The sequence below is a fragment of the Coturnix japonica genome, chromosome 3 (genome assembly GCF_001577835.2).
Source record: "Coturnix japonica isolate 7356 chromosome 3, Coturnix japonica 2.1, whole genome shotgun sequence".
NCBI classification, from domain to species: domain Eukaryota; kingdom Metazoa; phylum Chordata; class Aves; order Galliformes; family Phasianidae; genus Coturnix; species Coturnix japonica.
Window position 1 is genome coordinate 91,264,463 of NC_029518.1, and position 280,209 is coordinate 91,544,671.

General features: G+C 39.5%; 7 protein-coding genes across 14 annotated transcripts; 4 read left to right on the forward strand and 3 right to left on the reverse strand.

Annotated features, from left to right (window-relative positions):
• Nucleotides 1-2,714: 2,714 nt before the first annotated feature.
• RAD51AP2 (RAD51 associated protein 2) lies at nucleotides 2,715-13,912 on the reverse strand. Of its 3 annotated transcripts, none has more exons than XM_032443801.1 (3): nucleotides 13,162-13,912; nucleotides 9,068-12,767; nucleotides 2,715-4,148 (listed from the first exon to the last, which is right to left on the reverse strand). In XM_032443801.1, the coding sequence occupies exons 2-3, from the start codon at nucleotides 12,627-12,629 to the stop codon at nucleotides 4,021-4,023; spliced, it is 3,690 nt and encodes a 1,229-aa protein (XP_032299692.1). In that variant the 5' UTR covers nucleotides 12,630-12,767; nucleotides 13,162-13,912; the 3' UTR covers nucleotides 2,715-4,020. The 3 variants fall into 3 exon arrangements, with proteins under 3 accessions (XP_032299692.1, XP_032299693.1, XP_032299691.1); XM_032443802.1 differs by adding an exon at nucleotides 7,584-7,684 and having other exon boundaries at nucleotides 9,068-13,891; XM_032443800.1 differs by having other exon boundaries at nucleotides 9,068-13,912.
• Nucleotides 13,913-30,722: 16,810 nt separating this feature from the next.
• Nucleotides 30,723-94,536, forward strand: VSNL1 (visinin like 1). Of its 3 annotated transcripts, none has more exons than XM_015859547.2 (4): nucleotides 30,723-30,863; nucleotides 62,614-62,780; nucleotides 91,742-91,957; nucleotides 92,473-94,536. In XM_015859547.2, the coding sequence occupies exons 2-4, from the start codon at nucleotides 62,619-62,621 to the stop codon at nucleotides 92,668-92,670; spliced, it is 576 nt and encodes a 191-aa protein (XP_015715033.1). In that variant the 5' UTR covers nucleotides 30,723-30,863; nucleotides 62,614-62,618; the 3' UTR covers nucleotides 92,671-94,536. The 3 variants fall into 3 exon arrangements, with proteins under 3 accessions (XP_015715033.1, XP_015715032.1, XP_015715034.1); XM_015859546.2 differs by lacking the exon at nucleotides 30,723-30,863 and adding an exon at nucleotides 31,278-31,403; XM_015859548.2 differs by lacking the exon at nucleotides 30,723-30,863 and adding an exon at nucleotides 31,280-31,383.
• A 1,438-nt stretch (nucleotides 94,537-95,974) lies between these two features.
• On the reverse strand, nucleotides 95,975-124,662 carry SMC6 (structural maintenance of chromosomes 6). 3 transcript variants are annotated; one of them, XM_015859574.1, is made up of 28 exons: nucleotides 124,551-124,662; nucleotides 122,816-122,953; nucleotides 121,445-121,593; nucleotides 119,581-119,698; nucleotides 118,219-118,324; nucleotides 117,341-117,477; nucleotides 117,088-117,149; nucleotides 116,276-116,356; nucleotides 115,612-115,713; nucleotides 115,349-115,468; nucleotides 115,158-115,256; nucleotides 114,594-114,740; nucleotides 114,117-114,205; nucleotides 113,462-113,626; nucleotides 112,907-113,085; nucleotides 111,112-111,313; nucleotides 110,861-110,975; nucleotides 109,190-109,350; nucleotides 108,060-108,195; nucleotides 107,497-107,577; nucleotides 105,387-105,557; nucleotides 102,897-103,034; nucleotides 102,127-102,272; nucleotides 101,418-101,543; nucleotides 100,586-100,691; nucleotides 99,271-99,423; nucleotides 97,788-97,885; nucleotides 95,975-96,423 (listed from the first exon to the last, which is right to left on the reverse strand). In XM_015859574.1, exons 3-28 carry the CDS (start codon nucleotides 121,586-121,588, stop codon nucleotides 96,315-96,317), a joined length of 3,291 nt encoding a protein of 1,096 aa, XP_015715060.1. In that variant the 5' UTR covers nucleotides 121,589-121,593; nucleotides 122,816-122,953; nucleotides 124,551-124,662; the 3' UTR covers nucleotides 95,975-96,314. The 3 variants fall into 3 exon arrangements, with proteins under 3 accessions (XP_015715060.1, XP_015715061.1, XP_015715062.1); XM_015859575.2 differs by having other exon boundaries at nucleotides 122,816-122,908; nucleotides 124,551-124,569; XM_015859576.2 differs by lacking the exon at nucleotides 122,816-122,953 and having other exon boundaries at nucleotides 124,551-124,655.
• A 1,092-nt stretch (nucleotides 124,663-125,754) lies between these two features.
• Nucleotides 125,755-140,634, forward strand: GEN1 (GEN1 Holliday junction 5' flap endonuclease). The gene is made up of 13 exons (XM_015859585.2): nucleotides 125,755-126,390; nucleotides 127,978-128,164; nucleotides 129,214-129,390; nucleotides 129,982-130,092; nucleotides 131,479-131,552; nucleotides 132,010-132,101; nucleotides 132,866-133,016; nucleotides 133,130-133,166; nucleotides 133,265-133,345; nucleotides 134,946-135,076; nucleotides 137,374-137,435; nucleotides 137,952-138,095; nucleotides 138,236-140,634. Exons 1-13 carry the CDS (start codon nucleotides 126,230-126,232, stop codon nucleotides 139,510-139,512), a joined length of 2,685 nt encoding a protein of 894 aa, XP_015715071.1. The 5' UTR covers nucleotides 125,755-126,229; the 3' UTR covers nucleotides 139,513-140,634.
• Nucleotides 140,635-153,843: 13,209 nt separating this feature from the next.
• On the forward strand, nucleotides 153,844-154,502 carry MSGN1 (mesogenin 1). Its single transcript, XM_015859490.2, has one exon. It carries the CDS (start codon nucleotides 153,844-153,846, stop codon nucleotides 154,351-154,353), a length of 510 nt encoding a protein of 169 aa, XP_015714976.1. The 3' UTR covers nucleotides 154,354-154,502.
• A 7,087-nt stretch (nucleotides 154,503-161,589) lies between these two features.
• On the reverse strand, nucleotides 161,590-173,154 carry LOC107312240. The gene is made up of 22 exons (XM_015859482.2): nucleotides 173,005-173,154; nucleotides 172,757-172,809; nucleotides 172,200-172,292; nucleotides 171,509-171,636; nucleotides 170,723-170,866; nucleotides 170,144-170,224; nucleotides 169,348-169,515; nucleotides 169,183-169,279; nucleotides 168,863-169,086; nucleotides 167,787-167,940; nucleotides 167,505-167,713; nucleotides 167,299-167,416; nucleotides 166,930-167,135; nucleotides 166,391-166,508; nucleotides 165,551-165,720; nucleotides 164,726-164,799; nucleotides 164,513-164,640; nucleotides 163,360-163,549; nucleotides 162,826-162,967; nucleotides 162,479-162,575; nucleotides 162,260-162,340; nucleotides 161,590-162,175 (listed from the first exon to the last, which is right to left on the reverse strand). Exons 1-22 carry the CDS (start codon nucleotides 173,025-173,027, stop codon nucleotides 162,159-162,161), a joined length of 2,715 nt encoding a protein of 904 aa, XP_015714968.1. The 5' UTR covers nucleotides 173,028-173,154; the 3' UTR covers nucleotides 161,590-162,158.
• Nucleotides 173,155-186,832: 13,678 nt separating this feature from the next.
• Nucleotides 186,833-209,818, forward strand: KCNS3 (potassium voltage-gated channel modifier subfamily S member 3). Of its 2 annotated transcripts, none has more exons than XM_015859602.2 (2): nucleotides 186,833-187,350; nucleotides 206,085-209,818. In XM_015859602.2, the coding sequence occupies exon 2, from the start codon at nucleotides 206,129-206,131 to the stop codon at nucleotides 207,611-207,613; it is 1,485 nt and encodes a 494-aa protein (XP_015715088.1). In that variant the 5' UTR covers nucleotides 186,833-187,350; nucleotides 206,085-206,128; the 3' UTR covers nucleotides 207,614-209,818. The 2 variants fall into 2 exon arrangements, with proteins under 2 accessions (XP_015715088.1, XP_015715089.1); XM_015859603.2 differs by lacking the exon at nucleotides 186,833-187,350 and adding an exon at nucleotides 187,580-187,815.
• The last annotated feature ends 70,391 nt before the right edge of the window (nucleotides 209,819-280,209 follow it).

Sequence of the window (280,209 nt, forward strand, 5' to 3'; positions counted from 1 at the left end):
TGTCCCTTTGCCAGCCTGGCCCTTGATTCTCACCCACAAGCTCTCGGGTTCTACATTACTCTCGCCCAGGTGGAGTTCAATACATTCTAGCTGCTCTCTCACATAAAGAGCAACTCCACCACCCCGCCTTGCCAGCCGATCTTAAGTTGCCAGCTCACTGCTCGTATGTGCTAGCAGGGGCAAGGTGGGCAGCTCTGCTGGTGCCTTTTGGGGCAGAGGGATTAGGATGGTTCTCCAGGTGCCTGACATGGGATCCGCCTTCCACATGAGGCTTTAAGAGGCAGTGTGGACTCTAAATAAAGTAAAGAAAATAAGAAGGTAAAGCACTGGCCACCTCTCCCGTTCAGCAACATCCAAGGCCAGCTGCACAGCCTTTAGTTCTGCAAACTGACTTGATTCTCCTTTACCTTCAGGGGCCTCTGCAACTATTCATGCAGGGCTCCACACAGCAGCCTTCAATCTGTAATGCTTCCCCAGAATACAACATAATTTGCCCCAGTGGCACAGTGGTAGAAGTGTCGCTTGCAACACCGGTGGCCTGGGTTCGAATCTCCCCTGTGGTGCAAGTGGTAGAAGTGTCGCTCTGCTACACACGAGGCTCGAATCCCGGGGGTTTGACTCGATGATCTCTAAGGTCCCTTCCTACCCACAAGAGACTGTAACACTGTGATACTGTGATGATTCATCAGTGAAAAGGGCAAATTTTATTTTCTGGTAGTTCTGGTAGTTCACAATATGGGACCTCTTTAGCACGTGATACTTCTTCTGCTGGTGATGTTCTAAACCTTTTGCCTTCAGGCCAGTCCATGATCACCTCTAGGATCCCTGGATGGCTGAGGTTCCCCATCCAAGCTCACTGTGTAATCAGCACAATCCACTTAATCCAAGAGGCATCATTAGCACGATGCGTGGAGGGAACCTTTCCTTTGAACAAAGGGGGAAAATGTTCCCTTTGGTTAAAAAAAAATTAAAAAAAAAAGTATAAATCAATCAAAGACAGACCTACTGAGAATGGGGAGGGAACCCACTGGAAGAGCAAACATTGGGGAAGGGCATGCAGCAGCAGGACGGCCATCATTGCCTTGTTTCATGGGCTCTCCAAAGTGGGAGCACAGCAAAGGGCCTGAGATTCAGTCCGTCCTGGTGAGAGGCACAGGCTTTGAGTGGTCCTGCACAGGGCTGGGTCTTAGTGCTGAGTGTAAAGGGCTGGACTGTTTTTCTTTTATTGTCTCAAAGCTTGCTTCCTGAGGCCTTTCTGATTATAAGACTCTGATTGGCGACTGCTAACTGTCTAGGAGGGTGAATGGTGGGTGTTGTTGTGGCACAGTACCTCTGCTTATGATTGCAAAGATAAGCAGAAGCAGGATGAGCAGTCTTCTTCAGGGGTGCTGCTCGAAGGAGCTGACCACTGCAGAAGGCGATAATGCTTGTGTCTGGCAACAGAGACCCCCCTCCTTGCTGGCTTATCTGTGGGCCAGGAATGTCAAAAANAGATCAGGTTGCCCAGGGCCCCGTCCAACCTGGTCTTGAACACCTCCAAGGACGGGGCATCCACAACCTCCCTGGGCAGCCTGTTCCAGGGTCTAACCACTCTCCTAGTAAAGAACTTCCCCCTAACATCCAACCTAAATCTTCCCTCTTTTAACTTAAAACCATTTGATTGCATGTTTGCTTGTTTTTGGTCTTAGTTCTATTTATAATGTTATTCCCGGAGAAGCACATTCTGAACAGCCATGAAGATTTTTACAAGCAAGGAATGCAGTCTCTTGTTCATCACTGTTGGAAATGCATTGCAAATGGTGATGCCTATGCTGAAAACTGGTGTTCTGTAGCTGAAAATGTGCTTTATCAAATAATGTTATCATGCTCTTTGTAGCCGTTATATTTCCCATGGAAATAAATAGGAGGTATTACTTTTGGAGCAACACAGGATGGTTCTTCTTTGTGAACAAGTTCACTTGTACATGAAACAGAATTCAATTTTTCATTAGGCTATAATTGAATCCTTTTGTATTAAATAAGCCACAGCTATATATATATATCATTTTAGAAGCTGATAAAAATGGTCCAGAAATGTTTTTTTCTGCATTAGGATTAAGATATAAAGACACTTCAACATTTGCACTTCTGTTAGAGTCAGCATTCTTAACTGAACTTAGTTAATTTTTATATATATATTATATATATATATATATGTATGTATGTATGTATGTATGTATATATATCATCAGATAACATTTCTGCAATGAAGAAAATCAAAATCTACACATATTCCTTTTAAAAAATATCTGCAAAGGCATATGGCGGGCTCTTCACTTGGCAATTACCCACACAGCTCCAGTGAAGCCAATGGAACAAGGCCAATTCACAGAGCTGATTTCTACAGCTGAACACTTGCATCCCTCTCTCTGCTCTAACACAGCATACCTGAGCTTTTCCAGTTGACAGTGGATGGGGAAGATGAAGCTGGAAGAAGTCCAGACTGGTGTGCCCAGTGCCAATCCTTTCTGTGTGATGTAAGATGAAGGCTTGCTGCTAGCAAGCAATGCTAGCAATGATCAGCAAAGCATGATGTTTACATAATGTCTCAGCTGTATTTTCCTCTTCACGATCTGATTGTGTGCCCTTTTATTTGGTAGATTTGTGGTTATGTTTATTTTGCTTATATGGTGTTTCCTTGCTTAGTTTTTAAGTCTGAGAAGGTGATTTTTTTGTGTGTGTTCTCCGATGTGCTTTGGGACATCTGAACTAAAATTTTAGGCTATTAAACGCAGTTGCCACTGAGTAAAAATTCAGAATTAGCTATGTGAATGTTCATCACAACTCACACTGCTGGGGCCACATCAATTCTAGACGTGATTTAGCATCTTTTATTGATTTAACAAATTTCAGAATAATGAAGGCTATTTTCATGACCCCACGCTCCAAGCTGATAACACAGAGTTATGAGATCACTGCTATAGACTTTAAAGCTTTGGACTCTGGACATAACATGCTCTGATTAGTCTGTGGTTGTGGAAGCCAGCATAGACTTATCTACCATCTACATTTACCTTTGTAGACAAATCCTATGAATTATAAAGCCCTATGGTTAACAGCTTTTTTTTTTTTTTTAAACAGTTGTCATCTAGTATCACCATACCCTGAGCAATGGGAGTTCCCATTCGTGGTAGGACAAAAGTGAGATATGTCTAAACCCTGCCATCAGAAGTTCTCTGCAGTTACTGTAAATGCAATGTCTTTGTTGTATTCCAAAGGTTCTTTAATTATCACAAGCTTGCCCAGGAAAAGGACATGGAAAAATAACTCTCCTGTAGACAGCTGTCATTCAATCTCTGCAAATTCATCACAGAACTTTCAATAGCACTTTCTTGTGTGTTTATAAAGGACCTGTTCTTTAAGGTGCCTTCTGACCCAAACCATTCTATTATTCTATCCTGAATTTCTATTACATTTATGCTTCTCCTCCTCTTGAACTCCGCACTGTGACTGAAAAATTTCCTTTGTTTAAGCTAACAAGTACTGAGAAGTTCAACAGATGAAACTTACTCTGAAGCCTAATCCATAACCTTCCAATTTAGTAATCTAAATTTATCCTTTTGGAATTGTCCCTTACACCTCCGTAAACATTTATAACAAATAACTTTAGAAAATAGTGAGTATTTAAAACTATTTGGACAGGCAGAGAATCTTAATGATGTGTCAGACAAAATTTCAACAGTATATTCTAATAGATGAGAAATGCATGTCAAATTTTATTAATATTGCATTAACTTTAAAAGGGTCTCATCTTTCCATTAATATTTCTACTAGAAAACATTCATAATAAATTTGCTATCAAATATTCACAGGAGTATTCATAAATAAATAAATTACTATCAAGTGTTACAGTATTTATGCCTAAAATAGATATATATAAACCATAAAGATCAAACTAACAACATACAAAGTTAGCATAAAAACATTTCAACCATTTCAAACAGACTTTCTATTTCAAGACTGGTAACAGATTCCAGCAAGTCATTTCAAATAAGGATGAAGTTTTTGGGGCCTGGCTTTTTTTGACAGACCAATTCTGATGGGTCTCTTGCATGTTTTAAGAGGCTGTACTCTTGTAACTTCATGTGACAGAAAGTATCCTAAGTATCCTACAAACAAACAAACAAAAATGTGAAAGAGAAAGTAAAGCCAGAGTTCCACACTGTATTTCAGCAGATATATATACAGTCAAGATTTGTAAATTCAATGAACACTGTTTAAAGCTTCTTAGTCCTGTCCCATCTCAATTTTGTTTTGCTGTAGAGTCCCCGACATATTCTTTTAGGCTGAAATTGGAATATGAACATCCGTGTCACACTTAGATTCTTTCTAATTAGAAGGCTCCTCAACACAGTATTACAAAACTTTCTTAACATACTGGTAAGTCAAGTACGGTTCATAGCAATCAGCATTCTGAGAGTGGAGGAACACACACTGAGAGAATTCTGCTTCAATACTTATGTAAGAGAGTATTCTTTTATACCATTGACTCAAAGCTTGCTGGAGGACACAGATGATTGAGTCCAAGCAAGTCCTGGGCAAGCGTTGAGAAATCCTTTGTCTGAGGGATGGACTAGGCCAGGGGCAAAGAGAGAGAGAGAGAAGCTGCAGCTTAATGGCTGGGAAGCAGTATTTTGTGTGGGCTTATCTAGAGGAAGATAGCCATCTCTGGGGGTGCACCCAGGGATGTCACATAGGCAGGAAAAAAGGAGGATAAAGGGATCAGCAACCATGAAGTTAGGTTTCTGACATCAGATTCCTCATGATCTGAGACCTGCACGCTGAAGAAGAAGTAGGTGTCTGCCATCAGATCCCTCACTATGGAAGTTCTGCTTGCTGCCAGACTCTTCTGGACAAGAGGAGGCTCATGGGAGACCTTATAGCTCTCTATAACTTCCTGAAGGGAGGTTGTAGTGAGCTGGGGGTTGGCCTCTTCTCTCGTGTAATCGATGACAGAACTAGAGGGAATGGTTTTAAGCTGCGCCAGGGGAGATTCCGGCTGAACATTAGGAAGTATTACTTCTAGGAAAGGGTAGTCAGGCATTGGAATGCACTGCCCAGGGAGGTGGTGGAGTCACCGACCATGGGAGTGTTCAAGAAACGTTTGGATGTGGTGTTGAGGAATATGATTTAGCTGGGAAGTATTGGTGATGGTTGGACTAGATGATCTTCTAGGTCTTTTCCAACCTTGATAATTCTGTGATTCTGTGAAAGTCTTGCAGTGGAACTGCTGGTGGTGACTATCCCCGCTTTACGCAATTCTTGCCTTTTTCTATCTTTTCTATCACCCGCCTTCCCTTCCCATCACCCTAAATTGTCCTTCCCCATCTCCCTGGTTAAGGTTTGTAATAAAATGGTTGGTCCAACATTTGGACTGTTGTTTCTTAATCTCACGCCGGGTATACATATATCAAAGAACCTCTTCTCCCTCCTATAAATTGGAGTGAGACAACTTACCACTAGTCTGAGGGATTCAGACATACAACAACAAATCTGAGTGAGGCATCTCTCCACTGGTGATAATAATCGTAACACTTCATCTCGTGTCACTCATTTTTCACAAAGTAGAAGAGAATTTTTTCTGCTCAGTAGTCTGTTAGGTAAGCTATATGGCATCTGGTAATCTAGAGTATGATTCAGTCATCCTTGAGAAGCTATTTAGTTTTACATACAATTGTGTACTCAGCGGGATAGAATGAAAGACAATGACTTTTTCAACTAGAGACTAGGATAATGAAGCATCTGAAAGAAATAGCAATCACGCAAATAAGAAAATGTCAGATTTCAAGATCCTTTCCAGGTCTAGTTTTGATGATTCTATAAAAAGAAGCAATGAGTAATTAGCTGGGATATCAAATAGTGAGCCCATCAGAGTCTTAGGCACCCAAATGGCCTCCTACTGACAGGAGAAAAAAAAAGCTCCATTTTTAAGTCAGTGATGAGGTAGTACTGCTGCTTTGTCTTTTATAAGACTCGTAAGAATCTGTTGGAAGAATAGTGTGCAATAAAAGTCAAACAAGTATTATGGGCTTATTTGCAGCCTATAAAACATAGCAGTTCTGAAATTATGATGAATTGTAATACTGCTAATGATAAATCTATTTGTCCCACCTTGGTATCCCCTTTCCAGACTGTCACAGCTTGAATCAACAGTCACTTCATATGATGAAACAGTGGGATATAAAACAAATAAATTTTTTATATCATAAATTATTAAACCTGTCCTTACCAATCTTCTTTTTAACTGTGGTATCAATATGCTGAATTACAGCACAGAATTTTGGTAGCTTAACTATCTAAATTAATCGTCTTGGATGCTACAGCTGAAACTATTCACATCCTAAATCTGAAACCAAATCAAATCATGTAGAAGCACATATGATGACTTAAAATCCTATTGAAAAGTAGGTGGAGAAAGGGACACATTAGTAGAGCTTCTGATATCAACTCCTATCAGTACAGTTAATAATCCCTCTGATAAAAACAGATATGGTCTTCCCTTCAAAATAATCAATGGCAGTGTTCAACATAGATGGAGTAAAATTCTCTCTGCAAACTATGGACGAGAGCAAAGAAATAAAATGCCTCCTCCTCAAGGAAAGAAGATACAGAATCACACAGAATCACAGAATGACCCGGGTTGGAAGGGACCTCAAGGATCATGTAGTTCCAACCCCCCTGCCTGGCAGGGCCACCAAACATACACATTGACTAGATCAGGTTGCCCAGGGCCCCGTCCAACCTGGTCTTTGAACACCTACAGGACTGGGCCCATCCACAACCTCCTGTACTGGGCAGCCTGTTCCAAGGGCCCTATAACCACTCTCAGCTAGTGAAGAACTCCCCCTAACATACCAACCTAAATTCTCCTCTTTTAACTAAAACCATTTCCCAATGGTTTGCTTCTGTCAGCTGAAAAAAAAGTGATGAACTGACATGAAATTTTTTCACATTCTTCCACTAGAAAGTGTATTAGGTGCCTCTTGATTCTGAAAAGTTCTGGAAATAAAGGACTAAGGGGGGCATTTCCTGAGAAATCCGCATGACTAGAAAAGATGATCCTCACTAATCATGAACATAAAGGGAAATCAATCATTGTTAAGGTATGAATACAAACCTAGAGAAGTTCAAGAACAATGGGCATGCTAAAACAAAGACTAGGAAGTGGTATGTAGGAAATAGTTGCTGCTAATAACAGTAAAGAGATTGTTTGCTTTTCTCTGTCCTTGGTTTTGTGGCCCAAAGCAATAGAGGGTGACAAAAGGGAAGTTGATCTGCTGCTCTTCTGTAGGAGCTACACAGTGTTTGAACCTACCAAAGCTCTAACACCATGATTCCTTGCCATAAACCAAAGTAAAGATAGGACAGATTTCCAGTAACGTATCATTTTAAGCAAACAAACAAACAAAAAGATTGCTATACACATATACATAAGCTATGTATATTTCTTGCTACAAACAATAAATAAATACGTGTTTCAGAAAGAAGCCTATTAGCACTGGCATTTGTGGGATAAATTAACATAAAAATGATAAACTTCTTACCTCCTCTTTCTGTAAGTTATTATTGTCTTCCCTCAGAAGTGTGCCGGATAAAAAAGCAGGGTCCCATGTGTATGGCTTTTTGTAACTGGAATGAAAGTAGCCTTAAAAGAGAAATATTTAAAAAAAAAAGTTAAGATTTTAACTAATTTTTCAAAACAACAACTACATTTGTTTAATTGATTTATTAATTTGCGAATGTAAGTAAAACCTACACGTGCATGTTACAAGAAATATTTGTGAAGCTTCAAAGCTTTGCTCTTAGAAGCCTGATAAAAGCTCACAACACGTATTCTGTGAAAGGTACAATTGATCGCAATCTTAAGTCCCTTGCTGAGGCACCAAATACTTTTTCCTGCACTCAGAGCTCACCAGCCCCATCCACGCCTGCCCTGAAATGCTTCCAGGCGAGGGGGCATTCACAGACCTCTACTGGGCAACCGGTTTCCAGTGTCTGTCCACACCTCCACAGTAAATGAATTCTTCTTACTGTGTAATCTAAATCTGCCCTCTTCCTGTTTAAAGCAATTTCCCTCAAACCTGTCACCTCATGCCTTTATATAAGTCTCTCCACAGCTTTCCTGTAGGCCCCTTCAGGTACTTGGAAGGTCTTCTCCAGGCTGTAAGTCCCCAGCACTCTCAGCCTGTCCTCATGGGGTAGATGCTCCATCCCTTTGATGGGTAGATGCTCCACCCTCCTGGGTGTAAGTTCCCTTCAGGTATTGAAAGGTATTGTAAGTTCCTATTCAGCATACCTGAAGGGAACTACACCAGGAGGGAGTAAACTCTTCGAAAGGTCCCTGACAATAGCAGGACCTTAGGGGAAATGGTTTTAAGTTAAAAGAGGGAAGATTTTAGGTTGGATGTTAGGGTGAAGTTCTTCACTATGGAAAGTGGTTTAGGCCCTGGAACAGGCTGCCCCAGGGAGGTTGTGGATGCCCTCGTCGCCCTTGGAGGTGTTCAAGACCAGGTTGGACGGGTCCCTGGGCAACCTGATCTAGTAAATGTGGATGTTTGGTGGCCCTGCCAGGCAGGGGGGTTGGAACTACATGATCCTTGAGGTCCCTTCCAACCCGGGTCATTCTGTGATTCTGTGTGTGTGATCTGTGTGATTCTATGTGATCATCTTTGTAGCCCTCCACTGGGCCTGCTCCAACAGCTCCATGTCCTTGTGTTCAGGTCCATGCATCAAATCATGGACCAAATGAGTCTGTTCTCTCCACAGATGTACATCTTTTTGAGTTTGTGACATGGAATAAACCTGAATTCTGAGCTATGGCTGCTACTAGAGTGTACAGCAGCAGTAGCAGCATGGCTGTTTCACATTTGACTACCCACAGGGAAATTCCTTTGGCCCCACAAATACTGCACAGTTCAGTGAGAACTCAGCTATAGTTATGGTACTTTTTGAGTTGAGAAATGCAACTTTAAAGAATATATATACATATATATCTGTTTACTGTCAGACAGTAACTTCTAGTACTTACCTTCTGCAATAGGTGAATGTAGCCAGTCTTCACTTAATGGTCTTGAAGTAAAGTACTCCTTAGACGCTTCTGTATTTTCATTTTCAAGTGCTATTCTTTCATTTAATAACCTTTCATTACTGTCAGTTATATTTTCCCCTTTTATAGTACCACAGACTGGAGAAGAAATATATGTTTTCTTTTCAGAAACACTTTCTGTATTTTCTTCTGTGCCCTCAGAACTAATTAATTCACTGTAATTGTTGTGAGAGTTTGTTTCCACACTAGATAAATTGTTTTCATCTTCCTTGCTAATTTCATGAAACATATGTAGCTCTTCTAGCACTAAATCAAATTTTCTTTTCAGTTCAAATTCATATGTGATTTTATTTTCTGAAGGTAAATATTCATTTTTTACATCTCCAAGCCATCCATTGTTCATTAAAGATAAATGCATTTTTAATTTCTTCTTTCCAGCAATGAATGTTTTAGCTTCGTCTTCTGAATATGACATAATCAAGTCATTCATTACAGTCTCACATTGACTTTCATTAGTTACATGCATTTGTTCATCACTTATCTCTTCCTGTTCTTTTACATATTCAAGATGTTGTTTCCAAGTTGCTGGGTCTAAGCTGACAGCCTTATTTGTCTCAGTCTGTCCTTGCAAAGAAAAATAGACTGTTTCACTAGCCTGTAATTGCAAGTATGTATGTATTACAGTAGGACTTCTTGTGCATAAGTAAGACATAGTGGCATAATATTTTTCAGATAGTTTTTGTCTGTCTGCATTTAAGGGAATCCTACTACGTCTGTCTTCTCCTACAACTCCATCTTTATTGGCAAAAGCGTTTCTAGGTGGTAGTGAAGTGATATACAGAGAACCACTTAAAGAACTAGGGAATATGGTTCCAGAATTTAAATAACTGTTTGGAAATTCTACAAATTCCTTTTCACAAACTAAATTTAGGGTATATGTATCTATTGCTTTGCAGTATCCAGGTTTATGTGTTTGGCTGCCTTGTAATAAGAGAGAACTGCATACTTCCATAGTAGTTTTTGACTGCTCAGGTAATATTACAACATCTTTACTTTTAGGAGACAACTTACAAATGTTTTCTGAATTAGTGACTGTGTTTTGTACAGCTGACAGTTTTTTGATAGAATTATCTTGGTTTACAAGTGAGATCTGGTCAGAGTCTTCAGAATCACAATTAAGGGGAATTTTTTTGTATGTGTCAAAAAGAGGAAGAGATTTTTTAGTAAGAAAACAATGAGAATTTACTTGCAGCTCCTTGGATTTGAAATCCTCCTTCCTGTCAGCCTTTATGCAATTAAAACTACCTGAGATTTTTTTCATCTTATATATCATTTCCTTTGTAGTCTTTACGCAAGTTCTGCATTTACTTGTTTTGTGTTCTTTATTGTCTCTTAAATTAAGAGGTAAAGCTCTAAGTCTTCCTCCATGAAAATAACTGTTGAACATTTCCCTCGGTTTGCTCTTCCCCCATTTCATGGTGGTTGCGGGTGTTTGCTGATTTGAACATTTATTAATTAACTTTTCAAACCTCAGCTGGGAACAGGCAGGAAGGTAACTCAAACATCTAAGATTTACTCTTATCAGGTACTGTATTTTTTTTATGCTGTAGTAATGCATCTTCTCTATTGAAGAGCGATCACAACTGTCCTCGAACAAAAGTAGGCATTTAGCAACTAACATTTGTTTTTTCGTATCCTTTCTATGACTGACAGGCTCCAAGTATGTGCCATGGAATCTTTCACTCCTTCTGGACAAGAGGTGGTGCTTTCTGACAAATCTTCCCTCAGATAATCCACTGCTTTGGTTCCTACTGAAAATGGAAGTAAGAACTTTCTTTTGTAGTTTCACCTTCAGATGCTTTGAAATAATGGCCAGCAAACAACTGCGGGTTTTATTCTTGCGGCTTGCACCAGAACTGCTCTTTACTAACTCTCGAGTATCACATCGCTCAAACCAATGTGTAATATTGTCAGCCTGACACATAAGCATAACTTCAGCTAACAATTTGGTCTGTATCCTGAGCACTCCGGATAAAAAGTTTGGAAATGAGAACCTTATTTTGAATGTTTTCTTTTCCCTTGTGACACCGAAACTCACTTTTATATTTGGAAAACTGTGCACAACAATGGGAGTACAACTGCTTTCATATACAATGCTTTCAATTAAGTATCTTTTGATATCAAGTATTTCATTTGCAGCTAGTTTTGATTCTGCTTCTTGCAAACTAATACCACTGTTGGAATCATGCAGACCATAGTATAGGTCTAACTTATTTTTCTCTAATGCTTCTGTTGTCGCTGGAATGCTTGTCTGTGTATGAAATGTTCTCATGTTCTCATGACTGCTCTTCCTCCCCATTCTCCTCAAAATATCCATCACACTGATCAATTTCTTGTTCTGAACTTTTTTAGTACTGATGTAAATGTGAATCCTTGACTTCTGGTCATCATCATCATCTGATTTCTCCAGCACCTTAAAATCACTTTCAGCAAATATTTGATTACGTTCTGGATCCGTGCTGTTGTCCCTGCTACAAGTTATAGGCAGTTTTCCTCCTTCTGCCACAGCACAGTGCTTTTGTTGGTTGTTTGACTGATAATTCTCTTCTTCAAATTCAGAACCAACAGATGAAGCTTTCGTGGTGTTTTTATCATTCTGCAGTTTCTGGTTCCCTACCTCAGACATATTTTGCACGCCACGTATCTGTTTAGATTGCATCAAATTTGGTTGGCCTTCTAGCGTCTTCCCAACCATCTCCTCCAAGTTAGCTGATGGCATTTCACTATTTATTCTATCTGAGATACTAGGAAATTGAAATGTGTTCTCTTTCATCAAGATCTTAGGAATTTCCAATGGCTGTAAGCTTTTAAAACATTTTGGTGTTGGGACAATAGAAGATGAATTATTATTCTCTCTTTCTGTAGTAGTTGCGTGATCATTGTGGTAATAATCTTTACTTTCTTTACTGCATACTTTTTCCAGGGAAACATTTTTCTCATTTTCTTCACAAGAAAGCACAGAACAAGTACCACATGAAAATGGAACTTGTGAAAGCTGATATTGCCTCCACCTCTGAAACAAGTTCCTGTTTAAAGGCACATATGAAGACTTTTGTTTAAGTTCATTGTCAGCTTCTATTTTATTCTGTTCTGTATTGTTCTGATGCAGTCGGACAGGATTTGGTACATGTAGTTTTTTACCTGTGTTAGAACTCCACAGATTGCATAATTCTGTTTCACCACGCTGTCTGTATCTATTTAATGAAATGTCATCTTCTATGGTATTTTGGCTTTTGTTTTCAGGACTCCATTTTTTAGTGGGCAGTTTATTTTCTAGTACTCTACATAGAATTCTTTCACTATTAGAAGCCTGAGAATAGAAGGATTCTCTTATGCAAGCTTTGCTGGGTCTATCACAATGTTCATTTTCTAATACCCAGCTGCTTTGTATTTCTGATAAACATATAGGTTCATTTAGTGGTGTCTGATCAGTGTTCCCACAGTGTATACTCTGTTCCAACTTGTGCTGCTCCTCTTTCTTCATGGTTTTCTGATGACTTCCTATTTTAATACGCTTTGGATAAAGGTAGAATTCATTGTCATCTGACGGTACAGATACAAATGTTGGAGAATATGTGTTTTACATGTTCAGAAAAGTAAGTTCTATTCTTGTAGAGACAGTCTGAAAGTTAAAGAAATGTTAAAATGTTAATAATAAATGATCTTTTAATGATTTCCAAATTCTACAAAAATCTAAATAACTCCCTCGAAGATCACAATGATATTTGTTCCGTATGCATGGCAGAGATAAAGACAGGATCGCTGAACGTTATTTAATACCACGATCTGGAATTCAGGAGCTTATTTACAGATGATGCAGATGTTCATCCTCACTGTGGAGAACACCATGAGACACATCGCTGACGTTTCTGCTTCTTGAAGAGCGTGCCCCCCTGCAGCATCTATAGGGCCCGTATATCAGTCCCTAAGGTGCTTCCCTCCCTGGAGGACCGCCCCTCGCCTCCCAGCTTTAAGTTTCTCCGTGAGGGAAGCCGCCTCGTTCCTGGTTTACTTACCCGCTCTACCCGGAGGTGTTCCCACCCCTCAGGGCTGAGGGGAGCCTTCCCGCCCGCACTCTCACAGCGTCACTACCCTTCGGCCGCCCTTCTCCGTGCTCAGCTTTCTCCCGGGACTTTGGTACACAGCTCACCCGGAGCAGCAAACCTCAACCCTCACGACCTCGGGAAGCTCAGCCTGTGGCGACGGCACCTCGTCATCACCGCCTCCCAGCTCCTAACGCCAGAGGCGGGAAGAATCCCCACAGCCGCCTCTCCCTCTCAGCCCCTTCCCTCAGTGGAGCCGGGTCCCTCTTCCCCGTGTTGTTTTGTTCCTGGCAGTAAATGCATTCAGGAATTGTATGGAATTGAGAGTTAAAACAGTTTTCAGTATTTCTGCTTCTGTAAACAAATCTGGCTAATATCTGTTTCCTAATGTTCGAGAAATAATACTAATTGAATCAATCTTTAGTTAACGAGATATGATTCCTGCCTGCATTCAAGCAACAAATAGTCTCATTGAAATCAATTAGATTACATTCACGTTTCAAAATACTCACAACACCGTATGGAACTGAAGTGTCTAAAGGGAGGCTATAAGAAAGAAGGGGACGGATACTTTAGCAGGGCTTGTTGTGATAGGACAAGGGAAAATGGCTTCAAACCAACAAAAAGGGAGATTTAGATTGGATATAATGAAGAAGTTTTCAGCAATAAGGGTATTGAAACATTGGCACAGGATGCCCAGAGAGGTGGTGGATGCTCCATACCTGGAGACACCTGAGGTCAGGCTGGACGGGGCTCTGAGCATCTGATCAAGCTATAAGCATCCCTGTTCAACCAAGGGGGTTGGACTAGATGACCTTTAAGGGTCCCTTCCAACTCAAACAATTCTATGATGATTCTGTGATGAACAAAGTCATGATATAAACTAGAAGTAGGATTTTAAGGCATGAAAAAGAACAATAAGTTCACCATGACACTTCTCTGTGCTACTCCCTGCATTGGAGAATCATGGTGGTGGTGCTCCTAGAAAATAAATGTTTGAGAAGCTGTTGTGTTCACAGTGGTTTCTCACATCTTCTGAATGGTACAGCTCCTTGCTTGCTTGTTGGCATGACACCCCTCAGCATGCATAGCAGATTGCAGGAGAATAGGGGGTGGTTTAAATATGTTTATGTGTCTGAAGAGTGAAAGTAATGGAAATTATATGAAAAATAATTTCATAAAGTTTTTTTCTTACAGCTATATGACTATAAATTAAGATTGTTTACTGAAGTCCATCCAGCTGTTTCGCACCCATGGGTTATTTTGTTATACATAATGCAGACTGTAAGAATAAATTGATAGACTTTCACTGCACTTTCTGAATGCTCTGTGTTCTTAAGTTTTCAACTACTGAAAAAAATAAAATAATAACCATTTTACTTAATTACTGATATTACAAACTGAATACGATGTATTTCTACTAAAGAAGCAGAAAAGGACATGCTTTGGCTGTGCTAGTTTAATGACTGCAGCCTGGTCCATGCAATTTATTGTAAGCAAACTGTGTTTGAAAATTGAAAAATTCAACACTGAAGGTCTGTTGCAACCCATCATGTTTCCGTCATGAATTGCAGTGCAAAACTTTCCACTCCAAATGTAGCTCATCTTGTAATTATTAAGATTCAAAAGGTAATGTTGCTGTTTTAGTAGGAAATTATTATCACCCTCCACTTCTTACATCATTAAGAAGATATATTTTCATACTTATGAACAGGGTAACTAGTATTCTTAGAACTATATTTTAGAAATTAATCTTTTCCAACATTTCACTGTCATGCATTTAAAACAAGCACTCCATCATTAAAAATACCTATAGAGTTGCTGAGTGAAAATACTTCATACTTTCTGTCATAACTGTTCTGTCTGCACCTCAAACTCAAATACATCCTGTCTAACTATGCAATTTTGAAGTAGTTTAAATACAAACTTCCACCATTCCCTCTGTTGCAGAATAATCCGTATTCTCTACAGTAATAAATACTTAGCTGTTAAACTTCTTTGGTGTATGTTCTTTGATAGATTACAGATAGAACTTCAACTTTACCCACTGTACTCGCAATCATAATGAAGCTCATGTGTTTCTGTGGGCATTACACACCTTAAATCCATTTTCTCAGCAGAACCCATACACATTAACAAACAAAAAGCATCACATAGGAAATTTGCTATATTACCATCCTTCCATGTTTATTGAACAGTTGTTTTAGAAGAGAATGATTCAGCAAGAGTTACACACATTGCCTTCCCCCAGCACTGACTTTAATTTAGAGTTACTTTAGATTTACTCTGCATCTTGAGGGACATGAAAACAACACACTTAAGACGCATTCAAGAGCTTAAACCAGCCCCATTTAATTGTAGTGTGAATCATCCCTGCGTGACCCCTTTCTTTTGTCCACTGCAATGATGTTACTGCTTGACTGCTTCATATCCTACACATTTGACAGCTGTCACTTTGAATAAAAATTGTTGCATGTTGGACTTGATATGTTGGACACATTCTCTTCCTATCACCTGATACACTGCTTGATCATACTGCTTGGCTGCTGTGATCATATCATTCTCTATTATATTAACTCCCTCTACATCCTCAAAGACATTCTCATTTTCCAGCTGAAGTACCTTGTTTGCAACTTGATTCCAAAACAGAAGAAGAAAAAATGATGTCTTGTATACGGAGCACTAGACACAGAAATACAAAGGACTTTCATCCAATTTTAGCTGCCTCTATCTATCTTCTTCATAAAGGGAAAGGGACATAATAGTTCTTTCTGCCAGGCAGTTCAAAACTTCCCTGTTCTAAGTCTGTACTGCTGCTGAGTTCAGGTCATACACACCTAAGTGCATTCAGAATGCAGTACTCTTCATGCTAGCAAGACAATTAACTCAGTCCATATGATCCCCAAGCCTGACTTATTTTTGTTCAAGAGACTGTACATGACATATGGTCACCTTCAAAGAGAGGTAGGAAAAAAAATATGAAAATAGGCTGGAGGTTATCTGGACAAATCTGCTCAGAGAAGAGTTAGCAGAGCTTCAGGTTGTGCATAGCTTCAATCTTTGATCAAGCTGCTCAGGGCTTTTCCAGTTAAGCTCTGAATATTTCTAAGAGTGGAGATTCCCCAGTGCCTCTACAGTGCCTGATACAAAAACTAGTCACAGCACTACATTTTAAGCAATCCACTTTCCCTTTTTCAGTGTTGTTGTCTTCTTTTAGTCTCTCCGCTTATCATGTGCAGACTAACTAAACCATGATGCATGAGTAACATGCAGTGATTCACTTAGTCTTAGAACAGTATCTATTTCTGATAAAAAGCCAGCTAAGAATAACAGCTTCTGTTTAAACAAACAATTCTTCAACACAACACGTAGTGAAGACACCAAATATCTACATTTCTGCTTTCTTCTTGAACTCTGATCGTAGTTAAGAGGTTATCTGTCAGAGTCGTGATAAAATGGAGAGTTAGTCATAGCTACTTAGCAGTAGATTTTTATGTCCTTGGAAATGAGCCTGGTGAACTACAAGCAGAGCATCCCCCTCTGCTTTGGGTACACTCAGACAGCTTCTTAGAACCACTTGATGATAAAGTATCACAGAAAGCCTAGCTTACCTTGGAAGTCCACAGTATCCAAGCTAAGGGTAAACTGCACACACGTAACGTACTGCAAAGGCATATTACCAATGTGCCAAATATCCTTGGGGCAACTGAGAAGTTTCCTAAGGTAGTTTTCCCTATATTAACTGCATCTCCTGCATAAGCAAAAGGCAACTCAAATGAGTGTTATCCTGTTTTAAGGCAATAAAGGCAGTGCATATTACTCATTTTGGTTCCTGAACTCTCACATAAAGCTATTTGTCCAAGCGCATGATGTATCATGTCTTGATATTTTGGGGACATTTAGGAAGCAGAAGAATAATGCTCTCTCATCAGTGGAATAAGGAAGATTCTGAATTATTCTTTATGATTTTAAGAACAAGCCTTTCTGTTTATTTGGAAACTGTGCCATGCTTTGATGCCTCCCTTTCTTGAGTTGAAAGACAGCTAACACTCAATCCCTACATACCTCTGCCATGCTATTTATTCAAGATTTTCAAACCTATCATATCCTGCTCACAGATTTACTTCCCAGATCGAAGAACAGTCTGGCTGATCCCATTACATAGGCAGTTTAGTACCTTCGATTATCCTCAGTGCTTCCTCTGATCCATTTTCATTTCTACTATATCTACTATATTTATACAATATCCATGTAGTACATAAGATGAGGGTTAGAAGTGCGCAGCAATCAAGTTGCAGGTGCTTCACACATTTAGGCAGTGGCATATTAACATTCTTTGCTCTCCAGTCTGTTTTTTATTCCCTTCCTATCAATTTTAAAATTCAGTTCTATGTACTCCTTTTTTCTTTTTTTCTTTTTTTTTCCTTTTTTTCTTTTTTCCTTTTTCTTCTGTTTTGTTTTAGTTGGTTGATTTGGGCTTTTTTTTTTTTGCTACTGAACGCTGACATTTTCATTGCACCATCCATCATAACTTGAAGAGCTGGCTTCTTTGCAATAATCATCATTTCAAAGCCCATAAATTTAAATGTGGAGCTGCTGCAGTTTACATTACTCCAAACTGAATTTTAAGTGCCAGGTTATTATTTCATCTCACGAGGTCCTTCTGTAGTTCTTCACATGTGGTTCTCATTTCTACTACACTAAACAAGTCAATGTCATCGGTGAACCTTCTAACCTTGCCATGCACTCCTTTTTCCAGCTCATTTTTGGATGTCAAGTAGGCAATAAGAAATTCTTTGCAGGACAAGAACTGGGGCATATCACTAGTGATCTATCACTTAGTGATAGAACTAGATGGAATGGTTTTAAGCTGCAGCAGGGGAGATTCAGGCTGCACATTAGGAAGTATTACTTCTCAGAAAGGGTAGTCAGGCATTGGAATGCACTGCCCAGGGAGGTGGTGGAGTCACCGACCATGGAAGTGTTCAAGAAACATTTGGATGTTGTGTTGAGGAGTATGATTTAACTGGGAAGTATTGGTGATGGTTGGACTAGATGATCTTCTAGGTCTTTTCCAACCTTGATAATTCTGTGATTCTGTATTCTGGAAGCACAGCACAAACAAAATATAGCACTTTCCATATGTAACCTAAATGTGGAACTCCTTACAACATATAGACATGAGACTCAAAGACATAAGTATTTTCAAAACAAATCATAACAAAATTCAGGAAAAATATATCCACAACCTATTAGACACAATCTCTTGATTTTATTAATTTTATTAATGTTTGAACTTGCTCTGAAAGGGTACAATGATCCTTCATCAGGCAGAACAGAATAGCGCTGTGTTCTAATGACTAGGTTCAGACTTTCAAGAACAACTGACTGGAATTACTCATTAGTAAATGTTGCAGAGGGTGCCTTCATAACACATTTATATTCCATAAGGTCTTGAACACTGCAAACATTTCTTTCAGTGGCACCATAATTGACAATTTGTCATTTTTCTTAGACAAAAATCTGTTCCCAGTTATCTGCAATACATGACTCTAAAACTCTTCCACAGTCACAGGCTCCTCTGGTCCTCCATACCAGATGTGACAGGTACACAACTTCTAAATTCTTTAATTTAGTGTCATACTTGCCAAACATGAAGATTGATTTAAATATCAATAAATCAGTTGCGTTGTTTGCATTGTAAGGAAATCAGTATGTTGCAATTTATATATACATTATTTTTATTATTGTTTATTATCATCACCCACTCTCTATCCCAATCTAATATTATTTTTGGACATTAAAAAGGGACACAGAACGCGCTTGTTTGATCAGGCATCCAAATTTGATTCTCAGATGTTCTTTTTGGCAGTCACACAGAATGAATGTGAAGTAGCTGAAGTGTGTCGCTGAGCACACGGGCAACTTATGTGTTACCAGTTAATTCTGTAAAGCCTTCAGATGTTGTGGCTGTTAATATCAATATTGAGGCTAGAAGCTGATCCCTGTTTACAAAATACCAGAGAAGGGTGAGCTTTTAAACTGCAGAAAAACCTGTTGTCCTGAGCTTCAATTCTCATCCTAAAACATGATTCCTACAATCATACAGAAGTGAGGACACTTCTATCATATGTGGGTCACAGCTGTATGAGCCTTCTATTTTGGAAGCTTAATGTTTTCTGTTTGGTTCTAGGCTGGAAAACATCTAATATAAGGCATGAATACAACATCTAGATGAGGTGCATCTGATACATCAACATATCTGGAAATGTGATGGTTTAATGTACTGCAGCCTCATTTTTTACAACACATCTTGCCTAACTGGGCATTCTAAAACTGTCTTTTCATGTATTTAATATGGAATCACTAGTAGTTGATTATGGCTTTTCATCTGCTATATATAGAATGATGACTAAAAGATGAACAATGTTAACAGTGTTGACAAGGCTGAAACACATTGCAATTACAAAAGCAAGGATATTTGCTATTATTTGAGGAAAATGCATTTTGTAATCATGAAATGCTCTACATTGCTTCTCATCAAAGTGTAAATGTTTTCCCCTGCAGAAGCACCACTAACAATAACCTAATGAATTTGAAATGATCGATAACAACATTTACACGTCTCAAGCATTATCTATAAACTTAAAACCTTTTATCTAAGTTAATTGTAAGAGGAATAGATGGCAATTTTCATAGCTATTAAAGTTGTCCCAGTCTCAATAGTATAAAAAAAAATAGGCTAAGTATAAAATGCTGCAGATCCAGATGTGTACTTTCACTTCTTAATGTGCCAGACAGCAAAGAACAGAAAATAAAATGAAAAAGATGACAGGTCCTGCCCACCCTGCTGACTGAGCTGGATGAGAGCACATTGCCCTGTGATCGTGGGCTTTCCTGACACTGCTGTAAATTGCCAGGGCAGTGCATGTGCCTTCAGCAAGCCCCAGAACTCAGGACTAGCATACAGGTAGGAGGGCTGTTCTTCTCTACGTATCACTATGTATTTCAAATTACGTAGTGATTTGTTATAGCTAAAGGTCAACAAACAAGACATTCTAGCAAATGGTAAATGCTTTCAATACTGGTTGCTAAAACAACTGTAAGACAATGTTGATTTAATTTGCATTTTGCTTTTAAATCCAGCTATTATTCTTTAAAACCTATTCTCATATATTCAGATGTTGCTACATTGAAAGAGAAATGGAATTTCAGTAATACTCGTGACATGAATAGAGATCATTTAATCATTTTGATCAAAATCTGCCTTTTAAATTATTTTCACAGCCTTAGGGAAAAAAAATAAAGGAAATTATGGGGGTTGAAAAAGGAAATGAGTGAGGACTTTCGGGTTCATAAATCCAGGAAGATTTCAATGTTCTCTTTTCAATAATACGCATCAGACTTTTGTGTTTAATAAAAGCCATAGGGACAAAAACCTTTACAAACAGGAAGCTTTTTCTTTAGTTTCATGCTTAACAGCTACAAAGTGAGATGGCTTGCCTCTTCTGCCAGGTCAGACTTAAACGTGGTCAGCTATCAAACTCTGACCTGTTAGATATTGTGGGCCTTTCTTTTACATAAAGTATCTTGCAAAGTGACAAACATAGAATAGAATCATAGAATCATAGAATAGAATCATAGAATCACCAAGGTTGAAAAAGACCCACAAGATCATCCAGTCCAGCTGTTCACCTATTACCAACAGCTCCCACTAAGCCATGTCCCTCAACACAACATCCAATCGTTCCTACAATAATAATCCCACGTAGAAGAAATACCACACATACATATACAGGTTTTTTAAAAATTTGTTTATTATAAATATTAAATACATTATTGTATATCATAATTATGTCCTTTAACACATTTTTATATAAAACAAATTATAGTGTGCAGAAGAACAGATAGAAATAAAAAATGACAGCTCTGTGAAAACCAACTAAGAGACAAGTAAGTAAAGCCAAAAAAGGAAAGGATAGACCAAATTTAACAAAGAAGATATTGAATTGTTTATAAATGTCAATAAGGAGGATAATGAATACATGAGATTAGAAAATAAACAATGTGTGTTTAACACTGTGTGTATTTGTGTGTGGTTGCATACACACGCTAATTATGTATATGCCTACCTACATTAAGCAACTCTGACAGACCACAAGATATATTTCTCAAGAGTTATGCTGTTATGCATAATTAAATTAAATTAAGTGAGACAAAATATTCAGTAGTACTCCAATATGGGCATCTGAGCAAAAGATCATATATTACTAGTTGTTCTGCAAAGATCACAGAATCACAGAATAACAGAATTATCAAGGTTGGAAAAGACCTAGAAGATCATCTAGTCCAACCATCACCAATACTTCCCAGCTAAATCATATTCCTCAATGCAACATCCAAACGTGTCTTGAACACTCCCATGGTCGGTGACTCCACCACCTCCTTGGGCAGTGCATTCCAATGCCCGACTACCCTTTCCGAGAAGTAATACTTCCTAATGTGCAGCCTGAATCTCCCCTGCTGCAGCTTAAAACCATTCCCTCTAGTTCTATCTCTGATTACATGAGAGAAGAGGCGGTATCTAGAGCACAACTGGACTTCAAAACCTGAACCACAGCTTCCTTATGATATTAAGCTTAAAAGTAGTCTTCTTAGTAAAAAATAAATGAGTTCTAAACAGTAGCCAGAAGCACCATTGACTGTGTAGCTAATGATCACCCAGCCACTGCAGTTTAAAAGTTAAATGTCCAGTATGGGATACTCTCAACTAGTTGTTTATTCTCCTAAGTCTCTAAGACAAAGAAGAAGTGTTGCCATATGGTGTTAACACAGCCAGTTACAGAGAATGTAAATTGACTTACACTAATGATGATTTCTTTATAATAAAGTTCAATTAGGTACAATTACTTCCACTGAACTGCTGAAAAATCAACATGCTTTTCCTCTAAGAGGTAAATCTATAACTGGCCTATTAACTATTTCTTACTGAACTTATCTAAAAGGTACTATGAAAAACAGAGTACTGATTAATAGATAAATAGACTCAAATGAGCATGGACTGGCTCTTCTGCTTTAGAAAATATATCTGCAAAAGAGGAAACAATCTAAATTCATGCAAAGTCAGCGGTGAAGCAACTGGGACAGTGATGTAGATCCCACAGATTTGAGCACCACTATTACCATTTACACAATTAGAGATATGTCTTAGCAGTCTGAAAACTACAGGGTGCTTGTCATGTAATCTAATTTAGGACATCTGCACTGAGGGAGCCACTCAAGGTTCCCTTTACAGACAGTGGAAACATAGGCATTTCTAGGTTGATACTGAATCTCAAATCTTAGATGTTTCAGGAGGAGATAAACTATAAAATGCCTTTTTCTTCCAGCTGACAATACTGGGTGCACAGTGTGGCTAATTCAAATGTAGAGGGCTACTCCAGTGTCAAAATTCAGTCAAGGGAATTTTAGCCCATTCTTGCAAATAGAAGCTAATGTTGGGAGATATCAGTACAGTTAATACAGAAAAGGATAGAGAGAAAATGAGAGAAAAGATTGTGCAATATATGGTGTTGCAGAATGAAGCATTGTGAACTCTAAACAGTTTGTAGTTGCATCAAGGAGTAAATAAACAGGATCCTAAATAACATTGGCATGACTATTCTAGTGATGGAATGTCAGCGAGCTTGTTCAGAATTAAGCGTCTCTAGCATAGCATGGTGAAGCACAGACACATCTTTTGTCCAATACTATTATTTCACTGGCTGCTACCCTGATAAAATCTGTCACTTTTCCACTAGGCACACACAGTGAGATCAGAAGAGGGGAATTTATCTCCAATGAGGCTGATGTTTGCAAGCATTTGAACTGAAGCATCTTGTATACCTCTTGACTTTCTAGATTGGGTATGCCGATGGAGTTGCCTCATTCAGAAAAGAGCATGGAACACATTGCTCTTATCAGTGGGCAGCTCTTCTGGGCACAAGAAATGAGCAACTGCCTCCCTCCTTAGGTTTGTCACTTCATATGTCAGTTAGTTAAGAGGGCAGGAATCATGGAGACCGGTCACAAGTGGTGTTCCCCCAGGAGTTGCTACAGGGGTCTGTTCTGTTCAGTATATTTATTGATGACCCAGGTGAGGGCATTGAGGGCACCCTCAATAAATTTGCAGGTGATACCAAGTTGGAAGTAATGTGCCTGGGGGTAGAAAGGCCCTACTGAGGGATCCAGAGAGGCTGGATAGCCACGCTGTAGTAAATGGGATAAAGTTCAACAAGACCAAATACTGGGTTGTGCACTTTGGCCACAAACCCAGGCGATGCTACAGGCCTGAGGCAGAGTGGCTGAAGACTACATGGAAGAAATGGACCTGAGGGACTTTTTTGATGCTGTGCTGAACATGAGCCAGCAGTGTGCCCAGGTGGCCAAGAAGGCCAATGGCATCTTGGTTTGTATCAGAAATAGTGTGGCCAGCAGGAGCAGGGAAGTGATCATTTCCCTGTACTCAGCTCCGGTGAGGCCGCGCTCTGAGTACTGTGTTCAGTTTTGGGCCCCTCACTATATGAAAGACATCGAGGCCCTGAAATGTGTTCAAGGAATTGCAGCAAAACTGGTGAGGGGTCTGGAGCACAAGTTTTATGAGGAGCAGCTGAAAGAGCTGGGATTGATTAGTTTGGAGGAGGCTCAGGGAAGATATTATTGCTCTCTATTACTACCTGAGACAATGTTGTAGAGAGGTGGGGGTCAGCTTCTTCTCCTATATAACTACTGATAGGACTAGAATGAATGGACACAACTTGCACCAGAGGAGATTCAGGATGGATGATAGGAAAAATTTCTTCTCCAAAATTGTGGCCAGGTGCTGGAATGGGCTGCCAAGGGAGGTGGGAGAGCCACCATCCCTAGAGGTGTTCAGAAAACATTTAGATGTTGTGTTGAGGGACGTGGCTTAGTGGGGAAATATTGGGGGTAGATGGATGGTTGGACTGGATGATGCTGGAGGTCTTTTCCAATCTTGGTGATTCTATGGTTCTATGATTCTATATGCCGTAATCAGCTTCTGGAACTCTCATAGTTAAGGTACAGAAGAAATACGAAGATGGGATCTTACCTGTTCATCTCAGTATATGAGTACAGGTTGTGATGAATAACGTATGAAAAAGAACAGTATGGTAAAAGAAAGTGTTCAAAATAGGTTTGCTGCATTCACAGACCTGCACAGTTCCAGTTGAGTTACTTGAAAACTATTTATATTCTTTTTTATTAACTGGGGAAATATCATGTCCTTTGACTTAGAACAATCTTCAAAGTAAACCATTTTCCTTGTAAAATTCTTTCAAAAATCATTATCCCAGGCAATGTGTGAGGGGCGTATTAGGAGACATTTTTTAACTACTCATCTAACACTTCTGATCTGGAGAGACAAATTACTGCTCAAAAACTCAGAACTGTTGGCTCTAATAATATTACATGGGGTAAAATATAGTCAGCATTTTCCCTAGACCTCGTTAAACCTGATGAAGAGGTGTTATAAATACTGATCAGTTAAAATATGTAGTCCAAGGCCTCCATTAGTTTCTGAGTTTATTGAAACTCATCCAACACAGCACTACTTTCATTTCTTCTGAGGGAACAAGCAACTCAAAAAGACAGAGAATATGGGAAACTGGGAAACTCCAGAAATGAAATAGAGACACAGGATGGCCACACGGGGGTTTAAGGTGGAAGACCAAATAGAAATAAGGGCTAACCATAGGGCTTCAAAAGGGAGTGGAAGTTATTTGGACTCAGAGGAGCAGAAACATTTGATAATAATATTTGGTGTACAGTCATACTATCTAAGATGGTTCTCAGTGATCACAGAATCATAGGATCTTGAAAGTTGGAAGGGACCTTTACAGGCCATCTAGTCCAATTCCCCCGCAATGAACAGGGACATGCACAGCTAGATCAGGTTGCTAATATTACAGGTGGAAAGATTTAAATACAAATCAAACTGTGAAATATTTCTTTCAATATTTTGTTTAGCTTCTTTTTACTCTGATGAGCACCTCCGTCTGGTGCTACCGAACGTATCTGATATCCTGCAACCCGCTTTCTGAGACACATCACCACTCTTAGCAGCACGTCCTGATTTTGTGATTGTGATCCAGATGTACTGATTCTCAAACCAAATTAAATATAAGAGTATTAGTTCCAAAATAAACACTACTATGGGAAGTCATTGTGCCTCACAGTGAAACTGGATTATAAGAGGACAACTTATAAAAGATTTTTTTCCCTTTATAAATAGTATAGTAAGAAAGATCCAAGAGCATTTTTTCCATTAGCCACTAAACTGCCCTGACCTGTATTCACTCCATCTGTGCTCCCCTCCTATTTTTTACTAGAAAATATATACACAATGCAGTTTAGAAATGTATTACTACTATTATTTAACTGCATAACAAACAGTGATAATAAAATCAATGACAAAAACACAAACATACTGGTTCTTCCCCACTCCTCCCCCCAAAAATTCTAAAAGAAGTAGTTTGGTTTTTTATGACTTCGTATAAAAAGATATTTTATTATTAATATGATAACTTATCTTAAATGTGTGCCTTTACCTTTGTTATTTTGCAGTAATTCCACAGCCTGTACTCCAACTTTCTATATGTCACCACTGCAATATTTTAGCTAAGGACGATCACTCGTGGATCAAAGAAACAAACAATGCCCTCTTGCAACATCTCAAGCCTACATGACTATTTGGACTTCACAGGAATTGTTTTGTATATGCAGGAGTTCTGCCTTGAGCTAAATGGCAAAGGAAGCATGATGCTGTGTTTAGGACATTTGTAGAAAATGAAATGCTTTTAAGTTTTGTCATTCCTATCCTTCTAAACAATCATTATTTACTTGAAGCTTACACTACTCAGGTCCAAAATGTCAACCTTTTATTTCCGCTTGAGCAAATGCTCACTTAAGAAGAACAACCAGAAGAGCTTCTGCAGGAAACAGTTTACGGGTGCAAAACCTGGGCTCGTGCCATTTAGCTTTAGGCACTTTATTTGCATGCCTCAGTTTAAGTAAGTATGTTTTTTCTTCACTCCCAGTAGCCAGATTTCTGTTCTGATTTAGTCTTTCAGGGCTTATTTTTATTTCCATTGATACCAGAGGCAATGCAAAGAAATAGGAAATTAACTTAGCTATCAAATTCAGGTATCTAAAGTTAGGCATTGCATGTACTCCTCGGTTGTGAGTACGTTACATAACACCAGAGATGATGTTACATAAATGATATCTCTTTACATTTCATTCCATGGGACTGAGAAAATGAGGACTAACAATTAATCTGATTAATTAAAAGAATGAATTATAAATTATTTGCTTTGGCAAGTAAAAAAGTTATCTGCCTACATGAAATCATTTTATTTCATACAGAAGAGAGAAATGTACTTAGTGAAGCACATTTTATTCTGTTTTCTTAGGGATGTTATTAGAAAAATGGCTAAGATATAAATGTGAAAGATAACATATGTACACATAAAATATATGTAGCACATTACAGAGACAAGAAAATCAATCTTCAGTCATTTTGAAACTGATAAACCTCAGTCACTCGCACTGTTTTCAACTGAGTATTAAGGATCTCGCCCTTTTCCAACTGCAGTGTGTTGCAGCAGCTTCATTTAATCATAAAGCCTTGAAGCAGCTCTCTTCTGCCAATCCCTGCAGCCGCATTGCTGCTTCCAGCTCCCTATGTAACAGACAAGTAGATTCCAGAAACGGCACGAAAGGGGCACAGAAAGGAGAAAGGAAATGTCTCCTTCAAAAGGCCAGGCAGAATATGAAGTCTACAGTTCTAGATGTAGATACACGCTCAAATTATTTCTCATTGCAGTTATTCTGCAGTTGATATTGACATTACGTAGATGTCACTAATCAATCACAGAACCATACAACAATTAGCAGCTATGTAAGCAAGCATTAGGAAGTATTCAGCATAAAAGGGGAAGAGAAAACGCAAACTCTGAAATGGTATTCTGCGATTAGATTGGTTTCTCTAAAATAGGAGGGCATGCAGAAAGAAAAAAACCCCATAATCTTATTACTAGTAAGCCACCTGGTGAGACACTGACTTCTCTCACTGTGCCTTTTAATAGTGAATTCTCTAAAGCAAGGAAGGGAGAGAAAATAGGAGAAGATCCTCAATTTCATTAGATTTTGAATTTCCCCCCGGAGATGCCTATCTCCCTTGATAAGAGCCGAAGTACAGAGCATCACTTGGCTTTTTGCAAAGGCATAGACAGGCTGTTCAGGATTCAACTCTGAAAGCTTAAAGGAGACCCCTGTAAGCCATCAGAGGCTGTAAAAGGAGAATACACTTAGACATGCACGCTACTCATTTGTATACTGAGAATTATTACATTTATACTATTCAGTATTATGCTAAAACAAGCTCTGATACACATTAAGTAGAAAATTTTGGGTCCAATCCTGACTTTGTTGATGCTGCTATAGCTCCATTATGAGCAATCTGCTCTTTAGCTTCAAAACAAATTTAAAGTTGCTAAATGGCAACAATTAGTTTCATTTGCTAAATCCAAAGAACTGAATAGCAAGAAAATGAAAAATCCTACAATTATCTATATGATAAACAAGCAAGATGATCTAATTCTCTGCAGACTAACATACAATATTATCATTTACACAGATTCAGCCAGAAGTGGCTGAAAATGCCAATGGTCTGGGCTAGTAAAATTTCACACCCAGCTAACAAAAGCCTTCAGTAACTGCACAAGGTATAAGACAGCTCAGAGTGAGATGTATCATAGTAGCATGAATGGTGATGTTGCCATTGTTTCCTTTATAATGACAATCCTATGCATGGTTTATTAGGCAACATTTATTATGTTGTTGACTTATATCAAAACAAAGCATTTCCATGGATACTTTAGACTGAGCAGTAATACGAGGAGTTTTTATCTATATTTAATTTCCAGACAACTTTGTGTGCTGCATCGTTACTGTGATGAGGTACATAAATACACAAAGATTTCAAATGCACCTGAAAATATAAATAACTTGAATTTACGAAGAAATATCAAAATGTAGATAATGAAAATCATACATGAAGACTCACTACCTACTATAATCTGCTTAAACTATGCTTTTCCATAGCAGGTGGAAATTTTTGCCACTGAATGCCATGAAAAAAGAAAAAGCCACACAAGGGAAGTTTTATATAGAGGTGCTTTACCTCTAATGTTCAAAAATAAAACCTACGCTTCTCTCTTTGGGGGGAAGCAAATGCTCAGCACCTTCTTGAAATACATACACCTCCATGATACTGACAGGCACATCATGTTTAGGTGACAGTCATGCAGCAGACAACCCCAAGCTAGTTTTCAGCTAGCTGAGATATTGCCACCTCGGTATCTGTGAAAGAATGAAACAGCAGCAAAATCACCTGAGATATGAAGGAAATACCCAGTCCCGCAGCCAGCAGAGAGCTCTGCACCCACATGGTTGTACAGCTGCCACCAGATCTGTTAGAAGATGGGCTGAAATCATGTGGTCGCTGCAGCATGAACACGATCAGAACAGGTCACGCAAGTGAGACGGTACTGTGATGGCAAGAGGCAGATGTACAAGGAATGGAGTAAGAGGCTGAAAACAGGTGGGAACAAAGTGGTTAAAACATAGCAAGCAGATGCCACAGCACTCTATCTTTCATTATGCTAAAGATGATTATTAATGATCTGGCAGGCAGAGCAAGCAATGAGGTAGTAAATACGGAGATGACACAAAACAATTTAAATTAATCAAGATCAAATAAAGCAGGAATTTCCAATACTCGGAGAGGTGCATCACTTCCTATCTCAGTTTATAGCATTTGCAGGCTGCATTTTTGCACATGCAGAAAATTGACAGAGGAACCGAGGAAGAGAAATGCTCTGGGAAATTAAATATATGTATATAAAAACTTGAAGTTGGAGTCATAGAAAATCCTGAGTTGGAAGGGACCCATAAGGTCCATCTCTCATTGAGTCCAACTCCTGGATCCACACAGGAGCACTCAGAAATTGGACCCTATTCTGTGATTTCTTTTTCCCCTGAAATAATGAGTACCAAAATAAAGTTGAGCATACGTTGCTTTAGCTCCTTTCCTTAATACATGGCATTATTTTACCCTCCTTGCTGTATACATCTGCTTCCTCCAGCATTACTCTTAGGACACGCTAAATATACTTAATTTACGTACTGTAAACAGTCAGTAGCAGAACTCACCACGCGTGAAAGTAAATATTTATGTATAGCTTTGCCACAGCGAGGGCCTGGCAATTAATTATATGTCGTACAACGTTACAAAGTGCCTACTGCTACTATTACAGCAGCAGCGATAGCAAGGGAAGGGCTGGATGAGCTGTTTTATATTGAAGGGCAAAATCAATGGGGACAGAATCACAGAATCACAGAATCACAGAATCACAGAATGACCCGGGTTGGAAGGGACCTCAAGGATCATGTAATTCCAACCCCCCTGCCTGGCAGGGCCACCAAACATACACCTTTACTAGATCAGGTTGCCCAGGGCCCCGTCCAACCTGGTCTTCAACACCTCCAAGGACGGGGCATCCACAACCTCCCTGGGCAGCCTGTTCCAGGGCCTAACCACTCTCCTAGTGAAGAACTTCCCCCTAACATCCAACTTAAATCTTCCCTCTTTTAACTTAAAACCATTTCCCCGTGTCCTGCTATTATCAGCCCTTTCGAAGAGTTTACTCCCCTCCTGGGAGTAAGTTCCCTTCAGGTACTGAAAGGCTGCAATGAGGTCACCCCGCAACCTTCTCTTCTCCAGGCTGAACAAACCCAACTCCCTCAGCCTGTCCTCATAGGGGAGGTGCTCCAGCCCCCTGATCATCTTCCTGTCCCTCCTCTGGACCCTTTCCAAAATCTCCATATCTTTTTTGTACTGAGAGCTCCACACCTGGACACAGTACTCCAGATGGGGCCTCACAAGAGCAGAGTAGAGAGGGACGATCACCTCCCTATCCCTGCTGACCACCCCTCTCCTGATGGAGCCCAGGATCCCATTTGCTTTCCGGGCTGCCAGAGCGCACTGCTGGCTCATGTTAAGTTTCTCATCTATCAGGACCCCTAGGTCTTTCTCTGCCGAGCAGGTAGAGGGTGACTGCATCTGGTGACTCCAGATGACATCGAACCTCCCAAAGCATCCTGCATTTGAACACAGCACACCGGGGACTATAGGAACAACCTGAAAGCTGGGGACGACAGGGCTGGATGCTTTAAAGGGTCCATTTTACTCCATCAGCGGGACATCCCCCGTGCACCCTAGTCGGTGTGTGAGACAGCAGGTACTTGTAACACCGACACCCTCACTACCATAGGAGTCCCCGCATGATGCCGTCTCCCTTCCCCTCTCCCCGCACCGCGGGGCCGCGCCGCGCGCATGCTCGCGGGTGGCGCTTGCGCGTGGCCGTGGCGGGGCGGCGGCGGTCTGCAGTGCGGGGCGGGCGGGCGACGCGGGGGCGCGCACTGAGCTGCGGAGCGAGCGGTGCGGGCGGGCGCGCATTGAGGCGCCGTCCCTCCGGCCCCAGCACCCCCCGGCGGGACCCCCGCGGCCCCAGCGCCCTCCTCCGCACCGCCGACCGCTCCCAGCGCCGTCCGTAAGTGCGTCCGGGGGCCGGCGGTGCGGGCGGGATGCGGGACGCGGAGCGCGGAGAGGGAGCGGGGCTGCGGGACGGCGGCGCCCCGAGGGTGCGAGGTGCGGCGGGTGCGGAGGTAGCCGAGCGGTCGGCGCTTTGAAGTGCGTTCCGAGGGAGCGAAGCGCTCGTTCGGTTCCCAGTGAAAAAGAAACAGATAATAATAATAATAATAAAGCCCGCACTCCCTCGGCGGAGCAGCCCGCAAGGTCACGGCGCCGGAGGGGAGGAAGGAGCGCTCCCGACCCTCGCGGATTTTATCGCGGCAGAGGATTTTATCCTTATCGTTTCCATTGCTCGCTCCTGAGCACGCTCGGGTGCCGGGGCCGGAGGTGGGTGGGGACAGCGGTGCTCCGCGATCCCGGGCATTTCCCACCCGAAGGCGTGAGGAGGAGGTGGAGGAGGGCGAGGAAGGAGGAGGCGCGGGGCGACAGGCTTTGCATTTCCAGCGCCCACGACAAAGCAGCCCGGGCTGAGACACGGCGTGAGCGGCTTCGGAGGGCGGTGAGGGGGGTGCGAGGCGATGGGGAGCGGGGCCGGGGAAGGCGCTCGGGAGCGGCCGCGGGGTGCGGGCTGGGCACGGCGCTGCGCTGCAGCGGGGACGGGGCCGTGTGTCCGGACCGGTGCGCGGTGCGGTGCGATGTGATGCGGTGTGATGCGGGATCTCCGGTGGCGACGGCTGGAAGCCCCCTTCCCCCCTTCTTCCCCTTCTTCCCCTTCTTCCCTCTGCAAGGCTGCCGTGTTCCCCCTTTGCGGGGATCCCTCCAGCAGCAGGGGGTGTCCCCAGCCCACCGCAGCCCCCTCCGTGCGGGATGTACCCACCACCCCCTCCCCACCTCGGCCGGAGTGTCTCCTTCTCCCCCTCCCGCTGCTCTCCCCTCCTTTTCCCCAGCCTGAGCTCGGCGCTCTGTTTTCCCCCCCTCCGCTTTCCCCCCCCATCCTTCCGTGGGGATGGGTATTGCACGATCTTATGCAACTGCAGCCCCCCCCAGAGGAGTCCCGTGGAGGCTCTGCGGAGCCGGGACGGGGCTCGGTGCCTTTCCAGGGCGGGGAGATCGAGACCGAGTCCGGGTACTGGTAGGTACACCAGGTACCGGTGGATATACAGGTACCGGCGGGTAGCAGAGCACTGCTGCCTACAACGCTGGGCTTCTCACCTAGCAAAGAAAGGGCATTTCGCAAACCTGCCCTTTTCATCACGATCGAAACGTGATTACTCGCAAGCCAATTAGCCGAGTGCAAATATAGGAATAAATTCCGCACCGAAAATGTTAACGTAGCAGATGTGCTTCAAAGATGCAGCTGCTTTTCCCAACAATTCCGCCGGCAAAATATTTTTAGTGATATTTTAGAGTGAATGTTTCTGTAGATAGGCATTCTCGTCCTTCATATATCAGAAAGTTGAGCTTGCGGAGATCTTACCTCCTCTTAGGAAGACGCACGTATTTATTAAGCTGGGTCTGATGAGGAACAGAATCCTCGCATGCAGAGGAAAATGAGAACGTGAGGAAGCTCAGTCAGTGTGAGCTGTATATGCGCTGCCTCTTTCAGAATGCACTGTTTGTTTCTATGGCACATCTTCAGATCCATTAGTTCTCACTACTAACCTTATTCCTGACAGAATGCTCTTTTTTGGTTAAAGAACACAGTTCATTTAACAGCATCCATTTAGTTGGAAAGTTTTCCAGTATGAGGTTAGCACGGCACTATTCATTTCAGTTTTGTGGACCGCGATCAATTTTAATTAAAACTTTAATTACATTTTGCTTCTCCATTCAAACAAAGCACGAAGCAGTCTGGGCTAATGTTGCTGTGAGGGGAAAAAAATAAGGAAACATTCTTAATCTTCATTATGTGTTATTCCTGCCTTTTAATTAAGGACTGAATCCTTATCCTGTTGGACTCGAAAAGGAACCAAATCACAAACTTCTGTGGGCGTAGAACTGCAGTGTTTAATCAGGCTGATTTCTTCCTGCCCCGCACAAACACGCTGTACATCAGATCACAGTACTGAATTTTCACTGGGTTTTAGAAGTGCCCGGTGTTCTGGAACGCCGAGCTGACATCGCGTCGGCGATATTGAGCAACACCTGTCTGAGGCGGGCACAGCTTTATGTAACCTCACAACTGCAGAGCAGATGCCAAAGCTGTCGTATTTCCCTGGTACATGAGAAGAATCGCAGTTGGTATCATCACACTGTGGCACCAACCAGAAGGAAAACTGTAGTCGGGACAGAAGGGCAATGCAAAGCCTCAGTGTGCTGGGATAGGGTAGGGCAGGATCTGCTGGCTGGAATTTTGCTGGCTGCATGGGATGGCAGCGGTGTGACAAAGCCGGCTTTGGTGCTGCTGGGAAAAGGAACCACATGGTGTAGGAGGTGTGACATCCCGCTGCCAGCAGCAGGGCCAGGGCTGTGCCAGGCTACCCAGCTTCCAGCACTTCTCCATGCCGTGTTCCTGCATCACCATTCCATCACTTTTCAGTCCATTGGAGTGGTGTAGCCCTCCTGACATTTCTTGCTGTCTCTTCATGGAGCTGCGAGAACGATCTAGATCTAAGAATGCAGATTCTTTTTAACAGGCACACGATCGCAGTGAGCTTTGCTACAGAGCTTCCAAAACTGTTTCCCCATCAAGCTGTTTGTTCTTGGTTTTGTTTTTCAGTTTTGGAATTCTAATTTTATGCCTGGCTCCTCCATTCATTCCTGCGTATTTTTGTGTGTTGTATCTGAGCCTCGCACTCCTTGAGGGGTTTTGTTTCTTCTCCACCCTTCCTGTGCCTCCCTTGCATCTTTGAATCCCTTTTCTTCACCAACAACGTTCTTCTTCGACCTCGGGAAGGACTGTGACTTTATCACTTCTGTATGTGGCGTTGCTCAGAGCAGTGCTTGCTACGAGAGCTCAGCAGGAGCAGGGAAGGCAGTGAGCATGTGCAGTGCTGTGGGATGCTGGGATCCAGCTGCGCTCCATCACGCTGAGCCACTTTCTCGCTTTAGATCCAGCTCCCGTCTTTATTCATCAAAAATATCTCATCCTTTCAGTTTTATACTAATGCTGTAAGGGTGATAGCCATAATCCTTCTCAAAGATAATGAAACATGATAGAAGGGATGCTTGTTGTGAAATACGTGATCTCCAAGTAGTGCTTCAAATCCGTGTGGCTTTTTAAGTTATTATTTAAGTTGCAAACAAGATGTATTTTTTAATGTTTTACATTTACGTGGATGTTACCTACAGAATCTCTGCTTTCAGAAGCTTTTCCACATATGAATATGATCCAATGGACAATAATACACATGTAGGAAATGAAGTCAGATTGTTAGAGATGGTATCGTAGCCGAAAGGTGTGAAAACTAAGTGGTTTCAAGGAGAGAGTTGGAAGAGAAGGAAAAGATACCAATGTCTCGATACTCAGTTTCACTGTTGTATTTATAAAAATATCAAACTAGTCTTCATGATCAATTCCTTCAGGAGTGTAAAGAACAATTCCTTGTAAAGAACAGATTACATTTTCTAGAGTATCTTCCAAAGGCAACATTAATTTAAGTTAACAGTGTTCATTTGGAGTGGGATTAGAAATGCAATGTTGACCTAAAAATGCATTCTGAAACCCTGGTATCAAGAACAGAGGAAGAAGTATAATAGATCATAGTGAAGATTTTCTGTCTTGAGTAGACCCTCTCTACGTCACCTTTTCAAGTGCAGAAATGTACAGATTTAACAGGTTGTGTTATCATTTCCATAACTGCTGTGTTTTGAGTTTGCCATGTTCTTGAGTTTGTCAACAGTGTTTGATTTTAGAAGTCATGGGAGTTGATAAGTTGATGTAATCAAGTGGCTCTTTAATGACAAAAAAGTATTTTCCTATGAGGAGAATGAAGACTTTTAAAAGAACTTTATAATCACAGAGCAATTTGATGAGTGATACCTATACGGTCAATATTATATGACTTCATAATGGGGGAGAAAATACAGAAAGCCAGGCTGCAATAACGATATTTATAGCTTTTAGACTAATATACATGAGACGCTAAACTTGTTAATGAAAACTACTTTTAATCACTTCTGAATTGTGGCTGATTTACTTTAAAATAGACGATGGTTTCAGAGCAATGTCATCAGTTCTGAGCAGCTCTGCTGCGTTGTGTACCAAATGCGAGAAGGAATGTGTGTACCTATTTCTTGTCTGCAAACAGACCTTCTCAACATGAGAACACCTACAAACTGAGATCTGTGGCGGTAACACAAATGGCACGCTACTGCTTTTTTTACTCTGGTAGTGGAATTTTGTTCAACTCGTGACGCATTGAATCAAACAGTGTAATACCCATCAGTGGGACTACCTTGATTGCTCGGGCTTTGATGAAGACTGTGCTCAGCACTGCACAAGTCAAAGTGTATATTCAGGAAGAAAACAGGCTGTGATGGTAATTTACAGAGCTTTTAGACTAATAAATATAAGGCTCTAAAGCATTTGATGAAAATTGCTTTAATTATTTTAACATGGAGCTAAATATGAAGCTCAGAGAGATGAAAGGTTTCAGGTGCATTAGTGTTTAGCTGTGCAAGGAGCAATGAAGACTATAACCAAGAGTCCAGCACAGCCCATAGCAGTGACTAGGTGATACCCCTGTGCATTCTCCTGGTCGTGACATGACTGATGTTCTTCTTTTTTTGGTGTGTGTGTGTGTGTAAATAAATCAGTCCTTGATTTAAATTAATTTAAAATTATGAAAGATGATCATAAAAGATTATCATGGTTCCCCTTAAGTTCTAATAGTTAATTATCCTTGGTGTTCACCTTACATCTTACTTCTGGATTTCGTCACCAGTTCTTGAGCCAATGCCTCCCTGAAGCAGTTGAAAGGCTGTCACTTAAATAGGTCATCTCTTGAGCCAGGTGTCTGTACAGGACCTGAGACTTGTTTTTTAGCGTCTAAAAATAATGCCACAAAGGCAGTATGTTACAGGAAATGTTTGTGGGTTGGGTTTTTTGTTGTTGTTGTATTTTTCGTTTCCATTTCTTTTAAATAAAAGATCAGTGTTCCACTTAGTAGGGAACGTTTTTACTCCAAAGTAGATATTAAATCATTCGCTATGAAATGGAATTAAATGGCATTGAGGAGAGCTGAATAATACCCTTCCTGCGGACTGCGTTTCAGAATATCTGTGTATTTAATTAAACTTTATTCAGAATGGAGTCATCTAAAATTAGAACATCTTGTTTATAAAAGCTGGTAGAATACAGCATATTTCTGCGTACTCTTATCAGCTATATTTAGAAATATAAAGTAACTGAAGACTCTTAGAGGATGAAATTGTGGATATTAGCAGTTTGAATTAAAACGTTCTTGCTTTTTTTTGGCATACATAAAAATCGTTACTTTAAAAACTTAATAAAAATAAACATTTTTTTTACAAGGCTTTGGCACTGTAAATAAGATCTGCTTATGTAATGGGTAATGCTGCAAAAACTTGTTTGTGTCAATACTGCTAACCTCCAGCACATACCCAACTGACAGCACCGTAGCCGACAGTCTTTCCTCACAGCAGAGCATACACTGTACTTTTGGAGGCCATTTGTTTTTGTTTTAAATATACTTCCTTTTTTCTCATATGATACAATTGCTGCCGTTCAGGACAGACATCTTGGAATACCTATCTCCAAGTGGATAAAGATTTCAGTTTGAAAATGCAGTAGCCTGTCAAGGGGTTTCAGTTTGCTTAGTAAGACATCAGATCATACTGATGATTTTTTTGCAAACCCAACTGGTTTATGCAACAGAACCGTATCTTCAAATAAACTCTTAACTAATTTTGACTTGTATTTTTCACTTCTATTTTTTGCATCTTTCTCAACAGATAAGTAGCCTTGTATCTGATCACATTGCTCACCTTATAAGGGCAAAGGGTGCTCAGCAGTCTGCTCCAACAGGCCTGAGAGCATACAAAAGGTTAGCATGCTTTTGGATTTGAAACCAGACGATGATATGTTTTCACTTGTTAAAGCTCCAATTTATGCACCCTGAACGGAGGAGGGTCAGGGAGTCACAAACTGTTTTTTCCTGTACAAGTCGATAAGGTATGCCTGCCAGTGACCTCCTGATGACACAACTGTGTGACTGAAATGCCACAGTGTTTAAGAGAGGTAGCTGCCAAGGCTCCATATCCCTCCTCAGGTATGGTAAGTAGGTCACAAGGTAGCTTTTATCATTTTCATTTCAAACAAATTAACATTTACAAGAGCCGTCTGTTTGCTGCAGTACACATCGGGCAAATGTGTAAAAGCTATTTAGCTCCATGGCATTTTTTAATTTAATTCTTATCTGGGGAAATAGGAGGATTGGAAGGGGTTATTATTATTTTTATTTGTCTCCCGTGCCTACCGCAGATAGGTGCTACTGGACCACAGATCTGTAAGTGACACTAGTTTCTGCGTGGTTGAAAGGTGAATATAACTCATCCAGGCTTCCCTCTCTGTTATGTGAGACTGTAACCCTGAGGTGTCAGCAGGTACTAACTCTGCCTTATCTCATCCTTCGGCTTTCCCTGATCCCTTTTTTCCCTCTCTCTCTGGCTCTGCTTCCTCTTTGTGGTAATTCTGCTCCATCAGTCCCTGCTTGCTGAGAGGCTCCCGGTCCTTCTTGTGGCCTGGCAGCGCACACTTCATCACAATGCATGTCTCCTCCATTTTGGGCATTTTAACTGTGGGTTTGTTTGTGTTTTTTTATTTAATTCTTATTTTGTGAGCTTTGTAGAAAAAGATCTGGCCCTTGTAGATGTTCTAGGAAGTGCAATTGTATGTATTTAGTGCGCTATAATGTTAAATATTTATATTACAATTTTAACAATGTATAGGAGGTGCAGTAACTACACTGTGCAGAAAGATGCGTATTCAGGGGCTTCATGGGGCAACTGAACCAGCCCATGTCTGATAGCAGTGACTGAGTCCGTCTCCTGCAGGGCTTATTAAGGTACATTTAATCTGCAGTCTCGGCTGTGAATGAACTATGCTGACATACTCCAGTATTAGATGTACCTGCAGCAAGCCGGACACAGCAGTACAGTGCTTAGCACGGCTTATGTGCTCGGGTCTTCAGCCTGCCCTTCAAGGGGTTTTGCAGCCTACACTGCCCTCTGCTTTGCCCCAGCACAGCTGTTCCCAGTGCCAAAGCCAGCAGGACTGCGACTGCAATGCAGACAGACCCTAGAAGATGTTATGCACAGCTGGGTTTGCATCCAGATGTCTCTAGACTGGTATTTTCAAAGAGAAGTCTATAAGAAGGCACAGTGCAGTGTGAGCAGATGTTGAGTGCAGCTGTGTTCCTGCTGTGTGCCTGTCTGCTTTGTCAAGTGAATTGCAATATTCAGTGCTGTAACTCTCTATGTCTTCGTGCAAGGTCCAATATGTCGCTCCTGATAAATCTGTAGTGGGATGTCACATCCTGCAGATATCATCAGAGCCTGTATATACATCCTTCTGTTTTATTTTCTCTGTTGTGTAATTACAGGGTAGGAAGATGTGATGTAGGAGACTGCTAAATTATTATAGAATTTTCATAATGTATTCTTTGGATATAATTTCTATTGTTCTCAATAATCAGATGTACACATCACTTAAAGCTGTAACATCTATGCTCTTTGTTCATCTGCTGTTTTTAGACAAGAATGCTCTGGGCAACATTTTGCTAGTTAATTGCTATGGGTTGTATTGCTACAGAACCTCCTTCAGTCAGAGCTTTTTCACGGAATGTCAGGGTCGTAATATGCAATTACAAATGAGGTTCTGAACTGTTGCATAAGAAATCTGCAGTAAACATAAAATAATAAAGTATTTTCTTTTTCAGTATCAGGCATTTTTACTTCTTCCCTACAATTTACATGGGGTTGAGGACCACAATATGTATGTTACCGACTTCTTCTCAGTGCAGTGTCCTATTGCCAACAGGAATGTGTTAGTGGAGATCAACTGCAATATATCGGTGCTGTCAGCTAATCTCCAGATTGGAGAAGTTATGTCCTGAGCCACTAAAACATTTCTGCAGGTGACTAGATTGAAATGCATGGGGAAATCTTAAAGAGTTGACTACAGATGTAGGTGTAAGTGTTCAGCAAGCTGGTAGCCTGAAGGAGATGAAGTTTGGGGAAAAAGAGCAAGTGTGATCGTGAATCATGCCAGAGATGTAGGCAGGATGGGATCTGTGAGGATTTCAGCTCTAAGGAGATGGGAGTTTAAAATGAATCAGTAAGGAGGGGGGAAGTGTGCGCAGATCCTCAGGAAAGGGAATGGGATATCATTAGTTGATAGCAGAGTGTAGAGGTGTCAGCACGCAGGAGAAGCTGCAAGACAGGCGTGGAGAGCCTCTCACAAAAGAGGTGATTAATTTGAAACGTGAAGCGACAACAGTCTGAACACTTCATGACTTTGTAGATGTTGTGAGAAAAAAAAAATGTGCTGAGAAAATTTTAATTACCAGGAAAAAAAAAAAAAAATGAATTTGGTGAAAATCCAGTTTATTCTTGCTGCTTTTCTCTGAACTGCTTCTTCATAGGCAGTGATGGCCAGGCTCTATCAGAACTGCACTAGATCAAAAACATCCACTGGCCTGGGTGCATCTCACTGAGATGAACTGTGATAACGTTATATATATGAGATGGGTGTTAGGTGTTGCTGTTGAGGAAGAAGAGGAATCGAGATGGTTTTCAGCCACCTACAAGTAAGTCCTAAGCGTGACCAGAGAAGCTCCCCCAGAGCAGGCTTCCCTTGGCAATGAGTTCTGTGCGGGCGTAGTGGGATTTAGAGGCACTTGGGACATGAAAACTAAGCAGGGAGAAGGATTGAAAAGTAAAATGTGAAGTGTTCGCATAAGACTTTCTAAGTTCTCTCATATGATTCATTGGTCTTATGATTAAACTGCTGCTTTTAAGAATCTTGATTTTCCACAGTAAAAAGCTGTTGGTTTGGGGCTCTGATTTTGAAGAATCTAAATGACAAGTTGCTCATTGTTTTGCATTCTGTTTTTATGTGCTATGTAGTTTTTTATTTCTGATGTCAGTTTTGGATGAGATAAGACACCTACAGTATTGGCAAGTGTATAGAATTTGAAATGGTTTCATTCACATCATGTTGTATGATGAAGCAGGAGGCAGTAACGAGACTTGGCCCAGAGCTTCTGGCAAAGTGATGGCAGAGGATGGGATCCAAGACCCTGGAATCTCACAGTGAACTGCAGGCTGTGTTTTACCTGTCTGCTTTATCGCAGTGCCTTAGTGCAATTTCTCAGTTTGCTCTGCTAATTTGAAAGAAGTAAGAGGAAAAAAAATCACCTCAGAAGCCTGATTTCTAATTGTTACAAGTCATATTGAAAAATGTTGGCATGTGTGTATGTTTTTTTTCTGAAGCTACAAAAGTTTGTCCTATACACCAGTAACGGACCAGCTCTTCCTCAGAAGAGTTGCCCATACATATTCTTGTGTGTCATCTGGATCTGTCCGCAGGATGAGTCATACAAGAGCTCTTGATGGGGTTATCAGCTTTGGGGTTTAAAAAGAATGAGGATGCAGACTTAAAAATGTGGATGGCAGCATAGGCCCATTGGGCTTCTGTTTTCACACTGGTCTGTCCCAGCCATACAAATCCTTGTGTGTACATAAGACTTTGGATGAAGAGTTATTTCCAGAAGTGCTAGAGGAGTGTACAGTCCTTTCTTCAGAACTGGGTTATATCAGATTAAAATCCCTATGAAGTCATCTGCCCATGAGGGAATGGGACCAGTACAGAGCTGTTGTCTGCCTGTGACCCATTCTTGAGGCTTACCTTTCCTCGTGGCTCTCTGATGTACTCAGCCTGAAACTAAATTGGGGCAGTTCAGAAATACTGGCTACCTTTGTACATTGTTACAGAAGCCGGTAGTTTCTATACTGCCTGTATGTATGTCATGAAATAAAAAGCAACAATGAACTGAAACTGTTATTTTTTACCTGAAATTCCAATCACTAGGCTACTAACTGTCCAGGCTGCTACCAGTTTAATTTTGTATGAAGTGGAAATCATCAGGAAATGGAAATGAGTAGAAATCCATTTTTTCCCCAGGTTCCTCTGCTTTTGTGGCTGAGATCTGTTGGGCAGTGGTGCAATAATTAAGGATCCACTTGGGTTAGAGTTGATGAAAACACAAATGCCAGAGCAGAGATGGGGCTCTTAGATAGCGAGGAGATGCATGTCTCTGTTATCTCTGAGTTTTAATTACATTGGATTAATTACATCACTTTATACACAATTATTGTATCAAGTTTAATTATGGCTTTAGCCATAGTCTTTGACATATATATATATATATATTTTTTTTTTTTTGCTTTATTTTTTTAATAATAAAATGCAGGTGTCAGCCCTCCACTACATATATAAAAATTGCTCATGCACAGATGCTTGTCAAAGTACTCATAAAAAAATGAGGTCCCAGATCAGTTTCTTATATGGGTTTGAACAGTTAGCTTCATTAACAAACAGCAGCTGACCTCAGTTGTGTGCTTTATGGCTGAGTATAAAATGGGAGAGCTCTCCTATAATTCATAGCAGCATTCCGCTTTAGACAGACAGGCTTTGTGGCTTTTACCCTTTGAAATGTGAAGCATTACCCAGAGATCGGTTTGATGTGGATAAACTGGGACGCGAAAATTTATCAGCAGAGTGCAATAAACCTGCATAACCAGTTACGTTCTGCTAATCCGTGGGTTGTGCCTGAGATTTGTCTCTACAATATGAGTAGGCAGAAACAGCCATTATGTGCGCTTGCTTGTTTCTAAGGGGAATGGGTGTGACACTGTCAAGACTGAAACCAGGTAAAAATGCATTCTTTTAAATGTTAGAGCTGAAGAACAGTGCATCTTTTATGAGGAATGGCCCAGAAGTTGTGTGTTCCCTGCTTCTTATTCCTCTATTTCTTTGGCCAGCTCTGTTGGTGATGGTTACTGCTCATCAATTATTATGGCAAAATGTTTGAAAGTGAAGTCGTTTCAGCACCAGTGGTGCTGGCTGTAAGCCAGTTTGACACCATCGGACTCCATTAAGTTGTTATTAAGTGCTGTCAGCCAGCTACGCATTGCAAAAGACAAAAAGATGAAAATCTGCCATGTGCAAGCATTGGTTATCAGCTTTTCTTTTTTTGGCATAGCAAGAATCTGGAGCTTGTACAACAAACTCCAGTTTAGCTGCATGTTGTGAAAGTGGGACTCGACAGCCTGGTTGCTCTTCAGCAAAAGAGTTTTACAGTTCTGTTCCTGTAACTTCAAGCCATTCATCAGAATTTCGAAGCTCTAAATAAGACTTCTGATGGCATGTTATAACAGCAGAGGGACTTTTCTTGGGCTGGAACAGCCTTACATCCCATGGCGAGCTAAAGGGGTTTGGTCACTTGATTTTTTGCTTATTTTTCTTCCTGAGGCATTTCAGCAGCATGTACCCTAATGAGTCCCTGCAGTTGTGCTTCTTCCCAAGGCAAAATGAATAAGCAGGAGGAGACGATGCTCCTCTGGGCAGCAGGCATTGCTAACCAGCAGGGCAGCTCCCTCAACTCTGCCATTCCTGCAAGGTTTTCCCCAAATCTCCTTTCCACTCGATCAGAAGAAAATCAAGCCTCAAGTAGCGGAAAAGCAGAATTCATGCTTGGTGGAAGATGGAAAACAGCCCTTTTCGTCTGCAGCGAGCAGATGAAACAGTGGTTCAAAAGGAAGGTTATTTTTGAAATGCAGTCCCTGGAGTGGTGCTTCCTCAACCTGACTAAATTCTTCTCAAAACTGATCAGATGGTTTCTTCTGGTTTTGTGTCAGGTGATAACCTCGTGTGCTTTCTGTAGTGAAGTGAACAGCACAGAGGAGCTCTCCTGCTTCTCATATTCCCTGTGAAAAGCTTCTCAGAAAAGATGTGCACATTCTCTTAGTCCAGAAAATTGTTCTCTGGCAAAAAAATAAAAAATAAAAAATTGGCTGTGTTATCAAGGTGCTTTTCTAAAGAACAAGAAAGGGACATGAGTGTTATTACTAAGAATTCCTCCATAATAGCTTTTGTATTTCTTATCCACTGCCTCTTTTAGTCTGAACTAATATTCAATTATAGGTATGTCTGTAGTGATTGAATCATTAGAAGAATTTGGAAGAACTACAAAAACTTGAAAGTCTGCAGTTATCAAAGCGGTGAGAGCCTGGGAGAGCTCTATATATGGAAGAATAGAAAGCAAAGCGTGAGACTGAAACCATGGCTTCTTAAATGGGCTGACTGCGCAGAGCATTCCTGCCCACAAAATCCAGGAGGTAATTACCTGGCTTAATCAGGCACAAATGAAAGGCTGCCCCAGGAAGAAATTACCTCATCCTGGGCTTGGAACAAAGACAAACCTTCCTAGGCCTGAGAAAGGTGTATTTACCTTTCTCAGGGTTCCCATGCTGTAACAACCTGTTGGTGAGGTGCTTGGTGGTTAATATCTTCTTTTTGTCTCAGTGATGCAATGAGCCTGTGTTCATTTTCCAAAAGCTGAGCATTGTCTGAAATGCCACCATGTCTGTGAAGCTTAAAGGGCAGCCCATGCAGTTTCCAGGGTGTAGGAAACATTAGGAAATGCTGACAAAATTGGTGTGATGAAATAAATAGTCTTCTCAGGCTACTCTTTACCTTACTTTGAAAACATTACTTTTTTTGGGCAGATTTTCCAGTGGGAAACACTGAATGCAGCTGAGGACTAGATTCTTCTAGGCTTCCACTGGCCCTAACTCCTAAAAAACCTCTTTGGCTCCTAGTTCACGAAGAAATGAATCCCAACATCTCGGCTCAATAGGCTGCTGGAATTGGACAGCTCTGGCTGTACCCACTTGAGGCTCAGTGCCAATCTCATATTTTACTCTGAAATTCCACGAGGAGACACTCAAAATAAGCACAATGATAACAACAGTTTGAATTATCTTTAATGCAGTAGCTAGCATCAGTTTCTCTAGAGCCTCTGTGTGGCTTTCTGCATTGAAAATACATGAAGTTTGACCTTTTGGATACATTTGCTTTTATTTATTCGCTCTCTTGAATACGGTGGGAATTGAATGGATGTAGCTGAGAAAAGAATGGCTATAACGTAGATGCTAACCTGTTATGACTAAATTGTCCCTGTTAGTCCCACGTTTCCCAGTGCCAGCCGCTTTCCATATAGCTTATCTACTCAGTAGCTCGCTTTCAGGACAAAAAAACCACAACTATTAGATCTGTGTTTGATGTTTCTTAGTAGGAATAAAAAGAAACAACCTGGAAATTACAGGATCATTGCAGGCACCATTGCTGAGATATTCGACTTTTTGTTATGCAAATCCTGCTTCTCCCTTCCTGCTTTTGAAAATAAGCTGATCTGCTCACTCAGTATTAAAGCCTAAAGGTGAATGTGATCAAAGTAACCATTTGTCGGGGTCAGTAGAGACCTTGAATCTGTTTGCTATATTTAAAACTTCAGTGTTTTTCAGAAAGTAGTGTATTTCGCAAGAACAGGAGAGGTAGAACGTGGGGTTGGTACAATGCGGATGCACACACGTTGCTGCCAATGAAAGCAAAGCTTGCAGGACTAATTTTAGGCGTTTCAGCCTTGGTATTGTTCCTTACAGCACAGTTATTTTCCATACAATACAAGGCAGTCCTTTTTTTCATGTTTTGTAAACCGCTTTAGAGAGCAAAGCAAGGACAAAGTGAGCGTATGTCATAGTTGAAAGCAAATCAAAAAACCTTCACTGGGGCTGAGGTTAGCGGCAATCCTGTGTCATTTCTATTTTCAGAAGCCAATTCTTTAAGGAAGGTGAGAATCCAGAGAAACCAATCATGAGATGTGAAGAGACTTAAATGGTGTCTGAATAGGGACCATACAGGTTATGAATGGTTTGCTTCAGTCCATTAAACTCAGCCAATTAATTTACACTCTATGTAGATGCCTAGTAACTTACTCCCCTTAGAACATAAAAACTACCTGTAGTGTTTGGAGAGGAAGGACTTCATAGGATGAATATCTATCTTCAGGTGCTAAATTCCTAACATAATACTACAGGTGTGTTGTTTTAGGGATATGATTTAGCAGAGGGTTGTTAGAGTTAGGGTACTATGGTTAGGCTGCGGATGGACTTGATGATCTTCGAGGTCTTTTCCAACCTGGGTAATTCTATGATTCTATGATTCTGACCTAGCCTTTTACTGATACATTCATTTAAAAAATTACTTTTGTCATTGTAGAGTTCCAGGAACTCTACAAAGTTATTGTAGATAACAGTTGTGTTTTTTCCTACGTATGACCTGAACCAGCGGATACTAAACCACTCCCCATGGAACTGCCAGCAAGTCACTGGTGCTAATGTGTTTAAATTATTCAAAATAGCTTTAAAACTAACTGAATTAACATAGCCTGAAAGACATCTATCAACTATATGATAATGATGATGAATGCATGATAATGGCTTCTAGATAAGGAGGAGAGGACCTGAATTTTGTCTTAGTGGGATTTTTGTTAGCAAATCTGGGCCCTCAAATGAGCCAGCTAGATAGTAGGTCATATTGTCAGGAAATTTCTTGGGCTGAATCTACACAGGGACTGCTTTAACACTGAGCTGCTGTTTTGTCCCCACAGTTTTAGCAGAGATTCACCACCTCTTCACTGGACTTACCTAGCCAGATTTGGGTCCAAGGATTGAAGCAAAATTTGATTATGGGCTCTGCAGTTGTCCCAAATACAGGAGCATCACCCAAGCCTGAGCACCAGCAGTAGACTTTGTTTCATGCCATATTTGCTGTCTGACAGTTAGATTTATCATCTATACTAATCATGTTGGCTTTCTTGCTGGTCAAATGGGAATAGGAACCCCTTAGAAAGCAACTAATCCCACTTATCTTGTATACACACTTTAGCAGGGGATGAATTACCTACTGGTGAATTGGGTGCCTGTTTCTCTCCATTGTATATTGGAGCCCTGATGACTAGTTTAGATTAGATATCCAGCATCTAATGGCTACCACCCAGGTAGAAACAACTGTAATTAATCACGTTTCCTGCCACAGTACTATTCTGTGCATGATTTGTGGATGCTGTGCTGGAGAAAATGTCCTGGTTTCCTTTGCAGTCTTTAAAAATTGTTTGTCGTTAACAGTAGAATTGACCGGTTTTCTGTTGTCCCTTATCATGTGAAAGTCTTAAAAACTGGAACTGATTTTTTCTATTAACTGTCATCATTAATAATAGAAACCATTTTCTGTTCGTTTTCTTGAGGGAGCAAACCAGTACAGACAGGCAGTTTGATGCCTTTCTGGAGCCTGGCCAGATTCTAGGAGTTGTAAATCAACGTAGCTCATTGCAAGTTAGGGGAAAATAGTGTGTCTAAGCAGGTTTGGAGCAGTGATACTGGAGCAGGGTGGAAGTGTGACATCAGGAAAGGAGTGTAGAGTGGCTTTCCTAGGTGGCAGGAAGTAATTTGATGGAATTCTTTGGCTCTTTGGGGTATTGCATCTCCTCAAGGCTTTCCCATGTCTGTTACACTTGATCTTTGTTTGTTTGTTTTTCAACCAATCTTTATAGCAAAGAGAACAGACAAAGAAAATAATTGATCCTTCTAACACTGATGATTCTGGCTGACTTGTTTTAAAAGAGAATGTACAAGTGGAAGGTGACATCTTGGACCCTACATCCTTTTGCAGACAGCAACAGTGAGGGTCAGATTTGCTTCTGTGTCTGCTCTGGGAAGAAAAACAACCCCATCAGGTCAGGCCTCTACCAAGAAACCTAGGTGAGGAGATGAGTAGCAGACACTGCTACCTCACTTTTAATTGGCAAACAAATAGGTTTTCTCAACCCTCTTTGCTAGGTTGACAAGAATATAGAATAGGAGACAGAAAGGATATAGAATAAGGTATAGAAAATAAAACTAAAAGCCTTTTGCCCTTCTAGTCTGAATCTCCATTTTCTACTGTAGGACATGTATGTATGTTTTTTCCTCCTGGATGACTATGGACTTTTCCCACAGTTTTTCCTCCTGTCTCTCTTAGATTTACCCAGCCCTCTGGGACCAATGCACTGGGCTGCATTTCACTTGCCAGCTCAATCACTGCACACAACTGCTTGCGCTTCACAGCCACCAACAACCCTCCAGGGAGCATTTCCTCCTCTGAGCAGCCCTGAGTGATTTCAGGTGGTCAGAGGAAGACACATCTGCTTGTATGTGAGGAGATGCCTTCCTCCTTGCATTAGCATCTCGCACCTGCAAACCACAGCATTTCTCAGCCTTGGGTTGTCGAGGCGTTACACATCATAATTATAAGCTGCATAATTCACTTAACTTTACCGTCTGCTTTTTTAACAGAAACACTCTAAAACACTGAATAGTGCAGCACTGTGCCCAGGCCTGCCCCATCCCTCCTGATTCATGTCTGTGCAAGATCCTGGCAGAACCCCACTCCTGCTCTGCTCCACTTGGTGTCTGCCTTATCTCTGTGCCTGAAGGCGCCCAGACTGTTTAAATGTCAGTAAGATGTTGCCCAGATGATTCTCCCTACAGCTTAAGCGAATTTAAATCTTCTTTTTTACCTTAGGCATACACCTGGTGTGCTATGAACATAGCCGCTCACTGTTTTTTGCTGATGAAAAGCCAACAAAGGAAAAGAGAAAGACAAGAAGGGTGATGAGAATTGGCACTGAGAAGGGAATAGGAGCCAGGTAGGAAGGAGAGAGGGAAGGAAGCTAGGAGACAGTCATGATAAGCTGGTGCAGACTTACTGGGAGCAGCTTGGCAGGTGCTAATGGGGCAGGAGGGAGCCAGAAGTGTAGGAAAAAGATGAGAGGGGCAGACTGGGACTGAGGCTCACAGGCAATTTGCTGTTATCTAACCTGCCTGATGAGAGCCAGGGTCACACTGCATCGTCACCTTTAGCACTAAGCATGTCTGCAAAATAAAACCAGCTTAGCCTATATTTATTGCATGTATATAGAGATGCAGCTATAGAAGTCTATGTGTTATTCAGCAGCTTTATAGCCAGGACTTGCACTGGGCACGTTCCTTATCCCAGTCTGTCAGTGTGCTCACAGCTTGGCCTGCTTAGCTCCCCAGGACACTGTTAGTGAGACATATGATAATACACGTGCCAGGCTATTTTTATGAAGCAGTAAATGCCAACCTGCATGTTCCACGGTGTGTTGAAGAAACTGAGACCCCTAGACTGCAGAGCAGTGGTACCTCACAAAGCAAGACATGGATGCACTGTCTGTCACAATGAAGCTCAGTGCTTGGGCTGCTTTGTATGCTGGTGTCATTTGCTTAGAAAGCGGAGGTGACACAGTTTAAGTTGCATTCTGTGCAGGGGATGCAGCAGGTAAATACTTCAGATGAGATTTGCATAGCTATTTAGGTACTTGGTGAGATTTCATAAGAGCACTCAAGCTGCTGGAGAGCCAGTAGATGCATTTCTCCTGAACCTCACCTTGACTTGCTTGAATATAAAGGAACCAAGGAAGTTAGATAACAGTGCCTACCTTAAGCAAGTACCCCAGTCTCATGGCAGTGCTTACATGTCTTTGTAAACCTGGTTCCTTACATTGCCTGCCTCAGACTCTTCGTTTTCCATTCCAAGGTGCACGTGTTTTCCCATAGAATATAACACAGAGTTTGGTATAAGTGAGAAAAAACACTGGATCTTTTTTTCCCCGAAACTGTTTCTTGACATATTTCTTGACTTGCTCACCTCCCTTTTTGCTTGGCCTAAGTTACCAGGCTGCTGTGGTCAGAAACGATGAAGGAATTTTTTCCACCATGCAAAAATCAGGCAGATTTCCTGAATATCATTTCTTCTGTATTCCCCTTTTTTTTTTTTCCTTGGGTTGAAAATACTTCTACCCAAAGTCCATCTCATTTAGAGTCTTTTATTGTTCATTTCCAGAGGGGATTCTGTAACAAGTTCTTTTGTACTGAGTCTTTTTGGAGTAATTAAAAAAAAAAAAAAAAAAAAAAAAAAGGAAAAAGGAAAAAAACAAATGCTACCTCTATAACCAGCTCAGACAATTCTTTGCCTTCTGGCAGCCAACAGTATTTTATATTGCATTCTCTGATTTGATTTTCTGGCTGTTCCAAGCTCCTGGCAACTGCCACAATAGCTTTTAAGATCGCACTGTTTCTTTCTGCTGCTTTTTTATTATTATTATTCTGGTATTTACCTTGTTTACTGAGCTGTATACTTTATTTCCTTTATCTTTTCTCCTATACTGTTATGCTGGAGAGAAGTAAAAGCTCTACCAGTATAGCATTTAGCACAAACAGGGCCTGATCCAAAGAGTGTGCCACTGCTAGGGCAAGTGGAAAGTGCTGTCTGTGATTATAGCCACTTGTATGATAAACAGCTGGTGCAATCACAGAAAGTATAGAAGAAGGACACAAAGTTTCTTAGGAGTATGCAATATAGGCTAGACGGAGTCTGTGTCATGACCAAAGAGGAGCTGATTAAGAAATAGTCACTGTTTCTCGCGGTGCAAGAAATAATGTCACCAATGAAGTTATTGTATCACACTTAATGAAATTATGAAACTGATTTCCACAGGATGTTGTGGGGACCAGGATGTAAATGTGGTCAAAAAGGGATCAGACAAATTCAGAAAAGCTAATTTAATCAGTGATTATTAGACATGATAGTCTGGGGAGTCAACAGAGAGAGAATAGCACCTCCATATCATGACTCATCCCATCATAGGAAAAATGTCTTAGCTCAGCTTGTTGAACCGCTGTCTGGAGATGACTGTCTCCATTGGCCTAAGTATCTATTGCAGTATAGGCACTCAAATCAGAGAACATTAAAGCCAGGTGATTGGGTTCCACTATAGGTGGGATCTCTATTGTTAAATTGCCAGGCACTTTTGAAGTTAAAAAAGCTGTGGGTAAAATTAAACAGTAAAGATGGCATTAACTATAAAGAAAAGATATTCATCTGTTTGTCATCCAAGATGGTTTTGTTCTTTCTTAGCAACAGTTTATATACTTTATTGCAGAAGCATAAGAAATATTAGATAATGGCACCATTAAAATAACCCTCAGCCTCTGGAATCATTAGAGAGAGTAACAGTCATATGTTATCATAACCCTTTTCACTTCAGCATTCCCCAGTGATGAGTGGAGAAATCATGATGTAATGCCAAGGAGGACAGGGTTTGATATTTCTAGCCTTCAAACCCTACATACCTAAGCAGAACAGGGTGGCTGTCAATGCAGTTGCAGCTGCTAAGTGTCACAGAAGGGAATCAAAGTATTTCACCTGTTTCTGTCACCTGGGAGAGCAGTTGCTATGTAAGGCACAGCTGTGTGAATGCTGTCCAGGCAGTTCCTTGTTGCTTGTTGTCGCCTACAATCCCCCTTTGACTTGGAGACAGACTCCTTTATTGGCTTCTATTTTGTCATTTTATGTATATATTTATTTTTTTGTCCATCAGCGTTATAGTCCAGTTTTGGGGACCTCGTCTATTCCCGTGGACAAACCAGTGACAGCCATCCCTGTTAGGAACAAACATCCTGCCCTATGAGAATTTGAATTATAGATCATACCTTCCAGGGTCCATAGCCTGTATTTTCTTTTTCTTTGCCGGGTCTCCTGAAGTAGTTTTCCCAGATGGTCTTCATCTATAGCAGTCAGTGAATCCGAACACAGTTTTATTTTCCCTGGCCATTTAATGGAACTGCAGCTGGTGCTCTTGATTTGCTATTTAGAGACCGTCACTGGGATTCCAAACCAGCTCGTCAGACTGTAGCAGCCTCCATCAATTGCACTATCTCGGTAGATAATAAACACCAGGAATTCAGACAGTATTTTTTTGGTGAATTTCATAGTGCTAGAACTTAAATATTTATATAGCTTTCACTTATTTTCTTTCATACTTTTCATCTGCATTGCCACTGCTTTCTGCTCTTCTGATGGATCTTAGTCTACATCCTGTTCCTGTGTATTTTGCTGAAGGAATTCTGAATGCATGGATGTCCAAATAAAAAACGTTGCAAGCATTTTTTTTATTCACCTTTTTCTCTCCTCTCCAGAGAGATAACTCCTGAACTGCGTGCCCTAGAAAAACAGCACTTAGAATGTTATCTGAAAAGCAAACGTGTCTTTCAAGTAGGAAAAAATACCCTCTGTACCTTACTTATTGTATTTTACAGGATGCAGCACAGAAGTTCTGGACGTGGTGGTTCTATGAATATGTCCTTTATTGTACAGGTCTCCTCCTTTTCCTCCTCCTTCCTCAGCAAAATAGATTTTATTGTGCTTGGCCACGATAAGTGATGGTGAAATTGAGATTCTGCCTCTCACCGATTTCTGTCTGCCTTTGATTTCTCACCACAAAAAATGCATGTGTGCACACAGAGATTCAGCTGGGCAAGGATATGAGGGCTTTATTAGCACAACTGCAATAACCAGCTATAAAAATTTATTCCAGTAGAGCTCTCATTGAAAACAGTTGGAAGAAATTGTTCCAATTATTTTTAATGTACGAAATTATAAAATTATGCATGTTCTTTAGCATGAGAGGTTTCCTCTCTCTCCCTACCTCCTCTGGTTTATCTTTTAACGGAAAGACCATATGCTGTGATTCACGCTTGGGATGTATGAAAAGTGGCTTTTTATTTTTTTTTACCTTGCTGTCTTTCGCAACAATCATACAACATAAAAGAAGGGAAAACTGGAAGAGCTTTCAATTATTGTACATCCTCCATCTTGCGTTTTATATCTGTAATAAATTTTAAGTTATGAAGGGCATATACAAGGCTCAAAGGCTTGCCATTAAGGTCATGAAATAGTAATGAGGTTCCTGTATTGGGGACACAGAGTCTCTTCGGAGAGAGACAGCTTTCCTTTTCTCTGTCCTTCTTGCTCATTTTGCAGGTTCTATCAATATTAATGTGGAAGTGCATTCTTTCCTCTTCTTTTTTCTCCATAAATATATAACCTTGCAAGGTGTTCAGTCATCTGTAAAAATACTTCCATTTTTCCAGAAAGAATGATTTGTGAGATCCATCTTAATTATCTATCAGTCTGATTTCAAATAGCATGCACTAATTAACAAGAAAATAGGGAATGGCGATGACTGTGTGCATTTTTGATGCTGCATTTCCCCACGTAGCGTGGATTCTTTGTGCTGAAAAATAAAAAATTCCTTAATCTGCATTATAGCCACTTCTGTACTTTGAATCAGTTGTGTGTTTTATGATACGGATTAGATTGACAGCACTGGAAAGTGAAAATCTTAAAGGAAGGAGCGCACATAATGAGTACTTCCTACTTCAGGCCTAGAGGGACTGGTTCAGCCTCATGCTTCCCCAGGCCTTGACCGTTTGTCCACTGATGATACTAGTCACAGATAAGAAATGACTTTAAGATCTCAATTGTGATTAAACCTGTTGTGTGTTATGCTGTAAAATAGCAAAGGGGCAGTCTGTAAGGACAGGCTCCCTGCACAGGTCTCCATGAGCTGACATGACAGCTGACTCTGCACTGAACTGGCTGCATGCATGCTAGAATGGGTAAATGGGGAAGTTGACAGCTTGTTGGTAAGCATGGTGTAGCAGACCTTCAACTGGTTCATCTAGGCCAGAAAAATCTTATTTCTTTGCTAACCACCAGGTGCACAGTACCGTGCATAACCATGGGTTAAGGGAAGGCATTGCTGAAGAGGTCCAGAGGGAGAGCCTATAGATAGAAGCCTGATGCATAAATTTAGATGAGCAGGATTTCTCTGATGACTTCTTGCTCTTGACCAAGCAGGTTTAGGTCACAGCAATCGATACTCTCTAAAGCATCAGTTCATCCTCTCTTTGCTATGAGATAGTTCCCAGCCTGCCTACATAGAATTACAGTGAAAAAGGATGCAAACAAGCTGTCAAATAGCAAATCTTCCAAACTGTAACAATCCAAAGCGACAAAAAAAACTCTATAATTCATTCTAGAGCAATGAAGCACTTTTTGTTTGAAAACTCTTTCTGAAGGACACATTTTGAGGTTTCCTTCTGTGTTTCTTTAATAGTCAGCCTTACTGCCAGTCAAGTTTTAACTGTAGTTTTCCTGTTTGAGCAGTTAATATGATTCATTTGCTCACTTGTTTCTGTGAGTAACGTGTTTGACCGCCCTTCAGTGTCCAACTCAAAAGTGTAAAGCCATTGATTTCGTTCCGCAGAATCATGATTCATCTTCTCAGTAATGTATTTCCTCTGCATTTAATCATGCTCCATCTGAAGCAGTCACAAGGGATAGTTCTGACGATTGGTTTATAATGAATTTGGAGAGAGCATTGTGCCAATGGATCACTACCCACAATGTAAGCACTTTGTTTTGACTCTGAAAGGGTTTTAGTAAAATAAAAAGCTGTAATCTGCTTTCCCGCTAACCTCTTCTGTTAATATCTATCATAATACAGTCATGTGGTTTTTAGTAATGTAGTTGTTTAGTGCTCAGGTCAAAGTCATCAGCTGTAACACGCTCATTCACAGTGGGCAGAGGTATGTGTGCAGAAGCCAACTAACTCCGGAGTCTGAAGCATGCCCTTCTCCTGCAGGAATGGAATGGAAGCAAAAGTCTTAACATTTATCTATTAGTATTGGCTTGTATTTATTTTAGACCGGCCTTTTACATAGTGTTAAGATAGATTCTCACGGTGAAATTACTTCTCAGATAATATTGTATTTAATAAATATTTTTCACATTCTTTGAGGCTGGGACTTTAGCTGACATAAGGGGCATAATAAGACAGTATCTAGGAGCATGATCTCTGCACTTTGGCTGCTTAAAACTATTTCATTTTGGGGGACTTGAAATGAGGGAAGAGTTGATTTTTACAGTCTTGTTAGAAGTAAGTACATTAAAGAAGAGGGCCTGTATTCGGTACACCAGAACACTGTGTTTGTATTGGCATCCATCACACCTGAATAAAAGTTTTAACACAGAGGAGCAGTCGACTCCAATCTGTGTGCTTCCTAGTGAGATTGGGGACAGCATTTCAATTCTTCATTCTCCACTGCTGATGAGCATGGTGGGAACCTTCTCACTTCAGTTTAAGCATCTAGAAATCCAGCCTCACATCTAAGCAAGTGTGCCATGTGGCTTGTACAACCATCAGTAAGAAAGAAACACTTGTAGAGAGTGAATCATCCTGTCTTAAAATAGATGTACACATATTCATCCCGCCTCTTTCAGACAACTTTCTCTGCATGGAGTGAATCACTCTGGAGATTGCTGGCCGTCTCCATTGACTGCAGAAGGACCAAAGACAACTAACATTTTGAATAGCTAGTGTTGAGTGTGATTCATCCACCAGGGCAGAAAAGTAAGGTGGTGATGAGGAATGTAGATAGAAAGCTGGTATCATAAACAGAACTCCGTGGTCCTGGAAAGGCACGTGGTGACTTCAAACCCAAATTAAAATAAGACTGGAAGATGAGCAAGAACTCTTAGTAAACATACAAACATAATGAATTTTGCTAATTTTTTCACATTAAGCATAAGGGTACATTGACTAATGCAAACTGCTAGCAAATCAGAGTGAAATATGTGTGGAATGAAAACATGTATTCTTTTCCCAGAAAACGGCCTGGAATAAATGAGTATTTACTTAGAAATGAACAAAACTTAAAGTGATTGTAGGTAAATGTGGTGAAGATGCCTGAAGTCTAAGAAATCTTATCCCCAAGCATGAATCACCAACACTGTTGATCCAAAAGAAAAACAGCATTTGAATAAACTCTGATCTACGAACTGACAGAAAAAATCAATCTCTCAGGCAGAGGCAATGCTGGTCTAGATTGACATCACAAAACTAGATGTGTTCCTTTATGTGTATTTATACATAAATGTGGTCTCATAGTTTCAAAAGGAGACTGGAACTCATGAAGGAAAACTATACTTTTCAGTTGTCAGTTTTGCCCTCCAGACAATCAACATTTGCAGCAGCTGTCCTAGAAGAGGTGGAATAGTCAGTAAGTCTCTAAAATATCTGAAAATCAGCTCTTGAGATGGATGTCTTGTAAAGATCTATGCTGAAATGCAACTTGTTCCTTATGGCCTTATGAGGAGCGGATGAGTGAGCTAGGATTGTTCAGCCTGGAGAAGAGGAGGCTCAGGGGAGACCTTAGAGCTCTCTATAACTTCCTGAAGGGAGGTTGTAGTGAGCTGGGGGTTGGCCTTTTCTCTCATGTAGATAGTGATAGAACTAGCGGCAATGGTTTCCTGAATCTGGGGAGATTCAGGCTGGACATTAGGGAGTATTACTTCTCGGAAAGGGTAGTCAGGCATTGGAATGCACTGCCCAGGGAGGTGGTGGAGTCACCAACCATGGGAGTGTTCAAGAAACGTCTGGATGTGGTGTTGAGGGATATGATTTAACTGGGAAGTATTGGTGATGGTTGGACTAGATTATCTTCTAGGTCTTTTCCAACCTTGATAATTCTGTGATTCTGTGATTGTTCCAGAGGGCACACTGAAATACTGATGTCCAGAAAGTCGTGGATTTCAGGGCATCTCACATGGGAAGACCTTTTGGAAGCGATAGATTCTAGAATAAAGCCTCAGATCAGTCAATCAAATTATGCCTGATGTAATGCATGTAACAAACTTCATAGAATCCAAAGCTCTAGTAGTGGAACATTCTGGATGATCGTACTAAGCATTACATAAATTAATTGGAAAGGTATTTAGCATATCAATTATTACAAAAATATGCAGTAAATGTACTGCATTAATGAGGGCAAAATTGGAGAGAATAGACCGGTTTAGAAAATATTAATCCAACTGATGATAAATGAAACTTCTTCCACAGCTCACATTCCATGGTACTTACTGATGACCACAGCTGATAGAGGCTGGGCCAGTAGCAAAATGAAACTATGGCAACAGATGCACTTACGTGTTTGTCTGACACTAAACATTAACAAGCATATTTATTGTTCCCTTCAGGAATGATTCTCTCAATTGTCTAAGAGATCACAAATAGGTCACCAAATGCTGTCTGAATGCTGGAGAAAGAGAAGTGGACACGACCAAAAAAAAAAGAAAATAATTTATATTTTATGGTATAAAATGAAGCAAAAAAGAATTAATGAGGAAAAGTTCAGTATAAATTTTCTTAAGATCATTCAGAGCCAATACTTTCTGTAGACATATGGATGCCCTCCTCCCTCAGGTCTAAATAGAGAGAAGGAACAAGTGGAGGAGAAATTCTTTCCCTGTCTGACAAGGCTTGAGCTAAGTGGTACAGCTGGGAAGCTTGTCTGAGTTCTTTGGTCTTGTTGACTGACAAACACGAGCCTCTGCTTTATGCTACATTCTCTTATATCCAATTGTAAAGGAGAAAAGACAGAGCATGCTGCAAGCAGTTTGCTAATCCTGATGAGAAGGGGAGCAGAAATAGGACCGAGATGTACATCACATCACAACCTGCTGGCTTTGGAGCTGGGCTTTGAATAAGAGCCCTACTGTGACCCATAGGAATGGATCAACTGTGGAGTGACTGGTGTGTCCAGGACTGCTTTCAATCTGCATGTTCAAAGTGTGGGGAGTTCCCATTTCTTGTTTTATTTCACACTCTACAGAAAACAAACTCCAGTGCTTCCTTATTTTTAATAAAATAAATCCAATTTCTGATCCCTAGTCACCTAGAGAAAAAGAAAGCCCTTCCTATCAGCTGTTATGCTAAAGCATCCTCCTTTGCAGCTTTTACTCTTTCAAATGTTTTGTTATTATTATTATTATTATTGCTTTAGTCTAATTGAATATCCATCTTGTTTCAAATAACATTTAAAGATATATATCTTTTCTTTTGCTTAAACCTCTTCTCTCCGTTTATTATTCAATTCAGTCGGATAATTGCATTCCTTAATGTCATTACCCTCTATTTTTCCCATTTCTTTTACACAGAGAGATTGCAGGCCTGAATCTGATCTTTAGTAAAACTAGTAGAGTAATCTAAAATAACTGGATTTATTCCAGTTTTTACTGTAGGGTAATGTTATCAGAACCTAGCCTATTTGTTTCAGACTTAGTTCATGGCTTATGTTATCAACAGCATGTTATGAGTGTTCCTAATATCAATATAGGGTTATACATATAAATTCTGCTTAACTTTGTTTTTTTCCACTTTTTTCCTGGTGTAAATCAATATGTATGGTGAAAATTTCTTAACAGGGGCTTCAGTATTTTGTAAGGGGAGACCTCTGCATTGCCTGTTCCTTTTGGTCTTCCACTGTGTTGGTGCCTTCAAATTGTAGTAGTTTTTTGGTGCCACTACATCACAAGATCCTTGTGGTATCATACAGCACTATCAGGACTACTTTGTCTAAAGGATCATCATCTTTTTCATGTGTTGGAGGCAGAATAGGCATTCCCTGTGCAGTGTGGACTGCAGTGGGGTAGGACATAGCTGGGGGTGATCCCTACATCATGCAGAATGGCTTGGAAATGGTGATGACAATTCAAGAGAAGAGATGCTTCACAAGTTGCTAAGGAAGCACTGCTGTTGGGCAAGGTCATTACAATTGTAGCCTGTATTTGTGGATTGGATGGGGAAATTCCTCTTCCATATATACTCTTCCATGAATATTTCTTCTTCTGGGGCTTTGGATGAGATTGTTGGCTTTTTTTTGTTTGTGACAGGATAAGACTCCATATTTCTTCTGTGAAACAAACAAGCAGTGTATGTGAGAGATCGAAGCATCTGTGTGATTTGATAGCTGCTTCTATCCATCCTTCATGCCGACATTAGCAGAGGAAGGGCAGTGGCAGAAGTAGCCTGAGGAGAAAGGAGTAGTGCTGGGAGTTGTCAAGAGTTACAGTTCTTAGCAGCACATAGCTGGAAATTCGATCAAAAATAATGAGAAAATTATTCTGTTACTGTGGATTATATGCACAGTTCTGTGCTTTCCCCAGCACTTAATTGCTTTGGGTTTTGTTCCCCCTATAGATCCGTGTATGTTGGAGTCTATGCCGTGTTTAATGTACCATTAATAGATTTGTATTGTGTCAAAGATTGCAAAGACACCCACCACGCTTGCCTGCTCAGTGCCTGGATTTCACATGTAGTCCCCAGGAGTCAGCACGTTCGTGTGGGAGGCCGTGGGCTGGGAGTGGGCAGAGGGGTGGGGATGAAGCACAGCTTTCCTTCCAACCTAATGAGTGCCTGCCAGCACAGCTGAACTGGCAGAGGGGGGTGTTGTCATTTGCTTCTGGCTTAGTCCACACGACTCATTCCCATTTCCCTGAGCCAGGCAGGAGCAAGAAAAATGTGTGCCTTACTAGAGGACTCATTTAATGCGCATACAGCATGTAGCTGCAGAGATGCTGATTGACCTTCCCCCTCAGCTCATGCAGGATGGCTGGGAAAGCAAGAGCAGGAAACCAGCAAGTGTTAAAGCAGACAAAATGTACTGATAAGTTGGGGCAGTCCCAGTGCTTAAAGGCAGGTAGGTATATATGCTCAGGGTCATAAGTGAATCTGCTTGCACTCCTTTGGGGTGACTATGGTCACCACCTCTAAATGATTCTTTTGATGAATCTTTTAATTCCCAGCTACCTAGGGAGGAAATTTAGCGAAACTAGTCTACTGGAGGTACCAAAAGTCAAGAAGTATGACTGCTCCATTTCTCCCTAATTGTTTCACAGAGTCAGTGAGATTTCAAGGGGATACTGTAGTCCAATACCCTTCTCGTGCAGGGATCTCAGGCAGGCTGTGTCCACCAGACCTGACTGGGCATTGCTGCTGCTATCTTTTCAAAGGAATTTGGGTCCTTTTTCAGCACAAATATGACATTTTTAGCAGTACTGTTTACTCTTCCATAGAAACGACCAGAGTTCTATTTGTTTGCACTTCGTACCTTTCAAAATTGAAAACCTGCCGAGGAGGCCAAAGGAGAATAGAGAGAAAGGGAAAAATAAAGCAGGTGGGCCTGGAGCTGTGTTAGCAACAGTTGGGAGGTGTTCTGAAATCATTAAAGGGAACAGGAGCTTCCATAAGTCATGTTTTGCTTTTGAAATTTATTTATTTATTTTTCTTTTTCTTTTCCTTCGGTTTAGGTCTTAATAATCAGAACTTTAGTCTGATTATTAACTGATCTCACGCTGGTAATTTAGTACTAGCAAACCCTGTGGCAAAGGCAGACCTGACGAACCTGAGTGGGAATAGCTGCAAAATACTCCCAGGAAAAGCCCTGCTGTTGGCCAGGGGATTTGAGTGATGGCTTTATGGAGAGCAGGGAGTTTTTAAACGTCTGAAGCTCATGTGGGATGTGGGGTAGCATCGCAGGAAAGATACTGAACAAATGATTCATCAGGGAAGAACTGGCAGACATCCTTGTGTTTTCCTTGTCTGCTGCTAGCACAGTCTGGGCTGCCCCAGCTTTGGAATCTGTTCTTTAGTAAAATTTCAGCTTTTAAAACTGACCTTCCAAGTGTAAAAGCAGCCGTTCAGGTGCTGCTGTGTGACAGCCCACATCCCGCTGCCCTACGGATTTCTGGGAGGTCAATGTCTGTGGGTGGCTGATGGTCTCTTGCAGCACTTTAGCCAAGAGGATGTATGTTTTAACTTTAGCCTTTAGTGCCTTTGCTGTGTACGTGACACAACAGAAGAGTTTTAGTAGTTTTCTTTATCTCTAACCTGCATTATATTGCTCTTGCTAATATTAATAAGCGTTCTCCTACTAAAGTAATTGCACTGAGAACAAGCTCAACACCTTTACCCATGCTCAGAGCCACCCACTTCGCTCATTGCTTCTTTATCATGAGTTTTTTCCCTATGCTTTCTTGGAACCAAAGCATGTTGCCTTCTTTTTCTCTTTATTTCCCCTGACTTTTTTTAATGATCAGAAAATGCAACAGAAAATGAATAACACTGCTTGAATAGTCACGTTGCGTGGTTGGAAGCATGGAAGTTGGAAGCAAATTTGTAGTTAGAAAGAATAAAATTTACTAGACAAAGAAATGCTTGCAGAGTGACCTTTCCTCTCGAAGATTTAGTGATTGTGCAGCTGTGCTCTCCTGTATTTTCCTAATGCATATTCATAGATCTTCACAAGGAAAAAAAAACCAACATTTGGGAAACCATGATTATAAGTTAATTAAAAGTAGTTTTCATTTTAGAGAATTAAATGTGTTGGCAGTGGCATACTCATTGCTAATGGGCAATTGTACTTTTTCAATAATAATAAAAGAGATTCAGTGAAACTCCAGAAGATGTTAGAATGTGATTAACTAGATAATCTATGTATTTGAGTTTTTATTCCCAAATAAGCTGGATCTCCCAGAGCCAGAAGTGTGCGTTTATATTTGATAATTATATGAGCCTCTTGAGCTTTCTTACAGATTGTAATTCAATTCTGTAGCAAAAGAGCTTTGAATCGAGAAGAAAGAATGGGTGCCTAATTACAGGAAGGCATTGTGACCAGCTTGGTCAGCTTGTGCAGTCCTTCATCTCAAACCGAGCGAGGCACAGCATGTCCCATACTGTACTGGAGCAGCAGGTAAAAGTACAAAGCCCATCAGTCCCAAATTATACCTTCTTCAAATACTGGTTTGGTTCTGTGGAACGCTTTAGGAAAGTCTTTATTAAGATCTTAGCCATGGTTTTCATTGATTAGTAGAGGATGGAAGGCTTTTAAGACTCACTGAGCAACCTATGTTTGAACAAGTAGCTTACCAAAACTAGGGACCTGCATCACCAAGGCAGAAAAGCCATGTCTTGTCTCTGAATCTGATATAAGAAGGCATTTCATGCGTGGATTTTCATCCAGCTCCTTATTCTTATATACATGCAGACGTGCTCCATTTTGTATGGTGTTTTGTGCCCACACTAGCAGTAATAACGTAGCAAGCAGATTCTGTCTGCTTCCATTGCAGTGTAGGTTCATGGACTGTGAAGCAAACACAATGAATGCAGAAAAGTGATTTTTACATTAACAGTAACAGAAAATCTATCAGTCAGAAACACCGAATCTTTGTTATATGAAGATGTTTTTGAGTCAAATATTAATGGAGTTAAAGATCCAAGTGAAACGAGTCAATTTAAAGCACAGCTGGCTAAATTATGAGATCTAGAAGCTGCCCTGTGAATCTACCTAAAATAGTTACTGCAACTGATGAGAACTTGTAAGGGTCCTCTGGGTCCTAAGCAAAGCACCTTATGACTGCAAAGGGTAATATTGTTTAGAGAAGGGAATAAAAAAGGCAGGGACAACTGTTCTGCACAGCATGCCGTAAACTGCAACCCACCATATAGCAAAACAGCTAGTTTCTAAACACCTGCACATACTGTGGGATTTAACAGAAAGGTCAGACTCTCCATGTTTGTGCTGAAGTGACCTTTGCACTTTCCAAAGACCGGATTTCCCTGTTTTGTACCAGCTGAATGCTTTGTAGAACAACGTTGTCCTCGGTGCTGGAGGTTCTGCTGGTAGCTTGGCACCTGGGGATGTACTGGTGGTGCAGCAATGGGGAGGAATGGGAAGCTTTGTGCTTGTTCAGGGATGGTTCCTGTGAAGTTTTATAAATATATCGATTTGGCGGAAGAGAATAAAGTATCTCCTTCTGAGGGGAAAGAAACTAAACATAGAAATAGGAGAAGATGCCAAAAGCGATAGATTAATATCAGTAATGGGTGGTGCTGCGGACTAGAAACCAGTGCTTTCAGTGCAGTGCTGTCATTAAAGACAGATGCTCTACTGAAAGATAAAAATGGAAATGCTAAGCTAGGCTCAGGCAAGAAATTATTCATCTCTTTGCAGTGCTGTACAGAACAAGTTAAGTACTGTGTGTCATGCAATTACAAAGCAACTAAAAGACATCTGTCATGAACTAACTGTAGTACAGTAGTACTGGAACAGGTTAAGGGAAAGGATTTCTTAAAAAATTATCTCTAAATATATCTCAAGGGGAAGGTCAACATCAGAATCTCTGAGAGCTCTGTACTTACATATGCAAACATGGCTATTTTGTGTTTCTGTGTGTTTCGTATACATGTATGCAAGGTGCATATGACAAACATAATGGATATCTCTGGAGTTAACAGTGGCACTGTGTGTGTCATTGCTTCCCCACAGTGCAGCCTGTCAACAGCCCTGTACCTGTGAGGAGTAGCTGCTAATGCCAATGTCATATCAGAGAGGTTTTTGAAGAGACAGACTCTGTAGACATCCCTGAATGTGTGAAAAGTATTTGTTACATATTATATATATATATATAAAGAAAAGAAGTCATCATTTTCAGCCTCAGTATGAAGAAAAGCTAAGAATTAAAAGTATCACTAACATAGAGGCAACTTTGTGATGTGGTAGTGGCAGTACCATGAAATGGGATAGTACTTTCCAAGGGATGGGTAATAATCTCTCACCAAATCAGAAAGAAAATAAATCTTTCACTTAGATGATACTGTTATTAAAAACAAGAGATTTCTTTTCCTCAATGATTTGAAGGTAGATGAGCAGTCCATATCCAGGCCTTGAATGATAGAAGTATGTTATACTTTTCACCATTTCATCCTCATGTTCACACACAGCCTGGCTTCGTGTCCACTGGGGGAATCTGTAAAGCTATGTTTGACTAAAAGCAACAGCCAGTGACTGCAAAACAAGTGATGCGTTTGAGCTTTGTCCCTAATCAAGTTTAAAATGATCACAGCAACTTGGCTAATTGTATTAATTTATTTCTTCTTCAGGCAGAATGGGGAAACAGAATAGCAAGCTGGCCCCTGAGGTGATGGAAGATCTGGTGAAGAGCACGGAGTTCAACGAACACGAGCTAAAACAGTGGTACAAAGGATTTCTAAAGGACTGTCCAAGTGGTAGGCTGAACCTTGAGGAGTTTCAGCAGCTTTACGTAAAGGTAAGTTATTAAATTCCTTCTGTTTGGCTTTACAAGAGGTTGCAAGTAGTGCAAAGCAGCACATGGTTTTGAGCTGCCCTTCTTCCAGACTAAGGAATTCCTGGGAGAAGCAATGGTGAATACAGAGAGGTCAACAGGAAGTGTTGCCCTCTTTGTGCCAACTCTTCTGATAGCTACAGTAACTGGAACCAAAAGTTTAAGGAAAAAAAACACTGTGATTTACGCAAAGAAATGCAATCTCTGTAATTTATGGGCCTGTTTCACCTTCAGTGAGTGGTTTGGTTCAGTTCAGTAAACCATGCACTACCTGTGTATTACCACTGGAATATAAACCCTGTGACTGATGGACCTTCTGTTCCACCAAAAGTGGTGAGGTGTTGTGGCAGTGTGTCCTGCAGGTAAATTATGCACTGTGTACAAAGAATTTCCTTCTTTAAATTTTAAGCGCTGCCTTTGTTTTTTCCCTGCTGTCTCTCTATTCTTGATAGATATGAAAGCCAGGTCGCTCAGTTTATTTTCTTCTAATTCTTCACCGTTTTATCAAGTGCAATGTAGACTTTTCCTTATATTTAGTATGCATTTATTCTGTAACAAGATGTGCACGGGGGCAGCATTAAAAGTGTGTTCGTGTTACAAAGATAATTATATTTTAATTCAGAATCGAGTGTCTGCCTGAAGGTCAGAGACTTCAAAGTAATTTTAATTAGGAAAAATAGAAGATGGCAGTGATGAAGGATAGGATCAGAACAGTTCATAAATACAATGTGAGGCTGAATAAAATTTCAAAATGCCTTTCAAATGTGAGTAGTTAACACTGAATAAACTGACCATTTCTGCAGAGAAGTGGGACTATCTTTTTCCTTAAACATATACTCTAGCCCAATCCTGAAATTCTTCAGCCCTGAACCAGATGACTGTAAATTTTCACCTAGCTCCTTCTTTTTAATGATTCCCCTTGCAAAAACTGCTAACTTCATCTTACATAAATAAGGCTCTGTCTACATATTTTAATATTAATGGCTGGAGATGTTGCCTCACAATCCTTTTCTTAAAAAAGACTGACTTTTTAATAACTGTTATTTTCAGTTGAAAGAATTTTTACTGCCTCAGGTATTGTGCTTGTTATTGACTGATAATTTATAGCTTCTATTTTAAATAGTACTTGGTGTACAACCCTGGGATTAGACATCTAATAATTTCTCTTACGTATTTCTGAAGAATGTAAATGGTCTCTATAAAATATTCCTAATAAAGTATGTCAAGTGGTTTAACTCTTTAGAAATCATAATTGTCTTTTTGGCAAACTGCAATAGAGGGATTTTATTTTATTATTATTTTTTAATGATTTTGTGTGTTGAGAGGGATAATATCTTCCGAAATAGCTTGGAGCTGCTGGGACTTCCTCCCTTCAAAAGGCTGTTTGAAGTGTTTGCAGATAATTCACAAGATACTTCACTCACGGGGGAAATACCACAGAGTAATTTCAGTATTAGATTTACAAAATGGTTCTGCAAAATGTGAGATGGAGAGTATAAGAGTACTGAAATTTGGAGGCAGCCCTGTATTCCTAGGGAGCTGCAGCATCCGTCTTTTGAAGTGTACACCAGATGAGATGGTCTCCCTTGCTTTGGTAATTATGCTTTGTGAGATCTGCCCTGTAACGTCACCGTCATACATTTATTTCCAGTTTATTGTTGTTCTGTAAGTAATATAGATATGTAGGGCAAAATGCTAATTTTGCAGAAGAGAAATATGATTATCTGTGGTAAATCCAGGGCTTTACTTCTCCTTCTGTCACAGAATTTCTTCTAAACTGTTGACCTTTGGCTGTCTGAAAAACAAATGATCTGTGTGTTGTCAGTCATGGGGGATTCTTATCTGTAAGGTGTTCTGCCTCGTAGCAGACAAAAACCCAAACTCAGCATTTAATCTTCCCAGGGGAAGCCATCAGCTGGAGATCCAAGCGTTTGTAACATTTCAGTTCCTTTAATGAGTATTCAGGGTAAAAAGGTCTGAAGCTCAATTTTGATTAGTAATTTCTCTGTGTGAACTTTTTGTGGGAAAGATGACTTTTTAGTTCTTGGTCAGAACAGGATTTTATTGAAGAAGATTTCCATACGTTTTCACATGGATTGGTAAAAGAGTGTTGCTCATTACACTTAGATGATAACAAAGTTCTTTTCTTGTACTCATATACAACGAAAGATATTTGTAGCTCAAGGAAAAAAATCCACATTTTAGGATTCCCAGGAGCATTATTTTAAGGTGAATGTCCTCATTATTTCTTGTTAGTTTTGTTGTTGTTGTTTGAGTAATTAACAAAGTGAGTGTAGAATCCTGGGGCACAGAGGCTGCATTTTTTGTGCATTAAACTGTTCTAGAAAATGCATCCTGGAATCACACTTACTGCATTGCTATTTCCAGTGCCTGCCCATAGGCACGCGCTTACTCCATAGGTTTGAGTTAAAACATCTAGAACATGTGTGATATGGATGCCAGCTCCTCAACACAAACTGTTCCACTGTGTATTTGTGTCGATTGTACTGTGCTGTTTACTGATGTAGATGAAGACTGTATTGACTAAAAGGGGGAATTACTGTAGCTTGGTATGGAAATGTTTGCTATTGAAGTTTCCATTAGGAATACAAATCAGGGAGTGCTTAAAATAAATAGCAGTTGTACAAATGGACCATACACAAAAATTATTTGCAGCACTTTAAGTGGCAGTGTTTACAGAAAATACTTCATCGAGAACTATCTTTTAAATAAACATCAAATAAGAGGAAATATAATTGATACTGTTGTATTTTTAACATTGCTTGTAGTCTTGTAGGTTCATCAAAACTTCTGGCGTACATTTGGGTTCTTTTTCAGATGCAGAATCTTTGGGCAGTTTTTAGTCTCATATCTAACTCCAAGGTGCTGAATTACTTGAAGGCTTGTACAGTTTTCAGGTTGATTTCCTGATAACTTCTTTATGCACTATAGGCCCAGAGCAACAAAGAGATTTAAATGCTGCCCCAGCAGCCTCCACCGAGCATGGGAGCAGAAGAAACTCGTGGATACCATTCTGAGAAAGTTAAACATCAAGGCAGCCTGCTGTAAACCAGTATGCCAAAGCAAAACCACAGGATAATCTTCAGGACAAGAATGGGTGTGAGGCTCAATATTTCTTCAGGGTATATGCATCTGATTCCATGTGGGAGTGGTATCCTTCAAGCCTCTCCTGCAGAGAAATATCTAGGACATTAGAAGTCAAGGCAAAATCAGGTGACTGGAGTCCTCTTAACTTTTTCTCTTAAGAAAGATAATGTGAGAGCCTTATCTTTACCACACTGCTTTAAGTACTCTTTGAGCTGTAGGAAGTCTGGAATCAATTACCATGTCTCTGTAAGGAGTTTGAATCTGCTAACACTTCCCCTTCCATCCTTGCTTTACCTTTGATGAAATGAGTCCTTCTGGTCTGCACACAGCAGTCCAACCAACCTCTTGCTACAAGGAGTGGTATTAAGTATCTTAGTGGGTCCATGGGACGGGCTGGAAACTATGATTCACATCTCCAAAGTGAATGTTCTAACCATTAAGCTAAATCCTTGCTCGTTTCCTTCTTTTTATGGTTTTGAGGGTTTTTTTTAAATTATTATTTATTTATTCTATCCTAAGAACTCTTCAATTCTTCTATCTTATGTAAAACATCATTAGCATTGTGGGCAGAGAGATGAAGGAATTAATATACAAAGTTCTCATTAAAATGTACAAATAAAACATGCTGGACTATTCCCATCATTATTTAGGGCTTCTTTCAGTCTAGAGGGCCAAATAAATTTTGCTTCAGATGTTTTGAAATCACTGGGTTTAGATGAATATGCCCTGGAGTGTGCAAGTGTGCATAAACAGTACTAATATTCACAGGAATTATGCACGTTTATTAACTGGAAAATAGGCCTCTATATTGTGATACTTGTTGAAACTAGGTCACTGAACACGAGCAGTATATCCTCTGTATTATTAATAACAGAAACAGCACCGGTGGTCCTTTACCTGGCAGGGTAGAGCTGGGAGTGGTGGTATAATGCTAGCATGAAATAAAGCAGGTTGCACTGTGTATATATCGCACATCTATTATTTAGTTATGTTTTTGGGCTTTATAGATTGCATGTAACTGAAAAATATAGTAATGCCATTTGATAAATTACAGTCAAAAAATATCTATCGATACAATGATTTCATGTCAATATTCACACTGCTTGTAGTCTTCCTGGACAATATGATAATGTGTTCCTGCACGGTAGGGCACATAATGTTACCTGCAACTCAGAAAACCACACACGTATTTCTTTATTTGTAAACATGATTCTAGAAATCGTTAAACACGTTAATAGTACTGCTGTGTTATTGGATTTTTTTAAATTGATATGGGATAATAAAACCATTATTGTTACATTAGAGTCAATTAGAAATAGCATTGGATGTGCGCAAGCAAAGCAAAGAATAACTCTGGTCCAGGGCCATTACAGGGCGGCTCTGAAGGAAGCAGAACATGTAGTAAGAAATAAGAGTTACAGTACTGGCATCAGTGAATGTTTTGCTTGGTGGGAAGACTGTAAAACAATGTAGGTGAAGATCCTTGAGACACTGCTCAAACAGTTAGTGAAAATCCACACATTTGGGACAACTGCAGGCAGAATAGTTATGAATATATGCTTCCAAAGAGGAAAACATCTTTCAGTAGAAGTGCAGTTGAAGTTTTTGGGGAAGGAAAATTAATATAGCAGAACTCAAAAGAGGAAAACAGTTATAACTGCTTACGAGTGTGGATAGTGATAGGGCAAGGGGGAATGGTTTTAAACTGAGACAGGGGAGGTTTAGGTTGAATATTAGGAGGAAGTTTTTCTCACAGAGGGAGGTGACACACTGGAACAGGTTGCCCAGGGAGGTTGTGGATGCCCCATCCCTGGAAGCATTCAAGGCCAGGCTGGATGTGGCTCTGGGCAGCCTGGTCTGGTAGTTGGCCACCCTGCACATGGCAGGGGGATTGAAAGTAGATGATCACTGTGGTCTTTTTAAACCCAGGCTATTCTATGATTCTATAATGTAAAGTATTGCTGAAAAGCAAATGTTTAGTAGTCCAGTGCTGCATCAAAACTGGATTGTGATAAAGTTAAAACCAGAAGAGACGAGAATTGCTCTTCATACAGAAATTAGTCGATATTAAAAAAGATACAGTTTTGCTGCCCTATCACCTTCCTTACAAACTGCTTTTGCTATTGTTCCTCCCCCTCCTTCTCCATGTAAACACAAGCAGTCAGGTGCTCTGCCAAAACGCAGGCCTACTAGAAAACCACATAAGAGGCTTATTATATGTTTCAAACAGAAGCTGAGATTGTGCTGTGTGAATGTTAAAACAAAGGCCCAGAATGCTCCTTCCACATAAAAACAAAATCAAACAAACCCCGAAGGCAGTGTTAACTTTGAAGCTGACTGAATGATTCGGGGAGGATGCTGGTAACATGCCTTTCTGCTGCATTTATTTCTTGAGCAGATCCCAGGAAAAACACTGACTGGAAGTCATTTTATGAAACATCGTTTTAAATCTGCCTTTAGTATACAGAGCTTTAAAGATCAACAGCTGTATTGAAAAATAAAATACAGTAAAAAAGCAAGAATTTACATTTAAGCTTCAAATTGGAAAGACGATAGTAATTAAGAAGATTGGCACACTGCATAGTGAAATCTTCTGAAATTATGGCCCATTAAACACAACACTGGGTACTAAGAACCTTCAGCAAGGTAGAATAGATTCACTTTAGGTTGAAATCTTAACCTCGTTGAAACTGATAAGAGTTTTCTTTCCTGATCCTTATTAAAACTTATAACTGAGGAGAAAGGGTCACAGATCCATAAAGCTGTCTGAAGGCATCTCCAAGTTGAGCGTAAAAACTCTCTGTATTATGTATAGATAATTTAGAAATCAGTGACTGAGTCACCTGCTTGATGTTACCCTTTGTGACTTTGGCAAGTTTTTCATGGGTTGAAATGTAAGTAATGTCCTTTGTTTTATTTCTTTGGAGTAAGGTGATTTGGTTTTTACACTTCCTATCACATGGTTTGGGAAAAGGTTTCTTTGTCTTGGGGCGATGATACATGCACATCATAGCATAGTATTCATGGCCATTAGTAGTAGTAGTATCAGAATCTGCTTCCAATATCACACACACAAAACCTGAAAACCACTTTCTTCTTTCATAAAACATAAATGGGAACCTGGCATTCTGAACGAGTCCCTTCACCCTGAGAGTGCATCTCTGGCTCCACACTACATCTTCAGTCCCATTCTACTCTCTCCTCTCCAGTGGACACATCGACCCTTTAGAAAGCTGCCTAAATAATAACACATTTCTATACTTCCCAGACTGACATTTGTAAGTTGCTGTAAGTGGGCAGGATCTCAGTTAGTTTGGAAAGTTACTTTCCTGGCAAGCCAGTGCATCTCGGCTTGCATCATGTGCTTGTGGTGGTAGACATGGCATGTCACAGTTAGCACTGCAGTGCATGCTGCTGTGGGTAGTTGTAGATATGCAGGTAATGAAATGAGAGGTGTTTTAAGAAGGTTCTTGGCTATGGAAAAACCTGGAAGCTCAGCCAGTTATTAACTTAAATTCAATTTTTGTCATTGTGTAGTAGTTGAGATTCCAGTCAGGCTCCTACTAATCATAGTCTGAACATTTCCAGTACCTTGGGATATCAACTTTATTTCTCTTCACTGAGAGTAAATTTCCATATTTTTGTATTTAATTAAAACTCATAGGAATAGACTTTTCACCAACAAACCTATTGATTGCTGAATTGATGACTTACCACTACTTGGCATGAGAATTAGCTATCTATCTTAATTGTATATTCAATCACAGACAACACAAAATGAGAAAGACATGTGGTTTGGAAGATAAAGTAATCAACAGAAGGAAATTCAGATGAGAAGAGACCGTTGCCATTTTGCAGAAATACAGATGAAACATTTTCAGAAGAGTTAGGTATGAAATCCACCTGTGTAAGAAGCCGTGAAACTTGACTGTCTGGTTGCATTGATAGCTCAGAACTGAATACTCAGTTTTAAATAGCATCTCCCTGTAGTCTACAGAAACAGCAGTATAGGCAGAAGTATGAACCAACACTGCAGTTCACCTCAAAGTGAGTATTAAAGTCCATTTGGATTTATTTGCATGTTAACAAAGATAGTTAAAAAAAAAATCATTAAAAGATTGTAACAAATTAATTGAAATCCCCTTGGAAGGATATGTCCTAGAAATACTGTTATTCCTTAGTTAGAAACTGCACATCTGTATGCATACTCATGGCTCATCACAGCTGTCTTGGAAGGTTATTCACTGTTTTGCTTCTTCTTGTCAAACCGATAATGCCTAACACTTAAGAACTGCTTAAAAGTAGGGAGCCATCTTTTCATGTTTGCACACTTCAGTTTCCAGTATTTTGTGTGTCCATGCTGACGATCTCTGTGCTCTTATTACGCCTTTTTGGTAATGGAGGCGCTTTAAGTTGTGTTGGTGTTTCTTAATGCAGCAATTAACAGTGCCTGATTTTATAATGCGTGTCAGTGCAGATGATTATGTAATTAATGAAAACCAGATACTATGCAGTGAAAGCCTTGCAGGTAAATCCCACAGATGACTTTGGAAGCCAACCTCCCTCCTAGCATTGTTTTACCAGAATAAACTCCAGCCAGCTGCTTTGCAGCCAGCTGCTAAACAGTGGTAGCTGGAAGGTGATGTTCTTTGGCTGTGGTCCCAGGGAAATGCTTGTGTCCTCGGTTCCCTTCAGAGTCTCCCTGCCCTCACACACATGCCTTCGCCATAGCAGGAAGGGATGCAGATGTTCCTCCCACTAAATCACAGCTTCTCACTTTCTTTCTCACAGATGCTGGTGTCACTTGGGCAGGTCAGGTGCTCTCCCCTCTACTTGATTAACATGCATAACTTCATGTAGTAGTAAAACACATCTCCTTCCCTCAGGGTATAGTTTCATCAGACCAGTAAATGTTTTATATTACACATAGGCTGGTAAACCTGGTACAAACTCAGGCACACGTTAAACTTTTTCCAGTTTCTTGGTGAGAACAAGTCACTTAGATAGTGACCCACTGCCTTGAGTTCACATTTGCATAGCGGTGACCAAACTCCAAAGCTGTCTTGCAGAAATACAGTCCTCCTATTCTGTGTAAAGGTACAGAAAGGTACAGCTAAGCGTCAGCATTACAGTAGAGGTACTCCACACAATTTGCTTCTCATCTGTTCTGTTGCTCATTTGTGCAGAAGGTACAACTCTGCATTTATTGCTTTAGAAGTTCATGGTCCCCAGTATTTAACTGCTTTAAATATAAATTCTATACATGATTTTTTTAATATTTCAGTGACAGTTGGTCTGAGAAGGGTAAATGTACTGAAATCCAGTATCAGGTAGTTCTTTAAAAATCAGCTAGAATTTAAAGTGAGAGCAGCTCTTCAAAGCTTATCTAATGCCTTATATTTTTGGGGGCTGGAAGAACTGCTGGTCTCTGAAATATGATTCTGAAAATGAGAGTTCATAATGGAAACAGTTACATTATTTAATTGTAAGGATGCTGTATTAATATAGGCTTACTAAAGCAATTATTTATCTATCAATTAGTTTTTGCTATAGACAGATACAGTATGTAACTTGGGCTGCCCAGCAAATTGCTGGCCTTGTATTAGTACTGCCAAATTCACACTGCAAATTAGCCCCTGTGGTCTATTAGTCTGTCCGCTCATTTATTTTTAACATTCTTTTCCCCTGGAGTTTTCCTGCATGGCAGGCAGACGATGTTTAATGGGCCTGATTTTATTTTCACAGGCATAAATTCTTGAGTTATTCACATGTGTGGCCGAGAATGGGGAGAATAAACATCATCTCTGTTTCCAGTGTCTTCTAAGGGGGGTGTCCTTGAAACATGAAAGAACATGAAAGAGAGTGTATGGTCTGAAAGAACACGTCTGGAAACCCCATCTTTACTCTTTGAAGATTAAGTAGAAAATCTCTAGCAGGTTCAGGGCAATAAAGCTGAATAAAAAGATAATTCTAACAAAAAACGGAGGAAATGCAGTCCTTGTATGAAGCAGTTCCTCATAGTCATCCGCCTCTTTATTACCTCTTTCTGTAAGAATAATGTTTCTTCAGTGTAATCAAATCTGTTTCCAAAGACAGAATTTAACACACTCATTATAAAAAATTACATTAACACCTAGCCAAATGTATTAAAGGCTTTTGGAAATGATTAATTTGGCACACAAACTTCTAATAGGATCCTGTAGAAGGGAAATGTCAGTGAGAAATTAGCTCTTGAGCTCTATCCAGCAGGCGACTGTCAGTGTGAGGTGAAAGAACCACATTCTGGCTCCATCCGAGAGTGGAATTTTTCTAGCACATGCACAATAACATACAGTTTTTGCTAGAAATGAAGAGGCTGCCAAATCAACCTATCTGAATAAAAATTATGTTGTGCTTTGCACGTGGGAAAAGTGGTCAGGAACAGTTAATCCCTATGAAAACATTATCCCTGCTTTATCTCCAATAGGACGCGCTTTCAGGCAGTTTTCAGTTATTTGTTTCCATTTTCCATACATGCACCCAGCGTTCTTTATTTCCACGGGATTGTTCATCTCAATTGTGGCTTTTGGGTTGTTTTTTTTGTTTTGCTCTCATCTATTTTGGGCTCATTCCCATGCTTTCTTCATATTGCCAGAATACTGTGGACTATTTCTGAGTTTCCAGATTCATAGAAATACTGTCCCACATACTTGCTACACAAGCAAGTATAAAGTCCTAAGAGGACCACTTATTTCAGTGGGATTGCAAATGTTGCTGCCCAAGTACAACACTGCTTAAGAACACTTTTTTTCTCTTCTCCTTTCCTTTTATATGCAGCAAAAGCATGGAATGGTGTTAACATCCCTTCTGTGGTGTGAGTGAGTCAGCGTAGCTCTCTAGTGAAGCATTTGATGCAGAATACTCGGGAATTCATTCTCTTCCAGCTTTCACTGCCAGCGTGTTGGTGTAATAGCTGGGTCAGCGGTCAGCTGAAGTTGTGTCACTGTGCAGAAAAGAATGTACATCTTGAAGCCAAAAGAACAATGAGGAAAAAGAAACAAACACAAAAAAAACAACAAACTTTTATGAGAAGAGGAATTTATTCTCTTCAGTGGAGGAGGAGCTTGACCAAAGTGAAAGCAATTCTTTAGTATGATCAACAATGAACTAAAAATTCACTTTTTGAGTACTTGAAACTCATACATTTTGTTAGGGCCTCAATTCTTGATGTCTCTGTAAAAACAGAATGCAACATGGTGAAGAAATAGATATTTTATGCCCCAAAGAGCAAAATACCCTTCCTCTTCCTGAAGTGGGACAGAAGATACAACCTTCTCATCTTCATCTCATTATAGACATTGAAATGTTTAAAATGGCATACGATTTTATGAACTTGTTTTAATCCTTATGACAGGTGATGCAGGGAGTGTCGTTAAGGGGGACGTTATCTAGAGAATCCATTCCAGATTTAATGTATCCAGGGAATCAGTTAGAAGGGACCACTAGGGGTCATCTAGTCCAATGCCCCTGCTACAGGAGGATCCCTACAGTAGGTTATATGTTTGTGCTAAATACATTGTTCTGATAAGAATGTCACTTCTGTCTTTAAATAGCTGTTCCTTAGGTTATAAGTGAACAGATTGAATAGCCACTGGTCCTGTTGAAATCCATGGGAGATCTGACACCTTCTGTGGGACCAAGGCTTGGATTGCGTTTTACCAGTTTCATCTTTTATAACATGTGATACACTCGGAAAGGAACAACAGATGGCCTTGCAATTCTTGTGTGTGTGTGTGTGGTGAGAACATGTTCACCACTTTTTATCTCTTGCTTTAAAATTCCTTCTCAATTGGCAACTTCCACAGACAAGTAATCTGTTGCAAAGTATTGTCAGCTCTCTGAAGAGAAGGAGTTAGATTATGGAAGACCTCTGTTGAGGGCATCTCATAATGACTACCTTTTCTTTAGGCAACTGAACTACAAGCATGATGTGTAGCTGGGGGTATGCATGCATGGCAACCTCAAAGACTGAATAGTGATCTAGTGGACTTCAGGACTGCCAGCCAGAAACACTAAGAGGCCTTACATGCTTAATATTATCAGATCTTTTCCCTTTGTTTATTTTTCTAGCAGTTACCAACAAAACAATATGAAAAGTCTGTTCAGTTCATTAGACTAGTCAGTCTTTGGCTGGATTCGCTGTATGTGCATTAGTACATGTAATGTCTCTGTAATATATATAATTAAAAAATAAGAAAGAAATCACAATTGCTGTCCTTCCAACTAAAAGAAACCAGCTGAGAACCTTTTCCAAATGTAAGTCCATGGAAAAGCCTTACGTAGAAGCTTCTCCCAGAAGCTTATCCAGACCTGGTGAGCTTCCTCAGAATTTGCAGTGCCTGACTATAATGATGAAGCCAGTTGAAAGTTCAAATGTTATATGATGCTTTTGCACAGTTATTAAAATGGACTTTATCCCCATAGACCCTGAAAGTTCTAGTATTATGGGGAAAAATTATGTTAGACTATGTTAAATTATGACTGGAGAGCAGAGGCATCTCCAATGGGCAAACCATGTCTTTACAGGATAAATATCAGGGAAGGAAGGCAAAAACCATTCTCCAAAAGAATTTATCTAACTATATCTCAAGAGTGCCAGCGAACTGCTAGATATCCAGAATAAAAGTGTGCTTATAGGAATCTGTAAGCTGTTTATTTGCTTGGCTTAATGCAGACTCATACTACAAGAAAAATATGATTGTTTCTGATTTTTATTAGTTTTATGATCATTATAATAATTACTTTAAAAGTCACAAGCCAGGAAATTCTAAATGAGACAGTATAATTATAATATATAACTCTAATAATGCTTCCTTCCATTCCTCACTTGGGTATTGCGAGGCTTAATTAGTTCATGTTTGTACAGCAGTAAAATGCAAAACACCATACAAGTATTAAGCGTTTTTCCTGCTTTGTTGTTGTGTTTCTTTTTAGTGTAACTGATTATCTTTCATAAAGATCTTAAAGAGGTACAATTAAAAAACATCTATGAAAACCCAACTATATTTTACATCTCTCGTGCTGGTAGTTGGAGTGGCAAATCACTGTTAATTGCATCTGTACTTCTTAGGGACACGCAGACACTGTGACAATGGATTTGACCTAGAAATATTTGTTGATTATCATATTTCTAAACCTTGCAACAAAATCCAAGTGTTCTCATGGGATCTGGAGACACAGTTGATGGAAATGAATAGAGAATGAGTGAGATGAGCTGACAAACCGTCATATTTAGAAGGGGTAAAAAATCACAAATAAATGGTATTCCATTGGGATAAATAAAACATTCTGTCAAAAGTTTACAGTAAGAAGTTCTGAAATGTGAATTTCTGCTCAACAGATCTTAGGGAAGAAATAAAACATGAATCCAATCTTGTGCAGTATATCCATATGCAATGTGTAAATAACAAAAGGAGTTGGAGCTCTGGCAGTGTGGCATCGCAGACTAGAATATGATGTTTGTAATTATGTCTAGGTCGACAGAGTACCACACAAAATCTAGGTATCAAACACTCATCTGTGCCTTTGAGCTTCTGAACAGATGTGTTACCTTTGCCATGTGAAGGTTAGTTCATCACTGAGGCTTCACTGGGGTCAATGGAAAGAGAGATGCATTTCCAAATGATGATTCATTTCATCTGCTATCTTAGCATCTGCATTGAGCAGTGCACTGAAGGAGAGTTCTAAAAGAATTTATCTCAGACATTTATTTTTGGTACAATGTAATGTTTCTGTGGAAATACTATAATACTATACTCACTATAAAGGGATTCTCAAGTTTTGTAGCTGTCTTTTTGACACAGACAATTGCCTTCTAAGCTAAATTGTATCCTGTGCATGCAAAGAATTAGACCTTATGCATGCAGTGATGAACATGGACACAACCCTTTAAGATGCTACATCCCAGCACATGTATGAAGGTACAACTCTTTGACCTGGATCATGCTCATCCATTTGTTTCAGTCTGGGGCCCATTTTAGGTACCTTATTGTTGATAAGGAACCTAGTTAGGTTCATTATTGCAGTATAATTAGGAAGCATGAGATATAGTTGATGTTTCATTTCTGTGAGTGTATAGACCTGCTTTTAAAAGTAGTTATTAATGAAATAGATTGAGATAATATGAAATCTCAGTTCTGTAAAGGCAACGAAAGTTCTGCAGTCGACTTTCACCCACTAAATGAAATTGGAGGTGATCTGTTCTGGTAGTAATCGTGTGACGGCTAAAATGCTACAGTGATCAATACATAAAAACAGTCGTAATTAAATATTGACTCTTGTTGTTTTTTTTAAACTCAGTCTATTATCGAGGTTGTGTCAGGCTGGTCAGCTATGTGTTCAAGACTGTCTTTTGTTTGGAAAGAATTTTTCTAATCTAATATTGCCACTTGCTCTGCTTCCAGCCAATTTATAAACATCCGCTTTTAGCAGGCAAGAGCTTTCCACTTCTGTAACCGCGAGAATTTCCATTATTGCATTTACATGTGTCTCAGCTGCTGCTAAGCAACAGGGCTGAGCTACCTGCCAAAGCTGGGATTTAAATCCCAGGTCTGTAGGAAGGATGGATAGGAATATACAAGTGTCATACGTATAAAATAACAAGTGAAGTGTGCGGTTGTGGAAATACATGGAAATGGTATAGAAGAGGTGAGCACTGCCAAGCCATTGGTAGCCACAGGCAGATTTTGAGAGGATATTTTGAAGAGGAGGAAGTTGTGGGTATATAGTGGAAGGACACATACATACATAGATAATACCCAAACTGTTACAGGTGGCATCATCTCTTGAAGAGAAGAGCTGGCCTCTATTTGTCTCTGTTGAGATGGTGGGCAGGACAGGATGGAATGATTTTAGAGACAGTTTCTACTTGGTCCAGTGTAGAAAGAGGTTCCACAAAGGCTGCAGGTTTTTCTCTGCTTTTGAAACCATTTTATAACTCTCAGAAACACTCTGTTAGAAGGCCAAGTAAGCAGTTACTGTCTTTATTAGAGCATTTAGGAGAAGTTTTCTACAAAATGGTTTCTCTTTAATGCACTTTACAGCACGCAGTCTGATGAGAATATAACACCATAAAATGTCATTTTAGACAGGCAGTTTATGCAATAAATTCCAACTAGCTTCTTTAGCTCCTTGTATTTGTGTGGAAATGTGTATACATGTGATCCTTTAACGCTGGAGTTCTGGGGAACAAAGCAAGTTTCACACATGTTGCTTGTACTTTGGCACAGTTTTATTAACAACCCCGTTGAAACAAGGCAACAAACCTCTTGTGACATTTGGGGCAAAACATTTCGGTGCTGAAAAACAATGAAACAAAATATTGTGCAAAAAAAAAAAGAGCTACTAACACATTTATGGCAGTGGAAAACAAGAAAGAAAGAACTAGATTTCTAACATGATTCAGAAAGCTCAGGACCAGTTTATCTTACTGTTACAGAACTGCGCTGTCCTTTTTAAAAGGAGATTTGGCAAGTGTCATGGAAAAATGACATACAAGAAATCAGATTAAATTAGTGGTTCTTTCTAACTGAACTCAGATTTTTTTTTTTCTTCAGTACCAGGGTAGCTATGTCTCCTTTAGTTGTATTTTGGCATCATCGTTAGTATGGGGTCTGTGAATCATCCATTGGGATTCATGTATTTAGGGTCTGCTGGCAAAGAGTCAACACTGTGCCTTCCTTCCACACATGTGGGAGTTCTCTGAGGGTCGGTGGGCATCTGTATGAAGGTAATGGGATGGATATCATTCATTGGTCTTAGAAAGACCTGTCTAAATGGGCAGGGTGTGTCACCTAGATTTCTTCAGGGTCATCTCTTGTAAATTCTGTATTCTGACCCTATGTGAAATGCTTCACGGTCTGTTGACTACAGAGGGCACTAAGGAAACAAATCTTCCTTGAACAACACCAGCCTTTGGAATCGCTCCCTTTTATATCCATGATGGGCCTTGAACTGGATTTTCTGGATTCCTATGTCTCACTGCGCTTTATTACTTTTGTTGACTATAAAATGTTAATGCTGTTTTAAAGGGCAGTGTATTCTTAGCCTTAACTGTCTTTTCTTCTGGGGTTATACCTAGAGCTGCAATAAGAAGCAATGGTTATCTCATTTAAAAATCCTCGTGCTGTTCTCAGGGGAGTAATTTCTATCTCAAGGAGCATGGCTATCTTCCCTTTTCTCATATGTATTATGATTCATAAGAGGGGATCTAATTGCTTCTTGAGCAGCAGTGCCTGAAGGTGCCGACCTAAAGCGTTTGGAATAAAAAGATTTTCTCATTGGCACCAATGGAGGAAAGCCATGGGAAGAAAAGTAAACCTTCAGATAATTTGATTATTTCTCATGCCAGAACTTCCATTACAGTGAGCTCTCGCCTGGGCCCATGTGTTTTAACTTCACTGAAACAATTTGAGCAAATGTACCTGGGGAGCGCTTGAAAAGCAAGATGAAAACTAAATAGCATTCTGGATCACAAGTGAAATGCTTGTAAGTACAACAGAACCAACACAAAATAAAAACAGCTGCAACTGCACTTTGATGACACCAGTCGAGGCAAGCATTTATCATTCTTTTCAATAGCCCAGTTAAATAGGAGCATGAGGGCACCATGTCCCTGTTTGCCATCTTAACTAGATGAATGATCCCTGAATTTCACTGATTTGGGATCAGAGGGAGGTCACGTTTGCCCATGATTGTGCTGGCAGCTGTGCCTGCCGTGGGATAAGATTATGTTATTACCCCTGAACCTGATGCTCTTGAAGCTGGAAGATAGAGCACAACTAGAAAAAGCAGATAGCCTTTATTTCATCTCTCTCCAAACTGCCTTCCATAGTCAGATATGCAGTTCTTGTAATGGACAGACAGCAGGAACAAGTCCAAAAGCTGTGACAGCTTCAGTTGTTAAAGCAATCGTGAATTCTTCTGGACAACCATCCTTCACTAAACCGAGACGAAATAAATCACAGGCAGGTCTTGTGAAGCAGTATTTTAGCTTGTTAAGGACGTGCCTTTCTCTCATTGCCTTGCCTTCATCCTTAAAGGACATCTTCCTTTTGTAGATAAAAGCACTTTGCCACCAAGAAGGGTTGCTGATGTCAGTGAGCTATCCTTCTGTAATGTGCAATCAGGAACGTCTGGCTGTTGCTTGGCTTTCGGCTACTTATGGAGGGCTCCATGTGTGCTGTATGTAATCAATACGCAGGGTGTGAGCAGTGGCTGTTGTGGATGGCAACCTGTGGCTGCTCTTTTTACAAGCTATAGATACCCCCTTCCTACAGTGTGTTTGCTCTCTTTGTTCTCTTCTTTCCAACTTATGAGAAAAAATCACACCTTATCTGTCCTGATCAAAAAAGAAGGAACTGGGATGTGTGATTCAGCTCTAGGGTCTGTATCTTAAACATCTCTGTCTTATCTTCTGGCTTCAGAAGTGAAATCTGGGTGTTGACAATCTACCTGAAGTACCACTAAGGTGCCTTGACTCTTGGTTTTAATGCGTCCTTGTCAGACTCTCTCAACTCTTCCATGTCGTACTGAATAAAGGGGTAGCTCTGCTCTGTCTTCTGCCAGAGCTACTGGCTGAGGTCACTGCTAGGTCCTACTTAGTCTGTCATTTTGTGGCTGTCTGGACAGTATTTGCTGTCAGCTTACTAAAGGAAATAAAGATGATGTGATTGAGCTGTGTGCGTATTTGGAACTGTCTTTCTGACTTCCCCTAATAAGTTTTGAATCCATGTCCGTGATTCATACCGTTTGGACAGAGGAATAAAAGCCACCACGCAGAAAAATCCTACAGGTTTTATATAACAAAGATTCATGTGAGGCCAGGCACACCTGTCAATACTCAATACCCTCATGCAGGAAAGACACCACTGTCTTAGATATCAGAGAGATTTCATGGGCACTCTTTTGTGAGATACAGAAAGCAACAGAGTTTCTCCAGGTCTGCTCCTCTTGAAGTTATCTATCCCTTGCTTAATGCATTTGATATCACATTCCATATTGTCCTTAACAATTAAACTCAATTGTTAAAGAGCTTAATAAGGTATTTAATACTTTTTTGTTGTAATGTATCCGTAACGATCCAGCAATGTCATAAAGTGTTTGTGGTGTGGAAAAGGACTTCATTAATATAATAAGAGCTTTACTTAATAACTAAATTTGCTCAAATGCCCCCACATTTTAGAAGCACTTCAGATTTGTCTGATGTTTCAGGAATGACCAGTTTAATGCCTCAGACAGCATCATGCATTATCGCTCATTTCTTATCATATAGCATTGGTCATTTCTTCCAACAAGTGAAATCTTGTAGCTTCACTCCCAAGTGTTCCCTATTGGTGTTATTTTAAGAAGCATCACCCAGTTTGCTACCTGATTACTGTAGAGCTTGCATTAGAAAAGAACTGCTTATAAAATCAATATAACCAGACCATGATTAGAAATAATATTAGCAGACGGGAGAAAACACAACATTGCAAAGTAACTTTTGTTTGCATTATGGCTGAATTTAATAGGTGCTTCACTGCAGCACTTCCATCTTAGTAAGGAATAATCCCTATCCCTTGCACTGACCGGCATCATGTCTTTTTTTCCCCATGCAGATTCACGTGGTTGAAAGATTCAATGAAAAACATGGTGATGTGAATCACTTGTTCATCAGGGTCATGTCTTAAATATTCTTTCCTCTTTGTAAAACTACCCAAGTGATCTTTTCTCAAGTTAGATCATTAAAATAATCTTCTTTCTTTCTAATCTGGGATGATCAGCTTTGAATGAGGTTTGGGGGTAGGGCTTTCCAGTTGCCTGCTGTTATCATACAGTGGTGATTGTACTGAAATTAAAAGTCTCTAGAGCTAAGCTGTTAATGCCATAAATGAACAGTTTATTATCACTTATTTGGAAATGCATTTTGTAATGGGAGAGAGCTCAAGAAAACTGGAATCTGCATTGCAGATATGAGGACAGGTTCTCATTAAAAAAAAAATCAATAAAATTAAGGAGAGGGTAGATATAGATGTTTCATTTGGTAGACTGGATCCCCTGTTTATGGTAGAAGGTCATTGCTGATGGCCAGCCCCCATGACCATGCAGGAGCTGTGGTCCCATCTGATTCTGATGGAAAGGAGCTCCTCTGTCAATGTTCCCTCTGGTTCTCTATGCAGGACTTTGTGCACTATTCACCTTCATGTCTAAAATGCTGTGCTGTTAAGATGAGGATTTCTGAGGCTGATACGTTGATTTTAGCAGAAAGCCCTCAGGTAGAAGAGCACTTGACTATGCAGCTTCCCACTGCTCTGAGGCCGGGCATTCCAGGGGATACAGCGTGAAGGATGAGCTGTATAATCTGGCTCTACATCAGCAGCAGGACTCAGAACTGGGCTACTAATTGTAGCACCTTTTAAAGTGAAGAGCTTTTAAAATGCAAAAATGCAAGAAGTTGACAGACAAGAGGCTTGAAGAAGTAGTTTCACTTAAAGCTGAAAAAGCTTTTGGGATAAAATCCCATTACATCCAACCTGTTTGCAAATTAATTAAGCTAAGCAGGTTCTTTTAATTACATTGCTTGAAGGAAAAGCAGCAGAACATGTACATTCCATGAGAGAGAAAGCAGAGATTTCCGCTGCCAATTACAGAGCTAGATCCAACAGAGGCTGGTGCAGCACGATGTGACAGAGCGTGATGATATTAAATGAAGTCTAGAGAAACTCACAAATGCATCATTTTTGTTTTTGTCAAAGTCCCGTGGAGCCAATTGTATCACACCAGGCGTGGCATTTTCCCAAAGGATTTCAGTTTTGTATTATGCAGCTTTTGCGGCAGAGAAGTCTGTAGCAAATTCAAGCAGTTGGCTCTGGTGTGGGGCAGATCTGGGTTGTGTGACCCACATCACAGAGCAGGTCTGTGCTGTGTACCGAAATGCTTCTCCTTCCTCACTGCTGCTGAGAAAGGCAAGAGGTGTCAATGTGGGGTACACCACCACCATCTAGTGGTTACCGGAGGGCTGGAGGGAAAGCACTCAGCTCGTCCCACCTATTCTGAGCAACTGTTTTTTAAGGGCAAGTGTGATGGATGTGTTTGCTTCTTCCTGGGCATTGAGGAGGGAACCTTGGTAACGCTGAGATGGGATATGTGATTTCAGGGCAGATAAAGTAAGCCAAATATCTTCCAAACTATAAAGGCATTACTGTTAATACAAAGTGGGAGGATCTGTTTTACAAGCTATAGAATTTGTTTCCTAATGTCAATGTTAGATAGCTTACCTAGGCTTTGGAAATGCAAGCCTGTCCCTTATTTTAAAGAAAAGGCCTTAAGAAAGCAGTAGTAAGGAGTTTTGATTCTTGTAATTCTTGAGAATAGAATATCTTTAGGGTCCCCTTCAGCCCAGCCTTCATATGATTCTCTGGCCCATGATTCTGGCTGTGTGAATAAGAACTACATTCTTCATCCCCTTCTTACTTCTTCTTCCTCCTCAATGACTTTCTCACTGCTTTGGTTTGTTCTTTGCCTTCCTTCCCCCACTGCATGGCTTACTCTGTCTGCCCTCTCGTCTGCAGGGCCATATACATATATATTTGGAAATATCAGGGAGAAGCTGTGGGCAGCGTAAGCTGGTGTTGCTCTGCTGTGTCATATTGGGGTCAGGCCCTTGATCTGGGTTCAGGCCAGTAGGGTTTTCACATCCCTCTTCTTACTTTATCCTCTATTCCATCATGAAAATGTATTGCCCTTGAGATATCTCAGGTTGACACTAACAACAGAAAACAAAGCCTTTTGACAAGAGGCTAGAGGTCCTCCACCTTCCTGCCTGGACTTTTAACAGCGTTACCAGTTCTATTGATAAGTTTTATTTTGCAGATACTACTAGCAATTAAAGCAGGGCCACCATCTCATTTTCCATCACTGCAAGACAGCTGTCAGATATTAATGACCAGAGTTTGTTATGACCGGAGCTGGATTCAAACTGGTGACCTACATGTGAAAGACTTCAAATCTCATTACCTTGAACTAAGTTAACTACAGTCATTTCTGTGAGACGGGAAGCAAATAAGATCAGGTGTTGGAAAATTATCATGCTCCAAGCTTAGACCTTGCCTTGGGGTGTGCTTCCATCTTGGAGGAAGATAGTTGAGGTGGTGGTCCTACAGAAAAGCTGCAGCTGCTCCGTGCTTCCAGAGAACACAGAATGTGCAGAAATGAAGGTTGTAGGCAGGGTTCCAGTGCAGGGGTGCTGCCAGAGTTCAGTCTGCCTTTTGGAAGGAGAGTGATGTTATTAGCAATGAGATTCTGTCCTGAGATGGAAATACATAATTCAGTCTGCGGTTCAGTTAGTTCTATTAAAACTTTGTCTTTTATTTCTGCTGTCAAAATACATTTAGAACAAAACCTTCAAGTAGAAGGCAGGAAAGATTAAATTGCTTTTATCTTTTCAAGTTAAACTGAAAAGAGATGTTAGTGGAAGGGAAACCTGGAGGTAGAACAGTCTGCGCTTTTTGGGATCTGCTCTCCAGATGGAGGGAGGAGGACAGGCCTACAGGATCTCTGTGCAAGAGTGAGGGATCTGCTTTCCAACAGTATAACTGTTTCCCAGTGCAAATGGTCACTGCTAATGAAGTGATAGGCAAGGTATAAAAAGTAGCAGAGTTGGTAGGTGGCTTGTTTATGTATAATCTTGTAAGTCTGTACTTTCTGTTCTCTTGCTTGCCCAGTACTCTGGTGTCCACCCATGTGGGTTTGTTGTGGGTGATGCTAGCAAATCCCTTTGGGATCACTCAGATCTCTGTAGGTGTGAAAGCAGCTCTTTTTAAAGCCTGTTATTAACCACACAGCTCATGAATCAGTACGGTTAGCTGTATCTACAGATGGTTACCTCTCCAGAGGCAATGGGAACTTCATAACTGTCAAAGGAAAAGCACAACACAGGTTGCTGTGACTAGAAACTGTACATTGCCCTCTTGTGAAAACACAGCCAGCTGCAGCAATAGAAATATCCAAGGATACCTTTTGGTTCAGAAGTCAGTGTGTTATGCCATGCTTTATAAATACAATACAGGTCAGTTATTGCTTCAGACCGACATCTCAGGGAGCACACGTGTAGGACAACAGAACCAAATCTTTCTTGTTTATGCACTCAGGGTTAGAGAAAAAAAAGCCTAGCTTCTCTCCCTTGGTTCTTCAGTCATTCCAGATTTTAGGCACCTCATCAGCATGTTAAACAGTGCTGCTGCTGCACCTCTGTGACAGCTTAGGTTAACTTTCAGCTTTCTGACAGGTCTCAAACACATGATCTTGTGACCTCAAATTTGCATTGTGTTCAAGCTTCGGTGCCACGCTACTGCTGTCTCTCAGTGTCGTTTTGCATCAGTGGTTAGAATGATTTGTTGCAGATATTTGTGAATTTTACTGGGAAGGGAATCATACATTTTTCATTAGTAGATCTGGAGAGGTTATAGGTATGGCATCAGTTAAAGACAGCAGGGGGAGAATAACACTTCATATTTCAGATGAGAATTAAGTTCTTGTTCTTTACTAGGCTAGTCATGTATTCGGGATATCATGCAATTCTTCATAATGGAAGAAGTCACAAAGTGCTCAGCAAAATGGGAGGCATGTCATGCCTGCTGTTATGTACCTGTCGTGGGACGTGTCACCTGGAACGACACAGCATCTCTTGCCACTGATAAAGAAGAGTGAAGCAATGAACTGTGTTTGTCAGACTGACTGCTAAACTACACGTGGCAGCCTGTTTAACTACGTTGGCTCACAAAAGCATTTTATTTCAACAAACAGTGCTTCCAGAATGGAGGTAGTGCAGGTGACACTGCCTGTCCAGTTAGATACCAGGACTGTCTGCAGCTCAATGATCAGAAGTCTGGTCACTAAGAGAAGCCAGATCCAACCATTATTTGGGATGGAGGATGGGGATGGAAGAACTATTGATGCCTAGATCCCTTGGCAGCAGGTGGGAATGCTTAAGTTGGAGACTTTACGAGCAGAACTCTATTGAGGTAGAATGCAGATAGTTTTCTTTACGAGCCTGGAAGACTTGGGTCTATCCAGACTGTATTTTGGCAGCAGTAAAAAGCCCTGGAGCCCATAAGCTACAGAAGGCTATTTTCTTTTTCTTTAGACATATCCCATCTGAGGCAATTTTGAATTTCTTCTCTCCTGTTGTTTAACAGGGTCTATATATATATATATATATACATATACACAATGGTTCATTGGTTTTTGTTCAGCAAATACTTGTTAATTCCTCAGAGGCTGAATTCTCTGGCTGGTTAGTCAAAGGCCTTTGCCTGGGTGGTATTATCACTCTTAATTATGTAGCTGTCACCGAGTAAAGAATTCTGAGATTCCTTTACAAGGAAACCTGGTTGCAACCTTAGTTATGAAGATGGTGTCACCTCTCCATAAAAATCTCATGCTATGGGAAGGGGAGCTTTGCCCTATTTTTATGAGAGCACAAACACTAAAACATACTAAATGCCAACTCTGTCGTAAATTTTAAACAAGATGCCACGTGGAGATGCATTCTAGAGACAGCTGCCGTAACAGAGCGGTTGTTCATCGAATGCCTCTGGCAGATGATTTATGGTGTTTAGAAGCTTGAAAATCCTTTGGCCATCAAAAAGACCCTTTACGCCAAGAGTGTGTTGAGGAAGGAATGCAGTAGAGGACAATGGGAAGCATGAATGTACCTAACCTTTTAATTCTGTGTAAATAGCAGCCAATCAAGATGACTCTTTTGCTGTAATTTTTGTTGTTGCTTTTGTTTGAACATTTAACATTTTATGAGCTCTGGCTCATTATTTTTCATCCTTAATTACATCTGACATGAAATGCGAGTCTATGAAATAGGTGTGAAATATACTGCATTAACGTTTCTCTATAAATAATTAATCCCTATAGACCATTATATGCAGTCAGGTCATAGAGGAGGTATGAATAAACTTGGAGATGTCAAGAAATGGGATGTATCTCCCAGCTGCAAACCTAAAAAGGACGTTTTTGTAATCGGCATCACCAGGAACAGCTTCTGAGAGGATCCTTCCTGCCAAGTGTAAACCAGCATCCTTATGGACAACAGTTGGTAGAGTTTGGTCATGATTACACAGTTTATTTTTCTACTATTCGTGTCTGAAAGGCCTTTTATTCATCATTATTGACTCTGAGATACAAGAATATTAAATATGATGAGATTTTCTCTGGGGGTGTTCAAGAAAAGGTTAAACAGAATCACAGAATGACCTGGGTTGGAAGGGATCTCAAGGATCATGAAGTTCCAACCCCCCTGCCTGGCAGGGTCACCAAACATACACATTCACTAGATCAGGTTTCCCAGGGCCCCCATCCAACCTGGCCTTGAACACCTCCAGGGATGGGGCATCCACAGCCTCCCTGGGCAGCCTGTTCCAGGACCTCACCACTCTTGACACTGGCACATTCACACTCTTGAAATGTGGCACTGAGGGATGTGACTTAGTGGACATGGTGGTGATGGACTGATGATTGGGCTGGATGATCTAAGTGGTCTTTTCCAGCTCTCATGATTCTATCATTCTGCTGCTCTCATCAGAGAGCTAACCTATCCAAAGGCAGGTATGACTAATGTTCCTCTGAATTCTCACTCTGACACTGAAAACTTTTTAATCTGTTATCCTTGTTACAGTACTGCCTGCGTGCTAAGGACTGAGTAGCTGTTATTGTTTATTCATGAGAGCCTACAAACTGATTTATTTAACATGTTTAACAGAATACTTAGGGGAAGACTCACATCTATTACTCATATTCATTACTCAGTGTAAAAAAGTAACAGTTCATCCTTAGTGTGAGCTAGTTGCCATAATTACACTGCTGGGCATCACCGTACATTTTTGAGTGTATTTTTGGGGTAATGTTTGTTAATGGAAAACACTGATTTTGATACACCCCTCCAGTTACTCTTCACTGTGTGTATAAATAGACCTTGATTTTTCTTCTTGCAAGTGGACTTAGTTGGACTTGGAGGTTTTAGAGGGTTTTTTTTTGTTGCTGAGTGATAAAGAAAGCAGCAAGGAATCAACATTAGAAAAGCATAGTGTTTACATACCTTTATTGTATCCTTTTCAGCCGACTCATAATTCTATTATTGTAACTTTAGTCATTATGACCATGTCAGATAGTGCATACAGTGGGAGAACTTGGTGATGAAAAATGAGCACGGATAACAGATTTCTTTAGAAATGCACATTGATGTATCTTTTTTTTTTCTTTTTCTTAGTGCATAACTTAGGGATGTGGGCCTATTTCCGATTTCAAATGATTAGAAACTTCATTTTCATCAAGTTCCTCTGTGACTTGTTGGATTGCTTTCAAATTCAGTACTGAAAATAAAAGTCAATAGGATGTGCCTAGAGACAGAAGGGAACAAATGGAAGATGATACCAAATTACTGTCACCTACCTTCTACAAACAAAAACTGCAACCATCCTTCCTCTGCCTAACTTAGCAGTCTTTCCTGTTCTCTCAACTTTTCTCCCTTTTTTCTGCATTGGAACTTTACTCTGCGGTGCATCCTTTGACCAACTCTGATCTGTTACCAGTTTGAGTGAGCTTGGGGACGGATACATGGTCTCCAAGCAAAGACGTTTCAGGATTTACCCATTTTGGTTCCCAAGTCATTAACTCAGCGTAGCCCTTAGGAATGGTGAAAGGTTTGCAGTTTGTGATAGGAAACAAAAGTTAACCATGTCCAGCCTATCCCCCAGAATTGGTTAGGAACAGAGGGATGAAGGCAAGGGTTATGCACACATGGCTCCCTGATGACTGGCTTGGAGACTGTGGCTGTGGTCCAGTTATTTAACCTGTTATATGTGTTCCTGTTGGGACCTTCTAGGTGTGTGTCTGGGGGTACAGGCTGGGGTTCCCTTTCCTAGCCCAGCAACGAGCATCAGGGCATGCTGGTTTTGTGGGCAGTCAGCTCATTCCATTTTCTATCCTTGAATACTTAAAGCTTTTTTGCAGCAGAGCAAGTTCATGCAAAGTGCTTGTGGTATCACGTAGCTTTCATCTTTCTCCACTCCGTTGGTCCCTCTGGACTTCATGTAGTTTTCTTCCTTGGGTTGAAAGTTTTATGGATTGCCCTTCTTCCAAAGGTTGGAGGAGCAGGAAAAGAAATGTGAGTCCACCAGTTCCCAGCTCACTGGAGTGAGCTGTGGTTGTGAAGGGGTTGCTGGTTCTCAATAGAAGCTAAGGCAGTTTGTTGGTACCTCCTGAACTGACAGGTTTTGCAATCAAGACAAAAGATTGGTAGTTTAGCACTCACTGAGATCTTACAGAATCATAGAATATCCCGAGTTGGAAGGGACCCATAATGATCATCAAGTCCAACTCCTGGCTTCACACAGGACCACCCAAAAATCAGACCATAGGACTGGGAGCATTGCCCAGACGTTTCTTGAACTCCAGCCCATGGGGCCATGGGCAGCCTGTCCCATCACCACCACCCTCTGGTAAAGAACATTTTCCTGATATCCAACCTGAGCCCCCCTTGATGTTCAAATCCTCACTTCTCTGATATTCCCATCCACAGTCATTTTCCTTCTCTTTCCGTAGTTCCCTTTCAGCAGTACATCGCTATAACAACTCCATAATGTTTTAAATGTTTTACGAGGCCGTACAGCATAAAGTGTATGAGATATTTCAGGCAGAAGAATCTTTTCTGCAGCTCCATCTGTATGCTCATAAGATGGATATCTCAGACTATAGCGATTCGTGATTCAAATCCCTTTCTGGCTGGAAATAGCACTTAGTGATGCTTCCATAGCCCTATTCTTTGGGGAAATTTGCACTAAGGGCTTTGCAGCCCAGCAGGCATAGCAATCGAGTTAATGCTCTGAACCTTTGGAGCCAAAACTCACTGGGAAGATAAAGCTTTTTTTTGCAGAATTGAAAAGGATTCAGATGATCTTTTAGGGAAACAAAGTAAAAAGAAACGTCCCAGATCAGTCTATTCTCCATCTGGTGTGTTCCCAGATTCCTAAAGAGATATAACGTAATGTCAAGAAAAAGGATGTTGTAATTAGCCTGGTGCGTAGCTGCAACACAGCAGGATCCTGACATTGTTATAGCCCTGTGCTATCACTGACCTTGGCGTAGTGGAAGGATGTGCCAAACTTAAATAAAGTGTTCCAGTGCTGTTGCTCAGTTAAGGGAGATCAAAGAGAAATAATGTTCAATCAGCCCCACTCCTCCTGTTATGGACCAGCAGTACTAATTGTCTCTGAAGATTTCTTCCTTTAGCACCCAGTAGTAACTGATGTGTATTGACCTATAGCACTACCACAGTTCAATTAAGTTTCTTGTTGTCCAAATCTAATCAAAGAAAAGCTGGGATTGAAAATCGATTCATTTCCTGCTCATCAATGACTGATTCCACCACAAAGATTTGTAGAGGCAGACCATGCCGTATATGAGCTTAAGAAGGGGAAGCACGGTCTCTGACTTCCCATTCATCTTCCTGCAGCACCTTGGCATATGTTGGCTTTGTGTTTTTACTGTGGGTCTTTGCTTTCTCATAGGCTTTGATTTGTGCTTGTTTTCTGCCCCCTGAGCCTGAACTGTATTGCAGACAGCTGCAAGGAACCAGTATGGATGATCCAGATCTGCTCCTGAATTCTCAAATCTTTATTCTCTGCACGCTGTAGAAGACATCTCGCTGATTCCTGCTTTGCAGCAATAAATCGTGGCAGTGCTGAATGGTTCAAGTTCATCTCCCTCAGCTGAAGCCCAGATACATGTGTATTGATCCACTGTGATTCTGTGCCATGATACTCAGCAGATTACAATCAGACTCATATATTTGGATGACTAGAGAGAACAGCTTTATTATAGGCCTCAGAAGGAATGTGGCCAATAGAACCCATGCAGTCCTGTGTTACCAGGTCGTGGTACTGAATGCTCAGATCACATGTCTTCCCATTGTGACAGCCCTGGAGCTTTTGCATCTATAAAGCTCAATAAAAAGACTAGAACTGAGCTAGAAAAATGGCTCTGTCCTGGTTTCATTGCAGGGATTCACGTGCTTTGGATGAGAAATGCTTTGGTATGTCTATGACAAGCCAGAGGGAATTAATAACTCCTGGAAGGCAGAATGGGAGAAGAGGGTAGAAAAAGAAATTGGGTTGTATTTCGCTCTGTCTAAAGGCAGCTGCAAGAGGAAAACAAACATGAATCTGACATCTAAAGCAGTGTAGATACATTAAGACAAGAGAAAAATAGGTTTATGTAGTGGCTTCGTTGCCTTTTCCATCAGTAGAAGTACAGATGGACAAGGGAATATGGCTGTCGTTGGAATTCTGGTGTCCGTGAGTAACACTGGAATAACAGCTTCAATTTACAAAGGCACAAATTCTGATGTGGTAGCACTGTTTTTATTCATGTTTGCACGTTGGAAGGCAGAGGGAGCACAGTTCACAAATGGTGAACAGAGTTGATTAGAGGGCCATGCTTATTCTTTCCAGCTTTATCAGCAAAGTAAAAACAGCTGGGAAAAGATCATTGAAATGTTCTCCTGCTGCTCTTCCCTGCAGTTCTCACATGCATCATTAACCCACAGAGCCAAATCAACCAGCCAGTTTTCATCTGACTTTACCTGTGGTAGAGCAGGGATCTGGGATCCCCCATGGGACCCATTAGTGCAGCGCTTGCTTTGGATCGCGCAGGGCTGAATTGAAGCGGCATTGCTTCTCCCCCATGGAGATGAGCGCTGAAACTGAGGGTGGACTCTGAGAGAGCTTTTAGACCTTCCTTAGGATTTCTTTGGCTAATGGAGTGATGATACAAGGTGAGGAGGAACAGGAATAGGATGGAGAAGATGTACCTTACTCTCTAAAATTTAGTAGCAAAATAAGAGAGATTTGTCTTTCTTCCTGTTTTGTTTCCTAATGAGTTGTCGTCTATACAGGTAACAGTTTTGTCCCATAGCAGTGTGTTATCTATCTGGTCTGGAAAATCACAGGCCAGGAAAGAGATGGGACTAAACAAGCAGGCTTCTGCCAATCCCCATTACCTTTCTTTGTTTTGAGTGAATTTGTTCCGTCAGTGAGTACTGGGTGCATTCTGTGTCTCCCATTTCCACTTGGCTGGGACCAGTTTAATGTGGAAGCCTGCAAGGCTGCGTTTAAACAAGTTTTGATGAGGTTTTTCAGTTGTTCTGAGCTAAAAATAATACAGATCAGTAGGTACATACAGGAGAATTGTCCTCAACCCCCAAAGGACCTTTTACTATACCTGCTCCCTAGAGGGAAGTAAATAGAGAAAACAAACAAAGGCATCAATCCCATTTGTTCCCCTTATGCAGCTGTAAATGCCACTGCCTTTCTCAGCTCAGATGAGAAAATTCACTGCCTCGTTTTCAATGAACAAATTTGGAGGATGGTTTTCTCCGTCACACACCATCAGCGTTATAAGACTGGCTTGAGAGAGAGACACATCGTGCTGATGCTCATTTAATAGGGTGAGATGTTCGTGTTTCCCCATGAATATTTAGAAATGATTGTGTGACAACATGATGACGGTCAAAATACAAAGAACAGCTGAAATGATGCTCATTTGAAACACTTCTCAGTTACGGCAATCACTAACAACAGATATTAAAGACGAGCAGCATGGCCCTGTATCCTTTAGCCAGATCTCAGTTTTCCCCTTACCTACTTGCATTAAATGACCAGCAAAAGTTTATACCACTCAGTTGAACTTGCAGGGCTGAAAGCTGGCAACCTTTTTATTATTGTGTTTTGCAGTTCTTTCCATATGGAGACGCTTCCAAGTTTGCCCAGCACGCCTTCCGAACCTTTGATAAAAACGGAGATGGGACCATCGACTTCAGAGAGTTCATCTGTGCACTGTCCATCACCTCCAGAGGCAGCTTTGAGCAGAAGCTAAACTGGGCCTTCAACATGTACGACCTGGATGGTGATGGGAAGATTACAAGGGTGGAAATGCTGGAAATCATAGAGGTGAGATCAGTGTGGCACTCAAAAAAGAACGCATCTGAACATCAGGAAAGTTTGATTACGTGTTCACAGATCTTCCAGATTTTAAACACGTGAGGGGCTGTGACTGTATCATTAAGAAAGGACATTATATACATTTACCCAATACTGAGCCACTGTGTGACGTTTTAATGTACTTAATGGAGTTGAGTCATTGCAGAAAGGGGCAGGGATAACAGCACGCATTTTTAAGGGACTTAAGCTGATGGGACCAAAAGAATTTAAGACAATTATTTCATATAAGGAGAAGCATAAAGAAAACTGCACCCAAAGGGGAAAGTAAAACACACCCTTCTGTGTTTCCAGTGAACATGTATCAGATTCCACACAAAAGAAAAATGCCCAGGGAAGCAGGCAGTCACTTCATTGTTAGAAAGTCATTCTGGAATTTGAACACGTTAAATAAAATAAATGATAAAAGTAAAACAAAAATCAAGCTAACCTTTACGTTGACGCTTCCATTTGGTTTCTTTCCAAAGGCCATCTACAAAATGGTGGGCACTGTGATCATGATGAAGATGAACGAGGACGGCCTGACGCCCGAGCAGCGGGTAGACAAGATCTTCAGTAAGATGGATAAGAACAAAGACGACCAGATCACACTGGATGAATTCAAAGAAGCTGCAAAGAGCGACCCTTCCATTGTATTACTCCTGCAGTGTGACATTCAAAAATGAGCTCGTGTATAACGCATCATAGACTGCACAGAAGTGTAATGTTCCATTCAGTTTGCAGCTATTTCCACACACACAGAAATTTGCTTGGACTACCTATAAATGGACTTGCTTCTTGTGTTTGAAACACTTGTGTGCATGAGAATGTCATTTGCTAAAGAATTTTAAAAGTATATATTATAAAGAGAAACTGCCACGACGTGATGTGTGCAATGTCATTTCATACCGACCCTATTCCTCTGAAGCCTGTGCAGCAGTCCTGTGCTGCAGTGAATTCTATTATTTATTGTTCATGTTTTACTGATGCTATAGCTCTGTGTCTCCTAGACTGAGTAATGTTAGTGACACTGAATCCCCACGGTAATGTTACTTGTTTATTATAAACCATGCCACCATCCTGCTGTAAAGTAGTATTGGACAGACAGAGGGAAGAGTTCCTCAGTTCTTGAGTCTGATCCACACACGTGCTCGTATCGTCAGTGGAGATAAATGTACTTCATTTGCATGCCTTTTAGGTTTGCCTTAATTCTTACCTCATTTGCATCCCTTCAATCTGGAAAGAGCTATGTCAGAGGAATGCAGCGTTAAACAAAGAAATGCAAACCCTGCTAAAACGTTTCCCCTTAAAAGTATATATAAATATATATATATAATGTTTAAAATATTGTTTTATTGGAAGTTTAAAGGTTTTATTGGAAGTGTATTGATCTTTGCCTGACTTTTCAAAAGCTTCCACAGAGGTTGCAATATATACGTCCCAAATAAATTTATAACATTTGACCTTTTCCCCTAATTCTTCTTTCACGTCTTCAGCATGGTAATAGAAAAAGGAAATCTATACATCTATCTTTACTTATCTGTCACTGTACTGCTGGGAAATTATATCTATTTCGTTATGGAAAGCATGAAGAAAACTTTGCACTCACTCGGTATAAGAGTCATGTTATACGAAATGAACAGTTGTAGTGCTTGTATTTCCAACAGAGCAGCTGTTTATCCTCTAAGATGTTGATGCTAAAATTAACAGTATACCTACTAGACCTGTGCTTACATCACTTTTTCAGCTAGCTGAAAGTCAAATACAGTTTATTTGCTTGGCCTAACCCTGGTCTTTTAATGTTTTTCCCCCTCTGAAGAGTTTTAACACTCAAGGTATGACATGAATCTACCACAGGCGTTATATAATGAAATACCCTCAACAATTTTTGGCTGATAATTTTACAGTGTGATAATTGAGAAGGGGTCAAAGAACACCTTTGTTCTCAACTCAAGGTTATGCCTGTATGTAGTGCGGCGAGTATGAGTTCTGCACAGTCCTGAAGGAGCACGGAGAACACATGCAGGCTGCAGACAAGCTTCCTTATACCGGTCTTCCTTTCCCAGTTGCTTTAAACAAAGTCAATTGCCCATAGTTTTACCCCTCAAAAAAGCCAGAAAGGCTGACAGTTGCATGTTGGCTGTTTCTACTTTGCATTAGGAAATGAGACCGTAATAGCTAAAAATCAGACAATAAAACACGGCACAAAACAGATCATTCTCTGCAATTTCAAATCGAAATGGCAGCGCTCCTCCTAAAATGGCGGGGAAAATGCTTGCAGTGCTTTACATACCGTGCTAACAAACAGTTTGGGGGGAGGGAGAGGAATCAGTCACAACCACAACCACAGCCATCCCCTCCTATTTATTTTTTCTTCATATTCCAAAGAAATAGGAAAACACTGAAGTTTCAACTACTTCTTTTGTGTTGTTACTTTTTCTCTTTTAAATACCAGAATTTTCCTCAGCCTACACAGGTAGAATTCTTGCCAAAATAGTGGTATACTTTGTATGTCTGGCTGTAACTTCAAAATAAAAGTTCTGAAACTATAACATACTTCTGAGTATGATCTTCCCCTTGTTTCCAAGTAGGCTAAAATTACCAGCGGTAAAGAAAATATTGAATAATCATGGGATCTAATGCCTCTTTTGCTGTAGAAAACTTCAGAGCAACCTCAAGTAGCTCAGTAGAAACGTAATATTCTTTGCACTGTGATGTTCCTTGCACTGGAACAGGCTGCCCAGGGGGGTGGTGGAGTCTCCTTCCCTGGAGATATTCAAGACCCACCTGGTTGCCTACCTGTGTGACGTGGTGTAGGGAACCTGCTTTGACGGGGGGTTGGACTCAATGATCTCTAGAGGTCCCTTCCAACCCCTACAATTCTGTGATTCTGTGATTCCTTAACCTCTTTTCGCCCTGCTATAAAAGCACTATCAAAGATAAAGGTTTGCCTCTGCACTCTTATTTTTTTGAAGCTGAAGATGGGGAGGAAATAAAGCTACCAAAGCATCTTGTTCCATCATAAAACCAAGTCACTCTGAACACGTGGTTCAATAACATGTAAGAGAATTGACTTCCAGAAAAACACAAGTTGGGCTCAAGTTCCAGGAACGTTTTGCCAAGGATGCAGTTTGTGTGTCCCATCTTCCCTCCCCCCGACAATGTTCTCACACAAATACTTACAGCTTGCCTAGGTATAAAGTATTTATCATCACATCACAGGGTTACAGAATCACTCTCTGATAGGAGCCTCCAAAGAACCTTCTCTTTGCTTGAAGGAGGTGCAGTACTATTCATACCCTGAAAGCCTGCAAAGGAAGGAGACCCTACAGCTGGCAGAATCACAGAGTCATAGAATGGTCTGGGTTGAAAAGGACCACAATGACCATCTGGTTTCAACCCCACTGCTGGGTGCATGGCCTCCAACCACCAGACCAGGCTGTCCAGAGCCACATCCAGCCTGGCCTTGAATGCCTGCAGGGATGGGGCATCCACAGCCTCCTTGGGCAACCTGTTCCAGTGTGTCACCACCCTGTGAGAAACTTCCTCCTAATATCTAACCTAAACCTCCCCGTCTCAGTTTAAAACCATTCCCCCTTGTCCTATCACTGTCCACCCTTATAAACAGCATACACAGAATATATAAAGAATATACAAACAATATATAAAGCCATAACTTACTTGTTTCTCTAAGCTCACCTTCAAGGACAAACCATTCCCTAACAAAATGCAAGGGAAGGAACACAAGCCCTTTTTCCTGTTCTGAGAATATAATGCAAAGAAATCCTTCACTCTTGTGATTATGAAAATCCACACTACTCAAGAATAGTTCTTCACGTTCAGATGTGGTGCTTCTACTGCAAGGACATAAATCAATAAATAAAGTCTTACTGCACATGTGAGCTACCACACGCTCAAGAAATAAAGCAGAAGTAGGAATAAACCAACATCTTAAGGCCAGTCTTCAGAGCACAGAGACACAAAGCATCATTGCAAGAAGTGGTTCTGGAGTTCTGTTTATTAAAATATAACTTTGCAGTTACACAAAATTCATGTCATATTCCTCTTCCATCCACCCCATAAGCAGAAACACTCATACACTTGTTTGTTGTAAGTATGAGATGAGCTGTGAAGATTTTAACCAGGTAAACCTTGTGCTGTATAAACATATACAAGTACTTCCAAGAGTAAACAAATATAAAATACAGAAGTTTCTTTTCCTGAGGGTATATAAGAAAAGATCCTCCTACCCAACAATGGGAAACAGCAACTTTACAGACATCAGTGCACATTTATCCCCAACACTCTGCCATATTCACATGCCTTACACTTAATCATCATCTTCTTCTTCATTCCTATTACGGAACGTCAATGTCCTTTGGCCTCTTTCGGGGTCTTGCAATCGGAGGATACGAATACGGGAACTCACAGGCAGAAAACTAAAAATAAAGCATGTGTGATTTAAACAGGGCACTTTCTTCACAAATTTTTCCATTTAATCCTCTCTGTTATGTATTTGCCTTTAAATAAATCTATCTTTTTCCTTTGACTATTTTAAAACATTAACATCAGGCTTCACTAAACTGATAGCGGAACTTCAGATAAAGACCGACTTCAACCCTGTGATCTCTAACAATAGGACACCTGAGTTACAGAACAGGTACTTTATAAGAGAAGCTCCAACTGAAATGATCATCAAATGCAGTTCATATTTGCCTGTAAGACAGATACTTTTATAAGTATACCTTCATTCTTTCGGCTCTTTGAAATGGTAGATAGTGGCAAGACAAGGGGAAATTACGTTAAGTTGAAGGAGGGAATATTTAGGTTGGATGTCAGGAGGAAGTTCTTTACTATGAGAGTGGTTAGGTGTTGGAACAGCTGCCCAGAGAGACTGTGGATGCCCTGTCACTGGAGGTGTTCAAGGCGGGTTGGATGGGGCCCTGGGCAGCCTGGTCTAGTATTAGATGTGGAGGCTGGTGGCCCTGCCTGCAGCAAGGGGGGTTGGAGCTTGATGATCCTTGAGGTCCCTTCCAATCCAAGCCATTCTATGATTCTATGAAGTACATTCACTTGCAATCTAAGAATGAAGTTATTAACCACACATTTATACTGGCTTCTGCGTTGATAATCCTTAATGTACTTTTTCTGAAGGTGCCTCCACACAGAGAATTCCTATGATTTTACTGAATAGATTCAGACATTCCCTCCATTAAACACTGCATTAGGAGGGAGAGACAATTATATTTCATTAACCTCATTTTGAAGAGTGCTTAAAGAAGATCTCTGCAGGCTTCAGTGATTACTTTTGGCTAGCACCAGAAGAACCAGCTGCATAAGGTTAGTGATTCCTCTTAACTGGGCATAGCTTTATTAGGGAATTATACAGTAGGATCTTTCTGGGCACTATTTAATAAAACAAACAGCATCAAAAACAATAAACAAATTATCGGGTTGTGGATTTAAAAAGTCCCCATAAGCTTCCTGAAAGTACAGTAGTATTAAGAGGAAACATGGAAAATGGCCAAGTGTTTGGTCAGTTTTGTGAGAGGTGAAGAGGGTCCCACCTTATACCAGGAAACATTTCACAAAGATGGACTGTTTGAAGCACCACTGAACATTAAGGGACGTCACGTAAGGAAGAGCAACAAACATCCTGCTACGTTCCCAGAACTATCAGCACAGAACTGCTTAATTGTTTATGTTCTACTACCACTAAACTCATCTCTCTCTCCTCTCTAGTTATGCTCCTTGCAATTGAACATCCATGTACTACTTCTGCTAGGAAATCCAATGTGATTACCTCATGCTTTGTGGGGTGAGCAAAATGAACTGCCGATGACACTGAGAGTCAGCCACTTTCAGAATCATATCCATTGCAATTCTTCTGTTCAGCATATCCTAAAGACAAAGTTGTTTAGCAGGTAGCGATACTGACTGTGTACTTCACTGCACTGTCATTCCACACATGAGCGCAACAAGGTATACATAAGTTAGAAAATACCATAATAGGAAGACCTACCTAAATTAATTCTGTGTAGCCTGGTTCATCTCTGTTTGCTTGGATCCTTTTATTGTTCTTTTAATTGTTTCTTTGGCTTTGCTTATATATTATTCCTAAAAACATTCCTCTGAAGGCTCACTGATTAAAATGTATATAATGCAAAGATATGAGGACGGATGAAGCAAAGCTCTGATTCCACAGCTTGCACGGGAGAGCAGCTGTTTCCCTTACAAAAATGCTGATGGAGTCCTCTTGTGGAGGTCTCCAGCATTACAGCATAAGGAACAACACAATGCTCAACAGAACGGCTGTGCTTCATGGCACAGCTGTATCACAGCAACCTGGGTGGAATTACTGACAGAATATAGATTGAAGCTCACTGCAGGGCCTACAGTTCTGATTATGTATCTCTGTCTGGACAGATGAATTAGTTGTAGCGAATTTTATTCATAAAACGGGACCTAAGCTTTTCAAGTTTGTAGAATCCATGACAGCAACAGGCAAAGCTCAGTCATTTCACACACACAGTGAAAAATGGCTTCAACATTCCTTTCTGAAATTCTTTACATATGAAATGCATCATCTTTTTTTCCTTCTAGATCTTTGATTCCAGTAAATTGATCAGTGGAGGAAAGGGACACTGAAGGCAAGACTACCTGCTACTGCCTTTACCCCCATAGAACTGACCTTTTTCCCAAACTATACCACATTGAACGTTAATAAAGACATATATCTTTTACACATATATACATATATATGTGTGTGTGTTTATGAATTGCTAATTGCCTATCCAGAGAAGTGGTACACAAAGATGATGTTTATCAGTTCTAGCTGACATGAGTATTTGCTGTTCCTTATTCAGTATTTCAGCACCTTGGAAAGGAGCTACTAAGGGAAGTACAGAGCAAGTTTTTATGTAGTAGCTCAACTGCTGTGCTTTCACCGAAGAAAAATATCGATCATCACAGTGGTAGAAGTCAAGGCACACGCTAAAAGCCCAGGAGAGACACTGGCAAAAGCCAAGGCATGTGCTAAACTCAGGGCAACAAAGATCAATAGGAAGTGCTTGGGAAAGTAATGAAGAGTAACAGGCCAATTTTTAACAAGTAAGCTCCTAAAAAATCTCTAAACTTAGTGAAAAAGTTCCCTAAAGGCACTTCTGCTTAATATTATTGTTTTGAGTTTACTAAAGTACTAAAGTGTTTGAAAGTTTAACCAATCACAACCCAACAGTTTTGCTAATTTATAAAAATAAGAATAGCAAATGTAGTTTAAACTATACCATGTAGACATCGAATTCATCCAGGCATCTGAAAGGAGATTCAGTAATTGACCATAGGGAAAGAATGAAACAAACTGTTGAGAAGGAACGTTCGCCTCCTGATAAAGATCTCACATTGCTCAGGGCATGTTTGTCCTCCTCTCCAGGTTGAACCTGGAAATAAAAATAACAGAGCAAATGTTAAACGTGGAAACTTATTAATAGAGAAGTTACTATAACTGCTAATGCATTACATATGATGTAGAGACATCACTTGAGAAGAAATGTATGCATTTCCCCACCATTCTGGAAGGGATCCAGAATGAAATGGCTCGGAACTATTTTAAAACACATTTCTAGGACCATCACAGCTTCCCCCACTGCGGCAGAATGTGCTGAACAGATTAAATAAATGACTCTGACAGCATTTTCTTATTCAGTTCTCTATTTTAATAGCCATGAAACGTTATTAAATAAACTGCTAACCAGCATTGTTGTATTAGAGAAAAATCCAATGGTTACCCCAGCTATTACAGAAAAGCAGGTAATTGATTCACAGCTGCAGTTAAAGGAGGAGTATTTTATTCATCAGAGTAAGTGCAACATTGAAAACAACTGGTTCCATTGCTTATGGTGACACCTTGTGGCATTCTACCTAATTAAACCTAAGCACTTTCTCAGCTTGTTTACTAAGTTACCTTCAAATTAAATTACATTTAATAAACTAAGCATGAAAACATGTTGCTGTTGCAGCAGTTTGTTGGTTTTTTATTATTATTTTTGGGGGTTTTATGGGTTTAATTTCCTTGATTACACTTAGATCTCATGCATAAGAAACGTGAAACATCAGCAGAAAAAGAAAAGTTAGCTGATAAAGTTATACCATGACTTGACATCTTATGGGCTCAATTTGAGTGTTCTGGATACCTGACCTTCACCTGTTTAATGAGGACGATGTCAACAACTATTTAAGCCATTGCTACACATTCTCCCCTCAATTCCTAGAACTGAAGCCTCCCACAGAAAAAAAAATATATATATATACTCCATGGTTAAGATTTTTTGGTTTTTTTTTTTGAGGGGGGGGGGGGGGGCACATTAAGAGATACACATTTACAGAATACACAAATAATAGGTAACATTGAGAGCTATCAGCTGCTTAAAGGAAATAGCCATTACACATTCACACAGATACAGCAAAGCTCCATATCAATGATACAGGGATGAATAATTTTGAAAGACTAATTCAGATGACTGATGAATGAACTCCTAATACGAAGAAAAACAACTATTTTAACCCACATTATCACACTTGAAGTAATATAAAATAACTTACTGTTATTGAAAGTGTCTCATTTTTGTGATCAAATATTATTCTTCCACTGCAACCTCGAATGCGCAGCAAGTAGTCAAAGTACAGTTTGCATCGTAAAGAAAGGAGCCTTAAATCGATTAAATCACACAAACAACATATCAGCATGTTTTAAAATACTTGAAAAAGCAACAACACACTATTTTTTTAATTAAATCAGCAGCTTCACATCAGAATCTCAAATGCTGAGTCCTACTCTATTAATAACGTTTTCCTACATCAAATCATCATAAAGCCATCCCATGCAGCTGACTTTAGATACTGGATGTACTGGTGAGACTCGTGAACACACAAGCAAAGAAATCCAGAAGTAATGGCTTTGTACTTTCTTTAACACCTGATTTAATAGATGGCTTTGTACTTTCTGTAAGTTTAACACCTGCTCTAATAGACTTTTCAGATGCTTCTTCCACAGCTCTAACAGAAAAAGGACTATATTCTGCTAATTCTGCTATGATTTCAGGCTTTGAAACAGATTTGAGTCTAAGAGAGCTCTATTGCTGTAAAAATATCTTAATTCTTAGAAGCCTGCTCTGTAATTCACCCTCTGAAGCACAGGCACCAACTACATACCACCAGTATATTTTGATGGCCAATGAATGCAACCTCAGATACCAGTGAACCACACTCCTCAACCAGTAGATCTGAAGAGCAGCAAAAACAACTTTTTATCATAAACATTCAAATTATATTCAAATATAATGTCAGCGTGTGTGGATTTTTTTTATATATTGTTTAATACTTTTATCTACATCCTAGTTACCTGAAAATTAAAACTACAGTAAAACCACCCTACCTTAAGAACCGACGATATATGCTGAATCTCTGTGTCATTATTTCTTCCAGCAGCCTAATAAATTTCTTTAAGTTATTTACTTTACTGTTTGCATCCTCATATCTCTCCTTTGCATCAAGAAATCGCCTGTTTTAATTAACAGAAAGTTTAGCATTAACATGTACTAGACTAAAACCAAGCAATTATTGCAAATGCTGAAAATCAATATAATAATTAAAATATTCAAACAGAAATTGTACTGTAAGGCTCCATATTGTAGCTAAAAGCATTTCAACACATCAGGTAATCCATGACAAAAAGAGAACAAATAATAAGTTTTGCTTCTATTTGTTTTTCTGTTAAACAGAACCTCTTGTACCAAAGAGAAGTAATGACCGAGCTTTCTAACTAGAGAAATGCTTAATGCTCTGTGCATCTCAGAGCAAGAGTGAGTTTTGATGCAGTCATAATTAGAGTACCTCTAAATACTTAAGTACAAGTGTTTAATTATTGGCAATTTCAGAGTATCAACCCCATGTAAAACCTACCCACAGTGGAGGTTCAACTGTCACAAGACCATTCATTACCAGTTGACTGCGCAATCAATACAGTATGTTTCTATACATTCATCTGTTGCTTTAGTATGAAAAACACATGAATGCCCTCTAAGAAAACCAGTGTTTCTCTCTTCCATCTTACCTGAACTAGACAAACATTAATAATAACTTACTGTATTATTTCTTCTGTGTTTCCACGGTGACTTTTTTCTGTCTTTATCCTCTCTCTCAAGCGATTCATTTCTGCATCAAGACTCTTCACAGTGCGGCTGACTTCTATGCGCTCTGAGTAGATTTGCCTGGCCTGTGCAGTTTTTTCCTACAGAATCATTTGAAATTCAATTAGCTGTTACAGCTTTAATACGTCTGTTAGTCTTTGCTACAAATATTGTGTGCAACAGAAGAGGCAACGCTTCCAAGCCAATCTAGAGTTCTTGTAATATTCTTTGTGTACGCTCACTACAACAAAATTATTGTTACCATCATCGATGTTACTAACAGCATTTCTGAAGAGGCAGTTATTTCAGTACTAACAACGATATATGGCAATTTTAACGTATTCACTGTTATTTATTTAATACAGATAAATGAGCAAATAAACACCATATTTCAGTAGGACTTAATTGTCTAAATGCTTCCATAAAGAATTTTATAGTGAGTCTGTAAAGCTTAACAAGTTCAGCCACTGAAAGGTCAGGTATGAAATCTGTACAGGAGAACAATCTGGCTCTCAAAAAGCAGAATGGTAAAATTCAGATTAACTTAAAATATAACCGTTCAGTTATCAAGACTGACTTGGTGCTCTGCCAGACAAAGATGCTTTGATTCATTTACACAGTCTACTTAACTACACGCAAATAGCTTAGAACATATTTAAGAAAATATTCAGCTTACCAAGTACTAACCATCATCTGTATGCTATAAAAGTAGAAGGATTAATTACCTCCAATTCTTTCTCTTTAGCAGCTAGTAATTCTTTATGCTTTTTTATGCAAGCCAAGTGCTCTTTCTTTTTGTCTTCATAGTACTGCAAATGACGTCTTCTGTTTTCCACTTCTGAGTCCGCTTTGTCCAATTCATCCTATTTTGAGGTAGTGGAGATGTGGAGATGTGAAATGTGAACTGTATGAGGCAGATGCTTAAGCACCTCCACACACTTCTCAAATGTAACCCCACTGTTTTGAAAAACAGATTTTAGAAGGAATGTTCCTACTGAATCCAAAGTCCAGAAGCTTTAATAGCAACTTATGAGGAAGTCTACACTCATTTCTGACAAGAACATAGCAAATGGTTTTAAGAATCAGTACTGGTTTTGGTTGAGACAAATTTTTCTTAGCTCTTACAGTGCTAAGTTTTATATGAGTGACCAAAACAACATTGATTACAGGCCAGAGTTTCAGCTACATGTGGTGAACTAACCCTGACCACCTGCCAGTTACCTACTGAACTATTCCCTTCACTGTCCCTCCTTAAACAGAACAAAAAAAAAAACATGTACACTGAAAAAAGCTCATAGGTCAAGACAAAGACAAGGAGATCATTTACCAGTCACCCTCATAGGCAAAACTGATTCATCTTGGGAAAGACTAATTTACTGTCAATTAATAGTCTAGTGAGAAACAAGAAAATAACTAAAAACATCTACCTACCACTTCTCTCCAGTCTCGACTTTGCTCCTTCACTCCTAGTTTCTCCACCTTAGAGGTACAAGGTGAATGGGGAATGGAGGCTGTGATATTCATGGCTCAGCTCTGCCCAGCAGCTGCTCCCTTTTGGAGCAGCTGGAGCTGGCTCTGATCTGATACGGGGCAGCTGCTGGGCTCTGCTCAGAGGCCACCCCTGCAGCTCTCCCACTACCAAAACCTTGCCATGTAAACCCAGTGTATTATCAGTAAGCAGCACTTACACAATGCTGAGGTATTTTCAGCCTTTCACGCTACTCTGACAGCGAGAAGGGTGGGAGTGCACAAGATGTTGGAAGAGGACAAAACCAGAACCACTGACCCAAATGGACTTTCCAAACACACGACATCACACTCAGCAATAAAAGCTGGGAAATAAAGGATGAGAAGAGTGACAGACCTGGAGTAATGGTGTGTGTCTTCCAAAGAAATCGCTATGCATGACGGAGACCTAGTTTCCTGGAAGTGGCTGAACATCTGCCTGCTGGAAGCTAATGAATCCCTTTATTTTGCTTGTATACACTCTTTGTGATCTACCTAGTAACCTGCCTTACTCTCAGTCCACAAGATTTCTCAGTTTTACTCCTCCTCTGATTTTCTTCCTCATCTCAAATTTGGGGGAGTGTGTGGGAAGCAGCAGGTCGCTGAGGTGCTTACCAGAGTTAAGCCACAATGGAATTGAACCTTGATGAGATGTTCTTTCTACTAAACCCCTCCAAAACACATTTATTGTGTGTACTCCATTTTAACCAGATCTTCTGATGCACTTGATTATCTGGCTGTGCAAAAGTTCAGTGTACAGAGAATTTTGTCTATCAAATAGTGTTACTGTGCTCTTTTAGTTTCCATGGAAATAAATAGGAAGCATTACTTTTGGAGCATGACATGTTGATGCAGTGGAATTGACTTCATGTCTTTTCAGAAACACTTTGCTGATAGAGTTATCAAGAATGACAATGTAAAATAAAAGGCAATTTCATCCCTCATCCCTGTTAATTAGTACATGGCTTACCTTAAAAAGAAATAACAAAAAGAATCAAGAATACTAAAACAAATGAAAACCATCAGCAACGATAAAGAATGATTTCACTTTTAGTAATCATATCTTAAAAGCTACAGTTTGATATATGCTGATTGTTTAAGAATTTCCACAACAGATATACTGTATTTAATATATTTATCAGTTATTTTCCTTACCTGTTTCCTTCTCCTTCTTGTTTACTCTTGCTTTCCTAATTCAGACTGACTGCGTATCAATACACAGTTTATGTGAGGCACAGAAGAGATATCTGAGGTGATAAATCTTGGTTTCTACTCATTCCCTTCTTTCACAGGTTTTGAACACTTTTTATATGCTGAACTCTGTTACTCCAATTTTAAACCATTAATTCTTGTAGTATGAGATTGCCAAGATTCCATTTGCCAACACCAGATTTTGCATTTACCCTAAGTTTACTTAAGGTAAATCTTATCTTAAGTTGTGTTTCCAAGTACACTCTCTAATCCAGAAGAATCAAAACCATGTAATGGTACCTTCTGTGACTGTGTAGCTTTATAAAACAACAGCCATTTCATATAGAACTCCAAATACTATTTTAAAAACTGACCAATTATGAATATTCTTAGCCAGGCCTTGGCAAAAAGAAGATCATCTCTTGTTTTGACTATTTTCTCAGGTAGGCCTTAAATCTATCAGGAAGGACCATCCTGCTTCCATTTAAACAAAAAATAAAATGTGGAGGTGTTGCTACCTTAATTGGATTAGTGGTATCTTCTACTTTATTCATTTTCTCTTTAATTTCTTCAAATCGCTCCTCAGCTGCCTGAAGAATCTTCTTCAGTTCTTCCATTTTTCTGCTTTCTTCCTGCATTTCTTGTTTTACAGTTTCCATCTTTTTTTTGTTTTCTTCAGCCACGTCTTCCTGTCAAAATATATTAAAATAAAGAACAAAAGGAAGACGTGCATTTGCATAGTACCTAATTTTTTTTACAGGAATAAAGGACGAGTTACTGCTCTGTCACTGCTCCCAAGACAATCATGCCATTCCTAACTGATTATCACCATACATACTTCCTTAAAATGACAAATATTAGGGAAAAGATTTAAATGGAAACTTGCATTATACTTAGATGCTTCTTCACAGGATAAACATGCATTTTCCTACACCAACAGGACTTGACTGCCTGAAACAAACGAAACCCTAAAGCCTAAAGGAGCTTGCAGAATCCCTACCTAATGTTTCTTTACTCTTGGAGTATACTTTGAAATCAGGTCAGTGCTGGGGCCTGTCCTCTTCAACATCTTTATTGATGACCTGGATGAGGGCATTGAGTGCGCCCTCAGTAAGTTCGCGAATGACACCAAATTGGTGGGGAGTGTTGATCTGCCTGAGGGTAGCGAGGCCCTGCAGAGGGATCTGGATAGGCTGGAGAGCTGGGCCGAAGCCAACGGGATGAGGTTCAACAAGACCAAATGCCGAGTCCTGCACTTTGGCCACAACAACCCCAGGCAGCGCTATAGGCTTGGGGCGGAGTGGCTGGAGGACTGTGTGGAGGAAATGGACCTGGGGTTATTGGTAATGGTTGGACTGGATGATCTTCTAGGTCTTTTCCAACCTTGATAATTCTGTGGTTCTGTGAAATCTTTACTCACATGTGCACAGAAAGGCAGCTTTCTGATAAAATAAAAAGTTATGCAACTCATCCTCTCTGTGATCGCAGATAAAATAGTGGGAAAACTAAAACAAGCATGGAATTCAAACAAAACATTTGCAGACAGGATAATTAACAACATTTATCACCCTGAATCTCAGTATTTAGATCTTCATCATCTAAATGTTAGTTTATTAAAGAATAACACTTGAAACAGTATAACTACTAATGAACAAATCACTATTCTGTTCTTAAAGCACAAATCATAGATCCTGAGAATATAAGAACAAGCACTTTGAATAAACCATAGCTGTATGATCCTTCCATAAGTCGGTATTTGCACTTTAAAACATAAAACTCCATGGTAAAACAACAACAAAGCAAGAAACTATGGATTCAGGGCAGAGAAGCAATGTAGTGACAAATTAACAGAATCAAAGAATGGCCTGGGTTGAAAAGGACCACAATGACCATCTAGTTTCAATCCTCCTGCTATGTGCAGGGTCACCAACTATCAGACAAGGCTGCCCAGAGCCACATCCAGCCTGGCCTTCAATGCCTCCAGGGATGGAGCATCTACAGCCTCCTTCAGCAACCTGATCTGTTGTGTCACCACCCTCTGTGTGAAAAACTTCCTCCTAATACCTAACCTAAACGTTCCCTATCTTAGTTAAAACCATTCTTCCTTGCCCTATTTGTATCTACCTTTGTGAACAGCCATTCCCCCTCCTGTTCATATACTCCTTTCAATTACTGGAAGGTCACAATGAGGTCTCACTGGAGCCTTCTCTTCTCCAAGCTGAACAAGCCCAGTTTCCTCAGCCTTCCTTCATATTATGGTGCAGAGTGTCCTTTATCTATGCTTTGATGATGCCACTTCTGAGCTCCAAACCTACATTCACTGTTTCTCCCTAACTAAAATCTTATGGCACTGTACAATTCAAATAACCGATGAAAATTCACAGAATATCTCTTTACGCCACCACCTCGCCTTCCATGCACCCAGAGTGCACCGCTCAGTTGAAGATAATTATGGACTTTCTGTAAAGCATACAATTTTTTGCTCTTTTGCTCTTTATCCAACTTTCACCCTGAATGATAATCTAGGGTATCTAGGTTGTCTGCTTGCTTCTAATTTTCAATTGCTGTCAACATTCAAGGATATTTGCCCACATCCTTATTAGATAAAATTGGATAATCTTTTCTTACTAATACACGGATGTCCATATACTGGGTTTCGTCAACATTCTCAAGATCTGCTATCTCTGCTGCTGTTCTTCGTATCTTTGTCTAGAAAAAAAAAATATATTATTAAGCTTACCTAAAAAAGAAAGGATGCTTAATTCATTGAAATCAATATATAAAGTAATATATTTCAACTTAAACCTTCATCGGTGGCTATGAGACAGAGAATTCTTCCTGCCTACCTATGGAATTCATTTCTATAAGACAGAACTTAATGTGAAAATAATACATACTTTAAATCATTAAATTATAACCACTTTTCCACTTAACATGAAATATGAATTAAAAACATTCTACATCCATTTAATACAAATTTACGTGCCATTTGTGTGCTGGCTCTTATTTGTGATTTACTGATATATAACACACAAGGTTATATTCATCTCGTATTTCCTAACAGTAACATCATTAGTCACCATAAATATCTATCACACCCACTAGCATTGGAAGTCTTGCAGAAAACAAGTAAAAGTGAAATAGGAAAAGACTGACCAGCATCTAAAAAGAAACACTGTGCCTATTTTTACCTGTAGTTCTTTTTGGTAATGTTGATGATGATGAAGATGACTTTCATTCTGCTTAATTTCATTTTCAGCGGAAGACAAACGTTGCTGAGATGCTGCCAACTGTGCTTTCTGGCTTCTAATTTCATTCTCCAAGAGACTTTAAAAAAAAAAAAAAAAATTGATATTGGGATGTTATTATATACACACACAAAGATAAATGTGCAACAAAGCAAAGCATATAAAAGCACAAAAAATGTCTTACGCTTGTTAGCATTGGATGGTTTTACTGATCAGTAAAGAAATACCAAACCTCGACAGTCGAGCTCAGAGTTGGTAACTACCAGATAATGGTTGTTTAGTCCCAGGTGAACAAAGTGTTGATGTAATTTGAACAACCTGTAACCTTCGTTTGCAGCTGTAATGAACAAGCCAAATACCTGAACTAAACTGCAGAATTACTTGTAAAAATATCAATGCATCTTGAGAGAAAACAAACGCTTTGACTAGGAAAACCCTACTTCCAAACACAGATAAAATAATATGAAAAAAATATTCCATGCATTCTCATACATTTCTTTCTATTAAAACGTTCACGGACTTCCATGAGTTTTTTCAGCATGCGGTAAACCCATTTGAAATGCAAAATAAAACCTATATTTTTTATCAACAAAAAACACCCACAATTTTTGTGTTTAAGTATTTAATCAACTTTTTACCTTTTGTTACAGATGCATTAAATTGATTGGACTGATCATGTCTCATCCCAGACTCAGTGTTTAATAATTTTCATATACACCATTCCTGATGAATGTTTCGTTACTTTGGGTCACATTTGGTATTTCAGTGTCCCCAGTTTGCTGGATGAGAATTCAAGATTTTAAAAATCCAACCCGATTTCAAAGATAAACTCCTGATTATTTCAGTAGTAAAAGGCATTGAAAGAGAAGTTTTCCAGAATTCTCAATTAACAAAAAGGACATGTAAACCTCAGAGTGGAAGAGAGGAGAGTAGTGGAGAGAGGGTGTCTCTGATGCACACACATCCAAACAGACAAATACACAATTTCATTATTCACATCAATAAATACATGTATGGATTTGTTTCTTTCTTTTTTTTTTTTTTAAACAAAAACAACATTGCAAGTTGCTAACCTTATTTCTCCTTCAACATCTTTGCTTAGATACTTGGGTCTGAGGTAATCAGAAGAATAATATCGTCTGTTAAATACTTGATCACCTTCAGCAGTGAAAGCTTCTTTACAATTTTTTGGAGGACTGTTAGACTGCATTACTTCACGAGCTTTAGAGCCACTCTGAAAAACAAAATTGCCTCATCATACCCTATAGAAAATTCACCACATTTACAGAAACCATTTTAAAACAGATCTAGCAGTTCTCATTCCTAACAATAAACAAGAAATGCAAAAATGAATAATTTGAAAAAGTCTGTTATGTCTAAAGTCTGCTTTTCTCCATTGAGTAAGACATTCACGTTCTCAAAAACAACCCACTTAGTTTAGCTGCCAGTTTCTAAATTGTAAATTATGTAGTCTGATCGGTGCCTTGTAATTTGCCATGGGAAAAAAAAAATCAATAATCAAAAGGTCACTACACACTAAGTATATTTAATTATCAGAAGTGGAATATAAACAGAGGAAATAATGTTTCAAAGAGATGTGCTAAGTACATCAAACAAAATTAAATTAAAGAAAATTGGGAAATCTGCTGGTAAAAACAATTGCCAGTGTCAGAGTAAGTGGTCTGAGGAAATCAATATTTATACACTCATCCATTCTGAAGTATTATTTCTACTCTACACCACACCTCTTCAATTTTTTCCAGATTCATTTGAAGTTGTTCAGTTAGGTCTTAAAAGGACCAGATGGAAACACAACCGGATGGAAAACAATTTCATGTAGATGTGAGTGGGTGAATGTCTAAAAAGATGATTTTGAATTCTCAAGCACAAGCCTGCTACTTGCGAGGTTCATGCAGAAGGGGTGACTACAAGTTCTGGTAACACACAGACTACATGAAACTGACACATCCTGAATCCGACAATTAGTAAAGAGACAGAAATTAGGAGACTGATTATTGGCATACATTTTAAGACTGGATAAACAGATAAACTAGGGGTCCGGGAAAGGTGATACATACTCTTAGAATAAACTGGGACAATCCTGGAAAGAAACAGGGAGACCTGTGCAGAAAAATGCCAAGGAATACCCAGGGATGTTGGCCAACACCACCCCAAGCAGCCACACAGCAGAAATCTGATTTTCTGCCTGACCAGACGTGATCGCCCACTAGAGAGGGAAGTCAAGATGTATGAACACAGTGGTTTAGCTAGGCAGTGAAGGGAGTGAGGAAATAAGAAGAATAAAAATCTTATTGATTCTTAAATAAGGCCCATACTTAGGGTCACGATAGTCACCGTCAGTTTAACTCTGTCTAAGCAGAAAATGGTGTTCAAAGTGGGATACTGACAGCATATTAAGTGTCACGAGGGCCTTTACGGGAAGCCTTCCAGCAGAAATGCACATCTGTGCACTGCATTAAAACACTGATAATTGTTGCAGTTTGGATCCAGTGAGCCAACAGAGACCTCACCTCCTCTCAGTTCAAGTTATGCTTCATAGAATCATAGAATGGCTGGGTTGGAAGGGACCTTGAAGTCCAAGGAGCTCCAATCACTCAGCCTTTCAAGAGATGGAATTCTTTGTTCAGTGTTTGTGATAAGCAAAAAACAGAGAAAGTGCTGTATTTACTATACAAAGAGAAAATGCCTTTCTTTAATGGACTGTAGGGAGTGGAGAGCCTTACTTTAATTAGGAGGACCTTTTCTATACCCCTCACATTGATCAAACAGTTAGCAACTGCTGCACCATCTATTTCCAGTGCTGTGAGAACTGACGGGAACTCTGGATGATGAACTCCACTGAAGAAAAGAAGAAAAAAACAACCATGCATAAAACTTACACAAAATTCTTTAAATCACATTACAAATAGTTCCTTTCAACTCTTAATAATTTAAACCACTGTAGGTATGTAATAACATTCCAATCACAACTTACCTTCGTCTAACATCATAAATCTTATCATGAAATTTATTTACAATTATTGGAGGTCTAGCTCCACGTGGATAATATTTTGACATCAGTTGCTGAAGAATTCTTTCATCACTATGATTGTCGCAGCAAAATGCCTGAACTAAGGTCTTTAAACAAGCTTCAATAGCCAGAGTCAGTTCAGGATCTTTTGGATGAATGAAAGCACCTAAACAAACATAAAGGGCAAGGCTTTAGCTTAGGTCCATAACATATTTAAGAAGTATATTTTTATCACTACAGGTTTTTGGGTTTGTTATTTTTTTTTCATCTTTTTAGAGAATCTGAAATAGATCTCTATTAAAAGAAGAAAGAAAACAAAATAAAAGCAAAAGTTAACTAAAGAAGAAAAAGCTCCAAAACACGCAGGCCATCCGTAAGAACACAGACAATATCTCTCCATAGAGAAGCCTACATACATAGGCCTACTTCTTTCCCCCCCCGCTAAAAATTCTACAATGTCACTATTAATTGTATTATGATACATATCTGATGGCAGAAAAGCAAGATCAAACCAGGGCAAAGATCACTTACTAACAATTTCAGGCTTTAAGCCTGAAGGCAGAGGAACAGCTACAGTGCAAATCAAACTACTGTGAGGATATCCACTGTATCACTTGTTTACAGGCGTTTACACATCCTCCCTCTGCAGTAAGCATCTGGTACTCCCATTAATTAAGCATTCTGCCTTTTTATTTACCTCTAGAATATGCTGAAGTCTTTACTGCCACTTACAAATCGAACATAGCTTTGAATCATAGAAAGGGTTGAGTTGGAGGGGACCTCAAAGATCACGAAGCTCCAACACCCCTGACACAGGCAGGGCCACCAGCCTCCACATCTAATACTAGACCAGGCTGCCCAGGGTACCATCCAACCTGGCCCTGAACACCTCCAGGGATGGGGCATCCACAGTCTCTCTGGGCAACTGTTCCAGCACCTCACCACTCTCTCTGTAAGGAATTTCTCCCTGATATCCAACCTGAGTCTTCCCTCCATCAACTTAAAGCCATTTCCCCTTGTCCTGCTGTCATCTTCTCTTTCAAAGAGTTGTCTCCCCTCCTGTTTATAGGCTCCATTTAGATACTGAAAGACTGCAATGAGGTCACCTCGCAGCCTTTCCTTCTCCAGGCTGAACAAACCCAGCTCCCTCAGCCTGTCTTTGTAGGGGAGGTGCTTCAGCCCTGACTGTGGCCCTCTGAACCCTCTCCAACAGCTCCCTGTGTTTCTTTTTGGGATCTGGGGGCCCCTGTACTTTGAATATCTCTGACAGACACAAACAAAATCAAACTTTCCAAGAAAGTTTTTTCTAAGCTGCTCCATGCAAAACATCTCAAGCAAGACAACACCACAAAGCTGTCACTGTATATTTTAAGCAAAAACCTGTCTGACAGTAGGACAGTGCTATCACCAAGCTACAATCAATGAGAGCACAGAAGGGTGATGTGACACATAAAGACTGTCATCTCACTGACGTAATACTCTACACGAGCTCTATGCAACATGCAGAAGAGACCTGCAACACAGAAGGAAGCTCAAGTATTTTGCAATGAAATCCTACCTATGGTATAATCTTTTAGTATACATTGGCAGCCACACACAGAACTTCCCTCTGTATTTACCCGACTAAAGATACTTTTGAAGCTTCATAAACAACAGTTTTTCTGAAGGCCACAGTTGACGTTATTAGCTCTTCAATAAAACCCATAAGGAAAAAGCCCAAAAATGTATCTTGAAAAAGCTGAAAAGCTGCCATTCTTACCTAAAGGTCCAACAGGTTTGTGTTTAAATTGCCCTTGCCTAAAGGCTACTTCAACTTCTTCAAGCAGTGATGGCATATGTTGTCCAAATCTTTTAAAGGTGTTTGTTTTACTATCTCTCAGCTCTCTCAGGTGCTTCTGTTTAGCATCCAAGTCTTGTCTCACAACAGAGTCTTCTCTCCTAAGATAAGAAATTTTTTTTCCAATAGCCTTAGTTTCACAGAAATAGTTATCAACTTATTTCAAAACCTAGGAACACTTTGTTTTTCTAGTTTAGTAATGGGTAAATAGTCATCTAAAGCAGGTGGTTCAAAGTCTCTATAAATCTGCACTTAGATACAATAGATACAATAGTTATCCTGTACAGCTTTGTTAACACACAACAATTTTCTAGCTTCAGCCATATTTTGCCAAAGAAAAGTTTAGCAAGTCCAATAATAACTGAGGAAGGAAGTAGGTGGGGGAAGCAAATACAGAAACTGAAGCCTAATCTGTCAAGAACATGAGGAATTGCAAGTACTTACAAAGTACAATTACATTCAAAAACTGTAACTTACTTAAGTTTAACAAACTCTTCTTTATGCTTATAAATAGCTTGCTGAAACTGATCCATCTGTTGGCCAATCATTATTTCTTCATCATGAAGCACCTTCAGTTTCTCCTTTAGCTGTGTGATTTTCCTTTGCCTTTCCTGCCTTTCAGGCTCTGAAGCCTGATAAGCACTAGAAGAAATAATCATACTTATTTGTATTTGTATTTGAAAACTGCACAAAAATCTGTGATACAGACTATTTGCATGCAACATATAGAAGATATATGTATCAAACAGTTATATTTAAGATTCAGAGCATTTACAAGATCTACAAAACAAGTACCAGTGATTTATTTCATTTTTCATTTGTAATCATACATAAACTCTTCCCTAGTTGCATTTCTATTACATTTGGTTTAATATTAGATCAATCATTTTGCAACACTGTATAAGCTAAAAAAATGTCATCAGGAAAAAGACTTTTTTTTCCTGCCCAATTGCCTCATCATCATCCAATGAAAACCTCATCATAGAAAGCAGAGATGTTTAAATATTTAAGTGGAGCCTATGAAAGATTAAACAAATGTTTTCTCTTACCTTAGATGTTCACATTACTCAGAAGAGCTGACTCTGTACATATCTATACACTAACAAAACAACATCAGAGTATGAATATTTACCTCTTTTTCATTTCCTCAATTCGGTTATGTAGCTGTTCATCATCTTTTGCCAGACGTTTCAGCTCAGTTCTGACGCGATTATAAAGCACCTATTAAGGAAATAGAACATATTAGTTTAATGGAAGAGTAATTTCAACATAGAATTACAGTTTTGAGGAAGTAAACACACTGAACTCCATCTGTACAACAATTATCAATACTTGAGACAAAAAGAACTTTAATTTGAAGTTAATTTTGTTATTCCTTCCTTTTCACGTTTGAATCTTATTAGTGCTGACTTAAGCTGTCCATTTCTTAACACGTGAGTAAAGATATAAACTCTATCACCACAAACAGAAGCTGCTTGTCAGTCAAGCCAGAAATTACACCTATTTTGAACTACACTGAGCTATATGACATTCATAAAGCCTAAACACAGTAGTACATATGGGTACAGCATGGACAGGATTCAGGTTTTAAATCAGCTCCTTTGCCTACCTCAGCTTCATTGACTGCTTTTCTTCTTGTCTGAACTTCAGCTTTTGAAGACATACACTGAGTATGCAGGGCTTCCGCTTCACCATTTACTGTTATCAGCTTCTCTTGTATTGCTTTGCACTTTTCTTCTGCCTCATTTATTTTTATCTTTAGGGCAACAAGAGAATTATATGCATTTATAAGTGAAAAAAAAATAAATCTTCAAAATCTCTTCATGCTATAGAAGAAATATGTCTGAACAGAATCCATCTGCTAAAATGTCTTATAGGTAATTGACACAACAGATATGCAAAGAGGAAAACAAACTCAGGAGCACACTCTGAAAACCAATGAATTACCAAACCTTCTTTTCTTACTCAGGTTTTACTCAAACATCAGACACTTTCTACAAGTGCACTGACATGGAAAGAGATGAGAGCAGCATCCAGACAAAGCTTCCTCAATACTACACAGATAGATATGTATGGCCATAAAGTAAAAACACTTGATTTGCAAATGCAAATTTCTATTCCTGAGCCAAGGAGACTAGAAATTTAACATCTGGTTTTGAAAGCTCTTACGTACCTGACATTCTTCCAGCTTCTGATCAAACTTCACTGTATTTTCTTCTTCAGCTTTGACACCTTCTCTGATCGGCTGTATTTCTCTCTCCATCTCAGCCACCTAAATACAAGCATGTATCAGAATGTCTGCATTGATTCAGAAATAATTTAAAGTAAGTTTCGCTTGAGGAAACATTCTAGCAAGAAATTTACCACTGCCCACGCCATTTTATGTTTCAGTTCTTCAAGGCGTTTCTGCATTTCATTCACACACTCGATGCTTTCATAGCGTTCCTTTTCTTCACAGTAAATTCGCTTAAGCTCTTTTAGACGCTGAAAAAAAAAGGTTCAACTGTGAGTACATAAAGCTACAATGCAATGAAATATTGGAAAGATACATTCAGAGCTTAATAGCTTAACTACTAATTATTTCAGTGCTCAAAACAGTACTAACAATTATTATAACTTGAATATACCTCTACTCCTTGCTCAATCTGAAGACGTGTATTTTCTTTAGTTTTCATGATATATGAATAGTCTTCTTTCATTTGCTCCAGCTGAGTTGCCTTCATAAAAAACTAGCAGGGAATTAAGATGCAAATGTCAGATTCAGCAGAAAACCTAAATTAACTTTAAATAGATAACATAGAAAAATCATAGAATGGCCTGGGTTGAAAATGACCACAGTGATCATCCAGTTTCAACCCCCCTGTTATGTGCATCGTCACCAAACACTGGACCAGGCAGCCCAGAGCCACATCCAGCTTGGATGTGAGTTATTCCAACAGTTATGGTGTAACAGTAAAATAACCTGTGGTGTACTTCTGTCCAGTGACCAAACTCAGTGCTGTACAAAAACAACCATGAATTTGTCGGTGCCATCAGAGGAAAAAAAAATGTTTCAAAAAACTGTTTTTGCAAAGTGAATGACTGCTCCAATTAGATATTTAAAATTCAGATTTCTAAAAATGTTTTGATTTTTCTTTTCCTACACAAATTTTATATCAGTATTTTGGCTTCAAATATTTTGTTTGCTTCTTTTACTGGGCTGCAATTTTAAAATAATTACTAGAAAGCAGCTGACTACCACTGAAAGTCACCATTTATTATTTAGTGAAGGTATTAAGTGATTTTTCTTACCTTATACTTGTCACCCTCATTTTTAGACTGTAAGAAGAGCTTACTCATCTCTTGGGTTAAAACAGACACGGGATTTTCTACCTGTAATACCAGATAGGTTACTTCATTCATATTTTAGGGAACAAAGGCCTATAATCACATATCCCCAAAAGCAGGGACACATATACATGCTCCCAAATACAACCTTGCAACACAATAAAGGCATCTAAGGAACTGTTTTCACAAGAATCCGTGACGTCTGGGAAGTTTTACTTACTTAACAATTCCTGCAACAATGACATTTAATTCTTCTTTAATCAACTGCCCAAAGTACTACTTTTAACTCAAGGAATTGCCCAGTACATTCTTACATAAGTTTCCACAATAAAAATCAATACACAGTAACAGATGTTTATATTATTTGACAGGTGGAATGTTTTAAATAGTGTACATCAAGTATAAAATAATTGATTTTTCATTAATCAATTAAGCAGAAAAAATAAGGAAAAATAAAAAAACCCTGATATCTCTATAACAGCAAAAACTGAAGGAATCAGCAGGCAATTAAGGAAGAAAAAGCTCTGCATATGGAAGAAATTTAATAATGCTGTCTTTCATTGATAGGATATGTCAAGCTTGTAGAAGACAGTGAACGTTGACCTGCATGGGATCAGGTCTTATCCAGCACTGTACAAGGTATATTGAATTTTAATACTCTCTTGTCATTGTAAGTGATCATAAAAACAAGAAAAAGGCAAACTTCTCTCATTTAGCAAAATGAAACATCACAAGCTAATGTCTTAATTAAACAGAATTAAAACACTAACAATTACCTGGATATTAAAGTGATCAAGCATTCCTAAGAGTTCCTCCTTCTTTGAAGAAATCATATTACCTAAGGGGGAGAGGAAGAGTGTTTGAGAGAGAAATAACTGCTGTTGACATGCCAACATACTGCAGTCTAACATGCCAACACAGGCACAGAAAAGTTGACGTTGTAAGAAAATCTTTCATCAACATTAATGCATTTAAAGTAATTAAACCATTATAAGAGCTTTAAAGATTGAGGGCGAAACAATCACCAACCAGATTTGCTTTTCAGTCTGTAAGTTCTGCCCCCTTCCGTATTAATGTGTGTATTCACAATAATAGAGTCACCATACACTTCTGGCTTAAATGCATCTCTGCCTTGGTTTTGCAGTGTTACTGAGATATCTGCAGAACTAAAGGAATAAAACAAAACCAAAAATAAATACACAAACACCCACAGATAGCTGAAATGATTTACAAATTAAAAAGAAAATCAGAACTTAATAATTTTCCACAAAAAAATCTCACATCAAGTTATAATTGAAAGTCATTCATAGTACAACTTGGAACAAAACACAACGATGATGTCAGAGCCACGAGAGCATTAAAGCCAATCGGACAGAAAGATCCCAGAATCACAGAATTGTAGGGGCTGGAAGGGACCTCTAGAGATCATCGAGTCCAACCCCCCTGCCTAAGCAGGCTCCCGACTGCTTTGTTTGCACCTTCAGGTTAGTTATGAGCAAAAACAAAATGTGCAGACTTTCCTACTTTTCCTTCATACCTTTGCACTGTGTGTACACACTCATGTCACTAGAAAGACAGAAAGAATTAAACTCATGCTCACAGAATGGTAATGATTCATTTCCCATGAACTTTTTTAATGAACTTTTCAATCTGTCTGTAGGATATTCAAGTCCATCTAATACATGAGAACTAAGCTTAAACAGTACACTTTGCTATGCATTAGCAAATTGAATGCTATTGGTACATCTATTTATTTTTAACGTGGCCCTTTCAGCATTTTCATTTTTATTCTTATCTGTTAGACCTAGTAGACGAACAGAGATTAGGTTACCAGAATACTGAGCAGCTAACCTGAATCAGCTTCAAAACAACATATTCCACCTTAAAATGAAGCAAGTTTTACTTACGTCGCTCCACTTTTTACAAACATTTTTAATGAGGAACCTCTATTAGTAGCAGTGGCTTTTCCTCCAAGGCCAACAATCAGTGCAGTTAAAACAGAACTTTTTCCACCTGTAACAGAAGTACTGAGGGTTTTATTTTTTCCTTAAAAACAATGCAAAAACAAGGAAACAGAAAAAAAACAACAAAGTTATGGTGACTTTGTCCTCAGCTCATTCATATTTGAGGTTGTCCATAGAGTCATAGAATCACAAGGTTGGAAAGGACCTACAAGATCACCTATTCCAACCGTCCTCCCATTACCATTGCTATCACAAGCTACTAAACCATATCTTGTAGCTCCTCATCCAGATGTCTCTTGAACACTGCCAGGAATGGTAACTCCACCACCTCCCTGGGCAGCCATTCCAGCTCCTGACCACTCTCTGAGAGAAAAAGTTTTTTTTTTACGGCTAATCTAAACCACTTTCAGTACAACTTGCGACCATTTCCTTGGGTCCTGTTTGTTGCCTGGAAGAAGAAACCAAGCCCCTCCTCATCACAACCTCCCTTCAGGAAATTGTAGAGTGCAACAACTTCTCCCCTGAGCCTCCTCTTCTCCAGGCTAAACAATCCCAGTTCCCTGAGTTGCTCCTGTTAAGACCTGTGCTCCAGACCCCTTGTTGACTAAGCAGTCTGTGTTTCTGTGTTTATGCAGAAAGATTTCAAAGTTCTCAGGTATATAAAATAGCCACAACTCTAGGAAATAACATCATAAATCAGGCATTCCTGAGTTTCTTCCCCAGAAAACATGCTAAGCCAAACTTCTGCTACTTCTCCTCATTAATTTGTGTTTAATGAGACATTTTATCTCAGGAAGAAAGAAAATTGCATTCCTTAAATGCAAAGAAAACACTTATAATACAAATGAAACCAAACACATATCATTACTTATTTAACTACCAGAGGGATTTTAAGCACTCTTTAACATTTACGTTTAATTTTTAAAATTCTCCCTCCAAAATAAATGAACTTGCTTAAGCACTACATCCATCTAAAATGGTTTCAAATTGACATATATTTTGACAACTGCTGTGTATTTTAAAAAATGAATAAATGCCTATGTGAAACATAAATATAAATTTACATATAATTTAGCTACAAAAAGTTTAGTTACGTTATCTTTCATAAGTATCTGAATTTAAAACTCTTTTCACTAGCTCTGCACCACTGGGATAGACTGTGATTCTCAAGTATAAAAACGAATCCATCGACAGTCCCCAAAGATTTAGAGATGAACTAGCAATTCTTTTTCACATAAAAATTATACATTTTAAAGTCTCAACAGGAGTGTTCTTTCCTATAGCAATGATGCAATTAATACTTACTTCCATTGTTTCCAATAATAAAATTGAGATTTGCTCCAAACTGAAAAGGCCCCAACATCGAATGGCACATGAAGTTCTTCAGCTGGATACTTTCAATTATCCCAGCTTCCCCTACAGGCTAAATATTCAGATATTATGTTACTTGTGTATTTTAATGAAACACATTTAACCTACTATAAATACAACGAGAATTCAAATGATTATAATAAAAAGCATGAATGGTAACAAACCACAAGGAAATCAGCATTCATTCATGATACTATGAAAATTGCTCATTACACAACAGTTAGTATGTAAATCAAGATCAAAACCGTTAGCAAAATTGAGCTGTTGTCTCCCTAGCTTGTATTTTATATGATGTTAAAGATTAAGATCATACATTCCACACAATTATTAGAGCAGTTCATAAGGAGTGTCATAGAAAGACTTTTTGTTATTGAATTAAAACTGCAAAAAGCCTAGGCATGACTCTACAAGAGGGAAATAAGATTTAAATTAGGTTGGAGGAAATGAAAGTAGAAGCAAAAGGCACATTCCAATGTATAACTCATAAAGTACTTTTCTGACAACGCATTTTTTGTTTTATTACCAGTGCTTCAGAAAACTAAGCAAGAAAAGATTTCAGGAGTGACACAGAACAGAGGGTAGAGTTCAAGAAAATGAAAAGTTATATCTCAACATCAGTATCTCATAATATGCAAGGCTGTATATTTACGCTCAATAAGTATTTTTTTAAAAGACCACCATCAAACTTGAAATTCAGCTACTACAGAAAAAGAGAAAAGAGTATTCACGTCTTTCATTTCATTTCTAACATTTGTGTTAGACATTTGCAAGGGTCAGCTATGAAATCAAAGCATGCAGCGCTTCTTTAAGCAAACCAGGTTTTTCTAAATACACTTTCTACTTTTCCTACTACCTAAACCAAATATGCAATGATTCTACAAAAAAAATCTTTTTGTTTTACATATTTGTCAATTTCAGCAGTAGTCATTAAATAAAATCAGAATACTATGAGGGCTGCTCCAAAAGCAATGCCACCTATTTTATTATGCTGCTCCATAATGTCAGAGGTAGATGGTGGTGGTATGGCAGTAGAGGCGGAACCTTCCTGCCAATGTTCTATTACATTTTATTGCTGTGCAGGAGAGGGGCAGTCTGATAAAATGGCATCAGACATGGAAGTGCAGATGAAGCAAAGGTGTATCACTGAACCCCTTCATATGGAAACAATGGCACACATTTAGCCTGAAGAAGGCTCTGGGTAGATCTGATAGCAGCCTTTTAATACCCAAAAGATGGCTATAACAAAAGAAGGGGACACACTCTTTAGCAAGGTCTTTTGTGTTAAGACAAGAGGAAATGGCTTTAAACTAAGATGGGAGATTTAGAATGGATTTAAGGAAGAAGTTTTTCCCAAAAGGGTACTGAGGCACTGGAACAGGTTGCCCAGAGAGGTGGTGGAAGCTCTGTCCTGGGAGATGTTCAAAGTCAGACTGGATGGGGCTCTAAGCACCCTGATGCAGAGGTAGGTGCCTCTGTACATTGGACTGGACTTTGATTAGATGGCATTTAAGGGGTCCTTCCAACTCAAACAACTGTATGATTCTGTAAAATAGGAGGCACTACTTTTTGAGTGACCTATGCATTACTTTATGATCAACTGTCAAAAATACATGATCTAAAAAAAGAGTGAACTCATTCAAAAGTACTCATTACAGTTGTTCCATTTTTTTTTTTTTAATTGGTTCCACTAAGTCCTATATTTAAGACTTACTTCAAAATCAACAAAAGCCACAGGTTTACTTTTTCTTTTTTTAATTTTTAATATCAATTTTCTGGAGGGGATTTTTTTAGAACTTACCGACGATAAAGAGAAACTATTATCAGCTGCAAACAGTGAGTGTTCTTCGTCACTGGACTCAGCATTACGTTCATCTGCGTGTTCTTGTCTCTGCCTTTTTTGGGATGGAGGCTTTGAAGCACTTTCTTCCTTTCTCTTACCCATGAGTACTGAGAAAACATGAAAGTAAAAGAAGATTGAAACTTATCATCTGTTAAATGAGAACACACCAACAGATAATAACACAGACTGTATTTATCCAAACTGATACAAGAAATACAAAGATCATAGCAAATGTTGCATTAAACTAAAATCTCAGTGAATTCTCAGAACTGAAATCTCAGTGAATTTAAGCTTAAGCTTACTTAGCAGAGGCTTTGCAATAACAAGAGAAACAACATCATTATTCTAATCAAGCTGAGTTTTTTGATTATCACCAGAGATCAACCTGGATTCTATTTTCTTTGGTACATCACAATTTGGGATATCTACTATAGTTGCTTTTGGTTAGTAACAGAGCTCAAAGATAAGTTATAGATGTACAACACTATCATATGATGATCAATGCAGGTTTGAAGAAAGCGATGTGTGCAGTTAGAAGTACAATGTTAACTATATGCAGACAAGAAATGCCTAGGAAATGAATATCTGAGATATCAGAAAGTTAAAGAAAGGATAATTTAGATTTATGGCGCTGCTCCATTGCTGTTTCTGCAGAAAGCATAGCTGCCTTTCTAAGGCCATGATCATGGAAAGCAAAATGCTGTTATTTTACTATGGATGATAACGGTTCTCTGAGAACATACCTACACATGTATGCATGTATGAGCACTTCCTTTATAAATGGATAAATCACTCATTGCACTAACATGGCTACTAAGAAATGAATCCTGCAAAATTCTAGAGGTCCCTTCCAAACCCTAAAATTCTGTTGCAAGCAAGCTTCATGTTCTGGTCAAACATTAGCCTGGTTTCAACAGACAAAAGGTCAAAAGGCTCATACTAACAATCACAGGCAATAGCATTTATTACATCAAACACCACAGACATTAAAATTTGAGACACCACTACAGAAACTACAGAATTTCTTCTGTGAGTATTCCTTGAGTTTTATAAATAGTGCTTATTAATTTCCTCATTGTCTTAGTGCAAACAACTGATAAAAAACAGTATACAACTCTTTCTATTAAGTGCAATGAAGAAATTCCGAAGTAAAAGACAGAAATGCAATAAGCTTCCCAGCGGACAACAGGGATTACAGACTAAGTTTTAGGTTCATATTATAGCTCTTAAATATTTACAGAGTACCTGTCATTTCCAACTCATGTTATGTAGTCTAATATCACACCTATAATGCAAGCAGCAAATACATTTCATCATTCAGTTACATACCTATATTATGATATTTCAGTCTCCTATAGAACCATCTCTTTGTGTTAGATCAGCGAAGGGTTACTTGTAAATCCTTGGAATTTATCCATTACTCTAATATGAAGATAGACCTTTGTTCACTCTGTCGTTCCATTTAAACTTCACTCAACAAAGAAAAAACATACTTGTCTTAAATGCTGTAATTAATTTTAAAGATCAGTGGTATGAATTCCATGTACATTCCCAATGTACAAGTACATTTTAAGATATAAAGTAGGCTAAAGGGAAGTCAACCATGAATAATACTGAGAAATGTTAACAGAAGTTTGTTACAAGGACTAGACACATCGTACATCATATTTTAAATCCGGACTCTAAATTTATGGCTCTACTGCAATATGAAGTAGGACTGTGAATGGAAATTTGTGATGACAAAGTCAAGAACATCAGTAATATAAGCGATAATGAAACTGTCATTCCAAAAGACAACACAAAAGCATCAATTCAGTATAGAGCATGAAATATACTAGCATGAAACATACAAGCACAGTTACAACCACCCACAGCTATAAACCACAAAGAAATAAGGGCAAGACAGATCCAGTTATGCAAACATCACCAATTAACACAAATTACTACAAGTAATTGCTATGCACGTAACAAGAGCATGAAAGGAAAACACAATGTCACTTAATATTGGATAAGCACTCTCATGCTTCACAGTAGAAAAGTATTTACTGAAGGCGTTCAGAGGGAACTTTCTTTGCTCTGGTTTGTGCCCGCAGGCTCCTGTCACAGCTCTGGGCACCACCGAGGAGCGTTTCTCTGCACTCTCACAGAATCACAGAATTGTAGGGGTTGGAAGGGACCTCTAGAGATCATCGAGTCCAACCCCCCTGCCAAAGCAGGCTCCCTACACCATGTCACACAGGTAGGCATCCAGGCAGGTCTTGAATATCTCCAGAGAAGGAGACTCCACCACCTCCCTGGGCAGCCTGTTCCAGTGCTCCGTCACCCTCACTGTAAAGAAGTTCTTCCGCACATTTCGTGCGGAACTTCCTATGCTGTCCTTTTCATCCCATTACCCCTAGTCCTATCCCCACGCACTTACTGAAAAGAGACCAGCCTCACCACTATGGCTCCCACACCTCAAGCTATTTATAAACGTGAATCAAGTCCCCTATCAGCCTCTTTTCTCAAGGCTAAACAGACCTAGTTTCCCTAAGTCTCTCTTCATAGGGGAGATGCTCCAGGTCCTTCACCATCTTAGTGGCCCTCGCTGGACTCTTTCCAAGAGATCCCTGCTCTTTTGTACTTGGGGAGCCCAGAACTGGACACAATATCCAGATGAGGCCTCACCAGGGCAGAGTAGAGGGGAGGATTCACCTCCTTCGACCCACTGGACACGCTCTTTTTAATACACCCCAGTATGCCATGGCTTTTTTGGCTACAAGGGCACACTGATGGCTCATGGTCAATCTGTCATCCACCAGGACACCCAGAGTCCTCTCTGCAGAGCTCTCTCCAGCACTCTTCCCCCAGCCTGTTACTGGTGCATGCAATTATTTCTACCCAGGTGCAAGACTCAAGTGTACACTTCTACTCTCACTTCAAGTATTGACAGATGTCTCCTCCTCCAAGAAGAACAACACCAGCACTCAGCCCTCCCTCACAGAAAGGCTCCAATCTCTCCCTACCCTGGCAGCCCTATCAGACTCCCTCCCACTCCAACAAAAAGGAACATCTTCAGTCTTACAGAGATGGAGACTTCTGAGGAGGGAGGTGTCCACATCAAGCACAAGGGGGGCCACAACAGGACGCAGCACCCCAGCTTGTCGGCCTCACCAAGCGCTGAGCAGAGGGAAAGGACCGCCAACCTTCGCTCCACCGCGCCGCCCCCAACAACTGCAGCCCACTCGAGGCCAACGTTCCCCGCCCTACCTTGTCCTCGTGAAACCGGCGGGGCCGCCATAACGGGCAGAGAGTTTAACGCATCCAAAAACAACCTGATCTGTAGCGGCTCTGATTGTATTTACGGAAGTAATGCCGCCGAAGATACGGGCATGCGGCGCTGCTGCCCCTATGCTCTACTGAGTCCGTTCGCGTGTGCCGGCCACCTTTTCGGGGGGGCGGACGGCGGGTGGTGCTGAGCGGGGGTTGGGAGCTTGAGGGATCGAGTCGAACTGCCGGTGCCGCTGGCACGTATCTACGCTGTGGGTGGATGGTCGGTGCTGGGCTCCCTGGGTCCAAGCCCAAGTCACCATAGCGGCTTGCGGCCGGACACTCTGTGGGGAGGCGCTCGCCTGTGCTTATGCTTGGGCTTGCCCTGTGTATGATAGGTCTGGGTCGGATGGAGGCGGGAGTTGTCAAGGTTTTAAATTATAAGGAGGGCTTGTTTTGGTTTGTTTCTTGCCTGAAGATTCTAATTGAGTGTATTCCTGACGTTTCGTATTACGGTGGAGAATGTAAGAAAGGAACTCAGTCTCGGCCTCCTCTTGCAGCCAGTCTCCCATCTCTGTAAGACTGAAGATAGTGTTTCCTTTTTGTTTGTTTTTTTTGTTTTTTTTCTGAAGGATGATGCAAGTGGCTGGTAGCACTCTCCTATAGGACAGGCTGAGTGGATATGAGCTTGGCCGTTTGGATTAACAATGCCGTATAGTGAATGGAGGAAGGTGTGGGTGTACCTCATGCAGGCCTTTCAATACCTGAAGGGAACTTTACTCCCAGAGTAGGGAGTAAACTCGTTTCGGAAAGGGCTGACAATAGCAGGACACGGGGAAATGGTTTTAAGTTAAAAGAGGGAAGATTTAGGTTGGATGTTAGGGGGAAGTTCTTCACTAGGAGAGTGGTGAGGCCCTGGAACAGGCTGCCCAGGGAGGTTGTGGATGCCCCGTCCTTGGACGTGTTCAAGACCAGGTTGGACGGGGCCCTGGGCAACCTGATCTAGTAAATGTGTATGTTTGGTGGCCCTGTCAGGCAGGGGGGTTGGAACTACATGATCCTTGAGGTCCCTTCCAACCCAGGTCATTCTGTGATTCTGTTGTTCCATTGAATCCCTGCACATCTCTGGAAGTCTGTGTGCCTTTGTTAGTTTCCCCTTGTGCATCCAAGGATCTGATGGCTCTGATATGTTACTGAATGGCTGTCTTGCTTTAAAACAGTACAACACCTTGCAAAGAGACTGTGCTGTTGTACATTGGATGAGGAAGCTTCTTGAATTTAACATGGCCCTGTTCACCAGAAGCCACAAGGTGGCATATCCTCATGTGTCTTAAGCAGGTCTCAGAGTCCGTTTCAAAAGAGGGATGTGCTTTCTTGGGTATTTGTTTTCTGGTCTTAACATTCATAGTATGTCATGTTTCTTTTTTTGAGAATAATTTTTTCCTTCATCTTTACAGCTAAAACCTTCCTGCTGACAACAGAGAAGGCAGAACAATGGGAGTGACTAATCTGTGGCAAATCCTGGAGCCTGTGAGGCAGCCTGTAAGCTTGAGTAGTCTCAAAGGAAAGACACTTGCTGTTGATTTAAGCCTGTGGGTTTGTGAAGCACAGACAGTTAAAAAGATGATCGGAGTAGTTACCAAACCGCATCTGAGGTATGGTATCCATATAGATATTTGTAACTAAAAGTAACTAACTGGAACTGTATGATTTAAGTTATAGCTTTTCTTCTGAATTTATAACTACTTATCTCCAGTATTCAAATTGCTGTGTTGCTTTGATTCTGTTGCTATAACCCGTGCTGTGTACATAAAGGGTTTGAAATGATGGCATGGTCGTACTGGTTGAATTAATACTTGGCTGCAAATAGGGTAACTTGTTGAAGCAGCTGTGCCGTTATTGAGGCCTCAACAATGGGTGTGAGATGTGTGCAAGCAGAACTGTGCTAGAATTCTTAGAACATAAAGATAAGGAGTATTTTTAGGAGTATTTGCTTGGAATTCTTGTAATGCTGTTACAAGTTGGTAGTGAAACAACCTCAGGTAAAGACAAAAATACAGATAAAAGTTTGTTAGCTTGGGGATCAAACACAAGAATCTAATGAGGAGTAACAAGGCCAAGTGTTGCACTTGGGTCAAGGCACTCCCAGATAAGAGTACAGACTGGGTAGAACTCATTAGCAGGACATGGGGAAATGGTTTCAAGTTAAAAGAGGGAAGATTTAGGTTGGATGTTAGGGGGAAGTTCTTCACTAGGAGAGTGGTTAGGCCCTGGAACAGGCTGCCCAGGGAGGTTGTGGATGCCCCGTCCTTGGAGGTGTTCAAGACCAGGTTGGAAGGGGCCCTGGGCAACCTGATCTAGTAAAGGTGTATGTTTGGTGGCCCTGCCAGGCAGGGGGTTTGGAACTACATGATCCTTGAGGTCCCTTCCAAGCCGGGTCATTCTGTGATTTTGTGTGAGAGCAGCCGTGCAGGGAAGGACTTGGAGGTCGGGATGGATGAAAAGCTGAACATGAGCCAGTTGTCTGCTCATGCAGCACAGAAGACCAGCAGTGTCTTGGGCTCCATTAACAGAGGGGTGGCCAGCAGGGACAGGGAGGTGATTGACTGCCTCTGTTCTACCCTTATGAGGCCCCATCTGGAGTAATGTGGCCAGGTCTCGAGCCCCCCAGTACAGGAGGGGTATGGAGCTGTTGGAGAGGGTGCAGAAGAGCGTCACGAAGATGATCAAAGGCTGGAGCACCTCTTCTGTGAATAACTATTGAGGGAACTGGGCTTGTTCAGCTTGGAGAAGAAAAGGCTCTGGGAGGATTTCGTTGTGGTTTTCCAGTACTCAAAGGATGCTTACAAGTAGGGGTGGGGTAGGGGAAACTGACTTGGTCACGATGATCGGATAAGGGGGAATGGCTTTTTAAACTAAAAGAGGAGAGATTTAGGTTGGATGTTTGATAGAAGTTTTTTACTCAGAGGGTAGCGAGATGCTGGAATAGGTTGCCTAGAGATATTCTGGATGCTCTGTCTATGATGTCATTTAAGGCCAGGTTTGTTGGGATCCTGGGCAGCCTGATCTAAGGGTTGGAAACCTTGCCCACAGCAAGGGGTTAGAACTAGATCTTTAAGGTCTCTTCCAGTCTAAGCTGTTGTATCGTTCTGTGACTGTTCCTGGAGTAGGCCGAGGGATATAATGAAACCTGATTTCTTTAGATGTTTTCCTTAATTCTGAAACTCCTTACTTCATTGCAGAAATCTATTTTTTCGGTACTCTTTTTTCACATCGATGGGGATTAAACTGGTGTTTGTCATGGAAGGTGAGGCACCCAAGCTGAAGGCAGACACCATGAGTAAGAGAAATGAGCTACGATATGGAGCTTCCACCAAACATGGGGCTACAAGAACAGGGAGATCTGTTTTTAAATCCATTTTAAAAGAGGTGAGTAACCGAGATGTGTGTCACAATATTATTTTTTTTAATGCAATAGAAACCTTTAACAGCTTGAAAATTAGAACTGAAAAGAATTAGTTTTCTGCAGAACAAATTTCAACAGTATTTGGAGTTAGAGGGAACACATCTCTTGCAATTGTGTTTTACAACATCAGTTAATGGTCACAGTAGTGTGGCAGTATCAGATCGGTATTCTTGTTTGATGTGTTCTCTATGTTTTATACTGTAGTGAGCCACATGCATAACTGAGTGCTTATTACAGAAATGTGGCTTCCTTGTCACAGAATCACAGAATTATCAAGGTTGGAAAAGACCTAGAAGATCATCTAGTCCAACCATTACCAGTACTTCTCGGCTAAATCATATTCCTCAACACCACATCCAAACGTTTCTTGAACACTCCCATGGTCGGTGACTCCACCACCTCCCTGGGCAGTGCATTCCAATGCCTGACTACCCTTTCCTAGAAGTAATACTTCCTAATGTCCAGCCTGAATCTCCCCTGGTGCAGCTTAAAACCATTCCCTCTAGTTCTGTCACTGATTACACAAGAGAAGAGGCCAACCCCCAGCTCACTACAACCTCCCTTCAGGAAGTTATAGAGAGATGTATTGTCATTGGATGTCATTGTCATTGGATGTATTGTTGGAAGTCTACCGTGTTAGACTGTAAGTTTCTATACCCTTCTCAGTTGAGAAGCTTTGGCTGCAAAGAATTTATGCTCAGTAATTTTCTTTTTTAATTCATTATTGCAGGTATTTTGCCATTCTTGTAAATGGAGTTTTGTGAAATAAAATATGTTGGCTTTCATCATGCTTTGTGATTAACTTATTATATATTAGTATGTAATAAATGGTCTTAGTGGAATGTTTCCTTTGACTATTACAGTAAGATACTTTTGTAAAACAATTGTTGTATTAATATAATCTTCTATATATTCTATTTCAGCCCAGACATATAAACTGAGAAAATAATGCGGAATAACTGGATATAATTTAACATTTAATGTATATTTCCTTTTGGGTTCTTTCATTTAGTGCCTCCAGCTGCTGGAATGTTTAGGTGTTCCATGGGTTCAAGCGGCTGGGGAAGCAGAAGCAATGTGTGCTTACCTGAATGCAAAAGGCCATGTCGATGGGTGCATTACCAACGATGGAGATGTTTTCTTATACGGAGCTCAGACAGTTTATAGGAACTTTGCCATGAGTTCTAAGGTAATGTACATCAGTAGGGTCAAAAGGGGATCTAGCTGCCTCTGTAGAGTCTTCCCAAAAAAATGTAAGTGGAAACTAAAAGGAGGCCTTTGAAACAGTTGCTTGGATATCATGCTTATCTACTAGTTTGTGTTGATTTTAACTATCCTTTGAGAGGAACATTTTTATCCATGTAGTGGGTTTGACAGCAAAACAACTGAAAATGACTGATTGACAGTAAAAATTATATCTCCAAATATTCTTAGTTGACACTTTGTATAAAATGGATAAAAGATTTTGTGCGTTTTGCTTGGTAAACCTTCTAAGGAAGTGAAGGAAAAATGAGATTGGGTTGGTATTCCTTATCTTTATCTGAAGGGTAGTTTTTAAGTAGTTGGTATCCATGCTTACAACTTGAAATTCTAGAACTTCTGTTATTCTTGTGGTGTATATATACCACAAAGTTATAAATTTTAATTGCTGCTGTATAGGATTTTTCCATCAGACCCTTCTGTATTTTATAGAGCAGACCTGTTGTAGAATAGAACTGCAGACATGGCAGTTTCTTCCTGGTGTCACGGAAATGAAAGAAATGATAAATTTCTTCTTCAGGAGCCACATCTTGACTGCTACACAATGTCCTCTATTAAGGAGAAGCTTGGTTGCGATAGAGAGTCTCTGATTGGACTAGCTGTTCTTCTGGGTTGTGATTATCTTCCAAAGGTAAGTAACTACTTACAGCATGTCAGGAAAGGCTTGTACATGCTAACAGAACTATGTACAATACATGAAATAAGAGGGTTCCCAGTGGGACAGTCCATCATACTGTAACTACAGGCACTACACAACCACTGAATGGGAGCAACTAAGTTAACTCTTATATCATGGTGTTTCAGTTTTAATAAGCCTGTCTTTTGCAGCAACAGGCAGAGTGCATCACTCTAATTCTTTCTTTATTTAATTGAGAGACTTGGCTTCTGTTACATGAATCTGTAAACACTTCATTATCACAAAATGAACACTAATAAGGCAGGGAGAGGCAGAAGATAGTGGCTTATCAGTAGTTTTTGCAATGTCCTTAGCAGTTTCTGGTATGCTGAGTTATTGCATAGTCCCACAATGGCACAATTATGTAATACCAAGCCAGTCTTGAGTTGCTGCAGCCCAGCAAAGCAAATAATGATATGAACTTCTAAGGAAAGCTGAACTACAGGAGTGCATTAGGTGTGGGGATTTGCAGAACAGTTAAGTGGGAATACCACTCTATAACTGCACTTGCTTTATTCATTACATACAAAGATGCTTATTTCCTTGCAGTAGCTGAGTATGTGATAGTCTGCTCAAGTGTCAGGCAGTAGTCCAATGGTAATTTCTAATTGGTTTTGAAAATAGATTTATGTCATGAAGTTACGTATATTCAATTCAGTCATTACATCTGAGTGAAAATGAGCTATTGATTCATTTGTGGCAGTGCTGTAGGAAGGGACACTCAATATGGTGTACATATTCAACTGCACTGATTCTTGGTAAAATAGTGAGCATATGAGCTGAACAAAGAACTGAAAAGCAGCATGTACATTTAAATGTTCTGGTTGTTTTTGATCAAATGTGTTGCTCCTGAGTGTATTTAAGAGTTACAGTGAAGTCCTGGATTTCTGTCCTTAAGCAACTCTTGAAAAACATATTTCTACCATTTTGATTTCAGATAAAGAGTCTTTGTCTTTCCAAAACTATGATGAAGAGTTTCAGCTGGCTGGCTGGCATTTAGTTGGCAAGAATGTAGTGTCCAGTTTCAGATAGGAGAGAAAAGGAGTAAGAACAGGGGTAAAAAGTGCAGGAAAAAAGACAGCAGTAAACAGGAAAACGTGGCTTTATCTGGGCTGCTTTTGAGGGTAAGGCCATTTTTTGCATCTTGCGTGGCACAGTGATTGTGTAGCTCCAATCTTTTGCTATTTCTAGCTTCGTAACTTTGTAAAAAATGAATTTTCTCAGTATAGCTCAATGCCTTGGATTGTTCTTCTGTTGTCTTGTCCATAATGTTAGAAATGCAGTAAAGATGTGTGTACTGCATATGACATTTCTTAATGTTTCATATTTCTGTCTCTATAGGGCATTCCAGGAGTTGGAAAAGAACAAGCTTTGAAATTAATTGAGTCTTTGAGAGGTCAAAATTTACTGCAGAGGTAAAGTGAAAATTTTCCCTGTGTACTGAAATACTTTGATTTTTAGTTCACACGCTTTCTGGTTTGGGCTTCAGCTCTGAGACAATGCTAGTAATACTTTTTAAATTGTTTTGAGAGTCAGATGGCTGCATTGTTGTTTGCCTGAATAAATTACATGGTGTGCCGTGTGAGCTTCTTAATTGTTTTAAATATCAGCTGACACCCAGCTCTAGAATACGTTGTTGCATTGAATTGAAGTCACAAGGACTGATGATTTTTATTTTTACCAGTTTGTGGATTAGGACATGAAGTACTAAATGCTTTCTGTGTTTGTTATCTTAATGTGCATGTCAGTAGTGGTAATCCAACAATGCTATTCTTAAACAAATCATGTAGTTTCCTAACTTAGACAATACTTGTGTGTTTTAAATATGAACGTATAAAGTATTTCTTAATCCTTTAAATATCACCCCTATAGGTTTGAGCAATGGAAAGAACAATCTGGGCATGATAGTAATCCATCTTTGGTTGTTAAAAGAGTAGTGCACTGTTCTGAGTGCCATCATCCAGGTCAGTGTTGAAAGCGTGGAATTTTATTTTTAGCTTAATTATTTGTTTGCTCTTGATTCTGGATGTTGGGGTTATTGGCTGGTTGAATTTTTGTGACTAGCATTACAAATTGCTTTTCTCGTCATTCAGCTTCTGACTTCGCATTTTCTGCGCTGTGTATCATACGAAGGCTTTCCGAGGGTGCAAGTGACATTCTTCAAATGTGAGACCAGTTGATAGCAGAGTGTTAATACAGTGCATTGTGTGATCCCAGATATTTACCTTTTTAACAATGTCAGTAAAGACAGCCCACTGTAGTAGCAAGCAACTTGCTTTTCTCCTCCATAAACTGGTGTTGTGTAAGGACTGTTGCTGGAATTTGCTGTAGCTTTTTCTTGAGAGTAAATTAGTCCTAACCCCATTTTTGTAGTGTTTTTGGTTGGTGAACTCATTCAAAGCCATTGCTCTGGATGGTAATCAGAAGAGGAAAACGGCTGGTTTTATATATCCCTTTCTTATTTTGTAAAGATGGCCCATGCTACTTCTGTAACTTCATTTATCGTAAATTCCTTAGCACAAGGTCTGAAATGGTTAGGGAAAGTCTTAATAATTTATTCTTTTTGTCAGTTTTTATGGTAAGTATGTAGCTGATATACTCGATCTGCTTACAGCTGCTATTCATGCCAGATTCATGTGCATTCTGACCTTTATATTTTTATTGCTAGTATTGTTTTTGTAGTTTTCTAAAACCTTGCTTCTCATCATGATTTGTACACCTTCTATAGGATCACACAAGGAACATGAGCACAGTGGATGTAAATTCTGTGGAAGCACCAGATACTGCAAACCCAATGACTCCAAATACTGCTGCCCTTGTGAATGGCATCAGTTAGAGCAAGTGAAACAAGCAAGTGCAGTGGAGGACAATATCAGAAAGTAGGAATGTTTTAAAAAAGAACTGCTTTCCCTTTCATGCGCAGAATGAGCATTTAAGCTGTGCGTTTTTCCCATTTGTTATTCACTTCCTAACACATTTGTTTTACCTTCAGAAAAGCTAACAGTTGTGAAGGCTTTCCATTCTCTGAGGTAAGAAGCCTAGTTAAAGACTTATTTTCCAAATCAATTAATTGAAATTTCACGTTTTTTGCTCTTTCTTCAACTCTCTCTTTCCTTTTTTTTCCAAGGTTATCCAAGAATTTCTTGTAAACAAGAATAAACTGAACAAGACAGTGGAATGCAGAAGGCCAAATTTATTGTCATTTCAGGTACGTGTGAAAATACTGAAAATATCCATCTTTGTGGATTTTCTTGTTTTTGCCTTAAGGAAGTCATCTGTGATTTTGATTTTCATTGGTAATTCTATGGGAAATATAATTAAAGTACCTTGCTACGACTTTTTAATTCATCTCATTTTTTTGAAAGTCAAATATTGGCAACTCTGAAAAATTAGTTGATGTAAATAGGCATTTAAAAAAGCTGAAGTAAAATCATTTTGAAAAAAAAGGTCAGTTAGCATTGTTGCATTTTTCACTGTCTAGCTTTACTAGAGTGGACTGTTGAGTACTGGATCATCTCTAGTGTATAAAATATGGTGTGTTTATGAGGCATAATGCTTCAGGAATGTTACCTTTCTCCCATCTTTCATAAAGGATTTGACAGGAGTGACTCTTGCTTTTACTTGTTTGCCTTGTCTTCATACCAGCACTTTGGTTATGATAACTCAAGTTATGATTGCAGACTTTGAGGGTTTTTTTGGTTGTTTTTTTTGGGTTTTTTTTTCTTGAAAATAATTTCTTGGTATCACTGAGTCAGCCAGCTTTTGTACTTAACAAGCAGAGACATTTATTCTGAATTGTGCATATTGAGGCCCATATTTAGCTCAATACTATCACCTTTAGGTAAGGAGGCACTTTAATTCCAAGTGCTCAAAACTCAAAAGTGGCATACAGAGTTTGCTCCAAAAGTAATGCCAATGCTTGTTTCCATGCAAACTACAACAGCTACAAACAGCACAATACTGTGGTGTGATAGAGCAGATTCTCTGCTACAAGGCACATTTTTTTTCAACATAATCACCACTATTAGCTATGTATTTTTGCCACCAATGAGTGAGAGCATGCTCTGTTTGTAAAAAACCTGTACCAGCAGAGGTGGCCCACAGTTTCACAGCTGCTATAACAGCGTCATTGCTAGGAAGACTTTACCCATGCAGTCTGTCTTTCATTGGCCTGAACAGATGGAGGTCAGAGGGTGCCAAATCTGGACAGTCCAGCCAAGACTGGCAAAGTGCTTCATGGTCTTTAAACAGGTGTGGAGGCTTGCTTTATTGTGTAGCAAGAAAAAGGTTGTCTTCTGGGTCTGGCTCTGGAAGTTGGAGCCTTCAACTTAGTCAGCATCATGATGGAGGAGTCAGAGTTGACGCTTTGTCTGGGTTGCAGGAAATCTAGAAGTGTCATCCCTTTCCCATCCTAAAAGATCATATCATTTCACCCACTGAGGGCTCCATCTGAACTTTTTCTTCAGTGGGGAATTCATGTGTCGCCACCCCATCGACTTCCATTTTTACTGACTTGTAGCCTAGCTTGTCACACATTTCATTATGACAGCTCTGCATTGCCAGCTGGAATGTGGCTTTTCTTTTACATCTCTGTTCTTTAACTTGTTATTGACAGCAGGTGGATCTGTTCATTTAAAGAGGTAACTTGGTAGTGAGATATAGTTTGGCATTACTCTAACTTAAAGAATGTTCTAGATGTTTGAAGCTTTTAGTTTTGTCTTCCTACTATACAGCTGTTGAAGTTTGATACCTAGCTGAGTAGGAAAGTTTTAAAGCATATTTTTTTGTTGTTTGTTTTATATCAACAGATATTTGCTTCTGAGAAGATGGAATGGGAAAAGCATTATGCTTGTAAGAAACTGTTAGTGCTCTTGACGCGTTATGATATGATCCAGAGAAAATTTGGATATATTGATTCAAAGCAACTGCAGGCAATACGGTAACATAATTGGAGTTCTTCACCCTAATGTTTTACTTCTGCTGGAGGAATTTTTTAATTTTTTTTTTTTTTTTTTAACAAAACTAATTATTTTCTTTCATCTCTGATTCAAGCTATTTGCTCCTTTTGAGTAGAGCTAAAAATTTAGATGAACATGTTAACATATATGTTGCTGCTGCACAGTTATACATACAGCAGTTCTCTTATGTTCCAACAGAGCCTGCTTTTTCCTGTGCTTACTTCTGTTATATTTCCTTGGGTCTGTGCACATGAGAATCATAGAATCACAAGGTTGGAAAGGACCTACAAGATCTTCTAGTCCAACTGTCCTCCCATAACAGTAGCTACAGCAAACCACTAAACTGTATCTCAGAGCTCCTCATCCAGACACATCTATAACACTCCCGGGGATGGTGACTCAACCACCTCCTTGGGCAGTCATTTCACTGCCTGACTACTCTCTGAGAAAAAAAAGTTCTTTCTTATGTCCAATCTAAACCTCTTCTGGTACAGTTTGTGGCCATTTCCTCAGATTCTGTTTGTTGCTTGGGAGAAGAGGCCAAGTCCCTCCTGATCACAACCTCCCTTCAGGAAGTTGTAAAGTGCAATGAGCCGCCTCTTCTCCAGGCTAAACAATCCCTGCTCCCTGAGCCTCTCCTCATAAGACTTGTTCTCCAGACCCCTCACCAGTTTTCTTGCCCTTTTCTGGACACATTCCAGGGCCTCAATTTCTTAATTGTAGTGAGGAGCCCAAAACGCAACACAGTACTCAAGATGCGGCCCCACCAGAGCTGAGTACAGGGGGATGATTACCTCTCTGCTCCTGCTGGCCACACTATTTCTTATACAGGCCAGGATACCATTGGCCTTCTTGGCCACCTGGGTACTCTGTTCATATATGTTCAGCCTAGCATCGACCAACACCCCCAGGTCCCTTTCCTCTTCACAGTCATCCAGTCACTCAACCCCAAACCTGTAGCACTGCATGGGGTTTGTTGTGGTCAAAGTGCAAGACTCAGCACTTGGCCCTGTTGAACTTCATCCCATTCACCACAGCCCAGTGATTCCAGCCCTATGTGATTTACCTTTAAGGGGTTACTTCTCTGCTCAGATATTTAGTGATCTGGTATGTTAATAAGCCTGTGTAAACTTTTAAGAATCTACAGTGTCTGTTGACAAAAGATTGCTAAGCTTAACTTCACAGAATGAAATTGTTATTTATCTTCCTAAGAGGTTTTGTTTTTTGTTTTTTTTTAATGGGATCCACTCCACATTCTTCATTTTAAGGTTTACTAGTCATTCCACTTCTTGGTGCCGTTCTTGTTTTTTTTAGAATTAATTTTAGGGAACAAAAAGCGGCTGATGTCAGTATGATATCATAGACAAGCTGTTTTGTTCAGCATTATTATATTATATTCATCATTATTATTATAACTGGGCTTGTTATAATAAGAGATCACTTTGTGGTCTTCAGTACTTGAAGGGAGCATTTACACAGGAGGAGGGATGCCTGTTTAGGAGGGTGGATTGTGATAGGACAAGGGGGAATGGTTTTAAACTCCATCCCTGGAGGCATTCAAGGCCAGGCTGGATGTGGCTTTGGGCAGCCTGGTCTAGTGGTTGGTAACCTGGCATATGGCAGGGGGTTAAAACTAGATGGTCATTGTGGTCCTTTTCAACCCAGGCCATTCTATGATTATCTTACAAAAGAGTGACTGAATTATGTTGTTTGGAGGCTGCTTTTTATTGATCCGATTACACAAGTTACTGGTGTTTTACTTTGGAAGAATTTATATGTTCCATTTATGTTTCTGTTTAGTGTTTTAATAGTTTAAAAGACAAATCTTTATCTAGTTTTCTTTTCACTGTTGTTTTAAAAACAGTAATGAATCAGCACTAACCCCTTTACATGTAGGAACTTAGAATCTGAAATGAACAAGAACAGCCGGTCTTCATGACAGCCCGGTTTACAATCTTACTTCATGCTCTCATGCAAAAGATGTGAATGGTACTGTCTGTTCATTCAGAAAATTACTGTTTATGGCAACAGTCTTCTCCATGGCGTAGTTGAAGATACCAAACTGATGTTTGTGGAAGTTTGCATTAGGATTGTATGTTACAAAACAGCTTTTTGATTTTTAGTTACTCTACTCTGTGCTAAATTCACTGCTGCAGAGTTTGTATTTCTTCTGCTCTTCATCATCATAAATTAAAATACTGAAATATGTTTAGGTTCTTAAAGGTTCTCCCTTAGATTCTTCATTTCATGTTTAATGTGTTACTTTCTTTTCTTGCAGTATAGTCAAGACACGTGTCAAAAATGGAATTCCCTGTTTTGAAATTGAGTGGCAAAAACCAGGTTGGATTGGTTTCATTGCTTATTATTGAACAGTCTAATTCATAGAAAAAGACAAAAGCATTCTTTAAGGAGGAAGATAGTTTGATGGCATTATGAGTAAAAGGTGTGTGAATAAGAATGGAAAAACAGTACTGAGAAAGAAAATGTCACATTTCAGATACCCTGAAACCAAGAGCAAAGTAAGACAAAAAACACAAATAATACCCCCCCATGCCACATTTTTACCACTTACCTATAAAGCAAGAAGCTTGGTTTCCTACGTTTTGTAGTCAATAAGATCTGACAGTTTCATGTCATGTGTTGTCTTGTTTCAGGATGACAGGCTTCAGTCCTCAGTGTGTCTATATACTGTGGGAGCTTGTCAGAAAGCAAATGGCTGTGCCATAGCTAAGCCTCAAACACTGTGCTATTTGTCTCTTTACATATATTCATTATACTCTGATCTTTTTCTTTTATTCCATCCTCTGATATATTTGCATATATATATTTCTAATATCAGTTCATTAATTTTGATAGAGCACTATGTTGATGCAGAAGATGAGCCTGTGGAGTTGTATGTAGTTACAATAGAAGAACAGTCTTTGTTTCAGGCTGCTTATCCAGATGTTGTGGCTCTTTACCAAATGGAAAAGTCAGAAGCTCTGGCAAAGAAGCAGAAAAGTAAGTCCAAAAGTTTTTATCTTATTAACTTACAGGCCTTGCCAGATTATAAGAAACAAAAGTAAGTATTGGTAAGTATTGCTCAGCAGTAGAAGTACAATGTTTATATGCTTTATTTTTTTTATTCTTATTATTTTTAGACAAGAAAAACAGACCAGAAGAAAAGGAGTTGTCAGATGCTTATGGTGATGTTACCAGTCTTCTGTCTCAAATGAATTTAAAGTCTGCGCATGTAACTATTCCTGTGCCAGACCACACATCTGATGGAAAAACTCCACCTGAATATCAGATATGCCAGAGAAGCATGGAATCAAAAGTGTCATCCTCTGTAACAGCTGATCTACAACTGAGCAGTATTGAAAGGAAAGGAAACTTCTTCAACACTTCACCAACCCATGGATGTAATAATACCTGTGATCCAGTATCTGACTTGACTGTGTGCATAGCACACTCGTATCCACTACATTGTGAAACAGTGAAAAATAGCTCAGAATGTTCTGGTTCTGAGCCGTCAGGTCAAGATCATTCTGATAGTGCAGATGATTTGCTTTCAGATGGCCATATGGAACAACTTCAAGAGTTGTCTTTAAGTGAGCGTATACTTAAGAAGACTTCTGTTCCACCAAAGCCTATGCTGCCAAAAGATGTAATGCAACAGGAGCCTTTCAGACATTTTAAACACACAGAAGCAGCACTGAAACGTGATAAAGATTGTCTCACTTCCTCGTGTCAGTTAAATAAACTAGTGCGAGACACTAAAAATGTGCTACCAGAAATCTGTGCAAGTGAATCCAGTGCACCTGTTTCTCAAGAAGGTGGCACCCTGTGTGAAATGATGCAGAAAGTCCATAATATAAGTTGTTCAACATCTCTAGTCCCCAGTGGGCAAACAACAGAGCTGTTGCATACTGTGTGTGAAGTGCCTCAAAAGCCAGCAAATGTTCCTGTCAGTAACATTACAAAAACTTGTACTCAAACTGCTTGGAAAACTTCTTTTAAGAGTGTGTGTCAGAGCAAATGCTCTTCTAGCGAAGACAGTGATGATGGGACCGTCAATAAAAATCCAATTTGTAAGCAGAAGAAAAGACAACTGAACCCTGGCCAGTTTAAAAAGACTTTTACAAAGAAAAGGTATGACGCTGCTAGTAGCAGAAGTACAAGCAGTGACTCGGCACTTGTAATTAAAGGGAGGGAGAAAATCACCAATTTTAAGCAAGTTGGTGGGAATTCATCATTGGAATTATCTCCAAAAGATTCCTCTGTAGTTGAAGTTGACTGTTCCCAACATTCAGGAAAGCTGTTTCAGAGCACGGGTTCCAGTCCTGCACAAGTTGACAGTGATGTTCTGATTTCTGGGTGGGAAGACAGTCCTCTTCCCCTGGCTGAAAGAATAAAAAGAAGACTCAAAAGCAATTAGGTTGCCCATAAAATAATTATGGTAACAATTAAGTCTGAAACTTCACTTCTTATAGAACTCTTTTTCAGTGTTTCTTCTGTGCTATGTTGATTGAAGTGTGAACATGATGAATAAGAAGGGTGGCGAAATACATTACACTGATGCTAAAGTTTGCAACTAATATGTTGACAAATACTAAGTCAGGCATTATAGGCGAATGCCAATTATTCTGGGCTTAATTATGTTCTGAATGTGTAAACAGCAGACTATGGTATACAAGGGAGCATGGTTGGTACTTTTGAATTATGAAGTCTTTTTTTTTACCTGCCAGCTTGTTAAAGCTATTAGTCCTTCTGCTTATACAAATAGACTTACTTAAAAGCAGTAAGTATGGGATGCTGGATGTGTTGATTATCCCTAACGGGTCCAATAGAGACATGCAGCGGATGTACATTTGAGCATAGCTTAATTTATAACATGCTGTGCCCTGTAATAAACCTTTGAATGTTTGTACCTTCCACGTGGAATAAGCCATATAAGGATATTCTGGTTTTGTAGCTGTCACTTGTGCTATTAAAGAAAATTCAATGGCTGTTTTAAACACAGGTTTATGTTAGGGCATTCATTAAAAGGTCAGTTATTTCTTACAAAGGCAGAAACATCAGAAGTTAGGAAGCTAAACTCTGATTGTGTTTAAAGAAGAAATAGTAAATGCAATCTGCAATGAGTGAAAATGGTAACTTCTTAGCTTGCCGACTGGCAGGTAGAGAAAGCTGATTCGTAGTAAACTTTCTAAATGAGAAATGAGTTACATAGATGAGCAAGAATTCCAAAACTATTGGAGGTGTTTTCAGTTTTGAAGATGGTTTCTTTCTGGAGGCTCACCACCCAGATGGCGTGAGCATATAGCTGAAAGAACAGAAACGCTATGGAGAATCAGAGAAGCAGTCACCCACCAAACAGAAAGGGGAAGATTCCAGATGCTGCAGTCAGCGGTGGATGCATTTTGTGTATGTGTGTGCAGAGGAACGCTTGTTTATGTTTGACTCTTTTTTTCTTTCTTGCTGCTGATTTTTGAATGCCAAAGGTTGTAATCAGTAGCTTGAATTTTCATGAATAAAAATATCAGCACTGTACAACCATTCCCTATGCATATATGTACTCTTTTATTGGAAGGATTGTACATTTTCACCTATACTTTGTGGGTTTAGATTTGAGTTTAACGCTGGACGGTAAGCTGTGTTTTTTGGGGACGTTTTGTTCATTTTTTTTGGTTGCTTTTCAGATTCCTGGAAAGACCGACTTACTGAAGGATTTTCCAAATATACTGTGCTGTAATTAACAACAAAGTCATGTTTTATGGACTGTGAAAGTCAGAAATGAGATACATTCATGAGATAGTAAGAACTGCAGTGCAGAAAAAGTGAGGAGCAGCAACAGATTTGAAAATAACTGCATAGGATTCTGCCTCTCACACTGTCTCTGCTCATTGCAGCAAATCAACATAGGAACGTTTATCCTTGGGGGTATCATCAGATTTGTGATTCTCTGCAGAGTGGAGATCACAGTTTAAATGCATTTGGAGTTCTCACCTTACTATAACTTACTCAAGGCAAGGATTAGAGCCAGTTTCTCTACTTTGGAGCTCTTCTTAGTGTCAAAGCTTAAGCTTTGCAGACTCACATTTGTGAAGAAAGTGCTTAAATATATTGAATGGGTGTAACAGATTTAGGGGGAAGTTCTTTACTATGAGAGTGGTTAGGCCTTGGAACAGGCTGCCCAGGGAGGTTGTGGATGCCCCATCCTTGGAGGTGTTCAAGACCAGGTTGGACGGGGCCCTGGGCAACCTGATCTAGTAAATGTGGATGTTTGGTGGCCCTGCCAGGCAGGGGGGTTGGAACTACATGATCCTTGAGGTCCCTTCCAACCCGGGTCATTCTGTTATTCTGTAACAGATAACATCTGCAGAAAATATTGCTGAAAGATTATACTGAACTGGTTTCAAGTGTAAGTGAATGTAATGCATCAGCCCAGTGCCACCAAATGTATTTTCATTTACCCATCCTGGTCAGCCAAAACAAATCTGTATCAGGATGCTTCATGCAAAGCAATAAAATGGTATCTGCTCTGAAGGTGGAGCGGGTAAGATACATCATTCTTCAAATACTTCTCTGGAAGTTATTTCCATGTAAGCATTTCCCTGGCTCACTGCTGTATCACTCCTAATGTGGCAGCCATTCTAGCGATACCTGGCGTAATATAGACCAGGAACTTAGGTTCTGTCTTAGCAGTATAAATAGCATTATTTCCTCTTAACAAGCAGTGTTGTTCATCTGTTTGAACACAGCAAATTTATATAGCATACATTAACAAGGGGAAGTGTTTAGCGTTCTTCACGTGATTGTGATTCTATTGCAGTTCCATGGGGAAATCAACCAGAAAGTCATGTGAGGAATATATATGTAGATGTAAATACATACATATAAATATATGTATATACATATATACACACATATATATACACACATATATATACATACATACATATATATATATGTGGATTTTTGGGGGGATCATTTTCCACTATATATATATATTATAATATGTTATATAAATATATAAAATATTTATATATTATAATATATATTATATATTTTATATTATAATATATTATATATCTTGTATATTATATAATGTATAATATATAAATATATAAAATCCATATTTCCTGTGTATCCCACTATTGAGCTGCAATTACTTTTTTTTATTATTTCTTTTTCCATTGGGAGATATTAGTGACGTACACAGGTGTGTTCACAGATGCTGCTAACAAGGATTTTGTTCATAATCATTGTGTTTAAATTAATAACAGAATTGATAAATGGTATTTATGTGTGTGCGTGTATAAATAGTTGACAGAAATGTTTTCTGATTTGAGAATGAGGCATCTAAGCTGAATTTTAGTGATTAGCGTGGGCTTGGCTGTATGCTATTATGTTAACAAAGTGACTGGGAAGATGCTGCGGTGCAAGAGACTAATGGCAGCTGCTACTTGAGACAAGATAAAGTCTTTTCATGTCTAAAAAGGTGTCAAGCTCTGCCGTGTTGTATCAGTAGATAAAAGGGAAACTGCAGTTAGAATATTATTGGGAGTTGTTACAAACCCAAGTGCTGCTGGCGAAACCTGAACTCAGCGCTAGATTTAGCGCTTTTTCCTTCAGGAAAGAAAACAACTGTTTGAAGAAAAACAAAACGCTGACGGGTGACAGAACCACTCTTGCCCAGTTCTCTTCCTCCTATCCATCACTGTGGCTGCTGCCTGTACTGAACTGAATTGTATTTATTAGTCTTAAACCAAAGAACATTTACAAGTTCTATAAAGCAAGGCTTTATCTCCTGAAAGAATTTTCCTTGTAGGGCGTGGGGTGACCTTGGATCACCGAGCATAGCTGGAAAAACAGGTATCCTTAGGAAATTTTGCTCAAAGAAAACTGCTGATTACACTCACGTACTGGTGGATATGTGAAGTAAATTGGATGCCTGACAGAAATACAACAAGCTAGCTTTATGGATAACTATAATGCAAAGTAAATTTGTGTTGAAGTAGCTGTACGTGAGTGTTTGCTTTATTTTAAAATGCTATTTGCTCAGCCAAACTGGTTTTCCTACCACAAACATTCTGGATGACTGCATGTAGCGATGCATGAGGTTGTGACCAAAGTGCAGGAGCTTGGTCTTGTTGAACCTTGTGGAGCTGGCCTCAGTCCATCAATTCAGCTGATCCAGATCCCTCTGTGGAGCCTTTACTACCCACAGGCAGATCTGCACTTCCTCCCTGCTTGGTGTCATCTGCAAACTTGCTGAGGGGTGTACTCAATCCCCTCATCCAGATCACTAATAAACAGGACAGGCCCCAGTATTGACCTCTGATGAATACAATTAATGATCTATTGCCAGCTGAATTGAACTCCATTCACCACCACTCTCTGTGCCTGGCCAGCAAGCCATATCCTTACATTCTATCTTCTTCCTCCATCCCAGCATGGTAATGCTGCCTGGGCAGTATTCATATGGCAAACAACAGACAAGATGTCCCAAGTTTTATCTGCTGCAAAACAGATGGAATTTGTGGCCTCATTTCTGACCCAATTCAGGCTTCTTCCAGGGCAACATAATAACCAGATCCTAGAAAGCTTTAGCTTTTGTCTGTAGCTCAGCCCACTATTAAATCTTGTAAATATTCCCTTTGACTCTTTCATACTGCACTAAATTTGCTGGGTGCAAAAGAACCCCGTTTTCCCATTTTTCAAAGCCTGGAATTTAATGGAGCAAAGGGCTCTAGGAGTTACAGCCACATACTTGCCTACTGTAAATGGGCTTTATAAGGCTTCATCTAGACTAACATGGTGATAGCTTTTGTAGTATGGCCTCTACCAAATAAGATATTCCAGCTAGAAATATGGCAGACATTCTCTTTTCTTGTAGTCGTAGGGCTGATGTCTCAGTACGACCTATGATGATGTTACCAGTACCTTCCATGTTGCCATTTCTGATGTTAGTGATGTGAAAGGTAGGCTTTAAAGCACGCTATAATAGCTGATTGATCCCCATATAGCAGCTTAACAAATGAAAATCACTTACCCTTTGCTTGTTCTGCACTAAGGTAAAAAAAAAGATCCCACGTTTTGTGCTGGGAGGTCATTAAACAGAGATCCAGGATAAATGACTCTCAACAGTCATAAATATCCTCCACCTGCCTGGCCCTATTTACTGCAAGCACAAGACTTTGTGGTAGAGTAAGTGACAGTGAACAGGGAAAAACTTCAGAGCAGCCATGTCATCCTGGTGTGACACGTGTGTTGGTATCTGTATCAGCTTGCACAGCTTTCTTGTATGAACACATCTAAAACCTTGTTACTTGCTCTTGGAGAAAAGACCTTTTTTGTATATTATGTTTAACAGCTGATCATTTAGAGCGTGACTCAAGTTGGTCACTGTAGGTCACTATGATTCTGTTTTTAAAAGTAGGAAGGAAATGAATGGGATTTCTTCACTGAGAAATTAGTTATGTTTCCAAAATAATGGCAATCTAAAATAAGGATGGATGTGGTATGGTATCCAGAGGACATACAGCTTAGGAAATGCACATTAACAAAATCCCCTTAATTTAGTCCAAAGCCGTAGCAAAGAAGCCAGGTGATAATTCTTGGTGTGTAAATCTCAACAGCTCATAGTTTGTCAGTTAATAAGAATAACACATTGTGAAGATTCTTTTTGACACTGTAATAACCCATTGCCGCAGATCTCAGTTTAACTTTAATAGCGACGTCATGTGATCAAATATTGTATTTTTGGATCATTTGAAGAATTTATTATGCAGATATTCTGATCAGGGGGCTATTGGATCATTAGCCAAATAAATCAGAAGGTAATAAAGCTCACAGGAAGATAAATGGCTTTCTTTTTCTTGTTCTTGCCAGCCAATTCAGGCTAATTTAAGCCTTTCACAGAATGGTGATAATGAAGGATTTGTTCTCAGCAGAGTTATGGCAGGTGATTTGCATTTGAAAGTTTGACACATTTATAGGGCTTTGATCTTCTCACTCCAGTGCTGTGCCCCTGGCAGACACCTACACCCACGTTTGCCAGGTGGAGCATCCAGGGGCTCCCACAGCTCTGACAGTCACTGGGAAGAAATACACTAGAAAAAAAAAAATAGCCAAAAATTAGCCAAAAGTCACCCGAAATTGCAATTCTGTTGTTGAACTTGAGTGGCTTTAATACCATGCAAGAAAAATAGTATGTTTGAATTAATATTATTAGATTTTCTTTCAAGCTAAAGCGAGTCCTCATGGAAAATATTTTGAATAAATACAGATTCTGATATAATGTTCACCAAGACAGGAAGGTTGGCTGCTTCTGTGTGCATGAAATTACTCTTAAAAGGGCACATATCAGTGTAGGACACTGAGACTTTTGTCACCTAGCACACTTGAGAAAAGACAGCCATGGAGTTGTCTCTTAAATATCATTTTGTTTTTTGCTTGGTTGTTGGACCAGGGAATAAAACCATCTGGGCATGAAAGCAATCTTCAACTGGAAGAGGATGCCTGGAAATAAAATCAGATATTTACTGACATCATGAACGCACATGAGCAAAATCAAGCACAGAGCCTAGGAAATACAAAGGATGTTCATAGTAGTGTCTGCTGTCTTAACCTGAAGTAAGAAGGGTCTCATAGGATTCAGCAGGAACTCATCTGAACATTTGAAACAAGATCATTGTATTCTCCATGACTGTAAAATTGAATATAATCAGTTGTCTCCTCTGCTGCACTGTAATGGTGAATTCCAGATCCACATGCAAAGAATTCATTTTCTCCTCATCTCAGAACTGATTCCTAAGGGACGCACTAACTAAAAAGTTCTGGCATGAAATTTATTCCTGTCCAAATAATACAGATTTCTCCAAGCTGAGTTTTCCTTCTATCACCACAAACCCTGCTAAATAAAGTCTGTGCCTTTCTTCCTTGTAGTTCCCCTTTAGATACTGAAAGGCTGCTGTCAGGTCCCTTACAGCCTTCTCTTCTCTAGGCTGAAGAACCAATCTCTCAGCCTGTCCTCATAGTGCACATGGGGATTCTTGGAGGAAGAAAGAATGATGGAGCTTAGGGATGCTTGGAGCTGGCTTCACACTGCATTCTGTGTTTGGGAGGTTCTGTCTGCCCCAAGGAATGCTCAGTCTTTTTAAAGCTCTGCAGTAAGTGCTGATGACCTAGTGTATGAAGTATATCAAAAGAAGCAGAGACTGTCTAAATGTGAGCTTAAATTAGATGCATAATAATAGTGAGTCCCCAGTAGATCTGCGGAGTCTTTTTGTTCCCCTTCCTCTAGAAGATGCTCCTACAATCTAAGAGTTAACTTCATGTTAAATGCACTTGAAAATTCAGTTACCAATGCATTTTGCTCTTCAAAAGAGAGCGCTACCCATCTGTGTTACTTTGCTTTCAGCACATCACACAATGTCAGCTATCAGATCAGAGCAGGAGACTGATGAGCGTGCATCCAAGCCTGACAGGTCAGGTCAATGTCAGGGGAAATTACAATTCCCTTTTTTCTCTCCCCCCCCCCCCTTTTTTTTTTTTTTCTTCTTTTGAATACAACCCATTTGCTGCTATTTACTTTAGAAGACTACTTCCCTGGAGTGTGTGGGTGTGTGGGTGTGGGGGGGCTCAAATGCTTTAAAGTGATATTGCCTGGACAATTTAGACTTAGTTGTTTTCTGATCATGTCCCCATTTTATGCAGTGTTTTTCAATAGGAAAGTGACAGCAGCTTGAAGTCAACCCCCGTGGTAGGCACCATGGAGGAGATCTCATCAGAGAGGGATCCATCCCCTGGCACAGTCACAAGCAGGGGATGGGGGCTCTGGCGTTCTGTAGTCTGCAGTGATTTACTGTTCTCCTTGGTTTGCCCCCAAAATAGAAGACTCTTAGTCAAGACAATCATCTGCTCTCACTATGTGCATCTCTGCTGGTGCAAGAGCTACCTGCTTACCCATACATGCACACTTAAATTGCCATTGTCTATGAAGGAACTTAGGGCACACACCAGAAATCTACATCTCATCAGAGTGATGGGGCAGCCAGCAATGTGCAGTGAAATGGGGTGTCAGGGTGAAGGAAGCTGAGTGTGATCAGTTATCTCCTTGCTTTTTCAACTAATACGTAAGTATGAGCTTAACTTACTGGCCCATAGATAAGTTTTCCTAGTCAGAACTTAGGGTTGTTTGCTCTCTCTCGTGTTTTAAAAAATAAAAATAAAATAATGAGAGTTTGCTAAAGTAAAAGTTGGCCTTGAGCAATGGCTTCTTGCATTTATAACCTTAATAACTACTATAGATATTTATTTATTCTATAACATATGCTTTGGATAGGTTGGATATCCAAGTGGATAATGAAGTGTTTTCTGATTCTAACATTAGGTTTATCCATATAGCTGAGCAGGTAAAGAAAGGTGTATGATTTGTATGGGCAGGGGATTTTAAAAAGGCATCTTATTCTACCAAGAAAGATAGAAGGACAATGAAAAAGAGCCTGAAAGTTAAGTATACAACTAGACCAAATCTTAAGGAAAACAGAAGGAAGAAAGGAAAGGAGGAAGGGAGGTAGAAAAGAGGAAAGGAGGAAGGAGAAAGATAGGAAAGGAGAAAAGGAGGAAGGAGGAAGACAGTTTTCTCTGTCCAGATCCCTCTCAGTGATACCTCTGCCCTCCCATATATTAATCACTCTCTCCCAGTTTGATATCATCTGGAAACCTGCCATGTGTGCAAAGTTTTGCCATTGAAAACAGCAGCAACTTTGCTCAAATATTTTTGTGTCACCATTATAACACTGAGTTTAGGTTGTGAGGCAGATTCCCAAAAGCATTTGGAGCAAAAATAGAGAGAGAGAGAGAGAGAGAGAGAGAGAGAGAGAGAGAAGTACTTAGTACAATTCCCGTTCATTAGTGACTTCTTGCTTTTTGTGGAACTGAATGTGATTAAAGTTGATATTCAGCAACCTGCAATTTAAAATCAATGGTCCCCACCAATGGATTAAGCAAGAGCTTGGGGAAGGAAGCCTGCAACATGCACACAGCACTCTACTTCAGAACAGGGGAAATATGTAAGTGCTAAATAATATTTATAATCTAACACTTGTTGGTTGTCTCTTACCCCAAACTATTGATCCATTTTATAATTATTAAACTGAGCTTCAGGCTCTGCTCATAGCATAACTTCATTTAGCACCAAGATGAAATATGGTTTCTATTAGCAGCAAACAGCAATTCTGCACATCAGTGCTCAGACACGAGGGAGGGAGAAATGAGAAGGTCCTGATGAGGTTCACCGGATGGAAAGGAACAGCTTGAGATGAAATGTAATCAGAGCGACTGAAAAATAGTCTCCTTTACAAACACTCAGCTTCAGCTCTGCTGCTCAACTTGAAATAAGCACAACTGAGATAGTCATTCAGATTTAGAATCATAGAATCATGGAATTGCTCAGGTTGGAAAAGACCCTAAAGATCATGAAGAAGTCCAACCGCAACATATCTGAACTACCCTAACTCTACCAACCCTCTGCTAAATCATGTCCCTGAGCACCACATCCAAATGGTTTTTAAACACATTCAGGGAAAATTTCTGGGCCATGGGATTTCTCATAGGAATTAGTGAGGTTTAGAAAATCTGTCACTCTGCAAAATGAACCGTCTGGAGCACAGGGCACAAAGTATCAGTGCAAATGCAAGAAATCCAGAGTCCCAACCTTGAACTTTGTCTGCAACCCTTTTGTGCTGCCCCAGTGAAACCACTGTCAGACATGACAAAATGAACCATCAGGGTGTTTACAAAGAGATTACATGAAAAGTTTGTACTTTATGAAACTTGATCCTATGCTTTTGGGTAGAAAACAGGACATTGCTTGGGATCTTAAGATGTTTACAGCAGGTATTCCTCTGCCTATGAAAAGCTTTGAAATATATCAACTCAATTTCAGTAGTCATTTTGTTCTAAAAACATGTGAAAGCTGATACAGTGAATCTGCAATAAGAGATAATGGAGTTCTCCCTATATATGACTTTCTGATAATATCTGAAACTATTTTCTGAGCAAAATGAGCCTCATTAGGGCTCCCTCCCCCCTCAGCTGTGCCCTTTCCTTCTGGCTGAAGTAGCCAGTAGACATTAAAGACCAACCACATAGGCTAATCTCCTTTCAACTTCTGTTAACAGGGGTATTAAAAAGACATTCCTGAAAAATCAGCTGAAAGCCACTAGGTAATAAACTCCCCACTTAAAAGGTGGATAGGTGTAAATTCCACACGTAGGCCTTTTCATCTAGGAAGCCAGTTGCTTGGAGATCAGATGTTTTAAATGAATTGCGGAGCTGATGTCACTTTTCGGTCAACAGAGACTGCCACTATTTGGAGGATCAAATAGATGTGAGGATGTAAAGCAAGTAGATAGGTCCTGCTCCTGCCAGGGCAACTGCAGAGAGGTGCCTGCCACCATCCAAAGCCCTGGTGAAATCTATGATACTTAGCATGACATCCACAATACTTGCCCATCTTCAGCAGACTGTTGGTGTGGTATTTTGGAGTTAAGAGCACTGAAGAGTTTAAATGCCTGAGGAAGGATTTTTAAGAGCTCTACAAGTCACCAGTTTCTAGTCTTACTACAAATGAGTAGCTGTGTTTTCTCTCATCCTAGCCACCGAAGGCGGTGATAACAATTAGGGATGCAGTTTGCACATAGTTTTCATTGACTGTAGTAAGGGGTGTGGGCTCCTTTTTATGGGTCTGGACTCAGAATCAGCCCCAGTTCTTACTGCCTTGCTTCCCTCTGTGAGTTGTAGATAATCGTTCATCCATATTCTTTGCAATACTGACCTCAGAAAAAGACGTAGATATTTGCTGGCACACTGTAGCTTACTTATCTACAAATCCTACTGATTTCAGTTGAGACTGAACTCAAGTTAGACCCTCTTCCAAAAGTATTTAAAAATCTCCAAATAAATTCATTTAAAAAAAAAAACAAAACAAACAAACAACAACAACAACAAAAAACAAAAACAAAAAAACAACAACAAAAAAAACAACAAAAAAACAACAAAAAAACCCCCAAAAAACCACAACACTTCAAATCAAGGGAAAGCATTAAAAAAGACAGAAGCATCACCCAGTGGCTAATGAGACTCTGGATAACAAATGTGCTGGATCCTTTTCTTCCTTTATTGCTCGCTTAGGCGTAAACAGAGGTGTCCAGTGTTACTTTTCGGAAGTGTTGAACACCTGCTGCGTCTGCTGAAGCCAGCAAGACCTGCAGCTGCCCACACCACGTTTTGCATCTGTGCGGCTGGGTCTGCGCAAAGCAGGACCATGAACAGCCAGCTGCACAACGAGTGGGAGGCAAAGTGGAGAGTGCTTGGAAAACCATGTTAAATGAGAGAGGAAGTGGCTTTAAGAGCTTTGCAGATGTAGAATAAAGTTGAAAGCATATCATCTTAGTGCTCTATTTGTATAATGTGCTGCTTGTCAGTGCAGTAAGACTGGACTTCTGTCGTAACTCTCAAGAAGGCAGACTGCTAAGTGTTACTGGAATATATTTAGCCATGCTTTCTCTGCTTTAGCTTGCATTCTTCCCATTTGATATGACTTTTGCCTTGATGTGTCAAGTCTGTTTTCCCTTCAAACCTCACAGCTTGGTGGAAATATTTTACAGACTAAAAACATAGATCAATCCTTAAATATCTATATAATTACCTACCATATCTCTAGGTGACAGATTACCTGGACATCTTATTTTAAATTTAAACCCTGTATCAGGCACACACAGAAGCTCCAAAAAATAAAATAAAATAAAATAAAATAAAATAAAATAAAATAAAATAAATCTATTTTATGCTTTTCTTCTACATATAAAAACTTTTGCTCCATTCGTGCTTCTCCTTTCTCCTGTTATAAATGCAGAAATCTGAGTAGTGAACCTTTCATTTTAAAGGAGATGAAGATGGAGATGTTAGCCTTTATATTGCTGAATAAATTACCGGAATGGAAATCAAAACTGTCAGTCAAGCAGAAAATCTCTCATCATTTTGTAAGTGTCAGTGAGTATGTCATTGGTGTTAGCCTCATATCTCACTGCCTTGCAATCTTTTGGCATTACTGGGAGAACAAAAGGGACCTCCCCAGATCTGCAGAAGGTCGAATAAAATAAAGATTGTAATGCTTTTTTTCCCTTCTTCTTTTCCCATGTATTTACAGTTTAGAAAGGTGACATTTGAAACACTAGACTTTCTTAGCTCTTTAATAGGTGAGCATTAAACAATACTAGGATATAGAATACACCTGGCATCCAGCAAATAGCCATACCCTCCTCTGTATCACGTTTTCAGCAATGCTATAATGGAACACCGTGAGCACTTCTACAATTTCCAATATTTTTTTTCCTATTGTAACCATTCCTACTCTGTGAGATCATTTCCCAGCTGATGATTCTCACAATGCAGGTAGAGATGTAGTTGCAGGCAAGAATTAATTACAGAATCACAGAATGAATCCAAGAGAAGCTAAAAACTATGATACTCTGTTGAATTAATTAGCCTGTAGAACATAGAGGGAGCATGGACCTTAGTCTGCTTCTTGATTTAGCCAAAACTTCTCGGTTTTTTTTGTATTTTTGTGTGTGTGTGTGTGTGTGTCTGAGTGATATTTTCAATAATTTACCCATAATTGATGGTATTTACCACTACTATGTTTGGTTTGAGATAGCAAACACGTGATTAGTTGAAAGTTTTGCTTCCAAATTTGACTTCCTTTAAGGGCTTAACTGTTGATTCCAAAATCAAGATCAATGAGAAAAAAGTTTCATATATATATAAAAACATGTGTTTATATATGGACCATGAAGGTACTATGAAATACAAATACTGCAAGGAAAACACAAAAAGAGAATGAAAGAGATTTTAACTGTGACAAAAGCGACTTCCATTTTTATGCTAAATCAGTATAGAGTCTGACTTGTGACTTGGTGACCTCTGAAATGGTGCTCAGTGAAGCTCACTCATCTCACTAAAGTCACAAAAAATACCCGCTGTAAATCTTCCCTTAATTTTAATTTATAGCAGGAATTTGTGTTTCTTAGGACTTTTGCAATTCATTTTCCTTAAAGAAAGAAAAAAGAAAAGATGCTTCTAAATATTTTGATCCCAAACCCAACAAAAATCCATAAGAGACCTCAGTGAACATTGGATCAGCCCCTATTTTCAATGCACATAGGTTTTTCCACTTAGTGGCTGTAGTAAGGATTTTGTAGGCACAAAGAAATGGTATCTTCCAGATTGCTTTGACTATCTGCCAGTTAAAAGCATATCTCCCCCCTCCGCCCCCCCCTTTTTTTTTTTCAGAGTGGTTTACTGAGCACATAGAGATCATTACTCAGAAGCTGTAAACCAAATCCTACCCTACTTTTCTGAGTCCTTCAGGTTAGCGCTTGCTTGCATTCTCTTTCTTTTCATTATATATTATACTTTGCTTATATTATGGATCAATATGAATTCATGGCTGGCAGCTGAGATACTCAGTGGCTACAGAGCTCAGTAGTTTTCCCAGCTTTCCTAATGATTTGCTGTGTGATCTTGGGCAAGTTCCTCCTTGACTCTGCTTATCCATTTCCTTGGGGAATAAAGGTCATTAATCATCATTATAAACTCTTCCAAGGCCTACAGATGAAAAATGCTCATTATTAATGCTATTCATTTTTAGGATATATATTTTCGTTTGAAATGCCTAAAGTATAACTTTGCTGTTGTAATCAGGAAGGGCTGGAAAAGGTTTTTTTTAACAGAAAAATAGATTCATAGAGGTAGAAATTTTTATATAAATATATTCTAGTCTTCTCTTACACATTTTCAACCTACACACAGCTTTGAATTAAATTTCTGTCTAAGACAACTGTTCAGACCCAAAATTTGTGTTGATTTAATTATTTCCTACACATTTGTTGATTTTTAATCACATCTTTCCAAATCTTTTATTAAACAGGACTTTGACTTTTTTTACAACTATTTATTTCCTTTTTGCCTTTCAACTCAAGATTTGAAACGGTAAACCTAAATTGCAGACTGCAGGGAATATCTTGCTTTTTCCCTTTCTCTTGTTGAAAAGCAAGTTATTCAAAGAGAAATTACAACCTAACAAGATGAGAAATCCACAGAGCCACACACATCAAAGTCCAAGCCAACCATTTTTGAGTTTCACAATTAGTATCTCAAGTGTGAAAGTGATATTCTGTCAGAGAATCTCAGCCACAGTCAGTGTGGATCAACTAATAACTGCTGTGGTGCAGTTTCTTCCAAACAGTTACACAGAAAACAGGGCTCCATAGTTTAAATTCTGGGGCTGTGTTAGTGCTCACTATCTCTAAACTCTCTGTTAACTGTTTTGTAAAATGGTTAATTCTCTTTTTCCCCTCTCATCACTTATCCCCCCAGTGCAACGTTAAATGTTGATGCGCAGCCTTAATTGGTTTAGTCACAAGAAGATAATCTTTTTTTCCTCCTTCCTCGCTGTTGCCTGTTAGCTTAAAGGCTTTTTAGCTGAAGGTTGATAATTATCACTGAGAAGAATCTAGCACATCAGGAGTTCATTTTCCATCTTAGCACTTGTGGCGCTCCTTTGAACTCCCCTGGCCAAACCCGCGTTCCCACTTTGTCACTTTCCTCCCTCCATCATAAAAAGGTCTCAGCAGCCGGCAGCTCCAGCCTTTGCTGGCGGGCAGCGGGAATTGCTTCTCCCGCGCGCTCCTCCAGAATGGACAAATTGCATGAGACGTTAATAAATATGGAAGACACTTTGGGTTCGGAGCACTCTGTCTGCTTATCCTCCTGGGACTGGAAGAACACGGCCGGGACTTTTGAGCTGCACTCTGTCTCCTCTCCTCACAGCGTGTCTCCAACGCCATCCTTCGAGTCTTACTCCTCATCTCCATGCCCAGCTGCAGCTGAGACCCCATATAGCGGTGGTGGCCTGGTGGGCTACGGCCTGGTGGACTTCCCCCCAGCCTACCTGCCCAGCCCTGGGCAGGCCCGGCTGCCCAAAGGCACCAAGGTGAGGATGTCAGCCCAGCGCCGGAGGAAAGCCAGCGAGAGGGAGAAACTGCGGATGAGGACCCTGGCCGATGCACTGCACACACTGCGCAACTACCTGCCACCTGCCTACAGCCAGCGGGGACAACCCCTCACCAAAATACAGACCCTCAAGTGCACCATCAAGTACATCAGCGAACTGACGGAGCTTCTCAACAGCGTCAAGAGGGCATAGGGCCCGGATGGAGCACCTACCCTGGCACCCCAGGCTCTGCTGTGGAAAAGCCTCTTAAAAAAAGACAACAAAACTACCCCAACCACCCCAATTTCTTCTTTGTTGGAGCATGGTTGCATGGGGTGACAGAGGAACATGAGGGAGGGAGAGCGAGGGTTGCTGTGTACATAGGATGCGATGCTGGAAGGTGATGTGGGGCTGCCTAAAGCCTGAGCTGCAAGTTGCTGAGATGGAAGTCTTGCTTTTTGTTTTTCTTATGCTCCTGTTTTGTTTCTCTTTTTTTGTTTGTTTGTTTATTTTAATGATAAGCTTCTGACACATTTTAAAGTTGATCTGATATGAACCAGAAAGCCATCTGAACCTCCCAGGATTTACATATCTGTGTTCTGACTGATCTTCTGCTTAATGCAGACAACAGTAAATCCATAGCTTTGAAAGAGAATTTGTAAAAAGAAACAACGACCACATAGGATTTATAAGTGTATTGATTTGTAGGCACTTTAATATGAGGAACATATTTAGCTAGTTCAAATATTACTTATTTGTCTACATTTCCTCTGTACTTGAAAATCAAGACAAGAAGTAATAGTAAGTGTCATAGTCTGTACTTTGTATTGCATACCTGGTAGATAAGTAAAGTCTAAAACTGACCATTAAATACTGGAAATGAAATATAAACCAATGGATCTTGTACAGATAAATTGCTGCTAAATTCTATCTTCTGTTTTAATATATACAGAAACAAATAATATTTTTGTTTTCAATCTAAAAAAAAATCTTTGCTTCAGAGTCTGATAAAGTCTGGAATACGTTTTTACATCAAACTACTAGAATAAGGTTAGGCTGAGCTCTGTCCCTCCTCTTCCTTCTCTATTGGATAAAATAAATTGATCAAAATATCAGAAAGATACAAAATGTTATCCTCAAGATGTATTGGAACCTAAGAGGATGCCAGTAACTGTAACATCCCCTTATTAAAAGCTGTCACATCAGCTGTTTCTTTCAACCAGTAACAGCTTTGTAAAACACATACATGAAACCTTCCAAAAGCCAAATAAATGAGAACATATTTCATATCTTTAATTTCTTTTACCTTTTGTGTGACTGAGATCAAATCGGTCTCATCAAACTGGAGGAAAAAAAACCAAAAACAAACAAAAGCTCCATAAATCTCATTGCAGATTGATTTCAAATACTTGGCTACACCAAGGCCAGCCATGCACAGAGAGGAGCAAAATCTGGCACAGAGTTGCTGTATTGCAAGGCTGAGCAGCACAGATTTCAATAAGGCAGATTAACCTTTTCTCTGTGGGGAGATGTAAAGCACCAGGAGAGCAGCGGGCAGAGAAAACAGGCTTGTCTCACCGGGATGAATAGATCAACATGTCTGCGTGGGGCAGATGGTTTGGGTTTGTGAATGCATTCTGCAGCACAGCTCTGTAAAGCTAAAACATTGTTGCATCTCCCTCTTTTTTTCTTCCCCCCCCCCCCCCCCTCTTTCTGGATGTTTGTAACAAAATAGGTTAAGTAGGTATATGTAATATATAATAGTAAAATAGGTTTTGTACTTTTTTTCTCCCTGCCTAAGCTCACTCAATGCTCTTCTCAGATGGAATACACATACTGGAGAGATCAGTGTGAAATCCATCACTGTCTTCAAAAGCAGATAAGTTCAAATTTATGCAGGTAGAAGTGTCGCTCAAATGTATGCACCATTATTCATATCCTCAGTGATCCTGCTCTGCTTTAACCCACATTACATTTCTCACAAACTTTTGGGCATTAGTAAGAGCATAAGTAGCATCATTTTTTAAAGAGCTATAAAATTGTCCAAATAGAGATAACTGCCTGTGTACATGAAATGACAGCACTAATGTCACCATAGCATTCCTCACTGTGAGACTGGAACAGGTTGCCCAGTGACATTATGGATGCCCCTGCTTTGCAAGCATTTAAGGCCAGGCTGGATGGGGCTTTGAGCAACCTGGTCTAGGGGGAGGTGTCCCTGCCTATAGCAGGGGGTTGGAACTGAATGATCTTAAAGGTCCCTTCCAAACCAAACCATTCTATGATTTGATGATATCCTAGTGATTAAGGAGTTGAAATTGTGCATTGGCCACAAGATCTCACACAGAACCAGAACTGAAACTTGTTCCTGAGTCTTTTAACAAAGTCTCTCACTGTAGCCAACATCTGTAAAAGAGTACGTGCTCACTAGTGCTGGCAAAGCACCACTGTATACACAGAAGGTAGCTCCATTATTGTCATTTTAGTTGTAGACCATTATCTTGTTCTATTGTACTGTTACGATCGATCATCTATGCTTGGCAAATCTTTTAAACAACACTGCATGCAAAAAGATTGCCCCAGTAGGAGGTAGCCTGTAGAGGTGCATCAGGGCTGGTTTTCCCAACTGCTCCAAGAAAACAGCAGCCAAAAGCCCTGAAAATGTTGGGCCATAGCTTGCATGGTTTCTCCAGAGTCCTCTCCCTGGAAGTCCAAGGTAGAAAAACTCTAAGTAAACTCAAAAGCAAGGCTTTGAGTTCCAAACCACTGTACTGTTCCTGTATTAGTTAACCAAACCTTGCCTTTACTCAGTCTATAACCATAAAAATCCAGTGGCTACTAGAATGTTTTTAAATACTTTGAGCTTTAGCATAGGATGGCTTTATTTAAGATTCCCTTAGGTAATAGGCCTTGGTCTGCCCTAAATTGCACCTTGCATCGCAGTGGGACCAAGGTCCCCATCCAAGATAAGATTAGTTTACTAGCATACTACTACAGTATGATTTTCTGGTACTAACAGTTATTCCCCTTCCAAGGAACACCTCATTGCACCTACAGGTGATGTGGAAAAAATGACTATGACACAGAAATAAGAAGTATAGGTGGATTCAGTTCTCATTTATTGTAGGGTAGTTAGCAAGCCTAGGGTGATTATACTTCCTTTTCAGTCTGGCCTTGTGAGATCCCATCCGCATTGCTGCATTCAGCTCTGAAGCACCCAATACAGGAAAGATGTGGAGCTGTTGGAGCAGGTCCAGAGGATGAACAGAGGTCTGGAGCACCTCTCCCACAATGAAAGTCTGAGGGAATTGAGCTTGTTCAGCCTGGAGGAGGGAAGGCTTCAGGGAAACTTTATTGTGGCCCTCCAATACATAAGAAGTGGTCCCACAGGAAAACTGGGGAGGGAATCCTTACCTACGTGACAAGAATAACTGCTTTAAACTAAAAGTTAGAGTTAAAAAAAATATTTGGAAGGAATTCTACATTCTGAGGGTGGTGATGTTGCCCAGATAAAGAATAGATGACTCATCCCTGGGAGTGTTCAAAACCAGGCTAGATGGAGCTCTAGACTATGGGGTTGGAAGCAGATGATCTTTAAGGTCACTTCCAGCCTAAGCCATTTCATGATTCTGCGGCCTGAACTTCCCAGGATCTGCCAAGTTTGCTCTCAAGGATATTGAGCATTTTTCTCTCTCCTTTTGTAGTTTTCTCCTTGGTGTAGAAATTTCACTGAAAGAGAAGGGACTGTTGCATTCATGACAATACAAGTCCTGCTGTTAATAAATACTCATTCCTATTAATTTTTAGGTAAAGTGAAACACAGCTGAGGTTACTTGTTTTCCATTTCTTTACCCCTAAGGATGTAGGATATTTATTTGGCGTGAAAGAGACCAAGAATTAAGCCTCTCCTTTACAAGAATACAGGATCTAACAACCACCAGGGCTGTATGTAAAATTCATGAGGCAGTATCGAAGTCCAATAGCAAAAGTGATAGCCTATAGCACAGAGGCAAGGAAAAAAAATAAAAGGAAAAAAAAAGTGCTTTACAATCTGCAGAAACTGTAAAAGTCAGAACCAAAGAAAACCTTTCACATACAAGCATTGTAACATATGTTAAGACTTCAAGTGGAAGTAAAGCTACAGTAGTTGTAGCACAGCAATCATTGGAAGTCTGTGGCTGAGGAATTCTATTACATTTTGCCTAAGGGACGGAGTTGTTTACTGTGCTAAAGAAAAAGAGACACAGGAGAGTAAAAAGAGGATCAGTCAATGAACTGAACTCTTCCAGTCCTAAAATCTCTCCCAAGTCACATTTTTGCCTTTTCCAGGATAGCATCATTAAAACTCCTTCATTAAAAATGTACTAAGGAAGGTTAGAGAGAAGAGTTAAAAAGAAAAAAAAAACAAACTAGATCAAAAGCCTTCACCACTAAGACAGTTTTCTACTGCATTAATGACTTTCTCATGCAAGAAACTAGTACACTGAATCAGACTTGATTCATTCACCATCACGACGAGGGCTTAAATACCAAGGATGACAAATAAAGAATATTCTAAAACGCTTCAGTTAATTCATTTTTGTTTAATTCATTTCTGTAGAGGATGCTGCAGTTTTGGAAGAAACCTTGAGATAAAGAAATTTTATTGTTTGCTTGGAATAGTTGTTCCTGAAGTGTTGGTTTACTGATGAAACAATTATACCACCCTGCTGTCAGTGCTGCACATCACAAGTGGTTATTCTGTCTTTTAAATAAGTGCTCTCAGACCTTTAAAGAAAGGCAAGAGAACATGAAAAAGGCCAGACCCTACCCTCTGCTTTCCTTAGCTGCAGTTTTTGCTCAGAGCTACAGGTATATGTTATCATAAGATGAAAGGGAAGACAAGTTTCCTCTTGGTAGAAGACCGGGTTACCTCAGTGAGAGTATTCCTTAGTGACTGAGACTGTACTTGGAAGAAGGTCTCCAGGAAAGCTCCAGCTCTGTGAGCAGCAGAATAGAGGGGAGCCTGTGGCTGCCTGCCCTCCCTCCTCCCCCCTAGCACTTTGAAATTCTAAACTGGGGAGCACCACATAGGTGCCAACAACTTTTATAGTTACACATTTGGGCTGCACATAGGTGTGTTCAATGGGAGGAAAGCCTCTTGTTAAGGGACTTCAGACTGTTCCTAAGGGGAACTGCCAGCATGGCAGAAATTTTTATACAAAAGTTTCATTCATATACATCTGTACATATTTATATATAAATAAACACACACCTCAATTTCTGAGGATCAAGTATCTGACTTCATCTTGTTCCTAACGTAATGGTTATACAGCCACAAATGTTATTTGTTTCCCCCTCATTTAACAGAGAACAGTGATGGAAAAAGCTCAAGTAGTGAGAGAGACCCATTTTACTTTCCTTCTCTGATCTGGAAGGTCTCCTTGGTCTTTAAACAGCATGAACCTAGACTTGCTCTTATCATTATACCAAGTACTGTAAGGAAACTAACTCACTTCAAATTAAATGCTTTAAAGTATAAGTAAATTAAGTACCTGACTTGTTGGTGTAGCATTCAGATGTTTCTGAACTGGTGTTCCCAAATAGAAGGAGAGTTTCTATAGAAATTACTAGCTGCAGACTGTTGATAGGCTTGTGGCAGAAACTAAAGCTTCCCACATCATGAACTCACTGTCAGAGCATTTTCCTCCAGTGAGAAGTGCATGGCCTTTATGCTTCCACTGAAGGCATTAAGGATTATAACATAGAACAAAACAAGCATATCCAAATTAATTGAGCTGTAAACAAAGATCAGTTTCATTATCTTCTGAAAGTTGGTTAAGAGTAAGGTGTGCTGTTGCTTTAAGAAACAAAAACAGCAATTTCAAGAACGGTAGTCATGCAATTGATCAAGTACAGTAAAAACAAAAAGCCTGTTTCTATCAGCAGCCAGATAGAGCAAGCTGTAGCACTGACTTACTGCCATTTATTTCAAGTGGAAATATCTGTCTTCAGTAGGCTTCCAGTATTGTTTTATTTTCTTATAAAAACAAATCACACCAAACTTTGCTTTTCCCTTAGACTTTTATCATTCACCTGTTGAAATTGCAGGAGACATAAAGCATAAACAAAGAAGATTGATCTCCTTTCAACTTGTGTTAACAAGGATATAAAAATAACATCCCAAATACCGGGGGAAAAGCATGTGGTCATAAAAAATCCACTTAAAAGGCGAAAAGGTGTTGTTGAACACTTGAAGAGGATATATATATTTTTTTAGATATATAAAGCCAGGAAGGCAGTCACTCAGTTTTAGTATAAACAGGCACCCCTGAGGTAGAGAGAGCACTGTCATGTCTTCTTCAAATTCAGTATGTTGCTGATATTGAAATGGATGGTGTCTCATACACTACTGAAAAACCTGACAAAGTTCACTCAAAACCTTTCCATGGTTGAAATGGGAATCTCATGAACTTTCAGTAAAGACCACTCATCTATTAACGCCTCTCATTGTGCAAAACAGTGACAAACAGAGTTTAAGAAAGACTGAAGAGTAGAAACAAAAGTTTAAACTGGGCATCATCCAGTTTTTCGACCTCTCTTAAATCCCTGGCAACAGGAAAGAACAAGATATTGACTAATCCTGGGGAACAAACAATCCACGGATGAAAGATTGTAAATACTGTTTTCTACTAAGTGATTTTCTCCTTGTATCTTGGTTTGAAGAAAAAGATCATAAAACCCAGGAAGCCACACAGAGAGAGAGTTAACAGTGTCCAAATATACTGCCCTACTTTATGCTTAGTACTCACATTAGTTCCTACACATTTTCCCCCCCAACCCCTGCACTCCCAGAGGTGAATGTGGTTCAGGATGCCCATGGTGAACTACAGCATGCTGTTAAAACACCATCACAGCAGACAAAAATTGCAGCTCCATCTGGAGAATATACTGCATACTAGTCATTTCTCGGGAGAAACTCAGCATGATATGAAGAAGTCATTTTACCACCTGTATAGAAACCGAACTGGAACCTATTAGACACAAAACCCTAGCAAGTAGATCACGGATGTGCCTTGTGAATTCACTGGACTGTAGTCACAGACTCAGGAATATGTGACACTTAACCACTGAGTTAACATAGGGGAAACAATCACTAAACTCAAAGTAAATGGCTTGTCAGGGTTGTGTTTTACCTTTCCTTTTATTCCCTTATTGAAGAACAAGATGCACATTTCAGCATTGTTTATTTAGCACAGCAGTAAGCTGTAAGTAAGCAGTAGTAAAGTAAGATTCATTCAGCACTGTAGCTGCTTTGTAGCTGTCTCCATTGGAAAACAGTCTTGAGGCACTTCACATGCTCATCAAGAAACCTACACATCTTTTATTGCCCTTTCCAGCAAAAATCTATCAACTACATATCAACAGGAAACTGTAAGATTGACAAGATTTACAAACACGAGCTTTAAGTCATAGCACAAACTGGTTTAATGAGGCCACTGAACAGGTATTATAACAGAGCTACAAATCATTTATTCATTGCTTTTCTTCACAAGGTACAAACATATTCATGAAATAGTTTCTTGCTCAAGGCGGCTTTCACATAAATCCCCTATAGTAGAAATCTATTTAATGAAGTTAAAAAGCAAACAGTATTTTACACCCAATTGTTACAGATTTTGCCCTAAGCAATAATGATTCATGCCAAGTAATAGCTTTCCTTACAACAGGAAAATACAGTAGCGAATCTGAGCAGTTTTCATAGCTCTGTTCAGATGTGGAGGAAAAAAGACATTTTTCTTTCCACCAAAAACAAACAAAAACCACAAGTAATCTAATAGGAACTCCTTCTAGTAAGGAAGAATCCTGAACACTTCATAGACAGAGTTTAGTAAGAGTAGCTTAGTAATAGTTGCCGTGATAATACACCAAGTCTCCACTAAAAGCTTATTTTCCCCTAGTGTGGCTGCTTACTCTGCTTAGCAGAGTTACTGGTGCAGTCTGTGACTTTATGGAACAAAACAGTGTTGGTCATTCCCTCAATCTGCGTGTTCACCTACAGAGAAGAAAGAGATGCCTCTTATGTTACAACCTTAGTACACTTAGTACTTCAGTAATGTGATCTGAGAGCAATACCAACCTTTGCTGGCCACATTTTCCTTTCTGATAAGCACTGCTCCAGATGACACTTGGCCCCATGGATGCGGTTCTGCACTGCGGTCTAGTGAGACATTTAAGTTTTTAATATTCTGTACAGCATACACCAGGAGGAGTCTTCTGATTGACAATACTCCCAGCAGCATATAGTGTGCTGCTAAGCAAGCCCCAGGAACAACTTGAGAAATACCAGTTTTCTTACCAAGGCGATGTGTCCCAGGATTGCACCTCCTCTGACAAATCACATCTGAAGGCAGCGGTGTAGTGCTGCAGATCACAACACTGCAGTGGAAATATAACTACAGGAAAAAAAAGTAACTGCAGCATGTACAGGGGAGTCTAGTAAAAACTAGATACACAGACAGACTCCAAATGAGATAAGTGAATGCTATTGCGTGGCTAGGCTAGTCTTTATGTACTACTCCTAGTGTTATGCCTTGAAGGCAGACAACAGCCTCTATCAGTACCAAGATAACTGAGCATTTGTTACATGCACTGCTCTACACGCTGGAACCGCCAACAGCACATGATAAGTAAGAGATTTCTCACCTGCATTTGTAATAGAGTTGTGTCTTGTACAAAGGTGAACACTGTCACTTCAAATCTCTTCAAGTGCTGAGGAAATTTTACTCTGTGGCTGTAATTAACTTCATGAAAGACTGTTCTGTAAAAGTCCTCGCTATTTTCACACCTTTTTGGGAAAAAAAAAAAATAATAATAAAAGAAAGCAAATATAATCCAAACCTTCATTTCAGCAAGGTCCTTCCACAAGCTATGGATGTGAAATGCCAAAGAACTTGTTCTCCTCAGAGCATAGTAGTGTGGACAGAGCCCCTCCCATTCAGGGTTCCTGCCTTTGGCCATGGTTATAGTTCCTTCTTTAGTGATAGCTAGAAGCACTTGGTGCTTTTGACACCAGAAGCCATAGCAAGTGTACAGGCACCGTCATGTACTTCAGCAGATACAGAGTCAGGACAGAGCAAACTTTCCGAGGCAACTTCTAACCTCTTCCCCATTCCTTCTAGTTCTAAGTTCAGCCTTGTGCTGAACAGTCATCAGCCATAAGAGGGATGCTCTTCTTACCCGTTTACAAGGATTGGCCATTGTGGAAGACTGTCTTGGTTTTGGGAGTTGGTAGCCCAGCAGTCTTTCAAGTTTAGTTCCAATCTTGGGTCTGCAGGCTGGAGTAGTTCAACTTCAAAGTACAGTGCCTCCCGCAGATATTTCACCACAGGATATTCCAGTTCCTGATAGGGCTCAGAATAGGATTTCTCTAGAAGAGATGTTAGAGTTTCCTTTTTTCAGTGTAAGCATTCACCAATTTTGAGTTACCCTATTTTTCCACCATCATCCACTCTGGTATAGTATCAGAACTGGGAGAGTATATAAATGTCAGCAAATAGGGCTATGGTGGCAGATGAAATAAGAACTAGTGAAGAAAGAGATCTGGGGATCCAGAGGAGAAAGAGACACTTCCTTCCCACTGCAATGAGATGTTTGTTCAAGAATACTTCTAAAAAAGCACTGTAAAATAAGAGCAGAGCCATTCCAGGCAGGGTGATAGTTTTGTTCAGGCTTCAGTTGCCTCTTCTGCCAGGAGGTTACTATTTTGCAGCAGCATTATCATAGAGTCATAGAATGCCCTGGGCTGAAAAAAACAACAGTGATCATCTAGTTTCAGCCCCCTGCTATGTGCAGGGTCACCGACCACCAGAGCAGGCTGCCCAGAGCCACATCCAGCCTGGCCTTGAATGCCTGCAGGGATGGGGCATCCACAGCCTCCTTGGCCAACCTGATCCAGTGCATCACCACCCTCTGGGTGACAAACTTCCTCCTAAGCTGCACTGATACAGCTTCCTTCTTTGACATAGCACTTGTCACAATAACCATAAACTAATTCCTCTCCTTATCCACAATTTAAGGGCTAATACAGGAGAGAAACTAACATCACTACCACTACACAAAATAACATGACTACTGCAGCAGAAATCCCACATCTTGGTTGCACACGATATGATCTACTGTAGATCCCTGGCCATTTGTTACATTCTGGAGGCAAAACCTATGAAGCCTTCAAGAAGTCTTTCACTTTGCCCTTGGAGATATTCAAAATCACCCTGGACATGGACTTTGGCGACTGGCTCTGAGTAACCCCATTGGAGAAGAGTTGGACAGGAAGACAACCAGCAGCTCTTCCAACCCTATCCTTTACAATAAACCTCATCAGAAAAGTTACCTTTAAAAAGCTTCAGTGAGAGATTTAGAGAGCCAAAACCTGGCTTAATACTCAATGGAAGGTTCTTCTTATTTTCATATCGGATGTCAGCTGAGTGCTTGATTGTGTAAACACATACAAACTTCAATCTGAGGGAAAACATTTTGGATTAGATTTTTAGAAATTAAAACTGTCTTCTAGGTAAAAACCAATCTTCTAGGGAACAGTACTTACTGGTATACTGGTATATTATTTCCAGGTTTGAAATAGAGTACATCATTTTCATATGTTATAGATGTGCTGTTGAACTGAAACATACATGTTGTTACAAACAGGACAGTTACTTTAGAACTGACTTTTTTACTCCCCAATCACAATATCCTCACCCCTTCACTTGCCTGGCAATCTGGTAGAGTGCTCTGAGTAGGGTCCACTTGGAAATGACTAGAAACTAATGGCCAGCAGTCTTGAACTCATTAAACTAAAGCTAGTGACAACTAACGGCAAAGTCAAAATAAAGACCTAATCAACCAGCACCTTGAATGACCTACCAGCCCAAAAACAAATTCACTGGGCCTGAGATCAGAGTTCAGTTGATTCTGTTGGCAGAATTTGTACCTAGCATTCACAGAATTAAGTTGCATTAGTTGTAAAAGGAATTCTAACATTATTAGATCTTTTGTTATTTTGCCTATTTTCTGCTTATGTACTACACAGGCAGCAGGAGGAGGAAACCCCCTCTACTTCATAGTCTAGGTATTCGTTAGTGACTAATGATCAGCTTCTACAAGGAAGCTGAGTATATACTGACAACATAAGTTCACATTCAAGTCTGTTACAGTCAACAATGCCAAACTAAGACCTGTTTCAGAAAGCACTTCTGGCTCTAAAAATTGTTTTCACCAAGAAATTCAACCTAACCAAGTTTTGTATTCTCAGAAAAGGACTGTAGGTATACTGCTTTTTGGAAGTGACCACTGGTCAGCTGCAACCTTCTGAACCTCAGCTGCTTCTAGCACTAAACCTATCCCAATGGAAGTAATATCACTAGGCCCTTACCTTTCTACTTGTTCCGCATGTATTCACATTGAATTTAAAGGTTGCAATTTTCTTTGTCACCAGACTGGGTTTGCATTGTTTGTCTCTTAAGACAAGCAGGCTGGTGTCCAGATCTGCAAGTCTTACTAATTTTATTGCAGTAATTACCACGTTGCCATTGGGAAAGCACTCTAAAAGAGAAAAAAGATATATTTCTCAGTACAAATCAGGCTAGAGAATAAGGGATCTGGAGAACTACATTGAAGCTCTGCATGAATTTACTAGCAAGGCTTTTGGCAGGTCATGACAGCAAACATTTGAGCAAGGCTTTCATATTAAATTTTAATTTTCTTTAACATCTTTAGTGTGTGCACTACATGGAATAATGATGATTTCACTCCTTTATTCTCAGAAAGCCTCCTCTCATCAAAAGATTTTTCTAGCAAGTATATTTCAACACAGAAGTACAGTCAATCCAGATCAGTATGTTTCTCAACTAAGAGTTTATAAGCTGCCTCCCCTCGAAGCCTATCTTCATAATCATAACAAAACACAAACAACCAAAAAGGCCCCAAACAAGCCCAAACCCTTCTGACAAATGTTTTTGCCTTTGGAAGAGAGAGAGAGCAAGAAGATTTTGTCTCCTTCACCAGACCTGGGCCTGACAGAATAGTCTCTCCAAACTGTTATTTCACTTGTCTTGTAGCATATTACTTGGCATAAAATTTGACAGGCACATAAGGTATCATAGAAACATAAAAACTATAAGCCATTAAAATTGCTTAGGCTTGTGATTATTTATGCAACTCAACGAATAGTATTTATAGCTAAGACCCAATGTGTTAGAGGTAATGTTCTTACGTATTAGCTTCGAAGGTGGAAATCTGCAGGAAATGGAGAAGTCCTTCTTGTTAGCCAAGGTGATACCATCCTTCAAGGTTAAGTGGAGTGAAGCCAATACTCCAGAAGTATGAATATCCTATGGATGACACTCACAGATTAAACAAGAGAATGAAGATCCACCACTTTTCTAGAAATACTCAGCAGATTATTGCAAGCCAAAGGTAATGGTTCTTGGCCAAAACCACATCCACAAGAGATATTTTTATTTTAATCCAGAGACAGACACAAAGAGCTTTTTCAGTAGTTTTACAATACAGCTTAAATATCACTGCCTGTACAATTCCCATTAAAATGTTGTTCAGCCTTTAAGTGCTTGTAAAGTGCTTTCCTTGACTGTAAAATAATCTTTCAGGGCAGAAAAATGCCCTCCATTAATTATTTGAAGACTATCCCAAAATGGATGCTTTATATTTTACCTACAAGGACACAGTGTATCATATGAATATCTCATAGAAGATAGAACGTACATTTTAATTGATGCAGACTAGTATCCTTACCTTATAGTCCACAAGGGAGGAAAGGAAAGGGACAGAGACAGCCAAGTGAGTGCCATTGTCATTCAGGCTATAGTAGTATTTCTGGGCAGCCTCTGGCATCAGGTGCTGATCTGAGATGAAGGGGAGCCAGTTTTGATGCATATTTCCACGTGTGATAATGAGATGGAAGTCCTTCTCATCACAAAATCCCCTTGCACTGGGTAGTACTGTAATGCAGTTACGAGTCAGCCAACATGCTTGATACTATCAGAGTTTAAGAGTGCTATTTAGCACTGACAGCATCACTGACTGAATGCAGCACAGCATAGAGTTCAGTCAGACTAGTTGCAACCAGATAAAGACAGTTTTGCTCAGGCCCCACTAGCTTACCAGGCTCTTTAACAGCAGACACTGTTACGATGGGAACAGCAAATGTGTCACTTGTTGGAAGGATAATAAACTTCAGTGTGACATTGAGTGTGTATTCTCTTGTGTCATCAGTTATGTACTAGGAAAATCATATTTAGAAAAAAAACACACTGAGTGATACAATTTCTACACCACGGTATACTGCGGGGCATACTCTTTATACATACCTCTTTCTTAATGCCTGGTGCATCAAATGACACTTGTATTACATAGATTTTGCTTCCATTAGCATATTGAATCTCATATGTTAAATATCCACGCTGAATAGCTTCAGATACAGTTACAGTTGCCCCTTCAATAGTCAAGTTCATGAGCTCCACATCCAGGAGAAACATTCCCACTGTAACATTCATTAGCCTTGCACTCAGATTGAGGCCTGAAAATGCATAAGCCAACATTATTCTCTTATCAGTACCAAAACCTTCAGTAAACAGTGTTAAGCTACTTACTGTTAGTGATAGCAAGTTCTGCTTGTTCAAATGGTGTTTCAATTTCTTTGATGATGGTATACTTGGTTAATCCCCATTTGTTATCCTTCCACTGGTGTTCCAAGAACAGGCTGATGGAGTATTTTGCCCCATGCTTTCCACTGCTCACAGAAGTCTGCAATATCATAATCAACACCCTTCAGTAGAATATGACTCTATGTTACAATCAAAATCGTAGCATTACAGAATCTTCTACAGCTATAGCTCCAAATAATTGTCCTCCTCTGCTCTGTGAGACCACTCTCAAGGTCAGAAGTTTGGAAGAAACAACAACAAATCAACACCTGCAAGGAGCTGAACTCTTACGTGGTGTTTCCTGCATCACTATTATGGGCAGTAGTTCTCTAAAGTCTGGATTCTCAGGTTACTTAAGAGACTACCTTTTAAAGTCGCCCCCACCTGTTACTTCCAAAGAAGCAGGTGACTGTTCAATCAGGAAAATGGCTCCTCCTTCAACTTCTCTAAAGCTCAGCCGTTATAGTATTTGCCCAGGACTCAGTTCACTTCAAGGAACTACTAGATTTAGAGTCTGAAGACATCCCAATACCAGGTGATCTTGTAAACAAATCATGTGCATTGATTCTCTTCAATGGTTTTGGGTTTTTTTGTAAAATATGACAAGATCTACGTTTGATAGCTTTGGAGTGTGACATCAGGACTGCAAAGCCAAAGTTCTACATTAACATGAGGAAGGAGACAAATCAATAGTCCTTTACAGAACTGGTCCATCTTCACTTGTTAGTAAGAGCCTTCATAGTGCAATGTGTACAAGAGCTATTTGTACCTTCAATTTCCCATTTTTTCCTCCTTGCTTTACTTCTCCCCCTCCCTTGTAACTTGGAAGGAACAGAATTAGGGATTACTCCTGGCCAGGAAAACAAGATAAATCACTATTTTTTCACTATTTGATGCTATATATCACCATCCTATGATCACCACAAAAATTAAAAACCTTCAGGAAAAAAGACCAGACCATGAAAACAAACAAAATCCACCCAACAGAAAATCTATGTTGCCTACCACCCAACATGACTAACCTTGTAAGCACCACCTTCTGCACCTATAGGTATCTTCATTGTAATTGTACTTAAGTCATTAGATAAGACATATTTCCTGGAGGCCATTTCTTCAGCAGAGAGTTTGTGTAGATTCACGCCAGCTTCAACAAGCACATCCTTAAAGCCAGTTGCTCCAGCACAGAGTGCTTGAAAATATTTTGGAACAGTCCAGATGATTGTTTTGTTAGTGTAATCCACACCATCTTAGTGACAAGATAAGAAAGTTGTCAGCTCATTACTGTAATTGCAAGCCAGACTCTGTATATTTAAACAGTGGGGTAAAGTACTGTGTTTCTCACCTACAGGACATGCCACAGTAGTATCCACCATCAGAATCATCCACTGCTGTTTGTAAAATGTACTTGATCTCACTACAGAAAAGGTAATTCCCTGAGCCTGCAGAAAGAGACCTCATTAGACCTGCACAGTCTGACAACTTCCTGTGCTGGAGGGAGTGTACCAACCTTGACCAGCTGAGTTTGTGCAGTGTTATATGGCACTCGCAGCAGAATTCTGTTTTCTGTGGTGTTGAGCCCATAGCCAGCCTTCCAAGCATCACTTACAAGCAGAGCTCTTTTTTCTTCTGGTTGATGAAACACTATCTGCCATATTGAGGCTTCCCCTGCTTTTGGCTACCCAGAGAAATTCATTAACAGTTTGAGCAAGCTTTTTTAAGTGAGTTATTTACTACATTTGATGACTTATTGTATTTAGCTTCCCAGCGGTTCTGTTGCCTTACTCTTAGTGCTGGTCATGCACCCCTCAAGCTTTGCCTTGCTCAGCCTCTTACACAAAGAAAGCTTTCTGTATCAGGAGTAGGAAACAGATACAGAACTGAAAAAAGGAAAGAAGAACAAAACAAAAAAACAGATATCTCTTCTGGTTTGGAGATAGATGGGGCAGGATACTGGTAGCACTGCTGCGCTGAAATTATAGGGTCTAAGAAGAAGAAAGCCTATATTCAGTTCATTCCTTGGCCATGAAGTCTTAGAGATTTTGTTACACACCCTCTTGCTAGGGAAAACTTCAGTTTTAGGCTGAAAAACTGGTCTCTATTTCTGCCTTGGGGATTAAACCTGCAGCTTTCTATATTTCTAATGCGAAATACCTCTACCGTAAAAACTAGATGGTAAAGGAGTTCTGCTCTTCCTACTGAAGTGTTCTTTTGGAAAGGACAATTTATACTATGTGGACATTGAAGGATGATAGTGTCAGGAGTAGCACTAGCTCTTATTAGTAAGAAAAAAAGCTGATTTTTACCTCTGGATAAGAAAGAACCCAGTCCTCAGGTTCATTCAACACGATATCCTCAGTTTGGGGAACAACTCTCTGGACAGAAACCTGAACAGAAAAAGGTGCTCTAAGTGCTGGTGCCACTTTTTTCCTTGTTTCTTGATTTCAGCTTATCTATTATATAGTTTTAGTGTTTTCACTTCCATTTGAAGCCAGAAGATTATTTTGGAGAGGACAAAATTCTCTTCATTGTTCTCCCCAGCAAGTTTAGTAGGTATACCTTCTGAAGGAAATTTCCATTTCAGTTATTTCAGAATGTGCTGAGACAATATTCAACAAGTTCAACCCACCAGCTTAACCTCCTGGAGTACTATTTCACAACTTTACTGTCTATTAACACCATTCAGTAGTCTATATAAACATAAATGCATCACTAAGCTCAAAGTGTACACTGTGGTTTCACCAGTAAACCTTTCACAGTGAGACAAACCCTAGTTTCTAGTACTCATTCCTATCATCTGATCTGCTTCCAAATGTGGCATCTTCTAATATTCACTTCCTCACCTCAAGGTGAGGATCAACCACAAGGCACTTCCAAATCCTTACCTCCATGTAGTTGGTTTCACATACTAACTCTCTTGGACTCCACGGGCCATAGGGGCAACTTGCACTTTTCAGATGAGTTGTAGCATTTTTCATATCAGAAGTATGGGACACTTTTATTTTTATAGTTACTGTGAACACATCTTTCTGCATGGACACAGTAAATACACGTTAGACTGATTTTTCCAAGCAAGACATTAGCACTTCTTGTGTCCTATCTCAAGAAATCCACCCATCAGCCTTTCCACAGAAGAGCAATTCCATTGCTCAAATATTGTTTTCTACTGTTGTTTACTATATAGCCTGTACACATGGAAGTGCATAACTACATAGCCACACAAATACTATGGGGAGGAGCTTCAGCCTTCCATATAGCTCCAGAGCTTGACAAGATAAAGCACATCCCAAGATGTACCTGATCTTGTGGTTTACAGCATAGCAGCAGTGAGCATGGAATACAAGCAGAGAAACTTTTGAGATTAAATATTACTACATCTCGGACACAAAACACTGGAGCAGAACATAACAACAGTCAGATGGAATTCCTTGCTTTTACCCAGGAAAAGGCAGCTGCACTTCAAGGGCATGTGATATGCTCATCTGTACTATTATGTAGTATGTTTGACCATCAGTAGCATGGATTATTTTCAGACCTCTGGACACATTTGAGGAGAATTAAACAATATTCTGCTTGTCAGTGTTCAAGACATTACAACCCCTCAGTTAATGCCTACTAACAATTTGTTCATCTTCCACCTAAAGATTATACACAATCTTGATTTGACTTACCTCCAAGTGAGAATGACAACTTAGTGCAGAAGCACGAAACACAATGCTATTCCTGCTGCTGTACATTATTGTGTAGCCACACTGTGATGCCAGGGCCTCATCGAACTCCCAGGCTACACCAGATTGGTCTATGAGAAATGAGTTGAGATCAGCATTAATTAGTATAACCCCTTCTCTGTAGGCTCTCAGCAACCTACCCTTACCCCTAGGGTTCAGCTGTCTCAGGTCAGAGAACGCACAGCTAATTTTCCTGCTTCATTAAGAACTCATACCCATCTGCTATCATCTACTAGGTCCCTTAGTTGTAAGCAAGAAGGTAGGTAACTATCAGTGCAAAACCAGTAATATAGCACCAGCTAAGGCTGCTGCATTTTGAGAATAGGATGGGTGGTGTCTAGAGGAAGTATGTGTGCCAGGAACAATATCTATTAGTATCAGCATGCCAACAGGTACCATATTTTCCTACAGAGTGCATTTCATTTTCAGTCCAACAGCAGTTGTGATTAGACTTCATACAACTAAGTCATAACAAGGCTATAAGTTCCACAAAAATTAAAGCAGCTTTAAAAACTACAACAAGAAATAACCTGTTTCTACAACTCTATTAGCTTAATGTGCTCCTGTAAATTCTAGTGTAGGAAAAACTCAAATGATTTTAAGAACTTTACCATCTTCTTCTGTATCAACTTACCAACAGCAGAAAAAGATAAATATTTATCCTTCAAGTGTTCCATGCTCAGGGTTAAATGCAAAAAGTTCTTCAAGCACTCTGCGCTCACAAGTCCTGCATTTAAGGCATTGAAAGACAGAAATACAGAATTAATGATAAGAAATAGAAACCTTCTACTTCCAACACTGCTTTGTATCAAAAATTATATCTCTGTATCTTCTAACAAGGGACATTAGATTTAAAAAACAAACAAAAAAACAACACAAAAAGAAGAACAAGCAAACAAAGTCAACGAAGAAATCACTAAGCAATATTTCCAACACAGCCATGAACATGTACTCCAGCAGTAATTGCAACTGGTCAGCTAGCACTGCTACTTTGAGCAGCCAGTGATGGAAACATGATTCTGCAGTAGGGTCGAGAGAGCAAAGTTTGCTGCCCTAAACTGAACTTCTAAATTGGAATAGAAAAAAAAAAAAACAACAAGAAAGACAAGGAAATCTCCCTCCAATCTACTGAAAGGAAAATGAAAAATGATAATAGAAATTTTTAGGTAAATGCTGCCACAGCAGGGTTACCTGATGCCACTTGGGTCCATGTTGCAGAAATGAGTATTCCTATTGATAATAACCTGCATGAAAAAGGAAAGATTAGCAGAACCTACAAGATTCTGTACTCAGAAACTTGAGGTTAAGTGTTAAGAATTACAAGTCTAGATACTGCAAAATGAGATTTCCTTGATTACCACTGAAAAGTTGGTAAAGAACAAGTGCAAAATGCTGATTCCTTGAAAACAGTTAACATTTAACTACTGTGAAATTCTCACCTCAGGACCAGACCTAACTTCATTGTGTGCTTGCTTCGCCTCAGTGCTTATTCTTCTAACAATCACAAGGAAATACAGATTTCCACCAAAAGCTTTCCATAAAGCTAAAAGAATTTTATCTTCCCATCTTAAAAGAAAAAGGCTGCCCTCTTTAGAGTGGTGAAAAACATTATCAGCTGCTTGTCCTCCTAATTACAAACCTATAACTCACATCACCTGCTCTTTTGTTTTTATTGATTAAATTCATTCTTATACAGGTTCTTTTGGCTCCATAGCTGTAGGTTTCTGTGTGGTGGTAGAGGAGGCAGTATGGTTTACTATATAGACATAGAAAGTGGCAATTTATTGTTTTGGAGTTGTTTCATTTTCACATCATCTTCTCTGTGGAGAAGCTTTGATGGTTTTTCCCATTAATTACTTATAGGTAGGTGTGTAAAGTGTAGCTTTAAGGCAGTAGATATAATAAAGAAAGCAAGCACTATTGAAGTAACTGGTTGCATCTAGTATTAAAGGTAGTATACAGTAGAATCTGATGGGCATCTCAAACCAAAACATAGAATTCCCAGCATCAGCAGTGTGGGTTTGTGGATTTGTGAGGGATTGATGAGCTCAGATGCTGATGGCCAGAGTGTAGCCAGCTTGTGTGTTACTACAGCAATATTAATAGCATAAACAATAATAAATCCATCACTGCTTGATTATTGCATGTAATTGAGCGCAGTAATTCAGCATTCCTTGTCTTCAAGGACAGCCATAGTTTGATCCAGTGGTCAGTCACTCGTAACTGTTAGAGTCAGAGTTCCCCTGTGGTGTTTCTCCTTTCTCCCCTTTTGTGGCCAAAATGTTGCTTTGATTTCCCTACTTCTTTGGGTGCTATTTCCCTATTTTCTTTCTGTACTTTCTAATAACTTTACTGGGAATAAAGAATATTGATTTGGTAACATCACATGGCACTCTTTGAGAAGCGAGATGTGCAAAGAACCTTCTCTCTATTATGTATTTTATATTGGGGATCATTTTGTCTTAGGTTTATGATATGACAGTCTGGTTTTGCTCCTTCCTCCGCACACGTGAAGGCAGAGAGGGGGCAAAGCTGCAGGTTTTGTAATTAACAACAGCGTCCTGGAGAGGGAGCCTGAGACCCTCCTATGGGGATGCTCTGGTTTGCTCCGCTCCGCCGAGCGGCTGCACCTATTTCAACGTTTATTCAGCGTTTGTTCTTAAGTCGAGTAACTATTGATCAAGGCAAATGGAGGCATTTATTCTGAAGCTAAATGTTGTAGTTATCCTTACTGCACCACTTCAAAAGTATTAAAAAGATAATAAAATCAGATGTAACCACAAAGTTTAGCTTGTTCTGAGATACTCGATTTTATCTCAGGAAAAAAAAAATGTTTACCCCCACGTGGCTTGTTTTCCTGTTATTTCCTTTCAAAATTACCTAACCTGATGGATTTTTAACTTTACAAGAAGTTTTTCTGAGAGCCATCACTATTTCTATAGTATCCACTAATTATTGTTCTAAAGGAGAAAACCATGATGATGCAGTCAGGGCACAAGCATTGCATTGCAAATTGAGTTTATTATTTCTTGCTTAGTTGATATTATAATTAAGCCTATTTTCTCAGTGCGGGCAATATTTAAAATGTTATAAAAATGTTAATATGCTTTTCCAGAACTTGATGTAAGTATCACTGGGGATGTGCCTGAGTTTCCCTCTAGCTTGCCTAAAGCCTAGCTGACAGTTAAGCAGATCTGTGCTGTTGACATACCCATCGCATCAGTTCTATGCTAGATGTCCAAGCTGCTTATGCTTTTCTACCCTGAACTCCAGCTGGGTTTCCACGAATCCTTCCATTTACACACACACACACAAGGCAGGGTCCTGGTAGCACCTCATTATAGCAGAGTCATAGAATAACAGAATCATTATGGTTGGAAAAGACCTCTGAGATCATCTAGTCCAACCCAACCCATTCCCACGCTGCCCACTAACCATGTCCTTCAGTGCCACATCCACAAAGTTCTTGAATACCTCCAGGGACAGTCACTCCACCACCAACCTGGGCAGCCTGTGCCAATGCCTCACCACTTTTTCTGAGAACAGTTTTTTTCCTGAAAAACGTTTAGGGAATTTAGGGTCATGGTGACTCAACCACGTACTGGAGTGGAAGGAGAATTATCGTAGTCCTGCTTCAGCTCAGGCTTATCACAGTACTGAAAGCATTATCCATCTGGATTACTTGCACAGTTTCTGTCTGCTTGTCCCATTCTTTTTTTTTTTCCTCTGTTTTTACCATTCAATTGTAGATTAATTCCCAGTGACATTTAATTCTCTGTTTGTTTATTTATTTTTAATTTATTTTGTTATCTAGCACTTCTGTCTTGATTTGTAATTGTGGGCAATAAAGTAACACGTATAAATCCAAGACTATTTATACCCGGTCAAACCTAAATTGTCAGCTGACTTAATTAAAAAAGGAGACATTTTGTCTGTCACAATTTTTATTTCTAACAGGTTATGAAATCGAGAAGACTTTACTCAAACTCTGTGGCCAAAACTGTCAAGAATGACAAAGTTTTCCTTCTGGCACTTTCATTAGTATCAGGGTAAGAAGAGGAAGAAGTTACTTGGTGGGATAACTACTGTGTGCAAACATGTGTTTAATTTCCCATTATCAGCATGGCTTAGTGTTAACAGCCTCCTGCCTAGTAACTGATAGCTCTCCCACAGCAAGCAGTAACTGAGCAGTAGGGTGAGGTCATGTAATGTCGTGACACTTGGGTTAGGAAGAAATGGATGTCTGTACAGTCCAGTAGGGCTATGTACTAACTGTGCTTTGAAAGCTGTTTTGACTTTGCTGTTTTGATGGCAAAAATGCATGATAAATAAAATCCAACTAACAGCACTTCTCGTATTAGATAATAGATAGTTCATTGTTGATAGGAATAATAAAATCAAGAGAGATTTTGCAGTCTCGCCCACGTAAAATGTCCACCAGAAAATTTATTGCTCGCTTTCTTTGCAGGGTTACAATGCAAAATAATATTTATTCAATGTAGTACCCTATCTGTCTCACCCTATATCATCCTCCCACCATGAATCTGTTCCTAGACAGTGTTTATGTGCTAGGCTAATTCAAATATTTTCCATGTAAAAATAGCTAAATAAATAAATATATGGGGAGTTAGAAAATACACACTTCATCTCTTAGCACTAACTGCAAGAACAGACACATTAGATAGAATGAGGCCCTTAACCAGAACTTAGCAACTTAGCCTGGGCTGTCTCTGCTGCAAGATATTCCTCCTCTGGGGATATGAATGATTTCCTAAATCATTACTGACTTGATTTTCTGCTAGGCACAGTCCTGCTCTGAGAGTACAGTAGAGTTTAGATCCCCAGAGAGTTAGAAACCATCTGTCTCAGAGCTATGGGAAACCTTTCTTGGGGCTCATCCCTGTGTGGGGCAGTACTTACAGCTGACAACTCACAGATTAAACAAGGGACTGGGAGGCTTAAAAGAAGAAATGTTCCTAATTACAGTTTTATAAGTCATGCTATGGTAGTTCTTTATTCTCTGAATAGGGTACAGGAAGGAGTGTCAACTGTGACATTGTGAAGAACATAGTGTTTTGCACACACAGCACTCATAGTGTTAGGAATTAGGCATGAAAGTGCTCATATCTGGGATATCTGTGTACTGGAGAAACCAGTGGAAGGAAGTCTTCAGTGAGCAAATGTTCTTAGAAAAAAAAGGTTAGAATACCACTTCAATTATAATTTATCATAGAATCATAGGACCATGGAATGACTTGGGTTGAAAGGGACCTTTAAGGTCATCCAGTTCCAACCCCCTGCTATAGGCAGGGACAACTCCCTCCAGACCATGTTCCTCACAGCCCTGTCCAGCCTGGCCTTGAATGCTTCCAGAGAGAGGACATTCACAACCTCTCAGGGCAACCTGTTCCATTGTCTCACTCACCTCACAATAAATATTTTCTTCCTAATATCTAGTCTAAACCTACCCTTTTCCAGTTTAAAGCCATGCTTTCACCCCATCACCTTCTTCCTGCTGTGCTTTCTGAGTGTCATGGCCTTCAACATGGTGGTCCAAGGGCAGTGAATGTCTTCCTCTAAACCACGACCATAACCCATGCAGTTAGGGGTGAGATTTCCTATATTTGGGAATATCATTTCAACTGTTTGGCTGCATCAAATCAATGGAAATAAGATTAATTAAGACAAAGACATACACCAGGAAGTAATCTGGTCCTTAAAGTCCAGTTAAAATTTGAGGATAGGAATTTATGTGCAGAGGAGAACAGTCTGTGGAAGTATCTGGAACCAAATGCAAAGCAATTTAGATTACTGTGATAGTACAAAAGCGCTTTGAGTAGACAATTTAAGACATCTGCCTGTGATCCAGACATCTGTGTGCAATGAATACTGCTTTCAAGCAAGCTCTTTATTTATCATTTCGTGATGTCCATTAATAATTGCTGCCCCTATACAACCCTGTCTTTGTCTATATGTAGTTATATATGGTTACTTGACATCACTAATAAGCAAGGAAACAACAACTTGTTCTTAAATTAAAAATGTGATCTGTGACCTTGTTCTTTTTCAAATATAGACAACAGATTTTACTCTTCCCTCCCATTCTTTCCCTTTATCTGCATTTGAAGATGTTATTGCACTTTTATATTCCTCAAAGTAATGGACACATAAACAAGCTCCTGTCATGCAGATGGGTCACACAGATAAAATCCTCTTGTATTTTTAGCTCATTTTTAAGGTGCTGAAGAACCTGAAATGCTGAGATCTGTGGTCAGAAGCCAGGTTTCTTCTCTTCAGATAGACATACAGATTTCTTTTCTATGGTCACTTCAAATATTCTCTGAATTAATAGTCACTATTTTACTCCTTTGTAGTCCAATCTTTCTTCATATTTAAGTAAAGTTTTTGAGATCTTACAACATCATTTATTTACCTGAAAGAAAGTCTTAGTGTTATAAGAATGACATCAGTTTTCTTTAATGGAAGACCATGCACTAGTCCGAATTAGAATGTGTAGCAACAGAAGTATCAAGTGAAAATAGTGTTAACTCCAGCAAATAAACAGACTTGTTCCATCTGTTTAAATAATCCCATATGATGACTTATTAGCAGTCAAACTGAGGCACTACAGAACGAAATCTTTTCAGAGTATCTTTATAAAATCTAATTTGTAAATCTAATTGTAATTTATTTAAATGCAATTTTATGCTTGTTTATTGAAGTATCTAAGGTTTTGTGCAGCAGTCTTGAATGGATAATAACCTGATCCTATCTGACTTTGGTGGCCTTTGGATTAGACTCCCAGAACCTGGGGAATGAGGTTCTCTAGTTGCTCAGCATAAAGCAAACAAATTTATTTCAGATTGGTGTATTTACAAATTTGGGAGCATGCTCAGTTGCATCAGTGTTTGACTACATTGCTCTGCTCGTAGAACTCCATGATGCCTTTTGGGAAAGAAGATAAGGTCAAATTCAGGTGGCACATCTCATCTCCCCAGAACTGGCAGTGCTAAGTTAAAGGTCTCGCAACACTTCCTATAACAGCTGGGGGGCAACTTTAGCTTTCTGAGAAATATATATATATATATTTTTCTGTGGAAACATATTGTAACTGTAAGGATCATGAAAGATATGGAGAAGGTAGCTTGGAATATCACCATTTTGCATGATGAATTGTGTAAGGGAATACCAGTCAGTCTGTTACTCTATTGAGAATGCTTTGTAGATAAGGTCAGAAAAGCAAAACAGAATGGGCATAACCTCCATTTAATCTCCACAGCAGTTTGTGGAAAAGGCAATGCCAGCCCTTCCAAACCCTTCTTCACTGAAGTGTTAAGCAAGATACAAAAAAAAAGTTTGTAAATTACTCATATACTACAAAATATGTGTGCCAAAGGGCCATGTAAGCATGGAAGATTGAGTTTACTATCGATACAGTAGTTTAGAGACAGTAAATCTGGATTTACATAGTTGAGTGACTGCAGGGAAAGCTGTCTATAGACAAAGTATTTTACCGAGAAAAGAAACGTTTGTGGTATCAGAAGATACTGCTCAAATCCTTTTGGTGCTTCTTATACTCCCACTGATTCCTGCAGCAAAGACCATGGACACTTGGTAGTTTGGCAGTTAGTACTGGCAAGCTTTAATACAGGTTCTGTTGTCCTCTTGCTGAAAGGATTTACTCTACAGTAATGAACAACAGCAGATGAAAGTGTCAGGGTGATGTTGTGGTCCTAGGAAGGATTATGGGTGTGGTTTAGTGGGAAAATATTGATGGTGGGTGGATGGTTGGAATGGATGATCTTGGAGGACTTTTCTAACCTTGGTGATTCTGTGATTCTAAGTCACCTTCACATAACACTAATTGGGACAGCTATAAGCTATTCAGGCATAACAACTTATCCTCTCTGACGCCTGTTTTGATTTGATTTGTTCAATTTATATGCTGTTTTGCTTCTTAATTTCACTTTGCTGACAGGAAAGACTTATTTGTTAGGACTCAGAATTTGAGTCTAGTAAAAAATTCAGAAATTGATCTTTACCGATTTCATGGGAAAACTTGATATTTTCTACAGAAAATGCTAAGAGTTCTTTTTGCCTCTGTTGTTAAAGGAGGTGCAGAAACAGATTCTTTTTGTAGACAGAGCAATCAAAGTGTTGACTGCAAGATTATGATCACAGAAAATTAGGAATTGTTCTTTTGAAACCATGAAAAACATAAGTTGAAGGGAACCTCTTTCAGTGGTTTGGTTCTTTTTTTTTCCCTTGTTTTATTTTCTAAACAGCAGCACTCTGCTGTCATTAGAGAAGTACTGATGAAGCTTTTAAAAACTGTTTGTCAGCCTAATACTACATCCATGGGATATCCCAGGACTGCGTTTAGTGATCCTGTGTGTAGGAAGTGTCTGCAAAGCAGTTTGTTTCAAAATCTTTTGCAGCCTCTTTATAGCACAGGATTAGGAATAAACACCAATGTTGATTTTCTATGGAGGAAACACTATGTGCTTTGGATGTCTTCTGCTCCTCAAGGCAATGAGTGCTGTCTTTCCCTCTTGCAGTGCAAGGAGCAGGGATTGGTATTCAAGAAGTATTAATAAAATAACAGATTTTTTTTTGCATCTACTTCAACACAGATATTTAGGAAAATACAAATACTACAGGGATCATCCAGCAAATTTTCATATACCTGCAGGGGTCAAAGATCTCAGATTTTTGCACTGTGTTAAAACCTTCATAAATAATCCAGATAAATATTTTACCAAGCCCTGTACCATTTATTACATTCTTACAAGGAGGTGCTGCAGTGCCATTAGGTGTAAGCTCACTATGGGATTCATATATCTTTCCACTGAGCAATCGGGTTACTCCAAAGCTGCTTTATAATCAGTCCATCTATTTTTATTTGATTTACTTGCAGTTGTATCCTGAAAATCTCAGGACTAGGGAAAAGTTTCGAAGTCCATAAATCCATATACTTGTCTCACACTATTACAGGCTATCCTCTTATACAATCATTTTCATGGGCTGATTAAAATTCTCACCAAAACAATCATTTTCTTGCCTCCTCAGATTCCCTAGTGCAAGAATGTTCCAGGTCTTCTTTGAAGTTTGGAAATACTCTAAATTTCATCCGGAGTTTGTTCTTGAGCAGTTTATATTGATTTGTTCTGTACCAGTACAACTTGAGCTTAAATAACTCTTATCATTTTTATTTCCCATTGTTAAAGGGAGAAATCATGCTCACTGTTATTCTTCATTTTATAGACAGAAGCAGCTGATTCTTTCTCATCCCATCTCTAAAGCTTGGCTCTCCACTCCTCTGAACATTTAAGTAGCATCTATTCTAGTTTGACGTATCTTTCTGTATTACGGGTGATCAGAACTGAATGCAGATGAGGTTTCACTGGCATATACACGCTGATGCAAATGCTTCTCTGTTTGTACTGAAGATATCTTGGTTAGTTTTTATGGCCATACTGATGGCTCATCATCATGCTGTGACCAATTATTGTGATGACATCTTTCTCTGTTCTCACTATTGATAATGATGAGCAGATGGTTTCAGTAAAAAGTATATCTCCTTGGTGAGTCTGAACTTCTGGGAGTGAAATGGCTCTCAACTCTACGCAGTACAAAACTTCTTATCACATTATGCTTTGTCAGTACAGCTTGGAACTTGCTTACACTCAACTAACTTCAAGAAAGAACAGAGAAGCATCACCAGAAAGGTACAGTATGAAATGTAAGCCTGTTACATGTGTTTTTAACAACCAGCACAGACTGTGCTGCTTAATCATTTTTGCTGGGCATTGGAATTGATATTAGTTCTAAGCTTGGGTTTCAAAGATATTTATGTTTTGGGTTCAGACAGATTTTTGGGTGGAAACCATAGTGTTGACCTAGCATAAACGCACGTCTGTTTGACAGAAAATTAGGTAATAGCCCAAATGGCAAAGCTGTGCTTTAAAGCTTATAGCAACAAAGAAAAAAATATCCCATTTCATGTTTAAAATACATGGGAAAAAACACCCATCACGGACAAAAAAAGGATCCTAGCTTATTATTTTAGACTGAAAAACTAATCTTGGGAGGGATACAGATGGTTGAGCTTCATACTAATATACAAAATGCACTACCTGTAGAGCTGAAATATGTCTGTATGGACATTCTTTGGAATTTATATAACAGTTGTGACAATGTTTTGCATCCATAGGTTCTTTAGACTATAACTATTCCAAAATGTGAACAAAGTTCTGAGATTTAAGTGCTCTATTTTTTCCTAAACACATTAAATAAACACAGGACTGTAATAAAGAAGCTCCTTCATACACTCCAAAGATTTTATTTGGCTAACCCAGACCCGCAAGAATTATATAGCTGCTTTCATTATTCATTAGAAGAGCATGGTGGAATGCTTTCAGATGTAAATACCATTACATCTCAATAATCACAGCTATATGCCTATATAGCTATATTGATTCCTGGCTTGTTTGAAGTCTTGAAGGAAATCCTTGCAATTGTATCTTTCGCCCACACAGCTGGTGACTGATGGCAAGTCAGAGCAATGGACATGTCAAGGACTTCAGAGCTGAGCAGAAATGCAAAGTAAGGACAAATCCTAAAAAGGTAAGAAAACTAAGTTGAAATATTGTAGATTTGAAAAAGAGAAATACACTGAGACACTGCTATAACTTTCATGTTGTTCCATTCATTTTAATATTACTTCACCTTCCTAAAACCCTAATTTTCAGTTTATTCTCTCTATAGCCCTCCCTGTATTACCCAATCTTCAGGATTTCTTCCTTTGTGCTTGATTGTGTCACAACAACCAAAACAAAATTATGTGCCTGCTCTGAGACTGTCTCAGTAACATGAATAGAGCTGAAAACCAAGAAGAAAGACAGTGAAGGAGAAATTAGAAGGAAGGAGAAGAGAAATGACTTGACCAAAGAGAAAAACAAAATAATAAAAAAAACAACAACCCCAAACAATGTTTTTATAACTTCATCTTCTTAAGAGAAAAAAGAAACAACCAACCATGAACCACCACCAACAACCAATCATGAACCACCACCAACAACCAACCAAACCCCCTCCCCAAAGACAGATAAACAGAAAAGCTCCACCAAAAACAACCCAAAGCTCTTCATCAGCCTGTAGAAGAAATGAAAATATTATATATGGTTTTCACCATTCTTTACAGATGTGCTTCTCTCATCGGTAGAGCCTATTTTCTTTCATTTGAAATAGCTACAGTTTTTCCCATTTCTTTTTAAAGAGGAATAGCATTGTAAAGCTCAGTAAATTTCTTGTAAGCAAGAATTCGTCTGTGACAGACAAGCCAGGTTATGTATCCAGTGTGTAATTTCTGTATTAGTAGGCTGTGTAATGATAGCTGCCACAATCAAAATTTCCATGTGAGTTGTCATTTATATATGTGGCCCTACTTTTGACCTATTCTACCAAAAGTCACATTGTATTTTCAGGTTGAGTTGGGAAGAATGCCAGTAATGCCCTGTCTATCTCAGTGAACAGTGATTCGGTGAACTTGCAGTCCATCACCTTATGTCAAACAAGTTTCTGCATCAGTATGTTTTCAAAACATACAGAAAAATGCACTTTCAAATGGAAGACCCTTCAAGTACACATACATCTGACTTCTCTTCCAAAGACACATGTCTTACAATAGCACAGTAACTCGTGAGAAGCTTGCACAGATATATTTCTTCCAGTACACTGAAGGCCTGGGATGGTTCACACACTGCTAGAAACAATCATAGATCCTTTGCAATTAAAATGTTAGCAGTGTTCTCCTCTGAGTTCACTACTGAAATCAGCATTCAAAACTCAGCAAAACTTCTGGAGCTCCAAGTTCTGGTTCTGCAGCAGATGTAACATTTCCACAGCCTCACAAATCCTTGAAATTTTCTTTTTTGGTAGTACTTTGTTAACATTGGGAATATGCAATTAATGAATTGAAGGAGCGGCGATGTACCATACGAAGCTGTTTTCTCAAGCAAAATACAGATGAACCCCATAAACTTACAAAGAGTTTGTCTGCTTGAACTAAATAGTAGAAGTTATAAATACACACTGCTTTAATCAGTGGATTGCTGGCAGCCCCCAGACTGGGGACACAAGCACAGAAATGCTGCGTTCTCAGTCTACCTCTCCATGAAGGTGATGTAGAAACGTCTTACAACAGTAGTTCCTCTGATTGGTAGGAGCAGAAGAACCAAACCTCTGTGGGTGTAGTGCAAACCACAAACAGAACTCAGCGGAAGGAAACAATCTGCATCCAGCTGGGGTGGATAATGAAATCTGAAGTCCTGCACTTAAAAACATGACAGCTAGTAGGAGAGTGATAAGCTGTGATCTGTGAGGGCTCTTGTGCAGCAAGTGGGAATCCCCTGTTGGCTGGTGGTGGTCATGGAGCAGCAGCCATGCTGCAGTGCTTGTCCCACGTGTCTCTTTGCAGGCTGGAGCAGAGTGGGTGGGACTGTATGGAGCAGGGCAGATCAAATTTGGCTCAAAGTGACAGAGGAATTGCCATTGTAATTGCTTCCTCTCTTTTTTTTCTCCAAGAGAATACCTAAGGCAGTGTGACTCCCACTTCGTCCCACAGCCGGGCAGTTTGAATGATGAGCATTTGTGGAGGGAGAACACGCAGTCCATTTGCCTTTAATAGGGTCCTCTTGGTTTAAGTGCTGACAGAATTTGGTTGAATTAAAGCAATTTTCCTTCAGGGAAGGAAACAAATAGGGGAATAAATGGCCAGCCCCCCTGGGATGGCAGAATTACATAAACAACAAACCCCTGCACAACAATGCTCTGGGCTTTGCTGTTTCCAGTTCAGTTTAGTAAGTGGCAGCCTGATATGATGAGCTCACTACATGGTTCAGAGAGCCATAAAAAGGAAATAAGTCATTTTATGGGGGTCACAATCTCTTGCAACGTGGCCATATGTTCTCTAGTGCAAATTTTCACTCCGTTTCCTCCATTCGTGAAAAACTTCTCATCTTAAGAGGGATTCAAAGCAATGTTTTTGTCTTAATTTATTACCAGCAGCTTTGAAGGAGTTAATATTTGTAAAAATAAGTGCAGGCACTCAATAATTATTTCCTTCAGAATACAAATCTTTCTGGTTGGCCTTTGGCTAAACTACAGGACACTGTGGGCCAGCCTTATATTTGTCACTCATCCCCAGCAGTCTTCATCTCATAGTCCTTTTAATCCAATAAACCACAGTAAGTACTATTTGCACTATTACAAACCTCTGCAGTGCTACGATGGTGATAGTGCTGCAGCCTGGATTTCCCTCCATCTCTTTTCCCATTGCTGCCAGCTAAGCATATGCCCACCACCAACAGCTGCCAATAAATTTTCTTGCATTGGGAAACTAGAAATGATCTCTCTCCTTTTCCAGAGGAGCGAGTCAGGCAAATTCCAGAGCATGTTTTCAAATGAGGATGCAAAAACCTGCCAAAACCCTCAAGTCAGCCCTCTGTGTAACAACATAAGCACAGCTCAGGGGAGTTGTGGTGTTGTAGTGGAAGCACGCAGAGAAACTGCTTTGTAAGGGAAGATGCTTCTTCAGACAGCTCAGGGCTTGAGTACTGCTTATGTGGAAACGAGCCATGATGCATCAAATGCAAAAATAAAAGCAGTTCCTAAGTCTTGTGTTGTTTCCTGATGTGAACGAGAAAGAGAAGATGTCTGGACCTGCAGAATACTGGGGGGAGAGGACTGACATTTCTAAATGTGCTGCCCCCATGGGACTAGGCTTGTTGTCCAGAAAAGAGCAGTACAAGATGATGCTGATGCAAGGAGCTGTGAGTTATGATAATGCAGGTTGCATCCTGGCAGAATGGGTGAGATGCCAAGAGAGCACGTGGCAGGCAGAGCCCAGCCATGAGATTTACCAGCAGCCACAGTGGTGGCTTAGGACAGGGTGGTGAAGTGGGGTGAGGCATTAGCACAGGCTGCACAGGGAGGTGGTGGAGTCACCATCCCTGGAGATGTTCAAGAACTATGGAGATGTGGCACTAAGGGATGTGGTTACAAGGTATGGTAGCCATGGATTGACAGTTGGACTAGATGATCCTAGAGGTCTTTTCCAAACACAATGATTCCATGATTCTGTGATTCTATAAATGGCAGTGCTCTTGCTGCCTGGGGAGCTGCTCCCTCTCTGAGCAGTTTCCAGCCTCTCACATCCTCACCTGTGATGATTTGGGTCGTGTAACCCTATGACAGACTGCTATGCCATGGCATCACTTCCAAAGCCAGTGACAATATCTTTCAACTATCCTTCAGATATCTATCAGTGACAATACCTATTCAGAATCTTTCAGTTTTTATGCTGAGATCCTTGAGTGACCAACCGAAATGGCCTCATTCATCTTCAAGAATTCTATTCACATTTTTTTGTGTTTGGATAGTTCCAAGAAAGTCACTCTGCATTCAGGGCCTTAATTTCTTATAAACTTGGTGTAACTAAATGTCATTCTGTGCAGCTCATTGCTTTTGACTTAATAAGCTGCTGGAGAATCTGGTTTTTCAGAAGAAAAGTAGGGGAAATGCAAATTGCTGTGCACAGCACTGAAGGGTTCATGTAGTTTTTGGACAAGCCATATTCTGTAGTGATTAAACTTTTCTCATTCTGATCAAGAAGATGATAAACAGTCTTTTATTAATGCAATTGTATGCCATGACATGCAAGAAAAAGAACCCTTTCTGCATAGCAGCTTAAGGGAACACTGGAAAACACAAGCAGAGAAAAATACAAACGTTGTCCTAAGATCCCCACCCTCATCTCTTTCATCTCTTTCAACCTCAACCATTCTGTGATTCTGTGATTCACAACTGAGAACACTTGTAAAGCTTCAGAATATCACTGGGAGCACAACAGCACTACAGCATGGTGAACATATAGTTTGACTTGACAGCAAGAGGCCACGCTTGTTAAATAACCTCGTTAAATGGAATTCTTTGGCTTAAAGCATGAAGTGAATTTTAGGAAGGAAGGGTGGAAGGGAAAGAGGGAGGGAGGGAGGGAAGGAATGAAGGAATGAAGGAAGGAAAAGGAAGGAAGAAAGGGAGGAAGGAAAGGAGGGAGGGAGAGGGAGGGGAGAAGGATTTACTCAAACACTTTTATGTGATTTTTTTTTTCCAATCATTAGGAAAAAATAAATAAATAAATAAATAAATATACATTTGTTTCCCAAATGCTGAAATGAATTATGATAATGTCGATAGATTTAGGGGGCTTCCTTAAGGAAAAGGAAAAAAACCTCCACAGCATTTTTCAAGGCAACATTAGAATAGATAAGAGATGGAAGCAGAGATACACAAAACACTGAGTTGGAAGCGTCCCATAAGGATCTCTGGGTCCAATCCCTTCATGCAGCACTCTTGAAGGTCCGGGGCTGTGCTCCGCGGTTACATAGGGAGCTGCCCTCACTTCATGCTGCCGCTGGGTGAGGCAGAAATAAGAAATCTTGGGGGCACAGAACCGAGAGGAACCGCTTCCCCCCGCAGCACGTGGGGACCATCACGCCTCACAGCAAAGCCGTCTATTCGCCACTTCAGCAAATGAGCGGCGGCGAATCGATAGCGGATCAATCCCGTTCGCGGTGTCACTCAGCGCACGGTGCCGCTGCACAAAAGCAGGAAGGTGGGAACCGAGCGCTCACTTCGCAGCGACCCGAGGCGAAGCGCACAACCTGAGCATCCCTCCCGGTAGCATCCCAGATCTGCGGAGCGTGGGAGCTCGGGGACTGCCGGTAGGTGGGCTGCGGTTTGGGAGCGGCGGAACGAGCGTTTTGGGGACGGGACCCACCGGGATGCGCTGCGAGACCCGCATAGACGGCGGTAGCGCCGCTCCGCCCGCCCCGCCGGGAAGGTGCCGGGGATGCCCGGAGCCGGGGTGGGGACTCGTCGGAGCCCGCCCGCCGCTTTCCCTCCCCCGGCAGCTCCTCCGGAGCGCGGCGGAGGCGGGCGGAGCGCGGCGGAGCCCCGCGGCCCCAGGTAGGCAGAGCCCAGCACGGTTCGGATGGCTTCTCTGTGCGCTTTACGGGACGAGCGGCCGGCGTGGAGGAGAAGGAGGAGGAGGAGGAGGAGGAGGGAGGCTGCAGCTCCGTGCCGGGGAGCCCCGCTTCCAGCCGACTGACACCCGCAGCTCCCCGTCTCCCTCACGAAGAAGGCAGCCCCGGCGGTGGGCACCGCTCCGGCTCCGCGGAGGGGACGAGGTGATGCTGGGCGGCCGCTTCTAATGGGCTGTGAGGGAGCGGATCGATAGGGAACGTCTCCGAGTCTCTTTCGCATTGCAGAGCTCTGCCTTGCCTTTTAAAAATGCATTTAGACAGAAAAGCGAAGTCGGTTTGAGGAGCCGTGGATCACTAAATAGCCACTATGAGTGGGAGAGAAGTCTCTTCTCTCTGTGTGGACAACATGAGGCAAAGTTACTGAGTTAGTTTCCCTGATTTTAGATCTTATCATAATAAAGATCTTTCCTATGTGCTTCTGTAAGAGTGCAAATCCTCGCTGCTCCGTCTCTGGATTCCCAGGCAGTGCGAGCTAGCCTTGTGTCAATACTCTTTTATCAAACTGGTTAGTCTGGGAGCTGCTCTCTGAAGCAGCATCAGCCAGGCAAGGTGGACCTCAGGATCAGAGCAGAGGCAGCGTATTGATTCCATTAGCAGAACTTGCAGATCTACCCTCAGATCCCTTGTAACATAGTTGCTTTCCCAGAATTAAAGTTCTCTTCGGAACACGTCTCTGGTCGAGGCCAATAGATGGCATAAGTTATTCAGACTAGCATCCAAAGAGGATCGAGGAGGTAGGAACACACTTTGTACAAGAGCCTGAGTGTTCGGTGCAGTGGTGACTTTTTAACTTTGCAGGTTGTATTTGCTATCTCTGGCTGAGAAGAAGCTGCCCATCTCAGTGATGTAGAGAGCAGTAATCATTTGTGATGAAAATTGACTTTTATTTTTTTTAATACAGAACTGCATCTTTCAAAACATTCACTGTCCCTGGAGGTTTTCAAGGAAAGGGTAGATGATGTACTGAGTGATGTTGTTTACTGTTATGGTGGTTCTACTAAATGATCTCAGTGGTCTTTCCAGCCTTTATGATCCTATGGTCTTGTTAACTTATACTTGTCCAGGTTCACTATTCATAAAGGTTGCACTTGGGGCAATGGAAGACAATTGGCCAACTGGGAAAAAAACAGCATGGATTGTGTATCTGAACTTCTGCTGAGACAGCACTGTGGAGAGGCAACGAGAATTTTATGTTCTGAAATTGGGTAAATGATTTATATACGTGTTGACAGATAAATGATGATAAAGAGCGTTTACTGGTAGTATCCATACCTTGCTTTTGGATGGTTCTTGCTTTTCAAAGCATTTATTTTTATAGAGGCACAGTATCATTAGTTCTGTGTTTTGTTGTTGTCGTTTTTTTCAATTGCAGGATTTGAAAATTGGGAAGGGTCCAGAATTAATATCATAGAATCAAAGAATGGCTTGGGTTGGAAGGGACCTCAAAGACCATCCATTTCCAATGTCCAAGTTGCCTGGTTGTTTTCTTTGTCTATTGAGCCTTCCCTATACCGGCTGAAAAGGTTTGCTGAAATTGATCTTAAAATAAGTGAAATCTATATGTATTGACAACAGAGGACGTTACAGCTCTTTTTGAAGAGACTTTCCTCTGTGAACACTGTATCTGAAGGTCTTATCAATCTCGGTGCTGAGACAACCAACAAAATAGTAGGAAGCCTTCAGCCCATTTGTGTTTGAGGGCAAAGAAGCAGATATCAATAAAGGTTGTATTGATGCGAACTTCACTGTGATCCCTAGGGTAAATGCAGTCTGCATGTATTCTTAAAATGTTCTTTGTACAAATAGAGTATTCCTAAGTAAAGCATTTCTTTGCTCACTCTCTCTAGGACCACGGGACAGGTTCAGCCTTGGAGTAAAACAAAGTTCACCAGTGTCTGAGTTGAGCTGCAGGGAGACTCACAGGGAGATGGCTGGGCTTTCCCTGTCCTGAGCATCTGCCAGGGGTGTGCTCCTTGTCCTGGCGAGCTCCCAGCACAGCCTGTGCTGGGCACTGTGCTGGGCCTGTGTTGGGACAGCTGCCAGTGTTGCTGCCACTGTGGCTGTGTGCTGGGAGCTGGGTGCAGCCCTTCCTGTGCCAGCTGAGTGTGCTGAGCCCCACATGCAGCCCCAGGTGCAGCAAATGCCAGCTAGCAAGGAGTTCATGTGAAAGATAGGTGCTCTGTGTAGGCTGACCTGAGCTGGAGTTGGGCAGCATCTCTCCTAGCAGCCTGTCTGTTTTCCTGGTTACCTGCAAGAAGGTTGTGGCCAGGTTTGCTTGTTCTCCCGGAACCCCTCTCTGGTTCTTCCTAAGTGCGTTTGTTTGCAGCATGAGTCCTAAAGGCTCTTGGTTTAAAGAACTTGTTTACTTGCTACTGGGGCACATATATTCAAAAGCCCTGCCCAAGGCTAATGACTAGAAACGAGACTCAAGTCTCCAAACTCGCATCATTCTCTGCTTTGCAAATTTTCAGTTACGGGATCCCTGCCAAGGACACATAATAAAACAGAGCTCATGAATAAATGAAATGTATTCCACTAACCTGTGGATATTTTCTTCTAATCTTGCCATTGCCCTCTTTATATATTCTTCTTTCTTGTTCTCCTTTCATTCTTTTCTGTTTAGTTTCTTTCTTCTTTTCTGGAATTTGCATTCTCTTTTATTCTTGATGAGATCATCTTCTTCCCTTGCTACGTTGCCACTTTATTTTCTTAGTGGGGTGCACCTGGGCAGGCTGGTCTGATTGTTCTCTGGTTCTGTGCAGAGGGACAAATCCTTAGCTGAGAGTCACCATCACTGACCTGTTGCAGTCAGTGACTCTGCACCAGGTTATCAGCTGCACCAAGACACGACCCTCATTTCATTCATTCACTCATTCATTTGTTCATTCTTTGCTATACCTCATTTCCCTTTCTGCCTGTTTCTTGTTCTACATTTTACTAATACTCCTCTTTATACTCTACTTTCCATTATATCTGACTTCGTTCTATTTTACTTTGTCTTCTTGTCATTCATAGCATATCCGAAGTCTTAACAGTAGTGTGTCAAACTGCTGTCATCTCTTATTTGTGGATAACTTATTTGTTATTTCTTAAAAAGAAGGTTCTGTATATGACAGTTGTGTGTAATGGTTTTGCTTTGTTTTTCATTCTGCTCTACATGAGATGACTGTTAAAATATTTATCTTTCTTGTTGAGGGAAAGGGTGTTTACTGTGGCTTTAATTTGTGTTAGAAGAGGTGCAGGTTGGATACAGGTTGCATGTGCAAGTTTGCACATTGAGTGGTGAAGCATTGGAACAGACTGCCCAGGGAGGTGATGGAGTCACTGTTCAAGAAATGTGGAAATGTGGTACTGAGAGAAGTGGTTTGGTGGTATGGTGGTGGTGATGAGTTGATGGTTGGACTTGATGATATTGGTGTTCTTTCCAACCTTAATGGTTTTATGATTGTCTTCTCCAGCTCATTTTCTCACCCTTCACACTGAAGTGCCTCACCAGTTTTGCCTTCACATTTCTGCATGGTCTGAGCTGGAGCTCTGGAGTTACCCTCTCACAGCTGTGAGGAGTTCGGAGATGGCCCATGGGGAGGCCCTGATGGCTCAGCTCTTGTGGGTGCTTCCACCAGCCCTTAGGCTTCCCTGTTGTTCCAAGAAGCCAGCACTGGGAGCTCTCTTGGAATAAAGGTTAATCAATCAGTGTTTCTTTTGTCCCCCCCCTGTTTTTTGGAAATGTTTTGATCTTACCAGATGTTAATAAAAACAACAAAAAGGGCACATGGGCAAAACAGAGTGTGGCTGGTTTAAGGAAGACAGGTTGTTTATCAAGGTTGTTTATCATTTGAAATAATAGAATTTTTCATCCCCTTTCTTTCCTCCAGTGTTGTGCATTTTTGTCTTTTTTCATCAGTGTGAACAAGCAATTTAGATGCCAGCTGATATCTTAGGAGCTGGTTAACTATGCTATGTGTTTAATCATTCCAGTGCAGTGCTGTTCTCACACTGGGCTTGGAGCTCAACCCATGCAGTGCATGGCTGGCCTCTCTCCTCCTAGAGTTCTCACTAAAAGCAAAGCAAAGACAGAAGTCTTGTAGCTTTGGGAAAGCTGAAGTAGAACACACTGACCTGCTGTGTGACACTGAACAGGTCACCCCTCAAGTCTCATGTTCTGCTTCCAAAGCTTAAGGCATCTGTCTCCCAGCACTTCTAAGTTAATAAAGTTCTACAAGATTTATGGTCAAATGGCATCTGGTATGTACTAGTCTTGTAAAACTTTGTATTAGCATGATATTTCTCTTCTACCTCCATCCCTTGAACTTTTGCTGTTTCCAGTGATGCTTACTGCTGTGTACACTGCGGCTTGGAATCTCCCTGATGCTGGGGGAGGAGGTACTGCAGAGGTGATTCTCACTGCTGGCTTCAGTGGGAGAAGGATTGATCGCATAGTCTGTGAGATGCAATGATTACTGTACAGCATTACTTTAGTGTACAGTTACTATCAATTGATGTGTTTGTGGCTAGCAGGGAGAGGGAAGTGATTGTTCCCTTCTCCTCTGCCTTCATGAGACTGCCTCTGCAGTACTTTGTCCAGGTCTGGGGCCCCCAGTATAGGAAGGATTGGTGCAGAGAAGGGCCACGACGACAATCAAAGGGCTGGAACACCTCTCCTGTGAAGAAAGGTTGAGGGAGTTGGGCTTGTTTAGCTTGGAGAAGAGAAAGCTCTGGGGAGACCTCATTGCAACCTTTCAGTACCTGTGAAGGGAGCTTATGAGCAGGAGATGGACCGACTTTTTGTGTAGTCTGATAGAGATAGGACAAGGGAAAATGGCTTTAAACCTAAAGAATTACAGAATCACAGAGTTATCAAGGTTGGAAAAGACCTACAAGATCATCTAGTCCAACCATTACCAATACTTCTCAGCTAAATCATATTCCTCAATACAACATCCAAACATTTCTTGAAGAAGAGAGATCTGGGTTAGATGTTAGGAAGAAATGTTTTACTTATAGTGGTGAGGTGCTGGCCAAGGGCTGCCCAGAGAAGTTGTGGATGTCCTATTGCTCGAGGTCTTCAGGGCCAGGTCAGATGGGATCCTGAGCAGCCTGGTCTAGAAGATGGAAACTCCTGCCTGTGGCAGGTCTTCTCCAATTTGAGCAATTAGGCCTTCCTATGATTTTGTAATTTAAATTGTGGTGGGGAGGATCAGATACGTCCCAAGGAAGACTTCTTTTCATAGGAGGTTTTATTATATATTTTCTTTCTGCAGTTATCTGAATCACTGCAACTGCTGTTTTAACTGAATCACAGTCCTGAAACTGCTTTGTAATTTTATGAACTCTTTTTATTGGCAGTTAAAAAAACAAATAAAGCCATATGTTAGGCTTTGATTTTGAAAATAGCCAAGCCACCACTGCAGCCCAAATTTAAATCAGTCCTTGGTGTTTAGCACTAGCTAATGACGAGCACTGAGTGATGGCTTCAGCATGACATTTTAGTGTCACCTTTACCCTGAATAAGCTGCAGAATGGATGCTGCCTTGTTCACTCTTCTTAAGCTAAGAAACTCCATGTACCTCCCTGTCCAGCACAATGTTGACACTGAAAAGGACAGCCAGTATAGATCAATACTGCTCTTTTAATTCATCTGTGAAGCTGGTAAAGGCTTGAGCTGAGAATAGAGATAGTATGGGTCCACACTGATATTTAGCTCATTGCCTTCAGTCTGGAAGCGGTAATGATGTTTATGGTCACATTTTCTTGTAAAATGCTATTTTCAATGAGTTGTGCTTTTTCTCTTACTGTTTTCTGTTATACCAGGCAAAGAACTATTTTCACTCTGCAAAGTGAAGGGCAAGTCAGTTCCTTGGGTCTCCTAGTGTATTTGACACAAGCAGTCTGTGACAGACATTGAAACCTGTGAAACTTAAAAAAGCCTAATATTCAGGCACAGGATGCCCAGAGAGGTGATAGATGCCCTGTCCCTGGATGTGCTTGAGGCCAGGCTGGATGGGGCCCTGAGCAAACTGACAGACGGACAGGACAAAGGGAAGTGGTATCTAACTAAAAAATGGGATATTTAAAGTCTGGATATAAGAAGAAAGTTGTTTTACAGTAAGGATGGTTGAGGCACTGGCACTGCTTGCCCAGTGATGTTTTGGATGCCCCATTCCTGGAGACAATCAAGATCAGGATGGACAGGGCTCTAAGCACCTGGTGGAGCTGTAGATGTTCCTGTTCACTGCAGGGGAGGTGGACTGGATGGTCTTTAAGGGTCCCTTCCAACTCAAATGATTCTATGATTCCATGATCTGCTCTTGATTTAGTGGTTGGCAACACTGCCATGGCAGGGTATTTGGAACTAGATGATCTTGGAGATCCCTTCCAATCCAAACCATTCAATGACTCTATAATTCTGTGAATGTGCAAGCACATGAGATTCCTTTGGCATCTCTGATGGTTGCTGGCCATGAACTCACAACTTGGATCGCAGAGGCATTCAGGCATTTCTTTTTTTCTCAGCAATAAATCCTAGTGATTACTGCTGATAGCAAGTGTTTGTGTATTCAGATTCAAAGTCTGAACATTACAGGACTTGTTTTCATCTGAGGTAGTGTTAATAGAGTTAAAGCTGTAGTGTTGCCCTTCTTGTGCAGCATGTTTTCTCTCCCAGGTTTTATTGAGTACATGGTGAAGTACTTCATTCAAATGTAAGCCACAAGAAAGGTAATTTCATTTGCTTTCTTCTTCCTCCATGAATTGTAGATTTGTTATGCTGCTAAGGCCAAATGGGTTTTTCTTAAAGTGGTGCTTGGTGTTGCTTTGCTTTAAGCAGCAGCCTATAAAGGAAAACTATCAACTGAAAACAAATGTGCATTGTTCTTAAATTAGTTTCTTCTGATGCTCCGAATGTGCTTAATTAAATCTAGTTCTTGCTCTGAAGCTATTCTCTACTTCAAGACTAAGGAAAATCTCTGAAATATGGGTTCTTTCAGCTTAGACTGAGGATGGAAGGCACTGATCCCATAGAAGTTTGTGTCTGCTTGTACTCATGGATGTGGGTAGTGAAGCAGGAATATAACACTGCTCAATTTAACACAAAAATTGTGGTAAGCAAAATACTGATGGAAGATTTATCTCTTTTTTGGGGGGGATGTGTAGTCTGGATCTCAGATCTCTTTCTGGATCTTTTGGTAAGGAGCTGCCACCCTGATTTTGCTCCTTTGAAATCCTCGGGGCTCTCTGTAGGAGGCTATGTATCTGTCTAGCTAAAGTGTAACCCAGGCAGAAACCTGGGAAATCCCTTTTTATAACTTTCAGCAAAACCTCCGCTGATGAAGGATTTTGCCCAGCCATTTGTGTGGGTCATCCTAAGCATTAGAAAACCATGTTTGTAGAAATAGGGCAGAAGAGGGTAGTCAGGGAAGGGATGCTTCTGCCTTCTGAAATTCCTTCTGATTTGACTTGTTATAATTTGTTCCAAACTTTTTGCCACTGAATGGTAATGATAAAAATTTCCCGAGTAACTTCAAAGTGCTCAGCATTGAGTCCTGGGTTGAGTAGATGGTGATGCTGCTATGAGCTGTATAAATACATTTGTTAGTGTTGCTAAAACGTAGCCCATTCACACAGTGCCTCTAGTATCTCATAAGTGGTGCCAATGTGAGATATATAATTATTCATACGTAAATCCAAGTTTTAGTAGCCACTTAATACTTCCTTTAAAAAAAAAAAAAAGAAAAAGAAAAAGAAAAAGATGGATAGTAATACTGACAGGTGCTGAGATGGATTGCACTCATAGGCTAATGCTTATTCAGAGAAAAACTTATTTGCTGGCTATCCTGTTTTTTTGCATGCAGGAACAATGTCTCAGCTGTTTCTCTGAATAGCCAATTGAACACTTGTGCAGTGATGCGGTTTTATATCTTAGCCTGTCACATACCTGATTCACACCTTTTATAGCATTCTTTCTTGTTAAATGCTATGTGAGGACAGCCAAGTTGAAGTAATCGAGACTGAGATGGATAATACTACACCAATATGCTGAAAGGATGCTGTTAAAAGGGATTTCAGCTGCCTGGAGAAATTCCATCCAGGCTTCAATAATCCCATGCAGCAGTACAGTTTAGGGCACAACCAATGTACCCAAGTTGGAAAGAAAGAGCTTCTAGTTAGACAATAGAAAAAAAACAACCAACATTATAGGAGGAATTATACACTGGCACAATGTATATCCAGCAAATGTGAGAATTCTCTGTCCCTGGAGATACTAAAAATGCAATTGGCCTTGTGCAGCCTGCTATGACTGGACCTGCTCTGAACATTGGGTTGGACAAGATAGCCTCCAAAGGATCACTTCAAAGCAGATTATTTTGTGATGTTACTTGGAAAGTCCAGGACAGAAGAACAAAGTGATGTCCAGTAGCAGAGTGGTGGACTATAATCCGCAATCCCTCTGGATAGTCTTTATCATAGAAGAATAAATAAACATCTGTTAAAAATTATTTAGGAATAACTGATCCTATCTTGAGGGATGGGAGGATTTGAATCAGGTAACTCTTCAAGGTTCATTCCTGGCCTAAGTTCTGTAACTGCTGGTATGTTACTAATACAACCATTTCTTCATAAATAAAAAAGGTAAATGACTGAGTTATACTCAAAAAAATGTTGTAAGGAGAGACTGTTTAAATTACTTTATCCCAAAGCTAGAACTTAGAATAGAATAAAGCTGACATAGATTCAAAGGTTACAGGTAGCTAGTTCAGTAGTTTAGTGCTATGGCATCCACAGCTGAACTGTCCTTTTTGGTATTTTGATGCTGTGGCTAAGTACTAGTGAAGGTGTGATTGCTAGCTCAGTCAGGACTTACTGAAGGTGTTTCATAAGAGCTTTTCTTTCTGTCATGATGTCCTACCACACAGTCTTGGGTTTTATGTTCATAAATGCTTCTTCCCAGCATAAGGTGGGAACCTTGTTTTATGGGGTGCATGCTTTATAATATATACATCAGTACAAGTTAGGGGGGAGGATCTCCTTGAGTGGAGCTCGCAGAGAAGGACCTGAGGGTCCTGATGGGCAGCAGGATGGTCATGAGCCAGTAGTGTGCTCTGATGGCCAAGAAAGCTGGTAGTACCCTGTGGTGCATTAAAAAGAGCGTCGCCAGCAGGTCGAGGGAGGTGATCCTCCCCATCTGCTCTGCTCTGGTGGTGGCCCTGACAGAGTGAAACAGGCTTCCCAGAGAGGTTGTGGAGTCTCCTCTGGAAATATTCAAGTTCCATCAGAATGCTTCCCTGTGTGATCTGCTTTAGGGAACCTGCTTTACCATGGGGTTGGACTCAGTCTCTAGAGGTCCCTTTCGGCCCCTACAATTCTGTGATTCTGTGCATAGATTTGTCATTGTTTAGAACAACTGACTGTTGCAATTTGACTTTGTGTACTATATGGAACATTGTCTTGGTTCTAAAAAATAGAAGATCAGGAGGAGTTAATCTCACAGAGCATAAATGATCAACAGCCCTGTGGTTTCAGGAGTCATCCACACTGTGGAGCAGAGGACAATTCCTCAGACTTCAAAATGAGGAAAAATATATGTTTTTCCTTACAATTACAAAATCTAGGATGAACTAAAGAGTAGATATTTTGAATATAAAGGTCAGTCTTCTTTGCAGTAAGTTAAATCTTATTTTTAACTCTCTGTTTCCCATCTACATGACGTAAAAAATGATCTGAATTTCACCAAACTCCTATTTCCTTTCCATAACACAGGAGAATTATAACAGCTGTTTGCAGGTGTAACTTGCCTCTGTGCAGAGGCTTGTGAGCAAATGAGACTCAGACTGGAAAAAGTCTTTTAAATGGTGCATGGACTTCTGTATTAGAGAAAGAGAAAATATGTCTGGTTGCTTACGCCTTTATGTCAGGCCTGAGAGGTTGTAGTGGTTGGATAGACACGCAGTTTCTCATCTGCCAACACACTGCCCTGCACTATGAATGTATGAGTAATATTTAGATTTTCTACTGCAGCTAAATGTGTTTTTTGTTGTTGTTTATTTTATTTAGATGATAAGTTTATTTATTTCTTTCCCTGTGTGGCTGTCTGCATCATCTTATTTATTCTGGTAACTGACCTTTCAAAGTTCAGCTATCCTTACGAGTGAAATACGATGAGAATGAAGAACTATTTGTAAGAAATACACCAGTGTACCTTTATTCCATGCTATTTTTCCTTTGTGGAAAAGAATCTGATGCTGGGATCACATATCAGGAGTTTTTGACCACTAATGATAACATAAAATACCAATAACCAATTTTTATTGTACTTGTTGGAAAAGTACTTGAATGGGAAGAATGTAGAACTCTGTAGAAAATGAGATATGGAATATTGATTTTAATGAAGGGAATCTGTAGAAATTGTGCTTCTTGCAGAGGTGCTTTGACCTAGAAGTTACAATGTTCAGTTCAAATAGTACTTCTTGTTTTGAACCTGTACTTCTGATGAAAGCAGGATGCCAAGAATATGACCTATCACATAAAATTATTGTCCAAAAGTTAATCTGGAGAGAGATAATTTCTTTTATCACCAAACTGTAGCAATGTTGATGGTTCTAATAATGTCTTGTGCTTCTTCTCATCTTAAATTTTTGCTGTAAACTTCAGCAATTATAACAATATAGCTCAAGGAAATTATTAATATCTTCTCCCTGTGTAAATTGACAGGTGTCATAATACAGCATTGTAACTGCTTAACTGGTGAGGATGTACAGGTAGATTTTCAAGCAAACACATTTTAATCTGTCAATTCCACTTAGTTAAGGTGGATAATGGTCTTTTAATTTTATCTGAGCAGACTATAAATTGCTGAACCATTGGGAACAGAGAGAGGTGTCAGGCTTGTAAATGTCAGAATGCATGTTATGCCCAGGAACTTTTCAAGTTAGGAAGAGGATACCTTTTTCTATTTATTTGTTTATTTTTTAATATAATTTTACAAGATGATGTTCTGATATGTGGAATTCTTTTTATGTAAAGCAGTTCAGACCACAAACCACATTCCCAAGGAAGTTTTTATCTTGTTGATGTTACAGCCGGCAGCTTTCACTTGCTCCTTTCTTATGCTTACCCTTGGCCTATACTCCATCCTTGCCAGCATTCTCACAGTGATAATCAGCTAAATTTCACTTCTGGGGAGGACTGGTTTTACCTAACGCTAGCCATACCCAAGTTAGACATCTTACAAGTCATCTGTGCTGCTTATCTTGTTAATATACCAAAAATTACTTTTCTAACAGGTGATTCATTGCACCTGAAAGTATATGCACAAGATCAGTGGGATGAACCATAGGCTGCAGTGACATATTGTTGTTTGTGTTCTTTCACTTTGAGTTGCAATAGATCCATTTCTTCTTTGACCAGCCAGTCTTGTGAGGGAGGTGACTTTTATGAAAATGCACTTTGCTTTGAAGACTGTTTTTTCACAGGTACAGATGTTGAAATGATTTTACATTTTGTTGCCAGCGGTGCTCTCAGCAGCTGCTGTTGTTTCTTTCTGTTTTCCATCTCATTGCAACAGTGCGCAGGCATATGGTACAAGTTCAATTTCTGAAAATCTGCTGACATAATAAAATTGAACCCGGTGTGAATTTGGCCAAGTAGGTTTACGTGGAGGTAACTTCAGGACAACATTTGGTCCTGGAGACTTCAGCGCAAACTTCATTTACCTTAGGTCTTCTGGGAGGCTGAACTGAATGCATTTCAAGGGAACTGTAGCTGTATGACTCCATTATTTTCATAGCATTTTATTGTAGTATTCTGGATAAAGGATGTCACCACTAATAGGATGTATAAAATAAATTACAACTAAGCAAATAATTTAGCTGATAAATTTATCCTCATTGCCTCAACAGTGCATCCATTACCACAGAATGTTTTTTTTGGATGTTCCTGCTATGTATGCTTAGATGACTTATTTTCTTGTAGATTCACTTCTGCCTTCACGGACTCCAAATGATTTTGCAGTGAACTTTACAGAATCAAATATTGCAAAATAGAGTCGGGTACAGATAATATAATGATGAGAGCAACAAGTAATACTGTATCTTTTCAGACTTAATCATGTGTGTTCAAGCAGTTATGACTATGCAGCTGACAGGCATTAACATAAGTCATACTAAATGGATTTCAATTCAAACTTGAACTGTGATTGATTAAGTAAATGCACCTAGCTGTTTTACTGTGTTCAGTAGGTCGGAAAGCATACATGGCACTTTTAGGTGGTTCATTATGCAAGTATTTGTGCTACTTTCATGGTTCTAAATCCAAGCTCTTCCAAATCTGGTTAAGGTTTTGATTCTGCACTGAAGTTTTCTAGGTTCACATACCTAGTTTTTGAAGTAGTTTGATGTCTATAGATGCATATGAGTGGCTAGAGTAGTTTGTGAGGAAATCAACAGAAATTAGAACCTATGTAGTTGTCTGCTTCATGAGGAGGCAAAATCTGTTTCCTGGTGATAGCCAGGTGCTCAAATAAGGCACTTGAGAATGAAGTTCTGAAAGCTCAGTTGTCTGAATTTAGCATCCTAAATTGGAAATCCTATAAGATTATTAGATTCTTTGAGGGGGAAAACATCCCCTGAGCTCTGTGAAGGGTTTTTAGAGTTACAAGGATTTCCCTGTCCTCTAATTTCAGGTCAGTACTGTAACCTCCTGATTTCAGTGTGAGCAGGTCTCGAACCTTTAGTATTTACATTTTATGTAGTGAAGTAAAGCACAGTCTATCCCACCATGAGTCAGTTCAACTTCCTTTCCTTTGTGCATGGATAATCACAGACAGATTAGTGCTAACAAAAGCAGAAGTTGTCACAATTCAGAATTATCAATAGCTGAGACAGTAGCATAGGTAAATGTGCACTATGTCAAAAAAGCTTTCATTTGGGAGCTCATTGAGTATAGGGACTTTTTGTAGAGAGTATGTGGAAGAAAACTTAGAAACTTTCCTAATGAATACATTCGTGGTATGGGGTTCACATCCTCACTAAAAATCTTTAAGGGATTTGATCTCAATGAGGTTGTAAACCACAGCCCTTCACTCTGTGTTATGCATCCACTGTGTCGCAATCTCAAAGGGACCATGCACATAAATTTCGTCCCCGTGGCTCTTCTTTTGTGAGCTTTAGGGATTTCACAGCATGCTAAAACTCCAGAAATCTGCTGTCGCCTTCCAAGCCAGAGAATGGGTCTGTGACCTCACCAGTAATGTCCTACTGCAGAAGCGCTGGCTAAAACCCATCCCCATATTGGATTGGGAAGAGCTGAATCCTGTTGTTTTGTTTTTTATTCTAATGTTTATATCCTTTTCACACAGCTTTCCTTATGATTGGTTTTTATTTGGCCCTCAAGCTTAACATTTGGAACTTCTATTGCATGGTTTTGTTGTTTTTTTCTTTTTTAGCTTCTCAGAGAATAATGTTGATTGTTGCAATAAGCATCTTTCTTTCTCGTTTCATTTCATTTTCTATTCTATATGAGTTCTTACCCAGTAGCTCATCAAAACAACTGAATCAATTAAAGCAACCAAGTAACTAACATCTGCTATGTGTTTGCTTCCTCTCTAAGACTCTCTAGGGCAAGAAGTGTGTGCTTTGGAATAGTTAGCAGTTTATTATGTTATATATGAATACTTGGTGTTTACAGAAGACCAGATCAAAGAGGTCGATGACATTCTTGAAGTTGAGAGCTGCAAAGTTTGTGGTAGCTCTGTGTTCTTAGGAGGATCATGATGCAGGCTTCTGAACTCCAGGAAGGCACTGTTTCAAGTGGAGCACAGTTTTATCCTTGGGTAAAAGTCTGCTGAGTAAGTGAAGGACTCCCTTGAGTAGAGAGCATGTTGTGCTGGGAGAGAAGTTGCTGTTTGTGGTCTTTGCCCCAGCATAGCTTGGGGCAAAAACTTACTTTCTTCTTGTTATAGTTACCATTCACACCCGATAATCTTAAATCTTGCCTGTTTTTTATTGCCTTAGCTTACATTCTAGTGCTCTCCTCTTAATGAATTGCTGAAAGTGGAGTTTTACTCACTGAAATTAATCAATGAATAGATTTGGCTTGGTGTTGAATCTACTTTGACCTCCAATTCCTCCAGATCCTGAGAAATTTTGGGAGGAATTTATACTGATGTAAAATCATAGCTTAGCTCTCGATCCTGATTGAAGCTAATTATCAGCTGAGTCCTTCTGCCCTTCATCTCTGAGTGGAAATCTGTGCTTTTATTTTATGTCTTAGTCATTTGTAAATGCTGAGCCTTGGGAAACACTTGAAGCAACTGTGTTTTACAGTCATTCTGTTAGCTAGTAAATACCTGTCTTCAAACAACATTTTAAGTTGTAAAATCACTTTTATGTGCCTAGTTTATCATCCCATAAAAACTGACTGCTCTCTGTCTTGCTTAGTTGGGAAGCAGTGTGTCTCATACATTGTTTTTTTCAAGAACTTTATCTTGACTGCATGATAATCTGTGCATGCAGTAAAATTAATGATGTTTCCAACTGATCTGGATTGAAGAAAAGTTTGAAAGGACTTGCCGAGTGATTAAAAAAAAAAAGTATTAAAAAGTGCTGTTTTCCATTTTTCAAAATAACTTTCTCTTTCACTCTTAGATTACTCTGGATACAAACATGATTTTTTTCAGAATTAATTGCCAGAGTAGCTATTTAGCTGCAAGATCTTATGTGTCTCTGTTTTGAAATCTTACGAGCGTCAGTAATTGTTACACTCAAGAGAAATATATTGAGGTTTGCAGTAGCTTTGGTTTGACTGACACCTGTGAACAATGATTAGGAAATACATACTTGTAGCATTAGATCCCATGCTCTCACTTACATAAGGAACTGTGGAAAAACGGTGTAATGAAAGTACTGGAAGGAATACTGAACAGATCTCTAAAAACAAATCCTTGCATATGGGGAGGCTAAAGGTGAAGGAAATGAGAAGGTCATGGCGCAGAATATCCTTTGGAATCTTCCTCTAAACCCAGACTTGAATCTGTCTTAAATCATTTTTTGAACCACTGCCATTTTAAGATCCTGATGATCTATTTTGCCGGAAAGCAAACGGGATCCTGGGCTCCATCAGGAGAGGGGTGGTCAGCAGGGATAGGGAGGTGATTGTCCCTCTCTACTCTGCTCTTGTGAGGCCCCATCTGGAGTACTGTGTCCAGGTGTGGAGCCCTCAGTATAAAAAAGATATGGAGATTTTGGAAAGGGTCCAGAGGAGGGCCACAAAGATGATCAGGGGGCTGGAGCACCTCCCCTATGAGGATAGGCTGAGGGAGTTGGGTTTGTTCAGCCTGGAGAAGAGAAGGTTGCGGGGTCACCTCATTGCAGCCTTTCAATACCTGAAGGGAACTTACTCCCAGGAGGGGAGTAAACTCTTCGAAAGGGCTGATAATAGCAGGACTAGGGGAAATGGTTTTAAGTTGAAGGAGGGAAGATTTAGGTTGGATGTTAGGGGAAAGTTCTTTACTAGAAGGGTGGTTAGGTCCTGGAACAGGCTGCCCAGTGAGGTTGTGGATGCCCCGTCCTTGGAGGTGTTCAAGACCAGGTTGGACAGGGCCCTGGGCAACCTGATCTAGTAAATGTGTATGTTTGGTGGCCCTGCTAGGTAGGGGGGTTGGAACTACATGATCCTTGAGGTCCCTTCCAACCCGGGTAATTCTGTGATTCTGTGATTCTGTGTGATTCTGTGATTCAAGCTGGACATTAGGAACTGTTACTTCTCAGAAAGCATGGTCAGGCACTGGAATGGATTGCCCAGGGAGGTGGTAGAGTCACTGACCCTGGGGGTGTTCAAGGAAAGACTGGATGTTGTGTTGAGGGACATGGTTTAGTGGGAGCTATTAGTAATAGGTGAACTGTTGGACTGGATGATCTTTCTAGGTCTTTTCCAACCTTGGTGATTCTATGATTCTATGATTCTATGATTTTCTCTGTTACTCCTCTGCTGGAAGACACTGGACAAGAAAAGTATCTTGCATCATGGAAATTGCAGGGATCATAGAATCACCAAGGTTGGAAAAGACCTCCAAGATCATCCAGTCCAACCCTCCACCTATCACTGTATTAGTATTATTTCCCACTAAACCATGTCCCTCAATACAACATCTAAACATTTCTTGAACAGCTCCAGGGATGGTGACTCCACCACCTCCCTGAGCAGCCCATTCCAGCTCCTGATCACTCTCTTGGAGAAGAGAAGTGGATTTGCTGCTCTTCTTCATCCACCACTGGAGAGTGGCTCCATCTCCATAATGCATTCAGTTTGAAGTCAGGTTTTTTTTTTTTCTTTTTCTTTTTTTTTTTTTTTTTTTTTCTTTTTAATGTAAGAAAGAAGTCAGTTCTGCATTAAATGGAAATGCCTCTGAAACTGCAAAGGAAGTTACTTTGGTGACTGATGGGGCTGTGGCTGGCAGTGTTGTAGATGCAGTCTTATCTCTGTTCAGGGTAGTAACAGTTGATTCATACCAAGAGGACAGTTCATCTCAGTCAAGTTGTAGCCACAAGACCCCATGGATTTAATCTTTTGTGTAGAGCTACAGCAATAAAACACAATATCTTTACAGATTGATGGAGTGGGTCTAGATGTGACAGAGGAGCTCACCTATTAAGACAAGTACTTGGGGCAGAATGAATGTTAAATTCTTTTAGTTGACAATTAATAAAGGTTGCAGATTTTTCTTCTTTTTTCTACTTTTTTTTCTTTTCTATCTTTTTTTTTTTTTTTCTTCCCCACCCCCCCTCCCCCTACCTCTTGATTCTTACTTGTTCCGGTGGTGTAAATTAGGACTTATCCTTGAGATCTGGTGTCTGAACCATCCACTTTGGCACTTACTAAAGACCAGGAGTGATTTCTGTTTGAAGAAAGTGCCCAGGTTTCTTCTACATAAGGAAGAGCTGATGTTCCTGTCTGATGTTCATGTATAGCATGGTTGCAGACATGGCACACACACCGTGAATGAGGAAATAGATATAACCTTAATGACTTTCATAGATATAACATTAATGACATTCTTAACTGAGACAGGAGACCTTGAGGAGCAGCAGAAAATATTCAGGCTCACATCAAAACAGATCTCAAATCTGAAAAATAATTGAGACCAGTGCTGGAGGCACTGGAAGATGGGCAAGTATAGGAATTGTTAGTTCATTGAGTAGCTTTTCCAAGTCATTATAGAGCACCAGAGCAATATTTTTCCATGATATGAATCCATCAGTTAACACTGAAAGATTACATGCCCTCTTGTCGTCATTAAAATTAATTGTCTTCCCTATCAAATTGAAATAAATTAGCTTAGTACACATTAATTAATGTGTATCAGATGTCAAAAAATTTTTATCATCTCCTGATGATCAGAAGTTACATACAATCTCACGACAAGTGTGGGAACTGCTAGTTTTTGCCTGAAGACTGTAGTTTCTTAAAAGGAAAGCAAGAACTAAACTCCTCTGGAGAATTTAACTTCTTTTCTAGTAATTGTAACTGCCTTTTTAAATGCTATTTGCAGATATTCATGTATGTGCTGAGGTAAATTTTTTGTAGAAGTTCTATCTGGAACTTCTGAATTCTATTCTGGAAGTTTATATCTCCATAAATGACATTTCATCACCAGCTTTCCAGCATTACCACAGTGGCTGTATCCGTATTGTGGCAGAATAGGAAGAACTTCTAGAGCTGACTAAGGTTGTAAGAGAGTTGAGACACTCCAGGTGAGTAAGAATACAGAGAAAAAAATATGGTGAGGAGCTGCAGACACCCAGATATGGGCAAGACAAAACTCTAAAGTCAGGGTTTGGGAAGCTTCAAATGCAAATTTGATATGTTTTCATGAATACAGAATGCTTTTCTGTGGGTGACTCCGGAAAGAAATTAATTGGTATTACAACAGAAGTAATTGCAGTTCACGCTCACATGAATAATGCTGAAAGTAGTGGATTATAAATTGCCGGTTTATTTAAATCAATACAGCTCTACTGACACCATAATTGAGATGCCTGCTCTTAAGCTTTGCCCTAAGTGTTTTGATGGATTGTCAAGTTTTCTTTCTTTCAACCAAAGATTTCCAGCTGCATTGCAATGAATCTAAGAAGTATTAATGTCAATGCGATAGTAATACAGAGACTGATTTATTGATAAATTAGGCATTCTTCTGCCTCACTTGAAATACTTGAGGAGTGCTAAACTTGAATCCATTGCTTTCAAATTTTGTAAAGCTGAGTTAAATCATCAAACCAAACCCACTTCTGTGAAATGCTTAATAATCATACTCATCATTTTTGTTTTGTTTTGTTTCATAGTAGTTGGAGATGGAAAAAAAGAGTGTGTCACAAGAACAAAACAGAACAAAATGACCTAATAATATTTTATGTTCTTTTTAGGTTCAATGTAATCTTATTGGGCACCAGCAGTGGAACTGTTCAAAATGGTTTATGGTGAATTTTTCCGCAGACCTGGCAAAGATGCAGAACTTATCAATTTGAATGTGGGCGGCTTTAAGCAATCAGTGGATCAAAGCACTTTGCTCCGATTTCCTCATACCAGGCTTGGGAAACTTCTCAGATGCCATTCAGAAGAAGCTATTCTAGAACTATGTGATGATTACAGCGTTGCAGACAAGGAATACTACTTTGACAGAAATCCATCATTGTTCCGATATGTTCTGAACTTTTACTACACTGGCAAACTTCACGTCATGGAGGAGCTTTGTGTCTTTTCCTTCTGCCAGGAAATAGAGTACTGGGGGATAAATGAGCTGTTTATTGATTCCTGTTGCAGCAACCGGTACCAGGAGAGGAAAGAAGAAGGTCCTGAGAAAGACTGGGATCAGAAAAGCAATGACAGAAGCATTGACTCCTCTAATGAAGAATCGTCCATATTTGATAAAGAGCTGGAAAAGTTTGATAATCTATGCTTCGGTGAAATAAGAAAGAAGATCTGGGTCAGAATGGAAAATCCTGCTTACTGCTTGTCTGCCAAGTTAATTGCCGTGTCCTCCTTGAGTGTTGTGCTGGCATCAATTGTGGCCATGTGCATTCACAGCATGCCCGAATTTCAAAGGCTGGATGCCAATGACAGAGAGATTGAAGACCCTGTGCTGGAAGCTGTGGAGATTGCATGCATCATCTGGTTCACTGCTGAGCTAGTGATCAGGCTCATCAGTGCTCCAAGTCAAAAGAAGTTCTGGAAGAAACCATTGAATATCATTGATTTTGTCTCTATTATCCCATTTTATGCTACCTTGGCTGTGGACACAAAGGAAGAAGAAAGTGAAGATATTGAAAACATGGGGAAAGTGGTGCAGATCCTGCGGTTAATGAGGATATTTCGCATCCTGAAACTGGCCAGGCACTCTGTAGGACTGCGGTCTTTAGGCGCTACTTTGAGACACAGCTACCAGGAAGTTGGACTTCTCCTTTTGTTTTTGTCTGTTGGGATTTCTATTTTTTCAGTTCTTGTCTACTCGGTGGAGAAGGATGATGACTCATCAGAACTGCACAGCATCCCCGTTTGCTGGTGGTGGGCAACTATCAGCATGACCACCGTTGGTTATGGGGACACTTACCCAGTCACACTTGCTGGAAAGCTGCTCGGCACCTTATGCATTATCTGTGGGATACTAGTGGTAGCCCTTCCAATCACCATTATTTTCAATAAGTTCTCTAAGTACTATCAAAAGCAAAAAGATATTGACCCAGACCAATGCAACAATGATCGCAAAGAGAAATGTAATGATCTACCTTATTTTAACATTAGAGATATTTATGCAAAAAAGATGCACTCATTCATTTCAAGCCTTTCCTCAGTAGGAATTGTAGTCAGTGACCAAGATTCAACAGATGCTTCCAGCATCCAAGATATGGAGGATGTTTATCACACAACTACTTTAGATAATGGTGCAGGAAAATGAGTAGAATCACTTTCTGTTTCCCTTATTTTTCTTTTCTGATTCCTGGTAAACGTGGACTTAAAGACTTCAGTGAATTTATTAAGTGCAGTTAATTCTCAGGGTACTTAACTCTTAGCCATATTTGGACATTCTTTGCTCTGAGGATGCCATACAAGCTTTGTCGGTTATAAGAGGCTTTAAAATACGCCTCATGTGATAGTTTGGTTTTTACACAACTAACGATATGCATTTTCTTTGAGGAAAAAAGTCAGGAAAACAGTTTTAAATGTGAGATTGCTGTTTGTTTCCTGCAGCAATATGATAGCTTACACAGAATCTTGCTGCTGTTCGGGTAGATGTGTATTGTAAACATATAAAAACTATGGCACATCAGCAGAGTTTGTACTGAAAATATATCAGAAGAAAGAAGAAATTGTCTACGTGTAAAGCTGTGCTCACTAAAACACGCAATCCTGGAGTTGGGAACCAACTTGGGACAGCAAATGTATTGGTACATAGTGCTTTTACTCCATGGCAGCATAATATTTGTGAATTTCTTTCCAAAAGCACAATGCATTTTTAGTTTGTTAAAATAAATTAATCCCATTGTGCCTGTATTTTTTCCGTGTGTCCCTCCTCTAGCATGGACAAGCTCTGGCAGGTCCTGAAGGTTCTAAACCATGTGCGCCAGGATGAAACTTGAGGCCTAAGTCTGGCCAGGAGCTTATTGTACCTTTTAATCACTATATCTGCCATTGAGAACCAGAGCAGTTCTAGTGCCTGGAGAGGATCCTGCTGTGATTAAGGACCATCCCAGTGGCTTCCTCAGAGGCTTTGTTTTGTTGGTACTGAAGTGAACTGCCACGGTGGTCTTTAGAAGTTACTGCTGCATGTTGTCAGCTCTGCTCCTTTGCTGGCTTGGTGGGTAAAAATCATACACAAGCAGCATCTTTGCTGCACTGGTTCCCAGTCCAGGACTGCAATGGCAAGCATTGTAGACATGTGGAAATGCTCTCCTCTACCATATATTGTCCCTCAGAGAGGTAGGGCGTGCACTGCATGTGGACACCCATATGTTAACCTATTGCGGCTCATTTTTCTGAAGCTCATCTGTTGGGGATGGCAGCTGTCCTGTCTTGTTCTATGGGCTGGAGCAGTGCTCAGTGTCTGGCAGAGTTCTGCAGCACTGTGCGTTCCTCTCCTCTCCAGGGATTTCTTATACAGCCAGCTAATCCTGCTGTGGTTCAGACTGCACTTTCCAGGGCTATCTGAAGGGAAAGCTGCACTGGAAACCCCCCTACCAAGGAATGCATAAAAAACTTGGGGACCTCTGAAGTCAATAATACTTCTGAACTCTCATTTATGTTTTTTTTTTTTTTGTCAGTTTCTAGTAACCAAGCAGATGCTGGACAGTGAAGAATCCAAGCTACTGTGATGCTGATGTTTTGCTTAAAGACAAACTTCACTGTTTTTTGTTATTATTATTATTATTTTTTTATATCATTTAATCTCTAGTGGGCTGAATCTTGGTAGCCCTTAGTCAGTTTCTATGCAGGCAGATCAAACTCAGTAGGGGCTGATTTCAAGACTGAGAAAACCCAGACGGGAACCCATTACTAGTCTCTGCAGAGTAGCTCAGAGGGCTGTTTTTTTTCAGGTGTGTATCATGATTTCTGTTGTAAAGTACGCTGAGTAAGCAGCTGAGTTGCACTGATACTTGCTGAGGCACAGAGCTCCCACCTCTTCGCAGGTCAGTGAAACAAAAGAGAACGGGATGGACCAACCTATACCTTGGAAAGAGGATGGCTGTGCACCAGTGTGGTAATGTGAGACTTGGGAACACTTTGAGTTCTGCAGAAACTTCAGAAGTTGTCTAACTACTTGCTGAATGTCATAAGGGTATGTGATGCTTCACAGGTAATCAAACTAATTCTTCCCATTGTAAATGCAGGAAAACCAAACGGGAAAGTTAGCCTACATGTGTTTTGTTCTTAGTGAACAGTTAGCATTACAAAGATGCAATGATATAAAATAATAAATATGTATGTGCATATGAATGTAATAGGAACCAGCAGAATAACAGCATAAAAATTGCTCTGTCCAAAGAAACTCTCTTGGTATGCTCCGTATATAGATGATATTGTTGTTGAAATTTCAAAGCAATGAAATATATTGTAATGCAACAAAAACTGCAAGAAATTTATATTAAACAGTTGAAAAAACCTAGTATTGAAAAATCTCTTTTTGTATATTAAGCATTACACAGAAATGGTAATGAATAGTAATTTGTCATAAATTGAACTACCCTTGATTGGTCACATATGGATGTGACACTAAGTTTCTTTGACTTCTTCCACATGGATTGATCTTGCAACACAGTGAGGCATGTCTTTTAGACTGTGTGATAAAAGGGAACCCCTGTGCCATGCAAAGTGCTGTTTTGATATCTGGGATGACACCTGAGCTCTGTTCAAATCAGCTGTGTCTTTCAAAGAAGGCTTTGTTGTAATCTTTTTCCTTTGCTGGAATATTTCCAGCACTTTGCTTTTACATAAATGGAAGCAGGGTATGAGCCGAAAGGTGCTGCTCTCAAAGCAGAATGTCAAGTCCTGTAATGTGCACTGGTACAAGAAAGTGACACAAATCTTGAGTGCCATAAAAAGCAGATGAGAGTAAATACAGAACTAATACATTCTCTTACTGTGTATAAGTTTTACTAGAAGAATTTTCTGTCAAAAATTGAATGTAAGAGGGGACTCGTTTCCTATTAATGTCCTTTTCCCTGGTCTAGAGTTGTGTATTATCAGGAAATAGTACTAATGTAAGGCAGATTATCTTTAATACTTTTCTTATTCCTGTACTATATGCTTTTCTCTTGAAAAATGCTGCTTAAATTCTCTCCACCCAGCTGCTGTTTCAGATAAAAAAGCACAGAAGAGGTTGTGTTCGGATGTGTGTCCCATTTTGCATGGGAGGGAATTGCTGGTCTTTATTCAAAACAGCTTCCTGGCACATCATTAGTTTCTTTGTCTTGATGGCAAACACTGCCCTTTTGCTATTCAGTTTTTCCACAACAGCATCCATCCTTGTGTAGCTCTTTCCCAGTGCAGTGTAGGAAGGGGTACAGCTCAGCTTGCCCCAGCTTGTGCTGGGAGCAGCTCTGCACTGCCACTGCTTTCTGGTGTGTTTTACAAGAGCTGAAAGGCAAATGTGGAGGTGTAAGAAGGGAAAGCTTTCTGAGTTCAGAAGGACATCTCTCATTCATCTGGCTGGCAGCAGGTAAAGCTTAGCTGAGCAAAGAGTCTTGCTGTATATATCAGCACCCTTTTGGGCTGTGGCATAAATCAGTGGCAGAGTCTAAACACCAGCTAAATAAATGATAGCGCATCCATGCTAAGCAAAGAAACAAAATATCTGCTACTTGTTAGGTATAAATTAGGGTCAGGCACCATAATGCAAAATATTAACTATTTAAAAGTCAAAGAATGCTGAAAGTGTCAGGCAGATCTGTGTGGTAAATGCAACATGCAGTCTCATCTGGGCTGGGATTTTGTGTATTAATGCATTTATTAATTTCCACACATCCTTAATGAGTGAAGCAAGTGACAGAAAAGCTTCAGAGATCTTCTCTAATGTTTTTTTGATTAGCAGTCAGTGTTTATGAAGCTGCTAATACCTCTTCATCCACAAAAGGACAGCTCTCAAACAAAATCAAAAAAGAAGTGCTAGAAGTGCAATTTGTGTTTGATAGCAGTATCTCAGCTGCAGTCAGTAAATACTGCTGTCTGGTGCTCTATAGCTGCAGTGCTGCTGCTTGTATTGCTGAGATGTTTATGCTCTGTCAATCGGGAGACAGCAGATGCCATTAAACCATCTCAGCACTTTCCCGCTGCAGCATAATTGCAGTATCTCTTCTGAGCATAGCAAAAATTCACGACTTGCTGAGACTTCTTTTTTAACTTCTGTAAAGCTGTAGTTAATTTTTCATGATGGGCTTATGGTCCAAATATGATCTAGCAGAAGGAGAAGTCACTGTGTACCTCTATATAGAATATCCCAAGTTGGAAAGAACCCGTAAGGATCGTTGAGTCCAACTCCTGGCTCCACACACTGCCATCCAAAAATCAGACCCTATGTCTGAGAGTATTATCCAATTGCTCCTTAAACTCTGGTATCTCGGCCCTGGGCAGCCTGTTCCACTGCTCATGACAAGGTCAGGCAATCAGTGGATATTGCACATGCACATTCATCCTTACTTTTTTTGGTTTTGGGGTGCTAATTTATTTTAGGCTTCTGAATGTTACACACAGAGATACTTACAAAACACGTACAAATGTGTTTTTCAGAATCCTCCTTTGCATGCTAGAAGCACATGCAGGAACACCTGGCTCTTTGAGTGACTGGAAGTGCTTGATATAAGTTACAAGATTTTGCTGTTTACTTCCAGTCTGGATGTTACCCTCCCACTCAGCTGAGAAAGGACAAACAGCAGTAATTCTTACTTAAGGAGTAAGAAGCAAAGCCCCTTTGGCTGTTCAGTATAATTAGATTAAATATCAAATGTGACTGCTTCCTTGAAGAACAACCTACGTGTCATTTCTTTTTAATGAATATATTGGAGAGGGCAGTTTTTGCTTGGGATATTGGCAGAAATGCAGATCAAGGACTCCTTTATATAGGTACACATAAATTTTCCCAAACCTTATATACCAGTCGGACAGAGAGACTTTGCAGCACCCCTGACTGGTCCAAACCTGCAGGCTAAAGACCTGCGTCTCAGAGCTGAGGGCTGGTTGTGCAGGAGTGCTCATCTCTGGCTCTAGCTTCAGTGTTGTGCCAGGAATGAGCAGTCTTAACTGATTCTGTGTTCTGCTAATTAAAAGCAATACCACATGGTGACTTACTAAAGTAATCTGCTTTCACTGTTTCTTCAAGACTTTTCACAGAAGGGCCACAGAAGGTGTTGCATTACAATGGTCTCTTCTCTAGTTGTTCTCTACTATTTAATAGCACATATGCCTTCTGTTTTCTAGTTTCCTAGTTATTTTATGACACGTATTTCTGTTTCCACTGCACAGCTTGTTAAAACTAGCACACAACTGTGCTGGAGATTATTATGGCCTGATTTAGTGTCATTGTTCTAGGAGTTCTTTTGAGTCAGCACAGACAAGGGCACCCTGGGCTGCATTCGTTTCCTCCAACTTCATCTATTGTGTGGCTGGTCCTTTAGGCTCCCTCTGCCAACGGACAAAAACAGACCTCCTCTGAAGACAGCACATCTGGTGTGTTCAAAGTTCCTGTCTGAAGATGGGAGAAATATCTCTGTTGGATACGCAGCAAGAAAGCAAAGCAATGGCCTCAAGTTGTGCCTGAGGAGGCTTGGGGGTAGGAAAAATTAGGAAAAAGTTCTTCTCAGAAGGAGAAATGCAGCACTGGCACAAACTGCCCAGGGAGGTGGTAAAGTCAGCATCCCTGGAGGCATTGAAGGACCTTGGAGATGTGCACTGGGGGGGGGATGTGGTTGTTGGGTATGGTGGGGATGGGTTGTGGTTGGACTAGATAACCTTACTGGTCTTTTCCAACCTTGATAATTCTATGACTCTATGATTTTATAAGGATATATGGTTTTGTTAAGTTGGATGCCTGGCCTTTAGGTACCTAAGGGTAGATATGATGCATTCTAGAGCACTAGACTATCTACTAGTGCTAGATCACCACTGGTGCTGCTGTCCTCCTCTGAGCACTGTTGTGTGTGTAGGAAGGACTGTGTTTCTGATAAAGATCTCTGAACCTGGGTGACATAGAGATGGACATGGGACTTTATCCTAAAGTCTGAAAGTTGCTCAGTGTTAGCAGCTGGATAAGCATTAATCCAGAGCAGCATTTCTGAAACCAGCTTCCTTTACAAGAAATTTTCCCCCCAACTCCTTGCTAGCTATCTGTTAGTCCAGAATAACCTGCAAGTTGAATTTCAGCCTCCTGTAGTAATTAAAAAATACACAAAATACCAGAGGGAACAAACTTGTGTTGGCAGAGGCAGGCACAATATGCTGACAGTACTTTTGCAACCCAAATTTGCATTATTTCTTGGCTTCCTATAAGCTACATAAAATATTCTGACTGCGCCATGTGTTATAAAGTCTATCCCTGAGCACTAATATAAATATAATAATGGAGCCAAGTCCCAGTATTACAGCTGTGAAGCCAGAAAAAAAATTCTGAGCTTGGAGAAACTGCTGAAATATTTCTTGGCTGCAACTGCAGTTTTAAGATTGTAGTCACCTCAGTGGTGGGGAAAACAAGGGGCTGTACACTCCTTTGTGTATTCGGTTCTGAGCTCTTGGTGATGCTGAGGGAGCTGTATGACATTGGGGACCAGTCCTGGGGTTGTTAAGTTTGTGGCCAGCTGTCCCTGGGAAGGGGTGGGTATTAGTCAGAGAATTAGGAGGTCTGCATGAAACAAATAGCATTTTGGAAGGTAGAATATTATCACTGAATTCAGTGTCCCCACCCTCCGTACCCCTAAGAAGCAACCTGGGAGAGAAAGCAGAAATGAGGGAGAAGCTCAGTGCACTAGTATTCAGTTGCAGCCATTTGGAGGCTGCTATTTGTTGTGTAATTCAAGTGCTTTTAGGGAGTCAAAGGTAGAGTTTTTTACACAGACTTGAAGCCATTCTATTAGCTGCAAGAATATATTTTGTGTTGCAGGCACAGTAATTCTCTAGAACAGCTTCTGGGTGTGATGCTGACTGGAATTTGCATTGTTCTGAAGTGTTAACATGTGGGTTGATGGTTGGATCAGTCTATCTTATTGGTCTTTCCAACCTTAATGATTTTACAATTCTATGATTCTGCATGCTATAAATCATCCTTGCACATTCTACCTCATTTCATAGAAACCTAGAAACTGTGACCATGAGGGGGTTCTGGAAGTTTCTCTAGTCCAGCATTACTTTCCACAGCACAAATAATGTGCATTTTAGAGAAAGGGATTATTTCTGATAGTGAATGGTGTTAGAGCAAGAGGGAATGGTTTCAAGCTAAAAGAGTGGAGATTTAGACTGACTGTAAGGAAGAAGTTTTTATGATAAGGATAGTGAGACACTGGCACAGGTTGCCCAGAGATGGGGTCGATGCTCCATCCCTGGAGACATTCAAGGTCAGGCTGGATGGGGCTCTGAGCACTGATGGAGCTGTAGGTGTCTCTGTGCAGTGCATGAGCATTGGACTAGATGGCCTTTAAGGGTCCCTTCCAACACAAATGATTCTATGATTCTGCGGCTTCAGGCTGCTTTTTATCAATTTGAAGACCAACTAAGGTCATTTAGCACGCATACAGATATGTCTGGCATTTAATTCCAGGTGGCATAACACCAAATATAAAAATAACTATCCATCTCTTTGTTGTTTGTTTGCTTGTTTGCTGTTGCTTTGAAAATGAGGTTGCGATATTGCATATTTAGTTTGTGGTGAGTAAATAGCTCACTGTGCAAAGAGCCAGCTTAGTGCTTGGAAGTGTGTGCAGGAATTCTGTGTGAAGCAGGAGGGTGCTGATGTTTGGGATCACGGCTTCATGAGCCTCCTGGGTGGAAGGAAAAACATTTTTTTTTGTTGTTGTTTGGTTTGTTTTTCTTCCTCTAAATAGATCAGGAGGATATGGAGAAACAGTCTCGCTGTGCTGTGGTAACAGAATGTTGAATGAGATGATGGCTGCACTGAACTTAAGGCTGTTAAAAGCTAACACTGCTTTTTTAAGTAAGCACCCCCCTCCCCTGGGACAATTGGTTTTTATTCACCGTTCCAACTTTTTTGATCACTGTTCCAAATTTTATTTCAGACACAAAAACAACATACCAAAAGCACAGCAATTTTTTTCTCTGCTGGATATTTTAAACACTACATTATCTGTAGTGATAGTTCTGGAAAGGGAAATGGTTGGTGGGCAGGGTGTGGGGGGAGGCTGACTTTTTAGAAGTTAGAAATTCTGTTCTTTTGCCTTTGTCATTACACACTTTTTCATTCTTATTTCTCTTCCATAGTGACTGAAGAATCAAAATAAAAAATAGAAAATTAATATATATATTTTTGGGAGGTTCTTTTTAGACAGTTGATCCTGAAGAAGAAAATACAGTGCATGTTATATATTGTAGTCAGCACTAAACAGTGCTGCCAGTAGGAGCAGACAGGTGATCCTTCACCTGTACTCAGCTCTGCTGAGGCTGTGCCACATGTAATGTGTTCAGTTTGGGCTCCTCACTGCAAGAAAGACATAGAGGCCCTGGAGTGTGTTAAGAGAAGGGCAGAAAAGCTGTGAGGGGCCTGGAGCACAGGCCTGATGGGATTGTTCAGTCTCAAGAAGAGGAGGCTTAGGGGAGACCTCATGGCTCTCTACAACTACCTGAAAGGAGGTTGCGGAGAGATGGGGGTCTCCCTCTTCTCATGTGTAACAGTGATAGGAGTAGAGCGAATGGGCCTCAAGTTGTGCCAGAAGAGGTTTAGGTTAGATATTAGGAAAAGCTTCTTCTCAGAAAGAGTGGTGATGCACTGGAATAGGCTGCCCAGGGATGTGGTACGGTCACCATTGCTGGAGGTCTTACTGTGGACATGTGGCAGTAAGGAGCATGGTTGTGATGAGCTGACAACTGGACTAGATGATCTTGGTGGTCTTTTCCAACCTTGACAATTATATGATTCTATGGTGTATTATTACGTGTTTTGAGGATGAGTTGCGTTGTCATGAGAATAATTTCTAGCCAACATATAGATACGTATGTAAGTACGGTATACTTAGTATATTTGAAGTCACCAAACTTAAGTTCTTGCAGTATTTGATTAACATAAGGTTAATCGAAAGGCTGAGTCCAGTTCTGTTCTAGCAGCTTTTGGTGAAGTCATACTTCCTGCTTTTAGACTGCCTTTGTAAATGGGAGACTAGTGATTTGAGTCTTCTGTATACCTAGATGTATACATACTGATTGGACAGCTGTCAGAGCATTATTATGTGGGCTTTTAGAAATCTGGCACTGAAGGTAACCTCTGTTCATCTACTGTGATGGCATTTGCTGAGGAACTGCTGCATTACAGTGGTGTGTGGCGCATGCAAAACGATCCCATTACACAACACAGTGTAAAGGCCCTTTCCAAGGGTGCTTTGAGCTGGAAGTCAGTTTTTGTGAGCTTGTTTTCATGGTATTGTCACCTGCTGAAAACCTCTGCGTGCATTACTTATTGTTTTAAGTCATCCCAATATGTCTTGCGATATCCAGAAAGGGTTCTGAAAACGTGAAGTTTCTTTGAAAACAAACACTGATATGAGAAAGAGGAGTTTCCTGAAAGACTTTTTTTTTTTCCCTAGCTTTTTTGCCCTGGAACAGAAGTAGGATAAAATAATGTTGGTGAAATGTAAGTGTTAGGAGAGTCTGTTTAGGACCACTGTGACTGTATGAAAATAAGTGATGGAGGAATCTAGAAGTTAGGATAGAGAATCTGTTTGCAGTACAAATGAGCCATGCAGCTTTTATATGCACTGTACTTGGGGTGATGGTTGGAATGAAGATGATGTCTCTGCATCAGTGGTTTTCTGTTCTATAGCTGCACCACATCAGCTATAGCATTTTGTGCCATATCCACAATATCCTTCTTAATCTGATGCCAATTTTTACAATGTCTTTGTGTTCACATTCTTGAAATCAAGAGAGAGGCAATGAGAGCAGCCAGTGTGAAGTAAAGGATAAACAGAAAAAAGGGGATTGATGGCAACAGCTGTGCTACAGTGATGCTTTGCTGGGAAATATTGATATGTCTTGAAACTTATTTTCTCCACTCCTCATACAGAAAAACATGTCCCATGAAGGAGGACTGTGCCACAGCATGACGTTTGCTAACTGCAGTCTCCCTTATGCTATTTGTTTAAAAGCACTGTGAACGTAACCTGGAAGTATGGATAGTCTATCTCACTCCTTGGTCTTTTTCACTCTGTACTTAGTATCACAGAATCATAGAATGGCCTGGGTTGAAAAAGACCACAATGATCATCCACTTTTAACTCCCCTGCTAAGTGCAGGGTCACCAACACCCAGACCAGGCTGCCCAGAGCCACATCCAGCCTGGCCTTGAATGCCTCCAGGGATGGGGCTTCCACAACCTTCTTGGGCAACCTGTTCCAGTGCTTCAGCTCCCTCTGTGTGAAAAGCTTCCTTCTGATATCTAACCTAAGCCTCCTGTGTCTGAGTTTAAAACCATACCCCTTAGTAACCAGTAGCCCAAGAGGGTTTTGGTAATACAGTAGCCCCCCCACCCCCACCCCCAGTGGCGTTGAGATATACAGTCTTTGCAATGTTCACAGTTATTCAACAAACTAAAAGGCAGTGAGGTCAGGAATAAATGCTTTATGTTCTGTTATCCCATATATATTTTCAGTATTTGGTTCCTTTAAAATGCAGGTGACTTCATTATCACAAAAGTAGTTCAGCAGACAAGGTCACTGCAATAAACCTTGCATGGGATGATGATTTTTTTTTTACTTTTGGATGGAGGAGAAAAAGAGAAGTGCATGGCATTGTGAGAAAAAAAACACAGTAATATGTGAATAATAACTCTTGTGGCAAAATATTTCCAGTTATTGGAGTGTGATCTTTGTTGGACTAAGTAATCAAAAATAAACTATATATAATGAGTGTTAAAAAAAAAAAAAAAAAAAAAAAACAGAAGAAGAAGAAGAAGAAAGGAAAGAAAAATTGCTAATTTTTCCTCTCTCTGACTCTTTTCACTGGGATTGAGATACCTCTCTTGGTAGCTAGATGATGAATGACTTGTTAATTAAGTTATCAGAAAAGTAGCTGAAAAAGGAATTTGGGATCTGAGAGAGCATGGCATGGAGGAAGCCAATCCTGTAAAGTTTTGACACCTTAATTAAGAGAGATCTTTGTCAGTATATGGCAACTCAAGCTCTGGCAGAGTGTGCATGCAGAGAAGCTTTTTGTTACCATAATTACTACAGTGTTGGAGAGATCAGAAGCCAATCCTGCTTCCTTTGGGAAGCCCAGATTGCAGATATTTCCATAGAAGTAGGCATAGATTGGGAGGCACAGACTGGGGCTGGATCAGGCACGTTGCTTTCATGGTGGTGAGCAGCGGCTTTGGACTGCAAAGGATTGGGATTTTCCCTTGTTGATGTTTCATGTGATCCTATGCCAACCATTCTGTCATCCAGCACTTCTGGTTTCCATCCTTTCTTCTACCTCTCTTTTCTGATATTTAAAATGTGTAGCGCAGTAGTTTCCTCATCCTATGCAATCCTTTCCTAGGAGGAGTGTGATGATCAAAAATGTGGTGGTGGTGTTGCAGAAGACCTCGTGTTACTGTGAAAATGATGACTTCAGCTGTGGAGAAGTGGAAAAAAGTTGAGGTCTTGTTGGAAAACGTGATTTTTGTTTGGGCCAAGCTCTTCAAAACGATCTGTCTTTAATGAAATGTCTTTAATGAAAAAAATCATCCCCTGTGCTGTCCTGTCATAGTTATATAAAAAGTAGTATATTTTAGTAAAGAGAACAATAGATTTTTGTTTGGTTGCTGAACCAAATTGTATAAAAGATCCATAATTTAAGACTCCTTGAACTCTTTTTTTTTCAGTTGACTCCATTTTTCTTTTGATCATGAGGAGTTAATTCTTTTTGCATTTAATTAAATTTAGGCTGGTTTAAAATTTTACAAAAGGTTTCACAATGAAAGGAGGTGTTTTATTTTGTTTTATTCATTTATTTTTTTTAGAATATGTTGAAATGCAAGATTTCAGCATCTCTGGAAACAAGATGCTCTTAGAAAATTTCACAATGAAATGTACACTGTTCCAAAATCCCTCCTGCCTTTCTTGTTTTGTTTTTGTTTGGGTTGTTTGCTTTGTGGAAAATTCCCACCAGCCAAAGGCTGGATTCAGAAATAAAGTTGGTCTCCCTGTCACAGCCTTTTTCAATGAATTCTCTATTCACAAAAAGAAAAAAAAGTCTTCATCCAGTTTTAGTTGTATTCTTTGGAAAATGCTTTTGTTCCTTAGAGAATTCAGATGATAGAGCAAAAAATCCATGTTGCTTCTGTGGTTGCTGTAGCTCATCCATTGCCTTCCACTGTTGTTCATGATGCTCGGTTGGGGGTTAGTAAGGAGAAATGAATGGTCTGGTTTGGTTGAGATGGAAGGTAAAATGCTGATACAATAAAACCATATTTTAAGAAAGGAAATGATACACTTTTAAAAAACAAATTTATAAGTGAGAGCTTCATTATTAAGCATACCTAAAAAACAAAAAAACAAACCAAAACATGAAAAGCTGATAGACTCCATCTGTTCACCTGATCCTTTAATGGTAAACTAACTGAAATCTGATCGGAGAGAAAATTATTTAAGTAGTAGTTACAAATAGGTATGTGTGTTCCTCTGGAATAATTGGTGAATTCATTTCAAAAAGGGCTTTTTCCAGTAAGTAAACCAGCATCTACCAGAAAGTGCTTAGTGGCTGGTAAGAAGAAGTAGAGCACTGAAGTGGATAGATGGACTCCAGAGAGAAATTGTTCTAATATTATTATTTAATGTTCATGCTTTTCAGTCTATAGAAAAGAAAACTTGGACAGATATAACATTCTTAATATATGTGACATTGTGAAAGCCTTTTTTTTCCCCCTGCACTATTTAGGGAGTTAGGGAGCTGAGCTCAATCCAGCCATAGCAAAGATGAAGGGTTGGTGATAAAAGGGGCTTAAGGATTTCTCCCTGCTCCCTTGTGGCACCTTGCCCAGCCCCAGATCCAGCTGGTCATTATCTCAGTCACACTGACATAAATCTGTGTCAAGATAAAGCAGATTCCAAAAATGAGCCAAATTTAAACCAAAAAAAATAAAATAATTCTCTGCTGAGTCACGAAAATCTGAGTAGTTGGAAGGGTGATGTGAGCCTGAGAAGTTGGAAAGCCCCTGGATCATTGTCTTCTTGGCGGAGACCCAACTCTTTTCAGTGACTCCATTGTTGTGGCAATAAGCCAACACTTAGTATAATTTGTCAGTTTGCTGGGAATGGGCAAATTTACTCTACTGATGCCCTTAATCAGTGGCTTCAATATTAATTTACTGGGCTAGAGGACTGCATTACAAAGGCCTGAGTACTGAGGTGCAAAGAGAAGAGAATAGGAGATGTGACCCAACTTTAGAATTGGAGATGTGACCCAACTTTGTACATTCGAATTGCAGTTGTAACAGTGGCTTTGGCTTAAGTGGAGATATCCTCTGTGGTGTCAACTAATACTTCCCAGGAAGGACATTCTCGAGTGAAACTGGGAATACATGTCAAAAGATACTGAAATGTCTTTCTAGGCAGTAAATTGATTCTTGAGTGCATTTGCTACTCTAAATTTTTTGCATATTTGGCTATTTTTTTCTTGGTAGGACTCATTTGACAATGAGAGCACTATACAGATCTGATTTATCTTCCCAGAACATTTCTAAGGAAGTGCTAATATTTCCATTTCATGTCTGATTTTAAAAGTTAAAGCATGAAGCAGAAGTATTTAGCCTTCTGCGTGATCAGTTTGATTTATTATAAATACCTTTGCACATAGCAGTGAAAAAGTTTTTCTTGTGTGTTAAGTATAAATATTATGGTGTAGTTATTCATATTTTGATGATATAAGTAGAAGTGAACTGAACTATAGAAAAGAAATCCTGATCCTTACCTACATAAAAACATGTCATCTGTAGGAAGTAACATGTTTTAGTGACTCAAAATTAATAGTTTTCCCTAAAAACTTTCTTCCAAAGGAAGTTTCAAAATCTCAGCCTTCCATTGTGATTGGGAATGGTTTTTGGTTTTGTTTCAATTTCCATGGCAACAGGAAATTTTGTTTTCTGAGTCCTTGCACACAGAAATCTGATTTCCCTCGTCTCTTTGGAATACATCAGCTCGCATTTTTATCCCTGCTTGTACTTCACATCTCTATCCTTAACCCTTTGCAGTTCATTGAAACCCTATCTCCTTAAGCAAAACAGTTTTTTTTTTCTTTTTTTTCCCCATATTTTCTGAATGTTTTCAGATATAATTTGATTCAGTCTATCAATTTCAGAAATAGAAACACATTTGGAGTAGAAACTGAATTATTACTTATAGCATTGCTATATTTTGAATGAGTTCTAGGAATAAAATTTACTCCAGATCTGGCTTTAAGGTTGTGGAATAAAATCTTCGGACTATATCACTGTAAAGTCAGGACCTAGTTTTTTTATACTGTGCTTTGTTTCCATTAATGTATGATATTTGTGTTTGATGGAAGAATGACTTATGCGTAGTGTAATTGCTTCACAATCATTGAACTTCATTCCAAGTCTCCTGCAGTTTTGAACAAAATATTTCAATTGATTTCTGAAAAGACGTCAGAACTCTTAAGTTTCTGAAGCTTTGTTGCGCACAGAATGAATGATGAAATCTCTTTGTGTTTGTTGTGCCAATCTGAGCCCAGCCAGATTCCTTGCTTGGTTCCTCTCTGACTTGGATGCATGCATTCCCTTCACTGTAGGGGAGAATATTTTCCCCAGAGCACCCTCTATTGTTTGGCCCTTTGTTATAAACCAAAACAAGGCAGCACTCACAGCAACTGGCAGTGCAGATGTGCAGTCCTTCTTCTCGTTGATTAAAGGAGAGAGGAGCCAGCACTCCTGATATTTGAGTTATTGGCAGCACAATAAAGCCCTGAATGAGTTAGTGCAGGAGGTCAAACCTTGGAGCTCTGTTTTACCACCACAGTTGTTTGAGAACTTTACAGAGGAATAGGAAAAGATTACGTTCTGAGGATTGCAGCTTCTGTGAATGTTATCATCAGAGGGTGGCTGGTACACTCCACAAGTGGTTCCAGCTGCTTCCTAATTTTATAGGGAATGGTCTTATGATAGGAGATAACTTCAATGTCCTTCAAGCGTTAATAAGGCGTAGCATCCAGCACATTCAGTTCAGGCAGTTATTTGGAGTCTTTTTCGTTTATAGGTTTATTCTAAATTTTACACATCTTTGGTGCAGTTACTTCCCATTATGAACATAGAGACATTATATAGGCTTCGTCAATGCTGATATAATTTAGTTTTCCATTGATGTTCAGCTCTGAGTTTAATTATGACTCTGCAAACCTGTTTGCAAGTTCCAGTAAAACTGATCTGCCTTTATTTTTGCTGTCAATGTAATATAGCCAGCTTATATTCATTGTTAGCATCTATATTTATATATCTATATCTATATTTAATTTTTTTTTTTTTTTTTTTTTTTTTAACTGTTAGATCTCATTGCTTTACTTGCATGAATTATCTGAGAAAACTGCATAGGCTCTGCACTGTGGGAAGATTCTGTCCTCATATACTTATGTGTTCCAAGGAAACCTGCGATGTTGCTCTGCTGGTCTGAGAGTTGTTTTTACTTCAGATAATATTTTTGAGTCTGTATCTATTTACGACTTTAGCCTCTTGTGAATGGTTACTGCAGGTCATCTCTTGGCTGGTGCAGAAGTAATAGTTAATCATACAGGAAAGGGAGTATGAGTGAAACTTGATGATTTCTTCCTGTGGGAAAGCAAGCAATCATTTTTGTTCATTTTGAGCTCATAAATTAGTTCACTAGAAGCTGCATTTCAGCCTATGTCTTCATGAAAAGCCTTGTAAATATTTGAAATTACATTTCTGAATTCTGAGGCTGTAAAACAAGATTCTAGCACTTATTTCTAACTTAGCTCAAAAACTGTACTCTTTAATGAATATAAGAAAATCACTTCCAATATAAAATAAAACATCAGCAGTATCCCGTATTTAAAGTTCATCCTTAATTAATAATGTGGGCCTTGGAATAATTGAGAATAACATGTATCAGAGCATCTTTATTTCTTCTGGACCCTCCCATAAAAGCAGTGTTAGGAACAGGGGCAAATCAAAGGAGAAGATGCAGTGTAGTCACAGCCATCTCTGCTCAGTGAGTTTTGGCAATCCCTGAAGCACATCTTCCTCCACTCCTCCTGTTTCTGGTTCCCATGGGGTGGGAGATGTTTATATAAACTTGATTTGGATGAGTTTCATGTTCAAGGTTACTATTTATGCATCTTCTCTGTGCAGAGAAGTACATTAAAGGTAGCCCATGGGGCACTCTGGCCTGTCCATGGATGGGAGCAATGGCTTACCTTCATTCTGCCTGGAAAAAATACCTACTCAGTCTCTGTCTCCTTTTTTTTTACTGATTTTTTTCTCCAAAGTCCTCCCCCACTGGTTCTTTTTCCTACAACAGTATGGGATAGCAGGACTCTGTTCACTGATAGGAAATAGCTTTTGTCTTTTACTCTGTTTCTGTGTGACTGTTATTGGTTTTGACAAAATCAGGGATTTGTTTTACATGCTCAGCTAATGATTTCCATACATCTGTAGCACTAATAAATTACCTGGATCTTGGAAGTGCTTCTGGTCCCAGTTTCAAACTGAACTGGCTCATTTTATTGGAAGATCAATTGCATTACTGATATCAGCGAACCTCCCTTTATGCCTGAAGGACTTGGTTAATGGGCTTAGTGGTGATGATTGATGGTTGAACTAGATGATCCTAGTGGTCTTTTCCAACCTTAATGATTCTTTGATTCTATTCTGTGATTCTTTGTGAGGTCCTTTTGGCTGGGTAGATATTAGTAGAAAGAAGGTTTTAGTCAAGAGTTGGGTCAAGCAGCCATTGTCATTAGTTAACTCTTGTACTTGCAAGCTTAGCAGATGTTCCAAGAAACCATCAAACTAAGCTGTGCAGTAAACACAGATGAGAAAACACCTGCTTTGGACATCTCTCTGAACATGAAGGTAACACAAAGCCCAGAAGTGTTTGTATGTTAGACAACATAATTGTAGCCTTATTAGTTTTGATTCTCTTTTGCCTTGTGCAAAGCTCTAGCTGAGATCCACTGGAAGTGAGAGATGGGATGTAGAAAAGAAACCAGTTGCAGGCAGCTGCTAAGCAAATAAACCTTGTTCTGTGCCATTCCCAGCCTGAGTTTGGACAAGACAATGGCAGCTAAGGCACTGCTGACCTACCAGGTCTGTGCATCATGTCCTGGGCTTACCAGCATTAATCAGCCCTTCCAGTCATTTTGTTTCATTACAGCACAAAGAACTTACTTTAACTTTGACAAGTGTTATTGCTGGTAGAATGACCAAGAGTCTAAATTTATCATTAACTGATAAACTGGCTTAGGAATGATTTATTTGCATAAATATGAAATACAAGACTCATCACGGACTAATGGGTAATCCTTTCAACTCCTCTCAATCTGACATACTTCCAGCCTATGCAAAAGAGGTAGAACAGAAAAAGGATAAGTTAAGTAATCTGGTGACTTTGGTGATTATAAATAAATTAGACAATAATATGGTTTCTGTCCTTTCTTGGGGATAGATAATGGTAATTAGCTTGTCTGTAGCCTGTAAGTATAAGCAGTAAAAAATACTTTTACTTGGGACTTTGAGGCTTAATTAAACAGATGGTTTGATTTAACCATGTTGTTTTACTTGATAACATTTGCTCACAAAATAGGCTGAAATAAACAGTTTATCTTCTCTGGTTTCTTACTTCTGCATTGTAGACTGAAATTCTGTAACCCACCCCACTGGAAGTGAAGATTTGGTATATATTAGCCTTAAAGTCAATTAATTAATCTGATTTCTGCAAGAGATTTTGAGCAGTGTTTTTCTAGTCTATGAAAGATAACATTATTTTGTGAAAAGATGTTTAAAATAACTGGAGTGTTTGCTTTTCATCTGAGGCATGCAGGCTTTCTCCTGCTGATCTGTTTAACTATGGAAGATGTCATAAATCAAGTTATTAATAGCCTGATCCAGAGGGTCAGCGTTCATCTGTAGGCAAAAAATAGATAAAAAGTAACTTGAAGTATTTGAAGATGGGTTAATATACCTCAAATGATCTTGCAGATGAAGATCTGTTCATTGAACCTAGATGCTTTTTAATATTTTCCTTTGGATTATTGAATAGAAGTAGGACTGGCAGAGATGATAGCTAAAAATCTTGAACACTTCGTAAGAAAGTGGTGTTTTACAAATGATTTCTTGCCTTGTGTGGCCATCAAAAGGATTTTCCTCAGCAGTCCATGTATTAGTATTCATAACTATGACATTTGATAACATTTGTTTCTTCGTGCTGAATGGAGCAAGCCATCATGAAGTGAAAATTCAAAACTTTTAACTGTAGAATCAGCTATTTGGAATGCAGCTTCACCTTCACTATACTAGGAAGAAGCTGGACGTAGTAACTAATTCATCTGGCTTCAAAACTGAATAGATTCTCCCAGAAGATGGCAGTGCACCTATGAGTAGTGTTCTCCTGAAGCCATAACATTTCTAGCTGTTTTTTCAATATTTTGTACAGTAACAAAACCAAATAGTGAAAGTTGGGTGTGGACACAAATGGCAGTTTTGAACCTGAAATTGGAAGCAGACAGTGTTGTACCACAAGGCCCCTATGTGCTACATGGATGAGTAGTGGGATGGATGCTATTGAGCAGGTTGACAAGTTGCTTAGCATTTTGCTACACCCAGCAGCATGCTGAAGATCCCCTTTTCCTTGGAATAGTTCAAATAATCCCTATCCAAAACCCACATTCATAAATTTAAAGTGTGTGTCAGATCTTAAGGTGTCATTGCTTGCAGAAAAGAACATAAAAATAGGACAGTAGTAACTAAGAAACACAGGAAATTATAACATTTAAAACTTTGGACATGTTACTCCTCTGCCCCCTGACTCTCAACAAAAAGTTTCTTTATTCAGATAGAGATCAGAAATGCAAAGACCAACCACTTCCCTTCTCAGTAATTCATGTGAGCTGTGAGACACATCAAGTTTTGAATTTCTATATGTCAGCATTCAGTTTAGAAGTGTGTTTGTTTAGCTCATAAAATGGCCAACTTTAGCTTCTTGGAGGACTCATCTGTGATTGGATCCCTCCTGAGTGAGCATAAACTCAATCGGACAAAATCTACCTTAGCACCTAAAGAGACAAGGCAGCACCTTTTTATTCAAGTAGCCAACAGACCTATCTATCACATGCTTAATGGACAGAATCACAATCTTTAAACTCAATAAATGGGACGGTGGTAAAAGATTTGATCCTGTCACTCACTCACCAGTAAAGCCCATTTTTCCAGTTCTCATTTCACCTCCCCTGTATCTACTGGCAGCCATCCTTTTCTTTTGTCAGAAGAGGGCTTACACTAAATCTAGCACTCTTTCCTTTTCAATAGTCACCTTTTTAACACAATTCCTCTGATGCCTGCACGACTTGCACTACTTGCGTGACTGACTAAGCTTTGGGGTTCTATGCAACTGCTCCATACTGTGTTGGCATTTGCTGCTGCCGTTGTGTAACCTGGTTATGCTTGCTATTTCCTTGCTTCTTCTGTGTAAAATCTTAATAAAAGCAGAAATTATCACTAGTCAAACTGTGCTAATATCTTGGCTGACTATTCCTCAATAAGGCAAGCTACCTCGGAACCAATAAAATATTGACATTACTTTTTTATTTGTGTATTTTTTCACAGTAGTATTTCTTAGTGAATTCTCCATTTGTGTCCGCATCACTTAAGGTAAAAGCAACTGTTTGATTTGGTTCAGCACTGTGCAATTCTGGACCAAATTTTGTGAAACTTAAGCTAGAAAATATTTATAGGCAAAAAAGGTATTGCTAAAAATGAAGGATAGATAAGAATATGTGGTTTATTGTGGGGTTAGTAGCTGACAGTATTTCTATTTTCCTTTCAAGTGTGCAGGTGAATTATAAATAAAGCTGCTGTGCTTTCTATAATTAAGGCATTAAATTCAACCTCTGTAGTAGGGTATTGTGATTACAATTGTGTGATTCAGGTTCTAAAGGTACTGAAATTTACCCACTACTTTCTTCTATTGGAGTTTCATATATTTTGGGAGAGCTGAAAGGATCTTCTTACAAGCCACAATTTTGTCTGCTTTTGTACTTTAATATGGATCATTTTGTCTTTGCTAAAAGCTTTAAGAATTCATTTTGTGGGACACAGTTAAAATACATGAACTGTCTGTGGCTTTTCGGTATCTAAAGGGAGGCTGTAAGAAGGGAGACTCTTTAAGAAGGACAGACTCTTTAGAAGGGTCCGTTGTGATAGGACAGGGGGAAATGGTTTCAAACTAAAAGAGGGGAGATTTAGACTGGATATAAGGAAAAAGCTTTTTATGATAAGGGTAGTGAAGCAATGGCAAAGGCTGTCCAGAGAGGTGGTGAATACTCCATCCCTGGAGTCACTCAAAGTAAGACTGGACAGGGCACTGAGCACCTGATGGAGCTGAAGGTGTCCCTGTTCATTTCAGGGGAGTTGGGCTAAACAGATTTAAGGGTCCCTTCCTATTCAAAAAACTATGATTTCTATCCCAATGCTGAACATTCTTAAGCATTTCACTGCTTTGAATGTCTAACAAACCAATCCTTTTATTGCTGGAGAAATTCTAATGCCAGACTGGGTAGTCTGAAGGCTACCAGAAGGGAGGAAACCAGATCCCCACAGAACTGCCCTTTTTAGCCATGGCAGATTCATACTATAAAAAGAAAAACGAAAAAATCCAACTCATAGGCGCTCCTGAAGGATGTTGTGGGGCTGCGTGTATTTCATTTGGGATCTGAAAACAACTCACTGAAAACAGCTAGTCCATGAATGCGGATGTTGATTTTGCTGATAGCCGAAGTAAGAAGGTAGACCAGTAATACCAGGTATCTTGAACACAGTCTCAGACTGCAAGTACAACACCATCATAAACAATCAGAGGTTATATTGTCTAGATATTGTTTACAGAGGACCTGGTTATTATTTGGAAATTATCACAAGTTTTCTATCATTACCCATTTCATAAGGTCTTCCATCTCTCTTTTTAATTTAAGGTGAAGACGTGCATCTATTGTGTAATTAACCTTGGAATATATGTACTTTTTTGAGTAGTTTCCACCCAATAGACAGTTCACTTCCAGAAGGGACCTGAATTTGTGCCTTTTCCTGACAAGTCCTTATCTTAGGCAGGTGGTGTAAGCTATTTCCACTAGGTGCTGAGATTTCCTGAATGTAGTAACTGCATCACAAAGGTTAGATGTCAATAACTATTATAGTCAATGAAGAATACTCTGATCTATTGGAGGCTTTCAGTATGCTTTATTTTTTCTAGTGACACAGAAGGAATGCAAATGCTTCCAGTGGAAGTAATCACATTGCAGTATTTTTAGATCTGTGTAGCTCAGTCCTTTGGCTGTTTTAGGTTCTTAAGATCACTTTGGGTTTGGCCCTAAATCCTTGGGGTTATAAATAATTCTTAGGTCAAGACAATTTCTCTTTTCCAAGCGAATCACCTTGAATGAATTGAAGTACAGTTACACAGCAGGAGAAGGGAACATTGCATTGTTGTTAGAGCAATGTTCAGTTAGTCTGAATTTTTGTGTCGGGGCATGCATTAAATTACTAAAAGTACTATTGCCATCTCCGGAGCCAAAAGTGCTGAGTAAGATTTGCAATTGAAAAGGAATGTAATTCTAGTTCTCCTCTTTAAGTTGGAAACAGAAAGAATAAGAAACGCAGTATATCAGGTTATTCTGACTGGAATAGCAACCATAAAAACAAGGATAATTTTTACCTACTGTAGTTTACTTTGAATTTGTTTACACGTATGCACATATATAAGCATAAAATTTGTGTATTTGTTTATGACTATCAATGTGTTTGACTAACTGCTTCAGTATATTCACATAATATAATCTATTCTCAAGCACTCTTTCAGTTTTCTGAAGATGGTTTGGTAACAGAGTTTTCAGAAAATCCTCTAGTATGAAATGTAAAATTAATAATGTCATATCCATGACAGCCTTCTTTCACAATATCCATGTATGTGGTATTCATTGTCCTTCGTATGTTGTGGTTACAATGATAGACACTGAACCCAGTGCACCTTGAATTGTACTGACAATTTTCATCAGCTTATAGTATGATATTGGTAGTATTGAAAGGAGTTATTTGGGAAAAGAGGATTTAAGAGAGGGACAGGATTTTTTTCTTAATCTGAGAGGAGGTCTCCGTGGAGCCTGTAGCAGATGTGGTGAGGGTTGGGTTCCTTAAGAGGTTTTGATCTTTGTTTTTTTTCCAAAGCCATTTAATATGTTTATATATATTATATATTATATATTATATATATATATATATATATTGTTTTTCTTGTGGCTTTGTATACTTTAAGAAATGAGGATAGACTCTCTTACATTTACAATAGATCTTAATAGTTGTAAAAGATGTGTACCAATTGTCCAGAGCTGGTTTGATTAACAAGGACTGGAGAAAGATACCTTACAGCCTGAGACAACTCTCTACATATAACTAGGCTATTGATATAGTGTTTGTGAACCAGGCATTTTGGCCGTGGGCCAAAGATTTTATTTTCAAAAGGGATTTGTTTAACATCACTATCCTAAGAAACATTATCCTAAGAAACATCTCTTCTTCCCAGAGTTTCAGGTTCTAGAGTTCAGAGTTCTTTCCAGAGCTGGCTGATGTGGTTGCCAAGCCACTCTCCATCATATCTGAAAAGTTGTGGCTGTCAGGCGAAGTCCCCAGAGACTGGAAAAAGGGAAATGTCACTCTCATTTACAAGAAAGGGAGGAAGGAGGACCTAGGGAACTACAGGCCAGTGAGCCTCACCTCTGTGCTTGGGAACATCATGGAACAGATCCTCCTGGAAAAGACTCAGTTCATATTGACTATTGGCTACCAGCAATATTCAAAGAGTATTGTAGGTATCCAAATGTATTTTTTTCTATCTTATTCTTGGAAGGCAGGAAAACGAGACAGAGAAGATGATACCACATAAACCCTTGCTGTCTCAGGAGGGAATCCTTAGCCATGGGAGGATCATTTGTTAACTCATAAAATAATTCCCAACTATGACCTCAGATAGCAGCTGGAACATAAGAACCTGCTATTTAGTGTGGTGAATCACATGAGATCTTTTGGCTTTTCCCTAAGAAGTTGCCTGGGAGGAGCTAACACCAGAAGATAAGCACTTGATTAAGCAGAATTTGGAGGCTGTTTTTCCACAGTCTCCCTTCTCTGGTATCCTGCACCACTCAGGGCAGGAGGTAAAAGAGGGTGGATAAGAGGGAAGGTGTTTCTAGTTTGTTTTTAGTTCTCACCACTCTCATCTGTTTGCAATAGGCAATAAGTTGTATTAGCCTCCCCACACTGACTCTGTTTTGCCCATGATGTGAATTGGTGAGTGATCTCCCTGTCTTTATCTCAAACTATCAGCTTTCTCTTAATTAAATTTTCTCTTCCTTTCCTTCTGAAGAGGGGAGTGAAGAGCAGCATGGTGGAGCTGAGCTGCCCATCAGTATTAAAACCCTGTATATCTATAGGCTCATGTGGGAGCAGTGCTTGAAGAGCTGCGGCCTATGGGAAGCCCACATGGGATTAATTCAGGAAAGATGGCATCCCATGGAGGAGGGATCCCACACTGGAACATGGACAGAGTGATGGTGAAGGAGCAGCAGAGACAAAGCATTAGGGACTGACTGCAGCCCCCATTCCCTGTCCCCCTGCACTGCTGTTAGATCTCACTTCCCTTAGCTGTTATTAGTGGGCAATAAATTAGAATTTTCTCCCTTATTCTCAGTATGTTTGGCCTGTGGTTAATGATATTCTTGTATTTATCTCAACTCACAAGCATTAGTTTTGAGGAAAATGGTGTCTGACAAAAATAGCCGTGTCAGTACACATGTCAGTGCACCATATTTGGTTAGCACTTCTTTCTTCAAAACCTCAGGTACCATTTTTCTGTCTCTGTCTTACTAGAGTTCCAGAAGATGAAATTAATTAAATACAACAAAAGATGATGGGTTCCGCTGATTAAGAGTCCGGTATACATGAAGGATAATTCATTAGATTTTATAAAGGGCTCTGATTCAGTGGTGATATGTAGAAGAATGTGTTTGCTTCTTTCTCCAAGTAATGCTTCCTTCTGTGTATTTTGTTGTTTCTGCAAATCTTTACACACATACTTATTGTTAAGAATATAAGCAGTTTCTTTCAAGTTAATTGGACTATGTGCATTTGTGGGAAATAGAATTCCCTTCAGACACTCAGCAAATATCACTTTTTGTATAGTTATATAATAACATGTTTATTAAATCAAATTAAAACAATTAACTGTTTACTTTATTACTTAAAAGAAGATAAATTTTAAGAATGTTTGCAATTATCCTGAACATCATCTCCCATTTCCTCATGCACATATCAATTTTCCATTGAAAGCTTTAGCACAAGAAACCTAAACTATTCCAAGACATGAATATTATTTATATTTGTTTATATTACAAAAGATTCTGAAAGTCTGACTCACAGACAAAAAGCTCTTTTATCTAAGCAACTATAATGCCAGAACAAATTGCATTCCCTGCTCTTGAGTGCTTCATAGGCAAGTTAGAAAATGAACCAAAACAATTCATTCTTGGATGGAAAGGTAGAAGCAAGGATGGGTAGCCTGGGAAAAATGCAGAGACATTGCTTTGGAATAATTAAATCTGGACAGGGATACCAAGGGCAATAAGAAAAGCTTCTATAGGTATGTCAGTAATGAAAGGAAGACAATAGAAAATATGAGCCCTCTCTGGAAGGAAATGAGAGACCAGGTTACCTGAGGTATAGAGAAGGCTGAGATACTTAGTGACTTTTTGCTTCAGTCTTTACCAGCAAGTGCTCTAGTCACAGTGCCCAAATCACAGAAGGCTAAAGCCAGGACTAGGGTGATGAAGAACTGCTCACTGTGGGACAAGATCAGGTATGGGATCATCTAAGGAGCCTGAAGGTGCACAAATCAATGGGAAATAATAAGGTGCTTTCAAGGCTCCTGATGAAACTGGTGGAAGAATATGTTAAACCACTACTCATCATATTTGAGAAGTCATGGAAATCTGGTAAAGTTTCCACTGACTGGAAAAGGGAAAACATAATCTCCATTTCTAAACAAGGAAAAAGGAAGACTTGTGGAACTACAGGCTGTCCAGTCTCATCTCTGTACCGAGATATAACATGGGCAGATCCTCCTAGAAACTATGCTAAGGCTCATGTGATGGGTGATGGGCAATATGGAGTCAGTAAGGGCAAAGTGTGTGTGAGGCAAACTTGATGGCCTTCTATGTTGGGGTTACAGCACTGGTGGACAAGGTAGAGGCAACTGGTATCATCTATCTGGATTTGTGTGAAGCATCTGATATTGTCTCTCCTGAAATCATTCTCTCCAAATGAGGAGACATGAATTTTGTGGATGGACCTCTTGGGGAATAAGGATTTGGCTGGATAGCAGAACTCAGAGTTGTGGTCAGTGTCTAGTTAGAGACAAATGTGACCTGGCACTATGCACTTCAAGCCCAACCATATGCTGGTCTCCATCCAAAGAAGCATAGCCAGTGAGCTGAGAGAGGTTGCTATCCCTCTCTGCTCCACTCTCGTGAGGCTCCACCTGATGATTAGAGGGCTGGATCACCTCTCCTATGAAGACAGACTGAGGGAGCTGGGCTTGTTCAGTCTGAGAAGAGAAGGCTCTGGGAAGACCTTATAGAAGCCTGTCCAATAAAGGAGAGCTACCAGAAAACTGGAGTAGTGTAGTGATAGGACAGGGGGTAATGTCACCACCTTTTGGTGGCGAGGCACTGGAAAGTTGCTCAGAAAAACTGCCTCATCACTGGAAGTGTTTAAGGCGAGGTTTGATGGGGCTTTGAGAAATCTGGTCTGGTGGAGCTGTTCCTGCCCATGACACTGGGGCTGGAACTAGATGGTCTTAAAGATCCTTTCCAAATCAAAGCATTCTGTGATTCTGTGATCCCAAACTCACAGTCAGTGTGTAAAAAGAAGGTAAAAGGCAGAAATTCTGCAGGTGAGCAGTAAAGAAGCTTGAAAGACCAAAGCAATCAGCTTTGATTTACACCTTCAGTGATAAGGGAAAATTGCCATTGATGCCAGTACTGTAGGGACTTAATCTTTGAATTTGAAGAGTGAGCTTTGCATATTCACTTATATTTACATACTACTTTCACTTTCATAGTCTGAGATAATATAGAGACCTCACTACTTTTGATTATAGAAGTAGCTGTGGAATTGCATTAGAAAGACTGTTAGAAAGATGCTATGTTTATCTGATGCTAGATGCCAACAGCTATAACTTGCCTTACTGAAGTATTCTGAAATTTTACATCAAGTGTCAGGAGACTTTTGCTATATTTTTCTACAATGGGAGGCAAGTTTTATCACCACCCCCACCTTTAAAATAGTATTTTAGGTTTAAAATAAGAACCATCCAGCTCGTGAGCCATTGGCAGATAACATTTCTTCTTGATTGATTCTGCAGCATAACCTCAGTTAGATGTAGCATGACCAGTTAATTGAAAACTGCTTTCCATTTAGAATTCACTCTCTGCTAGTCAATGATAAATAATTATTTCATCTGGCTCATTTCACATTATAAACTTTAAACACTCAAGCCCATCACTGACTTCAAAATAGCAAAGCTATTATTCTGTATTCCACAGCTTTCCAGTACTCTTTATTTTATCTTTCATTTTCATCTTTTATGACACTTCACTTTTAAACTGCACTTATTCAGACAAATGGGTAAGACAGCACATTTTATCTGGGCTTCCTTATTTCCCTGAGATTGTTCATTATTTGAAATATATTAAAAAAACTGAGAGAACTCTTTGACTCAACTGTTGTGGTGCAGGTGCTATAAACTTGCAAAGGTACATTGTGTTTTCAGAACTGAAATCATCATGTTAGTGTCTGGGAATGAATAGAAATGAACTGTGCAAAACAATCAAATCGAGAAACAGATGTTGAAAAATATGTGTATTTTGTATTATCACCTTCAGTGCTTCATGCTGGCCTAGAGCAAATTTCAAGTCATCTGAGACCAAATTAGAGCTGTATAAAATACACGGTTTACATATGAAATGAGAAGATGCAGTTCTTTAGATTGCATTTCACTTTGAGACTTTAAATTTTCTTCAGTACTCAGTGACAAGATACAGGGTGACATCTGCTTTCCAAATTTACCAGAGTTACCAATTCTTCTGTCTGGAAATGCTCTTTGTTGTATTTATATGTTTAATGACAATGCTAGTGATAGGTGACATTTAAATATTTAAATGCATGACTGCAAAATTTTTATGTCTTATTATTTCTTTCCATTTTGCATGTTTCATTTATGTGTTCTTTTGTTTCTAATTTGCAGTGTGAGCATTTTAGAGACATACCTTCAATTGACATTCACTCTCCAAGAAGCTTTATGGCACTCCTGAAATTATTTACAATAAGATGCAATCATATACTGAGGTACTGGCTTTGTTTTACATTCACCTTGTTGCTGACAACTGGCAGATCAGCATGCAAAACAATAATCTCAGCTCAAGTACTTTATTTAAGCTGAGTTGAATTTATGTCTCAAGAAAGGAAATAAAATCTAAAATTCTGATTCTTTAAGTTGTCTCAGATGATTTATTGCAATATACAGAAAAAGAGAGACTTTAAACTGTAATATCATTAGTGATTTGCATTTGATGGGAAGAGATAATAGCTGAAGAGCTCAATGGTGTGATATTCACATCATCCATTACATCCCCTTCTCATCCAGTGTAAGCAAATTGGTTCATTACGGGGAATATTATGACATTGAAGATTGAAAAGAAAGAATGCTAAGTCCCTTTTCTCAGACATGGCATACTTCTGTTTTGAGCAGAATGCTTCTCTTTCTTCTTTATTTAGATACATCATCAAGTTTGTCTTCCATACAGAAAAGGGACCTTCTGACAATAAGGTGGAACAGATCAAAACTTGAAACTAGATGATCATTGTGGTCCTTTTCAACCCAGGCCATTCTATGATTCTGTGATTCTATGAAAAAAAAAATAATGTCGCAGTAACAACAAATTCAAACTACCAAATATGATAAAACATTTGGGTAAGCTGTTCACATGTAGTTCTACATTGGAACATTAAAAGTCTACACTAGGTGTCAGATTCTCCTTACTGTTGTACCTGTCATAAACTAAAGGAAATTTCCATAAATGGACTTGAGCCATCACCATCAGGAGCAGCTCATACTGCTGGAAATATTTTTCTTCCTCTTAACAGTAATAATTTTATTAGAGGAAAAGCAGTGTGATAATCTCTTTTAAAATTATCTTGAAATGCTTTCATTTACAACTTTTAATGAAATCCCTGGCTACAAAACAAGAATTTTGGGACAGGTGCCATTATGATTAAAATCATGGATCCTGGAGATTTTTAACTGGACCCTTGCAAATAGAGTAGAAGTGCACATCAGTGGCATGAAAATACCTAAAATAATTTTAAAATATTCAGGAAAGATAAATTTCTTGCTAATTCTACTGAGCTCTTGAACCAGTAAAGAGTAACGTCTAGCAGTATTTCTTATACTACTCCTACAGTAAGAGAAGAGTACTCTCCTAGCAGATCAGAGCAGGGTTCACATTGCTTCCTTCGGCAAACTGTTTCTTACTGAAGAAAACTAGCTATTCTGTTTTCCTTTCTTTATGATGTTCTCTGCCATGTAAAAGATGAGGAAGGATTTTGAAAGCTAGTATTTGTGACAGAAATCTCATATCTGACTGACTGCATGTGAAGATTATGTTCTGGGTTAAGGAGATTTAAATAAAAAGAAACATAACCAAATGCATATTCATATTTCAGGAAAGCATAGATAGCCTTTTGCTTAACCATGCTTTCCCTATATTACGTACTTACAAACCTAAAGACCACAGCTATATAAGGACAAAAGGTAGACAATTATACAATTATTCATAATCAGCGAGATTTCAGAATCACAGTTTTTTATACACTGCTGTGCGTTCTGTCAAAGAAAAGGTCTGAGGGAAGTTTGGCAGTTGTGTAAAAGTATTTATAAACAAGAAAAGTGGGGCTGAGAAATATGAGGGGTACTGATCTCTACAATAAAATGGGGGTAGCAGTAGCACAGAGAGACTAGTGTCTAGAGGACTTTGAGAAAACTAATAACCACTTCCAGCTCTTGTCTACTGCTGAGTAAAGGTCTCTGAAATAGCTGGTGGCATGGATATTCAATGCCATAAAAGTTATTTGGATAACTGAGGAAAAAAGCAGCCCTCTGCACTCTTACATGAATATCCCAGGTGGGGTGAAAAAAAAAATGATGTGGGGTGTGTGATATCTGAGTTTGATTTGGTCACTAACTTTCCTTGGGGAAGTCACTTTGCATCTGCTTCTCCTGTGCTGTTTTCCTCACTGATCTACTTCTCTAGATAGGAAGCAGTTTGTCACAGAGGCTGTCATAGACTTTTCTCAAGCAGCGCTACCTTAGACCTCTGCTTTACTCCTTACTCTGCCACATACTGTGGCAAGCTGGATCTCATTATTTGACATGATAATACTGTCAGGATTTCTCCTGTACAGTAACTTAAGACTGGTAATTAGCATTTTTTAACTATTAAAATAGAGGAACCCCATCTTGTTTTGATAAGCTGTATTCTTGATGTGTTCTAGCCAACTATCCTTCTTTTGCATCTATTAGCTCAACTCCCATAAAAGTTACTCCAGAGATCATAGTCTAATGGATAAGTCCAACGTCACAAGTGCTTGGAGAGAGCTCAAAAGGAAACCTAACATCAATTTCTCATCCAGTATAGTAAATGTTTTAGACATCCCATACTTTCCACTCAGCTCATCCCAGGAGACTGTGGTTAAATAGCGGCAGAATAAGTGTTCCTAGATTAACTGTCTCCATTTTCAGACTGCAGTCACATTTACAGGATTCACAAATTCAGCCATCACTCAAGGAAACAACAATGAAAGATTAGAGTTTTAAAAAGAAATCACTTCAGTGTTGACATGAGAACCTGGAACAGGGCAGGCAGTTACATGGTGACCTATGTCCAATTTTGAAAATGAACTGCAAAAACCTTAAAAGGTCTGGAAGATCTAAGGGACAATTTATAATTCCCATAGAAATAGATAAATCAAAACACATAAATAGTGTCAAAATAGGGAGCAGAAATTCAAAGAATCTTAACAAAGGCATCTGGGCAGTAAGTCTATAAAACATACTTTAACCCTCTTTGTACATTAGTGACAGACTATGAATACGTTATATTCAGATGTTGCTACAACACTATTAAAATTGCAATAAATGAAGTAAAGCAGCACTATTTTCTTCTTCATTTCAAGTCACTAATATGAATGTGATTCTTCACAGTACTTTCAGCAGAGATTTAGGTCCTTGCAGTGAAGGATCATAAATCATTTTGTGCACTAGAGCTCAGGTACATGTCACAGATGTTTTGGATATTCTAGATATTTCTAATATTCTAAATGTTTTGGTCACGTATAGTAAAGGTCATATAAAAAAGTCCTTTACTCACTACAATATCTATCTATCTATTTATCTATCTATCTATCTAGATAAATCTGGATGACATAACATCAAATCAAAACACAGTTAGGATAGATATTTATTCAGCAATCAGTACCTCCATTTTAATTTATTTGCATCTGTAGAGATCATTAAAAGACTGGCATTCTAATGACACTAATTATTCAAGTTATTTTCAGTGTGCAAGCTTGTCTATTTCTTTATGCTTATAGTCAGGAAGACACGTCAGATAAGTAGTATTCATAATCAAACATTTTCTGCATACAGTCTTATGCCTATCATTATTTTATCATAAGTATTACTTCCGCACAAATACTGGATAAAGCACGTCTTCCCACTTCAGAACACTGAATAAGAAAGTTTAAGAATGGGAAAGAATATTTTATTTTACCTCTGGAATTTCAATCATAAACATATGGTTGCCCTTACGTTAATTGTTGGTGACTTTAATACAAGATTTTAACTTTTTTTAGAATGTTGGGGAGTTAGTGGGAAATGAAGAAATCCCAAACCCAGTTCTTGTCTGTAAAGAATTTGTTTGTTACATGATATTGCACTTGGCATGTGTGCAAGCTAGAAATACTGCAGAAACAAGCATTGGTCTTTGACTTTTCAACTTTGCTTGCGTACTTCACTGTTTATTCTGCTATTTATATCACAAAGTATGGCAGAAATACACAGTAAAATAACTTAAATCAGATACACTGTCTTTCAGCCTTCGTTACTTAAAAAGGGGAAAGAATCCCAGAAGTATTATAAATTGGAGAAGCACACATCTTTATTTTGTCGAACCTAGAATGCTCCAGTCTGAAAGAAGAAGCATCATGCTCTCAAGAGCCCATGACATTTTGGGGATCTGTTCTACATTGTTCTCAGAATACAGTTAACATTTTGCAGTAGAATTGCTTATGAAACTAAATCTTTTTTTAATAAGAGAGATTTCTAAAGGTGTGGAAGAAACAAAATATTAGTATAATTTTGATTTAAATGGGACTAACCAAAAGATAGCTTAGAAGAGACTTTTCCTTCAGATCATTATTAACAAACAGAGTATGTTCCCACAAGAAGGATCAAAATGACTGCACTTAAATGTTTTGTTGTTGCTGTTTGTTTGTTTAGTTGTTTGTTTGCTTGTTTGTTTATCTAAATGCAGAATCTAAGCATCATTCTTAATTTCAGGTCCTTAAATGAGAAATATTGAAATCTGCTTTCTATGCAGGTTATCTTTCTTTGATCACCTGCGCATAATGAGTAGGAGGAAACTGCTTTAAGATCCTTTCATAATATTGCCAGCACTAAGGACTAAGGTATTGCAAAGGAGGTCTTTAATGGTTGTCTGGCAAAAAGCAGAGCTAGGACCCTGTACTTCAGGAAAGCAAACTTCCAGCTGCTTAAGGAACTGCTGAGTGGGATCCCCTGGGAAACTGTCCTTAAGGGCATGGGTACAGAACAGAGCTGGCAGCTCTTTAAGGACACCCTTCTGAGAGCGCAACAGCTCTCCATCCCCCAGCAAAAGAAGTCAAGCAGGGGAGGCAGGTGATCATCATGGCTGTGCAAGGATCTGAAGCTTAAACTGAGGGAAAAGAGGGAAATGTACAGAAAGTGGAAGTAGAGTTGTGTAGACTAGGAGTGATACAGGGCTGTTGCCCATGTGTGCAGATATAGATAGTATTTGGAAAGCCAAGGTGCAGATGGAGCTGATATTGGTGAGGGATTTGGAAGATAACAAGAAGGGGTTCTACTAGTACATAGGCAGGAGGAGACAGGCCAAGGGCAGTGTTCTCCCTCTGATGAAAGGTAATGGGGAGCTGGTTTCCTTAGACATAGAAAAAGCTGAGGTACTCAGTGAGTGCTTTGCCTCAGTCTTCACCAGTGGTCAGGCTTCTCATGTCTGCCAGGACCCTGAGCCTCTAGGTGAGGGTGTGGGGAGTGGTTTCTGTCCCACTGTAATGGTGGAACAAGTCCGAGCCCTCCTCATGAAACTGAAGGTGAATGATGAATGATGTCCATCCTAGGGTTCTGAAAGAGATGGCTGATGTGGTTGCTGAGCTACTCTCCATCATATTTGAAAAATCATGGCTGTCTGGTGAAGTCCCCAGAGACTGGAAAAAGGGAAATATTACTTCCATTTTTAAGAAAGGGAGAAAGGAAAACCCAGGGAACAACAGGCCGGTGAGACTCATCTCTGTGTCTGGGAAGATCGTGCAACAGATCCTCCTAGAAGCTATGCGAGGTGATTCGAGACAGCCAGCATGGCTTCACCAAGGGCAGATCTTGCCTGACCAATCTGATGGCCTTCTATAATGGAGTGATGGCTTCAGTGGACAAGGGAAGGGCAATGGATGTCATCTACCTGGACTTCTTCAAAGTCTTTGATATGGTCCTTCACTACATCCTACTCTCTAAATTGGAGAGGTGTGGATTTGAAGGATGGACTGTATGATGGATTAGGAATTGGCTGGCTGGACGCAGCCAAAGGGTTGTGATTAATAGTTCTGCGTCAGGGTGGAGGCTGGTCACAAGCGATGTCCCTCAGGGGTCAGTCCTAGGACCGGTGCTCTTCAACATCTTCATCAGTGACACAGACGATGGCATTGAGTGGGAAGAGGGACCTGGACAGGCTGGTTAAGTGGTTCCATATAAACCTAATTAGGTTCAATAAGGCCAAGTGCAGGGTGCTACACTTCAGTCAGGACAATCCCAGGTATTTATACAAACTGAGGGAAGATCTCCTTGAGAGCAGCCTTACGAAGAGGGACCTGGGGGTCCTGGTGGATGAGAAGCTGGACATGAGCTGACAGTTCATGCTTGCAGCCTGGAAGGCCAACTGTGTTCTGGGCTGCATTAAAAAAGGGGTGGCAAGCAGGGAGAGGGAGGGGGTTGTCCCTCTCTGCTTGGCACTTGTGAGGCCCCATTTGGAGTGAGGCCCCATCTGGAGTACTGCATCCAGGCCTGGGGCCCCCAGTACAGGAAGGACGTGGAGCTCTTGAAGTGGGTCCAGAGGAGGGCTACTAAGATGATCAGAGGGCTGGAGCACCTCTCCTATGAGGAAAGGTTGAGGGAACTGGGCTTGTTTTGCTTGGAGAAGAGAAGGCTCTGGGGAGACCTCATTGATCTCTTCCAGTACTTGAAGGGAGTGCAAAAACAGGAGGGGGAACACCTGTTTAGGAGGGTGGAGAGTGATAGGACAAGGGGAAATGGTTTTAAACTAAGGCAGGGGAAGTTTAAGTTAGATATTAGGAGTAAGTTTTTCACACAGAGGGTGGTGGCATACTGGAACAGGTTGCCCAGGAAGGTTGTGGATGCTCCATCCCTGGAGACATTCAAGGCCAGGCTGGACGTGGCTCTGGGCAGCCTGGTCTGTTGGTTGGCAGCCCTGCATATAGCAGGGGGTTTGAAACTACATGATTATTATGGTCCTTTTTAACCCAGACCATTCTATGATTCTATCATGATTCTATGATTCTTTGTTTTCTTAGTTTATCCTAAACATACTCAACATACACACTGTGCATTCTGAATCTTGCATTTCTTTCAGTTTGTCATTCCAATGCAGTAACTAACTAAGATGTCATGACACATCCAATCACAATTTAGGACCCCACTTTAAATGGCACCATACAAATGAAAGTTTTGCATGTAACTACTTTTTAACGTTTATTCAAATCGATCATCATAATAATGAGCTATTACCTGCCTTCATGCTTATGGAGATCTGAGGGACAAAGCTGCACCTTCCCGTTTCTTCCTTCAGTCTTCTAAATTCTTCCTTTTCTTTGACTGTATTTCCTAGCCTTTTTCCTTCTCAATCGAAGGATACCTTCATTCTCCCTTTTAATCTCTGCACTGGCACTGAACTAAATTAATGACAGCAGCAGTCAACTTGCAATCATGGAGAAAACTACACCCAAGGATATCTTTAATAGTGGAAAAAAAACATCCTAATTTTCAGTAGCTGCTCTCAGAACACCGTCCTTAAGTAAGCAACTTATGTGATGCAGAAGACCATGGGATAACTGAAGTGTGTGGTCACCTCAAGTGAATTCTGAAAACGAATACTGTTAGAATTTAAGATGTCAGCTGAGGAAGAAAAACGAGTATCTGAAAACCTCAGTTCCTCAGATGCCTCATTATCACTGATCAAATTGCAAAGGTGCCTAAGGCTCTGCTCTGCAAATACTTCTTTCTGTCTTACCTGGATCCAAATTGGGACTCTTTCATTAACCTTCCTAGTATAGAACCCCCTAAGACTTGATCCAAATGTATCCAAAATGTACCCATGATGCATCTATGGGAATGAGCACAACTTTTATGAGGTTAACTAATTGATTCACCAGAAAGAGAATAAATAATCACTTAGTTTGTAGTCCATCTAGATTGGATATTGTGAGTAATTCGCATTAGGAATAGAGAACACATCCCCATGAGTTTTTATGCTGAAAAGATTCAAAAACATCTATTGGAGACCATCTGAATTAGAGACAATTTTAGGATCTTTCAGATGTTTCCAGTCTTCCTTGAGGCTTTCTCGCTGTGCAGCAAAGAAGTGAAGAGTCATTGGACTAAACAGAACATGCAAGAATAAGCACAAGATTTTAATCCTGTTATCAGGAAACTTGCCCTAGAAGGATGAATTGTGGACTCCTTTTCTTGTTCCAAGCAGTGTTTATGTATTAAATGTTAAACAGTGAATGAAATAAACAAACATGGTTCAGAGCCGGGACTGGAACCTGGTACTTAATCTCTAGTAGATCTTTGCCATTGCTTGCTGCATTAGGTAATTGTAGGCATTTCCTGCAGAAGGGCTGCCACAGACAGAAATGACTTCCAGCTTGTTGTCCAAAACTCTGCTGGGAAATGTGTGATTTGGCAACATCTCAGGTTGATAACTCTTCCCAGGCATGCTACAAGGGATTTGTGTGCCCAGCTCAAGGCTGAACCTAGCTCATGGAGAGCCAAGGATGCCTGCCCTCCTGGTACCAGTACTTACATCTACACTAGGGTTTAAATGCAGGCAGGGCTGCTCTCTGTCATGGAGGCCAACAGTCAGAATACTGCCTGACTTATTCCACTTCAGTTCTTTTTCTTTTCAGAATATAGTGCCTACAGCATCAGAATATAGTGCCCGTTGCAAAACTACCTGTTGGGAATTCCCACAGACTAACACTATCTTTCAAAGCAAAAACCATATGGGTGACTTTCCATGCTAGTTTGGGTCATTTTAACAGTTTAGAAGTGTAAAGTCATACTCCTGTGCTTGGGAACATTCCTCCATGCTGTTTAATTCATTCTTTTAAACATAGCCAAAGTGATCTATCTAAATCAAGCAGGAAGCATCTTGCCCTTTAGCTAATCTGGGTTTTTTATTCCACTAATCTGTGTTTGTATTTTTTCCCCTCTGGCTGCAGGCAGTGGCCCTTGGTGGTTTCTACAGGGATAATTGCTGTTCATGGAGCATTTGTTGGATGCAAAAGCTGAAAACCCTGTGCAGTGAGGCAAGCCAGCACAGCTCAGTGTGTGGACTTTCAGGAGCTTTTCTGCAATAAGGAAGCAGGAAGATCTACAAGAGAAAAATACATGAAGGCATCTGTGAAGCAAATTGCTTTTATTATCTACAGCATTGAGGTGCAAGTCTTCTCTTAAATTACAAACTGTTTCTCTGTGCATTGGCTGCTTCATAAATATATATAATGCTACATTATTCCCAATGGGCACCTGATTGCCCACCGTAAGTCATAACTTTTTTCATAAAATCATCACTGATCATTGAAACTTGCTTTTGTTTTCAGCTTTGAGTGGGAAAGACTTGCATGGGCATTCCTGGTCCCTCTACTGGTTCCAGCTGCATGAAATCTTTTTTAATATAATCTCAATTAACAATTGAAGCACCGTGAAATAGCTGAAAACTCCATTTCTAGTTTTGGATACCAAAATGTACTAACAAATACTCAAACGTTCTTTGGCTTATTTGGAATTGCTTGATGTAAAATGACCTCAGGATATTAGGCTATTTACTTACAATACAAATAGACGTTTAAACACTGACATTTTAAATCATTGGACCCTATGTGCCAATGAAGCAATTTACTTAACACATGGCGAGCCACAGCTTTGTGTCATAGTGCAGAGGCGCCAAGTCTGAAGTGGAAATTCACCCTTCATTGTGCTCAGTTGGCTGGTGCTGGATTAACAGCAGGACCTAATAAGCCATGGACTGTTTGAATTAAGAATGAGATGGCATTCTGAGCCAGCACTGACTGTTGCCACCACCTTCCTGTAGGTACTCTAAATTAGGGCAGTATCACCTCATTATTGCTTTTAATAAATATTAATTCTCACTGAGTCAGCTATGTGAGTTGGGCTTATCCAACATGCTGCAGAACTGTCATATGTTCTGAACAGCAAATGGAGCAGGTCTTTTTTAAGGAAAAAATAATACTCTTATACTGGCATTTATTTGGATGTTATGCACAAGAAGAAGTCAAATAATAAAAGTTATTAACTTCTTATTGCATTTCTCTACATGTCATCCACCATCTTAATGTTGAGAAGATATATACAGCTTATGGGTAAATCTTATGGATCAGCTTTTTGACAGGTGTGACAAAGAAGTTTACGAGTCCCTCAGTGTTACTAGAGCTAAATTATTTACATAATTAAAAGAGTATTTGCCACATTTTTTATCCATATTCTGTAGATTCCAGATCCCAGCCTAACTGTCCATTGGGATCTATGGGTTGTATATTGTATATAGTTGTAAGTTAACAGCTAAAGTTGTTAATATGTGAACCTAGTTATAAATTTGATCCCACTACCCCAGAGCAACATGGTCTCAAACTTTAATGTGCCTTGCTATTCTATCATCTACTAGTGCTACTTACTGATATGCTTTGTAGCAGGTTTAAAATGCATAGAGCCTTTGTCTATGTTCAGTAGGAAGGTAGGTGCTACCTCAGAATGGGCAGTGAGCTTAGATATGAATGCCTTTCTCAGAATTATCTCTCTTTCAGAACCTACAATGCTGTGTTTTATCCTTGTGCTTTACTGCCAGTTTTCATGAGGCTCTCAAAAAGTCATCATCTCAATGCCCCACTGCTGGGAGTAGAGGGCTGGCAGACATGCAGCTTTGCATAAAGCTTTTCTCCATAAGAAATTGGAAACTCCTGTTTTCTCCTTCCCCCTAGAACTCTTCCATTGAAAACTTAGTATTTTGATGTTCATGTGCAAACAAGAAGTGTTTTCTTAGAAGTGCAGTTGTGTGAATTTAAGCAAAATTAGTTTAAAAAATAAATAAATAAATAAATAAAAATAGAAAGGGCTTTTAAAGGCCAAAAGTCCACAAATTTATGAGAAACAGGTGAGGACATTTCTAATATTACATTATATAATACTCTTAAAGTGGCTTAAGATGGGCAGAAAACAACACAGTATAAATGATATGGCTGCCCAGGGAGGTAGAGTCTCCTTCTCTGGAGATATTCAAGACCCGCCTGGACGTCTACCTGTGCGACGTGGTGTAGGGAATCTGCTTTGGCGGGAGGTTGGACTCGATGATCTCTAGAGGTCCCTTCCAACTCCTACAGTTCTGTGATTCTATGATTCTGTGATATAGTGAAAAAAGCTATCTGAATATTTACAGCTTCTTCCAAGTCCTTCAAGTGCTTGCATTGGCCATATTAGTTTCTCAGGGATGTTTGTCATGTATGTGCTCCCCTACTTTCCTTTTGGATATGATGATTGCATTGTGATTTTTTTTGTGGACTATTTGTAATACACAAGATATTTTTATCTATCTATCATCTATCTATCTATCTATCTATCTATCTATCTATCTATCTATCTATTTATTTTCTGGGTAGTTTTTCTAAGGATGCAGCACTTCTTAGAAATAACACAAAATCCTCTTCTACATTTAACTTCAGATTTGCTAAAATCTTTACCCAAGATCAGGACCTGAATTTTAAGCTCATATAGAAAATTATAAAGTTAACTTCCTATTATAAAACACATTTGAATGCAGAGAAACAGCTTGAATTTACTAGCTAGGGAAATTACAGCAAAGCTCTAAGCTAATTCTCCTGTATGGTATTTTATAGCTTTGGAAAATCATATAAGATATCAAGGAAATTTGTCACTTCTGACATTCAGAATACATCTCTCTTTGAGAGCTTTGTCATTCTGTATATATTGTTGTAGGCGTATAAGGTGTTTGAGCAGCAGCTTACAGGCAACAGGCCAATCTCTCCTGATATAACCTGAGAGACAGCATTGTCTAGTTGGTGGATGAAGCCATTTCATATTTATTAGTGCCATCTGCAATTATGTCTTCTCAAATCCCATGTCAGTTTGTGTCATAAAGAAAACTGAGCCTTCAGTAAGAGGTTTTTTTCACTTAAATTTATAAATATACATTAAAAGTAGCTTGATGAATGTCTCAAACATTTTCATAACTTGTTTAAAAAAAAAGATTCTGTCAAAAAACTATTTTGCACTTTTTATCTTCCCTATCACTTTCACTACATTATTTTAAATTCACATAGAGTGCCAATTAACAGCAAGATTGCTAATTGAAGAGAAATCCACTTAAAATAGACATTGACAAATCAAATGTAGAGGACACAAAAAGTATTTTAATTGCTTTAAAAGATAAGCCGTGAAGATATGAATTTTTTTTCTTTAGCAAAATGGATGTTCTTCACAGTTTCCATGTTTGGAGAAAATGGCTACAAAGGAAACAATGATGGATTATTCTGCCTTGTGTTGCTAGAAGAAAACAGGAATTGGATGTGTTTGCAGCAAAGATTTATGCTGGGTCTTAAACTTACTTTTATCCTTAAGATTTTCTATGAAGCTGTGGTAGGACAGCTACCTATAAAAGTCTTGATGCCATTTTTCCTTGACGTATTTAAGTGTCTAACAAAAATGTGTGGGATCAGCAACATATAGCACTGTGCTAAGGCTGTGCTTTGTGAATGTTTTGATAGTAAAAATGCAAGGTGAATGCAGTTGAACAGCATGAATGCAGCAGTGAACAGCAGCCCTGTAGCTTTTGCTATGTCCAGAAGAAAACACAGAAGCAGAACTCACTATCAGAACTCTGTACCACAATTGTGCGTTTGTGCTGGATGGACTTCAGGAGTGAATTTGGAATTAGAGTCAGGTAGGAAAAGGTTTATTGACTGAAATCAAAGCAAACTGAAGAGAGATTTGGGAATTAGCATCCAGAAGTTCTGTGTCACCTTGAGCAAGCTACAGCAGATTTTACAAGCTTGCTAGGCAATGAACCAGTAAACAGGACCCTGCTGGAATTTTCAAAAGCACATAAAAGGACAATGTATAAATTTTCAAAGGAAATTAGAATCTGAGCTGCTTTAAAGATCTCACCTGGGGCTATGTGTGCCTATAGTACTCACAGCGATACCTTAAAAATATGGCCTCACTGCAGCGCACTTTCCATCTCTAAAATTGAAATAATAGTCATAATGATAGTATTGTTTTCTTGCAGTGTGGTGCTGAAATACTTTTTAACTTTGTTAAAAAAAGACTCAGATTCTCAGGTAGACTGTAATGAAATCTATGGAAGAACTAAAACCAGCACTCTCCATGCTGATGTTCATGTTCAAGGGTGGGCCCCAAACTTCAGCTAGAAATCCATGGGGGCAACTGCGGGATAGTCAGGGATGTGACCCTGCTATCACTTCACAGATAGAACCAGCATGCAAGCAGTTGCCTGTGTGCTCATTTTCTTTCTTATCTAAGTGAAGGATTATTTCCTCCTGCTATCGTCATCAGTAGGATTAAGTCAGTCAAATTAAATGGGTATTTCAGCTGAAAGTCTCAATAGCCATGGCTACAGTTCATCCCAACATATTTAAAACAGAGTCTTTGGTGAAGTTCTTGCTGCATTCTCTGGTTTTGCACTCCTATATAATTGGGATAGGATTTAGCTTCATAATAACACGCCTGATTTCATATGTTTTCATGTAGGTGCTTGCATGTGTGCCAGTGTTGAGTAGTCAGTGGAGACAGGCTCTGCTACCTCTAGAGGGATCCAGTGGAGCCTGGATGCCTGTCCATCTCATTCTGAATAAGAAAGCTACCTGAACTTAGGCTCCTACTGCCATTTGAGTTGTCTTTGGTTTCCCAAAACATCAGTTAAAGGATGGAAGAAATGCATGTGGAAGTAGCATTTCCTAGATACTCTGGAAGTGACCAAGATGACACTATTCAAATCTGTCTAATCAACTGAACCCCACCTTTATCTTTGGTGAAATTGATTCATCCTCAATGGCTGTGCTGGGAGCCAAAATGTCTCTTGACTTGACAAAATCCACACTGCAGACCATCATTTCAAAGTCTGATTTATACACAGAAGTCTAGTCATGATCCAGTAGAAGATATTGTAACTCATTGCAGAATGGGACTTTCTTGCCTAATTATATTTTGGTTACATAATAGCATCATTGTTTTAGCTACAATAGTTACTACTGATCCACAGCTTGGAGCATACTTTAATAAAAGCATACCCTTCTCAGAAGACAGCTCCCATCCCATGCAGGAACATTTAATTCCTGTTTGTTTTGGCTTCTTTCCCTGACTGACAGGAGATAAGATCCTTTTCTACACTGAGCCTCTGGTGAGTACAAGGTGCTTCTTCTCCATTCCCTGTGTGTTATCAGTCCCCTTCTACCTCAAGAGCACAGCTGAATTTAAGTTGAGAAACTGAATACATTTACTGGTTATTGAGACTTTGCAAACCTGTGACATTTACTGTGGCTTCTGCTCCGAACAGAAGCACTTAAAATGCCAGATACTATATATTGAAACACACAATAAATAATTTAGGGCAACTGTTTATTCATTTTTCCTCTGCATTATTTTCTTTGCTGATATAATCTGATTTCCAGGGACAGAAAAGAGCAGAGGCTTTAACTGGCATAACTGTCATGCAGCACTGCTTAGTGAGTAGTGCCCACTCCTAATTTTCTACTTTTTTAACAGAAGTATCTAAAATCTCCATCAAATGTACTCTATGTTACTGCCTGCTCATGCTCATATATCAAAGGAAAACCATGCCATTTTGATCCATTCCCACAGATCTGCAGGGAAACATTTTGGTGCTTAACAGACTCTCTCACTCTAAACATCCCTTATTCCCCATAGTTTGGCCTCTTTTAGTTTCCATAAACATTCCTCTCAGGCTGCCGAAGCAGCAGTCAGCCTGCCTTGGATATATGCATAGCCATTAGAGGCCCTTCTAAGAAAGATACTCAGGAAGATCCCCTTGTTTGACCCTTTTGGTCTGCATTTATTTCCTAGTGAGTGCAATAATTTGGGATACTTTACTGCTGATCCAGACAGCACAGGTTTTTCTTTACTCCTTTTTCTCTGAAGTTGTTTTTCTTAGCTTTTTTTTCCAGGCCTGATGTAAAGCAATTCTCTAACAGACATACTTGTTTCTAGTACTAATGAAAGACAGACATACCAAACTGACATATTTGGTGACACTTGGTGGTTGATTAATTAGTTTGCTGTAAAACAAGCCTATTTTGTTTACACTGAAGTTCTAGTATCTCAGCTTTCTCCAGGGAATGAAAGTAAGGAATAAGGGGGGAAAAGTGGCATTAAATCACACAAGGTCACTTACGGTCTCAAATCTTTGTGTCGTTGAGCCATAAACACTCATTCCTGGGTGTTTCATTCATTGCACATGTATGCAAAGGGTATGTTTCGACAGTCCAGGGATTCAGGTGAATGCAAGAAGCAGGCATAGGTATTCTGTGCCAAACAGGTTGGGAACTCCAAGAGATGCAGGGCAAGGATTCTGGTGCTGGGCACAGCTTGCATACTGGAAGCTCATTCATTGTATGGAATGCTTTAGAAGTTCCTCCATCTGCTGCTTGGCACATAGCAGATCACTTGATAAAACACACCTTCCTGGAGCAGGTCTGGCATACAGTAGTTTGTCTCCATGCACACGTCCCAGCTCCAAAGAAAGGTTCAACCTTAGGAAATTTTAGGTGGAAATCTTAAGCAAAAACATAAGGCTGAAGAAGCAGAGAAGGGCATGTTTTAGAGTGTAATGCAAATAATTTTTACCTTTATCCTTAGCAGAGTCTTTCATAAAACCTGAATTAAACATGACTATTTTACTTTTAGGAGAGCTGCTGTTATTTTGGTAGAATCTCAGACACATAGTTCTGTCAGAGGTAGGGCACAGTCACTGTCACACAATAGACACATTGTCTGTTGAGATGATGGTGGAGAAAGATGACATGGTTGGTGTTTCTCAGAGCAAACATCAGCTTAAAATGCAAGAATTCTTTGATATTTAGTGTCCCTGTGGAACAGATAACATCACAGTCTCCTTCAAAGTTCTCTACAGAGGGGTCTATTCAGTAAAATTATATTGTGCCCTGGCTGTATGAATTCAATTGCATTCATCTGTTCTTTTCTGGAATTCAAATGTGTCAACTACTTTACCAAACACTACTGTTACTTAGCCCTTTTCCTCATGTAAAGTGTCTACAGGCCTTGCAAAATTTGATCTTCTCCCATCTGCTTCATGTGAAAGAGCAAAGTTCATAATGTCAGCTGCTACTGCTGATGCTACAGCATGAAAGGCTTGAGTTTTTGTGGACTTGTTAGATTGAATGGTCAGGCCTAACCATCCTAACCATCCTGTCTTAAGCATTCTTCTCTGTGCAATCTTCATCTTAGAGCTGATGAGGTCAATTCTGAGTTATTTGGAAAAAAACAAACAGAAGTGTCTGTCAAGCTAATACATCCTGTTTAAGGGAAAAACAATGGAAAAGGAGGTATTGAGGAACAGCGTGAAAGTAACATCAGCTGTATTCCAGTCTGCATCAAAATAAGCATGGCCAGCAGGGCAAGGGAGGAGGTTGTTTCTCTCCAGCCACTTTAATTGGACTTCACCTGCAGTACTTCTTTCAGTTCATGGGAAATAATGTTATTCAAATACTCAGCATCTCGCTGCAACAGTGGAGATGAACTAGTGTTCTAAGGATGGAAATCTTTAATATTAGTCCTAAGCTATAGACAAGGTCAGAAGTTCAATCATTCTCCTGTAGCCCTTAGCTTTAATTCCAAAGTAAGGGCATATTTCCAGACTGTAGACAACATTGCGTAGCAATCAATGATAAATTATGACAATTTAATAGTAACTGCCTTAAATAGACCACCAAAACCAAAATATTCATAAATGTATCAAATGAATAGCATCTGTCAGAAATATGTCAGCCATCTATTAAACTTCTGTTACAGTTCCAGCACTGCCGGAGAGCCTGTGAGAATTCTCAAGAAAGACAGTGCAGTCCCTGATGGTGTTCCTGAGATGACTGACCCATCTTACTGAAAACATTTTAAAAATAACTTCAGGATACATAAAAATAATTGCTACCATTGCCCCAGCAGCAGCATTTAGAATAGCCTAAAGGAATTCAACATGAAAAACCCTTAAGACTGCTTGGAAAGTTTTCATCGTGAAGAATTTTCAGTGGAATAAAGGAATAGTTTTCTTTCAAAAATGGAAAACAAACAGGTTCACCAGCCTGCTCTATAATACATAGTTGTTACCAGCGGAGTAATATCAGGTCACCCACTATGATAAATTCTGCCTAGGTGGAGCAAGATGATCTTTAGGGATACTTCCAACCCAAGCCATTCTGTGACACTATGATGATATTCAGTCTTCACACTGATATTTGACAAAGATTTCTTTTTAAGTCTAGGGTCAAGTTGTGGTCTAATAGGTTATGTTTTCTCTATCAATATTTAAAAATCTGATTCAATTCCACCAACTCTATTACTTTTAATCAGACTCCATTCAGAGAGTCTGAGGGAACTGCTGGATGAAGTTGCCAGGCCACTAGGTCATGGCAGTCTGGTGAAGTTCCCACTGGCTGGAAAAGGGAAACATAGCCCCCATTCTCAGGAATGGAAAAAAAGCAGATCCAGGGAACTGGATGGGTGGATGGTTGGACTGGATGATCTTGTAGGTCTTTACTAACCTTGATGATTCTGTGATTCTGTGGAGATGGCACAGAATATAACATCCAGACAGTGTTAAATTTATTGGTGAAGTATTTTATAATCTTTGGTAAACAGTCTTATTGAAAGAGAAACTGCACATCTAATGGCTATCTTTAAAGAAGGCAGTGAAAATAAACCTCAAACATTCTTGTACATCAAATGTACTTTAGAAGGTTATACAGTAGCCTACAGGGAAAGGGATGCAGACTATGAAATGGTAGCAATGAAAAATTAGGAGACGGAGACGCTCTATAATACTAAATAAAAAACATGTATTTTGAGTAATGAGTATTCCAGGATGAGAGATTTCACCACTGTCAATTTAATGGCTTTAAAATATTAAAATGCAATAACAATAGGAAGGGCAAAAGTACTTTAAACATAAACCTATTGATTATAAACCTAAATGCTAAGGTATTTTGCAGTCAATCCAGAAGCAGACAAGGATATGGAAGAAGAACATAGAGGTCTTTAAAAATTGTTGCACTTGACTGAAGCACTTAAAGAGAAATGTGGGAACTTGAGGGTAGTTTTTGTTTTTCAGGATAATTCTTTGATGCTGACTGGGAAAAAAAAACAAAACAAATTGCTCTTCTGAATGCATTGTGAATGAAAAAACAAAGAGCATCTTTACTCACTTCTACAGGATTTTTTAGTTAAGGTTTGTCTCCATATCACTCCTTATTTTGTAAGATGTTCCTCAATCTTGTTCAAATTATGATTTTAATTTTGATTTATTTATTTTTATTTATTTATGTATTTTAATTTGCTATTTGTGGTTCACTGTATCAGACTGGGAAACATTTTGCCTTGAATTGATTCTGCTCCTCTTTGGTCTGCAGGCTTATATAGTGAAACCTTTGCTGTTTCTGATGAAACAAAAGCAGTAAATTGCAACCTTCTCTATGTTAAACAAAGCAGAAAAGTACTGTTCAGCAGTTTGTAATAGGTTTTTCCAACCCATATTGCTATTACAAGCTTCAAATATTGGTTTATTTATTGAAGCGATTCCCCTTAATGCCTAGTGTTATGTGCGTTTTTTTGTGTTGATTTTTTTTTCCGCTTAGAACTGCACCTTTCACTATCAATGCAAAAAATGAAAATATGAAACTTTTTTTGACTGATAGATGAAAGATAGAATTTTCAAGGGTAGAGGGATGCTTTCTATTTCATTGTCAAACACAATGAATTTCTAGACCTACAATGTAATAAATTTAGAGTAGAATTTAACCATGTATTTAGAAGCAAGCACATGGTTGAATGCTCTGCTAACCTAGAGCTCAAGAGAAAAACATACTGTGCTTAAAAGAAGGAAATAGACTATTTGTATTTCAAATGTTTGTACAGTTTGAAAAGTGTTATTGCATTAGCCCTGTCATCATGACTTTACTGGCTAGTCTTCTCAGTACTGCTTTTGCTTCTGTTTTCAGTCTGTTTGTGCCCTAAAATAACTTACTTACAGAGTAAATCTAACACTAATTTTATGTCAAGATAAGGCTTTAGGCACATTTTTCTAATTTCAAGCATTTTCTTATCTGATTAATGTCTGGTTGGCTCATGCAGCATCCTATGGACTCTTAATGCTGAACTGATGCAAAATACCAGTGATTGATTGTGATACATGAAAACTGTAATAATGAGTGTAACTCAAGTCTGTCTGCAAATCCTTGTACAGAAATTACATTTCCTCCATAAACAATGATGTGATCCCTTCATCTGTGTCAGTAAAATTGTTCTAAATAAGTCTCACTGAGTTTCCAGCCACTCTGATCCTTAGCTGTGCAATATGTGCACCATTCTGGCCATCTATGAAAATGAAATCTGAGTGTCATGAGGAATCCAGATATATGAACTGGGAGATGATGGACTTTTCTAATAACTCTCTTTTTCTGATCAGGGCTCTGGAGATGTTGCATCTCTGGTGTCCATGTTTGGAGAACTCCGTAACTGAAGGGATTCAGTCAGGTACAGATATCAGCACAGTTGTGGATGTACTGAAATCACATCAGGGCCTACATTCCACCTTGTGTAATCTGAGCTCCTGCAATTCAAGTGATACCCAGCTGTTTGAGGCTTGATCAGACAGACAGGTCTACAGGCTGCAGTCATGGCATCACGAACCTCATCAGATTCCTAGGCTTGAAGACCCATAGTAATAATATAAAATATCAAAATCAATGAGATGATAGTGCCATTCACTTCTATGTGTCTTTATAGCCAGAAATCTTCCTAATTTTACCCCCATTAATGCTAATGTCAGTGCAAAAACTTGGAGAAACTACCTGCTTGCAGCTCTACATTAAATCTTTTTCAGTATTTTTTCTTCAGTACTGACTTAACTGATGTTTAAGTTATGCCTATTGTTCACAGTGTTGTATTGGGATACAGTTAGAGATTCTAATAAAGTAACTCAGAAGTATTTATTTGTTTTCTTCTCTCTCTCTCTCTTTTTTTTTTTTTCCCCCCCAATAAAGGAAGCAGCTAATCAAAAATTGTTACTTGATGCTTCAATAACTAATGTAATATTAGACACAATTGGGAGAGTTTCTTAAGCAGACTTTGCAGCTTACAAGCACATGAACTGTGTAGTTATTTTTAGGGAAAAAAAAAATCCAAGAGACTTTAATCAGATGAAATGCTGTTCACTTTTATGAAAAAAAAAACCAAATGTCTCAGGCACTAGGTTTTTCTTGTAGGCTGTTACATATCTGATATACATATAAAGAGAGGGTGAAAGGAAAAAATAGGGCTTCCTGCTTAGACAAAATGTCCTCAGAAGATTGCTTATTTTGAAAGCTGACTATCTTCCCAAAATAAATCTCGGAAGATAATATACCTTTCAGACTGTTTCAGACAGTATCAAATTACACTGACAATGTAAATTCTGTACATGACGAGACAACATCTTGTTTGACCAAAGAAAGGCTGGAAATTAATGAAGACTCTGTGTATGGTTTCCCTGGTGGTCTGAGTCGGTTACCTCGTTAACAGTGTTTTATCTTTTAAAAGTAGAACAAAGAAGCAAAAATTCCTATTCCAAACATGAAGCACCAGAGCCTTCATCATTCACATCACTCTGTAATAACAGCAATGTAAGCCAGCAGCTGTGTGTGAATGCCAACCTGGGACCTATGAATCACAGCTCTCAACTTTTTCAGCCTGAGCTTTCAAAACTTTGTCTTTTTTAAAGCACCTTCCATATGTGGTTGCTTTGTGAGTTCAGCCATTTCTCTTTGTCCTTTGAAAAATCATTTCTTTCTCCATGGAAAATTTTCCCTTTGAAAGAGAACATAACAGCATTCAGCCAAATCAAACTTTTTTCCTCCTCCTTTATTTGATCAAACACTAATTGAAGACACTTACAAAGCAAATACTTCTTGTTTCCATCTTTATGGTCAGAACACTCTTAAAAACAGCTCCAGCTACAGGGAAACAAGCTCATTTCTCTTTATTCCTTATCTTGAAACTCAAATGAAAGATAAACAAAGTAATAGCTTGCTTAGGAAGAAATTGAAACACATGTAATAAGCAGAAATGTTCATATTCCACAAGATAATTCACATTCTCATATCTAAGATAAATATTTGCTTTTCTCATTGTTGAAAAGCATAGCAGATAAAATGCCAACAAGCTCAAATCTATTTTAAAATCAAATGCTCAAATCAAGTAATTTAATAATTAATTACCAAATGAGCCCATGTTTGAAAGAGCATTCTATGCTGTGCAGCCATAGTGGTTCTTGCACAATATTATGGGGTCCTGGGCAACCTGATCTAGTAAACATGGAAATTTGGTGGCCCTGCCAGGCAGGGGGGCTGGAGCTTCATTATCCTTGAGGTCCCTTCCAACACGGGTCATTCTGTGATTCTGTTATTATTACATAAAAGAAGGGCTAGTGGGAGTCAAGTTTGTTCTTTTTATCTCCAGTGCCAGAATTCAGCCTCTCTTCTCTGAATGCTGGTACTTATAGGCTTGTGGATACATTATCAATTCTGGGAACTCTGCCGAAAGAAGGATGTTAGCACTGCAGTGGTTAAGTCTATGCTTGTCAAGTAGCACTGAAGCTGCCCACGTGGCCACTTAATTACAGCCTGATCATGAAGATGGAGAGTCCGGGGAAAATCAGATGCACCTGATGTGCAGCCCAGAGCCAGCTCCTCATGGCAAACAATTTTTACAGTTACACATTCATTTTTCATATCAAGTTTGAGTGTTTTTTTTTGTTTGTTTGCTTATTTGTTTGTTTTCAAAATACTACATTTTTAGTCAGGAAATGCATATTTTATGTTCTTCAAGAATTATTTTTTCCCACTGACTACGTTAGAAGTGGCCACCCAACCCATCAGCTGTTTCACTCTTGATCAGCACTTTCATTCAGATTGATATTTCCTTCTTCCATTTGGTCCTGACACAGTGATTACTACTGTATGATACACTGGCTGATCTTAAGCAGTCTGTCAGGGCTCCCAGACCTGTATTCAGATCAGTTTTATTTTGTGCTTTACCTAGAATCCTGTCTCCAGTTTATTCCAACATCTCAACTGCAGCTTTGAAATGCAGCATATTTTTAAAAATATTTCCTGTGTATCCAGCAGTTTACTGAGAAAATTCTGGCAAAGTGGAGAGAGGGATGGCTTTATTTTTTGATTTTCAAGGTACTGATCCGTAGCACTTCACAGAGAGACTTCAGAGTATCACAGCACTCCATACAATTGCCTTCTGGATGAGGTTTACCAGTACTGATCTTCTATTCTGTGCCATGAACACGTTTCAGAAATACGTGCCTTTGTCTTCAGACTAAGTGACCACTGGATGATGAGATTTCATATTGATGGAAGAGAATACCTCATATGCATGTCTCTTTTTGGACAATTGCCTTCTCATTTCTCTTTATTCTAGAAAACTGATAGATGCCGAAAATTCATAGCAGCATGTTGGTATTCCCCCTGCGATAGTATACTTAAAAATAAAGATATTGTAGAGTACTAGAGAAAATAAAACAGAACTTTTGCCTGTTTTTTTTTTTCTTTTCTTCAAGAAGAAAGGCCAGAACTCTCAGTGAATCGTCGCTTTTGTTCTAAAAGTTATATGTAACATTCATCTTTTTATCACACATCTTAAATGTACATTTGGTAGTAAACTCTTTTTCAGTGCACGTTTCTTTTAAATAGAAACACTAAAATATGTACTTCTAGATTTCCTTTCTCTAAAATTCCAAGCCATATATAGTAAAAGCTTGAAAAAGAAAAAAACCAAAAAAAAAAAAAAACAACAAAACCCCACACATTAATTCTATTCAATTTAGTAGAAAACATATCTTGAAATTTACCCACATTCTTTCTAGAACAAGAACATGCCAGACTTGCTGAGCTGAGCATTGTACAGGAAGATTTACTGGATATTAATTTAAAACCAGAAGTTCAGATCACAAAGCAAGAATTTCTAAATATTCATTATGGCCCTCTAAATTGCACTCCTTCCATCAATGTTTCACAGTATATTAAATATTCATAAAACAGAGTACCAAAAAAAATTCTAATTGCAAATAAGTGCAATTGATGTAGATTGCATTATTTATGATTCCATTTGTTAAACTAAGATAGTATAAATTGATGAAAGACATTAAGTGGACCAAAATCTAAGGCAAACTTGGTACAGATTCTTTTTTTTTTCCTCTCAGTTTCTTTTTTTGATTGATAGAACTTCTTGTCTATAACCGTGTCAAAAAGACTGATTATTTCTGTCTGTCTTAATGAAATCATCATTCCCATGTGATATAATGCCACTACAAATGCACAATAATTTGTGATTAATTATTATTAAGCTTTAAGTGTCATTAGAAAAAAAGTTAATAAATGGCTTTCCTGTATTTAGGGAGAAGCTGTCAACATTAGACAACAAACACTGCGAAGCAGAGTCTGAGCATTTGCGTCTCCTCTGCAAGCTGGGAAGAGAGGAAACATCCTTACTGAGTTACGGGTGACCTCCAACTAGCCACAACTTAATGTCATCTGGTAAGAGTGATGTGGAGACAAGATACTCAGTAAACTAAATAATGATCTACACTTCTGGATGCTCTGCTCAGACCTGTGGCGTACACCCACTCTTCTATTCTAACAGCTGTGCTGTAGAAGACATTTTGTTGCAGTTGGATTGGGTGACATTCCACCAAAAAAATACAGAGGGGAATATGATCAGATATCCACATGACACCTGGAATCAAGATGGAGATAGATCAGATGGACTCTGACCATCAGCTAGCTGGAATAAACCTTATTTTAAGTAAGGAGAAATAATTGTAGGACAAACATAAAAGTACATGCTACAGCAAGAAAATGTAGCAGCACAAACCATTGTAGCTAAACAGTCTGTTCTATTTATCTTCAGGTATGATATAGATCTGTAGCCAAAACTACAGATGTTTGATATCTCCACAGCTTTTCTGTTTCTTTGCTAAAATTAATTATATTTCTGCCTTTCATTATTCTCTACAAGCTTTCATATATCCAAATCCATCATTTTTGTTATGCAATTACTGATGGGTAGAGCTGTGGAAGGTAAAGTTCTTTCCTGCCACAGGAGTCAAATTTCTTCTGCTACATGGAGTATGCCATAGTCATGACTCACCTCTCTGTATAAGTTATCTTGTTGACTACAAGGGGTCCAGTCTTTCACTGGAACCCTCTGTATTTGGAGATTTTCTCCTCCTGACAGCCCTATGACCTCACAGTCTGGAATTCATTTCCTTATTAAAGTTCTGCACAAGGACAGAAAGATTACTGCTTGTTTCAGCAGACTGGCTTTCTAAGTTCCATTGGCTTATTAAATACCTATTCTCTTGTATTCTGATTTTTTTTTTTTTTTCTTGCTTGCTTATCCACAGCTAATTCTGGATTTCCTGTATGATGTACAGTACATTACTATCTACTTACTGCTAGACCAAGACTGTAACTTCCAGTTTCCTATTCCAGACACGAGCTTGTAAATTAATAGCACAGTATTTCTTCTCCTTTTGTTACCTTTTAATTCTCATGACTAAAAAGTTTAAGAATTGTTTTAATTAAGAAAGCTAATATACTCACTGAAGCTAACAAGGAGCTCTGCCACGGGCTGCTACAGAGATAACAGTGGAACTGAAGCTCTAAAAGAATATTAATTTGTCCTATGATATGAAGGTTGAGCCTTTATATCATGTAGTATTTTATTGACCAGTGCAATTACCAAAGAAACTGTTGAGATTATGAGTCCTGAGTACTATGTGTCCTCACATTCCAGTAGGCTCTGTGCAGACCACTCCACCTCATAGTGTGTGTGATAAGACACAGGCTGGCTTTTTCCTTTTGCTAATGAATGTAGCTGTGACATGACCAGAAATTAATTACCATGATAAAACTACAACCTCATACAAGTGGGAAAAGTTTGAGCTGCAAAAGTGAAACTGGAAATGAACAGAAACTACATTGTACGTTGTATGTTTAGGATAATCTGAGGTGCAGGGACAGAACAGAAAAGACTTGAGGATACATGAAGGATAAGGAACCTCTTGGCAGCAAAGTGCCTTCAAATTAGATGCTGTCTTATTATGTCCCATGTATATATTTAGATAAATGTCAGCTGAGAATACTTCACTTAGATCTGCAGTTTAATCATCTTTCTGGCTTCTGCAATGTTGTTATAAAAATCTTCTAGTGGGAGTCAGTTATCCACGGAGGCACATCCCTTCCCTCCTGACAACAAGCAGTCTAGGGACTCAGAGCATGGCACCTGCTTTAATTAAACTCTGGATGATTGGACAGGACGGTTTTGGCTTAAAAGATAAACCCAGTATTTTAGTGGTAGTGATACAAGACCCTTTATTCAGGATGGATTCCAGGTGAAAATTCTGTATTTCATTATCTCAAATGTTTAAGTTTATATTGTATTACAGAGGGAGGTATAATATCTTACATTGATTTAGGACTTTTAAACTAGTGGAATTCAGAATTCCTTTTTAAACTGTTGCACTACATTTTTAAACCATACAAATGCAAAACAACACTTTTAGGACAGGTCTAGGTTAAATTGGTCTCAGAAGTGTTCAACAACAGCCAGCCTTGTCTTGGGTAAAATAGAACCATAAGCCAGATGGAATATTAATCACAGATGAGTATTTCTTTAAGGTAGAGTTGAATCTTGTGGAAGGTAAATGTTTTCATTTTGGATAAGTGAATGCCTATGTACATTTTTAATTGCTTGTCAGAGAATTATTGACTCTCAAAGCAGCAGCATAGAACTTATTTAATCAAGCACAGCTAAGTTTAGGTTGCTATTGTCAATTAGCCAGATGGAAATTCAGTGTACTTAAACAGAGTGATGCTTAATCTCCAGTACAACTGAAATTTCAGAGAAACATGAGATCTTCCTCATTACATTTCTGTCTTCATAGGAGTCAGCTCCCTTACTCCTACCAGAATTGCTAGGAGAAATAGGTTCCATGTAATTTAGTAGGGGGAAACCTGTACTACTCTGAAACATGTCTCGCAACCTTGGCCAAAAGCATCAAAGCCACATCCAACTCTGTTTAATAATGTGCGCTTTTCCCCAGCAGAACTGTAAGGCTTCTGAAATTAAAAAAAAAAAAAAATATTATATAAGCAATATAGTTTTATTGTCCTCTCCCTAAATCATCAGTTTTCCTGGCAAAAGTTTATCTGAAAGTGTGACTAGAAAATAAAGAAAAACAGGGAATTCTGAGGATTCCAGGAAGGATTGAGATTCTAACTGTATTTGTTAAGAACAATAGATTTTTTGACCTTTTGAAAATAGTAAAAAGTGAAAACAAAAAAACAACAAATAGTTTTTGAATACAAAAATTACCCAGATCTGTACTAAGTTTTAGATACTTTAAACTTTAGTATTTGCTACATTTTTTTTTTTCTTATAACACAAATAGAAAAGCATGAAGACTGATATTTTTACACTTTCTGCCTGTCAGTCATTTTTTTAGATTCAAACAAGAGATGTGTTGGCTCCCGAGTCCTCAGAAAACTTTGCTTTTCTTGGCAAAATCAACAGGCAGCTGCTCATTGGTAACGGCACTTACCCCAGGGATTCAGGAACACAGATTTAAACTCTGAGAAAACACCAACATATGGGTATTTAAAAACCCTACACATTTATATCTCCATATATTTCCAAATACATTTACAGTCCTCATTTTTAAAACAGTAGTAAAAGATGAAGGAGATGAGGAACTGAAAGAGAGCAAGTAAGAAGGTGGCCGAGCCCATGTTGAGCCATGAGATCACTCATTGGAAAAAGGAAGGAAAAAGGAGTACAGGTTCATTTAGTGAATGAATACAGTTTGTTTCTATTTACTGCAAAATGCAAAGACTGTAGACTCATGTGAGACACTTGGAGGACTTTCTGTTCTGTGACTGCTGTTATGTTGGTAGCACAGCAGCAAATCTTCAACAAGATGGGTCAAAACCAGTACCGTGTGTCATATACAAAGATACATGACTAAGATGTTCATTAGAAATAGGTGAAATAAAATTTCTGAAGGAGTTACATAAATACAAAGTGAAGGAGGATCTACGTGGAAAGTGTACTTGATGACCTGGAACTCCTGGGCATGCAGAACTGTTTCCTTGCTGACCTACTGCCAAATACTTTGTGATTTATACGGTAAGCATGCCTTTCTAGGAGATGCTTGGTGGGCTCAGGAAATCTTTATGATGCAAAGGAATTGATGATTTGCACACTCAACAGTGGAAATACAGATTCCTGGAGGATTCAGAGGATTTAGAAGAGTACTGACTATGCAACTGCCTCCACAATGGGATTCCAAATGGATTTTGGTGTCTGAAATGGCAGTGAGATGATTAAGATGGCAGTGAGATGATTTGCCTTTTCTCTCTTCTGTAATGTGAAGAATAAATCTGAAAGCTTTTCATTAGTGGTGGAAAGTGCTGCAGTTATGATGATGGAATATTCTCAAGATTAACAAGGCTTGCATAACCAAATGGGAGCCCAAATCAAAGGTTTGGTACATACAAATAGTTTTCTGTACCGGAACCTTTTTTTTTTAAAAAAAAAGAAGTGTAATTTGACTCAAAGTGCTGCATTGTTTTCCAGATTGGAGTATTTTGATTTATATTCCTTTGTTTCACCTCCAGTTTTTCAATTGTTGAACAGTAAAGAGTGGTAGCATTCCAAGAATGAATTGTTAGAGCTGGTAATTGCTTTCCTGTTGAGAAAAAGCACTTATAATGTTAAAGGTAAACTCTGGTTTGGAAATTTTGACTTCACTGTGATGAATCCACGGTTTAAGGTAAGAAAGTCGATTTGGGTCTTCACTGAGACAGGGAGCCCTAATGCATATATATTGCTCACTGCCTGTTGTCTCTAATCAGTTGGCTATTTAGACTGAATAAAGTTCAGTTTTTGTGTTAATGCAGGGGTAAAATGCAAGGGGTAAAAGTCACACTGGTAGATGTACTGGTTTAAATAAAAATGAGAAGAAGAATAATCAGCTTTATACTGATCATTGCTGTGGTGAATAATACTTCCAGCAGTCATCCCAAGAACTTCTCTGTTTGCTGTCTGCTTCCTTCTTCATTTTTATGGCTGCGTAAATGTCACAGTTTTCTTAACTCTTCTGAAGTGAATAATGCTCAGTTGAAGAAGACATTTGGCAGTAAACACTCCTGTCCTGGGTGGAAGATGTACATTACTTTTCCTTCTTTTAAAGGGATTAAAATTTTATGAATAGTTAAGTGATAGCAATTTAAACCAAGTAGTTTAAGACTAATTTTATTAGTGCTTCTCTTTCTCTGCATGTACTTAATTTTCAACTGTTCATCTAGTAAAATACCTCTTGAGAATATTTCCTAACAAATGCAACCTTCCAAACTGCTTCCCATAATTCTATGCAGTAGTGTTTCTTAATGTGGGCCAATTATGCCAATTTCAGAGTATGGATGACCAAATTCCAGCATTTGGAATTGGAATCACAGAATTATAGAATCATCAAGGTTGGAAAAGACCTCCAAAGTCATCCAGTCTAACTGTCCATCTATCACAAGTATTTCCCATTAAACCATGTTCCTCAATATAACATCTAAGTGTTTTTTGAACACTTCCAGGGACTGTGACTCCACCACTTCCCTGGGCATCACGTTCCAACATCTGACCAATCATTTGGAGAAGTTTTTTTCTAATGCCCATCCCTTGGTGCAATGTGAGCATTCCATCTAGTTCTATTGCTAGTTACATGGAGGAAGAGGGCAGTTTCCCACCTCTCCACAACCTCCCTGCAAGCCATGATGCCAATGGCCTTCTTGGCTACCTGGGCACACTGCTGGCTCATGGCTCATGTTCAGCCAAGCATCAGTCAATACCCTCAGATCCATTTCCCCTACACAGTCTTCCAGCCACTCTGCCCTAAGCCTGCAGCATTGTCTGGGGTTCTTGTAGTCAAAGTGCAGGACCTTGTTGAACCTCATCCCATTGGCTTCAGCCCAGCTATCCAGCCTGTCCAGATCCCTCTGTAGGGCCTTGCTGCCCTCAGGCAAATTGACACTTCCAACCAACTTTGTGTCATCTGCAGTCTTACTGAGAGAGCACTCAATGCCCTCATCCAGGTCATCAATAAAGATATTGAAGAGGACAGGCCCCACGGTAAAGCCTCCAGTCTTCTGGGACCTCACCAGTCAACAAGGAATGCTGATGGATGATGGAACATGGCTCGGCTATCACCTCTACCAGTTCCCTCAGCTCAGCAGCTCCCATACAGAATGGAACTTAAATCCAAATCTTCAACACTGGAAGACAACTCCATCCATATTCCAAAAGAAATGCACCACTTCAAATACATATGGACAATAATATCAAGTGGCCTTGTCTGGAAATGTAAATAGATGTCAGGATTTTCAAGAGCAACTGTAACACAATTAATAGCAATGTTACCCTGAATGGTTGTCCTTCCTGAAGACAAACTTATAAATATATGTTCTTGATGAGAGCTAACACTGTGTTATAGACCCACTAGTAACAGCAGCAAGTCTTATAGGTTACTGTGGTGTGACATGAACCCTGTGAGTCACAACACCAACCTCTTTGTGACAAGGTGGAAGGTCTATATTGCTTTTTTAGTGCCTTTTTAAAAAAAATTCTGACTGTGAATAAGTGAGAATGAACCTCTAGAATGTCTCATTTTATTTGTCACACATCAATAAATTGTATCCTAATGTAGCTACCAACTCAGGTGGTATACTTCTATCTCACCCAGATCCAGTGGGCTTTTCTATAGGAACCTGAACTGATCCCATGATTATGATCGATGCTGTAAGGGTTGTAATTATCATTATTGCTGGAAATATACTAGACGGAAAAATAATGTTATTGTACTTGAAATATAACTGAAACCAACAATTCCAAAATAAGCTGCCTGAAATAGCAAGGGCTGCTATCTGCATCTCACAGAGAAGCCAGGAAACCAAAATTTGAAGTCTCTAAGTTGCCAAAGAAGATAATTGCCCAGTTCTTTTAAAATGTGGGCTAGATGAGAAATCCATAAATAATTTTTATGGCCCATTCTTCTTTCTGCCTTGTTAAGCAGAAATATTCCACAGTCATGGAATATTCTTTCTTTCCTTCTTTCTTTCTTTTTCCTTTCTTTTTCCTTCCTTTCTTTTTCCTTTCTTTTTCCTTTCTTTTTCTTCTCTTTCTTTCTTTCTTTCTTTCTTTCTTTCTTTCTTTCTTTCTTTCTTTCTTTCTTTCTTTCTTTCTTTCTTTCTTTCTTTCTTTCTTTCTTTCNCTTTCTTTCTTTCTTTCTTTCTTTCTTTCTTTCTTTCTTTCTTTCTTTCTTTCTTTCTTTCTTTCTTTCTTTCTTTCTTTCTTTCTCTCTTTCTTTCTTTTTTTCTTTTCTCTCTTTCTTTTCTCTCTTTCTTTTCTTTCTTTCTTTTCTTTCTTTCTTTTCTTTCTTTTCTTTCATTCTTTTCTTTCCCTTTTTTTAAATGAACCTATTCATATTTGTCATCTGACCAGACTTCAAGGAAAGTTATGTAAACTTGCAATGACACTGAAAGTCTATGACTGTCATTTTGATTCATCCTTTAGCTAAAAATATAACAATGAATATGGAAAAACACATTAAAATGGACCATTTTGACCAGTAAAAGTAACTTGTCGAATTCTAAACTTACCATGAGAGAGAGTTCATTTCATTCAAATGTGGATAGGTAAAAAGCATTTGAAATATATGAAAGAAATTATTTAAACTTTTAAATGGCTTCCGTTCAGATCTGAAACCACTAAAATGAGAAATGATTTTTCACTGGATCTGAACAATTTTTTTTTTTTAATTTATTTTTTATTTTTTAATGTTGAATGTTTCATATACATGTTAAAATTTATCATTAAGTTGTAATATATACTAAACTTCTTACGTTTTTTCTCCAACACAGAGTAAAAAGTAACTTTGGCATTTTCTGTGGAGTAAGTTTTCTGAAGCCTGAGCCACTGCAGAGCTCAGACTACTGGTCCTGCAGTGCACTGTGCCTGAGCAGCTGATGCCATGCTGCATCTCTTCCCCTTGAAGAGTGCACAGCTGGGATTACTGATGCGGGTAAATGCTTATGGAGTGAATAAATATTGCCCAGCCTAAGCCCTTTTTGTATTCTCCACTCCAAGTCAATCAAATTAAAATAAAACCCACAGATTTTTTCTACATGACAGAATTACACAAAAATTGTTAAAATAAACAGTTTTCCACAGGGATGATTGAAGATATATCATTAGAAGATTTCAGAATCAGTGTATTGATAAGTAAATGGCAGGAGCCTTCTTCTCTTCAAATCACTGGAAATGATAGTGTTTTGTGTTGCTGTTTGTTGTTTTTTTGGTTTTTTTTCCTGGTGATAGTACCAACAACTAATTGTGTTCAACTGCTATTAATAAGTTGTCCAAAGGAACCATATACAACTCCTATAAGCAAACAGATTTTCCTGGTAAGCTGACACAAACAGATCAATTGCATTTCCTGAGACTTCATGAAAGATTCAGACTGTGCAAAATGAAGACACCTCTGGAAATGGTGGATGTCTATGAGCACGTATGTCTTTGGAAGATGTATATATTCTGGTGTAATCAGAGTATTAAGGCATTATATTTTGATTCCTCCTCTGGACAGCCATTCCTGATGTTAAAGTTTCTGATAATGTGGACACTGGCCTGATTCAGCATACAGGTCATGCATTTGCAATCCCTTTCTGTTGGCCAAAGCATCCTAACACACCAGCTGGCTGATGCTCATACAACTGCTAGATCTTTTACCATGAAAGAAAAAAGAGCAGGTGGCAGGAACTGGAGAAGATACTGACTTTATCATCAGCAACCTGCAGGAAGCACAGTTTCAGGGCTGGGTCTTGTTTAGAGTGGAGAAGAGAAGGCTTCAGGGAGACCTCACTGTGACCTGCTGATATTTGAAGGAGGGGGCATGACTGTTCACATGGGTAAATAGTGATAGGACAAGAGGGAATGGTTTTAAACTAAGATGGAAAGTTTAAGTTAGATATTAGGAGGAAGTTTTTCACCCAGAGGGTGGTGAGGCACTGGAACAGGTTGTCCAAGGAGGCTGTGGATGCCCCATCCCTGGAGGCATTCAAGGCCAGGCTGCATGTGGCTCTGGGCAGACTGGTCTGCTGGTTGGTGACCCTGCACATAGCAGGGGAGTTGTAACTAGATGATCATTGTGGTCCTTTTCAACCCAGGCCATTCTATGAATCTGTGATTCTATGATTCTATAAGTCTGATGTTTAGGAAGTTTGAAGAAGACTTTGCTTTTTATGGCCAATATTTCCATTTGTTCCACAGATTTGTGGACATTCAGTTTTAAACATTTATGTGATAATTATGCTTAATATATATAATTTTATGAATATATCAAGCATATCTTTTCTAGCTGCTATAAAACTAACAAAGTTTTCTTTATCTTCACCTTAAATGAAAAATCTTGATGCTCGGGTTGCAAAGAAAAGCTTTTACATAGTTGAAATCTTCTACTTGCTGAGGATGCTTTTTTATTTTTTGCTACAGAGAACTGATTTATTCTATGGTCCTACAGGCAGGGATATTAATTTCTTTAAATATGAAGAAAATGTTGCAAGTGATGACTGCACAGCATTCAAAAATCCTACCCCGTTTGTTAATACCTTTGTCATTCCCCGCAGCGTATGTGCCATGTCTTTCAACTGCCTGCCATGAAACACTGCTGCCATCTGATGAAGTGTTTGAAAGAGTCAAAAGAGGGTGACTGTTTTACCCAAACTGATGTCTTACAAGCTAAGAAAACAAAATGCACCTGCAGTGTTATGTTGCAGGTCAAACCAGCAAGTGGTCCTGCACCTGCAGTGTAACTGGGCTCTCTTTTTAGCATTCCAAAGAGCATTCTACCCCTCATAAGACAGAAAATGGCCATACAAATCTGACTCAAATGAAATATTTTAATAACCAGAATAGAAATGAAGCACAACTATGCTTAATAGTGCATGGAGTTTTTTGCAGAGCAGAGACATCATTGCTCTGTTTGAAAAAATATCTGTAGAACTGAAGCTTCACAATCATGAAGTCACAGAGATGATGAACATTAAAATGATGTAGCATTATATGTTAGTTCATCCAAACTGAAAAACAGCATCAGTTGTTGGTCTTAATAAAAGCAGTGGAAGCAAAGAGGAAGATATAAACCTAGAAGAGTAAGAGCTGGGTATGAAGGGAGCTGGTAGGATTGACATACTGCTTCTGCATTTCAAGGGCCATTAACTTACTATTGAATATAACGTGGCACCTGCCTTGACATCTGGCTTTTCAAATTTATCTCTAATGACCAGGGAAATTGAATTTAAATTCTGCAGCTACTGACAGGTGCTCTTGCTAAAGGATAAACCTTAAGGTTATTTATCATAAAGGTGAAAAACAAAGCTGTGTTTTCTTGACTACTCCATCCACTTAGAACTGGACTGTTAGAGAGCTGATATTACAAAAACCCTTGTAATTCAACATGCCAATAAGCTTTTTTTTTTTTTTTTTAAATTTAATTTTATTTTATTTTTTAGTCTGAAATCGAAGGACCATTTTTCTGTGGACAAGAGTAAATTCTAATAGAGACTGAAACTTCAATCCTGCTGCACAATATAGTACCAGAAACTTTACAGTGTCTCGTCATGTTTTTTTCTCACAGTTTGATAATAATTTATTTTAAAAAGTGTAATAATTCAATTAATAAATACTCTTTCATGAAAGGGAAAGGCAGAGGGAAAAGGGAAGAAGAAAAGAAAAGGAGAGGAAAAGGGGAAGAGGAAGAGAAATGGAAAGGGAAAAGGAGGGATGGACAGTCCTGATGGCTATCAAAAAAGTCAGATTATTAGAAGACGTATGTAAAATAATGCTCTTCAAGAAGCAGACAACTTCATATCAGCTAGCCTTAATTTCAGTAAATTATGGTACTAAGATTTCTAAGCAAGAATATGTCAGAATGTCTAATTTAGGTAATTAACGTGGTCTTAAGTTCAGAATAGAGTAAAGGGATTACATGGCTTTGAAAGCCGGAAATAAAATCTTATCTTCCTACATTAAATTTAATCAAGCAGTCTGATTCAATCTTTAAACTTTCTGGGAGATCTCACTGTGGCATTTCAGCTCTTGAACAGAGCTTACAAGCAGGAGTGGAGCTGACTTCTTACACAGTCTGATAGCAATAGAACAAGGGGGAATGACTTTAAACTATAAGGGAGGAGGTTTTGTAGAATCACAGAATTATCCAGGTTGGAAAAGACCTTGAAGATCATCAAGTCTAACCGCAGCCTAACCAGTACCCTAACTCTAAAAACCCTCCACTAAATCATATCCCTGAGTACCACATCCAAATCGCTCTTTAACACATCCAGGGATGGCGATTCAACCATCTCCCTGGGGAGCCTATTCCAGTACAAGTTTCAGTTAGATATCAGGAACAAATCTTTTACTTGGAGTGGTGAAGCACTAGCAAAGGCTGCTCAGAGAGGTTGTGGAAGCCCCATCCCCGAAGGCATTTAAGGCCAGATTAGATGGGATTCTGGGCACTCTCATCTAGTGGGTGTCAGCCCTGCCCATGATAGGGAGTTGGGAGTAGATAATCACTAAGCTCCCTTCCAGCATAAGCCTTTCTATGATTCTCTGACTCTTTTGTCAGTGCAATCCGTGCCTCTGAGATTAATACCCACTGAAAACCATGCACACAAAATCTGGCTAGGTGTGTGAACTGGGCGATCACTGCAACAGTTACACAATTGATTACTAGATGCTGGCACAATCTAGAGCAGCCTCACCCTCATTTGTTGGATTCATGAAAGTTTCCTCAGGGCAGTAGTAAATATGAATGCAGGAGGGGATATCTGAACCTGAAAGAGGTAAATGTAGTCAGAGTATGATATGCATAAAATTTCTCTGTGGCTGTGTCATGTGTGAATGTTAAATGTATGTGGCTTAATTATTCCAAAAGGAGATTACATTTTCACGTTCTCATCCACAGATGCTGCTACATAACAATATGATACAACTGGTGTAGCACTTTCCTTTCTTTCTTTCTTCTTTCTTTCTTTCTTTCTTTCTTTCTTTCTTTCTTTCTTTCTTTCTTTCTTTCTTCCNTTTCTTTCTTTCTTTCTTTCTTTCTTTCTTTTTCTTCTTGTTTCACAGAAGAATGCTTCCAATAGTGATGAATTTTGAAGTGGAACATAATTAGTGTGCAGTGTTTTGTTATTACATATATAATTTCACATCTAAATTGTGTAAGTTACCATTGCACTGGCATTCAAATTGCATGGTGCACTGGGCTCCAGTATCCTGCAGCACAAAGCATTAGTCAGCATGGCAAAATGTAACTATCTTCAAATGCAGAATGTAAAACTAAGAATACATTCAATAAAGTGTATTAAATGATGAGCTCTCTGGAAATGGATGAATGGGAGGTTTTACTGCAGACCATAAAGTTTCTCTACGCTTTGTATCACAGAACATGTCTTTTTAATATGGAAGATCCTTTCTGAGGTTTAATGTGTTGAGAATAATGCCATTTTATTATGTGATTGCAGCATCCTTTTTTTCTTTGATGGACCTAAGACATTCAAATGAATATCTCACTAAAGACAAACATGGACTGTTGCATCCTTCATGCCTTGCTTATGGCAAAGTAATTATACTCAGCAGAATACAGATTATACTACATCTGATATTTTCCAAGTTTCAATTGCACATCCGTAGCAATAATTATATATTTATTTTTGCCATAGATTCAATTTCTGGCTTAATGCTTCTTACACAGGATTTAATGATATTATTGAAGGTGATTTTGATGGAAGGAGAGATCCGAAACTCACCTTAAAATGAGATGTATCTAGCAAACTTTCGAGGATGCCTGTCTGTGTCAGAGTTCATTAGACATATTTCCATATATATTGTAGACTTTATCCACTAAAGCATTTTACACAATAAAGGACACTCAAATTATAACTGAAATTCACAACAGAAAGCAACAACAATTGCTCAAAATTAACATTCTCAAACTGAAATCCTGAAGAACTGTAAACTATAAAGCAGTTAGATGCACTAATTGTTACAAATGGATACAAGCATTTCACCAGTATCCCCTGATTTGCTAAAATCATGTACAGAAGCAATGATTTGTCAGAAATGCTCTGTGCTCTACCTGGGCAAGGTGGTGTAAAGGCATCCTGGCTACATGAGCTACAAGCACAGAGAAAATACCACATCTTTTCTTTTGTGCTGATGTCTATACATGATTGGGCTAATAGCAGATTACAAAATGAAATAATCTCATTTGCATTCTGTCTTCATTTCAGTACAAAACATGGCATCTATATTCAATGCACGTCCACTTAGTGAAGTTCCAGAGTAGTGACATGAGACCAAGAGTATACTTGTGCTGACAGAAGGTATAAGCTAGAGAGCCTTTGCTTGTGCTGTTAGTCCATGCTGGCTTGAAGGAATCACAAAATTATAGCCTTAGTTTTAGGTGACTAAAGAAAGGAGCTCTCTCTATAGATACTGGATCCAAAAGAGCTTTCCACTTTAGAGTGGTGGTTGTTTACATTTTACAATGTTTGTAGATCTTCCTAAAATCACATCTGATTTTAGTGGTATGTGCATTTCGAGGTCTGTATGGCCTTCTTGAAAATGTCTCTTTTGATAGAATCTTCAGTAAAATAAACATACATTTAAACAGTCTCATGGAAAAACAAAGAAACAAACAAAACAAAACAACAACAACAACAACAACAACAAAAAACACCACAGCAATTTGGTGGTAGTTTTTGTGAGTTTGGATTTCTGGGGCTGCAAAAAATATTTTTTTCTGACCTCTGTTCTCATCTGTTCTCATAGTGAAAGAAGAAATGAGAGATGCAATTAGCCAAGCACAGGGAAAATCAAATTGCCATAACAGAAACCAATCCTGAATGTTGCAACTGTTCCAGACAGCAATCAAAATGAACATAAAGGGTATAGACAAAAGAAGTTCTAGTGCTAAAAAGGAGCAGAGTAAACTAATTTAGGTGAATTTGTCAGTAGTTTGCTGCAATCACGCCAAATAGAAATACATTCTTTTTAACTCTGGTCTCTCCAGTATTCTGCATGTTACTGATTATGAGGAATAGCTGCATGATGAACAGTTTGTATGTAGAAACCTAGAAATGTCTGATTAGTTAGTGAGCTCTATGTGGGCCCAAAGGCTGTATTACTTAGAGGAATGTATGGCATGTGCTGATCAAAACAGGAGGAACATAAGCTTTTAGAATCATAGAATCACAGAATTGTAGGGGATGGAAGGGACCCGTAGAGATCATCGAGTCCAACCCCACTGCCAAAGCAGGTTCCCTACACCAGGTCACACAGGTAGGCATCCAAGTGGGACTTGAATATCTCCAGAAAGGAGACTCCACAACCCCCATGGGCAGACTGTTCCAGTGCTCTGTAATCCTCACTGCAAAAAAGTTCTTGCACATATTCGTGAGGAACTTCCTATGTTCCTGCTTATGTCCATTTCCCCTTGTCCTGTCTCCACGTACCACTGAAAAGAGACTGGCCTTGCCACTATGGCCCCCACACCTCAGATATTTATAAACCTGGATTAGATCCCCTCTCAGTTGTCTTTTCTCAAGGCTAAACAGTTTGCTTAGCCTTTTTTCATAGGGGAGATGCTCCAGTTCCTTCACCATCTTTGTTGCCCTCCACTTGTCAAAGGGTTCTGCTGATGAGATTCTGCAAGCAGGTTACTCATTTCACTAGGTAAAGTGGAAGACAATAATGTTTTACTTAGGCAAATTGTCAAGGTTGAAGTATGTATTGATGGAAGAGGGAACTTACTGTTTCATTTAGAACAGATTTCTCTTCCCATTCCAGAAGATGGTGGTAGGATTTTAGACACAGAGAGAGTTAATGATTCTCACATCTTACATTTGAGCACAACAGCTACTAAAAACTTTTTTTTAAATTTAGTATCTGTGATTGAAGTGTAGTTTATGTAGAAAAGTGTGCCAGTGTTTAATGTAAGACTAATTAAAAGAAGTATTCCATGTCCCTTTGTAATCTGGTTAAATATCCTTACTCCTAAACTATGAACTTATTCAATATTAGGCAAGCACATTCAGCAGTATTTGCTAGGTTCTTTGTGAATGAGAAGCTCTTTTGTAACCACATTTCTTTTTCCTTTCTTGGAACTTTATGCATCAAAGATGCTGTTTGTTGTTAATCATGTGTACAAATGACTATTTCCTAAACATTCTTGAATTTTTCAACTTCCTGATTAAAGCTGAAGATATAATATGTAAAGCAAGTATTCCAGTGAGAATTCAGCACAGCTGTGACTGTCTCTAAAATATAGGGATACTCTGCCTGCTACTTTCTCTTCATATTTTCCTGCTTTTACCAGCAAGACTGTATTAGGTCTGCTCTTATCCTTGGCAAATAGTTGAGGCTCACTCAGTCTTCAACAAGAGACAAATCCATACTGTTGGCAAAGTTTAAATTATAAATGCCTTAACAGATGACCTTTATGTGCCTCACTAAAAGTGGTAGCTAAGCAGCCAGTGTGCCTTCTACATTATTTACTTCTCTGTCTCACAGACCTTATCAGTAATTATTTTTTATTTCTTCCTGGCTAATGATGAAAATATGTGATCAGCTTAGGTCAAGATTCAGTCCTTGTGGGAAAGCCCTAGAAATGCATATAGCTATGGATAGTTTCATTTACAATTATGCAATGAAAATCATCTGCTAACTAAATTACAGTGTGTATAATATAGATTTAATATGGCTTTATTTTTAAACACTAAATATTGTGCGGTAGCTGTGCCATGTTTGATGGTAAACTAAATATTTTTTGTAACCTTATTTAATAAATATACTACTCTAAGCAAGTAATTGCCATCAGACTAGTTGCCAAAAGGTCCTAAAGGGACTCTTTTATTCTCCTATCAGCATTGGTGAAAGACTATTTTAGTCACATTAATAACTTTATCAGTGTGAACTACATATTATGCATACATATATATAAAAACGGTTTGTTTTATAAGCACTAAATACCTAACCCAGAAAGGAACAGAAGTAAGAACCAGATGTTTGGTAATAAACTGCTGACATGCAGTCCTCCAGCCTCCACTTTATGCACTGTGACAGAGGATCCTGAGGCAGCACTGAGTGTCCAAATATTCAAATAACCAAACTCCATGTTTTTTTTAATTATTTCATGACATGTAAGTATGCTCTTCTTCACCCCAGTTTGTTGGTGTACAATATGCATTATTAAATTCTGGTCTGAAAAAGCTGTAAGCCATTTTTGATTCATTCTGCTTTGTTTCCAGTCTGTTTGCTATTCTTCTTCTCTATGTCCCTATGGGTATCCCTTCACTTTAATCATCTGAGGGATAGGAAACTTTGGTAGCTCACATTACAACTAATGAGAGCCACTGTCATGGTTTTGTAATTTTGTAATTTTGCTATCAGTATTCCACATCATAACATCATGTAAAGTATGGATACTTCTATTGAATGTGCAGTCCACAGAAGAAGACTACATATCCCAGAGAACAACAGGGGTAATGAAAAGTCACAGGACCAGGACTCTATATAATCTCATTTCCAGGCTGGAGTGCCCTCCTTCTTCTCTCGAACTTCTCGGAGAGTGGGAAGCGTTCCAGCCGTGTCGCCTAGAGTTCACAGTAGGCCTCTCGGTTTTCGGGGACTCTCTCTCTCTCTGTTTGTTCGATTTGTTAGCCTTAATTATATTATATTGTGTTATCTTGTATTTCGATATCATATTTAGTAAAATAAGTTTTTCCTCCTTAGATTGCCACTGTTTTTATCCTATTCCCGTTTTCCCCCTCCTTTCCGGGCCCTGGGGGGGGGGGGTCCACGGGGTGGCTTCCCCTGTCACGGGCATAGGTAAATCTAAGTAACCCGTGACAGCCACCAATTTAATTATATAATGTATAAATCAAATCAGCAACTAAATAGAAACGTCCCTGCCACGATGGCCCAGGTGAGTGTGGAACTCCCTGATGCAGAGGTTATGTTGATTGACCTGAGGTTCCCCAGTTCCTCTTGATTTGCTTTTCTTTCTGTCAGTCTATTCCACACAAATATATATATATATATATATATATATATATATATATATATATATATAAATGACAAGAGATGTTAAAGGAATGTGGATCCAGCAATCAAATTTCCAATTAGAGAAAAAAACTTGTTTCATTAAGTAATTTCACTTGCACCTCCAAGACAAAATAGCTTGCTGTGGGTTCACTAGGTTTTGCATGAAAAGAAGATTAATAACCTTATACAATATCTAGGACTATTTAATGCAAATATATTATTATGTCAGCGGTATTATATAGTGTCTTCTCTCAATAAATATGAAGAATGGTATTCATCTACCTTGCTTTGACTAACATTTATTTCACCAGTCTGAAGAAATCCCTTAATTTTTTATCAACTATCATTAGTTAGGGACACATATTTCCAGAAGGCAAAGTAATTCCTAAGTAATTCCTCCAACCCTTCAGAGATGATGTGTTTTGGAATGTGACAAATTATTATCAGAATGTACACATTTATTTCTGTTTAATACAGTTGGACTTTAGGCAACTTTATTAAATACTGAACTTTGGATGCTAAAATAAGTGAGAGCAAAGACCAACAAAAATATCAAACAATTTCTTAACATTAGGAATAGTTATATTCTTTACTGTAAGACTTTAAAAAAAGTTAAAATTTCTATTACCTGATTTTCTTTTAATTAAATTTTGCTGAATTTAAAAATACAAATAAATTAGAGCTGTAGCTTCTAGGATTTGCTGCTACCAAATCCCTGGCATGCCGGGTGTTCTATTATGGTCCCCATACATTAAAGCTAAATTTATTGTTTTGGTGAAAGTAATGCTTTTTCTCTGAATGGAATCACAACTTGTTTTCATGCATAATTTCTGTGTCCATGCATGTTTATCATAATTCAAAGCAAATTGTAATTCATAGGCCAACTCTGTAGTCTAGTAAAATTGTAAAGATAATCACTCCTGGAGTGATATTTAGTTCAACTTTGAACGTAAGCTATCTTGAATGAAATCAGTGACAAGTCTCTGTACCTTCAGTTTCTGTACCTTCAATCTCACAAAATGAGTTATAACTCATGGCTTCTCCATTTGTCAGAGAAATGGTTACAGTACCGAAGAACAAGAAATTGCACAATTACCAGGGATGCTCAGAAATTTCAGAGCAATATCAGAAAACATTAAATGACAGCAATACAAATTACACACAAGAAAGGATCAGTTTTAACAACACATTATTCAACATTCTCTTTCCCTGTTGTGTATGAAGTGCACTAGTAGATCTATACACTGTTTCATTTTATTAAACTATTAATTAGGGCACTGATGGGCAGTTTCTGCCTTGCATTTTTTGTTTTCCCCCTGCAGTACCAAATGGATTTGATTTGAGTGCCAAGAGAGAATAAAGGGTGAGCTGCTTCTTCAGGAGAGATCACTTTTCCTGATATCTATGTTCATGCCTTCATTGAGCATTGACACTTCATTACAGTTATGAATAGTGGCCCAGGAAGTAACTATGCTCTTGCTGAAAAGCATGCCTTCATGTGAGATCACTCTTAGGTTCAGTCTAACCAAAACTCTTAGAGAACACTGGGTTAATAAATAAACCTAAATATTCCACAAAACATTTCAGAAATCGCATATTGCAACCCTTAGCATCCAAGGACATACTTATGGTATAAGTCTGTTCTGAGCAGATTTTCCCCAAGTAACCTTTTTCACAGTAGCATATCAACAAGAAAATAATATTGCTTTCTGTTTCAATGATGCTTTTTAAATTTTCTCCTTCTACAGTCTGTTTGTCTTTCAGCAAGATGCCATTAGATCAGAAATATGAGAAAGGAAAAAAGGATTACAAATCAACATATTACCCAAACATAAAAGTGTATCTTTGCATAACCGATCAACAAACATACAATGAATACACTGTTCTGTTCTTACTGAGCTATAAAAAAGAAATCACATTTCTTTCAATATTGGAAAATATACCATAAAGAAATAAATCAAGTACATACAGCACATTCCCCAATATGAAATTCTTCAGGAGAGAGAATCATCAAAATTTGCATTAACAAAAGAAACAACACCACATTAAAATTGTCAGCATAGATAATGTATTTCCCTGACTCGTAGATAATAGTGATATTATGCTGATATATGCATAGTAAAAGGGAACAAAAAAGGCAAATACTGTTATTTCCTTACACTCTGGTATACAGAATGGTAAGGGAACTTAACCAGGTTCTGAGCACCTGGCGGCACTTTAGGTGTTCCTGTTCATTGCAGGGGGTTTGGACTAGTTGGTCTTTTAGAGTCTCTTCCAACTCAAATGTCTGTGATCTGACTGAAAGCACATACTTTCTATGGATGCTGGAAGGTGACTCTGCATTGTAGCAACCTCTACGCCAACCAATAAAGCAAACCAAGACTAGATCTTTTGGCATGACGTGCCAACACATGTCCACACTAAGCCTGATCTGTTCTCATGCATGTCTTGGGGGAAATGGGTGGTCCTGGCCAATCCAACAGCATGGTAGTGCCAGGAGCAAGCTCCAGTGTTTGTATCTGCACCATCTTGCCACTTAATGTAATTCTACAGATATATATAACCACGGAATTCTGCAGGTCTGCCACATTTGGCAAAGCTTGGAAGGATGAATCCATGGAATTCCATGGATTCATTCTAAGACAGTGTGTTAAGAACTTATTTGAAACAGGAGCTGATGTGAAAAATATAGATTACCTGTTAACATTTTTATATGCCCTCTGAGCAGAAATGATCACATACCAATCTTTTCATTTTCTTCTTTTTTTGAGCTGCAGTTAAGCAGTTCTTAACTATCAATTATAATGAAGACAGAAGAAGATGAGGTAGATAATTTAATATGCATTATTACAGAGACTGAACTATATACTGTGGTTGCTACAGTGGGCTGATTCTGTAGGTTAAATTGCTTGATAGCTTTTTACAGCTAATGATTAATGATAGGAACCTCTTACAGGATTTCATTTGTGGAAGCATTAGGGACTGTTATGTTTTAGCAATACTAAAAGTTGTTTCTGCGATGCAGTGGCTGAGAATTCTTACAGGAAACATCAAACAATTTCCTTTGTTCAATACTACTAGTGCACAGTAATTGTTTTGTGAGTAGTTCCAAGTATTCTGTAATTCTTAATTTACCGCTTTGCTCTTAGAGGAATTGATTCCAAGCTATAATTTATTTAACTACATGTGCTTTTATGCATTTAATGATTTCTTTTTCTTTTTTTTTTCTTCTTCTTCTTTTTTTTTTTTTTTTTTTTAATTTTATTTAATGAGCAATTTATAGTTTCTGATTTGTTTCCTACCTGCAGAATAGAAGGACAACAAAAGGGCAGGGGAACAATGGCAGATTTGCTGCTAGGCAGCTCCATTAAGGGAAGGACAGAATACTCCAAGCTCAAGTAAAAGTTGTTCCTAAAGGTCAAGGGGAGCAGAGGATGACTGACATTAAAACATTCTCACGGCTGTGGATGGCTTAGACTCAAGGATAAATCATTCATGTCAGTCTTAGACATTTTTCAGATACACTCACTTAGGAAGGTTATTTTATAAAGCTATGAATAAATATGTTTTGGCATAATTCTTGGAATATTAAAGACATGAAAGACAAATGCCGCATATGACTGAACAAATTTGTTGCTATTAAAAGTATAAAAGATTTAAGAAAATACCTCCAAAAAGACTAAGTAATGGACAGTAAATTCTGCTAAAACAAATTAAAAGGCAGGCCTAAAAATGTATTGCTGGGGAAAATAAATAAATAAATAAATAGCTAGCTAAGTTTACTTCTAGACCAAATACATCATTCACTAGTATAAAGAAACAGACTGTTAAGACTGCAGAATCTGGGGGGACAAAACATCAACAAAGATTGTGCTGTGAGCTGGCTCTTAGTTAATTTGAACAGTTGCATCTTCCCCTCCAGATTGATCCATCTTGTTGGACACGATTACAATTATTTAACAGCATGTCTGGAAAAGAACAATGAACAAGCTGTGGCTGCTTTTTATTTACTATGAAGTATGATTATCTTGGCGTCGGTAAGAGTTCCCTACTTTTTATGTGTGATTACATTGTGTTGAGGGACATGGTTTTTTGAGAACTATTCGTGATGGGTCTATTGGGACTGGCTGATCTCGTAGGTCTTTTCCAACCTTGGTGATTCTGTGAAATATGTGTGCAGATATTAACACTGTAGTTCTGAAGAAGTCTTCACTGCAATCAGCAGAACCAGGTACAAACCAGTAGAGGTAGATGTTATAGCCTACTACTCTGCATATATCGGTATTGCATTCAGTGCAGCAGCTGTACGTGGTGTACACGTCTGAGCTAGATCTACTCCAGTGAGCACTGGTAATAACTGTGATAAAACAGAAATGATTGTGAATTTTAATAACTCTCAGAAACACTGGATCAATATTTGGAATCTCCTGTAACATGGTACATCACTGAACGCTTTTTTGTTATTCTCACTAAAGCTGGTTAGGGAATATCTGAGACAGCAATCAATGTTTCTTCTGCAGATAAAGTTAGCTAAGGCATGAGTGTCTCTTGCATAGGTCAACATTTCTGTGCATGTGGGGAAAATACAGCTGTCTTCCATTTCTTTATGAATTCACATGTGGTGTTCAAGATACATTTATGTGTGTTACTCAGGGATGTGGTTTAGTGGGGCTATATTGGTGGTAGGTAGATGGCTGGAGTGGACAGTCTTGTAGGTCTTCTCCAATCTTGATGATTGTCTTTATGACAAGTTGCAAGAAAGCTTATGTTGAAACTTTGGATATGAGTACATAAAAAATACCACATTAAGACAACTGCCAATTTTCTGAAGGTCATCATAGCATAATTGTTAACTAACAGCTGCCAAGCACTTGCTAAGCTGAACTTTCTAAGTCTGTAAGTATTCCTTAGTTTTTTTCCTAAGAGCTGACTTAACATTTTTTCTATTATCCAGTTGTATAACCCTACAGAATGTTTGCTGAGCAGTAGAAAATATCAGACTCAGTACATTCATGCTCTGCATAATAAGTTCACTATTCACTGCAGAATAATAATATTCTGGTTGTGTATCTCAGTTTTTTTTTTCTAGAAAAGAACGCAATGAACCAAAAGTCTGGTAATCAAGGAGGAACAGAAGAGGCATACATCTGCTGCTAGTGACACAATGATTGTGATGACAGTAGGATATCTCTACTGCAGTAGCAACTGCAGCCTGTAATCAAGATTGAGAGACATTTTATACCTAAATATTAGAAAAATATAGACATTTCTACTTCCTTTCTTTCTTTCTTTCTTTCTTTCTTTCTTTCTTTCTTTCTTTCTTTCTTTCTTTCTTTCTTTC

Bases quoted from the DNA above. Each gene is read 5' to 3' on its own strand.
- RAD51AP2 (XM_032443801.1), bottom strand. From the start codon at position 12,629: ATGAAGAAAGAGGAGCAGCACAAGTTGGAACAGAGTATACACTGTGGG. The intron at 4,149-9,067 runs GTAAGTACTAGA...GTTTGTTTGTAG, and splicing joins ACATTCACCTATTGCAGAAG to GATACTTAGGATACTTTCTG.
- VSNL1 (XM_015859547.2), top strand. From the start codon at position 62,619: ATGGGGAAACAGAATAGCAAGCTGGCCCCTGAGGTGATGGAAGATCTG. The intron at 62,781-91,741 runs GTAAGTTATTAA...TGTGTTTTGCAG, and splicing joins TTCAGCAGCTTTACGTAAAG to TTCTTTCCATATGGAGACGC. The intron at 91,958-92,472 runs GTGAGATCAGTG...TTCTTTCCAAAG, and splicing joins AAATGCTGGAAATCATAGAG to GCCATCTACAAAATGGTGGG.
- SMC6 (XM_015859574.1), bottom strand. From the start codon at position 121,588: ATGGGTAAGAGAAAGGAAGAAAGTGCTTCAAAGCCTCCATCCCAAAAA. The intron at 115,257-115,348 runs GTAAATTTCTTG...GCTTGTATTTAG, and splicing joins ATAAAATGGCGTGGGCAGTG to GTGGCTGAGATGGAGAGAGA. The intron at 113,627-114,116 runs GTAAATATTCAT...TATTTCTTCTAG, and splicing joins ATTGAGGAAATGAAAAAGAG to TGCTTATCAGGCTTCAGAGC.
- GEN1 (XM_015859585.2), top strand. From the start codon at position 126,230: ATGGGAGTGACTAATCTGTGGCAAATCCTGGAGCCTGTGAGGCAGCCT. The intron at 128,165-129,213 runs GTGAGTAACCGA...TCTTTCATTTAG, and splicing joins TTAAATCCATTTTAAAAGAG to TGCCTCCAGCTGCTGGAATG. The intron at 132,102-132,865 runs GTCAGTGTTGAA...CACCTTCTATAG, and splicing joins TTCTGAGTGCCATCATCCAG to GATCACACAAGGAACATGAG.
- MSGN1 (XM_015859490.2), top strand. From the start codon at position 153,844: ATGGACAAATTGCATGAGACGTTAATAAATATGGAAGACACTTTGGGT.
- LOC107312240 (XM_015859482.2), bottom strand. From the start codon at position 173,027: ATGAAGTTAGGTCTGGTCCTGAG. The intron at 162,576-162,825 runs GTGAGAAATCTC...TTTTTCCTGTAG, and splicing joins CAACTCTATTACAAATGCAG to TTATATTTCCACTGCAGTGT. The intron at 162,341-162,478 runs GTAAGAAAACTG...ATGTCTCACTAG, and splicing joins TCCTGGGACACATCGCCTTG to ACCGCAGTGCAGAACCGCAT.
- KCNS3 (XM_015859602.2), top strand. From the start codon at position 206,129: ATGGTTTATGGTGAATTTTTCCGCAGACCTGGCAAAGATGCAGAACTT.